Source organism: Cupressus sempervirens, chromosome 1, assembly GCF_028749045.1.
Source record: "Cupressus sempervirens isolate cs-2001-9-10 chromosome 1, ASM2874904v1, whole genome shotgun sequence".
In the NCBI taxonomy this organism is placed as follows: domain Eukaryota; kingdom Viridiplantae; phylum Streptophyta; class Pinopsida; order Cupressales; family Cupressaceae; genus Cupressus; species Cupressus sempervirens.
Genome location: NC_143118.1, coordinates 65,767,470 through 66,055,827, shown reverse-complemented (window position 1 = coordinate 66,055,827; position 288,358 = coordinate 65,767,470). Strand labels below are relative to the sequence as shown.

The 288,358-nt window shown below is 34.7% G+C and overlaps 1 protein-coding gene across 2 annotated transcripts; it reads left to right on the top strand.

The window, feature by feature from the left end:
- Positions 1-154,035: 154,035 nt before the first annotated feature.
- LOC149576177 (homogentisate prenyltransferase) lies at positions 154,036-275,357 on the top strand. Of its 2 annotated transcripts, none has more exons than XM_089816554.1 (10): positions 154,036-154,430; positions 190,153-190,274; positions 190,373-190,519; positions 199,473-199,698; positions 254,730-254,803; positions 254,926-255,018; positions 255,905-256,022; positions 256,245-256,307; positions 263,481-263,513; positions 275,188-275,357. In XM_089816554.1, the coding sequence occupies exons 1-10, from the start codon at positions 154,194-154,196 to the stop codon at positions 275,260-275,262; spliced, it is 1,188 nt and encodes a 395-aa protein (XP_089672680.1). In that variant the 5' UTR covers positions 154,036-154,193; the 3' UTR covers positions 275,263-275,357. The 2 variants fall into 2 exon arrangements, with proteins under 2 accessions (XP_089672680.1, XP_089672677.1); XM_089816551.1 differs by having other exon boundaries at positions 154,058-154,430; positions 263,477-263,513.
- The last annotated feature ends 13,001 nt before the right edge of the window (positions 275,358-288,358 follow it).

Below are 288,358 nucleotides of genomic sequence, written 5' to 3'. Positions count from 1 at the left end.
CACACATCACCAAGATGAATCAATAGTATAAATCCAAGGTAGTTCAAAGGAGGATACATAAGGAGTTCCAAGTAGGGGAGTTAGTTATGGTACACTTACGAAAGGAATGGTTTTCAGTGGGTATTTACAACAAGCTGAAGATGAAGAAATATGGCCCTTGCAAAATTTTGAAGAAACATGACTCAAAAAATGCATATGAGGTGGAGTTGCTAGATGGGATTCACATTTCTCCTATCTTCAACATTGCAAACTTAATAGAATATCATGATGATGGTGCAGATGAGGGGTTGATGCTAGAGCCATGTCAATTCCTACTTCTAAGAAGGAGGAGATAGAAGAGATTTTGGATAGTTGTGTGGGTAGGAGTACTAGAAATAGGCATTATTAAGAGTACTTGGTGAAGTGGAAAGGATGACCAATAGAGGACTCAACTTGGATATCAGCAACGAAGGTTGCCCATTTGGGTTTTCCTCTACCATAAAGTGACAGGGTTACTTTTCAATCTACCCTGGGTGTCTGATGTAGGAGCATTCAATGGTGTAAGGGCAATCCTATATCACCCAAAAAAAATATTCTTAGAGATAGTTTTTGTTTAATGTGCTTTTATTTATGGATACCCATTTGGGTCAAATAAAGGTTCTAACTCTTATAGTTCCACTATTAGTTTTCTAGGTTAGAGTTTTTAAGCACCTTGGGATACATGTAAATGTAGAAAATGGGTTATTTTATAATAGAGACAAAATTATGATGAGTTAGAGAGTGTAATTTGGAGGGATAATTATACGTTTAATTTTAAGTGCTCCAAAAAAAGAATTAGGTCAAAAGACTTTACAAATAGAAAGTTATTACAGTTTTAAGTTTTCTAGAGACCTCTTAAGAGCACTTCAAAGTTAGATTTGGGGCACTAAATGGCCTTTTACAGGGCCAAAAAATGAGGGACAAGCAAAGCTAGTCTATAGAGCTATAGAGCACTTTGAGAGCTTTTCAAAAATGTAAATAGTTTGCCAATCGGAGTCCTAGTTCAAAAGTTATGCCTCCCAAAAGTTGGACTACCATTTCCAGATTCTTCTAATTTTACACCAACTTCTAACATGACTTTTAAAACTTTTTGTTTTGGTGGCGGATGCCAACTAGTGTATTCTAGAATGTATTCCTAACCCTAAACCAATTGGGGTCTATTTAAGAACATTTCTAGCATTGTAAAGGCAGTTCTTAGTGGGGTTAGAGAGAAGGTACTATGTAGATGATTTCTTTCTCTAGAATTATACTATTGTAAGCCCATAGGGATTTTTTCATTGATAATAATATTTCCCTTTTCTTGTGTGTTCATTCTGGTCTTTGGTTGTGTCTCCATCACATACTAATCATCTCCCTAACTTGAATGTTCTCTTCAACTTGTTTTTCATGCTAATCTTCTCCCCCATTGACATCAATGTAAAAGGTTTTAGCATCCATCAAACTTTGCAACAAATTATTCTTACTAGCTCAAGTGTCCAAAGACACTATTTAAAAATAATATTAAACAAGAGTCCTTGATGACTCTGTCCATCATAGATACTCCCCCATATAGGAAGCATCAACATTCAGTCCAAAAAAACAATGGTGCTCTGTTACACTAGACTGATGCACTCTTACATCTTCTAATCTGATGTAGGAAGGGGCATAACCCCTAATATACCTTGCAAATACTCAAAAGTCTCTTTGGAAAGAGGCTTAGTTAATATATTTGCAATCTACTCTTTAGTGCTCACATACTACAATCTAATTTCCTTTTCTGCAACTTTCTCTTTCAACATGTGATACTTGATAGAAATGTGCTTAGTTTTTGAATGCAACATTGGATTCTTAGACATATTTATTTTTCTTTTATTGTCACAATGTATGATAATAGGTTCATTGAATTCTATCCTTATATCTTTCAGCATTTGCTTCATCCAAACAACTTGATTACAATTATTTGCTACTATAACATATTCTACTTCTATTGTACTCTGTAAGGTACAATTATAACTCTAAAGTGGTAAAAATACTTGTATAAAAGGACTTAGGGTTAGGGGTTATTTCATTGTTGTAATGCAAAAATTGGTTCTTGTGGCAGTATTGAGCTGTAAGGAATTATAGATTGTAATTAGGTTGTAATTATTGGATCGTAATTATATTAGACTTGCTATTTGGTGGACATAGCCCAAGGATTGGGTGACCCACATTAAATCTTGGTGTCTTGTGTTCTTTTATGTGTGATCTATTATTTTATGATATTGTTTATATTTGCATGTAATTGTTATTTCTATTCGTAGTTTAATCTTAACAGGTGTCTCATCCTTTGTAGATAACTTGATTCTAGTTACTATAGGTGTTCTAATAGGTTTACATGTTTCCAAACCAAACCTTTTTAGAAAATTCTTCAAGTACTTAGTCTGAGAAATAAAGATTCCTTCCTTATTCTATACAATCTACAATCCTATAAAATATTTCATTTCTCCTATGATACTCATTTCAAATTCTTTCTTAATTTCTTCTGCAAACTTTTCACTTTCCTCATCATTTCCTCCAAATATGACATCATCAACAAATATTACCAAAATCATTAGTCCATCATCAATTTCTTTCCAATAAAGATTACTATCTGCCATACCTTTACTATATCCAAGCTTTGTCAAATGCTTGTCCAACCTCACATTCTAGGTTCTTGGTGCTTGCTTCAAGGCATACCATGCTTTCTTCAATTTTCATAATATGTCCTTTTCATCTGTTAAAATACAACCTTAAGGTTGTTCAATGTATACCTCTTCTTCAAATTCTCCATTCAGAAATGTTGACTTGACATCCATCTGATGTACTTTGAATTTCTTATATGCTGCATATGCTAAGAATAATCTTACTACTTCTCTTCTAGCCATAGTAGCATAGGTCTCATCATACTCTATTCCTTCTTGCTATGAGTAACCTTTACATACCAATCTTTCTTTATTTCTTACAAATTCTCCTTGTTCCTGAATACCCATTTAGTTCCTATCACATTCTTGTCTGCTAGTCTGGGGGCCAATTCTCATGTCTCATTCTTTACTATTTGATCCAATTCCTCTTTCATAACTTGTTTCCAATGATCATTTTTACATGCTTCATTTTCATTCTTAGGTTCAACTTGAGATATCAAACATAGTTCTTCATTGACTCTACTTCTTTTCATCACACCTTTATCTTTTCTTTGGATGATCTGCTCGGATGGGCGATTCTTTATCATATTCTTTCCTAAAGTAGAAGTTGTTATCTCAACTCTTGGCTTTGCTGAAGGTTCTAAGCTTTGTTTCTGCCTTAACTCTCCTTCAGTCTACAAATCATTGTTAGTCTCAAAGAATACTTCATTATTCCTTTGTTTAGTAACAACATCATCATATGAATTGTAATCAACTATTCTTTCTTGTATTCTGAATTTCTCATCAACCCTCACATTTGCACTTTCCATAATAGTCTTAGTTCTCTAATTATAACATCTATAAGTCTTTCTTTTCAATCAATAACCAAGAAACATACCTTCATCACTTCTAGAAACAAACTTACCAATATAATCATCTCTTTTGATATAACACTTACTACCAAAAATTTTGAAATACTTAACTATAGGTGAGTGACCAAACCATAGTTCATAAGGGGTCTTATTTGTGTCTTTCCTGACTTGTACTTTTCTCAAAGTGTAGACTATTATATTCATAGCTTCTCTCCAAAACATCTTCGATACTTCATTCTTAGCTAACATAGCTCATGCAGCTTCTATTTCTAATATGTTCCTTCTCTCTACTATACCATTCTATTCTTGAATATCTTAAACTTATCAAATGCCTCAGATTTTTCTTTAAGAAATGCAACCCACATCATTTTAGAAAAGACATCAACTAAAATCATGAAATACCTTTCACCATAAAATCCTTTAGTCTTCCTAGGACCACTAAGATCTATGTATACAATCTCCAATTTTGTTGTAGTACTAAACTTATTGAAGGGAGAAGAAGTTTTGTTATGCTTAGCCATAACACACTCCTTGCAAATTGTGTTAGAAGTTTTTACAATCTTAGGCAAATATCTAACTAAAAACATGCTACTAGTCTTCACAATGTTGACAAAATCTCTTATGCCATAATCATCAATCATCTACCTTTGCAACCAAATATGTCATTTCAATAGGATTCAACTGTAATACATTACCTCTAGATCTAGTTCATATTCCAATTACATGTCCATCTTTGTCTCTGATTATGCATGTCTTTTCTGTGAATTGCAACTTATAACCTTTATCCACTAGTTGTCCAACACTCAAAAGATTGTGCTTCAAACCATCAACAAAATATATATCCTCAATGTTAGTTTTACCATCAAGAGTTATAGATCCAATACCTTTAACTTGGCATGTTGCATTATTTCCAACTCTGGCAATGCCTCCATCCTTACTTTTGAAGTCAACAAACTTGTTCATATCACCAATCATATGATGTGAAAAAACACTATCAATTATCTAATTAAATTTTTTTCAACCTGTGATACCAAAGCTATTTTCTCTAGGATTTCTTCTTTGATTGCTAAAAATCCTATTTCATCATCACTAGCACTTATTGCTTGTTCATTAGATTCATCTTCTTCATTTTCATACAGACACTCTCTATCTCTTCTAGGTTTGTAATTCGCTTTATACCTTTTCTCTCTTTTAGGACACTTAGATGCATAATGACCAAATTCATTATAAGTCCAACATTTAAATATTTTCTTACCATCTTTTTCTGTTTTTACCAGAAGGATGAATCCTTCAATCTTTCTATCCTCATCAGATCTGCCACTACTAGAAAAGTCTCCTCTAGCACTTGTGCTCCTTGATAAACTAGGTCGAATATTCAAGGCATTGAAAGTTTTTTCTATTCTACTCAATTCTTTGGACCATCTAAGCTCATTCTCAATTGCTTCAAGTCTTCCAAGTAATGTCTCCTTTGTGAAATCTTTGGTGCAAGATATCAAAAATTGTATCATTTGAACTGCTAACTTAAACGATGGTGTTGAAGTCTTCATTATCTTCTAGATGACCTCATCATCTTCTTTAGTTCCTTTGTGAGATTTGATTCTTGCAATGATTTTTGACATTCTACCTACATATGATCTTACAGATTTATCTTCCATCATTTTAGCATCTTGAAATGCACAAATCCAATTTTGTAGCCTCAATTTCTTAAAATGTTCATCACCTTCAAAACTAGTTTCCAAAGCTTTTCAAATCAAATGAAAAGTAACAAGTGACTTTACCTAATTGTATTTAATTTCAGGAAGTGTAGTTAATAGTGCTTCTCTAGCTCTCATGTCACACATAAAAAGATCTCTTTCTTCCTCAGTACAAGATTCTAACTTTTTCTCAACAATGATTGTCTTCAATGTTTTTGTCAAGATCCAATATCCTAGACCCATACATAGCATATGTGTCTCAACTTTTCTTCCCAACTACCATAATTTGTTCCATCAAATTTTAGAATATATGTCTTGAACATGCTCACCATGGATCTCCCAAAGTTGTCAAACTTTATCTTCAAGGACTTGATGCTCGGATACCAATTGTTAGAAACAATAGTCCACTAAGATAATTTGGGGGGGGTGGTGAATTACTTATACAATGATTAAAATATTTATTATCCTAAAACAATCTTATCCATTAATCAAAGTAAATAGCAACCATAACGAGATGCACATAGACAATTACACTAGATATGTTAACTAGGGAAACCCTTGATCAGAGGAAAAACCTTGGTGGGAATGATGCCCACAATATGATGTACTAATATAAATATTCCTTGTTAGAGGATGGACCTTGTTAGGAGTCTATTACAACATTTAGTACATAGAGTCCCTGTTAGGAGACTTTGAATCCTTATTAGAAGATTCCAAACTTGTTAGAAGATGTAGTACAATATATGCAAGAAGAGCCCACTACCCAAACATGCAATTTCGATTACAAGAAGAGCTCACTTCCCAAACAAGTAATCTACTATTAAGTTCCTCCTTCCTTTTTTTTGTCAACTAAACTAATCACTGTTAGACCTTATAGACCAGGTCACAAACCTCAGATCCAAATATCAAACCTTGGATCACACAATAAAACCTTGGTAATGAAGTTTTCTTCACTTTTGCTCTGCTCTACTAAACTTCATAGTCTGTTCTTTTTTATGCTTTAAATTATTTATTCATGTCATCCACACATATAATGATAAAGAAAAATGTCTTTCCTTCATACTAAGTCCATAAAATAATTCCCCAAGTCAGTTGTTACACCTTCTCAATTAATTATTATAGGACCACATTAAGAACATTTTACATGTAGTGATAACATTAATCTTTCATCTTGAAACTTGAATAAATTTTCACACACACAATATTATGATGAGTGAGCTTAACCATATCATCATCAACATGTCTTCTACACATCCTCAACCTTGATTCTCAAAATAAAAATTCTGCTAAGAGATATAACAAGTTTACTAGAACATACCTCTATAAAATCTATCTCAGAACAAACATCACCAAAACTTACATAACTTCTTCCAAACTTAACCTTTCTTCATATGACATTAATTTCATATAATAGATACTCATAAGTATCTCCCATAACCTCAGAAAGTGAGAATACTCAACTAGCCATCTGTACTAACTTGATCTTTCCACTGTTCTTCTATCAGATACCACAAAAAATTGCTATGTTGACATCAATGACAAACTTAGTCATGAATGTAACATATCATCATAGTAACATATCTAGAATACTCCCCCCTAGGAATATCATCAGCATCCATGGTTCCAACACTTCCTACTCAAGTTCATTAACTGAGTTGTCAACCTCATTCACCGTAACAATTATTTTATCACCAGCCTTGTGGGAATATTGTTAGAAATAGTAATCTTTCCTTGGTTGTATTTATTTATTAAATGGGATAAACCAAGGTATCCCTTATGTATTTTATCATTTAGTACACATGTGAAGGACATATTATTTTCTTTTCCTCTAGTCCACATGTGAAGATAACTCTTTTTTGTAATTCCTTTATAAAAGAAAGTAGTTTATTCCTCCTTAAGAGGATATTGACACTTTGCACACACTTATTATGAATGGTGACATTCATAGAAATGGGAGTTACACATGAAACTCCTTTCTCATCTCTATAAAAGAGATGCCTCTCTCATTCTTCTACAACTATTTCTTCCACACATCATCTTGATGTTATTGTAATGAGCTATTTTCTCCACCTTCTTTCTCTCTCCTTTATTAGGGCTTTTCCCTTCCATTCATAATATTACACAAGTGGTCTTCTTTGCTTTTCCCTTTCAAAATCTCTTGACTCCATTATTGTTGATCCATTGTGTAGCTCATTTGGTTTTTGGTAATATTCTTCACATTAAGCTCTCTTGGATTGTTTTATTAGTTTTCATTTTGCTTGATTTCTTACATGGTATCAAAGCTTTCTAATCCTTGTTTTGAGCTTTTGTGAAGGTTACCATATTGGAGATTTTTTGTTAATAGAGGAGAAGAGGAGAAAAACTTCATTTTTAATCTTTTGTGTTGCGAGTCTTTTCTATAATTTTTTTTTCTAACCCTCTTTGGAAGGCTTGCCGCCAAAGGGTATTTATATATTTTTTTAAAAATTTAAAAATTTGCTCTTGTTTTCGATGGTGTGTCACCACAACAAGAAGCATTATTATTCATTTTATAATAGCATTTAATTTGTGCATTTTTTATTAAATATTAAAATTAAAAATTTATTTCCCTAATATTTTCATTGCAGGGAACGCTTCTATAATCCTAAGTGTAATTTTTTTCATACACTAGATTATTAAAGCCTATTTATATATATATATATTAAAATTTAATATATATTCTAATCTATAACTTTATGAGATCTATTAAATATTTAATTTTAATAAATTCTTTTTATTCTCTGTGATTTCTTTTTTGATCTTACCTTTCCGGTTCTCCTTTAGTTCCTTTTTTAGAATCTTTCTGTTCTTCTCCTTAGATTATTTGTTTACTCCTTCATCTATTTAATTTAGTTTCTACTCTCTTCATTTGTTTCACTTTCAATTTTGTATAAGTCTCCCTTCGACCTTTATCTCATTTTTCATTTATGTCCTTTATTCTTTCTTTTTTCCATTTTTTGAGCTTGTGAGTGTATGTTGTTGTTTTCTGGCGTGTCTACTCCATCTTCATTATTCATGCCTTCTTTCTCTAGTTGCTCCCTCCTTCTTATCGTGTGTCTTAAGTTTTGTTTTTTTTCATGCTTGATTACGTGTTGCTCCCATCTCCTTGCGTGAGCCATGTGCCTGCTATCATTTCGTGGCTCCCACCTTCAGCTTGCCGAGGTGTCTTGGTAGGCCTCCTACTAATTCAAGCCTAATCTGGTTTTCATTTTTGTATGCTTCCATTTATCTTCATTTTATTTTTAGCATTTATTTTAATCATTCTTATTAATCATTGCATAACCATTTTTTTCTTCTGCTCTTTATTCTCTGTCAACTCTGATTAATTTGTAGTTTCTTTTGCTTTTCGTAACAAAAACATTTCATATCTTATTCTCCTTTTTTAAAATTTGAAAAGCTTCATAATCATTTAAAAGCTACACGTATTGATGCACTTTATATGCATATGAGTACTTCCATTATGCTTGTCTTTCAATTTATTTTTTATTAGCCATTTTTCTTTATATGTTTATTTTCCTTCTTTAAAAAAAATTGACGTATCCTTTATTTATATACTCAAAAAACTATTCTTTCCATCCTTTTAAAAGAAGGCAAGTGATTTGTAAGGAAAAAGAAAGTTTCTTTCTTTAAAAAATAAATAAACTTTTTGTATCACTCAAAGGTCTTTTTCTTAATTTGTTCTTTTTCATAATTTGTTCTTTTTATAATAAAAAGTTAGAATTTTGATTTTCTAAATATTTGGTTTTAATCAAACCACTTTAAATAAATAAATAAATTTTGTTTCAAAATATTTTGCAAGTAAAATTATATGATAACATTTTTTTTTATTATACAAAATAAAATTTTTCAATACCTTTTAATTTTGTCTTAAAGTTTTTTTCAAATTTTTTGAAATATTGTTGTTATTTTTTTTATCTTTTAATTTTTTGAAATATTGAAGTTTGTTAAAATAAATAAATTAATATTAGCTTATAAAAGTTATTTTAGCAATTATATTTTATTCAATTATTGCAAAATATATTTTCTAATAAAGTAATACAAAAATTTTCAATCAAAGTTTTTTTTTAGTTTTCTATTTTTGTAATCATGTCAACTCTCATTCCTGAAATTAAGTTGAATAATTCTAACTATCATGCTTGAAAAACACATCTCTCCTCCATTTTTCAATTTAAGCATATTTTAGATGTTGCTACTAACCCTTCTATAGTTCCCGATACCTCAACTACACAAGATGAACAAAATGCATTGAATACTAAAAATGAGGAAGCCCTTGGCTTCATTGGTATATCTCTTAACCCTGATTTATATCTTCTAATTGCTCATTGCACTAATGTCAATGAAGCTTGAGATATTTTAAAGCAAACATATGACAAACCATCTCAATCACGCAAGATTCAATTGCAAGACAATTTGGAAGACTTGAGGTATATTGATTTCAAATCCATGGATGAATTTTTACTTAAATTTGATTATATTAAAAGTCAACTAATTGGATTAGGCGTTACTCTCACTGATATTAGATTAATTACCATTATTTTAAAGAAATGTCTTCCTAGACAATTTCAACAATTTATCACTAATGTTCATTCTCAACTTGCTATTCCTACTTTGTCTACTCAATTAACTTGTAGTATTTTTCAAAATTTGTTATGTCAAGAGGAAGTTAAGTTATTGCAATTTGGTACGCTTAGATCTAATGAACATGCCTTTGTGTCTAAAAGTCAAAATCAAAATTTCAAATCTTCTAATAATGATTATCCCAATACTCATAATAATAATAATCACAATAATTATAATTTTAATAATAATAATAATCCAAACACACATCGTAATAATACTCATCCTAATCAATCTAATAAAAAACCCCACTATACTTATTATGGGAAAGATGGTCATGTAACTAATAATTGTTTAAAAAAAAAAAAAGATAAGCAACCTATCAATAACAATAATCAAAACACTCATCCATGTCGTCATGCTTTTACTGTTAGTTACAATGTTCCTAAAAATTTAGAATAGATTATTGATATTGGTGCATCTCAACATGTTACTTTTCATAAAGAAGTGTTTTATTCTTTAAAATTTGATCCTTCTAATATTCTAATTCAATTAGCTGATAATCATAGTTGCAAAGTTGAAAGATTTGGTCATGTTAGTATTCCAAATGAAAAATTACATGATGTCCTTTATGTTCCTAAGTTGAAATACAATCTTCTTTCTATTGTTAAATTATGTCAAGATTATGTCAAGATTACAAAGTTGAATTTCATAGGGACATGTGTTCTGTTATTGATCCTAACACTAATGAATTTATTGCTAATGCTAAGTTAGGTCATGATAACTTATTTAAATTTTCTAAGTTTACTTCTTCTAGACACTCTTTGCACAAAGATATTGCTTTTAATATGAAGCATGAAAGAGTTTCTCATTTGAAAACTGAGCGTATCTCATCTAATACAGTTGAAAATTTACCTCCTATTACTTCATCTAAGATTGCATGTACTAGGTGCATGAGTGAAAACATGCAAGTTACCAAAAGTTATCAAGCTTTTAATCCCATTACTAACAAAGTGCACATAGCACAAAATGTTTGTCTTGCAAAAAATGATGTACATGTTTCTTCTAATGATCAAAGTGAACAATTTAGTGGAAGCAGAATTGTGTTAGTGGAGGACCAACTTGCTTCTCCAAACCCTACTTCTCATATATCTACCTTTATTACTCCTATTCTTTCTTATAGTGGTAATGGTAATGATGCATTTATAGAACATGATAATAATGTTAATGTTGATAATGGAAATCAAGCTAATGTTGAAACAAATGGTACATTCATACATCATGCCTCTTCCTCCAGTGATAAATCTATTAAGAGGAAAACTAAATGGTTTCAAAAATTACTTAGTAAAAGAGATCAATTTCTAAAATGGGTGGACTCCAACCTAGGAGGATTAATCACTACAAATATTGATTGATGTTAATGATTCTCTTTAATCACCTTTGGCATTTCTCTTTAGTATGTTGCTTAGAAATTATGTTCTATATATGATCTTAATTGTCTTTGCATGATTTCATATCATGATATTTTAGGTATATTTATTCATGTGTATATATATGGGGGCTCACATATATATATATATATATATATATATATATATATATATATATCTTGATAAATATACAAATTATTGTGTCTTTGTGACTTGTCACTTATTAGTGCATTCTTATATATTTCACATTTGTAAAAAAAAATTTGAGCTCTTTCTTATTCCTTGAGATTATGAGTTATTATACACTATTGCCTTAATCATTTATTTTGTTCTACTAATTAGCACATAAGTGCAATTTATTCTTTTCTAGCATCATTCTATTTCCATATTGGCAATTTATGGTTTATACCATTTATTCTTGGAGTTTCCCTCCAAATTCAGTTAATCTGACCCATCTTGAAGGCATTTTACTCTTATTTGAAGGCAATCAATTTTTAATACTCATATTACTGCCCTTTGCTCTCTTTGAAAATGTTATGTATACTTCATTGCTTAAATCGTGAGTCATGCAGGTTATGGATTGATCACCCATCAACTTGTAGTAAAATGACATATTAGTGGACTGTCTATATCCACGTGATTAATGCATTGTTGATGTTGGATTCATTAGCTAGCCCTTTCTATGGTCTTTTCTTGAAAGTTTTGATAACATATTTGTTCTTTGCAGAATATGATTTATCTTGTTTTTTGTGGTACCAAGCTACACTTATATTTATCACTCTATTTCAATTTACTCTATGAGAGTTTACTTATACTTAAAAAGTTTCTAACTTGAATATAAGATGAAATTATTCTTGTGGATAGTTGCCTTGTTTCTTGTTTTTATGTTTCAGGTAATCCATCAAGGCACATGCAAGACATCATTATTTGTTGTACAGATCCTATGCCACATGAATCCACTTGATGATGCAACACACTTGAAGGACTATCTACTTCTCTTGGCTCTCCAACAACGTACCCATGCTAATAAGAGACCTCTTGCACAATGAAAATATTTCAAAAAACCAAGTTGGGTTTGACATCCTTTGATAATATCTACCCAAGTAAAGATTAAAGGGGAATGTTAGAAGTAGTGATCTTTCCTTGGTTGTATTTATTTATTAAATGGGATAAACCAAGGTATCCCTTATGTATTTTATCCTTTAGTACACATGTGAAGGACATTTTATTTTCTTGTCCTCTAGTCCACATGTGAGGATAACTCTTTTTTATAATTTCTTTATTAAGGAAAGTAGTTTATTCCTCCTTAAGAGGATATTGACACTTTTCACACACTTATTATGAATGGTGGCATTCATAGAAATGGGAGTTACACATGCAACTCCTTTCTCATCTCTATAAAAGAGATGCCTCTCTCATTCTTCTACAACTACTTCTTCCACACATCATCTTGATGTTATTGTAATGAGTTATTTTCTCCACCTTCTTTCTCTCTCCTTTCTTAGGGCTTTTGTCTTCCATTCATAATATTGCACAAGGGGTTTTCTTTGCTTTCCCCTTTCAAAATCTCTTGACTCCATTCTTGTTGATCCATTATGTAGCTCATTTGGTTTATGGTAATATTCTTCACATTAAGCTCTCTTGGATTGTTTTATTAGTTTTCATTTTGCTTGATTTCTTACAAATACCCATAAGCTTTGTGTCCTTTTCCACAACAAAAACAAGTACCTCTTAATGCAACCTTACCCGTCCTCTTCTTCTATTATATAGGTTTAGGTTCATCTTCAAATGTATGTATATCCTTTACCACTTGATCATGCTTCTCCTTCCCTTGGGAAATACCTTGATACCTTTAGGGCATACTAATAAGCATTGCCAACAAAATCAATCTTCAACTTACCAACCTCATCCTAAATATTGAATCTCAAAATGTTAATATGTCAAGCCACATTTTCCTTAGAAAGTTTAATATGCCCAGACCAAATAGTCAACTTGTAGAATTCCTCAGTATAATCTTTCACAAACATATCAGCCTTTTGTTTTAGATTCTACAATCCCTTAAACAACTAAAGTTCATAATCAATGAGAATAAACTTAGCCTTCAAGTTTTTCACCATCAATCTCCATCTAGTGATCCTTATTTCACCTTCTTCTTCTCTATCTCTTTGAAATTATTTCAACCATAAAGAAACATGTCCTTTCGACTTAGATTGCTTCAACCTCACTCTAAGAGGATCTCCAATATCCACTAACTCAAAGTAGTCTTCTAGCTTTCTAATTTAATCAATCAAGTCATCAAGATTTGAAGTACCAAAAAATTTAGAAACATCCATCTTATGCTTCAGCTTCACATGAACTCTAGATCTATCAAACTAACCAGCCCTATCTTCCATAGGTCTCTCCATGTAATTAGTTTTGTCTTCACCACTAGATCCAAGAACTTCAAATTTTTCAGCAACTTCCTCATAACCATCTTCAGTACCCACATTCCTTGATACACTAGCAACAACTCTCATGATTTCATTCTTCATCAACTCCATCTCAAATATAAAATCTAATCTAATCTTCTTGAATCATCCTTCTCACTCTCTCTCCCCAAACCTATACCCAATCTCTCTCCCAAAACCTTAACTTTTCAAAAGTTTGAGTTGAGATTTGAATCCCACTCCAATTTTGTGCCCTAATCCTAAACCAAACTTTTGAGCCCAATCCCCAAATTTCCAATAACTACTAGCTAAAAATTAAGAATAAAGGATATAGTTTCAAATCAGTTTGAGAAATTTTTCTTGAGGACTTCAAAATCAAGAATGTTAAAAAATTGAAATAATTTAGAAAAGGATGTTATGTCTATATATTGTTGTATTCTTATAACCACATACTTTAATAGATCATGGTCATGGAATAGAGAGATTTTGAGAACCTAATTACAATGTGAGCATGAATGGTTATACATAAATGGTCTTCCACAAGAAATATATTTAAAGTTAAAATAAATATGTGTAAACTTCAAAGCATGTGGGTTAGGAAATAATGCTTAATAACTGCTTTGGTAAAAGGGGCTTTATAAACCATGGGACTATGTATAAACCATGAAATGGGACACATTATATTTAGTCACCATCTCTCTCACTTATAGTCAAATGGAAGTAGAGAAGTCATTGTAAACTGAGGAAATATCATTAGATTATACATAGTTCACACTAAGATTTTTAGACAAGTATAAGACTCTCCAAGCATCTCCTAGCAAGTTTTATATATCACATTCAAACCACTTGGAAACATAGCTACAAATGTGTCATTCTAAACTCAGTGGTGGATTCAAAGCCTAGAGTTTCTCAAAATTCCATGTGAGTGAGCAAAACTGATGGTGAATCTTGCACCTTGAATTTGCAATTATTGAAACTTATTGCATGTTAATGTCCAAATGAATGAGTAGTCTTGTGAAAAGGAAACAATTGATAGGCTATGTAGAAAGTGACGTCAGTGGTAAAAATGAGCTTTGAGAGCTTATGAGTTGTTGTTGTGGCATGTTTGTTGGCCTTAATAATCTTAATTGGAATGTAACTAGTGAAGTGTAAAGTCTAAATTCATGTTCCTTATCAACATCACTGCAACATGTACCCAAAATGGAGCTTCAAGATGGGGCAATATTATTGGTCAAAAGAAATGAATTAGATGTTGACATTGATTTTTGCATTGGTAAGTAGGCACATAGAGTATGGAGTTATAAGTTGAGTGATAGTCATTTAGTAAAATCCCACATTAATATGCATAGAAAAGTGTGATAGCAATAGAAAGTGCATGAATCATTTGACAAAATGCCAATGCCCAATGTCATGCCCAAAATATGAGGGCAAAAACACACAATTTTTTTTTTAAAAATTAATAATAATAAGGTTCACTAAGGTTTAAGAGTTGATTCGCAGGTGCAAGAATAGGCTTACTACATTCATCTTAAGTTTATAATCATGAGAAGAAATACATCGATAAAGTTAAATTCTCATTATTAAATTGGTATCAACATTTGGTTCGTTATTACATTAAGATTTCAACGATTTATTGAAATTATTTGAACAACAATATAAATTGATCTTAAATTTAACTAAGAAAAACAAATTAACATTATCTTATTAGTCTAACATAAACTTGTTTTAAACATAACAAACTTATTGGTTAAAAACTTTATTTAATTTAAATCTAAATTTAACAATTGCAAACAACTACTCAATTAGTGCTATCTTAATAAAACAAGATAATACTAACACAAAATATACTTGAAACTTCGAATATACTAATTAAATTTGCTACTTAATTAAAAACTAATTTCTAGATAATACTAATTTCAAATTTGACAGTTACAATAAAAATTTTATACTTCACCAATTAATTTTAACACAAAACTATACTAACCGCAACTTTTAATAATAAATACTAAAATCTACAATATTCTAATACATTTTAAGTCCTAACTAACATTACTAACACAAACTTAAACAATACTAAAATCTAAAAAAATTATTCTAACTAAAATGTACTAATTTCAAATTAAAACGTTTAAATTAGAACTAGTTAATAATCTACAACTAAGTGCTATCCTATACTGACACCATTTTAAGCATTGGATTTAAAGCTTTAACTAAACAAACTTAAGTATATATACTAAACTAAACAACACATAAAATATTTCTTAAAATTTAAAAATTAATTGCACTATTTAATCTGCCTAACATTAACTTAACAAGTCCTGAACTAACTAAACTCTTAACTACCCAATGATTAAACTAACACTACACTAATTACTTACCATACCTAACTAGCAACCTTACCTCTAACCTCAACTACACCTCATATTACCCTCAAACCCACCTTGGCATACGTGTGTCACTCCTGCTTATACCACGCTGCCCAAGGATGGAGTACAGCAAGTGGGGAGTGATGAAGCGCTTGGGGGGAGAAAAGAAAGTTTTTGTTTTTTAAACATTGGAGTGAGAGTGAAGTTCAAACACAGTACAAATTTATTCTTAGGTGCCCACTCCACAACATGTCATCTCATTCCCCAATCACTGACAAGGAAAACTAGGAGCATTGTCCAAGACCATGTAAGGTGTTGACTTTGATCTCCCTGTCTGTGTGCCAACCAAGGGATAATAACAATAGGTGTTCAAAGCATACAAGGTGGCTTTAATGCCAAAGTTAAAATTTTAACCTTTCCCCAACACAATTAAACCAACCATGCTGCGCCAAGCTTAAGAGGCAGGGGTGACATCAGCAACATCATGATGGCACCCTTCCTCCTTTCAGCGCCTAGGTAAGGGGGTATAAAGAAAGTGGGAAAAGGGAACGGTTGGGTCTTAAATGTGGATGGGTTTTAAGGAAAAAGTTTAGTGGGTAGTCTTATTTTGATAGGATAGAGTAGTTATTATAAAAAGTTAAGTGGGTAGGATCCTAGGATAATTTTAGGATATTTTTGTGCTTCTTTTTTTTAATCTCTTTCTTCTTTTTTTTAAATAAGAATCTTACAGAGAATATTCTCTGTTTCCATTTGGTGCAAAATTCACTTGCCCATACAAAATCCAAAGAGCCTATTTGCTCCTAGGACATTTTTTTTTTTGAAAGTTTATACACTATAGCAAGAACAAGATATATTTAACATAATGGAATTCATATAATTATTTATTTCTCACTTTATTTTTTTGAGAACTAATTGGAACTATCAATTACATGGCTTATACAAGAAGTTGATTTATTAGTTTTATCAACCACATAAGATTTAATTTGTTTCCAAATCAACACAAATCAAAATTTCAAATTTCAACATAACAACTTCTTTTCCTTAACATATTTGAAAACTTAAAGATTGCATAATTCGAAAACATCATCATTAAATCCATTTTTTTTTAAACACTCATATGCATCAATTAAAAACATAAGATACAATGCAAGGAGGTTTTCTCAATCTTTTCTCTCTATTAATTAACCTAGTTCAAGGCTCCATCGAGAAAGAACCAGTAAAAAAACTCAACATCCTTGCCAATACATCAAAACTTTAATACATTTTTACATAATTTTACAATTCAATTGAATTCTCTTCTAGGTCTTTCACAAGAATTCTATTCCAATATCTCCAATGCACCAAGAGAACCATGAGAAAGACAAGAACTAACCCGGGGTAAAAAAACATATATGATGAACAATTCAAGCATGCATTCCCAGCCCGATTTTGCACAATAGGTTCAACATTGAACAAAAATAGAGGGGAGGTGGATTTTCTCAATAGGAGACATCAATCACCATACCATAACATAGCCCTTTTGAGGCTAAAATTCAAGAACTTCCATTCTTCTAAAAATGCCCTTTCGAGGCCAATATAACAAGGGTTTTCATTTCTTCCTTCTTCAAGAATTCAAATTTTCATACAAGGTATGTGATGACAAGTAGGGGCCCATACACCCTACCCTCTTTCCCTCTTCTCACCATGAGAGGAGACTCTACACTATTGAGTTCCAACTAAGGCTCTTCCCCTGTACTTGGCCACTTCTTCCCTATCCAAGGGTGAGTAATGCCAAAACAATCCCCATGAAATCTCCTCAAAATTTCAAAGCAAGGCATAAGAATGACATCCAAGAACAAGTTAAGATCCCTCCCCAAACAACCTCAACATACATGCAAGCAATACAAGAACAACACAATGCCTTATGCATGAATCAAAGTATGAACAATATGAAGAACATGATCAAAGAGTGAAGAACCCTACCTTCACAAAAAAAGATATGGTAAAATGACAAGTTTAGAAGAGCTTATTCTTCCTTTCCTTCAATCTTCAAACTCCTCTCTAAAAATTAGAGATTGGGTAAAAACCTCAAAACTTCTCCAAAATGCCTTTAAATATGATCCTAATTCAACTAGACTTTAGGTAACCCCAAGGTGGAGTTTGAGTCACCAACTCATGGAGGAGATAAATCAATTTTCGCAATCAACCAAAAGTAGAGTTTTTGAGTAACCTTAAAAGTCAACCAAAGAGGCTAAGAGTGTGGAAAGTACTCCCAACTCATACCTTTACCCCTAGGGTACTTAAATTTAATGTTTTTAGGCCTTAAAGACTTAATAGAACCCAAATAGAAGCTAGGAGAATTGTAAGACTATATAACAACCTTCAAAGAAAGACAATGCAAATAGCACAAATAGCAAAGGGTTTAGTTTCATCTTTCCATTAGATTTCCCAATTAAATATCCTACACACTAATTGCACACATCAATAGTTCAAGAAATCACATGCATTTATGTAAATTACATATCAGGAAAATCATGTAAATTTAAAACATCCATCTTTCTAATAATCAATTGTTTATCTCATTCTACTCATATTTTCGACCATTAAAGTTGCATAATCAAAGTGTTAGTCTTGCATTCATTTACTTCATCAGTATACATGTTCATAAAGCATTAAATGACGAAATCAAATAATTGAAGTAAAGCATCACACATCATAAAATAGCATAATAATGTTCAGTACATCAAATAATGTCCTGACATATCGAGTCATGAATATCAAAATAGTAATGTATCAACTATGTTATGATGGATCGAGGCGAGGTCTCACACCAAGTATGGATTGCATAGACAATAAAATGTTTGAAAGAAATAGTAAAATTGGTGTAGGGTACCTCCCTAATTTTGATTTTGGGTGTGATTAGAGGTTAGTTAGGTGTGTGGGTGTGTTAAATAATCTCCAAGAGTCCTTACAATGCAACTCATCCAAATGTAAGAGCCAAGTTGCTCACTAGGTCTTAGGTTGCTAAAAAGTTACTAAATAGGTCAAATAAGATTAGGGATGGGAAACTAAGGACTTTGATGGTATAAATAGGTCCTAGGTGTCTTATCTACGGTCCTAGAAAGGTTCTAGGTGAACCCATTTGACCAAAAGGGCCAAAGAGTAAAAGTTGCTCAAAAGTTGCAAAGTTGCCCAAGTTACCCATTTGACCAAAAGGGCCAAAGAGAAAAAGTTGCTCAAAAGTTGCAAAGTTGTTCAAGTTTCTTGAGCAACTTGTGCAATTTTTGTAAGAAATCACAATTAGTAGTTTTGGAGGTTGTAACTACCCATTATTGGGTATATGGTCATCTAAGATCATATTTTGAAGGGTTGGAATGATTACCATCAATTTTATGCACATATGAGACTTTAATATAGATGGTTTAATATGTTTTGCATTGTTTAATGGTGTATTACAACCGTGTACAGATTGGCACAGGAGACCAAGATCATGTTTTGTTCTTTTTAGTCTTTCTTGGTTCTTTCCCATATTCAATTTTCTGTTAAATTTATCAGGTTCTCAAGTTACAACATTTTCTTGCTAACTGGCCTGAACATTGCCTTCACAAGGTTGTTTGTATAAAATGTCTCTAACCTAATTAGGAAAAATGAATGAAACTAGGTGGGGTGATAGGTTGGATTGTGTACATAGTTTTTTTTCTTTTTTCTACATTTTTATGATGGATTTCCAAGCCATAAAGTGATTCCCTAGGCTAACTACTACGAGTATGTGAGCTTGGATAGTTTTGCAAAAAATATTGCAAAGCACACACATAATCATCCAAAGTCTAAAAAATGGAGGTTTGATTTGAAGTTTGTAGAGCTTTAGAGATTTTTAACTATTGGGTGGACTAGAGGCCTAAAACAAAGGCTAAAAACTAGGGCTTAAGAGTAAATAGGGTTATGGGTATCTTCAAGCTCTAAAAATTTAGAATCTTGGAGTGCTAGGAGATAACTACCAAATACCTAGGGTTTTTTTTGGGATTTTTTGGAAGAATTTGGAGTATGGGAGCAAAACAAAGTTACTAGACCTAGAAGCCATTAGGCTTGATTAGCCCTGTGTGAAGAAATTGAGTTTTCTTTGGGTTTTTTTGTGACTAGAAGTGTAGAATGAGGTCAGGAAGGTTATGGAGGGTATCTACATCATCAATAGACTCCAAGGTAGTGGAATTTCAAGATCCTAAGTGAGGGTTAGGGTTCTAGGGGAAAGAAAGACTAGAAAGGTTGGTGCCTAAGAAGGGAGATTAAGTCTACACTAGACCAACTACACCTAAGAGGCAAGTTGAAGGAAAAGAATTGGAGGCTTGGATTGGTGGAAAGACAAGTAACAAGAATCATTAGATGATTTAAGATTGAAACTTTAGTTAAGAGTGGTTGTTGTCTAGAACCCTAGGTCCTTTTCATTAGAGCCTACTTTCAATTTGGTTTATGTCAAATGAGAAGGAAAGCTAAGAAGTTGACAATATGTCACTTAAGGCAATGAGAAAGGGTGTCATACTGAATTTGGTCAAAGATCTATTGGCCAAAGCCAATCAAGAATACATAAAGAGCAAGAAAAAAATCATAGAATTGGGAGATGAGAGTAATGAGGAAGATGGAAGCCTCATAGGGGAGACATCTAAAGGTAAGGATCCTAAGGTGGATTGGGATAAAAAGGTGTTCTTGGATTCCTTTAAGTCTCTTAATAAAGATATTATGGAACACATTCCTTACTATAGTGGTAGTTTGAATGGGGAGGAATTTCTAGATTGGTTGGAAGCCATAGACAATTAGTATGACTACAAGGAGGTACAAGAGGAGATGAGAGTCATCTATGCTAAGGCTAGGCTCAAGTGATCAGCACTAGTATGGTTGAACATGATGCAAGATGATAGCAAAGTAGTAGGGAAGAAGAAGATAGTATCTTGGGAGAGAATGAAAATTAGAATGAAGTTATAGTTCTTGCTCACTAATTATGATATCCATATGTATCAAAAGGTGAAAAATCAAAGACATAGAGACCTGATAGTAAGTGTCTATACTAAAGAATTTAATAGATTGAGTCTTAGAGCTAGGAGGAAAGAAGAAGAGGTGGAAAAGGGAGCAAGGTGCCTGAATTGCCTAAGACAAGGGATCCAAGATGAGATCATCGTGATGGCTCCTGACAGTATGCATAAATTCTTTCAAATGGCATTGAGAGTAGAGGATAAAGCTAAAAGGAAGAATGAGTCCTACCAAAGAAGAAGAGGCAATAATAGAGGGTTCAGAGGCAAAGGTAGCTTTGGAAGAGGCAAAAGTTCTAATAGAATTGATGAAGCTCAATTTGCTGATAGTAGTGGAAATAATTAGTATAGAGAGTCATCTCAAAGAGGGGGATTTAGAGGAAGGGGACCATCGAGAGGCAGAATTTAGTCACAAGACAAAGGCAGTACTAATTTTTACTAGCAACTATTAAAACTATAACCAAGTGGGCCATACTATGGGAAGATATCCTAATAAGGCTTCCTCTTCATCTATTGGAGAAAGGAGAACCCAGTTAGTGCAAGAAGAAGACACTCAAAGTTTCACATCAACCATTTCTAAAGAAGGGCCAGTATAGATGGTGAGAACTTGATGTTAATGAAGACTTTATTGAAGATGTCAAATGTGGTAGAATCATCTCAAACAAAGAGCCTATTTAGGACTAGTTATAGGTCACATGGCAAGATTTTCAAGGTGATAGTGGATTCTAGTTCCATCGAAAACATAGTGTCAACTGGAATGATGGACAATTTGAATCTTAGGAGAATACCCCACACCATACCATACAAGGTGTCATGGTTAAGCAATGGTCAACAGGTCTTGGTGGATGAATAAGCCCTATTGGAGTTTGAGAATGGGGAATACAAGGACAAGGTCCTATGTTACATAATACCTACTAATGCATGTTATCTCTTGTTTAGGTATCCATGGAAATATGATGTAAAGGCCATACATGATGGAGAGCAAAATAGCCATGTGATAACCAAACAAGGTAAGAAATTTTAAATGGACCCTTTCATTGAGCCTAAAGAGGAGAAACATGTGAGGTCAAGTGTAATGTTGTTAAGTGGAAAGGAGTTCCTAAAGGTCATGAAAAAGGAGAAAGGGGTATGTTGCATAGTAGTTGTGAAGCCAAGGGAAGAAACCAAGGTAAAAGTTAGCATACCTCAAGAAGTGTAGCAATTATTGGAGAGATACCATGAGATAGTGGATAATGGGTTGCCTCATGCACTACCTCCTATAATGGAAGTAATTCATCAAATAGACCTAATACTAGGGGAAAACCTACATAATAAGGCAACCTACAAGATGACACCAAGCCAAAATAAAGTGAAAGCAAAGAATATTCAAGATTTGTTGGAGAAAGGGATCGTAAGGTAAAGTTTGAGTCCTTGTGTAGTCCCTACAGTCCTTGCACCTAAGAATGATGGAAAATGGAGGATGTGTACGAGCTCTAGGGAAATCAATAAGATAACCATCAAATATAGATTCCCTATGCCAAGGATAGAAGATTTGCTAGACAATTTGGGGGGCTCTTGCAACTTCTCCAAGGTGGATCTAAAGTCAAGGTATCATCAAATTAGAGTGAGACCTAGTGATGAATGGGAGACAACCTTCAAGAAAAATGAAGGGTTGCATGAATGGATAGTAATGCCCTTTGTCTTAACAAATGCCCCAAGTACCTTCATGAGACTAATGAATGAGGTGCTAGAAGATTTCATAGGTAAGTTTGTTATTGTGTATCTAGATGGAATTTTAACCATTAGTAGGTCTAAAGAGAAGCATATGAAGCACTTGGAGATGGTATTGAGGAGGCTACATCATGAGAAGCTGTTGATTAATCAAGAAAATGTGAGTTCCTAAAAATTGAACTAGTGTACCTTGGTTTTGTTGTTTCTAATGGATGTATCAAGATGGATCCTAATAAGGTCTAATCCATAGTAGAGTGGCCAACTCCCAAATGTATAGGGGATGTTAGAAGTTTTCATGGGTTGGCATCCTATTATAGGAAATTTGTAAGAGGTTTCAGTCATATATGTGCAGCTATACGAAACACCATCAAAGGAGGGGTGAAATGTCAAACAAATGGATAGATGCAATAGATAGAGGGTTTGAAATGTTGAAGAAGAGGATAGTAGAATTTCTTACCATTAGGTTTACTAATTTTAATTAGTTATTTGTGGTGGACTATGATGCTAGTAAGCTAGCTATTACAGTAGTACTATTCCAAGAAGGACATCTTGTGGCATTCTTTTTAGAGAAGTTAAATGAGGCACCTATGATTTGGAGTTGTATGCAATGGTGCAAGCCTTGAAGAAATAGAGGCATTACCTCCTTCCAAAAGAAATTTTAGTTTATACAGACAACTATGCCCTTAGTTTTTGAATGGGTAGGAGAAACCAAATCAAAGACACCTCAAGTGGGTGGAATATTTGTAGGCATTCACCTTTGTGATCAAACACAAGAAAGGTGTAAGAAACAAGGTTGTTGATACTCTCAATAGAAGATTCCTAGCCATACAGGAGATCCAATTTCAAAGTGTAGGAATGGAGGATCTAAGAGACCTCTACAAGGAGGAAAAATACTTCAAAGAAGCCTATGAGATATGTGTGAAATTTCAACAAGGTTTTAAAACTTATTATACTAAGTATATGTTGAAGGAAGGTTTTTTTTTTAAGGGACATCTCTTGTGCATTCCCCAATGTTCCATAAGAGAGAACATCATCAAGGAAGCTTGCGATGACATTTTGGGATAGAAAAATAGTTGAGCAAGTTTATAGGTACTATCATTGGCTTAGATTGCAAATTGATGTAAAGAAGTTTGTGGAGCAATGTCATATGTGTCAGAGGGATAAAGGACATAGTAGTAATGCAGGATTATATAAACCACTTAACATACCACAAAGGCCATGGGAGTTCTTGAGTATGGACTTTATTTTGGGACTCCTTAAAACACCTAGAGGACATGACAATGTGTTTGTGGTTTTAGACCATTTTAGCAAGATGGCACACTTCATTACATGCAAAACAAAAATGATGCTTTACATATAGTAGGTTTGTTCTTCAGGGATATAGTGAGGGTCCATGGTTTTCCACTCAACATTGTGAGTGATAGGGACACTAAGTTCATAGGACATTTTTGGAGGACCCTTTGGAAGATGTTGGGAACTGATTTGTCCTTTTCTTCATCTTACTATCCTCAATCTGATGGAAAAACTAAGGTAGTGAATAGATCTTTGGGCAACTTATTGAGATGTTTGACCAAGCGACATGGTCAATTATGGGATCATCTTATAGGGTAGGCAAAGTTTTCTTATAATGACTCCATAAATAGGAGCATTGGAAAGATTCCATTTGAAATTGTGTATGAGACTCATCCTAGGGGGATCTTGGAGTTGAAGGATCTTAGCCTACATAACAAAAGGAGTACACAAGGAGAGTCATTTGCAGAGCAAATAAAGGAGTTGCATGAGCAAGTTAGGAAGACATTGTAGAGCCAAGTGGAAAAGTATAAGACCAAGGTAGATAAGACAAGGATAGAAGTCCTTGTAGTTTTAAGTGGGTGATCTTGTACTTGCCTATCTCAGGAAAGAGAGGCTACCAAAAGGACATCCAACCAAGTTGTTGATGAAGAAGATAAGACCTCTAAAAATCCTACACAATTATGGTGATAATGCCTATGAAGTTTAACTTCCTTCCGACTTAGGCACATCACCTATTTTCAATGTGTGTGAGTTTTTCCCCTACAAGGGTACTCATGTTGATGTTGATCACCACACTCTTGCAGATTTGGAAGGAGTTGACTGGGTATAAGACTTGCAAACACCCCAACCTTTAAAAATTAATAGAATTATGGATTCTAAGGTGGTCAAGAAGTAGGAAGGGTACCTAAAATACCTACTTGGTGAAATGGAAGGGACTACCAGATGTTGAGGCCACTTGGATGATTGAAGTAAACATATTGAAGCATGGGGTCACCATTCAAGACCTTCTAACTCAAGGGACTTGAGTTCTTTGTCCCAGGGGAGTATGGTGTAGGGAACCTCCCTAATTTTTATTTTTCATTTTATAAGAGGTTAGTTAGGTGTATGAGTGTGTTAAATAATCTCTAAGAATCCTTGGAGTGCAACTCATCCTAATGTAAGAGCCAAGTTGCTCACTAGGTCTCAGGTTGCTCAAAAGTTGTTCATTGAGCCAAAAGTTGCTCAATAGGTCAAATAATATTAGGAATGGGAAATTAAGGGCTTTGATTGTCTAAATAGGTTATAGGTGTCTTATCTAAGGTCATAGAAAGGTTCTCTGTGAACCCATTTGACCAAAAGGGCCAAAGACCAAAAGTTGCTCAAAAGTTGCTTAAGCAACTTTTGCAATTTTTGCAAGAAATTACAATTAGTAGTTTTGGAGGTTGTAACTACCCATTACTGTGTATATGAGCATGGAAGATCATATTTTGAAGGTTTGGAATGATTACCATCAATTTTATGCATGTGTGAGACTTTTGTAAGGACAATTTACTGTGTTTTGTATTGTTTAATGGTGTAATATGGTCGTGTATGGATCAACACATCAAATCAAGTTCATGTTTTTTTTAGTTTATTCTTTCCTGGTTCTTTTCCATATTCAATTTTGTGTTGAAGTTGTTAGGTTCTCAAGTTACAACATTTTCTTGCTAACTAGCTTAAACATCGCGTTCACAAGGATGTTTGTACAAAAATGTCTCTAACTTAATCATCCGTGGTGGAAAATGCATGAAACCAGGTGGGGTGATAGGTTAGATTGTGTACATAGTTTTTTTTCTTTGTTCTTCATTTTTATGATGTATTTCCAAGCCATGAGGTGATACCCTAGGTTGACTGCTAGGAGTATGTGAGCCTAGACAATTTTGCATAAAATGTTGCAGAGCATACCCATAATCATGCAGGGTCTAACAAATGGATTTCCTAGGATCCCTAGAATGTCATCTTGAATTTTCAAGTGGAATGGAGGTTTTATTGGAAGTTTTTAGAGCTTGAGAGATTTTTAATTGTTGAGTGGACTGGAGGCCTGAAACAAAGGCTACAAACTAGAGCTAAAGAGTAAATAGGGTTATGGGTGTCTTCAAACTCTAAAAATTTAGAATCTTGGAGTGCTAGGAGATAGCTACTAGATTCCTATAGTTTTTTATGAGATTTTTTGGAATATTTTTAAGTATGGTAGAAAAATAGGGTTACTAGACCTAGAAGTCATTAGGCCTAATTAGCCCTACGTGAAGAAATTGTGTTTTCTTTGGGTTTTGTTGTGACTAGAAGTGTGGAATGAGGTAAAGAAGGTTATGGAGGGTATCTACATCATTAGTAGACTCCAAGGTAGTGCAAGTACAAGATCCTAAGTGAGGGTTAGGGTTTTAGGGGAAAGAAGGACTAGTAGGACTAGTGCCTAAGAAGGGAAATTAAGTCTACACCAGACCAACTACACCTAGGAGGCAAGTGGGAGGAGAAGTATTGGAGTCTTGGATTGGTGGAAATACAAGTAACAATAATAATTGGATGATTCAAGATTTAAAGCTTAGTTAAGAGTGTTTATTATATAGAACCCTAGGCGCTCTGCATCAAAAATGAACTTAGACTTTCTAGTAGAGTGGCTGATGAACTAAATTACAAACTCTACATATGAATGATTGGTTACATGTCAACACCATTTCTATTAATTGAAGATGGAGATAATGTGATGACACTATAGATATGCATAAAAATTCAGGAGCATAGACAATGTTGCAAGTGTTTAACTAAATGCTTCACCCAATATTGAAGCAATGAATGATATGAGCTAGTTCATTTTGTTTTATAAGAGCTAATTTGATAGATGAGATGAATGCATTGATATGTATGACAAAATTCATTGCCTTTCTATCATGTTAGCAAATGAGCTAATGCAGAATAATGCTCTCTAGTTCAAATATTTTTAACTTCTTACATCATGAATGTTGTCAAGATTTTCATAAATAAACTATCCTCTTTTTTATGAAAGCTTACAAAAAGAAGTATATGTATGATGGCAAGATGGAAGAGGTTTGGTCTTGTGGCATGATCCTTTATACATATCCAATTTTGAGGGAATTCTAGATGAGAATGATAGCCAAATTTGGAGAACATGGTACTAGTTTTAATTCATTAATGACATGGTTATGGGAATGCTCATTATTAAAATAACTACAATCTGATTCTATAGAAGCCAAAGACAAGTTTGACTAATTTTCTAAGTCCAAATATACCATTTTCAGTAGCATAGCAGAAACAAGGTACATTCTTGAAAGATTTTTTGTGGATGTAGTAAAAACTCCCAAACTATAGCATGCCAGATTATTAAGAATGTTAATAGAGTAAGAATTTTTTACATATTAAATGAAATAAATTGGATTAGAATGTTCTTATGAAAGGATAATTTTGAATATTTTTCCTAAGTGAAAGAACAATATTTGGCATTTTTAGATATTCATGAAAGAAATCAAAGCTCAATGGTTTCCATTATGGAACACTGTACTACCAGTCTTCAAACTCAAGTCATTGAAAAGAGAAGTTGGGTAGGAAAAAAAATGAAATGCAAGTTTGAAGGTAAGGAGCCTCCTATCATATTAACTAGTATGCTTCCTAAGACAAGCGACACAAAAATGAGATATTGAGATTGAATTTTTTGGTGAGAAATAAGCATAGAGGATAGATCACCTTTATGGTGCAAGGAACCAAGGAAAAATGTCAAGTTAATAGGCTAGGTTGATAAAAATTTGAGTCTTGAGTAGGATTCTTGAAGGACTTTTTGTAATAAGACCATATGTGAGGTTAAGTGGATCCTAGGTATCATTATAAACTAGGATGCCAATTTAACTAGAGGTCAATTTTATGCAATTTAAGTTGCTTTTTGGATTTAATAAAGAGTTTATTGTCTCTTTGAAGGACTTAGGTGTCCTTGAGGTCATTAGATAGGAATGTGAAGCCTAGAAAGGCAATAGGAGGGAAGTTGTCAATATTAAGCAAAAATGCAAAAGTTGTTGACAACATTTTTTTACAAAAATGCTGCTAAATTTGCAAATTAGTTGCATGATTGTCATAAAAATTTGAATGTTGATTATGACCATTGTAAACAATGGATTTAAGCATTTAAGGACTGTACATGGGGGAGGGGAACTCATGTACAGATTTGGAAACAAAAAACATTAATAAAAGCTTTGATTTTCTATCAATTTTCTTTGTATTTTGCATTGTATGGCCCTGTACAGATTGGAAAGGGTGATCCAATGACATAGTTGGATAGGTTTGTGAACTAGTGTTCAAATGTGTTCGATTTACAGAAGTTACATTGGTTTTGGTAAAAGCAATTTGGTTTGGCCCTAAATTTGAGGGTTTCTCATAAATGCACCTCTAACTTGCAATTCCACTATGGGATTTCAATGCTCCTGTTGAGAATTAAAGTTAGGGGAGGGTGCTTTAAGATGGAAGAGACCCAAGGTTGGAGGATATGTTCTCTATTTTTCCCAGCCAGGCCTAGACTAAACATCGCTATATGTCTAGTCTAGATTTGAGAAGAAAAGGTTGGTACAGACTCCTAAATCAATTTATTTGACCCAAGTGAAGGGTAAAGAAGGATTTTTTGGATGAGAGGAATAGTTCCAAGGATTTGAGTGGCAGCTTTGAACCCATTTTCATGCACTTCCTTTGCAAATCTAGCCTAATCTAGTCAATTAGGTCTATGAGCAAAGTAGGGGTTTGGGCATGCTAGAACAGAGTCAAGATCTAATCTCTTGAATTCTTTAGGAGAAGGATATAGGGTATTTAAAAAGGTAAGGAGTTTATCAAGGAAAATAGTAAATAGCATTGTGGGTGTTTGGGAATATCTAAGTTGGGTGATTATGGGTACATTTAGTCCTTAGAAAACCATCCCACCATAGATTTGAACTCCTAAGTCATTTAGGAATAATTTTCCTCATTAGGTCCATTTAGAGGGCAAGTGTTCCTAAAGCTTGTAATTGATCCAAGTTTGTCAAGAGCCTTAGGAAACAGGGTTTCTCTTGGAAGAGTGGAGTCCACTTGGAGGGGTAGAGGATACCTTTAGTAAAACTTGTTGGATCAACTTGCAACCCTTAGGAGGGTTTGAGTGCCATTTGAAGATTGGGAGACCAATTTGGTGTTTGTGACTGCATATCTCTGCATCACTTTAGCATAATGAACATTGAATAGTGGGCTAGCTCATGCAGTAGGACATTCACTAACAGTTTAGTGTGCCCAACTAGTTTTTGAATGTATGAAATAATATGTTTGGAATTCTAGAGCTATTAAAACTTCAAAAGGTAATGTGATTGCAAGGCTTGATCTAGTATCTATTTACATTTCATTCATATTGCTAGTGAGGGAGGAATTCATAGAGATCTTTAGAGAAGGTACTCAAGTATATTTCCATCAAAATAAAAATAAGTGTTTGAATATTATTGCCAAAAGTTGGTCAGATCAACCAAGGAAAGGACAATAATAATTTTTGAAGACTCTCCACAGGACACTTTTTAGTGAAGATATTTCAAATATGATTGTTCTTCTCAGTAAGGTGGTTAGGAATGAGATGGCTGAGAATTTCCAGGATTGGATATTTCTATACATAAATACCATAATTTTTGGGCATAAATCTATTTATTAGGGAGAGATTATATATGACGCCCTTTAAAACCAACTGACTCAATGCAATCTTAATTAGGGAATCTATATGTCCTCTTATCTTATGTATGTTATTGCTAGTATGAAAGCATGACCTAGTCTCAATCCCTATGGGGAATATAATATGGCTAGGAAAATTTATAATTACTACCTCAAGCTACAACTGAAGCAAAGTAATACACATTTTTGTAGAGTGAATGATGTATTTTCTATGCTTACAACTAGGGAGATACAGGGAAACATAGGACTTTGAATCACTCCTGAGGCAATCAGTCTCATCAGTACTTACAATATCTTTTTCATATAATATTCTCATTTCACCTAAATTGGGATTGGAGGTTTTCAAGAATGCCTTTTTATGTTGCCTCACTTTATGGATGATAATTTGGTACTTACAAAAGTTTGCAAGAAGATTGGTCAAGTGAACAAATGGTGCAAAAATAAAGGAGCTATTCCTTTACCAATTAGTATAGGGAATTATAGTTTTCTTTCTTCTTTAGATGCTCAAAATATTGAAATATATATTATTGAGTTCTAACTCTTTACTCTTTTCAAAGTTGTTTCCCATTTGATAGCAATGGGTACATTAGAAGCAACTTGCCACTAGGACTTGGCTATCTTCATTTTCCTACAATGGAATATTATTGGGTGATTTGTGAGAATGACTTTGAGGTGAGAAAAAGGGACTAGATGAGATTAATAGTTCAGCAAATCATTGATTACAAGATGGGATGGTATGTGATAGGCATGCAAGAAAATGGACCGAATCTAATTGATTCTTTCTTCTTTGAATGAATACAACTATTGGGATTGCCTTACATCAATTGATCTTTGCCAAGATTGAAAGATCTCAGGGAAAGAACCTTCTTTGTTATTCAACAAATAGAGAATTGGTTAAAAAGAAAATTCAAAGAGGCCACAACCACTAAGCCAGCAGAAAATGGTAGTGCAAAGAAGAACAATACTTCACAAGAAGGTACATCTAATTCAGCCATTCCATTTACTCTTCTTACTACTTCACATTCACCACAAGGTACACAAGGTAGAGGTGATGATGAAGACCCTAATGAAAGAATTGATTTAGTTTCAGCATGTGATCTCAACACATTCACTAGAAAAATGAGGTCCAAATCCAAGGAGAAGAAATTAAATCCAATCCAACAAATGATAGATGAAGCTCCTGAGATGAACATCTTACTATCATCATTTTTTGATGAAATGGTCCAGTCTATAATTTTTCCTACACAATCATTATCTCTTAAAAATGTCAAAGGAACTCAAGAGATGCCGATCATATAAAATAAGAATAACCAAGAACTCTTACCTATGATTCCAAATGTTCCACTATCTCAACATCTTGGCTACAACAAAGTTTGGAGAGAAAGAAGAAGAGGGTGATCCAATTAGAAACACCAAATCTAGACGTAGTAGTTGATCTGGTACATAAAGGTATGAAGGTGAAGAAGACTAGTGTAAATTCTAGATCAGTAGTGAATCTCGCCTTAGGAGACCTATTTGTTGAGATCACACAACCTATCATCAAGAAGAGTATATATGGATATGGTTTTAAGATAACTCAAGTGGACTTAAGTCAAACCACTCGTGACAATAGAGAGCATAATTTTTAGGTGTCAATTGTTGTCCCGATTGAACAATCAAAAAGAGATAAGACTAAAAATCAGCTCAAACTCTTCATGCATCCAATCAATGGTAGGTGATTCATTTCTAGATCCTAGTTCTTCTATGAACACAATCGATGATCCTAAAAATATGCTTAATGAAAGTATTATTCAAAACATAAGAGAGTTTCAAACATATGATAAGATGGTGAAGGCATGGATAAAGCACATGAAGGAATGGGCCTCAAGCTTATATCAAGAAGTAAAAGTCATGTATGCTAAGGAAAATATCATATAGCAAAGCATTCAAAAGGAACTGGGAACTCTTAAGGAATAACAATTGTTCTAGAGAGAAATTGATAGTAAGTAGATAGAAATTAAAGGAATGGATAGTGATGTAGTCAAATCTTTGAAATTAGTCACAAGTGGGGAAGAAGAACACATTGATGTATGGCTAGAAAATATCAAATGGAAATTTGCTAGCATGGATCAACAAATAGAAGAAGAAGAGAAGGTCCTAAATGCTTGCAAGAAGTTGAAAACAAAGGCCTTGGGGAATGAACCAATAATTTTAGAAGCTATTCCTATCAGTGAACATACTCAAGATCCAGATATATCTCCCATTTTGGAATGCATAGAATTAAAGATTGGCACTAAACTTTGTAGTAAACAATGTTTGGATGCAGTAAACAATGTTTGGATGCAAACATTATGGTAAGATTGAGCACCCTCTTAGTGGCATTGGATTATTGCATTCAAAAACTACCAAGCTACTCTCTAGAGTTGGATGAAATTAGAAAAGGCCATGATCTATGCAAGTTAAAAATGCAAAGCTTGGTCATCATAAAAAATAAGACTTTGGCATAGGCAATTAAATTATTCAGATCATACAAGGAAAATTTGACTCGGCTACTCACATCAACTCTAGATCAAAGAGATGATGCAAGAGATACTAATGATCACACTTGAATTTAAAAGTAGGATGTCTAAAGTTGTCTCCAAAGTTGTGTTTGTATATTTTATGAAAGGTCAACTTTAGGACTAATTTTGGTTTTAGTCGATGCCTTAACTTTTTCCTAGTTATGGTTAAGCATTGAAAGTTGAGCTTTGTAAAAAGTTAGAATTAGTTGTAAACCAACCTTAGAAATTTTGAAACTCTAACTTTGAGTGGTTACAATACCGAGAAGTTGGTTATTCTAGAATAGCTTATAAATTCATGAATAATACACATGTAAAAGGGACTTTTTGGATATCAATGAAAAAATGACACTTATGCTTGGATTTTGTTGCAAGATAAAGTTTGGAAAGTAATTACAAATCTTGTCTTTGTAATCAAAATATTCTTCTCATATTCTTAACTTATAAGAATATGAAAAGAAGCACATTTGGGACTTTTCTTCATAAATCTAAATAGCCAAAGCTTTGATTCTCATTGTAGGCATATTATCATAGTATTATGATGATGTTCATAGATGGTAGAACCAAAATTGATGATTGATATTAGCTTTCAAGCATTAATCTTGATCGTTTCTGTTAGTCATTCAAGTTAATTCATAGAAGTGTTGAACTCATTTATAAATTCGCTATCAATGGTTTTCTTTTAAATTCCTCCAAGTTCATGCACTTCAAGTTTGAAAATAAAAATGCATCTTACAAGGTCATATATCAAGGGCCTATCCAATTGTTGGAAATAAGTTTGCCACATAAGAAACAAAATTAAATTTAAATCATAAAATTTAAAATAGTTATAAAAAATATATAGAACTATGATTATAGACAAAAATTATTTTTCCTAAATTATAACTTTTATTTAAAAATATATGAAAATAATTTTCAATTATAAAAACTAAGATACTTATAATAAAAATATATCGTACGAGAAGCTAAATTATTTGATAATAATTTTAAAATTAATAATCTTACAATTACAACTTTTTTCTAAAAATAAATGAAAATTATAATTTTTCTAAATGTAAAATAACAAGCCAAAATAATTGCCACATAAATATTCTTTGGCAGCTCCGCTGTTGGATTGCTTTTATCTTTTTGTAAATGTTGTCTGTGGATTTTTGCTGCATTGAAACCTCACCATACTTTTCGAAAACTCTCCAAAATTTTTGCTTTTATGCGATAATTACTATTAAAAATATCAGACCTTTCATTGATGGGAATGAATTTCAGTTGTTTTGCAATTAATATAAGATGGGTAACAAATTCACACTTTCATGTGTTCTTTTGACTCTTGGTCAAGATGATAATAATAATAGAACTTAATATTTAGGTAGTTCTTTTCAAATCATATTAATTTTTGAATATTATCTATGCTTTATTTTTATTATTGAATTAAATTATCAACAAAAATATGAATACTTTCACCTGATTATCTCTATTTATCTTATTTTATTAAAGAATAAAAGAGGCTGTAAGAATGTATGCAATAGAATATTTTTCAACATAAAAGAAATTATAAAATATTATTCATAAAGAACATTAAAAATTATTACCAGTGCAGGATTTCCCAAACTACCAATCAGATGGAGCAGCATTGGGTGATTCTACACTCTTACCATCACTCGTCCTCACTTGAAAAGAAAGAGCATTTCCTTGCACCCCTTTATTTCCATTTAGCTGCCAATTTTGTCCCCAATTCCTATTTAATGGAATCCATGAAGACTGGGGAGTCTTAAGGTTTTTGGTATGCAAATTTGCAGAGATAGGAAGAACAAAAAATTGACATTTTCTCAAACTGATTAAATTGAGAAGGTATTGCAACATTTCTCTATGGAGTATGTTAGAGGTGTCAGCACACCTTTACCTAGTCATTTGAAGTTGACTAAGGAGATGAGTCCAAAAACACACGAAAAGGAGGATAAGATGTCCAAGATACCTTATGTTTCAGTTGTAGGAAGCTTGATGCATGCTATGGTGTGTACAAGGATAGATATTGCACATGCAGTGGGAGTCATTAGCAGGTATATGAGTCATCTAGGAATTAAGTGTTGGAATGTAGTCAAATGGATTCTCAAGTATTTGAGAGGAACATTCAGTAAGTGCTTTCACTTTGGGGGCTCTACTATTGACTTACAGGGCTATGTTGACTCATATTTGGCATGGGATATTGGTACTAGGTAGAGTACAATAGGTTATGTATTTACTATTAGTGGGGCAATAGTGAACTAGGTTTCTCAATTACAAAAAGTGAATTCTTTATCCCTTACAGAGGAAGAGTATGTTGTTGCTACAGAGGCAACCAAGGAGATGATATGCCTTTAGTTCTTCCTAGAAGAATTGAGACACCCTTAGAGGTATAAAAAAAATTTACAAATAGTCATAGTGTCATTCATCTTATGAAGAATTTTTCTCTGCATTCAAAGAAAAAACACATTCAGGTGCAGTACCATTTTATTCGGTCAATTTTGGATGATGGGTAGTTAAAGATGGACAAGATACATATTGATGAAAATTTAGCAAATATTTTTACAAATGTAGTGACAAGGGAGAATTTGAACTTCACTTCATCTTCAATTGGCCTTCTTGACTGAAGAGAATAAAAGAACAACTGAGCCTGGGGTTGTTTGATCTAGTGGGAGCCTCGTGGAGTAGTGGCATTGCTACAAGATTAGTTTTCAAGTGGGAGATTGTTGTCTAGTTTTCTCAACTTTCCTAGCACATAGCTCAGTGTATATATTCATTATTTCTTCATCTAAATTATTTGGATCCCATAAATTTCTTCATCTTTAGGAGCACTGCCCCCACGAGGGTTTTTGGGGGCAGCACCCCTGAAGCCAAAAAATGACTCGACTATTATAAAATGAGCCAACTATTATTTTCCTATTGGATGAATTATTCTAGCTGAAATTTTGTATGTGAATAAAGCTTGTATAAAATGGCTTAGGGTTAGGGATTTCATAATTTATGATGAGATTTTAGCTTCTTGCATTAGTATTGAGTTGTAAGGGATTGTGGATTGTAATCAATGGATAATGATAATGTTGGACTTGGTCATATGTTCATGTATTTTTTATGTATGTCTATGGTTGATCCTAACACCTTTTGTATCTCATATGTAGGATATCCTTTGACTTATTCAATTACAGGTACATATTTTAGTATATGAGAAAATTTTGGCTCGGTAGATATAGGGCCTTCATCCTTATGCTTGGTTTTAGCCATAACATCCTCATCTTTCTTCAAATTTTTAGTGGGTCCTCATCAATTATATCTTGTATGATGATAGTATCATCTTTTTCAATTACCTTAGTCACCATATTGTGTACTTCAATTGCAATGTTGTGACCATAATCTTCTTCTTGATTATCCAATTCTATCTACTCGGGGTCATCTTCTTTGGTTTCTTCCTCAACATCTTTGATTTTGTAAAAAATTCCAAATAATTTGTCCATCTTTACCAGCAAGTTGTAGTTTCCTAGATAAAACATATAAGGCTCTTATCTTTTGGAAAAATCCTAACCATACTTTTTCATTTCTTCAATAATTTCACTAACATTAAACTTAGGCTTAAAGATAGCTATTGACCTTTCTTTCATCTTATTTTTATTTTACAAAGCATACTTCCATTTGTTATCAATTTTCTCATATAACTCGTTAGGTATCATATTTTCCTATTTCTAGGATTGTCAATTTGAAAATTTTCATCATTCTAATCAATGCCTCCTCAATCTTAAATTTATTTGCATGATTTGTCTTATCATATTTAATAAATTTGAAAGTAGATGGACATGCATGATCTTTAAGAATTTAAATCATTTCATCAACAATCTGAGGCCTTTTGTGTACAACAACTCGAACATGACTTGCTTCATCTAATTCAATTCTTTCAGTGTCCTCAACTTCTTTATCATCACCTTTGAGAATTAACCTTCTTCATCTTTGTATGGATTTAGTTTTTGGATTACTTGATGAGTAGGGCACTTCCTTTCTCTTTTGATAAGTTTTAACTGGTGACTAAGTTGGCTTGGTAATCTTGATTATACCTTTCTTCAATGGTGGTGTTATTGTTTGAGCTTCTCAAGCTCTTGATCTAGTACTCTTTGGGCTAGCAGGGGAAGGAAAAGGTCTTATCTTTTATTTGTTGATCTACAACAACAATTTATTTTCCTTTATCTTCTTCTCCAGTTGCATCTTTGCCCTTACCTTTAGTGATCATCAAGGGTTGTTTGTCTTCACTTGCACCAAGTGCACTTTCCAAACTATCGATCATTTTCTTGGTTTTCTTAAATACCTTGGGAGAAACAATATTTATGTTGATATTTTTCTTATCTTAATCATATGTCCCAAATGGTTGGGCATCCTTATCAACCAATTCATTCAATAGAGCTTCAATAGCCTTGGTGGCCTGATCTATATTTATCTTATAATCTATGAGTTAAAGCCATGCAACCCTAGGATTTATTGCTTTCACAAGTGTATGGTCAGGATTGGCTAGAAAGAGAATATCATCATGATATTTCTCAACTAACTATGTGGGTATTATACACCTTTGATTCATTATTTCCTTGAAATTCCAAAAATATTTAGTCATAACACTATCAAAGTTGTTTCCTAGTGTCCAAATAAACTCATTGATTTGATATATGATAAGGGTATCTATCCTCTAGTTCACGTATCTAATAGAGGGGAAATAATTTTTCATATAAAAGAAAATGTATAGCATTAATTATCAAAAATTTTAAGTATTAGACCTTGCAACTCTTATTGTCTTCATGTTCTCTGCAAGTTGCCTCAGTTGTAACTTGGCTAAGTCATATTTATGACCCTTGTTCACAATTTGTAGCCTAGGTCAACTGAAATGCACGACACATTATTGGGTCTCCTTGATTGAAAGACTTTATACACCACAATATAAACTCCAAATTTTATCTCCATGTCTTCAATTAGTATAATCTTTAATCCATGATTATCCCACTATGCTTTTGTGTTGGTTTCAATTTCATTCTTAGAGGCTATATAAAATGCTTTACCCTTATTTTTTATATCCAATGACCATATGAATTACTTCTCATGTAATCTTAATAGGTTCATCCAGCCACATTTTTATATCATAAACTTGGCTCAATATAATACGAATCTAAGCTTTAAATTCCTTCAAGAAATAAAGGGCATGAGTGAGACTCTTGGTCTCTAGGTGTTTGTATTCATCTTTCAATTTCTCATCACACACAACTTCTCATACACTTCCTATAGCTCAAAATCACAAATTTATCCAATTTTACAATGGTAGAATGAAAAAAATTCATTAATTAGTAAAACCCTAAGTGGAATAGATGATAGTGCACCCACCTTGTGATTTTGCATTGCAACTTCTATACATAGCTTGTACTTCAGCTCTTCACACACTTCATTTGAAATCAATTTCATAGAATCCTTTGTCATTTTCTTCATGGTTGCATAACTTGAAGTCATTAGCACATTTTAGGGTTTTGGTTATGAAACACTCACACTTCACTCAATCCACACCAAATTCACCTTCTCACTTTGATTCTTTAACAAATTTGTATGCACAATATTTTACAAACAACTTCTCACTAAATAGCTCCAAATTTTCTCTTTGTTGTCAAAATGTAGGGTAAACAAAATGAATTGTATTTTCCCTATTGAATACACAAAAAGTTTCATTTTAATGCACATTAGTGAATATTAAATAATTTGTACCCCATGTTCTATTTTCATTAATAAACTAGGTCAAAATATTATTTCCATCACATGCTTGGTTATCACAATGGGGTTGTTTCAAACTTGGGTAGCACACCATCTCTCCTTACAACATTACTTTCTCAGTCAACACTATATTCTTAATTACCAAAAATCTTGGTGTGACTTTCCAAATTTGCAAAACTTCCAAACTTCATGAGTTGTCCTTGTGCATCATATAATAGGAAGATATGGACTTACTTCCATTGCATTCTAGGAATATATGTAAGATATTTCAATAGTTGGATAGTTCCATATCTTCTTCTAAGGCTTAGTTGGAAGTATAGGTTTCACCTAATCCATTATATGAGGTGTCACCTATTGACATTAAGGTCAAAGTTTATTTATTAGTGACTCACACTTAGTCAATTGGTTAAGCTAGTATCAAGCTTATCTTTTACTTTGTAGTGTTGGCTGAGTAATATAGTTACTACCGAGTAATATAGTTGCTACTGAATTCTATAGTTGCTACTAAGTTCCAAAATCTTTATACAATTCATAATGAGTAGTATCTACCAAGCTATTTAGTAACAGTACTAACTGAGCTTCATAGTTACTACCAAGTCGCACAATGTCAACCATGCTCTCCTGTATCTCTCGAGCTTGTAGTATTAGTGATGAGAATCTAGTTTTGATTGAGCCAAGGAGTGTCAACCACGTGATTCAATTTATATGTCGAGTTTCATAGTGTTCACTGAGTTACACAAGTGTTGACCAAATTCAAGCTACTTACAAGTGATTAGTATGAACTAAGCTTCTACATCTATTGAGTGCATGATGATGCCAAGTGTTGAAAATGGTTGTTGATTATCAAAACATCACCGAGTTAGTTTTCAAAACTTGAGTGCCAACAATTAGGCTAACCTTTTGATCTTGATGGGAATCTATGTTGTAGCCAACTTTTATGAATTGTAATTTGGATTTGTATGTATGTAATGAATTGTATCATATCTAAAAAGAATGTATGAAGAGAATATAAAGAAAAAAAGTGTGAATTAAGAAGGATAAAAAAAGTATAAGGGACAACAAAGATTTATCTATTACAGCAAAGTGATCTTCACATTTCAAAGGAATCTCAGCCAGCAAATTAGAATTACAAACCAGAGATTAGCCACTAGTTCATCCTATTAGGTGCAGTTTATTTTAATTCTCTTCTAATTTCCTCCTCCATGTCTTATTCATATGTTCATGTATTTTATCCACATTGACTTTTCTTTTTCCTTTTGGACTTTCCACTTTCGGTGCTAACACTTAGTACCTATAGTTCTTTCTTAAGTGACTAATCTTGTTGCAATGATAACATGCCATGCTAGAGTTCCTCCAATTACTAGATCTACCTCCAAAGTGAAATATCATGCAATCAAAAACAATGTGACCATACTTTCCACATGTAGCACAAGAATACCATGTATTGTAATCCCAATTGATTGTATTACCTTTCTTTCTCAATGTCTAGTTAGACTTCATTTGTGATCTACATTCTTGTGACTTGTGTCAAATCTATTGCAAGTATAGAAGTACCCATTAAATGCATACTTATTAGGGGACTAATTGATCTTAGATGTATATTCATATGCTTGGTGACCATACTTGTTGCAATTATAGCAATATCCATCAAACTTGGGAGTAACATTGGACTTACCACTTTTTCCCTTGTAGACATTTGTTGGGTGTCCAAGCTTTCTACAGTGATAGCATGTAGGTTTCTGTGGCTTTGGATTGGTGTACACACTCCTCACTTCAACTTTCTTTGAATATTCTCCTCATGAGGTAGTAGAATTCTTGGTATAGCCTAGTCTAGATGTATCTCTCAATCACCTCTATCCTCTACATTGTTCATCTAGTATCTTGGTACTCTCCTTTGATCTCTTCAATCTCTCATTTTTTTCTTTCTCAAATTTTAGTTCACTCTTCATCTTTTCATTTTCTATTCTCAGCTCCATAATCTTTTGCATCTCCTTGCTAATATCATGATTTACGTCAAGTAGAGGGTTTACTATACCATAGTGATTCTAAGTCAATCTTGAGATTTATTCATCCTTGGCATCCTGTCTTGCAGTGATTTGTCTCTTTTCTTCTTTAATCATTTTATTTTCATCCTCATATTTTCTTTTTTGCTCTAGTACTTCACACATCTTTTTAGATCATAATTCTTTCTCTCTTTTTAATGCATTTATATTCTTAGTGAGGTTGTAGTTTTTCTCCAATAGATTAGCTATGGTAGCATCTGATTCATTAGACATGTTTCCATCATATATTTCTTCAATTACTCCTTCTTAATAATTCATTTGTTGAGAAATTTTATTCCTTCTATTCAGTGACTACTTAATTTTGTCTTTCATCTCATTGACTTGGATCATGGCCATCCTTAGTTCTAGTTTCTAATTTTTAATGACTATAGTAAGAAGATGCCTTGTTAGGGATATAATGTTTTTTTCACTTTTGGTGACTTACTCTATTAGGAGTATCAAATTGAATCTACTAGGATCTACCTTCTTCAAGGATTTTGCAACACTATTCTAAGTGTGTACTCAATTAAGAGAATTGCATAAAAGACTATTCAGTCTACCAATACAATGACTAGAAAGTAGTAACAAATTATCTATATGATAGCAACTTACTTTTTTTTATCAGATCTCACTTCTGATCATCTATCTATCACCTCCTATGATTGATATGCAATTCCTCTTTATACTACTTGAATCTTTGACCTCTAAAATCCTCATAATTTTCCTCTAACATTAACTTATCTTTCTTGCTTCAAAACTCCTCTGGACAACAACATAACTCTATTCTTATTAGGTCCTTTTATAGTTTCCTTATACCTCTTTGGTCTCTTGATTAATTAGGGTTTAGGAACCCTCTAGAATACATTCCTGATCAAAATTAACAATCTAGAATAATCCTGTATTCTATAATTTTCCTCAATGTATTTTCATTGGCCTTCTCTACCTAGAAATCATAAAACAATCAAAACAAGTTCTTCAAGAAATCTTTCCAAATGTTTGCCTTGAACTTCATGAATTAGATTTCCCACTTAGTAGGATCATTTTACATCATATTTTATGTCAAATCAAACTTGTATGTAGACTTTGATCTACTCAATAAACACTTTGTTATGTATGTTGTGTCTTTTCTCGATTATCTTTGTCTATCTCGGTGAGCTCTTTCCAGAGTTAGTGAGATCTTCTTCTTGGTGAGTATTTAACTTGGTAACAATTATATACTTATCATTATCTTCCTTCATTTCTCAGATAGTATGCTAACTCTTTTACTATGTTCACCTTCACTTATCATTTTGACACTAATAGGCAACATAATTATGTATGGAAGTAACATGTATGCATATTTATAATAAAATATTTATGCATATATATTTAAATTTTTATATTATATCTATGTATATATCATTACATATATCCATAACATCTCTCTCGTAAACCCTTAATGCTTTAGTCTCTCTCTAACTCCTCACCCCTAATCTCTCTCTCTCTAGCCCCTAACCTTTGTGTGTCTAATCCCTTGTTGGTAAACAATTTTTCCTTAACAAATATGAGCTTGATATCTTCACTTTTTAGGAAAGGGTCAAATTAATTTACTAGTTGTTTGAGTTTCTACAAAAATAAAATTATTTTCTTAAATATAATTGTTTCTATACTATTAGGCGCAACTACCTTCCTGAAAGATATTCATTGATTTTCCATTACAAAGAATGTCTCTCACAAGTATTTTTACTAGAAAATACTAAAGATCATAACACTCAATTCATCACTATGAAAAGAATGTGTAGTCTAAAAAACTATTTAAATTTAATAACAATAATCAACCACATGATTGTTTACTATTATGAAATTAAAACTGTAATCTTAACTATTCTTCCCTTAGTTTCTTTTTGTTTCAAAATAAGAATTCATCCACGATAAATTCAGAGTATCTCCATATATAATCTATTTCTACAGGAAAACAAATCACATACTAAAATAGACAACAATATCCATTTTTTCAAAGGCTCCAATTATTAAACTAACATAATTTTATAATCATCATCACAAAGTTCTTACTTCAAATTCAAAAGAATAGATACTATCATTACAACATTTGGGGTCAAATTGAGACGATAATTTGTGACGGCAATATGATTTGTTTGTGATTTTGATGTTTTCTTGGCAAGTATGCCTAACATCATTATTATACTAATGATGTCTTCATAATTACAACGTCCACATGAATATAAACAAAAAAAGAGATGACATCATTTCATTCCCAATTTCATTGATTCCAGAGATCAACTATGTGCGAAATGGTTTGGAGAGCTTCAGCCAAGTGGCGTGCCCTTGCTCTACATCATACTATGTCCTACCCTTGCTCTATGAGGAGTTGCATCTTTTACTAGTTTTAAGCAATCTAAGTGTTGCAGGTATGTGAAGATTATCTTTACTCTTTTATTTTCTTCAAGATTTCTAAGAAATTGCATCCTTTATGAATGTTTTAATCACTATGTTCCATATTTTTCCTCCTCTTCCCCTTGGCCACGTCTTCAGATAAAATGGATGTCAATGGGATTTGGTTTCATGTCTAGATAAGTTGTGTACAAATTAACTATAATCAAATGACCCAAAACTGCATCTCCCACAAACTCTAAATGTTCATATGATCTCATTAAACCTATGGCATTCATATATTGCAAATACTTAGATTCCTTCAAACCCAACAATTGCATTTGGTTACAATAGTTTAGATTGTCAAAAGGATGGTTATGGCTTCTTTAATTGTATTTCTTCTCTCGAATTTGTATTTCAAAATCTCTTCCAACTCACTCAATTTCTCATTAAAAAAATCATCATTTAAAAAACAAGTTCATTCATCCACTTATTATTTAGTTGCTCATCCATTCTATTGAAAATATTTGTATTCTTTTAGGGGATTGTTATCTTCATCTATTAGCAAGTTTTTAGGGTTTCTTATTTCTGCCTAATATGAAATAGGTGATATAAATAGTTTTTATTTTTTCCTTGACCTACAAGTTTCTAGATAATAATATTTTAATCTATTTTGTTATATAATGAAAATATCACCTAATGAAATTGATTGTGACTTCTCTATTTCAACTCTTAGCTGTAAAAATTGAAACAAAGACAAAATGAAAATGAAAACTAAACTAAACTCATAAGTTAGAAAACTTGACATGCAAGAAAAATAAATAAAACATATTTAAATCTCACCAAATGAGCTTCGTAGAAGCATTATAAAATGTATATAAAACCCTAAACATGGATTTCACTCTTGTCCCTAGCATTCCCTTATCTTCCAAAGACATGTAATGCATTGGGTTGAGAGTTCTTTTATGGGATTGAGCTAGGTTGTTATATGAAACCAAAAGGAAATAGAATGAATCGGTTGACATGTAGATTGAGGAGATTTCTCACTGGTGCTTTTGTAGCTTCTCTTTTAATCATATGTCAATTCTATGATGAGACTACAAATATAATAGAAAAAACACCTAGACATGTTTGTAGAAAAGGAGAAATATCTAGAGTCACAACAAAGACTATGTGAGGAAGACAATAAGGCCAAAGAGAGATAGTTTGAGTGATAACTTACAATATTTACAATTTCTATGCAGTTTGATTTTATCAATGCCTGATCAGCAAAGTCATAGATCAACTTGGAATCATTACCATACTTCCCCATCAACATCTTTCTCAACTCAATAATAGGCATGTCAAGAGCCATAACACTGTGGAACTTGAAATCCCTGTAGTTATGCAAAGGCCCTCTCCTTAATAACCATTTTCTCAAGCTTAAAACATTGAGTGCCCTACCAACTTCATTAAACAATCATAAACTAGATTAATTATTTGTTGAAAAAACAAGTACAGAACAAGAGTCTCAATGTGTACCTCAAAAAGTATTGCATCATTCCTTTATATAAAAATTTAAAATACTATGTGAAAAGAAAATGAATGACTATAGAGTGAAAAAACTAGAAGAGACACAAAGATGGTTACCAAAATAAATATTTCAAATTCAAACATCCAAATGGTTAAACTAGTCCATAGAAGAGGATATTACAATTTTATTACTGATAGTGTTTAAACCTATGGAGTAATTATTTCTTTGAGAATGATTTTTTTGTCACTATGTTCAATCTTTTTTCAAGCTTCTATGATATGAAATACATTGGTATGCAAGTTGTTATAATCTATTAAACTTCTAAAAGTAATCGTATACAGAAAACTGTGATTTTTTAGTAGTTATTTTTATACTCTTTTGATTTTTATATTCACTCTACATCAAATAATGATTGCAACACATTTGTATTATCATGCAAATAAATATTTGAATTTTGATTGGTTAAAGAAAATGTATTTCCTTGCAATTGAATTCCATGAGGTGTTGGTAGAAGTGTGTGGCATTGAGAATCACAATATTTATCAACTGATTTATTTTTTTCTATCAACATGATACTCATGACATTTTAATCACAAAATTTATAATGGATCAAGAGAAGAGACTTAGAACATAGGTAATATTGAACATTACATAGACTATATATAGGCATAATACAAAAATTCAATCATAAACATCCAAATACTGCTATTCGGTTGGTAATGATTTAGTATTGATGTGCTCTTATAGTGCCATGAGGGTTTATGACACTTGAAAATCTCTTGAAAACTCAACTTTGGTCTTCTCTTGATGAGATGTTTTTAATCTATGATATTCTTTTTTTTTGTATCTAAGATTGTGGCATACAAAGGCACGTAGACTATGGATGGAGCAGTAGTAGTCCATATAACTGAGACAATGACTTATAAGATGCTAATGTCATCTATTATTTTTTACTATTTAGATAAAATTCATTGGAGATGGTTACTAGAAAAATAGAACAATCAAATGAATTGCATGGGAGAGTCAAAGAGTAACAAAGGTAGGTGATCATAACAATCACAGGGGACTTATAAAAATATTGGTCCCATGTTAGAGAAATAGGAATGAATGGAGGGTAAGAAATGAAGTGATGAGTAGTCATTGGGATAGAAATGATCAACTATAATAGAACCTTAAACATATGGGTCAAATGAAAAGTCCTAAGGAATGCCACCTCACTTTTAATAGTGTTGTCAATACTAAGAGACAACTGAGAAATTGAGAAATAAGTCAGGTAGATTCATACATATACCATGTGGGTTGGATTTGGAACATAGTGTAGTAACCATGCTATTTATTTCTCTAGTATAAGCCATCAACTTAAACTTGGAAACAATGGGATATGTGTCTTTAATAACTGATATAAGTTTTAAGTACTAGTGTAAACAATTCTACAAGAAAAAAATTATATAGTCACAATCACAATCAACTCCTACTAGCATAAATAGCCATCGTGAATATAACTTACAAATACCTTGGAATAAAAAACTATAATGACAACATAAAGTCTAAGATAACATTATATGTTGTTGCATGCAAGGTGTTGAACTACTATGAACTGGGAGTGGAGTTGCAAATTTTTTATATGGCTATCGTAGAATAGAAAGAGAAGAAGATATCCACAATCCCTCAACAACTTCATTTAGAAAAAACTTCCAAAATTTTAATAAGCCACACATGTCCAACTCTATCCCACTTACCCACAAAATTAGTTAAAAATACTACTCACAAGAATGGATCATTGAATAACCCATATCAGTCATTATAGAAATACTAAAGGTACTCGAATAGCCTCAAAATACATTCAAAATGGAAATCAAAACTCTTTTTCTAAGGTCAAATTTTTATTGTCATCCCACTGGGGATCTTTTGATTGAGTTTTGTCCCATTAGGCTAGCCCTGACTACATTATCAACTCTTGAATAAGATTTCATAGAAATCTAAAAGAAATATGAAAAAATATGAAACATTAGAACAGAGATCAAGCCTAAAATACCAAAGTGTTATGCAAACACAAAATACACTAGAAGATACTTATTATGGATCAGGAATACACAAATAAGGAATTGAATAGTTTATTTTCTCAAATGATCAAATGTGTGAGTGGATATGAATGGGAGAAAGATAGTCCAAATAAGTAGTCAATGTGAAATAGGAGTTATGTTGATGCAGTAGATGGAGATATAATGGAGCAAATTTATAGGGGTGAGATGGGATCACTAGGTGAGATATATGAAGAAGAAAGAGTGATAAAATAGATAATTCTTTGTGTTTGATCGAACTCTATCATCATGAAGAAAGAGTGCTTAAGATGAAGAAAAATGAAAATGATAGTTTTTGTAGTTATCATTTGTTTATTGTAGACAACGTATTTAGTGTTTACGTAAAATATATTTCATCTTTAAATCAAGTTTTCAAACTTACTTATTGGGATTCACAAAGAAATGTATATTTACAACAAAAAAGTACTCAAATGACATCGTATGGTCAAATTGTATTTATATGTCAGATGCCCTACAAACCATAGGCACATTTTAATGTAGTTCACTACAGAAATACATGGTGATTTTGTTAGAAATTTTTAGAATAATTAAAAGGGAGTTGAATCAGTTACTCAAGGTCTATATGTACCACTTAAACATTTAAACATTAAACTAATCATTGTTCTTCTTATCCTACATATCATGTTGTTGCTCGATCACTAATGTAAAATTGTCATAAACTTAACTTGTATTGCATAATAAAAACATCATCACATGTAAGACATTCATAAGAAATTCATCATTGTTTGACATTGGTATTTTACATGGAAACCCAATTTGGGAAAACCACCATTAACATGTCACTCTTTTTCACTCTTTTAAAGTGAGCTCTATTGGGAGCCAACTCTATTAAAGGTTACAATACACATTGTTAAATGTGACCTAGTTAGAGAATTTAATCACCCTATTAGGAGTGGCCTTGTAAGAGGACTTTGATCATTCCATTTAGAATGTTTCCTAATTAAAGGATTTACATAGATTTTTAAGTCTTCAAATGCCTGTTAGATCAACCTTTGTTAAAAGGATTTCAATACAAATTGTTTACAATGATAAGAAAAAAAAAACAATAGGTTTTGATCTGTGTGATTACAATTCACTTTTGTTGGTTCAGATCTTTGTTCAGTCCTTATGTTGGTTCACTAATAAGCCTTTCATTTTCATCTCTGATCTTGATCTACTTGGACACCCTTCAAGAAATCAGTCCACTCTTCTCATCAACACTTAAGCCTTCTACTCAAATTCACTTATCAACAAAAACATCACATCTGCAAGCTTTTCTCTTTTAGATTCACATCAACTCACTTGTGTGTATTTGATCAACCTTTCTCTATATGATTCCCTTCATATATAAACTCACACACACACACACTATATAGGGTTGGACTAGGCACTAAATGTTTGGTTATGTATCACCTTAAATAGGAAATATGTGTTTTACCATTTTCTACATCCACAGTAGATCTTAGGGTTTATGATTAGATTCAACTCAATTCAATGTATCTATACATCTTCTTGATCATCCTTTATAAAATTCTCTAGAATCTTTTGGTTAGGTCTTTACCTAATCATTTGCTTGAATTTAATGATCAAACTCATCAGTCTTATCTTTAACATATTTTAGATCTCCCAAGAAATCAACTGAGTCGGCTTGATCCTAGGATTTTTTTGAATTTGATCATTTACAGTCACTTAGAAATCACTTAATTGTGACTGTCAATCAATACTAAAATACTCATTCATTGTTTAAGCTTTATAGATTAACACCTATTGATCTTAGATTGGTTTTGAAAAATGAGTGTCTATACACTTAAGTCATTTACTTAGTTCATGCCAAACAAGTAGTATTTTTTGAGCACAACATGTATGCCAATTCAATAGTGAGTGCTAAGTCACTCAATTGCTAAGTAGACAATGTATACTGAGTGATTCAAGAACTGAGAAAGTAGTGCATGCTAAGTCATTCATATGTTGAGTCAGTGTATAGAAATCATTATATGTTGAGCATTAGGGACTATAGATCTCATGTAACACATTTTTTCATAGTTGTTTGTATTAGCACAAACTACTACGTAAACCATTTTTGAGCCAACTTATAGATTGAATTATGATATTTTGGTGATAAGGATGAATCTTAAGATGGAATCCTTATGCATTACATGCATTCAATTAGGTAAAGGGAAGGTTTAAGCAACAAAATGGATGAATCATAGTTGTTGATTCATACCTAACCCTAAGTCACCTAGGTCTTCTTAAGGAGGATGAACCCTAAATTTTAAGAGAGAGTGAAAGGGATTGAATGAATGATCAAGGAGAGGTTTGCATACACAAACTAGGACATTCATGGTGACCAAGGTCTTATGATCTAAAATTGCATTGTAGAAGTAGTTAAAAGGAGAATGGTGGAAGGAAATAGTGAACAATAAAGAGACATCTGATCAAGAATGATCAAGAGTACATTAGTTTAGAGGTGATCTATCATCAAAAAACAAAGTGCTAATTGTAGGATCAATGTCGAGATATTCTAATAGGAAAATTAGTTAAATCTCTTAATAGAGTAGTCCTAACAAGTTGTATTGAAATCTTTTACCAAGGTTCTTACTTAACTTTGAGTTGAAGTCCTTTACCAAAGCACACTTTTAATAGGGTGTTGAAATCATTGAATAGGGTAAGACCCAATAGTATTTGTAAGCTTTTAATAGGGAAGACTTTGTTAGCATGAATTTTGATGCTATGGGGGAGCATTGCAGAATATTGTTATGATGTATCCATAATTGTGTTTGTCATTGATGGCAACATAGTAATGAGTTTGTAAAAGACTGAGAGAGCAGAAGACTATGATTTGTATTAAGGACAATATATCACTTATCTACTTATGTGTAGTTACCAACACATACTACAGTGTATATTTGTTACATAGGCAAGTGCGCAGAACCTAAATCGATAGCATACAAAAGATATAATTGATCTACAAAGAACCATATGGAAACAAAGTATTAGGAAAGAAATTCCTATTGTGTGATTGTTATAACTCATTAATATTGTAATGAAGGGTTGTACAGTTAGCTGGAGATAGTATATTGACCACTAATGATGTTAGAGAGTGCACATGTACAGTAGTCGCATGTGTGAATTATAACTATGAGTCGAAAACATTAATTAAATGTGCATTTCATTTAATTAACATATGATAATGAAGTATGAAGCTGAATCAAGGATTTATTATTGAGTATGGTATAAAGGAAAGATGTTTTCCATGTTTTAAAAATGAGGAAAAAGATAAGACTTGTGAATTACTAGGCAGTAGAGCAAAGTGACTTACTAATGTGTGTAAGTGACCTTAAGGGTTACTATTACTGATCACAAAGTTCCAGATTTGATTGCATGACCTAAAGGTAAAGGAGTTTGATGTACTGGATAGAGGAAGAAATAAAAGTTTGTTACACATCTATTATTTTGAAAGGAATAGTATCAAATTCAATTGGACAATGGGTTCATTGATCTAATCCTGAAGTTTTTTCGACAATGGGTTCAATTGGCTTCCACAACTCCCAACAGGGTCAGAATATCCTAACAGGGATTCAAAGTCTCTTATGATAGACTCCTAACAGGGTCCATCCTCTAACAAGGAATATTAATATTAGTACATCATTTTGTGAGCATCATTTTCACCGGGGTTTTCCCTCTAATCAACGGTTTCCCTACTCAACATATCTAGTGTAATTGTTTATGTACCTCTCTTTATGGTTGTTGTTTACTTTTTTTGAATGGTCAAGATTGTTTAAGAGGATAAATATTTTAAACTATCATATAATAATTCACCCCCTCCTCTCAATTATATTGGTGGACTATTATTTCTAACAATTGGTATCAAAGCGTCAGGTCCTTGAAGAAAAAGTTTAACAACTTTGGGAGATCCATGCTAAACATGTTAAGAAAGGAAAGTCTAATATTTGATGGCACAAATTATGATAGATGGAAGGATAAAATGAATATTCATCTTTTTTGCATGGGTCCAAGATATTGGCTTGTAACCAAGGCATCTAAAAATATTGTGGAAGAAGATAACCTTGTAAGTTGTGCCGAGGAGCAACGAGAAGTATTTATGTGCAACTTAAGGGCAAGAGAAGCAATATTGTCAACTCTACCTGAAAGTGAGTATAGTTAGGTAAAACAACTCAAAACATCTCATGAAATTTAGAAAACTTTAATAGCTAATTATGAGGGTGATACACATACAAAAAGAGTTAGATTACAAAATCTATATTTCACATTCCAAGATGCTAGAATGATGGAAGATGAATCTGTAAGAAGCTATATTGGTAGAATATCTAAGATTGTTGCAGGAATCACATCTCTTGGTGGAAAGAACTCTAATGATGAAGTAATATGAAAGATCTTGAAAAGTTTGACACCAGCTTTCAAAACAATAAAATAGATGATTCAGGTGATGATACCCTGTACTACAAATTTCACCAAAGAAATATTGCTTGGTAGATTGGAAGCTAAATAATTTGATCTAAAACAGTCTAAAGAATTAGAAAAAGTTGAGACAGCATTTAGTGCATTAAATATTAAACCTAGTCTATCAAGGAACACAAAAACACAAGGAGACATTGATAGCAACGGCAAGTCTATTGAAGAAAAGATCCAAGAAGGAGTGGCTCTTCTTGTGGAAAGAGAAAAGATGGTAAGAATATCTTTAAATGTTGGACATGTAATGAATATGGTCATTATGCATCTAATTGTCCTAAAAGAAAAAGAAAGTATAAGGGAAGATTTAAATCTAGAAGACCTAGAAATTGTTTATATGCTAATGAAGAAGAAGAAGAAGAAGAATCTAATAAATAAAAAAGTCAAGATGAATTAGGATTTGTTGCTATAAAGGAGGAGGATCTTGATAGAGAAATCAAAGAAGAAAGTGAACTGATCTCAAAAGTTGAAAGGAAAGATTAGATCATTGATAGTGGATGTTTGCATCACATGACTAGTGATATGAGAAAATTTGTCAAATTTAGAAGTCATGATGGAGGATTTGTTAGAGTAGGCAAAAATCCAGATTATCACATTACAAGAATTGGATATATCACACTTGATGGGAAAATAAAACATAACTTGTTAAGTGTTGGATAGCTTATGGATAAAGGTTACCAATTACAGTTTGGTAATGACACATGCATCATCAAGAAGAAGGAAGGGAAACTACTGGGTACCAGCACAAGAACCAGAGGTAATGTATTTTAGTTAAACTCCACTAAAATAACATGTTTAGTAGCTAAAGTTGACAATAGTTAGTTATGGCATAGAATATTTTGTCACATTAACTTTGATAACATTGTGAAAGCTCAAAATACACTACTTGTAAGATATTTACCCAAGATCATTAAGCCTACTAACATTATTTGCAAGGAATTTATCTTGGCTAAGTAGAAGAAAGTCTCATTTCCTAGCAATTAGTTTGATACTACACAAAAGCTAGAATTAGTTCATACAAATTTGAGTGGTCCTGCAAGAACAAGAGGATTCTATGGAGAAACATATTTTATGATTTTTGTTGGTGATTTTACTAGAATGATGTGGGTATCTTTTCTTAGGGAAAAATCAAAGGCATTTGAGAGAATTAGGATATTCAAGAATAAAGTAGAGAATGAATCTAAAGTTAAAATCAAGAGCTTAAGATTTGATAGAGGAGGAGAATTCACTTCTAAAGAATTCAATATCTACTATGAAGAACATGGAATTAGGAGACAGCTATCTTCACCTCATTCACCTAAGCAGAATGGGATGCTAAAAGAAGAAATAGATCAATTGTTGAAGCAACAAGAGCTATGTTATTTGAGAATGATGTACCAAATACTTTTTGGAGAGAAGTAGTCAATACAACAGTATACACACTAAACAGAGTATAGATTAGGAAAGGCATGGACAAAACACCTATGAGTTATGGTTTGGTTACTAACCATCAATCAAATATTTCAGAATATTTGGAAGCAAATGCCACATCAAAAGAGATGATGATATCAATAAGTTTGATCCAAGGAGCGATGAAGGTAAGTTTCTTGGCTATTCATTAAAAAGCAAAGCTTATAGATGTTTCAACTATAGAACAAAAACTATAGTAGAGTGCAAAAATGTGAGAATAGATGAAAAGTTTGGTACTAAAGAGAAGATGATGGATTATAGCTTTAATGAGGATAATTATTCTAGGATGACCAACAGATTTAATGAATTATTTCTCAAGACTAACAATGACTTGCAGGAATAATGTACAAACTGAAGAAATAAGAGAAGAACAGAGCATAGTACTTGAAATAAGAGTTGAAGTAGCAACTCCTACCCCAAATAAGAATATGATAAGAAATCATTCTATTAATCTAATAATAGGAAGTAAAGAAAAAGGAGTAATGACAAGAAGTAGAATCAATGAAGAACTACATCTAATATCTCAAGTAGAACCAAAAAGCACAGATGAAGCATTTGAGGATGATCATTGGATGGAAGCAATGGAAGAAGAATTTCAATAGATAATAAAGAATGATTCATGGGAACTAGTCCCTAGACCTAAGGACAAAAATGTGATTGGGACAAAATGGGTATTAAAAAACAAAATGAATGAACAAGGAGAAGTAATAAGAAACAAAGCAAGACTGGTATGCAAAGGCTATTCTCAGCAAGAAGGAATTGACTATGAGGAAACATATGCACCTATAGCAAGAAAAGAAGTAGTTAGAATGTTCTTAGCATATGTAGAAAATAAAGACTTCAAGGTATATCAGATGGATGATAGAAAAAGCACCAGTGGAGGAGAATTCTTTTTTGAAGGAAGACTAGTTTCTTGGCTTGACAACAAGCAAGATTGCACCTCACAAAGCACTACAAAGGTAGAATATGTTGCAGCAATGAACAAATATAATCAAGTCATATGGATGAAGTAGATGATGAAGGATATTGGAATTACATTCAAAGAACCTACTATCATTTACTATGATAACACAAGTATGGTTAACATGTCTAAGAATCTTGTTTTGCATTCTAAGATAGCACATCACTATAAAGTATCATGTGTTGAGAGAGAAAGTTTCAGAGAAAGAAATCAAACTAGAATATATTAACACGAAGGAATAGATTGCAAAAATTTTGATGAAGGCCTGACCAAAGGAAACATTTGAGTACCTAAGAGGTATGCTTGGGGTTATGCCCCTACCTAATTCAGAATAGAAGATGCAAAAATGCATCAGTCCAAATTACATAGCATCATTGTTAGATTGGACTTAATGTTGATGCTTCCTCAATGGCAGAGTATCTATGGTGAACAAAGTCAACAAAGGACTCTTGGTAATTGGTAATTGGTATACAATAGTGTCTTTAGACACTTGATTTATTTATCGAATTATATGCAAAAAATTAAAATTAAAAAAATTGTAAAGCAACTAACCGGCTTGTGGTCATGTTGATAAATTACTATATGTTGAAGCAATTGAACCATTTGTGTACTATCATTGACATTGATGTCAATGGGGGAGAAATATGGCATGAAAAACATTGTAGTATGGTGGAGAAGTATTGCAATAAAGGATTTGCATGAAGCAAGATTTGATTGATGAAGACAATTTGAAAAGACTTGTTGGTATTCTTGGAACTGGATGATTTGAAAAAACTTGTTGGTATTCTTGGAACTAGATGTTTTTCATCTATGTTGTCATCAATGCCAAAGGGGGAGATTGTTAGCATGAATGTTGATGTTATGGGGGAGCATTGTAGAACATTGTTATGATGTATTTATAATTGTGTTTGTCATTGATGACAACATAGTAATGAGTTTGAAAAAGACTAATAGAGCGGCAGACTGTGATTTGTATTAAGGAAAATATATCACTTATCTGCTTATGTGTAGTTACCAACACATACTACAATGTGTATTTGTTACATAGGCAAGTGTACAGAACCTAAATTGACAACATACAGAAGATATAATTGATCTCCAAAGAACTGTATGGAAATAGAGTATTAGGAAAGTAGTTCCTATTGTGTGATTGTTACAACTCATTACTTTTGTAATGAAGGGTTGCGTAGTTAGCTAGAGATAGTATATTGACTGCTAATAACATCAAAGAGTGCAAATTTATGGAAGTTGCAAGTGTGAAAGTTTGTGTATAACTGTGAACTGACAACATTAATTAAATGTGTATTTCATTTAATTAACATATGATAATGAAGTATGAAGCTAACTCAAGGATTTATTATTGAGTGTGGTATAAAGGAAAGATGTTTTCCATGTTTTAAAAATTAGGAAAAAGAGAAGACTTGCAAATTACTAAGTAGCAACGTAGAGTGACTTACTAATGTGTGTAAGTGACCTTAAGGGTTATTGTTACTGATCACAAAGTTCCAGATCTGATTGCATGATTTGAAGGTAAAGGATTTTGATATACTAGACAAAGGAAGAAGTAAAAGTCTATTACACATCTATTATTCTGAAAGGAATAGTATCGAGGTCAATTGGACAGTGGGTTCATTCATCTGATCTTGAAGTTCTTTGGATAGTGGGTTCAACTACCTTCCACAACTCTTAATAGGGTTGGCACAACTCCTAACAAGGACTCTTTGTACTAAATTTTGTAATAGACACCTAATAGGGTCCACCCTCTAACAAGGAATATTCATATTAGTACATCATTTTGTGGGCATCGTTCCCACCAGGGTTTTCCCTCTGATCAAGGGTTTCCCTAGTCAACATATCTAGTGTAATTGTTTATATGCATCTCTTTATGGTTTTTTCTTACTTTGGTTGAATGGTCAAGATTGTTTAGGAGGATAAATGTTTTAAACTATCATATAACTGATTCACCCCCCCAAGTTATATTTGTGGACTATTGTTTCTAATAAACCTTTCATAGGGTAGATCATTTTTCATGATGAAACATTGTAACCATCATTAGATACACTTTATTACTATAGTAGTGAAGATTTGTGAGTGTCATCCCCACCCAAGTTTTACCTTCTCATTGGAGGGCTTCTGGGTAATCATATTTGTGTTGTATGTGTGAATGCTTACTTGTTTACATGCTTTAGATGTACATGCTATTTCAATTTACTTATTGAATATGTGAGATTGATGTCTGGTGAATATTTTGTGGGTCAAGGTTTGATGTACTAATTCACCCCTCGACCACACCCCCCCGCCCCCCTCAGAAGTCTACCTTTCCTATTGTAATTCCAACAACATCAACTAACTTGCTCAGTTGATGCTATTTCTCAGTCAATGCTAGATTTTCTTAGCACTAACTATGGCTCGGTTGACACAAGAATTACTCAACATTCATTAGTATTTTACTCTTTTGCTTGACTAGGCTTAGCTTCCTTGACATAAACAATCACATTTATTTATCAAAGTCTATCTAATCAAATATCCATTATAACTCCTTTTCATAACTTCAACCTTTCCTCTAGGTGCTATAGTTATGAGTAACTCTCAAATCCTCTTAATCAATCAAAAAGATATGAAATTTAGCTTAGGTAGCAATATGTCTCATATATAGCTTTGACATCAATGATGAAACAAAAATTGTTTCAATTGTAAGTTTTTGTTGTGGTCTCACAATGCACATCCCATTTCTCCTAGAAATGTGGACCCCCTGGTAAATGTTTTTTTACTAGGCTCCTAGTCTGGATCCTGGGTCACTTCTTTACTTCCCGAGGAGTATATGTAAAACTCATGCACTAGACTGGAGAGGTTCAAGAAATCAAAATTAGGAGAAAAGTGAAGTTTTGAGCTCAAATGTACTTTGAGTATGCACTAGCACACTTGTGCACATGTGCATGTGTGTTGAATGCACAAGTGCACACTGCACCTCCTTCAAACCTGGATGGTCCACTTTATAGAAACCATCAGAATGATAAAGATGTCAATTGATTTTTCTACCATCTTAAGTGATAACTTGTATGAGAAACTTGTAGCCATCAAATCTAACCCACATTTCTACATGACATCATACATGGTGTGCTTACTGGCAACTCAAACCATAGATTTCCCAGGCCTCTACAAAAATGGAAGCATGAAGGATGTAAATGCTTGGCCCTGTGTGGTATATCCATACTTGGTGCAAAAGAATATCCCACTGCAAATTGTGGAATACAGGGTGGTGAATGATGGGTTCAACTTCACAGTCATCAAGTTTATTGAAGGTGTTTATGCCAAAAGAATGTTAGTAGAAGCAATGACTAGGATCACAAAGATTGGTGATTACTACATTTAGTTTAAAAAATTCACTTATCTTAAGGTAGCTGGTACTTTATTGTGCCCAAAGAATCTCCCAAGATACCTATATGATAGGCTAATCCTATTGGAGATTGCACATCAACTCACTTTTGCATATGACAAAGTGAGAAGACAACATAAGAAGACATGGGTCTGGCCAATCACAATTGGTGCTTTTGAGGTGAAACAAAAGTAGGATATTATCACCTTCAATTATGAGTGGGATCAATATCCCTTCAAAGAGTACAACTCCCCTCACTCCTACTTTGACAACATTGCTATGGTACAACACCTGGTAGGGAAAGAGTTCGTACATGAGGATGCATTAGAAGACCACTGGATGAATGTGGTAGATAACTAAAATGTCTACATAAGGAACTATTGTAGGATGACTCTATATTTAGAAAAACATGTGCTGAAGATTAAGATCGCTATAAAGGTTGTGGAAAATGATACTAAAGATATTGTGGATCCTTTATAAAATAGGGACAAGATCTATGATCAGTCCATAATGAATGCTAAAATAGGGAGAGATGAGAATGCAAATATAAATCACTGGGCCAAGCATATAGTCCAATTGACAAAGGAATGGATCAAGAAACCTTTCAAAATGGATCCAATTCCTCAGGCTATTCCCCTACGAGTCACAACAAGGCCAATCAAAGGAAAAGGTGCATTAGTCATAGTGTCAACCTTCCCTGCTCAATCCCCAATAAGGATAGAAATGGTATAGTAGCATGAGAGGGAGGTTGAGTACTTTAGGGCTGATCAATGCAGCAACAAGAGGAAAAGAGTATGTTCCAAGGCTAGGTAAGTAGCTCAAGCCCAAGTGCCTCAACAAGAATAGGTATAGCTTGAACAAGCTAAGCCTTAAGTTGAGTCTAAAGCTCAAAAGCCACAAGCACCTCCACAACCAAAATAGGTAGAGGAAGAGATGGTAGAGAAGTAGAGGGGACAACCAGTGGGAACACAAGAGGAAGAAGCCTCCCACTCAGCTCCTAAATAGGAAAGGGTTGAATCAACTAGGCAAGAACATAGAGGAGGAGATTAAAGAAGAAGAAAATTATGTCCCCATAAGTGCCTAAGAAAATCCTAGAAGTAGAGGCAAAAGAAAAATAAGGGGAACAAATTGAATTTGTCCCCTTAAGCCAAAGGACCCACTTGGCTATGGCCATAGAGGAAGAAAGGAGAAGAAGCTCTACAGTGACACCTCCATCTACTCCAAGGAAGCCTATATAGGTATCAACATCAAAAGATTAGAAACAAAAATGGATAGATGATATGGAAGGACAAGAAATTGATGTCTTTGACCTCTCTAACTTTAATTTCATGCTAGTCAGTACTGATATGATGGGAGAGAAAATAAGAGATACTCCCACAAGTTAAACCTTAAGAGAGGACTAGAATCAATTGTCACTTATACCTCAAGGACCTCTGGGTATTCCACCATCACCATCTCAAGATATGACATTCTTGGATAAATTTTTAATGACTCCACTTCTCGAGCCTACACAAGAAGAAGAACAAGCAATCGAGGAAAGATAGCCCTAATAGCTACATACCGATGAAGTATCCGAGGAAAGGAAAATACTTGAAGAGCCACAAAAAATTCCTTAAGATACAGAGGTGAGGACCTTAGCCCAACCAAATACAAAGACTCTAACTATAGATCTTTCTCAATGGGAAACACTCCATAGAGGACTAATAAGGGGAAGAAGCTTGCAATAGAAATAGCCTCTTCAATGAAGTACATGTCTCCCATGAGAACCACACCAACATGGCTAAGGAGGGAGGTCATGTTTTTCTAGAAAAGGCTACTAGACCTAACAGTTGAGGAGGGAATGAAGGAATTAGTGAAAGAAATCAAGAAGCTTGGGCCACCTATGAGTGATGCGTGAATATTGGCCTTCATAATGAAGAACCAAGATTAGGACTTTCTTGCACACATATTCATTCCTCCTTTGCATGCTAACACTAAAAAACTAACTCCTAAAGACTACCAAATCAAGGAGGTCATGCTAGGAAGACTCGCGGTAAACATAGCCAAAGTGATGATCACTCCGAGAATGAAGGAGGTGTTCTAGCATATGGATCAGTAGAAACAAAATGAGATATTAAGAGGCTATCTATATGAATTCATGGTCCCAATTGACCTAGAGAATCTAGATATCACTCTTGCAATAGCATTAGAAAGAAGAGGAAAAAGAGGGACACAATTAGATCCATTTTTGGAAGCATCTCAGCAATGGCATGACAATTTTGAAGAAAAAGGTGTGCAAATCATATGGGGAATTTTAGGTCTATTACACCACATCCAATTGAGTGTCGACAAGTTGATGTCCATAGTGAACCAAGATTTTGGCTTAAAGAATGAAGTTCATACCTAAGAAAATGACCTACATGCTCTGAAATCAATCAAAGGTCAGAGGTATTGAACATTAATGGAGATAGATGTGACTGAGGAGCTTGATAAGCTAGATTATTGGATAAAGAAAATATCATAAGGTAATAAGGTTATGGAGGGGTTGCATGTAGAGATCCAGTAGATTAAAGATAAGGCTCAAGAGCATTTTCTAGAAGCAGAGAGGTACTACAATGTCACTAGCCTTTAGATTTTTTTGGATGAGTCAAAGACCAAGATGTTTTTGGTGTAATCAGTTTTTCAATAGTTTAGAGGTACATTTGAAGAAGCTTCATTAGAAGATGGCATCAGAAAAGCCTTCAAGACCGAAGAAGCACTATTGGAACTAGACACAAAACTTGAGGATTTTTTGGAAACAAGGATTGAAGTGAGTAATCACTGGAAAGTAGTGAAGAATAAGTATGAGGATCTCAATTTTCTAGAGGCTACCCAAGTAGAAGAAATAATAGAGAAGTTTAAGAGCAAGTATCAAGACATCATTTTGGTTTAAAGGGGAAGAAAACACAAATGCTAGAAATTTAGTTTTAACACTTAGAAGAATTTTAGATTTTATGAAACCTATCACCAAGGTGCGCAGGTGCACTTTTCATATAGGTGTGCCAACAATTTTGAATAAGAATTAGTGCACTGATAGTTAATTGTCATATCCTAATTTAGAGCATTCCATGCACCATAAACACATTTTGATGGTAGCTCAACTCCTAGAAACACCTAGAGAAGGCCGAGCTTCCATTTTTAGACTCCTAGATCATCTTGTAGCTGCATTCTTCTTATCTGCTCATTCTTTTATTCTTTTGTGTCATATAAAGGCTCATGCACCTATTAAAGAATATAAATAGGGGTGGAGACCTACTTAGTTCCATTTAGAGAGTTAGTTTGTATATAATTAGATTTTTTTTATTATTTTTTAGCATGTGTTTTCATTTTAAGAAGTCTTTCTCCTAACACAAAGGGAGGAGATGATTTCTTATAAATACATAGATGTAATATGTACTCTAGACTATTATTTTTAATGCAATAGTATATGTTATTGGTGCTCTTATTTTGAGTGTAGTTATTCTTGTCGAAGTGTGTTACTTTTCTAAATGCATGTTCATGAATAATAATGGATCCAATGGCTTTATTGTGTTGTGATGATTGTGCGACCTTTAAGTTCTAGTGTTTTCTTCATGTTAATGAATGTCACTAATGTAACAAATTGGAGAAAAGATCACCTATTATTCTTGCATAGCATCTTATCTCACATTAGCTCACTTTTTGTGGCATTTTGATTTGATGAAATGTGAAACATCTTTTGGTTATTATTGAGTTCCATCGATGATTGCATCGGTGAAGTTGAGGAAGCGTTGCTCCTAATTTCATTGGTTTCCTACTTGATCTTTTTTATTATTTAATTTGCAAACATATTGTTATCATGGTTTGGAATTTCCTTTTTAACTTATTTTCTTTAATCTCTCATTACCTTATCTTTTTTGTTTTCTTTTTTAACACTTGGTTAAAATAGGAATTCATATAGTTGCATCAATAAATTACATTCATAATAAAATAGAAAATACCAAAAATATATCTCTTTTTTGTTTACTTTTTCAAATAGTGATAGATCAAATAGCTTATCCAAAATTGGTTTGAACTAGCAAAGTCCTCATGAACATACACATTTATCTTGAATCAAGTGAATTTCACTAGGTCACAAGATTGCCCAGAACCTTGGAGTTGATCCTCAATTAGCTTTTCAAGAGAGGAGTTTGAAATGATTCATGTCATTCAACATTGTGCAAAATGACAACTCAACATTACATTACATTCATCATAAAATAGAAAATACCAAAAATATATCTCTTTTGTGTTTACTTTTTTAAACAGGATAGATCAAACAACTTATCCAAAATTGGTTTGAAAAAGTAAATTCTTCCTCGTGAACATACACATTTATCTTCAATCGAGAAAATTCCACTAGGTAGATCACCCAAAACCTTGGAGTTGATTCTCGATTAGCTTTTCAAGAGAGGAGTTCGAAAGGATTAATGTCATTCAACATCATGCAAAATGAAAAGATCACCTATTGTTCTTGCATAGTGTCTTATCTTGCATGAGCTCACTTTTTGTGGCCTTGTAATTTGATGAAATGTGAAACATCTTTTGGTTATTATTGAGTTCCATTGACTATTGCATCAGCAAAGTTGAACATACACATTTATCTTCAATTGAGTGAATTTCACTAGGTCGCAAGATTGCCCAAAACTTTGGAGTTGATCCTCGATTAGCTTTTCAACAGAGGAGTTTGAAAGGATTCATGTCATTCAACATCATGCAAAATGAAAACTCAAAAGAAGTGGCACTAGAAGGAGGACTTACAAACCATTTGGATAAGAAAAACAACTTGTTGTTTGAAATTATGTAGTTTTTGGAAGTGTTGAATATTTTTTGTCTGAAACTTAGGAAGGTGTATAGGTGCAAAATTTTGAAGGAGTGCACTTTTGCAGAGGTGCATTTTTCTAGGATTGACACAAACTAGAAGATTTTGATCCCCCGTCTCTATTTTAGTGAGTTTTAAGATGTTTACCCATAGAATACAAGTTCTTAAAACGCACACATTTCTATAAGCCTTATAGTGATAAAGGATTACCAAGAATTCTACCACTTCCATTCCAAATTTTATTGTCTCCAGTTCCACCTCTGAACCTACCTCCACCTATCATTCCACCAAATCCTCCATCAATAGCCTCTTTTGATAATGTAGTAGATTCACCAATTAACTTGCAAGGTGTACTTAATGACCTTCCCAAGAATCCTAAGAAATTCTACCCAGGATTCATCTATGGAGAAACACAAAAAACTAAGGATGATATCAAGTTATTCAAAGAAATATGCAATTATAAAAAGGTTCAAAAAGAGAATGTGGTTCTCCATTTATTCCCATACTCATTGGGAGAAGTTTCCTTAAATTGGTATTGGCCTAGTTTTTCACATCCAAAATTTGTTGCATTTTATAGTGAAAATCTAGTTGATTCATTAAAATTAGGGTTATGTGTTTCAAGTTTTGTTTGCCCTAAATATAAACCCTTAATCTTAATGTTTCCCTAGTATGGTTTGTGCCCTATGTTTTCAAAAAATAAGGTTTTATCCTTTTAAATTTAAGACTGCATGGGAAACCTTAGTAAAACCATAAAAATACTTTGAAAAATACTTTATTATTAAGTTTTTGGGTGCCCTTTTATTTTAATTCCATTAAATACCTTTTATTCGGGTGCGTAGGCCTTCTTCTTAACCATGGTTGGCTTGAATTTATTTTCTTATGTCTTATTCTTGATGCCCTAACCAAGAGTCAATTTCATGATGATCATTGGATATTGCAAGATCAACGATTGTCACTTTCTCGCAAAAGGAAGATGCATACCTTTTAAACAAAGTGAGAAAGAAATAGAATGACACCTGTCCAAATGGGTCCACTTTATGTCTTAGAAATTGTAAAAGGAAGCATGTTTTCTAAGCCATTGATCAGATCAAAACCAAAGCAACAATGAAAGCTTTTGACATGTGGAGCACGGTATGACCTAATTCAGCATTGGGCCACAAATGAAAAAGTGATAGGGTGAGTCAGCGTATTGGAAAGTCTTGATTAGTCAAAATTGCTGAGTTGGATAATAAGTAGTGACAAAATGAGACACCATTGATCATGGGTTGATCTACGGTTATCACTTTCTCACAAAATTAAGTTGCATACCTTTTAAGCAAAGGGAGAAAGTGATAGACTCGTGCATGTTCAAAGTGGGTCCAGTCTATGAAAGAAATGTGACCACTACATGATTTTTCTCAATCATTGATCAAAAATCAAATCAATGAATGTCTCTTTCTTGCATAATAAAGTTACATACTTTTTTAAGTAAAGCGAGAAAGTGACTGAATGACATGTAGCATATTTTTAAAAGAAAGGTGCAAACATTAAAGTTTGAAATAGAGCCGTCCAATCATGGAAAATCTACGATTGGTTTTCAAAATAACGTGTCTAAAAATATGATTGTTAAAAGGTTTAATTCTTATAAATTTTGGCTTGTATGGAGGGAATGTTGTATAAAACATGAATTTCAATCAATTATCGAATACTAAACGATAAAATTATCAAAGCTGAGCAAGAATCTAGCAAAAGTTTCCTTCTCTGAGTAGTGAGGTGTTGAATTCCAGAATTATAGGCATTTTATGGGTGAGTACATATATCCTTTAATCACCTAGGGTTTTGTTTTTAGAGACTACTTTCATAGACATTAAGGATGCCTCTACGATGAGATTTTTCTAGGAAGGAAAATTATCAATAGACGAATGTGCACAATGACTTTTTAAACAATTACCTCAATTTATAAATGAAAAAAAAAAGGGAGGGAATTGGTACCAAAAAAACCTAGGTTATGAATTGGTGAGGGTTTATAAGACAAAGCCAACTAGTTAAGGGATTCAAAGACATCTTCCAAGGGTTTGGAGTGTTTCAGAAAAAGGTTCTCAGAAAGAAATCTAGACACCCTTTTGAGTAATATTTGGAATTTTGATATTGGAATTTTAGTGATTCCCGGGGTATTTTTTGATGATGATCTCTTGACCTTGATTGCTAAAAGATATGATCCTATATCTAGGTTATTCAAGAATCATGTTGGGGAAAATTTATTCAAGGTTACACCTAAATTGATTAGGGAAGTTTCTAATCATGCATTGCATGAACCAATCAATTTTCAAGACCTGTAGACTAGATATGAGGTTCAAAAGGTGTATTTAAGGAAAGGGCCATTGTAAGAGCATTTTGTCAAGATAGGACATTTACCCCTAGTTACACCAAATACTCTAGAGCCATTATTGAAAAAATACTTTAACCCCAAAGCACAAGCAATGCACTTTTCTCTCTACAAGAGTTTTGGAATGGACGAACAAGATCATATCCAAGGCTCAGACATTACAATATTGTATTAGTTAATTTTTTTATTTTGTCACTTACCTAACAAAGGAAATCCATAATGGCCTAGTAGGAATATATAAGGCCAAAGTAGAAAGCCTTTCTATTGGTATTCCATGCTCATGTGCATTTGTCTATTTAAAGGTCATTTTGCCTTTTCTAAAGAGATGAAGTTGGAGGCTAAGAGGGATGGAGAAAGGTTACCAGTTCAATTGTGGAGTACTGATATGACATGGGAGGTCACAAATTCTAGCTTTGTAAGATTTGATAGATATTTTGCCTCTAGGATAAGGATTTTATTGGCTAGAAATAGTCCTAGAATACCTCTACCATTGATAGAATTGATTAGGCCCAAAGATTTTGCAAAAGGGTTGAAAGTAAGTAACAACTGGAGGGACATTATCCCATATGTAACCTCAAGTATTTTTAGAGTATATGGTTTTTAGGGAAAACCCCATGTTCTACCTTACCAAGTGCCCTTGAAAGTTGGAATTTCATAAATCCTATGGTATACAAGAGGACTTGAAGAAGAAAAGCTTGTAGGCCAATCAAGTGGTACAATCTTCCCTAGTTTACTATTTTTCATAACTTTGTAATCACTAAAGGGGAATGGAATCACTTTACAAATTTTTTTGGATAAATATCAAATGGCACAATCTCATTCTTGTTTCATAAACCCTGAGGGTTTTTATGATATGTTCAAAGAAAGGACTAAGGCTAGATCCCATGAACATTTTGTATACTTTCCAGAGGATATAATTAGGAATGAATTTTTTTTGCAAGAACAAGAAGTCAAAAATAAAAAATGGAAAGTATATAGTAGGGTTCTTGAGTTTATTTATTCTTTTGAGCCAAAGTACAATCCCCTTGCTGATAAGAAATATTGGAGCACTAAAATAGACTTTACTATGAGCAACTTTGTTGGGTTTATGCAAACCTTAAATGAGAAGAAAGAAATCTTAGCCCAGACTTATCTAGACAAGGCAGCCAAAGTGGAGAATAGATTGGCCAATAGAGTAATCATATCACCAAGCCAATATACATTACAATGAAGGCCTAGGTATGTGGTAGCCAAGAGTGTACACTCAGTACCTCTTTATAAGAGGTTTCTTTAGGAAAGCCCACATATTGCACCTACTTCCAAGAAATAGAAACTAGGGCAAGGATCCTCTTCTAGGGTTGGAGAGTATTCTCCCTCTCAAACTCCTCTTCGCATAGAAGATGAAGTGTCCCTAAGGGAATAATTGAAGCAAATGGGAGGGGAAATTGACATTGTGATCACCACAGCAAATATAGAGGAAGGAGTCCCAAAAGAGCCCCTAATACCTTCATTGGCCCTCACTATGGGAGACTTTAGAGGAAAATAAATTCATCCTATAGTAGAAGAAGCATCTAAGAAATTCTTAGATGATGAAAGTTTCATTAAATCAAGGGCATTTGCTCAGTTCTTATGGAGAAGAAATATTGACAATTTTGACGCCAAATGCAAAATGATTAAAACAAAGCAACCTGGCAAACAAGACTTTGAAATTGAGGAAGAGGTTAAAGCTAGTCTCATGGTGGAGTTTTCACATATAATCTGTAAAGGGGGAAGGTGGATGCTAAAGGATTTAGGAGTCTTGATATTACCTAAATGGGATATTGCAAAGGCTATGATCTTTGACAATATGAGGAAAGCAAAAGACACCCAGTTCAAAACTAAGGAAGAAGTCTTACAAGCCTAATGGTTATATGGAATGAGTTAAAAATTAATGATGACACCTTGAAGCTAGTTGTAAAAAACTGGAACAATAGGGATAATGATGTCACAATTTTATGTTGTTCAGTCATTAGTATTTCTCATGAGCAAATAGAGAAAACTTTTAACATGACTAGTGGCCTTTATAATTTTGATAACAAGAGTGTTGCATTATAGAGGAGGATTATTAATTATTTTTTCAAAATATCTTAGTGAAATTTTTGAGCTTTTCCCTCATGCACTCAAGGTCATAGATAAATTGAAAGATAAAGAAGAATGGGCCAAGGAGTTGGATGATTTAATGTGCATCAGATTGAATAATGTCATCAATGAAAAGGGTCGTGTATGGTTTGCCAAGACAACTGGAGAATTTGTTCGAGTTCATATATTCTTTGATTTCAAAATGGAGTTTGATGAAATTAAGAAATTGAGAGAGGATGTTTTGAAGAAGCAACAGGAGATATTGAATTTTGATTGGCCAAATGGCTCACTTTTTTAAAAATGGATGGAAGATCTTGCCCAATCAAATCAATTGACAATTGAAGAAACAAATGAAAGTGGTGTGGACCTAGATGAGTTACAAATAATAGATGCACTAGAAGAAACAAAAGAAGATCAACCAGTTGTAGAAATAGAGGCAGTTAGTCAAACTATTGATTTGGCAGCAAAAAAACAAATTGTAACTATTGGCTTGTTAGTTCATGATGACTTGGAGGGAGAACCACAAGTTACAACCAATTTTCAAGTATTAGAACATGGTCCACCATAGGAAAATCAAATGGTACCATAGTCTGAGGAACAACAATTGCATCCAATCCAATCATCAAGTGAAACTCCTCAACAACAAGAAGTTGCAATAGAAATGTCTCCTCAAGAAGAAGATTCATGATGTAGACATTATGTTGCACAATTTTTTGTCTTATTATGATAGTGATCTTTTTGTATGTAATATCTTTTATCTTAAGGAAAACTTTCATTCTTCTCTAAGCCTAAAGCTTGTTGCATCTAATACTCTATAAATGAGATCCCAGGGCTAGAGAAAGCATCTAAAGTTTATGTAAATTTTAGTTTAAGCTAGTCTTGCATTCAATCCAATAGGTCTTAGTGTTAACTTTGTGATGTATTTTTCCCTAAAAATCTAAGAATACATTGACATTGAAGGATCAAATTGTCTTGTCTTGAATCATTATGGGTTTGCATCAGTACTATATAAATTTCAAGCAGAATTAATACAAAAAGGGAATGTTCTACCATATATGTTTTCTCTAAATTTTGTCTCCATTGTTATATGTTGGTTATATTGAAATTGTATGAGAAATATTTATAAAATTTAATGCAACTAGGATAGGTTGTATGTCAGTCTATTGTTTCCTTTAATTCAAGGAATTAAGTAAATGCTTCATTAAGTTGACAAGATTTCCATTCATATAAGAAGGATATGTGTAAGAATGGGTTTTGGGGTAAATTTTTGATAAAAATAATTGTAAGGTAATTAATTAGGTCACAATTTATGGGTAGACTTTGAATGCCAATGGATAGGGCACTAATCATTTATTCAATTTGCATGTTGAAGAAATTATAGAGTTGCATGAAGCAAAACTTTGAAAATCAGATCATTTTTACTTTATTGTATTAGAGTTAAACTATTGATCAACACTTGTTTGCAATAATCTCTTGTATGTCATTTTTAGCTGCTACTATCAAGGATTATTTGTGAAGTATAGAAGAATTGTGACCAATATTTTCTATAGGGGATAAGTATAAGGAAAAATATCTATGAATGAGTGAAGTGTAAAGAAAGTATCAAGTATCAAACCCTTTATTCCTAAGGTGCATCTGCCTGAGCTTTGCAGAGCTTGAAGAGTAGAGAATTCTTGAAATTCTCTTGAAGTTAGTTTCAAATATAAAGATTTTCTTAGTTTATTGTAGGAAATAGCTAACCCTTAGACTAATTTTTTTCCTCAGCATCTTGATATCAATTATGTGTTGCTTGGTAGTTTTAAAACACCAACAATTGGTACATGAATTTTCCACCAAGATGTATCCAGAATTGGGCTGCCTTTGAAAATATGTTTATTCCCATACTCATTGGAAAAATATCGATACAATTATGAGGATGTGTTTCAATCATTATTTTGTCACTGATGTTAAACCTGCTACTTGCTGGTAAGATAGCTAGTTAGTTAATTTGAGTACTATCATTTGTTTTATTGATGAAGATGATTTGATCAAATGAGATAACAAGAGTCCCAAGAGGAAAGGTTGAGTTATGGTATGAAAAAGGAGTACAAAGATCAGTTAAGATAGTCATGATATAGTGTATTGTTTATCTACTTAAGGTTGCAAAGGTTGGATACATTGATTAAGTCTAGAAGAACAAGTAAGAAGAATTGTGTCTACCAAGCTTGACCGAGTGCACAGTAGGTGCCCAACAAAGTTACTGCAAGCCAAGTAGAAAATTAGTTGGAGCTAAGCAAAGTGAAGATTCAATATATGTTGAGTGAACATAGTGTAAGCCAAGTAAAGTTTAGTTGGTGTCAAGCATCAGTAAACTTTAGTGTGTTTGTTGAGTAAAATAGTGTTGACCGAGTGGAAGAATAGTATAGAAGCTGAGTGACAACCTATTGATGTCAAGTGCTAGTATTCATGATAAATTGATGATTTGAAAAATCTAAGATGAATAATTTTTTTCTTGAATTGTGTGAAGTGTGTGGAAGATAACTCTTATGAGATGGTGGCATAGAATTCAAGGTAAACCATTTTATGAAAAATTCAAGAAAGATTGAGGAGGTAGTTTCTAGAGGAACTAAATGGAAAAGTGGGTAGATTCATTGTATCCTACCTAATCCTACCTAACTCTAAAATGGATGATTGTGGTTAAGCAACAAAAGATCTTAAATCTCTATTTATAGAGAGAGTTGGTTAGAAGCAAAGGTTTTCATGTGCAAGAACCTAGGGAAGACAAAGAGTCTAGGGTATTGCTTCATTCAGTGGCCAAATAGAAGAGACTACAATTGGCATGCAAAGAAAGAAGGCTTAAGAATATTAATGCTTAAAGGGTGAACAAGGTATTAGAGCTGAAGTGTGTGAAATCCAAAAAAAATGGAGACTGAAATAGAGATCTATAATCTACAAGTGAGTTGTAATTTGTTATTAGATCAAACCTTACTATTACTTTCTAATCATTGTATCAGTCTAGGGTAAATTATTTGAATTAAGGTTGACTTAATAGTCATTTGTAAATCCTTTAACTAGGTGACATTCCAAGTGAATGATCTAAATTCCTCTAACAAGGCTCACTCCTAACAAGGTAATTGAAATCCTCTAACCAGGTCACATTTAATAATGTATATTGTAACCTTTAATAGGGCATCACTTTAGAAGAGTGAGAATTAGTAGGATGTTACTAATGGTTTTTCTCAAATTGGGTTTCCACATAAAATCATTGTGTCAAATGTTGTATTGAATTTGTTATGTTTCATGTTTACATTTCTGCAAAGTTGTTTTGACCTAGGACAGTAACCTACAAAGGTAAAGTGTTTTATGATCTCATGGATGCATGAATAATAAGGTTTTATGGATATGGGTCTACTACGCATTGAAAAATTTTATACTTTTTAAGAGGTCTAGCTTGAAGGTACTAGAAGCAAAAGATCAAGATGTCAAAAAGAGAGGTACCAAAGCTTAAAAGGGAGAACTTCCTTGCATGGTGAATTCTAATGAAGGTACACCTAAGAGGTCTTGTAGACCATGCACAATCAACCATCTCCACTAAGCATTTCAATCCTACTGGAGCTCTAACTGTTGATGATCTAAAAAAGGAGATGCTCTTCACACCATTTATGGACGAGATGCAAATGTTTTGACAGTGAAATCTAAAAGTCTTAGAGGTAAGTTCAATGATATGAGGATGCAAGAAGTTGAGAATGTTGTTCAATATTTCTCTAGAATAAAAGATGTTGTTAATGTTATAAGAGGATCTACTGGTATGGTAGATGATAATACTATATTAAGAAAAGTATTGAAAAGATTGTTGCCCATATATGCTATTAGAGTGTCTACCATACAAGAACTAAGATGTATACTAAGTTCTAATCTGAATCTTGAAGGTTTGGTAGGTAGGCTCACTGCCTTTGAGCTCTCTAATTTTGACAACTTCAAATCCGACAATGTTGAATCTGCTTTCAAAGCTAAACTACCATTAAAGGAACCTAAAGAGAAGAAGAAAAAGGTCAAATATGTTTCTAGTGATAGTGATATAGATGAGGAGGATGTAGAATAGCTTGAAGCACTAGTAGCAAGGAGATTTCACATAGGCAAAGGTAAATTCAAAGGTAAGTTACCTATCATATGTTTTAAATGCAATGAGGTCAGTCATATTGTTGCTAGATGTCCAGAGAAGAAGAACAATAGAAGTGGAGAAAATTAAAGAAGTAAACGAGATGAGGACAATAAAGATTACAAAGACAAAGAAAATAAGTCTTGCTACATTGCAGAAGAGGAAACCAGAGATGGATCTAATGACCATGATGATGAAGTGGTGTATGTTGCAATGAAGGATGAATCTAATGGGGATGAGGTAACTACATTTGTGTCTTATGTGAATAAGAGTGACTGATAGATCATTGATAGTGGGTGTTCACATCACATGACTAGAGATAAAGATAACTTCATTACTCTAAATTATTATGATGGAAATAGTGTAAGGTTTGGTAATGATGCACCCTATCTAATAAAACAAAAAGGATCTATCAAACTCACTGAAAAGATTGTGTGACAATGCTTATTATGTTGAAGGACTTAACTATAATTTATTTAGTGTGTCACAACTAAATAGTTTAGGTTGCAAGGTTGAGTTTTGAGAACAAGATAGCTAAGATCTAGAATACTGATGGGAAACTAATTGGGAAAGGTGGTCAGACTTAGAGGTAATCTATTTTATCTTGACATGAATGATGATACTTGTCTTGTTGTAGAATTTGATGATGTGTGATTATGGCACAAGAGGTTATATCATGTTAAATTTGATAACTAGGTTAATATCAATAACTTGAAAAGAGTCAGAGGTTATCCTAAATTGAAGAAACTTGACAATATAATTTGCAAACAATGTCAATTAGGCAAGTTGAAAAAATCTAGTTCTAAAAATAAGATTCACACCTCCAAAAAAATTCTTGAGATTGTTCATACTGACTTGTGTAGACTAATTAATGTGCAAAGCTATAAGGGTGACAAGTACATTATCCTATTTATTGATGATTATTCCAGAATGATGATAGTTATGTTGAACTGAAACATAAATCTGATTCTTTCCAAATGTTTAATGATACTTAGCAAGAGTTGAGAAGGAAACAATTAAAAGTCTAAAATATTTGAGATTTGTTAGAGGAGGAGAATTTACATTAAATGAGTTTGAGATGTTTTGTGATGACAAAGGAATCAAAAGACAAACATTTGCACCTAGGACCCCTCCACAAAATGGAATTGCTAAAAGAAGGAACATATCTATAATGGGTTGTGCTAGGACACTTATGATGGAGAAAAATGTTGCTTTGAAATACTAGAGAGAGGTTGTGAGTACAGTTTTCTATACCTTGAAATGTGTACAAGTCAAGAAAGGTACTCATTAAACACCTTTTGAACTATGGTATAGATACTCACCCAATGTTAAACATTTTAAGGTATTTGCAAGCAAGTGTTATATTCTCAAAGATTTTAGGAATGGTAAAATTGATGCAAAAAGTGAAGAAGGTATATTCCTTGGCTATTCCACAAGAAGCAAATCTTATAAGTGTTTAAATACTAATACTAACAAAGTTGTGGAATTTGCAAATGTGATATTTGATGAATATATAGAAGCACATGAGGCTGAACCTATGAAAGAACCATAGGAATAAAAATAATTTGTATACTTTTATGAAGGTATTTCTATTGATGAAGATGTTGTAAATCAGGTTGCAAATCAATAGCAAGTTTCATTGGTTGTCGAGTCACATACTATGAATGTCGAGTTGCATTTAGGAACTGAGCTACATTCAAGTGCCAAGTTACAAAATAAAGTTGAGGAATATTATAATTCTAAGATCAATTTATATGAAAGAGATGTTGAAATCCCTAATAGAGATGTACATAGTGATTTAGAAGTTGAGAGACCAAATGAGAAAAATAGAGCAGAATCCAGATTGTAAAAGTATGTCAAGAGACATCACCATGTTGCACAAATCATTGGAGATAAAGATGCAAGACCCATGACAATGAACAAGTTGATAAATGATACATTTTTTCTTAGCACGCATGAACCTAAAATAGTGAAATATGCCTTAGAAGATGTGGACTAGAGTAAAGCCATGAAAGAAGAGATTGAACAAATTGAGAAAAGTAAGACATAGACTCTAGTTCCTAGACCAGAAGATAAAAATGTGATAGGCACCAAGTGGGTGTACAGAAAAAAGTTATATGAAAATGGTGAAGTCACAAGGAACAAGAAAATATTAGTTTTTAAAGGATATGCACAAGAAGAAGGGATAGACTATGGAGAAACATTCGCTCTTGTTGCAAGATTGGAATGAGTAAAAACTTTGCTTGCTTACTCTGCATACAAAGATTTCAAATTTTATCAAATAGATGTTAAGTCTACATTTATGAATGATATATTAGAAGAAGAGTTCTATATAGAATGACCGGAAGGATTTTTTGATGCTAACAACAAGAACATGGTATGTAGACTACACAAAGATTTATATGGTTTGAAGCAAACACCAAGAACATGGTATGAAAGGCTTCATAATTATCTTGTGAAGATTAGATTTGAGAGGACTGATGATAATAGTAATCTGTACTTGAAGATAGAGAAAGAGAAAGGTATTTTAATATCCAAATTTTGTGTTGATGATATAATATTTGGAGGTCAAGATACTTTGTGTAAAGCTTTTGCAAATGAACTGAAGAAAGAATTTGAAATGTCTATGTTTGGAGAGATCATGGTGTAGAAGCACCTATTCATTTTATGTCTCATGAATAAATTTATATTTTAAATTATCTTTAATATGGTTTCAATATTATGTAAGGACCTATTTGAGTTCATTCAAATTATATTGTAAGGCTAGAAAAACCATTAAAATCATAGTGAGCTACAAGGTCCTTGAAAATGTCAAGTATGGTAAAACCACTAAAATGTATAAAAATAGAGTGAAAATAGTTTAATTGGAGTCTTAAATTCATATTTATCATTTTTTAAGGGTTTAGAAAAAATTTTAAGTCATTTGGATAATAATTGTAAAAGGTGTTCAAAAGTTGCCAAAATTGTAATGACAACTTTTACAACTTGATGACAACTTTTTAAAAGTTGGTTTAAAGGTGTTAATGGGTAGTTATAAGTTGTTTGGAGAGTTTAATGTGCTTTCAAATTATATATATTTGGTCTCCAAAATAGGAAATGGTAAGTTGGAGAAGTTGGAGGAAGGATTTGGAATGGAAGAAAACTTATTTTGATGTTGTATATTTCAGTTTTCTAGTTATTTTTTCCTGCAATTTCTCTGATGTTTTGATTTATGAAAACTCATTTTGAACTATAAATACCTAAAAATTATATTTTTGAAAGATATATTAGTTATCTTTGATTTTTTTTTGGTTTGGATGATTTTCATTACGTTTAGAAGAAGTTATGGCTGTTTTGGTGAAAACTGGTCAGATTCTATAATAGCATGAATAGTTTTGAGGAAATTGCAATAACTTTTATTTCTTTTCTTGGATTTGGCTATAACTTGGAGAAAATGTTGGTGAATAACTATTACTAAGTCTCACAAAATTTATTGGTTTCATTCTTTCATTTATGTAAATTATTGATGATTGGTTAAGGGTTTTAAATTCTACCCTAGTTGAGAAATTGTTCTTAAAATATGCAACACTCTTGCATTCATTTGACTGGTTGGAAAAGATTATAAATGTAAATCCATGCCTATAATTTAAAAAAAAATTTGTGCTCTCTGCATCAAGTGGTATCAAAACCCAAAAGCTTTGGGCAAAAGGTATTTTGTGATTGTTTGTTTGTCTTTTACAGGTTGAAGAGAGAGAACCTGGATGTTGAGAGACTAGGCCAAGAGAGAAAAGAGGGGAAAGGCCTAACGAAAGGTATCAAAGACAAGAAGAAGAAAGGTAAAAGAGAATTTTTTGAAAATTAATTTATTTATGAAATTGATGCATGGTAAATTTTGGGGTAAGGATTCACAAAAGAAGAAGAAGGAAGAAAAAAAAAAAAGACAAGAGGAGATTAAAATATTGGAAAAAGAAGTAAAGGAGCATACAAAGAAGTTGGAGGCACTTCTTAAAATCCTAGAGAAGAAAATTGAAAGTGGTGAGGGAGATGAAGAATTTAATTTTTCATAGGTTCAAGAAGTTGAAAAAGATATGGAAAAAGAGAATGAACTTAAGGAAGAGCAAAGAAAAACAAGTATAGAAGAAACAAAAGAGGAAGAGTTGATTGAATCTAATATGGAAGTTGAACCAATCGAAGACTCCATGAAGATGAAAATTTATGAAAATGTTTATGTTGAATTATTTTAAAATATAAAGAATAATAGTCAAAAAATATTAAAGAGTGATCAGATTTATGATGAGAATGATGGTAAAAGGGAAGAGTTGTCAAGAAGATTGGAGAAGAAAGATACAAATTTTGGGATTGATTTTGATACTAATCAATTGATTTTTGCCCATGATTTTTTTGTTATACTCATTTCAATGCAAGTGATAAAGAAATCATATTGGAGAGGACATAAAAATTTTCTTAACAAGTTCATATTCTCAAGAAAAAGAATTGAAAGACCAAAAGTGAAAATGAAGAGATCTTTGAAACCCCATTTCCAAGAGGGCTTGGAAAAATTTCAAAGTTGGGGAGTGTGGTGTAGGGGCACCTATTCATTTTATGTCTCATGGATAAATTCATATTTTAAATTATCTTTAATATGGTTTCAATATTATGTAAGGACCTATTGGAGTTCATTCAAAATATTTTATAAAGCTAGAAAAGTCATTAAAATCATAGTGACCTACAAGGTCCTCAAAAATGTCAAGTATGGTAAAACCACTAAAATGTATAAAAATAGAGTGGAAATAGTTTAATTGGAATTTTACATTAATATTTATCATATTTTAAGGGTTTAGGGAAAGTTTCAAGTCATTTGGACAATAATTGTAAAAGTTGTTCAAAAGTTGCCAAAATTGTAATGACATCTTTTACAACTTGATGACAACTTTTTAAAAGTTGGTTTAAAGGTGTTAATGGGTAGTTATAGGTTGGTTGGAGAGTTTAATGTGATTTAAAATTATATATATTTGGTCTTAAAAAAATGAAATGGTAATTTGGGGAAGTTGGAGGAAGGATTTGGAATGGAAGAAAACTTATTTTGATGTTGTATATTTCAACTTTCTGGTTATTGTTTCCTATAATTTCTCTAATGTTTTGATTGAATCAAAATCATTTTGAATGATATAGGCCTAAAAAAATATATTTTTGGAAATCTATATGAGTTATCTTTGATTTGGTTTTGGTTTGGATTTTTTTCATTATGTTTAGAAGAAGTTATGGTCGTTTTGGTGAAGACTGGTCAAATTCTATTATAATATGAATTGTTTTGAGGAAATTGCAATAACTTTTATTTCCTTTCTTGGATTTGGCTATAAATTGAAGAAAATTTTGGTAAATCACTATTATTGGGTCTCACAAAATGTATTATTTTCATTCTTTCATTTATGGAAGTTATTAATGATTGATTAAGAGTTTTGAATTTTGCCCTAGTTAAGAAATTATTCTTAAAAGATGCAACATTCTTACATTCATTTAACTGCTTGGAAAAGATTATAAATGTGAATTCATACCTATAATTTCAAATTTTTGTTGTGTTGTCTACATTAGATCAAGTTCTTTGTGGGTTTTCAAGTACATCAGATAAAATATGGTATATACATCACTCAATCAATATATGTAAAGGAGATACTGAAAACTTTTGGATTGGAGGATTCCAATGTAGTAAGCACACCTATGTGATAGGACATAAATTGTCAAAGAATGATGATTCAGCTAAGGTGAATCAAACATTGTACAGGTCTATGATTGGTAGATTACAATATGTAGTACACAGTAGACCTGATATTACATTATCTGTTGGGATAGTTGCAATATTCTTTGCTAATCCCAGGGAGATTCATTTGATGGTTGTTAAAAGAATAATGAGATATATAAAAGGCACAGAAGACTATGGTCTATATTATAAGAAAAATGAGAAATTTAAATTGAGACCTACACTGATGTTGATTGGGCTAGAAATATTGATGACAGAAAGAGCACTAGTGGAAGAGCATTTTTCTTAGGAAGAAAGTTTGTTACATGGACTAGCAAAAGAAAAATTGCATATCTCAATCTACTATTGAATCTAAATATGTTGTTGTTGGAGTAAATTGCACAAACATTGTATGGATTAAACAGCTACTCAAAGGTATGAAGGAGGAAATCATTGAACCTTTGATACTTTATTGTGATAATACAAGTGTTATAAATATATCAAAGAATCCTATGATGCATGCAAAGACTAAGCACATTGCAATCAACTATCATTACTTGACAAAGTTAATTCAAAATAAAGAGGTGAAGATGGAATATGTTAATACAAAATAGCAGATGGTTGATATCTTCTCAAAAGCATTGCCTAAGGATGCTCATGAGTATCTAAGAGGTAAACTAGGGGTGATACCCCTATTCAAGGCTATTTAAGGAGCATGAGAAGTGCCCTGCATCAAACAAGATGATTAACATATGTTATACATTATTGCAGTGGATCTTACATTAGGAGTTGCCTAAAGTAATCAACGAGTTGGAGCTACAAATCAATCAAAAACTAGGTGATAGAGGGAGAAACAATAATTGTTCATAACTACATATTAAGATGACAATTCTTTGGCATTATTGTCAAAGAGGGAGAAAGACAAAGAAAGGGATAAATCCAACAATCCAAAAAGGGAGATAGAAGATACAAAGAGAATAAATTATTGAATTTGATGAAAGATAAACCTCATAGCTCCCAAGAATCACTTTCATGCAAACACCTGTCACAGAAAGAGAGAAGAAAAAGCTATGGAGGCTTGAAATCCCAATTCACAGATGAGACATTCTTGATGAGAAAAAAAAGAAATTGCTATTATCAAAAGTGAATGAATAAAATTACAAAGAGATCAATCCTTATAAAAGGAGATCAAAACCTAAAAGGGTAACCTAAAAAGTTACAAAGGGTAATCTAAAAGGTAAAAGCTATTTAATAATCACTAATTAATTATTAAATAGAGAATACAAAAAGTGCATAAAGTGAAATCTTAAGAAGGGAGAAAAGATAATTTAATTAATGAAATTAAATTAACCTTTTTTCTAATACTCTCCCTTAAGATGAGCAACAATGCAATTACAAACAATGCAGAAAGAGTAAGAAAACTACAATGCAATGTTGAAAGAGAACTTGGGTCCTGACAACAAGGCTTGATGAGGTGCCCAATCACAACCAAATCTTTATGAAATGGAGAAATAGAGAAAATCAAGTGGAAAAAACTCTACTCCAAAAAGAGATAGTTGAAAGCCTAGTGAAGGATTGCAAAAGCCTCCAACTAGAGGAATGTTTTAGAAAATAGGAACAAAGAGTGATCATAAAGAAAACCACTGAAGCATGTAGAAGCTACAAACTCTATCAAAAAGAAACTAATGATCTGTAGAGCCTCCTCTAAAATAGAACCTAACCAAGTAGAGAAGACTGTAATCTACATTGAATTAGGAGGCAAACAACTGAACTCAAAAATACAGATGTCATAAAACACCAAAACTTGAAGAGTTGATCAATCGAACCAAGGAAGGTTGCAACCAAAGTAGGAATGAAAAGAAGAGTGTCTCTATGGTAAATGATCCATCTCATCGAAATGTATAGGTATCTAGCCACTGCAATTGCCTAGTACATAGGATCAAATACTGAATACATGGCTCACTCCATTGAACCAAGGAAGCATTAGAAGTAATAGAACCCCCCCAATGTAGACAAGGGTGAGGTGATAGGAAACTAAGAAAGTGGGCCAATATCTCCTACAAAATAGAAAGAACCAAGAACATCAAGAGTGAGGAAGAGATACAGACACCTATAAAGGCACGTGTCACCAACACATCATGGGGCTAATGTTGTGGAAGGGACATTCACTGGCAAAGGAAGAGGGAACTAAAAAGAAAACAACTATCCCCCCATGACACTTTATAATGTAGTGTGAGTACAATAAATCACAATGATGAGAAAGATCCCAAAAAAATAAAAGACTGGCACTTTATCTCAATGCATTTACATGAAAATTCTTACAAATGATATCAACAATGATCAAAAAGGGAAAAAATCTATTACAATAGATAGTATAGCCCAAAAAAAGAAATATTATGCCATGAAAATGATCCCCAAACATGAAACATCCAAGATATCCACCATAGAGCAATAAAGAAAAAATCATGATAGAAAGAGCATGGAGTAGAATCTAGAAGACCAACTAGCATTTCTAAAAAGAGGACTGAACCAACTTTCCAAAAATATAACATTTGCAAAAAACGGAGTTGGGATGCTCAAGATATGCCCTCTGGAGTGAAAAATAGAACACCTATATTTGACTTCCCAAAAAAGAAACCAAACTACATCAAAAATCCAAATAACCTAATCCATCATGATGGGCTCATAATCATCTTTCTGGTACTTCTTTCAGATCAAAAAACAGAGTCCGGATGAACAAGTAATGGCCAAAAAACCACAGATGGCTTTTTAAGACAAACCAAATCATAGAAGAGATGGTTTGAAGGCTATCAAATTTTGGTTCCAAAATTGTTGATGTCACACCTGTGGCTGTCAAACCTATTGCATTAGTACTTGGACTGACAAGCACCAGTACCTTGCTAACATATTTGTCCTTAATGATGCAAGCATCACATGCTTTTTTAAAAATAAATTAAAAAAGAAAGAAAGTATTTTTTGAAACTTTTTTTTTGGAAAAACATGCTCTCTTTTTTTAAGTGCTTTCTTTTTTTCTTTTTTCTTTTTTAATATTAATAAAATATAAATTTCCACTTCGTGAAGCATGCCCAAATTTAGGAGCAATTTTTTTGCCTCAAATTTCAACTATGTCCAAATTGGACAAATTTTATATGGAAATAAGGATTTTTGGGTGCTACGAGTCCAATGGAGAGGTCCGTTTGGGCTCAAAATACATCGAAAAAATGACCCCCTAGATCTAATAAAAAATAACTTTGAAAACCGAAACCCTCTAAAATAAAAAAAACACAAATCTAAAAGTCAAAAAAAAAAAATTCATAAACTGAATAGGGGTATAAAGATCTGGAGCTCTGATACCGTGTTGAAGTTGATGAAAGATCAACCCCATAGCTCCCAAGAATCATCTACATGCAAATGCCTATCACAAAAAGAGAGAAGAAAAAGCTATGGAGGCTAGAATTTCTAGATCCATAGATGAGACATTCTTGATGAGAAAATGAAGAAATTGCTATTATCAAAAGTGAATGAATAAAATTACAAAGAGATCAATCCTTATAAAAGGAGATCAAAACCCGAAAGGGTAACCTAAAAAGTTACAAAGGGTAACCTAAAAATTAAAAGCTATTTTAATAATTACTAATTAATTATTAAATAGAGAATACAAAAAGTGCATAAAGTGAAATCTTAAGAAGGGAGAAATGGTAATTTAATTAATGAAATTAAATTAACCTTTTTCTCTAACAGAAATGTGGAATACCTAGTAAGAGGGAGATAGTGTTGAGGGAGATATAAGAAGTGATCAAGAGGGAGTCATAAGGATGAGTTGATTGTTTGTTGATTAGAATAGAACAAAATTTTGTAACCTACATAAAAGATGAAAATTGCTAATAGAGGGAGATATTTCAATACAAGGAATTATTTTCTTTTTTGTATTAGTGTTGGTTGTACTGATTAAGTTTGGTTTTCCATCAATACCAAAGAGGGAGATTGTTGAAAACAGATTGATTCAAGTATGAGAATGTGTTTCAATCATTTTTTTATCACTGATGTCAAACCTGCTACTTGTTGTTTAGATTATTTGAGTACTATCATTTGTTTGATTGATGAAGAGGATTTGATCAAATGAGGTAACAATAGCACCTAGAGGAAGGTTGAGTTATGATATAGAAAAGGAGTAAAAAGATTAGTTAACATAGTGATACTAAAGTGTATTGATTATCTACTTAAGGTTGCAAAGGATGGATACACTAAAGCTTAACAATCTGAACAAGTAAAATGAATTGTGTCTACCAAGCTTAACAATCTGCATAGTAGTTGTCAAGCAAAGTTAGTGTAAGTCAAGCTAAAAATTTGTTGGAGCTAAGCGAAGTCAAATTTCAATGTATGCTAAGTGATATAGTATTAGTCGAGTAAAGTTTAGTTGATGTTGAGCACCAGTAAACTTTAGTTCATGCCAAGTGATTTGATAGTGGATATCGAGCAATATAGTATGTGTCGAGCATCAAAAGCAAGTTAATGTCAAGTGACAACATTATGAGAAAGATTGTGAATTCGATGAATCTAAGCTAAAAAGTTTGATTTCTTGGATTGTGTAAACCATGTGGAAGATAAGCTTGATGAGCTAGTGGCATAGAATTCAAGATAAACTATTTTGAGGTGAATTCAAAGAGGATTGAAAGAAAATTTTCTAGAAGGAATATTTAAAATAAAAAGATGGGTAGATTTATTGAATCTTACCTAATCCTACCTAATCCTAAAATGGATGGTAGAAGATGAATGAAAAAATATCTAAATTTTCTATTTATAGAGATGACTGGTCATAAGCAAAGGTTGGCATGTGTGAGAACCTAGGGAAGATAAGGAGTCTAAGGTATTGCTTCATTCAGTGACCAAAGAGAAGAGTCTATAATTGGCATGCAAAGTAAGAAGACTTAAGGGTATGGATGCTTGAAGGCTGAACAAGCTATCAAAGTTGAAGTGTGTAAAATCCAAGCAAAATGGAGGACTAAAATAGAGATCTATAATCTACAAAATGAGTTGTAAGTTGTTATCTGATGAAGCCTTATTGTCACTATCTAATCATTGTATCAGTCTAAGGTAAATCCTTTGGATTAAGGTTGACCTAACAATCATTTGTAAATCCTTTAACCTAGTGACATTCCAAGTGAATGATCTAAAGTCCTCTAACAAGGCTCACTCCTAGCAAGGTGATTGAAATCCTTTAATTGGGTCACATTTAATAGTGTGCATTGTAACCTTTAACAGGCTTAGCCTTTCACATGGCATCACTTCAAAAGAGAGAATTAGTAGCATGTTGTTGGTGATTTTCCCAAATTGAGTTTCCAAATAAAATCCTTGTGTCAAATATGTTATTGAAATTTTTTTGTTTCATGCTTACATTTCTACAAAGTTGATTTGACAGTAACCTACAAAGTTTAAGTGATTGTATGATCTAACGGATGCATGCATGATGAATATGTTTTATGGAAATGGGTTCACTAAGCTGTGAAATTTTTTATTTGTACATCTAGACCTTGGATAACTGATTCACCATCCCCCACCCCCTCAGTTATTCTAAAGAATTCCAATAATTATTATCATTAATAACTTAATAATTATTAGTAAAATTTTAATAATAATATTTAATTATAAGATATCGTTAATTAGTATATCATTTTAAAATTTGAATAGACATATTTTTTTTAAATGGTTATTTAAGATAAAATTTCCATCTAAAATTTGAGGGTGTTATTTTAAAAATGAATTCAGTTTATATGGAATTGATTTCTACACTAAGGAAATTTATGTTATACTTGTGAACTCGAGAAAACTTTGTCAGATATGATACTTTGAAAAATAAATGAAAACTTGAATGCTATTTGTGAAAATCAAACTTTTATGTTTTCAAACAATGAACTATGAAAACACTTGTTAAATTATTGGATGTAATGTATGGTTTATTTTTCTAGTGATTGGGTTTGACTTAGTGTGTTGACCAATTTTGGATGTTTACCAGAGGCCTAAGAGTTATTGCTTTATGATGTTATATGTAATGTCATGGTTATATGTTTTGATCTTTGAGTTATGGATCAATGGTTATAGTGTGATTTTTGGCTACTTGTATAGGGTTGATGTGGTCATTGTGACCATATGAGATTTTCTCCTATGAGCTTAGGATAGGTTACCTTTGTGCATGTTGGGAAGTGATTTATGTAAGAATTTTTCTTAGGCAAAATAACCCAAGATCAAGAAGCTCAAGCACTAGCACAATATGGACCACTAAAGTTTGATCAAAATAATAATATGAAATTGAATTGATGTACATACACACTAGGAGTGCCTGTATATAAAGGCCTCTAGAATGACTAGGATTTAGCAAAGTTATAAGACTCACAACTAAGCACATGTCCACCAAGAGTGGACTATCCTCCATTGAGCATAGAAGTTAGTGCAATGATGAGAAGATAAGCTTAACATGGGTGTGTCATGTAAAAAGATGTTGTAGACACCATGAACTTAATTAGAGTGCAAACAACTATGTTGTCTACATGAGAACTCAGTTGATTATGCAAACTCTAGTGTTGTCAATAAGACAACTCATATGAGTATGCATACTCCTAGGTGTCTAATCTAATAAATAATAAAATAATGCAATAACTAAAGTAAACTTAAGTAAAGTGTAATAATAATTAATTATTTACACTAACACCCCCCTTAAGTGCAACTTAGGGGAATGCACTTAAGCTTACAAAAGCTATGATGAAAATGCATGATGGGTCCCAGCCACTAGGCCATGTTAGGTACCCATGTACAAAAGTAATGCAATCTCTCTAAAAATGGACAAAGAGGGAAAACCTCATGGGAAAAACCCTCCCCCAAAAAGAGAGATGAAAAACCAAGATGCATGGATTGATGGAGTAATCAAGACCCCCGCCCCCACCATTACATCATACATCATGTATATACAATAGAGAAGTATGAGAAGCATAAAACTCTATAAGAGGAAAAAGCCCACCCCCATAAGAGAGAAGAAGAAGAAAGGAGACAAGGTAGTCCCCCCCTCAAATGTAGAATGTTGATCAGTGATAGCTGCTCCAAGATGAATGTAGAAGTTGATCCATGACTGCTGAATAATGTTCCTCCCTTTAGGAAGAAACAATGACATAGGTACATATGATATGCTTCCCCAATTTGTAGAAAGAATCTTGAAGATGAATGATGTCTCTAAAACCTACTCAACTATCCTTGTGTTGATACTAATGATTGCCCCTTCCAACACTATTGAAAAGAACAAGTGTATATATAGCAAGGATGGATTTAGAACATATCCCAAAGAAAAAACTATCTCCTCAAATGATAGAGAGATCTCCTGCAACTACTGTACATAAGGATCCACAATCATATCAACCTAGTAAGACCGATCATGTAAAGAATGGACAAGAGGGTTAGAGTGTGCCCTCACAACAACTAAAGAAGGATCTTCTTCATCAAAGAGAAGATGTATATCATCAATAATGTCTCCCAAATTTGCTATGTGAGACTCCACAAACAAACTTGAAATATCTATTAGGTAGTCATCCCCTGATTTTTGAACTAGAAGACAAGTTCTACCCAACTGTGTTGAATTACATGGACCTATCACTACAACAATATATGCATGTGGAATGTGCTGACACTATGACCTTGTTCTACATCTATCAATAGGATCCCCCATTTTTGAACCTATTGAATCACTATCACTATTGTCACTATCAATTTCCATAGTGTATGAAGTATGGAGAGGATTAGAGGATAAGTTAGGTGAACTTTCCTCAAAGTGAACATTCCTCTCCATGAATATCTCATGAGTCTCAGAATCCATAAGTCTTATATGCCTTAATAATATCATCATATCTAATGAAAGTACAAGACCTTGGTGGTGGTGCCTTCCATTCCCTTGAAGATATGTGTGACCATGTTGGACAACCAAAAACTTTGAAGTGTTTCACAATAGTTTCTTCCGCACCATGCCTCGAAATGAATCATTCCATCTAAGACATTATGAGGAGATCTATTAAGGATGTGATTGGCACTACTAATATCTTTGACTTCAAGTGATGGATCAAGAGACTTAGCTTGAATTATGCAACTTTTCATTGACTTAAGAGTTCTAATCCTCATTTTTGCAACACTTATCTTCTATAGACTAAATGCTACTAGATTTTGAAGATCAATACGCTCAAGTTCACAAAAGTCTCTAAGTCTTGAGTTCACATATTTTCTTTCATTGTCCATACAAAGAACCTTGATGGCTTTACTTGATTGCTTCTCAACATGACTATTGAAGTCTAGAAACTTATCAAAAACTTCATTCTTGTGATTAAGAAAGTAGACCCATATGTAGTGTGAAAAGTCATCAATGAAAGTGAGGACATAGTGACCCTTGCTAATTGATGTCATTGAAAAAGGACGTGCTAGAACCATGTGAACTAACTTTAGAACAACTGATGCTCTCCAAGACTTCTATTTGTCATACTTTTCTTCTAGATGTATATTCATTGAACAAATTGTACATTCACCCTTAGAAAAGTTGATTGTAAGTAGACCTTTGACCATATGTTTTGAACTAAGTAGATGAAGATAGTGGAAGGCAAGATAACCATACTGCTCATGCCATAATTTACTTTGTGATTGAGATTGATTCAACAAGGCATGTAAAGAATACTTGGGCACAAAGTGGGAGAAAAAATAAAGCCTTGTGTCATGATCAACTTTACCCACTACAACCAATGAATCATCCTTAAGATTTTGTACCATTACTAAATTAGGAAAGAACTCAACTTTACTGCCACCTCCATAGTGATTGATTTGGTAAATTGAAAGGAGATTAGTGCTAAGGTTAGGAACATAGAGAACATCTTTGAACTCTCCATTTTCCATCTCAACTTGACCTTTCTCTTCAACTTCCACTTGTGTATCATTCCTACAAAGATGTGAGGTACCTTAGACTGCTTTAATGAAGAAAATTGTCCTTTTGAAGAACCCATATGATTTGAGGCACTCGTGTCAAGAATCCATTCCCCTGAAGAACTTAAACTTTCCATCAATGGTTGCCCTTTTCTTGTGAAGTGGATAGATTTGAATCCTTCGAAGCATTTGGCACACTGATTTTGTTCTTCCTAAGTAAGTTTTCCAACTCGACTATTCTCTTAGTCTTGCAATGATGCTCAACATGATTTGGTTTCTTGCAATATGCAAAAAATAGTTTATCCTTCTTGTTGTTCTTTCCCTTCTTGTTGGAAGAAGAAATGCCTTGTTGTGAGGAGGAAGATTGTTGTGTCTCTAATTGTGATTTTTGCTTCCACTACTTTTTCTTGTTGTTTGTGAAACTTTTTCCACCTTGATTTGATTGGTTCTCATTACTAGCCACCAATGTTGTAGACTTAGATGACATGATAATTCTCATATCTATCAACTTGGTTTATTCCAACATCAACATTTATGAAAATGCATCAAATGTAGGCTTAGTGAAGGCACTTCCCATGGTCAACCTATGTGTTTTGCAACTTGAAACAAAAGATGCATACTCTGAAGGTAACCTCTTCAAGATGTGATGAATCAATCTATCATCCTTCATGGGATTACCACAATCCTTAAGTAGTTCTCTCAATTCATTGGCTTTGCTGACATAGTTTTGAATCATGTCAAAATTCTTAGGATCCAATAAAAGTAGATCATCCTCAATTTGGAATCCCTTTTCCTCATCCACCTTACCATATAACCCTTAAAGTTTCTCCCAAGCACCCTTGGCATCCTTAAAGCTAGAAATGTGGAAGAAGATATCTCTATGAACACAACTCTTAATAATTCCTAAAGTCTGGTTGTCTTTTACTTTCCAATCAACATGTGTGTCAGCATTAATGGGTTTTACAATTGTACCATCAACATATAGATTTAAACATTTTTCCATTAGTCTACTTTATACAATATCTTTCCATGTAGTATAATTGTGTGAAATTATAAGTGGATTTTTAGGTGAACCCATGATGCAAAGAATTAAAAGAACACAAGAGAGAAAGAGAGACATAAGAACACAAGACACATACCCCTATTCACTCGATCAAAGAACCCCTCAAAAATGATGTTTTTGACACTTTATATGTAGTGCATTTACAATAGGCCACTTGTCAAAATGGACAAAAGTGGTCTTTTGATTTTGCTATTTACAACCTCCTCTTGGAGTTCAAATCTGGTACTTAGTAATGTAGCTCAGATATTAAACAAATTTGAAGTTTAATTAAAGTAATACAATGCAAAAAAGGGCCTATTTTTGAATGTGGTATTTTTGTACACACAAGCCTATAATTTAATTGTAGATCTAGAAAGTAGATGAAAAATTAAGCAATTTCAAAAAAAGAAAAAAATAAAATGGAACCTGACTATGTGTCCAAATGAGCTCTAACTAAGCCTTTGAAGTTGCAAAAATAAGGATTTGTGATTTGCAAAAAAATTTAGGAACAGAGATCGCAAACATCCTACACTGATGTGTAGATCATGAAATTCTAGCCCAAAATTAAAAAAATTGCTCAGAAAAAGGAGTCTATATGAGGGAGATATTGTTGTTTGAAAATCACCTCTATAATTATTTTTCCTGAATTGCCACCGTCGCACCTCCAAAAATCAATTGACTCTAGATTTCACCTCAAGTGTCCAATTTTGATGAAATAAAAGTTGATTTGGGGGCTTTTTGACTTCTGAATATGATACCAATATTTGATTTGCACCAGTAAGCTCCAATCTTGTCTTGCAAAAATAAAATCTCCCCTACTGGCCTAAAAGGCCAATTTTTTTGCAAAATTTTAGAAATAAAGTGCAAATATGAAAAGAAAAAATGTAGAGATGCAAAAATATTTAAATCTAAAAAATTAATTGCACAAATCTAAAGAGATCATGCCAATTTCACAAATCGAGCCTTCAAGTTTCGATTTGCAAAAAAAATTGTCTCAGATTTGACTATGGCCTAGGGTAGGCAAATTTATAGTCAAAATTTATCGAATCGATCCTTTGGATGTAATGGTGAGGTCTACTTTAGCTCTAGATGCTCCTAATAACTATAGATACTCTTGATATAAATCATGGTCCTCTGAGAGGTGAAGAAAAAAAATGATCTCCAATGGCTATGTGAAGAGAAGCTCCCCTAGCTCTGATACCACGTAAGAATTTGCCTTAGGGAAAAATCACCCAAGATCAAGAAGTTCAAGCACTAGCACAATATGGACTAATAAAGTATGATTAGAATAACAATATGAAATTGAATTGATGTACATACACACTAGGAGTGTCTGTATATAAAAGCCTCTAGAATGACTAGAAGTTAGCAAAGTGATAATACTCACAACTAAGCACATGTCCACCAAGAGTGGATTATCCTCCGTTGAGCACAGAAGTTAGTGTGATGATGAGAGAATAAGATTAACATGGGTGTGTCATGTAAAAAGATGTTGTAGACACCATGAGATTAATTAGAGTGTGAACAATTGTGTTATCTACATGACAACTCAGTTGATTATGCAAACTCCAATGTTGTCAACAAGACAACTCATATGAGTTTGCATACTCCTAGGTGTCTAAACTAATAAATAATAAAATAATGTATTAATCTAAGTAAAGTGTAATAATAATTAATTATTTACACTAACAATTTACAATGGAGGCTAGATCCCCAAAGAGGCTACCTAGGTAACCAATTGTAGGTTATTTTACTAAGTGATAATATTTCATTAAATCAGTTTAAAATGAATTAAAAAGAGTTAGTGGATTTCCTTGCCCATGCCTCAAGTGCTAGTATAGGATAGAATGGGAGTAGAGAGGATGTTTAGTAGTGACCTTGCCTCATTATTATACTTACTAATTTCACATAGAGTCACTAGGGACTGAAGTCTAGAGAGGCTACCAAGATAACCTTAGAGTTGACTCATGTGATGACACTTGCCAACTTACATAGTAGATTTCCTACATGTGTTTTTTGTCACTGGGTTTAAATGTTACTTGTTTCTTGGTACATTTTTGCTATTAGTTTTCTCCTTGACCTATATGTTGATTATGAATTTGGTGATTGATATCCATATGGGACTTGATATTATCTCCTTGGCATGATGGGAATGGGCCATTAAGGTTTCACAAGGTTGGGTGGTAGTGTTTCTTATACCATTGAGATCTGATAGTTGGATGTCATTGTTGGATATACTTGTGTAGTTATTTCCTTCATTTGGATCGTGTGTTAATGTTTGGTGATTATATTTTGATGTATTGTACTTGATTATTTAGAGACTTTATGAGATGGTTTATTTATTCACGATATATATTCTTTGATCTTTGCATACCTTGTGACTTGTACAATGGATGATTATGCATTTTGGTTATGCCATGTGGCATCTTATGTAATTGTATATTATTTTAGTGGATTCATACTTGTGATTATTTTATGATGTGGATTTTTTATGTATTAGATTTAATCTTAATAAAACTTATTTATTTGATTTAATGTCATCGAACCCTTAAGAGATGTTATATGTTTATGGTTTTTTTGTTTGTATGTATGTGAGTTATTGCTTTCGCTATATTCTCTCTTGTTGTTCTTAAAAAAAATTAAAAAGTTTGGCAAACTTAGTAACATTTCAGGTTATTTTCTTTTGGGTTCCCTGGTGGGGTGTTACATCTAGTATCAAAGCCTAAGTTTCTACATTAGGAGCTCTAGGTATATTGGACACCACTAGATGACAACTAGTTAACTAAAAAAAATTCAAATAGCTATATGTATCTTCTACAACTTAAATACTTGAACTTCAAACTCAAATACTTAAACCTAGAGAAAGGAAAACCTAGAATGGATCTTGTATTGTATTCAAAACATGCTTCTTATTTTTATGCTTCACAATAGTATACCCTTGATATTATTGGCATTTCATTGTTCTTTCTTGGATATTATTGTAGGATGGTATCTAGGACTAGATTGATAGTGAGAGGTCATAGCTTAGGTCATAGCAGAGGTCATGGGTGAGGCAAGGATATTAGCTTGCATGAGTCTAGTCATGAGAGTCATGTTTAGGAGGAGAACAAGGAGAAACACCATTGAGAACATCACGTTGATTCAGAGGAGGTTAATTTGAGATAGATGATGAGGAGTATTATGGAGCACCAACCTCCTCCTTGGGGTGTTGATTATGAGGAATCACATCATGCTAGGAATGACGAAAGGTGGAGATCCAGGAGTACTCAGGGAGAACATGGTGATAGATAGAGGTTGGCTAAGGCCACTCAAATGAGGGACCTAAGGTCCAACATCAAAACTTTTACTAGAGTGGGTACATGATATGTGGCAGAGTAGTGGTTAATTACATTAGATAGATGTTTTGTGATGCAAGACTTTGACTCCAATGTCAAATCAAGGTATGTCATCACACACCTGGAGATCTTTGTGGCTACATGGTGGAACATTAAAGAAAAGAAACTAGGTGTGAATATGAAAACTATTACATGGGAGTTATTCCTTGAGAACTTTCGTGATCACTTCCTACCAAAGGAATGGAATTAGTAGAGGGCATATGAATTTCACAATTAGAGGCATTATACTATGACCATGGCAGAGTATGAGCAGAAGTTCTGTGAGCTCATCCCTTATGTAGAGATTAGTGACAGTTCTCCACTGATGGTGAAACATTTCATTTGAGGTCTGAATAATCATTTTATTGGGGGTGTTAAGGTATTCCATCCTAAAACCCTCAAGCATGTGATACATTAGGTTATTCTTATGGAGGTGAATGTCACTTTAGGACATGGTGGTTTTGTAGGAGCACCTACAACATTAGGGTCCAAAGGTAACTAGAGCACAGACAATAATAGGAAGCCTCATTATCTCAAAGGTAACCAAGGGCAACAGCAACAATAGTCATAGAAAAAAAAATAGAAGGGATCCTATCCTTCGACATAGAGTGGTGCGATGGTTCCAATTCTTGAAACTTCCAAAAATTGCAGCGCAATAAGTGAAATTAGAATAATTAATCTATGTAGAGTAATCTCTCTTTTTCTAGTAGAGATAGCCACTAGCAATTTAGTGTACCTCCAGCAAGGAGAGGTTCTAGTAGAGGCACATGGTGTTTCTCTTATGGGAAGTTTGGGCATATTGTACCCAACTTCCCACAATGTACATCTCACTATTCAGGACCTAGGCCAATAGCATCTAAGCCTACAGTTGGTGATGTGGGTAGATTGCATAGAGTCTTTGTAGTGGTAGATCACTGCCAGGTAGATCACCAAGGTACTGTAGTTAAGACTAGATGAGCGATCAAAGGTACATGCATTTCCATCTTGTTCGATTTAGGTACTATAGATTCTTTCATATCACCTTTTATAGTTATTAAGTGTAAGCTAGAGGTGATTAAGCAAGGCATAAGTTGGCAAGTGGAACTAGCTTCGAGAGCTAAGATTCTCATATATTCTCTAGTACATCAGTGAAAATTGAACCTAGAAGGTTTTGTTACTTTAGTAGACCTCTGAGTTATTCTCCTTGGTTCTTATGATGTAAAGTAGGTATGGACTAGCTTGGTTCTCATAGAGCTAGCATTGATTGTAGAAAGAAGATTGTTCAATTTAAGGATGATCAAGGTAGGACTCTGAGATTGTAGGCATTCAGAGACCTAGATCCCTGCAAATGATCTCTTCTATGCTGTTGAAGTGGAGCTTTCATAAGGGTTTTCAAGTGTTCACCATTACTGTGAGTGAACTTGAGGAAAACCCTACAAAGAAGACCTTAGATCACCCTATCTTATAGAAGTATTCTGATTTCTTTCCTAGTGACATCATAGGTATGCCACCTAAGAGGGACATTGATTTCTGCATTGATCTCATCCCAGGAGTAGAGCCCATATCTAGAGCTCCTTATCAGATGACTACTCAGGAGTTGAGTGAGTTGTGCCTACAACTTGAGGACCTTTTGGCTAAAGGTTGTACTAGACTAAGTGTTTATCCATGGGGAACACTAGTGCTCTTTATGAAGAAGAAGGATGGATCATTATGCTTGTTCATTAACTATAGATAGTTGAACAAGGTAACAATTAAGAACAAGTATCATTTACTAAGAATCAATGACTTATTTAACCAGATCAAGGGAGCCAAAGTGTTCTCTAAGATAGATCTAAAGTTAGGATACCATCAGCTTCACATTTAGGATGTTGATATACATAAGATAACCTTTCAAACTCATTATGGACACTATGAGTTTACAGTGTTTCCATTTGGTTTGACAAATACTCCATGAGCTTTCACATGCCTGATGAATTGAGTATTTCATTCTTACCTTGACTAATTTTTACTTGTGTTCTTGGATGATATTTTGATATATTCTAGATTCTAGGAAGAACATTAGGAACATCTATAGTTAGTGCTTCAGTGCCTTAGAGACAATCAACTTTATGCCAATTTGATGAGGTGTGATTTCTTTCAGTCTGAGATACAGTACTTAGGGCATATCATTTCATGAGATGGTATCTTAATAGACCCTATGAAGATCCAAGTGATGGTAGATTGTCCTACACCCACTACTATTTCTAAGATTCATAGCTTCATGGGTTTGGTCAGGTATTACCATAGATTTTTCCAAAACTTCTCCAGAGTTTCATATCCCATCACTCCCCTCTAGAGAAAGGGGAATAAGTTTATCTAGATAGAGAAATGTGAGGAAGCATTTCAGAAGCTCAATGAGCTTTTGACTAGTGCACCAATTCTAGTAGTACTTAATCCATTAGGTGAATTTATGGTGTGTATTGATTCTTCCCTAGAAGGGATTAAAGCAGTGCTAATGAAGAACAAATGAGTGATTGCCTATGAGTCTTACAAGCTCAAGGATCATGAATTGAACTATCCCATGTATGATCTAGAGCTAGCTATAGTTATTCATGCTCTAGTGAGATGGAGACAATTCTTGTTGGGGCATCGTTTTGAGCTTCATAATGATCATCACAATTTACAATATATATTTATCCAGTCTAATTTTAATTTTAGGCAGAGGTGTTGGATGGAGTTTCTATGTGAGTATGACTTTGAGGTGAAGTATATTCAAGGGAAGGAGAATGTAGTAGCTGACACTTTGAGTCATAGGAGACATGAGACACTAGCTTTGACTCTTAGTATGGATTTGAGGAATCATATACTTTAGGATCTTCCTACAGGTACTTGGTATCAAGAGGTGAGCATGGAGATAGACTCAAGGAGACCTTTCGAGGGAAAAAATTTAGGTTATGTTCTAGAGTTAGATGGCCTTTTGCACTATATAGGGAGGATTTATGTACCACTATTGAATGAGCTTTGTACATTGATCTTATCTAAGGCCCATCATACACCTTACTCGCACATCCAAATGTCAAGAAGATACATGCAAATTTGCAACACTTATAGTTTTAGATAGGGATGAAGCATAATATCATTGATGATGTCTTGAGTGCCAGAGGGTTAAGGTAGAGCACCAGCATCCAACAAGAATTTTATAACCTAATCTCATTCCTTCATGAAAATGGGATATTATTTCTATGGATTTCATTGTAGGATTACCTATGACTTCTCGTCAACATAATGTTATCATGGTCACCATTGATCAGTTGACTAAGGTGGCACACTTAACACTGATGAGGTCATCTTACATAGTAGCCTCAATATCTAATGTCTTCATGTCTGATATTGTGAGATTATATGGTATTCCTTGGAAGATCACTTCAGATAGGAAACCTGTATTCACATCCACATTTTGGACATCCTTGTAGCATGATCTTGGACCACAGTTGAACTTTGGCTTAGCATATCACCTAGAGATATATGGTTAGACAGAGAGAGTGAATCAGGTTCTAGAGGATATGTTGAGGATGTATGTTATGGATATAAAGAATATTTGAGAGGATTATCTATACCTATTAGAGTTTGCATATAATAATGAGTATCACAATTCCATTGGGATGACACCTTTTCAAGCTTTATATGGGCATCCTTGTTGTACACTATTGAGTTGGCACAATTTAGAGGATTGCATCTTGTTGGGTCATGAGATTCTTTGAGATACGGAGAAATAGATAGTGCACATTTGTGAACATGTGTCTACAACACAAGATAGACAAAAGAAGTACGTCGATGCTCACATGACAGATAAGTCGTTTGCAATGGATGATAAATTTTTCTTGAGAGTGTATTCATGAAAGAGTCTGATCCATTATGAAAAGGGTCCAAAGCTAGCACCTCATTTTGTAGGGTCATTTGAGATCCTTGAGAGGATAGGTCCTGTAGTGCCTCTTGTGTTTGTAGTCTATACCTTTTTGTTATTTTGATTTGAGAGATGCTTGATACTCTTATTATTTGTACTTTGAAATGACCTAAGAGTCAGATGTTATACTTTGATTTTAGTACCATAGATGATGTTGTCTAGTTTATCATATTTGCATGTTGATGCCATTTTGAGATGATAGTAGTTCTATGATGATATCTAATTATCTGGTATTTGGACATATCTATAATTTTGTCATGTGATGGATTTTATGCTATGGATATTTACTTCATTCTTATTTCATTATGCTTTATGTGAACATGAGTGATGTAAATGGATTATTTCAGAATGATTGAATAAATGGTTAAATTAGTCATTTTATGCATTTATTTCTTTGGCTATGATATTATACACAATTGTACTTGATCATGTGTTTTAGTGTGTAGGATTTATATCCCTAGTAGTGGCACATGGAGTTAGTGATTCAACTATTCTTATTTTACCAATGTCGTCCCTATATGATCAACATATCCTTATTTAATTGTTTAAATTAAAGCTTTTGGTGATTATTAAATCCGAACTCATCTGCATTATGTGATTAGACCCATGAATGTGTCTATGCATTTAGAGGTTGGCATTGTCACGAAAGTTGTTAAGGAGATTTCTGTGATTCTAAGTTTTTGGGCTTTAAATTTTATTAAATTTAATTTCTAGTAGCTTTGCCTTAAGTGAAGTCCTATTATGAGGGACAAATTGTTTTTTTTGGGTTGATTCAGAGTCTAGCTAGTATAACTATCTATTTTCCCTGGTCAATTATTCACCAGAAAAGTGAATAAGTATTGAAAAAGGGATTTGTTTTCTCACTTCTCACTTTTGAAAAATACAAATTTGAGAGATTTTTGAGAATCCTCTTATGAAGGATCACATTTATGTTTTTTTTGAGAGCTCTAAGTATATGACCTTTATGAGGTCAGTCTCATTGGATCCGGCTTGGGTATACCTTGCTTTGTGGTGATTTTCTATAGTTTCAATAGGAGATTTATTTTATTGTGTTGTTTTCAATTTCAGCCCCTTTTGCTATCAAGTAGGGCTCTCTTTTTTTCTTGTTTCTACTTTGTTTCAACTTCTATTTCTGGTAGAAATTTGTTAGGAGCCTAAGGACTAGTGTTCTCCTACATTTTTGTTTGTTGGTTCTGCCCAATTGGTCGGGTATGAATATTTTCTCAATTTTTGGGATGGAGTTTGGAGTTTCACACTATTATGCTGGTCATTTTTTCATATGGTATCTAAACCCAAATTTTATTAGATTTTCAAGGCTTTGGTACCCAAAGACCAATTGGGTTTAAATTTCAAAGTTTTCCAATTTTGGGGTTTTGACCTCATTTTGCATGTCGCCCAATTTTCTCAAGTTTTCTTGGCATGATGTTGGTCGTGGACCTAGATCATCTATTTGGATGTCAGTTAGACCATTGTTACAATTTTATGTTGCATTGGGATGTGTGTTACATCTTTCCTCCCAAGTCTATTTTTAGTTGAGTGTATTTATGCATTGTATTTTCATCTAGTCCTTATGTTATGATCTTTGTGATGGTGGTCCACTACACACAAGTACATGCATGTACATTTGTCGAGTGACTTGTGAGCCCTAATCTTCTATGGTATTTCTAGAAGTTATGATCATTGGGGTTGGGTTGGGAATATGCATGGCTACAAGAACTCATCATTGGATGAGCATGGGTAGGATAGGGTAGCATATAGAGGGGGCTTCTATTTCTGCAGCCTGGTGTCTGTGCCCAGAGCATTGTGTGGGAAGTCTTAACTAAGTGATAACTAAATAAAAATATTGGGTGGTAATAAACTTAAGATAATTAAAACTAGATTATGTGCCATACATTGGGAAGAGCATCCTCCAATACTGGCTTGGACTTTTGGATGCCAAGCAACTCTCCATGATGTCAGCCCCTACTTAGTAGCCCATTGAGTGTCTAACCAAGACCTATAGTTTATGTATTGTCTGTGTTCTTGGTTTCAGTCCTCATATTGTCTGGCATGAGTGTTAGCCATGGACATTTTCTTTATGTGTGTTTGTGGTTGGATCATTATTCCATCAGCATGGCGGGAGTGGGCCTATGGGTTCCATGTGGTTGGGAGACATAGCTACCTTTACCATTGCTGGGGACCAGTGTACAAAGATGGCTCTTTATTCCAATGTGACTATTGTTGGATGTTTTCACTTGGTACTTTGGGTTTTGGAGTATGCTTCCTTGTGATTTATTCTTTCATTGGAATGCTTGTATATCATATTTAGATGATGTCAATTTTGACGCATTTCCTTGTTATGATATTTAGCATATGTTAGATGATGAGTTGATTTGTAGTATTATCTTATGCTTTACTTCTAGCATGTTAGATTTCCTTCTTATGTTGTAGCACATTTTAGTAATGACATCCTCATAAGATAGCTCTGACGATCTAGTCAAAAGTTTGGGATGTCACATGTGAGGGATGGCTAGGACCCATGATGGTCTCATGATACTATTACGGTTGGGAGGAACCATGTACTTAGTTTTATTGTTCAATTTATTGCAATGTTAATTCTTTACATTACAATGTTTCCTTCATATATTTTCCTTTCACTCTTTGTTAGATGGTTAGATTTAGCTTCTATCTTTCAATTATTCGTTCAAGTGTCTTTTCCTCGATATGTGGATTTGGTACTGTCTAGTGTGGAGGAATTCTTTTTCTAGCTTTCTTCCCTTAACATTTTTTGGCTTGTTGTTTTGGATTCTTGTTTGAAATTTTAGTTTCTCACATGAAAATGTAAGTTCTCGTGTGGTGTTTTGGATTTTCTCACATAGCTTTTGGCACTTTCTCATGCAAAACCCAACACCAATTTTACATGTCTTGGTTGTTGGGCCAAGTACATTCTTGCATCGTTTGGTGCACTTCCTTGCATAGATGGTATTTTCTTGCATGGCATGATGCACTTCCTTGTGCGAGAATCTATCAGTCTGTTGTCCTCACGTAAAAAATAGGGGGTATCTAGGCTTGGCTAGGGAAATTTTGGAAGTTGGTTTTGGACACCCTATTATGTTTTACAGCTTCCTAGTTCAAAATAGGTTTCCTATGGGATTTAAAATATATCATTTAATTCCTTATACTTAAGATATATTTTAATATATGTGATGAGTCTTTTGAGATATGTTTCAAACCTTTGTGAGCTAAGATAAAGATTTTAGAAAATTTCAGGGCTTTAGGGTTTTAGGCTTTGCCAATTTTTAGGAGTCATCATTTGTCTTTCAGCATGGTGTTCAATAGTTGAGTTATGCTTCCTTTGTGCCCTCAACGTGTGTGAGACCAAAATTGGTCTCTCTTGTTTTCTTTTTTATGTTTTCACTCAGTGGTGATGCTTCGAGATCTTTGGTGTTTGGTTGTTTGATTAGTCTTTCGTTGTGATCTTCATGATCCACATATGATGGTTGTCTTATGCTTTCATACTTGTTAAAAAAAAGTCGTTTGGCTTTTATCTATCCTTGTTCCAAGGATCTGTGGGCTTGACATTACAAGTCCAGTTACTTACCATCTTGCATTGTCTCCCATCTTATCTTGTGTTCATGATATTTTCCATGTTTCTATTTTTGGACAGTATATTCTTGATGTGATACATGTTCTTGATTGGAATGAGTTACAAGTGGAGGATAGGCAGCTAGCTTTGGAGTCGGTGCACATTCTTCAATAGCAAGATTCAACCCTTAGGGGTCAAACCATAGAGAAGGTAAGGGTCTAATGGGACCCTACTTGGGAGGATGCATCTGGTTTACAGGATTTATATCCCTACTTGTTTATAGGCTTCTAGGAGTAAGCCTAAGTCAAGGGGGGTGGATGTAGTGCCTGCCCCTGGTTTACTTTTCTTGTTATATTTCCAAATTATTTTAGGCCATCCTTATGGTTATGTTTTATAATTAACGGTACTTGGTTATCATATTTGATTGGATGTTATTTTATACTTATTTTATATATTTGACGAGCTACTTGATACTCAATTATTTCATGTGTTCATGATTATTCTTTCACTGATCATACATGTATGTTCATATAGTGATTTTAGTTATTTCATGATGATAGTTAGATGGATGATTTATATGCAGTTTCTATGGATACTTACCACATACTTGCATGTGTATGGTGTACATGTATGTTTTACTTTACGTTTGACATTTCTAATGTGGTTGAGGGAGGAAGTCATAGTCCCCTACTAGTCGCGATTTACACAATGTACCACTTCTTGCCATTGCATGTTTAGTTTAGATTTATATGTATATGTGCATGCTTGGCTTTTATGTAGATTGTAGGTACTGGGCATCAACTTCCTTGAATTACCATGATGAGTGTACCATATCACAGTATCTCAATGCCAAAGAGGGGAGATAGTTCTTGAGTCAAAATCCCAACCCTAAGCCAATTATCCTAGAAAGTAGGACAAGTATCAGAGTTATTTACCCTTCTGAATTCATAAAGTGATGTGAATTCAAGATTTTGACCCTTGAGTTTGATTTAGTACTGTCTTTAAAATGAGTTTTCTTATTTAGATTTGTGGGTCTGTTGTGATTTTTAGTTAAAATTAAATCAAATAAAAAGATTATTAAATGATTTAATTTAACGAAAATTTTATAAATAAAAATTAATTTTTAGTTATATTTAATTAATTAATTAGAGGAATTAAATTTAAAAGTTCTAATTTTGGCATGATTATATTTATTTGATTTAATAATAATTAATTTAGGAGTTTCATTTTAATAATAAACTCTAAATATTATGATTAGTTAAATTAATAATATACTATTAATGACATCTTGTGATTTAATAAAAAAAGAGAGAAAATAAATTTAATAAATTTTATTTTAATTAAAATGCAAAAATTCTATACATGAAATTAAAGTAAATTAAAATAATAAAGAAAAGGGTTTGCGTGATTGTAAAACTAAAACCCTAAAGGGGAAAGCTCTTTATTAAGAAATTAGAGCTCATTTCTTCGTGCACAGGTTTGGAGGAGCAAATTTTGAGGAAGAGGGTTTTCAAGAAGATGAGAATTCTTGCAAACCCCGAGCATTCATTTGGTTAGCATTAGATTGAGGTAGGAATGTTTCTTGAATTTATCATTGTAATTGTTTTCGAATTTTCCTTTGTCTTCTTCATGCTTGTATGAGAATCTTGTTTTAGAAATGGATTTGTTTGAGACCCTCATTTGAGTAATTATTGTTCTTCATTATGGAAATGTCTGTGAATGAACAACAAATTTGAAACCCCCAAGTTGAGTAATTTTGTTTGGTTATCAACTTAGATAGGATTTGTCTTATTGGAGAATTTGGATCTGTATTGAATTGGGAATCGATTTGGGGAAACCGGTCTTTTTTATTTTTAAATTTTTTAAAATGTCTTGCTGGGAAATATTTGTATGTCAAGCTTTTATTGTGCTTTATAAAAATAATGCATTTAATTAAGGCAAGGCAGTTTCTGTATTTAATGCAAAATTTATTTTTAAAAATTAAAATTAAAAAGGAGAGGATGGGCTATGGCCTCCCCCCTTCGGCTGTGATGGCATACATGTTGCCATAGTAGTGGACACTACCAAGGTAATAGACACTACCAAGGCAGCGAGATGCCAAAGCAGCTAGGCCACTTTGGCATGCGATAGGATATTGCATATTGGATTTTGTGATTTCAATCATATGAATTTTATTGTATATTTTTTTAAAATAATAATAATATTATTAACTATTATATTATTTAATTTTAGTGGTTATTATTATTAATACATATATTATTTTATTAGTAATTTAATAAATAAAAAATTGATCGGTAAACTGTTGAAGCCTTTTATATAATATAATATTAAAAATATAATTACACATTTCTCCATTCAAACGGGCACTGATAGGAAAGAACAAAGAAAAAAAACTCCAGTCTAGCCCAAGACCTTAGTCCTTTACAAATTACATTTATAAAAGGAGCATTCCCCAGTTTTAGAGTTTGATCATTATAATACAAAATTCTATTCTAAATTTCTCTTATTACTGAGTTTAATATCTAAATTCTGATACAATTGGAACTTTGGAGATTAATCCAAATTTATTTTATTGATCTATTTTTAATAGTCCACCAAAGATATTGATCAGGGCCTCCACCTCCTCTTAAGTTCCTTTTAAGCTTTGTGCTCTATTGATGAGGAATTTCTTACAATCACAAACCAATTCAAACTTGTTTTTTTTTTTAATTTTATTATTATCTATCATTTTATATTCTAATTTTGAAACTAAATTTAATTCTTGACTATTTTGAAACCTAATATTTGAGAACTTATCCCCTTTAAATTGAGTTAAAATTTTAAGCTTAATTTTATCTTTTATCTTCCAGATGGTTGTAGGGTTCATTTGATAAGAATCAATAGTTTCCTTGATTTAGTTAATTATAGTTTATTGTTACATATTTAATTCTTTAGCACTCATATTCAAGTTACATTCCATTGAGTACAAAAATAGAAAGATTTAATTATTTCTACTTTAGGACTAGTTACATCATGATCAAATCTTCTCTTTGTTTTGATATCTATAATATCTTTCTCACTCATATCTAATATTTAAAGTTAATTGTAATGTATAATTTAAACTTTCAATCTTGATTATTTAATAATTAGTCCAACACCACCCACCATGGAGATCAAACAAAAGCTTACTTGACAATGAATATGTTGCTTCATAGTTGGAACAACTATCCTAACAAATGTTTACTAATCAAACTCTAGAAATTTGGCTATCAGAAGCAAGAAACATGCAAAAATACTCAACAACATCGCAAAATGAGATTGAAGACATCTATAATATCAAACCTTAGATGCAAAGGTTTTCTTAATACTAGAGAGGTACAAAAAGATAGCACAATTCCACTTGTGCAACTGATCGCTATGTATTAAAGATATGAATTGTACATGAGTATCAAATGTACATGTAATAAGCCATCGAGGAGCAAGGAACCAACAAAACTCTAAAGACAAAGATCAAACAAAATGACCATACTAAGGTATCCAACCATCTACATAGCAGATGCAAAAAGCAAACCCTAGATAAGAAAGAAGACCACCTAGCCAACCAAACAAACAAAAACTACCATACCTAGAACATACTACCTAATAATAGAAGAAGACGTAAAGAAATAATATAGAAAAGACCTCCTCCAAGAAAACTCCATTATTGTTGAAGAGTTATTCTTCCTTTACTTTCTTCCAACACATCATGATAATATTTTCTACTTTTTCCAAGTCATTTGCCCTAGATCTTGAGGGGAAAATGTATGCCAATTGTTCTTTGCTTGTTTTAAACATATTTGGCAATGTAAACTCTAGTTTGTTGAAATCAACAAAGACCACACCTGGTTCAATGCAAGCCTCGAACGTTTGCAAATAATGATGTAACCATGCCTTTCTCTAGTCTTCTATGATTTCCCTCTAGTGCAACAAAAAATTGATACTTTCTTCTATCTTTGGCCATACCAAGTAGAATTGGATATTGTCTCGAATGTATAGAGATGGCCTCCTTGCAATGATGGCTAACCCTAGACTTCCTGGAAGATGATTCATATACACTTCAGGAAATTGAACCTTTAATTTTTTATCAATACTGAGAAGAACATTCTCCATACCCTCTAATCAAATGGGATTGAAGATGTTATAACAAAGACGAATGATCTCTCATTACCCTATATTAGCCCTAGCTAAGAAGCCTATGAAGGAGCTAATAATAGAGCTATTGGTATGCAAAGTGAAGTCATAATTGAAGGCCTTCTCACTTATAGACAAACTAATAGCAACCCTAGTCATATCATCTACCAAGTTCAAATTTCTAGTCTATCTCTCAGGGACCCCCGAAATGCCATGGTTTGAACCTCTAGATATAGAGAGATCGTCAACTCCATTGAAACTCAAAATAAAATCTAATACTAAAAATAATACACCCATTGATGACAAAAGTATCTACTAATGACCAAAATAAATAGAAATCAAGAGCTAAGGAAAGACCTAGAATGATCTAGAAAGGAGAGAAAACACATGTCTTACTATGGCATCACTAGCATCATTACACTTCTAAAGAGTTTAATGATCAGAGTTAGATTGCTCCCTAACTTATATACTTATTAGTAATATTAATATAAGGTGTGAGAAATTTAAAAAGGAAAGGAAAGTGCTAAAAGCTAGGTAAGGAAAAATAAAACAATCAACCCAGGAGCCAAGCCTTAGGCTATGTTAAGGCTTGAAGAATAAAATCCTCACCTTCAACTCCTTTATTTGCTAAAATTTTTGCTTCTCTATTAACTTCTTGATATATATGTTGGAACCTAGTATCTTCAAACTGGTCAATTAAACTTGGAACATTCTTAGGCTTTGAGTTCATTACCCAATTTGGAGTTTTACATTTCCTAATGGCATTCATAATGATTTGGGAGTCTCCTTCTATGATTATTCTTTGAATCCTCATTTTTAAACTTAATACTAGCCCTTTACTAAGAGCTTCTAATTCTGCTATATTATTTTATGTAATGCCTAAAGGTTTAACTCTTTGAATTATCCATTATTCAGTGTCTAACCTTATAATGCATCTTATTCTTGTTTTTCCTAGATTACCTCTTGATACTCTATAAAAGTTAAGTTCCATCCAGCCTTGTGGTGGTAGTTCCCATTTGCATTATTTTCTTACTTTTTGATTATTTTTCCTATAGACTAATGGTGGGTTGATCAGGAAGGCTCACTTCCTTTTTATTATCCCATCCCATTTTGAAAAGGTCCCTTCAATTTTGATAGATTTTCCTTAAATAGTTGTTCATAAATTTTGTAATACTTGCTTCTACTTTGTTAAGAAAAGAGTTCACACTAAGTTCTATGTTTCTGAAGATACATCTAATCCTCTTTTTCCATATTTCTTACATTAGTATGGCTAGGGATATGCTCCATAGTTTACCATAGATGCTATGATTGTTTCCTTTTTCCTAGCCCAATAGATGACTATTGAGATCCTCAGGGAGAGGAGAAGTCTGACATAATTTCTATCGAAGCCAATATCAAATTTCTTTAGTGAAGGAGCAATTGAAAAGTAACTGGTTAGTTGTCTTAGTACTTTCCTTACAAAAGCAATATCTTGATAGGCCTTCGAATCCCATCTTTGTAAATCTATCAGATGTTAGAATTCTTTTTTGCATTGCTGCCCATAAGAAGATTCATGCCTTTGGTAGGCATGTTGGGTGCTAGCATAACTTAAGAGGAATGTTAATGTTTTTCCAGCTTTGGGAATCGATAAATAGATTGTATCTTATCTTAACTTTACATGATCCATCTTTGGAAGCTCCCTAGATAAGTTTGTCTTTCCTATCTTTATGATTTACCTATCATTAATCGAGGATGTTTTCAAGATTCTCTTTATCTTCAGGCGTTCCTCATTTTCCTTTCTAATATATTTATAATTGGATACCCTTGTACCCCATACATTAACAAGAACATTCTTGACATTAATGAGGATGTTAGAGTTAATTAAGGGAGACAACCCATCCTAGGAATCCTCCCAAAAAAGAGCTTCATCACCTCTTCCTAAGTCCCAAGTGGCATATTTACTAATCATTGATCAATATTTAACCATGAAATTTCATGCTTCTGATCCTTTAGGTAGCTTCCTAATTTAGAATAATGATGTTGGGTCATTTGCATTTAAATATGTATTGTATAAGATATTAGCCCATTTTCTTTCTCTTTCTAAGTACATTTGTCATACTAACTTTGCTCCCAAAGCTTCATTTTTCCAACTGAAATTTGTTGCCCCACTTTTCATCCTGTAACCATTTTGCAAAAGTGGAAAATTTTGTGTCTCAATTAAGCCTAAGCATGTCAGGGTCTAGTTTTAATTCCTCTTAGGTGAAAAGAGTCTCCATTAGATTTTTCATCTTTCCCTTCTCTCACATTTCATGGTCGGGTGGTTTTCCTAGATGTTGTGAGTTTACGAGTAGCTTACTACCTAATTCAATGGGGCTTCTTGCAACATGAAAAAGTTATTCACAAAGTTGGGCTTGTTCATGGCTTATCATGTTTTTGATGAAAGAAGGAAGCTTGTGAAAAATCGAGCATCACCTTCTCCTCGGCAAGCTTTTGAGCCATGAAGTTCATTTTTTGCCAAAGGCAATTGTAAAGGAAAGAAATGAGAAAGTGGGCCCCTTTTTTACTTTCATAGTCCTTTTAAGCTTTTCTAAACCCAAAGGAAAGATTAACTCAAAGGATAAAGTTTAAAGGAAAGCCTAGGAAAAAAAATGAGAATTGTCTTCTCCTCAGTGGGTTTTCAACCCATGAGGACGATTTTTTGCATTTAAAAGAAAATAAACTTTGTAAGCAGATTGGGCCCACAAATTACACACAAAAAATCTTAAGATGATAATGGAAAAAATCCAACCATTGTAGGAAAGGTATATTGAGCAGAATTCAATTAGGTAGATATTTCCTTACGGGGTACTCTATTCATAATTCTCTGAAACTTAATGGGAAACAGAAAAGCAAGTATGAAAGAAAGGAAAGTTACCATTGGGCCAAAAAAAATAGTGAAAAGACACTGAAATATCTATTAGAGCTCCTACATTTACTGTTTCAAAAGATTTATCCTTTAATTCATTCATGTGGCGCTAATCCTGAAGATCAACAGATGAATTGAGACACCTCTACAGATGGAAACATAACAGTTATTCAAACTATCACTTTTTCTTGAATTGTTATTCTATTAAATTGCACAATGCTTTCAAATAGTCTATATTTGTGAATTCAATATCATGTTCTTCATCTAGATTTGAAAATTCAATCTATTTCATTTTTAGATAGAATGGCAACCAGGTTTGCAGATTTTGATGGACTAAATGGAATCATGTCCACATTGCAGAATTTTACAAACACTTCACTTCATTTTTATGATATGCAAAATTTTCAAAAGAGGCTGAAATCAGAGTCAATTCATCCCATAACTGAAAAGCTCTGAGGATGTGGATTAGTGGAAGAAATTGGTTTCTTAGTGGCAATTCAAGCTCCAGAATTGATTTATGAATGCATAAATCACTACAATCTAGATACCAGACAAATTGTGTTACCTGATCATACAATATTGATCTCCATTGAAAGGAAAACTGTGGTGAATTGTCTTCGAGTTCCAGAACGAGAGGAGTTTTTGGACTTGATAGTAGGAGGAGTAGTCTCTGAATTCTCCACAAAGAAGATGGTGTGGAGGAAGGAAATTATGTAGTTCCGGTTTCAAAAGCCACGAAGTGCCAAGAGTAAGGTTCCCAAAACTCTATTTGATACTAACCTCAAACCTGAGATTGTAGACATTCTAGTTCTCCTACAAATACTAAAAGGTGAGGTAGAAGCTCTAAATTTCACTAAACATTATTTCTTTCTAGTACAAGTTATTTGTTCAGATATGCAATATATTGATTGGGCTCATGAGGTAAGTGAAAATATTTCCAATGCCCTCATCATCATGAATTTCTACAACACTTTCTATATGTTTTCCATTCTGATTTACATGCTAGCATCTCTACAGTTATGGTCGGGGCTTCCAAGAATAGAAAAATTTCTTGATGATGTGAAGTGTTATGAGTTCTATCCATGTTTGCAATTGTAGAATAGTTATGTGGAGTATGTCAAAGTTAATGACGCATTCACAATGAGAATTTGTAGGGAACTCCAAGGATGTCCAGAGATGAGATTCAGTCTAGAGGAAATGGCGGCTATTAATCAATTTGAAAACTATTTTATACAGTTCTCATCTTTCTCATATTTTCATCTTGTAGCTTTTGATGGATTCCCCTTGAAGCTACCCAGGTATCTGAGTGACATGATCGTGCTAATAGAGATTGTGAGGTAGGCAGTCTAGGTGAATGTGCTAAGTGGAAGGTTGAAGAAGAAGGGATATGAGTTCCCTATGAAAGTAGGAGCTTTCAGGTGCGAGTCCCGATCTGATGCAAAAAATATGCTTAAAGTGTTCAAGATGAAATACAAATTGGAGATTTATGAGGTTTTGAGACCTATGTTTGATCTGAATGGAGGTGTTGTAGATTGGGAGTGTGATCAAACACATTACCACGGTTGAAGATTATTGGGTAGATTGTAGAGATGAATTTGAAATTTGAGATCATGCTTTCACCAAGCTCACAATGGAGCAAACAAAAACATATAATATCAATCTTAATGTTGAAGGATAAGAGGATGATGGGAAATATATGTGTAGTAATACATATCTAACTAAGTTAAGGAACACTCCTATCAATTTGAAGCCTTATGATGATGTTGAGGATGATTTAGACACTATGATGGCGTGAATCATCAAAAGAATTGGGAAATGGGTTGAATGGACAACCAAAAGAAGCTAGAGCAAAGGCATAGCCACTCAAGCTTCTCCAGCAACAAAAACTCCCTCTTCCTCCCAAGGTGCTACACTAGGCATAACACTAGCTATCACTCAAGGACTAGCTCAACCTTTGGGAGGAGGTGACCAACCTCTAGACAAGAGCATCCCCATAGCTAAGACTTGTCATGATGGCTTCCTCCTAGTTATTGGAACCCAAACTAATGCTGAGGAGAAGAAGATGGAGGAGCCAAAGGATAGTGTTTTTACCCTAGTCCCTTCTCCTCATGTCACCCTAGTCCCCTCACCTCATCATAGCCTAGTTCCACTAGTAAGTGCTACACTCTTGCAACCAAGTGGCTCCCTAGTGCAGATAGTAGATTTTGAAGATGGAAAGAGCAGTAATAGTGAATCTACTGAATCTGATGAGGCAACTAAGAGAAACTCAAAGGTGGAGAAAGACCAGAGCCCTTCCAAGCTCATTTCTCAAGCCCCAAAAGAATCCCTTCTCTTAAACTATGATGACAATCACTCTAGTCAATAAGAAGATGTCTAGCATAGACTCACTTGGGATGGCCTCCAAGGTGATAGGCACTAATTCTTGGTTAGAGGACACTCTGGAGAGAAAGAGAAAAAGGAAAGATGAAAGAACACCTACCAAGGATACCATATCCCTTGTAGTTCATTCTAGATCTGCATTAACCAAGGTGAAGAAGCAGAAAACCTTGTCTATACTTGGGCAAGATACAGAAACAGGGCACCTAACAATGGAGATAGTCAAGCTCAACAAAGAAGGAAGAATTGAAGATATGACTACAAATGATTTTACTCTGCACTCGATGGACCTTGGAGAGGCCAAACATGACACCAAGGTTGGCTTGTGGAAGTCAACCAATGAAGTAATTGAGGGACAACTAGAAAATCTGAAGTTGTCAAAAGTTAGGATGAAGGCTGAGATAGAAGTGTTGAACAGATTCATTAGATAGTCTGACTAATGTATCTTCCAGTAATCAAAATAGAGTTGTGGAACTCTATAAACTCAATGGATGCATAGACATGGCCACAAAGTAATTTCCAAATCAATTGAATATTGAGAAGGAGTTGGCCAGGGAGCATTCTAAGTGGCTCTTGAGATACACCAACATACACATGCCTAGGCATGAAGAGCTAATCCCGATCATAGCTATTGCTAAGGCCTATAGAACAAAAGTAGAAAAGGAGAAGAAGACGAAGTGATTCAAATTCTGCCCCCTTTTCACTTTTTTGTGTAATTATTGCAATAAGAAAAAATGGGTTCTTGTCATTTGTCATTATTTGAGGCAATGAACCAATTGAACTTCTATTGTAATGGTCATATTAGAATCCTATATGTATGAAATTTAAAGATTAATAAAAGATTGGCAAATTTTTGGTGTGAAGTACTTGATGTTGTAGAGTCAATTGAAGGGTATTTTGTATTAACTATTTTCTGTTTCATTTCTATTAGTTGTTAGTTATATGTTTTCTCTTTTATCTGGATTGAAGCAAGGAAAGAACAGAGTTTCATTCCCTTGTTTTGAGGCAACAAATGGATGTGATAAGTAGTGTCATTGCATGTTCAAAGATGAATCTCTTAAACATTTTCCTTTTCAGTTGACTTCTTCTTCTCTGTAGTTCAGATCCTAGTTAATTTAGTTTAGTATTAGTTGTTATGCTATTTTAAGTCATTAAGCTTTGTGAGTAAATAAGATGTGTGGGTTCATGAACTTAATCAATTCTTCATAAATCTTTTCCTACCTAAGTTAGATCATGCCTAGGTTTGGCTCAATTTTACCTCCTCTATTCTCAGGTCAAGAACACACCCCCATATTAGTTTTAGGAATAAAACATAATTCATTGCAAATCCACCATAGGGAGTTGTACCCATTAATTCATAGAAAAGCCAATCTATCCAAAAGTGGCTTTTCAACTACTTGTAATCAAATATTATTCATAATTTGGGCATTCAAGAGTCATAATCAAAAAAGAACAAATCTATTTACCAATAGATTTTTGGTGACTTTGGTGGGGAAATGTATAGTCCTATGACTAATGAGCCTATATCATGAGGGAAGATGGTACTACCTCATGAGAACATTTTTCCAGTGCTCCAACCTAACCTTGGTTTTCAAGATGACCAAGAAGACATAATTTCATCCCTTAATACATTTGTTTGGAGACATAGGAGGAATGCTAAACATTGCAAGAATGCTAGCCAAGTATTGGAAGAGGAAGAAAGAAGAGTCAAAGCTTTAGAAAGAGTTGTTTAGAGGAGAGACATCTAAAGAGCAGAAAGACAATTGAGATGTGAAGCTCAAAGATAAAACTAACCTAGCACCCTAGAACAAACAAGGTTCCTCAGAAGAACCAAAGAATAGGGTGGGAAAGACCCTATTTTTGATAAACTTGGTTTTTCCATCCTTGACATTCTGAAATAGAAAGGTGAAAAGAAGAGTCGAAGTAGACCACCTTCACCTATTAAGAATCAAATAACTTCACATACCACCTACTAGATATTGGCCCTACATGGAATCACTGCTCCCCCAATTATCAATTTTTTGCCATACTCCGCTAGAAAAATTATGGCTACTACATGGGCTATAGCAATGGGACCATTAGCACTGATAGCTTATCATCCACTCCTAGCTGGTCCAAGGAAGAACTTCCCTAAATTTTCAAGTGATGGGAAGGTTACCACAGATGAACACATTAAGGCCTTCTTTGTAGCTACTCACATCTTAGGAGTTGCACATGAGGATGTTGTCGTAAGATTATTTGTGGAAACCTTGATAGAAAGTGCAACAAACTGGTTCTATCATCTGGATGATGGCTCGATCACTAATTGGGATACAATGAGAATAGCCTTTGAGACAAGATTTAAGACTGCAAAAGATGAACATGTCTTGTTAACACAGTTGACATCTATTAAAAAGTAACCTACCATGAGTATGAGGGATTTTATTGCTAATTTCAATAAGATTACTAGTAGAATTACAACTACTAACAGGCCCACCGTCAGTAATCTGAAAGCCTTCTTCATAAGTGCAATGCCCCCAAATATCAATTATGACTTAAGAAGGGCACATCCCACAGATTTAGCAAACACACAAAAGAAGGCAATTGAATTTGAAGATGACTTGATTTTTGCAGGAAAATGGAAGTGAGAACTTTAAACTAAAGGAAGTTCTAGTAACACCACATCATCTAATGAAATGATTCATAAACTGTCAAACAAGTTGCTAGCAATAAAAAGGCAATTACCTGGATTCAATAATTCCTGCTAGTGGAATTATCAAAATTTTCCAGGAAGGAACAATGATGGAAATTTTCTATAGCTCATAGGCTCACAACCCAGGTTTCCAATTGAAGCAGCACTAAAGAAAGGAAATATGTGTGTGTTTCATTTGACAATAGATCATGATAGTGAGAGCTATCTGAAAATTGCTCATATGATGTAATTATTATCCACCAATAAGTTGAACACTGCAACTCCTTGTTCGAAGTTAGATTCATACTCCAATGGTGAATCTGGAAATTTATTTTTGGAATATGATTCAGATTCTGAACCAAAAGGTGAATGTTATGCGACCATTGATGGAACTTCATATATAGTGTTTACTCGAGGTCAAAGGCTAAAGAATCAATCCTCTAGTCATCCTCATAGGAATGATCCCAGTCCCTCAGTGAGTAATATTCATGTTGATCAAGGGGCATCAACTTCTCAAATGGGTAAGGAAAAAATGCCTTTTGATTTCATTCAATTCTGTGAAGAATCAAAATTCCAAATTTCCCCTATAGATTAATTTAAGTTTCACCCCTTTGAGTTGAAAAGATTGGTAGATCGATGTAAAGGGAATAATTTATATTTAAATCACAATGTGACTTTTGAAGAAGGGGATAGAACCTTGACATCTAACCTATTTAATCAAGAGGATTCTACTATTTAGCAACCTCTCCTGGGCAAAAACTTGATCCATTTTATATTTCACTATATATCAATGGATGTAAGTTGAGAAATTACATAATAGATTAAGGTGCATCAAACAATGCTATGCCTTATTCTGTAGCCAAAGCCCTAGGTCTCAACCTTACCAAAGTTCTTGGGAGGTGTTACTCTATGGATGCTAAACAAGTCCCCTTGCTTGGGCAGATTAAAGATACTCAAGTAGCCTTAATCTCTCATCCAGAAAAGAAACTTTTACTAACCATTCTAGTGGTAGATATTCTACCAAGCTATGGGCTTCTCTTAAGTAGAAGTTTTTGCCGAGACTTAGGAGGAGAAATAAAGTTGGACTAGTCTTAGGTAGTCATACCCATACAAAGTAAGAAAGTCAAATTAGAACCTAAAGAAAAGAAAATTTTACTATCTTAAAATCAAATGATCCTTAAGCTCAGATCCTCTACCAAGAGCTAGAGTTTGACAATTACATGTTATTTACTAAAGAGGCTCTGGATGAACAAAGAAATGAAAATCCAAGGAAATGAATTCCCAATGAGGAAAAAGATTTAACAGGCATATGGACACTAGAATTGGATGGAAGTTGTTCCTCTTCAGGATCTGGTGTAGGTGTTGTATTAATACCCCTCGAAGGATAACCTGAACCCATGGCCTTCAAATTGGAGTTTGGCAATACAAATCACATTGCAAAGTATGAGGCATTACTACTAGGGATAATGACAATGAAAGAAAAGGGAATCAAGATCTTAATAACTCGAGGTGATGCAGAGCTCATTGTAAGACAAATTAAAGGTCAATACTCTATGAAGAATCACAAGTTGAAGAATTATAGAAATAGAGTTTGGGACAAAATAGAAGGCCTAGATGCTTTTTCTATTGAAGCAATGCCAAGGGAGATGAACACTAAAGCTGATTCCTTAGTGGTTTTTGCTTCTCTACTATTACCTCATTTAGAGTTTAAAGATAAGAAGTACCAGATTGAGATTGTATATCAAGCCTATGTTCCAGATAATATAGAATCTTATCAAGTTTTTGAAGATGACAAGAGCTTGCAATTGTTCTTAGAAAATGACAAGGCTACTTCCAAAAATCAATCTAATGAAGGTAATAATGAAGATTCTAATCATGAGCTAAAAGAAAATCAAGTGGGTGAAATCCAATTACGAGGTAATATCATTCCCCCATACTTTGTGTCTTTGGAAAAATTGTTTAATAGAAATGATGCCTACATAAACCAAAAGAGGGTGGAAAATGGGCCTACTACTGGTGAGTATGAAGGAGTAAATAGTGGTGATGTCTATAATCCTAAAATGATCAATATTGGTAAGTGTTGTTCACCAGAAGAGAAAGAAGTCACTAAGCTACTTTTTTATAGAATACCAAGATGTATTCACCTAGAGTTATGAAGACTTGAAAAGCTATAGAGGCAAGGAGATAAAACATCAAATTCCCTTGAAACCTAATGTAATCGCTTTTCAGTAGAAATAAAGGAATTATAATCCTAAGGTAGCAGATGTTATATTTCGTGAAGTAGATAAAATGTTGAAGGCAAGAATCATCTATCCCATCCATCACTCCACTTGGGTAGCTAATATAGTACTAGTCAAAAAGAAGAATAGAGAAATAAGGATCTACATCAATTTTCATAATTTTCAAAAGAGGCTAAAATCAGAGCTAATTCATCCCATAACTGAAAAGCTCTAAGGATGTGGATTAGTGGATTAGTGGAAGCAACTGACAATCTCCCACTTAGAGACTAGCCAAACTCCACAACAATAACCTCCCACTTGCAGACTAATCATAGAACTACTAAACCTATAGCTCCCACTGGAATATCAAACCACCTTAGACTCTATTGTTTGTTTATTCTATTCAATCTAGAAGACCAACAAAAGATAAAGAGGAGTTTATATTCTTCCTTTTCATTACTTTGGTAAACATATCTGCTAAATCATCATCTATATGTATCTTGTCCAGCTTTAATAGTCGATCATCAAAAACTAAATAAATGAAATGGAAACTGTATATGTTTTGTCCTTGAATACAGAGTTGAATTCTTTGCAAGATGAATGACACTCTCTACCCTTCTAAGTGTGTCCCAATTCTTCCAAGAAGAACTGAAGCCATATCATCTCCTTGGATGCCTCTGTAGCAGAAACATACTTTGCATCTATAGTGGATAAAACATTAACCTTCTACAATTGAGAAACCCAGCTCATGGTTGCCCTACCAATAGTAAATACATAACATGTAGTACTCTACTTGGTATCAATATCCCTTGCAAAATCTAAGTCAACATATCTCTATAAATTAGTCATACATCCCCCAAAGTGTAAACACTTATTTGATGTACTTCTAAAATATCTAAGAATAAATTTTATGGCACTTCAATGCTTAATTCCTGGATGACTCATATACTACTAATGACTCCCACTACATGTGAAATATCTAGCCTTGTACATACCATAACATACATCAAGCTTCCTATAGCTAAAGCATAAGGTACCTTGGACATCTTATCCTCCTCTTCTTGTGTCTTGGGACACATCTCCTTAGCCAATTTCAAATGACCAGGTAAAGGTGTGCTGGTAGCTTTAGCATTCTCCATAGAAAAACATTACAACACCTTCACAATATAATCAACTTGAGATAATATCAATGTCATGTTCTTCCTATCTCTTCAAATCTTCATACCAAGGATTTCTTTTGCTGCCCCAAAATCCTTCATAGAAAATGCATGTGCTAATTGGCATTTTAGCCCCTTAATGTGATCCATGTTAGACCTAGCTACAAGCATATCATCAACATATAAACATAAAATAATGTAGTTGTCATCATCCAACCTCTTAAAATAAATACAATGATCTAAATAATAGCTACTATATCCATGTTCATGCATAAAATTGCCAAATTTCAGATATCATTGTCGAGGTGCTTGCTTCAAGCCATATAAACTTTTCTTCAATTTGCACACTAAGTTCTCCTTACCTTTGACCTCAAATCCCTGTGGTTGTGTCATATATATCTTTTCATCTAAATCACCATGAAGGAAGGTTGTTTTAACATCAGGCTACTCCAAATGCAAATCTTTAGTAGCCACAATACTTAAAATAGTATGAATAGAAGTCATATTTACAATAGGAGAGAATATCTTATCAAAATCAATGCCTTTTTTTGTGCAAGTCCTTTTACAACTAACCTAGCTTTAAATCTTTTCTTACCTCCATCCTCTTCTTTCAACCTATAAACCCATTTGTTTTATAAAGCTTATTTACCTATAGGCAACTTGCATAAATCCCAAGTCTTAGTTTTTAGCAAGGATTCCATTTCATCTGTCATTGCAAACTCCCACTGAATCTTAGTATCCACTTGCACAACTTCATCATAAAATTTAGGTTCACCAGCATCAGTAAGTAAAGTAGAATACAAAGAGGGAGAAAATATTTTCAAAGGTCTACTTAGCCTTGTTGACTATCTAAAATTCCCTAAGGTGTGTGGTATTTGTTGTTGCAGTTGTTGCACATCACAAGGAATTGTCAGAACATCGTCTTTTCAAGTATTATCTTGCACTACATAATTATCTTCTTTCTTCTAATGTTGTTGCAACAAATCTTTGTACAATATTTTCTCATTGAATATGACATCCCTGCTTCTTACAATTTTATAATTTTTAAAATCTCAAAGCCTATAACCAAATTCATCAATGCCATATCAAAAAAATACACATTTCTTTGACTTAGCTTCCAGCTTGGTTCTATTTTTAGAATCTATATGAGAAAATGCTTCACAACCAAAGCTTTTGAGAAAAGATAACTCAACTTCTTACTAGTCCATGCTTTCTCTAGAATACCACAACCCAAAGGAGTAGAGGGACCTCTGTTAATCAAATATATAGCAGTATTGATATCTTCCACCCACATGTTTAAGGGAAACCTTGCATGCATCCTCATGCTTCTTGCATGTTCCATTATAGTCCTATTTATACATTCAGCCACTCCATTTTCTTCTAGAGTCCTTGGAACAATTTTTTTTTTACTAATACCATTAGTGGAGCAATAATCTTCAAATTCATGACTTCAATACTCACAACCATTATCAGATCTGAGATATTTTAATTTCTTACTAGTCACATTTTCAACCAAGCATTTCCATTTCTTAAAAGTTTGAAATGCATCATATTTATGTCTAACGAAATAAATCCATACTTTTCTAGTTGCATCATCAATAAATGTAACATAATAATGAGAGCCACCAAGGGAAGATACCTAAGGTAGTCCCCATACATCTATATGCACAAGCTCTAATCTCTCACTTTTCTTTTCCGTCTTAGTCTTCACAAAACACACTCTCTTTTGTTTTCCATACACACAAATTTCACAGAAATCCATAGTAACACATTTCAAACTTGGTAAAACTTTCTTGGAATGAATTATTTACATACCTTTCTCACTCATGTGCCAAGTCTATGGTGTCATAGCATTGTATCATAATCTACAGCGGTCATTTGTTCTCCCTACTCAATTGCAACAATTGTTCCTGAATATTCATTTTTCTTTGAAACAATCAAAGTATTAGGAACATTATGACTTTTACAAAGATATAAGGTACCTACTTTCACACATTTTTCTACTACAAGGGAACCTTTTGAAACCTTCCAATTTTTATCATTAAAAGTAACTACACAACCCTCATCACCAAGTTGCCCTACTAAAATCAAATTCCTACTTAGCCTTGGAACATGTCTTATCTCATGTAGTAGCCAATGATTGCCATTCTACAACTTAATCTTAACTTTTTCCTTTCCAAAAATCTGACAAGGTTCATTATCCCCCAAATAAACAAGCCCAAAATCACCTTAGACATAATCAATAAAATAACTTCTATGAGGTGTAGCATGTAATGAAGCACCAGAATGTAAAACCCATGAATCATCAACACTTTCTAAAGATAGAAGCAAAGCATCCTCTTCAGATTTATTACTTACCACATTTGCCTCCTTGTTCCCTTTCAGTTCATCTCCTTCATTTTTCTTTCAAGTCCAACCATCTTTCTTCTTATGCCTTGGTTTCCCATAGTACCAACAATTGTTTGGTCCTCTTGATTGAGACCTCTTCCCCATTGACTTTCCTCTTCATTTTTCATGATTTTAAGAATTATTTCCTCTCTCAATTACTCTACCTCTTCTTTGTGCATTCAAAGCATTTCTTGATGTAGATCCACCTAATATTTTCCTACGAGTTTCCTCACTCAAAATAACACCTATCACATCATCAAATTTTAGGTATTAGATCTAGAAATAGAATTATTCATAGCCATTACGAAGCCATTCCAACTTTTAGGTAAAGAACACAAAATCAAGAGAGCCCTAATTTCTTCATCAAAATTAATACCCATAGAAGATAACTGACTAGTAATAGTATTAAATTCATTTAAATAATCTACAATAGATCCACCTTTTGTCATTTTCATATTAAATAAATGCTTAACAAGAAATACCTTATTTGAAGTGGAGGGCTTTTCATACAATTTTGCCAAGGTTTGCATCAACTCTTCCTTTGTCTTCACTTTTTTAATGTTAAATGTCACCAATGGTGCCAAGCATAGTCAAATTCTTCCAAGTGCCTTCCTATCTAAAATCTCCCAGTCCTCATCTGACATAGTTCCTTATTTCTTGAATTTTCCTTCCATTGGCTTCTATAAATCTTTCTGATAAAGATAGTCCTCCATTTGCATCTTCCATAACTAAAATTTTTTCTCATTAAACTTCTCCACCTTTAGCTTACCCTTGTCTACCATTGCTCCCACTTAACCATGAGACTTCCACTCGACTGTAAGACCGTCATGTAGAAGATTGATATTAAAAAAAAAATGGTGATGGTCTAGCTAAAAAAAATGATGATCGTCTGGCTCTGATACCACTTGTTAGCATTAACCTCAGATAGAAATAACAGTTAAATGCAAATATAACTAATACCAAAAAATAATAGATCACATAGAAGAGAACACAACACACCAAGATTTAACGTGCTTCACCCAATCCTTGGGATATGTCCATCAACAACAAGTCCAATATTATTATTATCTAGTGATTACAATCTACAATCCCTTATAGCTCAATACCACTACAAGAAGCTACAATATATGTTGACAATTGACTAATAGTGATATGTAATTATTGTCATTTATGGAAACACATGATGTACATGTTCACAAGAAACCTTAGAAATAAAGTTACTTAGTGTTTGGTAATAAGAAAATTGTCTAAGTATAGAATTTGGTTTATAGCAGTGTATTGTTTTGTTTGTAACATGTTGCTAACATCATATTATGACTAGAAAAGTTACATGTATACATGTTGGTGATGACATGTATACATTTTGGTGATGACATGTATAACCTTGGAAGTTTGTACGGACTGTATGAAACAAAGATAATCATGTCTTGATGAAGCAAGACAGCAGAATTGAAGGAAACAATTGTTTTGTTTACAAAACAATTACTTGTCCAATTAGGGCCGACATCCTAGATGTTTACTCTGACTTGAAAAAGTGAATTGTGGTCTTAGTCAACCTAGTAGTAATTTATGTAAAGACATGGTATTTATGCAAATAACTTCTTGTGATAAGAAGTGTTCTATCTTGAAAGATTGTGTAATTGTGAAATATGTATTGTGATGAGAAAACTTTTGTGAAAGCAATAGATGCGAAGTTTTGCATGAGCTATCTGGTGATCTGAGATTGACCTGAAGATTAGAGATTAGTCAAGGAAGGAAAATAATAGTAAATTACTTGTTTGAGTAGTGATATCTTCTTGTAGTTGAAATTGCATGTTTGGGCAATGGGCTCTTCTTGCATACATTACACCACAACTCTTAACATGGTTGGCACAACTCCTCACAGGGTTAGAATCTCCTAATAGGGATACAAAGTCTCCTAACAAAGATAGCTTATACTAAATTTTCTCATTGACTCCTAAAAGGGTCCATCTGTTGGAAGATTGGTTTGATGATGATATGTTACATTTGTGACTGAGTTTTTCATTGATGTAAACATAGCATGTTTAATGTCTTTTGTGGCATCTGATAGAAGAACAACGAAAAGATCAAGTTAGTAGGGATGGATAGTTGAGCTTGATAACCACTTGAGGTTATGGGAGATTCTTCTAACTATCTAGTATATGTAGTTAACATTGAAAGCAAAAAGGATAAGTATAGAAGAAGTTATGTAAGTTTTGGTGATGTCTGTTCTGAGATAGAGTTTGCAGAGGCATGTTCTGGTAAACTTGTTATATCTCTTAGTAGAGTTGATATCTTGAGGATTAAGGTTGAGAACATAAAGGAGACATGTTGAGGATGATGTGGCTAAGCTCACTCATCCTAATATTGTGACTACGGAAAGTTATTCAAGTTGCAAGGTAGAAGATTAAGGTTATTGCTAAGTGGAACGTATTCTTAATGTAGTCCTATAATGATTAATTGAGAAGGTCTAACAATCGACTCAATAAATTATTTCTAGACTTGGTATAAAGGAAGGAATTTTCCTTTATCATGGTATGGAAATGCATTATTTGGAAAGAAACAATAAAGTATGGAATGAGAAGTTAAGTAGAGCAATGTGAAAGTGAAGGAAACTTCGTTGTCAAGGTTTTTCTAAGTGATCCAAGGTTTGGTATTTGGATTCAAGGTTTGTGACCTGGTCTACAAGGTCTAACAATGATTGGTCTGGTCGATAGGATAGAGGAAAGGATAGAGGAAAGAAGAATATACTAGTAAATTACTTATTTAAGCAGTGAGCTCTTCTTATAGTTGAAATTGCATGTTTGGGTAGTGGGATCTTCTTGCATACATTATACCACAACTCCTAATAGGGTTGGCACAACTCCTAACAAGTTTAGAATCTCCTAATAGGAATTCAGATTCTCCTAATAGGCACTCATTGTACTAAATGTTTTGATAGACTCCTAACAGGGTCCACCCTCTAACAAGAAATATTGATATTAGTACATCATCTTGTGGGCATCATTGTTGACATTCAGTCAAGTTTGTTATTAGTGACAACACTTATTTAGATTACGTATGGCTACCAAGCTTATTGAATAGTTTATAGTGTTTTCCATGTATTTCAATAGGCACTAAGCACTACAGTTTCTACAGAGCATTCCAGTGGTTACCAAGGGAATTTAGTTGTGTGAAGTGCAACAATTCAAACTGAGTAGAATCAGGTAGTGTGAAGTCCAACAGTTCAACCTGAGCACTTCAGTGGTTACCAAGCTTTGCAATTTCTACTGAGCTAGCAGTTCATGTAAAGCGAAGCTAATGTTAACCCAGTTGTATGATGATTGGTGTTTACTAAGTGCAGTCATGGTAAACAAGTAATTTAGTTTATACCGAGCTATATAGTATCTACCAAGTCACTAGTGCAGACCGAGTTCAAGACTACATTGAAGTGATTAGTATGGACCAAGCTTCTACTTCTATTGAATCCATGATGATGCCAAGTAATGAGAGTGGACACTGAGTATTGAGACTTCACTAAGTCAATCTTCAAAACCTGAGTATCTACATATGGGCCGACTTTGTAATATTGGTGTTAACTTGTATATTAGCCAACTTTGTAATTATGTAAATTAGACTTATATATATATAATGTATTCTATCATATCCAAGGTAGTATGAAAGTGTGATAATAATGTGAAATAGATGCATGCAAATGTTAATTAGCAGTAGACAAAGTGTATTGTAAGGCCATATCAAAAAAATGAGTAGTAGAGTCATATCTATCACATAAAGGTGATCATTATTTCAAGGAATCTCTATCAGTAATTCAATTGTAAGTCATAGATCTACTATTTCATCCTAACAGGTGAACCAGTCCAAATCCTTTAACAAGGTAGACTTAACAGTCTTTTCTCAAATCTCTTTACCAAGTGCATACTTCATTATGTGTTTGTAAAACCTCTAACAAGGTGGACCTAGCAATCTTAATTGCTCCTAATAGGAAAAATCATCAGAAGTGATCATTATAAGCCTTAACAAGCCAACTTTATACTACAGTATTGAAGCTTTGTGGGTATCATCCCCACCCCAATTTTACTTTCTATTTGGAACATTTTTGGGTCATCAAATTATTGTGTTCAACTGTTATGAATGTTTTATGTTTTTAGTTTCTCATGGATGCAGTTAGATCTAATTTAATGAGCTAAATGGTAATTATATTATTACAATAAGATCTAAATTTGGTAGATTTTTTGAGATTACTTATTCACCCCTCCCCTCTCAGTAACCTAGCTAGTCTTGAATATTTCCAACAATCATTCCCACTAGGGTTTTCTCTCTAATTAAGGGTTTCCCCAGTCAACGTATCTAGTGTAATTATCTATGTGTATCTTATTATGGTTGTTTTTAACTTTGGTTAAATGGTTAAGTTTGTTTAAAGAAGATAACTGTTTGAATTGTTGGGTAATTGATTCACACCCCCCCCCCCCCACTCTCAGTTATCTTGATGGACTATTGTTTCTAACAATTGGTATTAGAGCATCAGGTCCTTGAAGAAATTTTTTAACAACTTTGGGAGATCCATGGAAAACATGTTCAAGGAAGGTAGTTTGAAGCTTGATGGAACAAACTGTGATAGCTAGAAAGAAAATATGAAGACACATTTGTTGTGTATGGGTCTGGGATATTAGATCTTGACAAAATCAGTGAAGACAATCATTGAAGAAAAGGATTTGGAAACTTGCACCAAGGTAGAAATAGATCTTTCCATGTGTGACATGAGAGCTAGACAAGCACTATTGACTACACTTCCTAAGATTGAGTACAATCAAGTAAAATCACTCACTACTTCACATTTGATTTGGAAAGCTTTGAAAAATAGTTTTGAAGGTGATGAACACTCTAAGAAGTTGAGGCTACAAAGTTGGATTTGTGCATTTCAAGATGCTAAGATGATGGAAGATAAATTTTTAAGAACATATATAGCTAGAATATTAGAAATTACTACAAGTATTAAAGCTCAAGGAGGAACCAAAGAAGATGATGAGGTTATATGGAAGATATTGAAGACTCTAACACCACCATTTAAGTCAGTAGTTTAGATGATACAATTGTTGATATCATGTACCAAAGATTTCACAAAGGAGACATTGCTTGAAAGATTTGAAGCAGTTGAGAATGAACTTAGATAGTCTAGAGAATTGACCAGAATAGAGACAGCTTTCAATGCCTTGAATATTCAACCTAACTTATCAAGGAGCACTAGTGCTAGAAGAGATTCTTCTAGTAGAAATAGATCTGAGGAAGATAGAAGGATTGATGAAGTAGTAGCCCTTCTAGTAAGAAGAGAAAAAGGAGGTAAAAAAATCTTTAAATGTTGGACTCGTGATGAATATGGTCATTATGCATCTAAGTGTCCTAAAAGGGAGAAAAGGTATAAGAGAAATCATAAGCCTAGAAAAGATAGAGATTATTTGTATGCAAATGAAGATTATGATTCTAATGAACAAGCATTAAGTGCTAGTGATGATGAAATTGGATCTATGGCAATTAAAGAGGAAATTCCAAAAAAGGTAGCTTTGGTATCATAGGTTGAGAAGAAATCTAATTGGATAATTGATAGTGGTTATTCATATCATATGACTGGTGACATGAACAAGTTTGTTAACTTCAAAAGTCAGGATGGAGGAATTGTCAAAGTTAGAAACAATGCAACATGCCAAGTAAAAGGTATTGGATCTATAACTCTTGATGGTAAAATTAATCCTAAGGATGTATACTTTGTTGATGGTTTGAAGCACAATATTTTGAGTGTTCGACAACTAGTCGAAAAAGGTTATAAGTTGCAGTTCATAGAAAAGACATTGACGATCAAAGATAAGGATGAAAAGGTAATTGGAATAGGAACCAAATCTAGAGGTAATATATTTTAGTTGAATCTTGCTAAATGACATGTTTGGTTGCAAAGATAGATAACAGTTGGTTATGGAATAAGATATTTTGTCATATAAACTTTGATAGTATTGTGAAGACTAGTAGAATGTTTACAGTTAGAGATTTGCCAAAGATTGTAAAGCCTACTAACACAATTTGCAAGGAGTGTGTTTTGGAAAATCATAACAGAACTTCTTTTCCTACCAAGAAGTTTACTACTAAAACAAAGTTGGAGATTGTACACACAAATCTCAGTGGTCCTACAAAGATTATAGGATTCTATGGTGAAAGGTATTTTATGATCCTAGTTGATGATTTTTCTAGAATGATGTGGGTTGCATTTCTTAAAGAGAAATTTGAGGAATTTGACAAGTTTAAGATATTCAAGAATAGAATTGAGAATGAATCTAGTATGAAGATTAAATGTTTAAGATCAGATAGAGGAGGAGAATTTACTTCAAATGAGTTTAACATGTTTTGTGAGGAAAATGGAATTAAAAGATAGCTATCAACTTTGAAAACCCCTGAACAGAATGGCATTGCTAAGAGAAGGAACAAGTCTATTATAGAAGTCGCAAGAGCTATGTTAGCAGAGAATGATGTATCAAAGAAATTTTGGAGAGAAGCTATGAATACAACAGTCTACACTATGAATAGAGTACAAGTCAGAAAAAACACAAACAAGACACCTTATGTACTATGGTTTGGTCACTCACCTATAGTTAAGTATTTCAGAATATTTGGAAGTAAGTGTTACATAAAGAGAGATGATGACATTGGTAAGTTTGATGCTAGAAGTGATGAAGGTATGTTTCTTGGTTATTCATTGAAAAGAAAAGGTTATATATGTTATAATCAATGAACAAAAACTATTATGAAAAGTGCAAATATGAGAATTGATGAGAAGTTTAGAATACAAGAGAGGATAGTTTATTACAATTTATATGATGATGTTGTTACTAAGCCAAGGAATGATGAGGTATTTCTTGAGACTAACAATGATTTGCAAAATGAAGGAGAGCCAAGGTAGGAACAAAGCTTAAAACCTTCAGTAGAGCCAAGAGTTGAGATAATAACTCCTACTTTAGGAAAGAACATGATAAAGAATCACCCATTCGAACAGATCATCGGAAGCAAACACAAAGGTGTGATGAGAAGAAGTAGAGTAAATGAAGAACTATGCTTGATATCTCAAGTTGAGCCTAAGAATGCAAATGAAGCATGTAAAGATGATTACCGAAAACAAGTTATGAAAGAGGAATTGGATTAGATAATAAAGAATGAGACATGGGAATCGATCCCCAAACCAACAAACAAGAATGTGATAGGAACTAAATGGGTATTCAGGAACAAGATGAATGAGCAAGGAGAAGTGGTAAGAAACAAAGCAAGATTGGTATGTAAAGGTTACTCACAGCAAGAATGAATAGATTATGAGGAGACTTATGCTCTAGTGGCTAGAATAGAAGTAGTAAGATTGTTCTTAGCCTATGTAACACAAAAGAAATTCAAAGTATATCAGATGGATGTCAAGTCAACATTTTTGAATGGAGAACTTGAAAAAGAGGTATACATTGAGCAACCTAAAGGATGTCCTTTGACAGATGACAAGGGCATAGTATGCAGATTGAGGAAAACTTTGTATGAATTGAAGCAAGCACCCAAAAGTTGGTGTGTAAGTTTAGAAAAGCATTTGACAAAGCTCAGATATAACAATGGTATGGAAGATAGTAATCTATATTGGAAAGAAACTGATGATGGTTTGATGATTTTGGTAATATTTCTTGATGATATTATATTTGGAGGAAATGATGAAGAGAGTAAGAAGTTTGCAGAAGAAATGAAGAAAGAATCTGAAATGAGTAATGATAGGAGAGATGAAATATTTCCTAAGATTGCAGATTGTACAAAATAAAGAAGGAATCTTTATTTCTTAGACTAAGTATTTGAAGGATTTACTAAAAAGGTTTGGTTTGGAAGCATGTAAACCTATTGGAACACCTATGGTAACTAGACACAAGTTATCTACTAAGGATGAGACACCTACTATTGAGTAGAAGAAGTATAGATCTATGATTGGAGGTTTGCAATATCTGACTCACACAAGGCTAGATATAGCAAATGTAGTTGGATTTTTTGCAAGATTCCAGGTTGATCCCAAAGAAGCACATTATGTAGTAGTGAAAAGGGTATTTAGATATCTGAAAGGAACTTCAAAATTTGGATTATGGTAAGACAGATCTAATGATTTTACTCTAAGTGCTTATATTGATGCAGATTGGGTAGGCAATATGGATGACAGAAAGAGCACCAATGGAAGAGCTTTCTTTCTTGGAGGAAGATTGGTTTCTTGATTAAGCAAGAAGAAGGATTGTAGATCTCAAAGTATAGCAAAAGCGAAGTATGTTGTAATTGCAATCAAGTTATTTAGATTAAGTAGATGTTGAAGGATATAAGGATAGAAATCAGTGAGCCTATTGTTATACATTGTGACAACACAAGCATGGTAAATATGTCTAATAATCCAATATTGCATTTGAGGACATAAGCACATTTCTATTAAGTATCATATGTTGAGAGAAAAAGTTGCAGAAAAGGAAATTAGATTGGAGAATGTGAGCACAAAAGAGAAAATTGTAGATATATTCACTAAGCCTCTTCCCAAAGAGACTTTTGAGTATTTGCAAGGTATGCTTGGGGTTATGCCCGTTCCTACATCAAAATAGAAGATGCAAGAGTGCATCATTCAAGGGTAACAGAGTGCCATTATTTTTCTAGACTGGATGCTGATGCCTTTTGTATGGGGGATATCTGAGATGGGCAGAGTCATCTAGGACTCTTGTTGATGTTGTTTTGAATAGTGTCTTTTGACACTCGAGCTAAGTAAGTAAAATTTATCGCAAAATTTGATGCAGAGATGTTGGTTGTTGAAAGCTTTGACATTGATGTCAATGGGGGAGAAGTTTGACATGAAAAACAGTATGCTAATGGGGGAGAAGTATTGCATGAAAACGTCATGCTAAAGGGGAGAAGTTTGAGTATGTAGTATTTTGTTTGATATAGAGCACATTGAGGTATATCAATGGGGGAGTATGATTGATGAAGAGGATTTGAAGACTAATAATCTTTTGTTGGTATTCTTGGAACTAGATGTTTTTAATCTATGTTGCCACCAATGCCAAAGGGGAAGATTGTTGGAAGATTGGGCAGATTATTGGAAGATTGGTTTGATGATGATATGTTATATTTGTGACTGAGTTTGTCATTGATGTCAACATAGCATGTTTAATGTCTTCTATGGTATTTGATAAAAGAATAGTGAAAAGATCAAGTTAGTACGGACAAATAGTTAAGCCAGATAACCACCTGAGGTTATGGAAGATACTTCTAAGTATCTAGTATAAGTAGTTAATGTTAGAAGTAGAAAGGATAGGTATACAAGAAGTTATGTAAGTTCTGGTGATATCTGTTCTGAGATAGAGTTTACAAAGGCATGTTCTGGTAAACTTGTTATATCTCTTAGCAGAGTTGATATTTTGAGGATCAAGGATGAGGACATAAAGAAGACATGTTGAGGATAATGTGGTAAGCTCTCTCATCATAATATTGCATGTATGAAAATTTATTCAATTTGCAAGGTAGAAGATTAAGGTTATCACTAAGTGTAATGTGTTCTTAATGTGGTCCTATAATGATTAATTGAGAAGGTATAACAACCAACTTAGGAAATTGCTTTATGGACTTGGTATAAAGAAAGGACATTTTATTTTATCATGGTATGGATATAAATTATTTGGAAAGCAACAGTAAAGTACAGAATGTGAAGTTAAGCAGAGCAGTGTGAAAATGAAGGAAACTTCACTGCCGAGGTTTTACTGAGTGATTCGAGGTTTGGTATTTGGATCTAAGGTTTGTGACCTAGTCTACAAGGTCTGACAATGATTGGTCCAATTGACAGGTTAGAGGAAAGGACAAAGGAAAGAAGAAGATACTAGTATATTACTTGTTTGAGCAGTGAGCTCTTCTTGTCATTAAAATTGCATGTTTGGGCAGTGGGATCTTCTTGCATACATTATACCACAACTCCCAACAGGGTTTACACAACTCCTAATAAGGTTAGAATCTTCTAACAAGGATTCAAAGTCTCCTCACAGGGACTCATTGTACTGAATGTTGTAATAGACTCCTAACAACATCCATCCTCTAATAAGGAATATTTAAATTAGTACATCATCTTGTGGGCATCATTCCCACCAGGGTTTTCCCTCTGGTTAAGGGTTTCCCTAGTCAACATATCTGGTGTAATTATCTATATGCATCTTATTATGGTTGTTTTTTACTTTGGTTGAATAGTTAATTTTGTTTAAAGAAGATAAATGTTTTAATTGTTAGATAACTGATTCACCCCCCCCCCCCCCCCCCCACCCGCTCTCAGTTATCTTGGTGTACTATTGTTTCTAACACCATCCTCTATCAAGGAACTTATATATCAGTATATTATCTAGTGGGTATCATCCTCACAGGGGTTTTCCCTTGGCCAGAGTTTCTCTAGTTAACAAAATATGGAGTTATGAGCTATCTTTGTGAATTGTTATTGTTACTGTTCAATATTACTTTATTGCTTTGTTATGCATAGTTTAAAGTAAGTAATAATATATAGTCGGCGACTAAAGTTTATAGATTACTGATTCACACCCCCCCCCCCAACCTCTCACTAATCCCTATTTCTAACAATATCACCATTAGATTATGAAATCCCTAGCCCTAAGCCTTTTTATACAAGCTTTTGTTACTTAAAAAATTAAGGCTAGAATAAGTCATCCAATAGGAAAAATAGTAGCTGATGCTTTTTACAATATAAGGACATTTTTGGCTTTGGGGGTGTTGCCCCCAAAACCCCTGTAGGGGCATTACCCCTCGACCACACCTTCGAGCACTACCCAAGGACCCCACAAGGGCACAACCCCATAACCCCATCTTGGGTGCACTGTCCCCAAACCCCCATAGAAACAATATGGGGAGAAAATCATGCTGAATAAACCTCTGAGTCTAATTAGGCTCCATGTCACAACAATATGCTTTTTGAATATCTAGTTTCATAAACATGCATGTTTCATTGTTGGAAGAAGCTAAGTGGATGGTTTCTTGAATAATTGATATCCCATCTAGAATGGATATCCCTGGCACAAAGCTAATTTGTTCTTCTAAAGTGATTTCCAAGAGGATTTCTTTAACCCGATTTGCTAATGCTTTTGAAATATTTTGTATGTAGTGTTACATAGAGCAATAGGTCTAAAATTACTTAGAAATTATGAGGCTAATTTTTTCAAGATTAAGGCGAGGAAGGTGTGGTTAATTATGTTAATACTAATCCTCCATTTCTATATGCTAAGATATCCTAAAACTTTTGAAAGAAGAAAGCCTAGAACCCATCTGATCCAGGTGATTTGTCTGGATTGAGATTAAAGAGGGTCATCTTAATTTCCTCTATAGAAAATGGTTTATGTTAATTTATGATTGAAAAGATCATTTGAGTAGAAAGATTGTTATTGTTGAAGAAGTGTTTTCAATCATTGTTTTGTCACTGATGTCAAACTTGCTATATGTTGGTAAGAAAATTGCTTATATGTTTCAAGCACTATCACTTAGTTGATTGATGAAGAGGATTTGATCAACAGATGAAACAAAAGTACCTAGAAGAAAGTTTGAGTTATGATTATGTATTGAAGTGCAAGAATTAGTTAAGATAGTGATAACATAATGTATGATGATCTACTTGAGGTTAAAAAATGATTGGCTACACTTAGAAAGTTCAGATGAAAAAGGTTGGACAAAGTTCATTTGCTAAGCTTGACCAAGTTGATAGAAGGTGTCGAGAAAAGTTAGTGCAAGTCGAGCAAAAAGTCAGTTGGAGCCGAGTGAAATCAATTTCTAATGGATGTTGAGCAAGTTAGTAGGTGCCAAGCAAGGTAGTAGATGCTGAGTGATTTTTAATAGATGTCGAACACTAGTAAAATCCAGTTGATGTTGAGTGATTTTACAGTAGATGTTGAGTAACATAGTATGTGTCGAGCATTAGTAAATTGATAATGCCAAGCTACTGCATTATGAAAAAGATCAAAGATTTACCAAATAAAAGCTGACAAGTTTTTTTCTTGGAACTCATAAATCAGGAAGAAGATAAGATTGATGAGCTAGAGGCACAAAATCTTATGTAAACTATTTTGGAGGCAAATTCAAATGGATTTTAGGAGAAGTTTCTAGAAAAGACAAGATATGGGGTAGATACATTGTATCTAATTTTTAAGATGGACAATGAGCAAGAAAAAGAGTTCTAATTCCCTATATGTAGGGATGTCTAGTCATGAAGCTAAGTTAGTTAGAGGTCAGAGAGTTTTTGGATGCAAAAATCTGACAAGGAGAAGGAAAAGGGTTTGCTTCATCAAGTGACCCAAGTGAAGAAGTTTGTAATGGAAAGCTAAGAAAAAAGGCTAGAGAAGGATGAATGGTTGAAGGGTGAACAAGTTGTCAGAACTGCAAAGATTGGAAGCCAAGCAGAGTTGAGGACTGAATAGTGATTTGTAATCTACAAGTAAGGTTGTAAGTTGTATCAGATCAAACTCTACTATTGCTCTAATAATTGTATTAGATTAGGGTAAATCCTTTGGAGAAAGGTTGACTTAACAGTCATTGGAAAATCCTTTAATAGGGTGGCATTCCAAGTGAATGGCCTAAAGTCCTCTAACAAGGCTCACTTTTAACAGGGTGATTGAAATCCCTTAACCGGGTCACATTTAATAGTGTGTATTGTAACTTTTAATAGGGTTGGCCTTTAATAGGGCATCACTTCAGAAGAGTGAGAAAGGAGTAGCATGTTACTGGTGGTTTTTCCCAAATTGGGTTTCCACGTTAAATCCTTGTGTCAAGTGTACTGATAGATATATTGTGTTTTATGCTTTACATTTCTGCATGTTAGTTTAAGATTAACATATTAGGTTTTGGTTTACGCACAATGAATGCATGCATAGTTAAGAATGTTATATGGGTTCCTTGAATTGAGAAAAAAATTATTTGGACATCTGGACCTTGATTAACTAATTCACCCCCCCTCTCAGTTAATCTGAAAGAATTATAACAGTGTATTGAGTGTTGAATTGTCTATTGTTGTGACCAATTTTGGAATGGCCCTAAACATATGTTCTTGAGATTTTCAATTAGAGAATTCAAAGTAGTTAAGGATTCTTTTATAATAATTTATAAATATTTCTACTATTTTAGAGGAATTATCTTTCGTATTTTCATCACTATTTTTTATTTTAGTAATTATGTTGTTTGATCTATTTTGGATTGTGCTATTGTGAAATTTTTAATATTTCTATCTCCTTCTACTAACCATTTTTCCTTGGATTTATGTCTCCAAACTATCTCCTCCTTTGCTAATATTTCTTCTTGTTTTTCTAACAAATATTTTTTCTCTAAAATATTTTTCATTGTTCATATAGTTTTTAATTACTTCTTCGTTTAAAGTTTTGAGATCTTCTTCAGATTTTATTTTTTCTTTAAATATGTTATTGAAATGTTTTATTCCATTTTAATATTTTTTCTTTGATCATTTTTAGTTTTGATACAAAACAATACATTTTTTATCCTTTGAATTTACCTTCTCATCACCATAGTTTTATGCATTCCATGAAATTTTTATCTAAGAACCACATTTTTTCACATTTGAATGGGTTCCTAGATGTTTTTTAAGGTTCTACGAGTTCTATTAGGATTGGGTAGTGATCATAACCAACTATAGGTTGAATAGTTACTAGGATTGTTGAATCCATATTCGTTAAGTCTCCTTTAAAGAGGAACCTATCTAATTTTTCTGCTATGTATCTGAAATATTTCCTTCTATTATTCCAAGTGAATATTCCATTGTTGGTTGGGATTTTCAGTAGCTTATTATCCCCAACCCATTTTTTGAATTCCATAGTTTTTTATGAGATTACTTGAGTTCCTCCATATTTTTCATCTAAGTTCAAAATTACATTAAAGTATCCTCCAATGACAAGATTTTCATTAGGGTAATTATCCATAAATATGTTGATTTCATCCCATAATTTTTCCTTATCTGTTGTTTGTGTGGGTCTATAAACATTGATTAGAATTATCTAGAGATTATATTTGTGGCTAAACATTGTACTCCACATCCAGTTATTATTGGATTCTATAATGTTTAGGTCTACCTTCCGTGGACTCTAGATAACTCCTAATCCTCATGATGCCTCATTTCATTCTTTGATTACTATTTTCCACTTTCCTAATTTCTTTTCTAATTTATATCCTTCCTCTCTATTCAATTTGGATTCTTGTACTAATGTTATATCTGATTCAAATAAGTTAAGGTTACGCTTCAATAAGCGTTTCTTGCTAGGGGCATTCAAACCCCTAGTATCCCAAATTGTAATCCTCATTGAGGATTGGGAAGGCTCTTTCCCTTCCCTACATTTAGGACTTCAAATATCTTTTTTACTCCTTAGCTCGTCCATCAACCTCTCTTAATTCCTTCAGTGATTTCATTCCTCTCTTTATTTTTTGTTTTCCACATTTTGGAGTTCTAAAACCTACCTGATTTATAGAGATGCCTAGATTATCCAATGAGTACTGATCATTCCCTGAGTTTGTTTCTTCTTCTTTGTAATCTTCTTCTTCTATTAACTCTTTAAGTATTTGTTCCTCTAATTCTTTTTCATCTCTATTTTTCTCTTTGTTCTCTTTGGATTGTTTCTTTAATTCATTGACCTCCTCTATCTCATTTGTTTGATGTATGTCATCCAAACCCCAAACTCCTCCCATTTCTAATTGTTTAGATTATGTCCTTTTCTTTTCCTTTGCTCATTACAAATTGTTTGTTCCTCTAGTTCTAATGCTTCAATGTACGTTGCTACTTCTATTGGTATTAGAGATTTCTTAGTTTCTTGCCATTCTTCTCTATCTCCTTCTCTAAACAGATCTCTCTCATTAACCAGTGTTTGCCAAAATTTATGGCTCTTTTTTTGTATTTTTTTTAGATTGTTATGTTGCTCCATTATGCTGATAAAGTTGTTGGAATCAAGATTCCTTATTCCTAATTTACTCTATTTTCTTCTATCTCTATGTTTTCTTGAATCCTTTTTACTATTCTTCTTTTAGGAGGATCTATATTATCGTTGCTACTTTGAACATTTGTCTATTTTGGATTGTTTCCTAGTGGCTTTTTTTTTGGTAAGACCTCTCCTTTTGCAATTGGGTCCTCTTTACTAAATTTCTCTTGGTTATGATCCTCTTTTGTTCTAATTTCCACTATTGCTCCTTCTTTGTTATTTTCCTTTATTGTCCTCTTGTTTATTTCTATACTAATTGATTATTTCCTCTTTTCTTCCTTTTGATCTTGTTGTTCCATTTTCCCTATTTGAAATATATGATAGGCTAAGTTACCGAGAGGAGAGGGGTGAATTAGTAATCAATAAAACTTAATATGTATTTACCAATTAATCCTTCATATGTATTCTAATCTAATTGCATGCATGATAATTTAAAAGCATTAAAACATTCATGACACTTTGACACACAATATGGTGACCCAGGAACCTTCCAAATAGAAAGTAAAACTAGGGTGAGGATGATACTCACAAGCTTTAGTACTACAATATAAAGTTGGCTTGTTAAGGTTTACAATGATCACTTTTGATGATCTACCCTGTTAGAAGCAATGAGAACTGCTAGGTCCACCTCGCAAAAGGATTTACAAACATACAATGAAGTATGCACTCCGTAAAGAGATTTACAAAAGACTATTAATTCTACCTTGTGAAAGGATTTAATTGTTCCACCTGTTAGGATGAACCAGTGGCTAATCTCTGATCTGCAACTTGATTTGTTGAATGAGGTACCTTTGAGTGTAATGATCACCTTGCTATGATAGATAAATCTTTGTTGATCCTTATACTATTGTAGCCTTTTTACTTTGCACTTCTATGATTTTCAATCTACTTAAAATACTTCTCTCTATTGGATGTGATATAATACATTACATATATATTAATCCAATTTACAATTCATCAAAGTCAGCTAGAATACAATTTTCATCAAAATACACAAAGTTTTCCCAACTGCAAGAAATTAGGTTTTGAAGACTAGCTTGGTGAGGTTTTGACATTTGGCATCCATTGCCAATGCTCAACATCATCATGCACTCAGTAGACATGGAAGCTTGGTCCATACTAATTACTTCCAAGTAGTTTGAACTTGATCTGCATTGGTGACTTGGTGAATACTATGAAACTTGACATATAAATTGAATCACTTACATCACACTACATAGCTCGGTCAACATTATCACTGTGAGCTCGGTATAAACTGAATCACTTAGTTGACACTATATGACTCGGTCAACACTAGATTCACATCACTAAAAGTGTGAACTCAGTAACCACTATAGAACTCAATTTGCACTGAGAAACTTGATAAACACTAAGAAGCTTGGTTAACACTGATAATCACCAACTTGTTAGAAACTACTCGGTGCAAACTAAATGATGTTCCTAATATTCAGTAGTAACTGTAGAACTTAGTAGAGTTTGAATTACTTGGTTAACATTTTTAATTGTACAATAAGCTTGACAACTACTTACTATCTAAATTAGTATGTCTATCACTAATAAACAAACTTGACTATAATGTCAAAAATCTCCCCCTTTGGAATTAGTGACAAAAACACTTATCAATCAAAACTGAATGCTCAAAAATGATCTTAAGTCTTCATCCTGTGTCTTCAACTTGGTAACATACTATGTTTTTGAGATTTTCAAAATTGTTTTTGTAAGAGATGATTATCTGAATATCTATACATATATATATTATGATGGTGCTCCCCCATACATATATATTCAATATACTTTACATATTATATGCATCTTCTCATCTTCTCTGCATTATTGCATCTTATATTACATCTTCTCCCTTTTACAATATGCTTTACATGTTATATACATCTTCTCCCCCTTTTTGACATAAATGCCAAAGGTGCATTCTATATAGTTATGCCAAAATGTGACAAGAAATTAGAATGTATCTTAAGAATTAGTGACATTGTCTTGTCCCAGTTTTCTTGCAACACCTTTCTTGTATGCAATGTAATCTTCACTTCTATTGATAATTCTATCATGTGATCAACAATGGAGAAGTTTTTATCATGGATGAGAGTTTAAGCATGTGTAATATGTTTCTACGATGCATCCATGCTAGGAAGAATCATGCCTTGTATATCTACAAGTGCAGCCCTTATCCTATCTTCTTCCCTTAGCAATTCTACCTGCATATCAGTTAGAAATTTGATATTTGTATAGTAAGCAAAATTGTAGCTTGGGTCAAGTGACAACTTTTGTGCACTTTCCTTTAGATATTCATCAATCTTAGAGATTTTACCTTGATTTCCTATGTGAAAATAGATGTGTCACAGAGTTTACCGAATGGAGAAGTGACATTGTTGGCAGAGGTTTCCAATAGGCCTAGAATATTAGACAAGTCTACTTGATGTATTTCAATCTTTTGTACAACTAGCTCCAATACTTTATTTTCAAATTTCTTCTCTGCTCTCTGCGACAATTTTTCTTGTCCATTCAAATCATCATTGAATTTTTGGACCACTTTTTCTAACTAGGCCAAAATAGGTTGAGAAGTATCAACCTCGATGCTGAGTGCATCTGCAAGAATGTTCTTTGCATCTTGAAGCACTTGAAATTCTATGTTCCTTTCTTGTTTAAGCCTTTGCTTCTTGGCTTTCTTCTATAGAAGCTCACTTACTATACACATTTGATCAAGATCTAGATTAGAGATATCCCAATTTGGAATAACTATATCCTCACCAAGGTCAATGTCTTCTTCCTTATCTTTTCCTTTGATAAAAACTTTTCTACTCAGTTGAGGCTTGCTCTCAATTGTCTTAGTACTTATTAATTGCATACTCAAAATAGAAACAATGGTAGAAATAGAAGGACTGGCAGCAAAAGTAGACATAGCACTGATTGAAGAAATACCTTGATGTTGAGTGACCAAAATTGATGGAGGAGGAAGTATTGACCGCTCGATAGATGAAGTGTTGGTCACATCTATCAATGAAGTACTGAGTTGAATAGGTGCAAAGATTGGTCGAGTGCTTGGATTAGCAGTGTTTGGCACAACCAACTTAGTAGTAGCTTTCCCTAAGCTTGATGTATTTAATTCTTCACTCAAAAAGTGAGGAAGTGAGGCTATAACCACTACTACAATCTTCTTAGGGTCAATCTCCTCAATGTTTTGAAACTTAGGGAGATTCTCCTTAGTGGCTTCTTGTTCCTATTCCTCATAATCTATATTTTCATAATTTGTTACTTCTTTGTCATCTTTTTCTTCTTCCTTGCCATTTTCATCAACATCATTCTTATCACTGGCATCAACAACAAAATCACTCTACTTAAGAAGATTGTAGATGTTCTTCCATGTGTTGGTGGCATTCCTTACCACATGTTCAATGTCATTGATCAATATCAAACAAGTGTTAAATCTCAAAGTAAGTTTTTCTTCATTCTTCTTGATGGATTCTTTCACTTCTTTGTCACTTAGACTTGGCATGAGTTGCCGTAGAGTTTTCTCATAAATATCTTTTGTAGTTTTCTTTTCATGTTCCCATCTTGGCTTAATTTTCTCCATTAATTCATTGGGAATCTGCTGTGCAAGTTGGTCTAGAGAGTATTTCCATTTTCCTAGCTTAAACATGACCATGTCTTCAACTTGCTTTTTCTCCTCCGCATTTTTTATTTCATACCTCAATGATCTAAAATTTGTTATGTCAGCTCCAGAATTAATTTCTTTCAATCTTTCTTGAAAGGTGGGTGGAGGCTTTGTGAAAATCACATCCTCTACTTCTTCACCCAATTTTAGTTTCTTTTTTGATGTTCTTCTTGTAAACACTGCAATAGATGGCTTGATAGGTTTGGTTATAATAACCTTACCTTTATTCTTTACTGGCTCTTCTTCTTCTAATTTTTCTTCATCTTTTGCATCATCTTCTTCTATGTCATCTCATTTACCTTCTGTCAACAGGAGAGTAGAACTAGTTTGTTTCAATTTTTCTATCCTCTTTTTACCTTTGTTGATAGCTTGAGCAATTTTTATCTCTAATTCAATTATGGCCTTGGCTTCCTCATATGTTCCAAGATATGTGGCCTTTGGATCAATAGGTTCATTTAACAATGCTTCAATGATGTCCTTGGTTTCATCAATATTAACCTCATAACCTAGTGGCTTGACCCATACAATTCTCGGTCTAATTGCTTGAATATACACTTTATCACAATCAACCATAAAACAAATATCATCTTTGTATTCTTCTACAAATTTCTTAGGTATCCTAAATCTATTTTTCTTCTTCTCTTTAAATGCATCAAAATATTTGTACATGATACTGACATAATTTTCTCCCATTTATTCTATATACTCATTGATTTAATAAAGAACAGGTACATATTTTCTCCATACAATTGTACCTTTTGATGGGAAGAAATTTTGTACAAAGAAAAATAAATAGGTTAATAGTGGACCGAACTTACAAGGGTTATTCTTTGAAGTTTTGATGCTTTCCATATTTTTGTTGAATTGGTTCAACATCAACTCGGCAAGGTCAAAGGACATGTTATTCTTGACCACATTGAAAGTGAGATCCATTGCTTCATATGACACACTATTGAGTCAATTGGAGTTGTATATCTTGTGTGCAATTACATGTATTCCAAACTTTAGCTCCATATCAGTAACATGATTGATCTTTATACCCCTTCCATCCCATTTGGAAAGGGTTTTCTTCTCCAGTTCCACATGACTTAGGGTTGTTGTGGTTTTTTTCTTGGTCAGCATTGGAAGTCATGTGATCTGATGGATCATTTTCTTCGTTATCAAATAGGTTGCTCCAACCATAACTACCCGTTATGCACACTCTGTTAGGTTGCTCCAATTTATCTAAAAATCTCAAGGCATGTGTGGAATGTGATTCAAACCCTTCACTTCCAGGTGTTGATGCTTCGGTTTTAACACACCATTCACACACAACCTTCAAAGTTTCATCCATTTCTAGGGTTCCTATATCTTTAATAGAACATCACAAATGTGAATGAGTATCATTTACTAGAAGTACCTTGGATGGAATTTGAGACTGAGCTCTGGTTGGATCAAGGGTTTTTGCAATTGCCAAACTCAATTTAAAATCTGACGCTTTCCATTTAACTCCTCGAACTAGCATCTTAGACCCTTTCTTTGTCTTGCTATTGGAGGATGCCATCACTTGGTAGGGTTTGTGAGAACATGAAAAACTTCAACAATAATTCACACAAATTGCTCAGATGCATAGAGATTGCTCTTCATGAATAGCTCTTGAAAATTCATGGTGACAACTGAATTCGATTTCACCCTTTTCAACAAATTCAACTTTCCATCACCATTAATGCCTAGTATGATCACTTTCTTAATGACAAATTTTCTTCCACTTAGCTTGAATTAATTACTTGGTAGGAACATTCATGACTCGGTGTCCACATAACAACTTTAGTAACTCTCGACCTTGCTTGGCAGGGTCTTGTAACCCAACCTAGCTTGGTAGTGTCCAGAATTTCTTTAAATTCTTGGCAATCCCTTTACATCTTGAATGATGATATGGATCTTTCCTTCCTAGCTGATTGGAACTGATGTATGATGTCTACTTCAGAATCTTAGTTCTAGTTCTCCTTGTGGGAGATCAAGTAGAAATGTTTGAGTCACCCAATTCTTGAGTGACATTTGCTTCATTGCTCGAACTTGCATTCTCAGAAGGTTTTAGAATCCATTGTTGTCTCATCTGCTTTCTGATGTTGTTAGCCTTGGCTTTCTTTTCATCTTCAATTCTTCCAGTGTTCATACAATTTTTGGCAAGATGACCAAGTTTTCTACAAATGAAACATCTTCTAGTAGTGTCTCTTGTCCTCATGTGATGTTTTACACAATTCATTCCAATATGTCCAAATTCTCCACAGTAGTGACATCTACACCAAGTGTTGTAGTCCCAACCAAATATAGCTTTTACAATCTATTCTATTGGATTCAATATCTTAGTTTTGCATTCAAAGGGTTTGTGCTCATGCTTCTTGCATTTGTGACATTTGTCTTCAAATGTAGGTTTCTCTTTGCATTCATTAGCTCTATGACCATGCTAATTACAATGTAGCATTTTCCATTAAATTTAGCTTTGTCATTGCTCCAACATTTGTTTGATGTATGACCTATCTTACCATAGTGATTGCAAGTAGGTCTTTGATTCTTTTGAGCTCCTTGTTTGGAAGATTCACCTTCTTATGTATATCCAATTCTTGCTTTTCATTTATGTCTATATTAGCTTTGCTCATTCAATTAATTCGTGTCTGCTTAAGATTTCATCATCCTTTCATTGGTTTTCTTTTTAGTGTTTAGATCATTCTACAATCTTTCATTTTCTAATCTTAGATTCATGGTTTCTTCATTTTCATTGGTAATTTGACCAATGAAATCTACCTCTTGAAGGGATAAATGTTGAATTTCATTATTCTTTCCTTCTAACTTTTCTTTTATTTTGTTTTTCTCTTCCATGACCACACAATCTTACTGACTAAATTTCTTGTTCTCTTTTCAACTTTCTAATTTCTTCTTGAAGGTTACCATTATTTTCTAATAGTTCTTCAATTGCCTCATTAGTTTCATTTGAATTACTTTCTAAATGGATGTCTTCAATTCTTTATTTAGCATAGAGTTTGTCATTCATCTGAATTGCAAGATCTTTTCTTCTTTTCAAGGATTGAGAGAGTTGTTCCTTTGCTTTCTTAAATTGCCCAATAGCCAATTCCAAATCTATCTTTTGATTGCCAATAGCCTTATCAAGTTTGAATACCTCCACTACCTCTGATCTTTGCTTAAGTTATTAAACTTTTCTCTAAGAACCACAAAGCTCTGATACTAATTGTTGGAAATATATGATAGGCTAAGTTACTGAGAGGGGAGGGGTGAATCCGTAACCAATAAAACTTAATATTTATTTACCAATTAATCCTTCATATGTATTCTGATCTAATTGCATACATGATAATTTGAAAGCATTAAAACATTCATAACACTTTAACACACAATATGGTGACCCAGAAACCTTCCAAATAGAAAGTAAAACTAGGGTGGGGATGATATTGACAAGCTTTAGTACTAAAACTTATAAAGTTGGCCTATTAATGCTTACAATGATCACTTCTGATGATCTGCCCTATTAGGAGCAATAAGGACTACTAGGTCCATCTTGCAAAAGGATTTACAAACATACAATAAAGTATGCACTCGATAAAGAGATTTAAAAAAGATTGTTAAGTCTACCTTGTGAAAGGATTTAACTGTTCCATCTGTTAGGATGAACCAGTGGCTAGTCTCTGATCTGCAACTTGATTTTTTGAATGAGATACCTTTGAGTGTAATAATCACCTTGTTGTGATAGATAAATATTTGCTGCTCCTTATATTGTTGTAGCCTTTTTACTTTGTACTTCTATATTTTTCAATATGCTTACAATACTTCTCTCTATTGGACGTGATACAATACGTTACATATATATCAATCCAATTTACAATTCATCAAAGTCGGCTACAATACAAGCTTCACCAAAATACACAAAGTCGGCCCAATTGCAGGAACTCGGGTTCTAAAGACTAGCTCAGTGAGGTTCTGACACTCGACATCTATTGTCAATGCCCAACATCATCATGCACTTAGTAGACATAGAAGCTCGGTCCATACTAATCACTTCCAAGTGGTCTGAACTCAATCTACACTAGTGACTCAATGAATACTGTGAAACTCGACATATAATTTGAATCACTTGATTCACACTGCATAGCTCGGTCAACACTATCACTACGAACTTGGTACAAACTGAATCACTTGGTTGACACTATGTGGCTTGGTCAATACTGGATTCACATCACTAAAACTGTGAAGTAGATAATCACTATAGTACTCAGTAAACACTAAGAAGCTCGGCTTACATTGATAATCACCAACTTGGTAGAAACTACTTGGCACAAACTGAATGATGTTCTTGGTATTCAGTAGCAACTGTAGAACTCGGTAGAGCCTAGATTACTTATTTAACACTGTTAACTGTACAATAAGCTCAGTAGCTGCTTACTATCTGAATAAGTGTGTGTGACACTAATAAACAAACTTGATTGTAATGTCAACATTTCCTATTATCAAAATGATTTCTTTTCTCCTATTATGATTTGATCTTCAATATCAATATTCTCAACTGTTACTATGTTTTCTTGAATCCTTTTTGTTATTTGGTTCTTGGTAGATATTGAATGAACTCTTCTATTATTCTCATTTGCCACTTTTAGGCTTTCAAATCCTTCCTTATTTAGTTCTTTTGCTTTTTTGCACGTATTCCCTTGTTATGCTTTATTGTATCTTTAGTAATTTAATAATTATTATTAATAATAACTTAATAATTATTAGTAAAATTTTAATACTAATATTTAATTATAAGATATTGTTAATTAGTATATTGTTTTAAAATTTGAATAGATGTATTTTTTTAAAATGGTTATTTAAGAGAAAATTTTCATTTAAAATTTAAGGGTGTTATTTTAAAAATAAATTCAGTTTATAAGGAATTGATTTCTACACTAAGGAAATTTTTGTTAATACTTGTGAACTTGAGAAAACTTTTTCAAATATGACTTTGAAAAATAAATGAAAACTTGAACCCTAATTGTGAAAATTGAACTTTTATGTTTTCAAACAATGAACTATGAAAACACTTGTTAAATTATTGGATGTGATGTATGATTTATTTTATTGCGGATTGGGTTTGACTTAGTGCATTGACCAATTTTGGATGTTTACAAAAGGACTAGGATTTATTTCTTTATGATCTTATATGTGATGTAGTGGTTATATGTTTTGATGTTTGAGTTATGGATTAGTGGTTATATTGTGATTTTCAGTTGCTTGTATAGGATTGGTGTGGTCATTGTGACCTATGAGATTTTATTCTATGAGCTTAGCATAGGTTATCTTTATGCATGTTGGGAAGTGGCTTGCAATGGAGATCAGAGCCCTAAAGATGCTACCTGGGTAACTCATTGTAGCTTGTTGTAATAAGTGATAACATTTCATTAAATGGGTTTAAAATGAATTAAAAAGAGTTAGTGTATTTTCTCGCCCATGCCTTAAGTGCTAATACAGGATAGGGTGGGAGTAAAGAGGATGTCAAGGTAACCTTAGAGTTGACTCATGTAATGACACTTGCCCACTTACATAGTATATTTCCTACATGTCTTTTTTTCCTATGGGTTTAGATATTACTTGTGTCTTGGTACCTTTGGGATAGATTGCTATTTGGTTTTTCCTTGACCTAGATGTTGGTTATGACTTTTTGGATTAATATCCATATGGGACTTGAGATTGTCTCCTCAACATGGTGGGAGTGGGCCATTTAGGTTCCACAAGGTTAGGTAGTAGTGTTTCTTACACCATTGAGATCCAATAGCTAGATGTCCTTGCTGGATGTATTTGTGTAGTTGTTTCCTTAATTTGGTTCTTGTGTTTATGTTTGGTGATTATATTCTGATGTACTATGCTTGATTATTTGGAGATTTTATGAGATGATGTACTTATTCACGATGTCTATTCTTTGAGATTTTCACACCCTATGACTTGCACAAAAGATGATTATGCATTTTGGTTATGCCATGTGGCATCTTATGTAATTGTATATTATTTTAGTGGATTCATACTTGTGGTTATTCGATGATGTAGATTTGTTATGTATTAGATTTAATCTTAATAAATTTTATGTATGTGATTCAACGTCATGGAACTCTTAAGAGATGTAATTTGTTTATGTTTGGTTTGTATGTATGTGAGTTATTGCTTCCATTATATTATCTCTTGTTGTTATAATTTCTTTAAAAAATTATTTTCCAAACTTAGTGACACTTTAGGTTAATTTCTTTTGGGTTCCCTGGCGGGGTGTTACATGCATACAAACTTTTGTTAGAGCTATTGCTCCTATTAAGGTTTTTGTAATTGCTTTAATGTGGAGGCATGCACTATGTTCATCCTTTTTTATCATGTAGTAGGAAATATAGATTTTGAGTATATCTTGGAGTACTTTAGCCTTGTACACTTGGTAGGATTCCTAGGTTGTCCTGAAATCTATGCATTGTTGCTTCATCTCTTTCTTTCTCTTCTTTTGTAAATTATTAATTTCTTGGAACTATAAATAATTTTTTGGGGCTCGGTCTCTTTGGATCTCTCTCTAAGCTACCAACAGTTGTGTGTACAAAACATGTCACACTTCTATAAACTATTATACTTGAGAATACCCATAAAAGAGAGCATCTCGAGAGGTGGCTTATAGTTGTTATCTATAATGTGCAAATGTGAAAAATAGTAGTATGGTGACTCTGAAATGAACCAAGCTATACAACCCTTGCAAGGTGCACCATAGAATGAGAGATTCAAAGATGGAAACAAGAACACTAACATCCAAGAATCATAATGCAAGTGCAATGCAATGCAAGTTATACTAACATGAAATGCAAGTTGCAAGATAACAATTATGAAATATTACAAAACCCCTATTTAGACTAAGTGAGTTAATCTAAAGCAGTAAAAAAAAAAAGATAAACTAAGGATGCCATGATGTAAGAATGAGATGAAAATGAAAGAGTGCTCCAAGTCCTTCAAAGATCCAAAAGCACCTAGGAATCCTGCAGCATAACATTAGCACAAATGAACAAGATGGAGAATGAAGAGAGAGCCCTCTCTTTTAAATAAAAATGGACGGTTGAGTGAAAAAGCCAAGAGAGGCTTAATCAAGGGCAAATGATGCATCTTGAGAGATTCATGTGTACAATAATCATACCTAATTAAGATCAATGGTGGAGTTCAAAAAGGTGAGAGATGTTTGGAGGAGAATGAAGATTCCACCCACCTTGGAAATTGTGTACCTCATGTGATACAAAAAGCTTTTATTTTATTTTTAAAATAGGATTAATGTTTTATGTGTGCACACTTAGGATAAGTGGGACTTGGGGATTTTTATTTAATTAAAAGGGAGCATGTTCTTTCAATTAAATAAAAGACTTAGGATAAAGTGGTCAAACCATATGTTTTAATTGAATAAATATATTTTTGATGATTTGATCAAAGATGAGCAATGAATAAATTATGCAAAGTTGTTATGAAAGGGGTTCATAGTCTAGATGACCATTTTTAGGTGATTACGTTTGCCTCTCTTTGACTAATGTGTGATCGATCTAGGAACACATTAAGCAAAAGAATGAAAACTCTAAGCAAACAATAGAGATTGACTCTGAAGAAGTGCAAAGAGATTGAAAATCTTGAATGCTCAGCTTAGCAGTAGGACTGAACATTAGAAGAGAGATAAATAGTATAGATATCCGAGATGAGCACCAATATGTTGAAGTAAGAAAATAGATGAACCAATAGAAAATGAAAAGGTCAAGCATATGCTCTTGATAAATATATAGCCATAGAAAAAAAGTAATTTGTAGCAATGATAGGATATTCCTGCCCCTAGGGATCAAAATCAAAATGAGATAGAGGAGATGTAGAAATGAGCTATATTTGATCAAATTGAGATATAGTAAGGTCTCAAATGACATATAAGCGATTAAGACCAAAGAATGACCACCAATTAGTGTAGATATGCCCTAGCTTGACTAAGCTTTACCAAGAAGATAAAGCATGAAAAATAGGTCAAAGAAAGAGGAAAGATGAAATGAAGCAAAGTGGAATAAGAAAGAGAAGTGGAAGAGAGTAGTAATGATGAAGAAATTATTAGAAATTTTTTTAGGGCTCCCCTCGATATTTGTGACAAGGGCTTAACTGCCTCATGTGTACTATAAGTTGAGTGGTTGTATCAGACATTAATAGATTGGTCTTTTTGTGCAATGACAACCCCACTCTAACAAGTGGTATCAGAGCTCAGTCACAAGTTCGAATCCTTAGACCCTCAAGTAATGCTGAGGGGGATATTGTTAGAAATTTGTTCAGTGCTCCCCTCAAGATTTGTGACAAGGGCTTAACTACCTCCTATGCACTATAAGTTGAGCGGTTGTATCAGGCATTGATAGATCGGTCTTTTGGTGTAATGACAGCCCCACTCTAACAAAAATGTTGATTGACCCAAAAAGATTCAAAGATCAAGCCTCATAAAGTCAACCAACTACGCATAAGAAGGAAGAATTTTAAAACACAAATTTGACCATCAAGATGAACCCAAATTTCAATTTCAGTCTACAAAATGAATCCAGGATGTTGAAACTAGCTAAGGGTGTAATTTTCACACAAACTCAAGGAGCTCAAAAATTAGGTCAAAATAGGGTCAAAAGGATATAGATGCGATGATAAGATCAACCCTTTTGATGAGAGGATAACAAAGAGGTGAGAAAAACCCAAAAAGAGATGACAACATATGATTGATAAGAAATGGAAGAAGATGAACATAGTTAGTTGACACATCCAAGAAAGACAAAGAGGACTCTCTCAATACTCAAAACACAAAACTAAGCTAAAATGACCATAAAATGCAAGTTAGTATGCAAAGGTGCAACTGCAAGGGTTATAAAGGTAGGTATTAGTTTTGATCATTGAGCTTTATTAGGGACATTTAAATATCATACAATCATCACTAGTATAACTATGAGGATATGAATATGATCTAAATCAGATAGGTATATGGAAATCCAACCTATGCATCAAAGACATAAAGGTCAAGATAATAGTGTAGTTAGAACCCCTAGTTTTAGTGTAGCAATATTATTCTTGCATTAAGACACTAGATTTCAAGATGGCCATAAGAATACATTTGCAAAAATAGACAAGGATGATATATTGTGAATCCTAAGTGTTAAGAAGGACAAGCAAAAAGCTCAAGACACCTAAGATTGACAAAGTATACCCACTGGTAGAAAGAAAAGAAAACATGCCCCATGCCCCTAGTCCTCTAGTTCATGACATTCATGAGAGACTATTAGGGAGGGAACACTCAAAAAATAAATCATCATAGTTAACACACAAAGAAAATAAGCCAACAAGTCTCAACCAATTTTAGTTTAAGTGCATGTGTGGAAGTTGTGTGATTGACTCTTTAGGACTCAAGTTTGCCAATGAAAAGTATCATAACATCCTACACTATGTCAAAAGTATTTTATAAGTGTTGAGAAACACTCAATGTCAAGAGAAATGTATTGAAAAACATTTTTTGAGAGCTTCCAAAGAAGCATCAACACAACAAGGAGATCCATGATAAGTTATGTAGTTTATGCCCCCTAGAACTAGACGAGAGTCAATTCCAAGCTAGGCGAGGAAAAAAATATGGATCATTAGTATAAAGAAAAATGTTGATAGACATAGGTGTAAGGGTCTCAAGTAGAGCCTATTTCTAGGTGTTCATCACTTACCATGATTGAAAAGCTCTTAAGCAAGATTACATCATTTTGTTCCAATATCTAGAAAGGTGAAGGGCATGATGGAGTAGAAAGCTAGTGAATAAGAAAGATAAATACAATCCTCAAGAACAAGCTCCTTAAGAGTACTCAAGCTATGGAAAAGGGATAAAAAATCCAAATGAAGTGTGTTTTGGATAAGCCAAGAAAGTTGTGAAAGGAGATAGCATGTAGGATAAGCAATTAAAGCCAATAAGAGAGATAGCATATAGGATAAGCAGTTAAAGCCAATAAGCAAGATAGAATATAGGATTTAAGCAATGGAAGCCAATAAGTAGGAGAGCATATGGGATAAGTAGTGGAAGCCAATAAGTGAAGTTTAATATGAGATAAGATCTAGAAGCCAATAAGAGAGATAACATATAAGATAATGAAATAAAACAATGAAAGAATATAGCCTAAGGGGTCAACTGGATATGATGGAAAAATGATAGAGAAATAAGAATGAAGATAGATATGAAGGTTGTGAGTGAATGAACAAATACAATAGGGAAGATGATGGATAAGATAGCTAATATGAAAGAATAGCTCAACATTTTCAAGATCAAAGATGAAAGAAAAAGGGGATAGATGGATGGTGGAAGAATTACACATGATGCCTATTTGCTAGGCTTTCATCCTAGTACTTATCCGAGGAACCACAAGAAGTGGTTTCCACCATATGAAGGATTTATTTTTCCTTTACTTTCGCTATCAAGGTGCCTTTTTACCAAGTTTTCACCAAGGAACTTTTCTCTTTCTCTTGTAGACTTTTAGATAGAATGAATAGTTATCCTATTGGAAGAATATGTCATGATAATCCAAGCCCATAGAGAGGTATTCTAAAAGATGTTGATTGGGTGATGGAAAATGGTAGAAGAAAACGTATATGGATGATAAGAGTTTATGTCATGGAAGGCTAGAAATAGGATGACTAGTAGATAATTATAGGTTTGAAAAGTTGGTATAATTGTAGGTGAGAAAGCAGGCAAGATAATTATTTACACACACCTTGAAGGGTTGTAAAATAATGGATGAATCATGGAGGAAATAGCTTGAGGTTTAGATATACCAGATAGCAAGATTCTTTTTGAAGAATATGGAATGGAAGGTTTTGGAATCTTTTGAGGAAGGTATTTGGAAGAAGGTGGAGTGGGGAAGCCTTTGGAAGCTTGAATGTCAATTTTGATTTGTTTTCAAAATTCAAGTCTTTCAAAAGAGACTTAGGAATCCATATAGATTTTGATTTTTCTTTTGATGCTTTAGAATGAATTTCTTCAATAATGGATTTAGGAACCCATATTTTATTTTATTTCACTTTTTTATTAGTGGAACTTTTTGGTCTCTTGAATGATTTTTCTTTCTTTGTAGTCACATGTCGATTAGATAGCACATAGTGATCATTTATAGATAGATTCCTACATTTATTTTTAAGTTCATTATCCAAATTATTCCAAAAGACATGGGATTTATGGATGATATGGCAGGTTTAGATGGATAAGTGGATATGAAGGGTTCAAGGATGTGTATCTTTGTTGATATTGAGGTATGATGGGAGAGATAGGAGTGAAAGTAGGAGATGAAGGAAAATAAGGTCCCAATATGGAAGGAAGGTTTGAAGACTTTAGCTTAGATGGATAAGGACCAAGGATGGATTTGGAAGATGTAAAGGGATAGTGAGTAGGGATATTAGTATCTTTAGAGTGAGCAACATGGCCAAGACCATAAATAGACTCATGAGTAGCTTTGATAGGAGCAAAATCTTTGATAAGATCATTTGAAGCTTTAATTAGAACAAGAGGAGATACTTTGATCTTGACAAGTTTCTTTGAATATCATAGGCATAGTGAGTTTTTCTTGATCTTCAATGAGCTCAATGGAGATAGTGGAAGTGGTATATTCATCATACTTAGGAGGTGGATAAGACATAGGATATGGAAGAGTGACATCTTGAAGTAGATGAAAGGGTACTTGATCTTGATCTTTCTTGTCATTTATAGCTTCATATTTTTGAGATTCCTCTTGACATGGAGCCACTTATAAGGACATGGGAAAATATGATGTTTTCATGATAGGCTCTTGAAGAGGTAATGGGGGATTAGTTGAAATGGTCATAGTAAGCGTATCATCACATGAAAGTTGAGGATCTTTAGGTTTAGTAGCATGGAAAAGATTTTCAGCCAAGTGAAGGTTAGCTTGAGTTTCTTTTAGAGATATCCCTTGAGGGTAGGCATAGCTAGTGCAGAAAGCATTAGGTTCTTTGTTAGATGGAGGCATGTTGGGAATTTGTGAAGTTCTAGGAGGTTCATGAGGGTTGGAAAAAGTGGAGGAACTTTATGTTTCAACTCAATGCAACCTAAAGTACTATGCTCATTATGTCGATGATAAGTGCAATAGATATCCTAGAATGGGTTCTCATATGAGCTAGATTTAGGCAATGTGATGAGCTCATTATGAAGGAGTGTTTGAAAGATAACATTGAATAAGAGTCTTCCAAAGGAGTAAAAGTTTCCCAAAGGTATGACTAGGATCTTTTAGTTGCTTCTCAAGTGAATAGAATGCATCCATGTCTTTATCATAGTGGTCAAAGATAGGATTATCATGAAATTGTGGCATAGGCTCAAAGGAAATAACTCTTGTTGTTCTTTAGAGATGTCCTTAGATCCACAAGATTAAGACAATTGATGTCTTGGAGTAGAATATGTAGACCTAGAAGAAGATGATGACCTTAGAGAGGATGAATTTAAAAACTATTTATGTGGGGATGTCATTCTCTCTTCTACCATTTACTCAAATTGAGAGTATGTGCTTATCATGTCCTTAGTGAGATTAAGGTAAATGAGGTCATTAGTCTCTTCTAATTTTTTGTATCAAGTGTATATGTATTGCAATTTTCTAATAAGAGCAAGCAACTTAGGATCATCTAGAAGTGGTTGAGGTTTGGTAGCACAAGGTTTGAAGCCCATGGTGAGATATGGAAAGTCGGGCATGAAGTAGACTAGAAGAATCCAATAAGGTGACACAAAATAACTTTATGTCCAAGCTAGAGAGTTAGAGTGTTCACTTGCCAAGAGAGGTAGCAATACAAGAATGACTTGTCAAGAAAAGTGTCCAAGCAAGTTACTACACCTGCAACTCAAGTCAAGAGCTAGGAAAGATGCCCAAATAGTCGAGTAGATAGATTAGCAAAAACAAGTGAACAAACTTCCAAGTCAAGGATTTTTGTCAAGAGATCAAGGTAAACTTTTCAGCCATTTAAAGAAAGTCCTAGTTTGCTAACATAGACCAAGAAGATGGAAAATACCAAAGAGCCATTTTAAGCAAGTTCAACCACAAGAGCCATAGCAAAGCAAAGTAAAATGATGAAACTTCCCCTAGAAAGCACCACAAGCAAAATGTTTTGACTTAAAGGGAATTTTATTTTATTTTTTTGAATTTTTGAGCTTTTGTGTTTTATGATTTTTTTGGATTTTTAAATTCAAAAAAAAAAAAAGCATGCAAAAAGGAAAAATTCCTAAGGCTTAGTTTGATGGATGTGTGCTCTTTTTTTCCCAAGTGGGGAAGATTTTAATATTCAAGTACACCAAACACACCAACAACCTATTCAAGTTTCTAGAAGGATGCACAAGCTCAACTACGGAATGTCCTTGATATACATAAGGTATGTGAGACCCAAATCCATAGATGAAAGAGAATACTACCAAAAAGTCGAGAGGAAATAGTAACCCAACCTCCACCTTCACTTCCCAAAGGTATAAATCTCTTTGGGGCTTACAATATTCTACTTCCAAGACACTTGTCTTTAGATTTAAGCCATATTATTTATACTCTGTTGGAACATGAGAGTTGAGGTTGTCCCCTAGAGTGTATAAGAGTGAGATTTCTTTTGCACCAAAATACCAATCTGTCAATGCCTGATACAACCACTCAACTTATAATACACGGGAGCCGGTTAAGACTTTGTCACAAATCTCAAGGGGAGCGCTGAAATATTTTCCAACAATCTCCCCCTCAGTATTACCCAAGGGTCTAAGGATTCGAACCCATGACCAAGCTTTGATACCACTTGTTAGAGTGGGGTTACCATTTCACCAAAAGACCAATCTATTAGTGCCTGATACAACCACTCAACCTATAATACATGGGAGGTGGTTAAGCCCTTGTCATGAATCTCAAGGGGAGCACTAAAAAAATTTCCAATAGAGTGATCACTTATCTAGGTAGGTCCCTAAAAATAAAAATAAAGATCCCTTATTTATGTTCCCCTCAAACTCCTTAACAAGGATACAAGAAGAAAACATAAATAATAAAACCTTGGGGATTAAAAGATAAAGGGGTTCATTTCTAAACCCAAATCCAAGTGTGAATGATTGATTATAAACCATTTTTTCAATGTTGCGAAGACAAACCAAACAAGTAGACAAAAGAAGGAAATTATTTTACAATGAAAAAGAAGATAGTGATTACTTTTTACAATTCAAATGAGAAGGTTTGGAGCAATGCACCTTGATTTCACGCTTTCCAATCTTTTCCATTTTTTTCTCCTTTAACCTCCAAGTTGCCTTCACAAGATTCAATCAAGTGCATGAAATCATGAAGAATAGGAAAATTCAAAGAAAATACACTGCATTAGCTATTTTCATACAAAATGGCAACTCATTTCATGCATTGAACTTTGTGCATATAAAGTGGTAGCTAATCACCAAAATCCCCTTGTTGGTTTTATTTTCTTTTGACCTAGTCAACAAGATTAGATTACTATGAAAGGATTTCAAACCCAAAAATGAAAATGCAAAGAAGAGACCTATACATGAAATTCAAGGGGCTTTCCAAAAATGCAAGAATTTTTGCAATATCTCTTACTTTGTGACCCAGGGACCCATTTTCTCAAAATAGACTAATTTTTTTCAAATCCAATTGTTGAGCCCGAATATGACATCCAAATTCAAGAAACAAAGAACAAACCCCCTTTAAAATTCTTAGGCCTTTCTAAAAATGTAGAGTTTGTCAAAAAAATTGTTGATTTGCGACTAGAAATGATTTTTCATGAAAAAAGAAAGAAAGAATTTTAACTTGTGCAAATCAACTCAAAAAATATATGAATACCAAGACAATCAAAAGATATGATCATTTTTGCTTTCAAGTTAATTTGCACGAGGGTTAGCCTTAAAAGCCAAAGTAAGAACCCTACAAAACCACTTGATTAGATCAAATAAGCTGCTGGAAAAATAAAAAATGAGAAATGCAACTAAAATACCAGCAAGTCAAACTACTAAACTCGAACAAATGCAAGAAATGGAGCTAGAAACTTGGTTCTAGCCCCACAGTGGGTACCAAAAATGTGTGTACAAAAAGTGTCACACTTCTATAAACCATTATACTTGAGAATACCCATGAAAGAGAGAATCTCAAGAGGTGGCTTATATCTCTATATCTATGATGTGAAAAGGTGCACAATAATAGTATGGTGGTTCTCAAATGAACCAAGCTACGCAACCCTTGCAAGGTGCACCATAGAGTGAGAGATTCAAAGATGAGAGCAAGAATTATAACATCCAAGAATCACAATGCAAGCTATACTAACATGAAATGCAAGATGCAAGATAACAAGTATGAATGATTATAAAACCCCAATTTACACTAGGTGAGATAATCTAAAGCATAAAAGAAAAGCTAAACTAAGGATGTCATGATGCAAGAATGAGATGAAAATGCAAGAGTGCACCGAGTCCTTCAATGCTCCAAAAAAAACTAGAAATCCTATAGCATAATGTTAGCACAAATGAAAAAGATGGAGAATAAGGAGGGAGCCCTCTCTTTTAAAGAAAAATAGACAGTTGAGATCAAAATCCAAGAGAGGCTTAATCAAGGGTAAAACATGCATCTTGAGTGATCCACATGCACAAGAATCTCACCTAATCAAGATCAATGGTGGAGTTCAAAAAGGTGAAAGATGTGTGGAAGAGAAGATTACACCACCTTGGAAAGTGTGCACCTCATATGAGAGAAAAAGCTTATATTTTATTTTTAAAATAGGAATATTTCTTCATGTGCACACTTAGGATTAGTGAAACCTAGGGATTTTTATTTAATTAAAGGGAGCATGTTCTTTCAATTAAATAAAAGACTTAGGATAAAGTGGTCAAACCATAGGTTATAATCTAATAAATAGATTTTTGATGATTTGATCTACAAAGATAAGCAATGGATAAACTATGCAAAAATTGCTAGAAAGGGGGCTCATAGTCTAGATGACCTTTTTGGGTGATTATAACAGTTTAGGAGGCCTGATTTATGCTTTTAATCATTCTTTTGACTGCTCACAACTTGGGAAGCCTGATCTTGTTTTGATCCTTAAGGAAATACACATCCTTATGCTTGGGTAATTTTTTTATTCTTGTTTTTGGGACATGGAGTTCCCTTAAAGTTGGATCCTTTTGTGGATTAATTAACATGCCACACAAAAATTCTAGACCATTCAATTAATTTTTGATGGGTTGAATAGCATGCTAGATACACTTGCTAGATTGTTCAACACCATCTCCTGTTGAGACCTTCCCCATGTATTTCTTCTCTATTTATTTTTCTAGTGTGGCTCATAATAAGGAACACAAATATTATTGGGAAAGTAGCTACACTCCTTTGTAATACTATCTCTCTTATTATGATTTTGGATATAATGAAAACTCAAGTCTCTTGGGGTCTTTATGATTTATTTGTCTCCTAAGTCATGATAAGATTTCCTCTTTTCTCTTGAACAACTTCACTATGAGTTCGAGGTGACTCATACTCCCGCTAAAGTGGGGGATAAATGTACCATCTTAGAATGGACACACTTTCCTTTTAAGACCTTTTAGAACCCATCTCTGAGTAACTTCTTGAACCATGGATGGATCCGTGCTTGGTGCTCTTTGTCTCCTATTTTCTTCCATCTTTTACTGAATCTTTCTGCATTCGTCCTAAGCTTTTTGTGGCCTATCTCTTCCCTTCTTTTGGAATAGGTCAACTTGTTCTAGAATAGGTAAACCCAAGTTGATCTAGTCCAAATTCCCTAGTAATTGTGGGGCTTGGGGCCCAAAAGGTCTTGGGATTTCAACTTGTTAACTCTTTCTCTCCAGTAGGCATGTATTGTTTTCCCACCTAGAAACTAAGCTATAAGGAGACTTGGAGGCTTCATTTTACACCTTACACTTTCATGACATCACAATTTCATGCAAGCTACACCCAAACTTTGTAATCAAGTCATTCAAGGTGTTAAAGCATTCAAGGCATTCAAGAATTTCGAACATTTAAACAAAGGGGATTGCATCAAGCATTGGAGGATTCTTTGTGAGAATTTCCTCTTAAAGATCTAGCATATTGTAATCCATTAAGGGAAGCAGTCTGCATTGAGTCATTCATCATCTCCTTTAGTGATGCACATTTACATCCATGGCTCCATGATGTAGTTATGATAGATCCATTACAACTTGTGGATATATCCTACATTTACATACCAAATTCAACATTTACAACATATTTAACAAGGCAAAATCCTTATTGACAAGGGTTTTTATGAGAAAAGTGAATAGTTACATTTATCTTGTTTTAGTCATTTACATTTCTCAATTCGAGGTTGATTCCTCAATCTAGGGCTTGACCAAGGCAAGTCGTCATCCACCAAATGAAAAAAACCTTTACTTTCTGTGTGTAGGAGTAGGATAGTGAAATTACAATTACATATCCAAAAATTATAGTGCCTAGGGAGCATGTTGACCTTGAAAAGACTATTTTGGAATAGTTACAACTAGGTCAACCTATTGTTTGCCTCTCAACTGGAAAATAAGTTTCTGGGTTTTTTATTTTGTTCACAGATCCATAGTTAGATTTACCATCACAGATCCATATTTGTGCTTTTTGGAGCTAAAACAAAACTTCCTCTACACATTTCAAGGTGAGTATTCTCTATCTTATTTCCCTTCATAATTTTGTCTTAGATCTGTATCTTAATTGGGCTGATTGTATAAACTTAGCATCTAGATCTACATTATTTAATCAATTAGTTCAATTTTGCATACAAATTATCACACATGGGTCAAAGAGTCTATTTCCTTATATTGTTTTCCTTTCTACAATTCAAATTTAGTATAAGCATCCCTTTTCTTTTGGAGCCTTACTAATCTAATTTAGATTATAAAGGGAATCATATTTGGGGATTATCTCTTTCCCTTCACATACATATCTTTGAATGTTTTAGTGCATTAAAAATGGAGGTTTGCATCCTATCAAATCAATTCCATCTTCCCCTAGACAATAAGTTCTTTACAAAAATTGATTTGAGATTTGGATATCACCAAGTACCAATTGATCTAGTAGATGTGTGAAAGACTTTATTCATGTCTAAGAAAGGTTAATTTGAATACTTGGTTATTGCTTTTGGTCTAGAAAATGATCCTACCACGTTTATGAGGTTGATGAATGATGTGCTTAGGCCATTCATTAATTATTTTGTGGTTGTTTATTTGGATGACATACTCATTTTAAGCAGCTTGGTTTGAGCATTTGCAATATGTTGAATAAGTGCTTTCAACTTTGTAGCAATAAAAACTTTATGCCAACATTGAAAAATATTCTTTTTGTATATAGAGCATTCAATACCTAGGATTTGTTATTGAATCTAGTGAGTGTGTTCATTGTTGACCCAACAAAAATACAAATAATTAAAGACAAGCCACCTCCTAGAAATTTCATAGAGCTTCACAATTTCTTGGGCCTAACCAACTTCTATCATAGATTTATGTTTGGTTTCTCACATTTATCATGACCTCTTTACTAGTTACTAAGGGGTGGAGCAAAAACAAAATTTTAGTGGACAAAGGCAAAAAAACCAACATTTGAGGATTTAAAGAAAAGGTTGTGTTCAACACCAATATTGGTCCTTCCAAATATTCAACAATAATTTGAAATAGAAATAGATGCATTTGAATATGCTTTGGTGTTGTATTCATTTAGTGGACATCTGGTTTCCTATCACTGTGAAACTTTTGTTGGTATAGTATGTAAATACCCCACCAATGATAAGAAGTTGTGTACTGCTATTTAGGCCTACAAACAATATGGTAATGACCTTGATTTTGTTGAGATTTATAATAAATTGGTAACATGAAATTACATCTCTAATTTTCACTTGTAGGATGGTTTTCTTTGCCATGTTGGTCATATATGTGTTCCTAATGAAGAACAAACAAGAATGATAAGAGAAGCACACTACAATCATGTTGCAAGGAATTTTGGTATTGGTAAGACTACTACTATCCTTCAAAAGTATTTCTATTGGCAAAAAATGAAACATGATATCATTTATAAATAATACCTTGTGCAATGGCAAAGACAATTGATCATAAGTTTGGTCTATATTTACCATTACCTATTCTTGATAACCCATGATAGTAAATTTCAATGGATCTTATTTTTGGACTTCGAACTATGAGACATGGACATGATTGTGTATATGTGATGGTAGATAGGTTTTCTAAAATGGCTATCAAAGTGACAATTAAAAGATGATTTTTTGCAGAAGAGACTACCAAATTATTTTTTGAACATGTTTGGGTACTTTTTGGTTTTCCGATTTTTTTTTTTTTTATATAGGGATAACAGATTCATCAACAATTTTTCTCCTTCACTATGGCCTATAATAGAAATAAAGTTGACGAAGTCCACAACATTGCATCCTCAAATGGATGGTAAGACATAAGTAGTAAATTGAATGGTTATTAATATCTTACAAATGTATCATTCCAACCATCCTCACACATGGGATAAAAGCTTACCCTAAGTGGAACACAACTAAAATTGTGCATTCCATAGTACTATAGGGCAATATCCCATTTGGGGTTTGTCATGGGCATATCATCCATTGACACTATGGATATAACACTACTTATTCTACAATCTGATAGTCCATTAAATGTTGACAAGGAGGTATATAAAGATGCAAAATTCATTGATAAGATCACACACATATAACAAGTAGTTCATGATATTTTGGAGCAGAGCAATAAGAAGTATAAAGACACACATGATAAACTTAAAACTCCTCACCAATTCCAGATTGGTGACAAGGTATGGTTACATCTTTTGAAGGAGCATCTGAGAGGACTAAATAGAAAACTTCATCCTCTTCATTATGATGTGCATACCATTGTGAAGCAAGCTAGTGAAAATTATCTTGAACTTCATTTACCACCATTTTTGGAGTTGCATCTAGTTTTCAACGTGGAATTTCTTTTATTAATGGACATTTCCCAAGCTACTGAGCACATTCAAGCTACAAAGTCGAATCCAACTACTACTGCTCCATTTTAGTGTGACCATGTCAGTAAAGTCATTATGAAGACTCTAAGAAATCAAAAAATTCCTCTTTATTAGGTGGCTCGAGTTGGTCAACTTTCTCATCACGACAAGTGGTTAACGAAGGAGCAAATTAAAGAAAAATTTCTTCATTTGTTGAAGGAATGATCTAGAATGTCCAAGGATATACAACTAAGGAAAATAAAAAATGAACATTTAAAAAAAAAAGTTTATTGAATAAATTCTTAATTTGTTGATTTAAAAAATAATAATTTTTGTTTATTTTAATTACAACCAACTATGCATTTTGGATTCTTATGGTTGTAGTGACTTTTGATCTACCAATTGCATATATTCTTACCGTTTTGAATAATATGATGGTTCTTGGAATGCATACAACTCTTTAACGAGATTGCCTTTTTAAAATCCAAATTGAACATAATATTGCAAGTTTTGTTTTACTATAGATATTATTGCTTCATCCCTTATGTTGTTTCAAATCATGATGTGACATCACATGATTTGTTACTTTTAGATCCAAGGAATGCATTTCATTCATTTATAAGTAACCATCATATAAAATAACATCTTTATTGTAAAAAATATTAGACATTAAATCAACAAGTGCTATCAACAATTAGGTCTTCTACCCTAACATGAGTAATTTCATGTCTCATTAATAAAAATAATTCTAGAAAATTAAGATTTGTTAAACACATTTAGAAATATTAGAATTTAAATATCTAAACTTAAAAAAAAATAAAAATTCAAAAATAGAAAAGTACAAATTTATAAATTACAAATATCAAATAAACAAATAAACACACTTTAGAAATGATAAAATAATCTTACCCCATATCTATTGAACCAATACCACTCTCAATTTATCTTAAATTCTGAATTTGATTGAACCAATGCCACTTCTATTTATTTACATATAATAAACAAAACAAAATTATTTTGTCAAAATTTAAGGGAACACAAACTTAACCAAACTTTACAAAAATAACCCCTTATATATATATATATATATATATATATATATATATATATATATATATATATATATATATATATATATAAAATTCAAAACGTGTTAATCTTGCAAGGAGGCATACAATCCACAGGATGTCAGCTCTGCCATAATAATGTGTTTTGGAACGTTTTAGACAATGGGCCAGCAGCCAACAAGCACATCTTATGTCATATTTGGGATAACTATTGGCTGGACCAGTGTAAAAACATGATAATTTAACATAGATGCTTATCGGAAAGCCGCAAGGCAATGGCGCTCTGCAATAAACCGCCTGCCCTCTTATACGCCAAAACTGCCGTGGGACAATCTTCACTCTGCGGCCATCACGCTAGTATACCGTTTAGTTCAAATTCTCTGTACAGAAAAGCGAATCTCGGAGTCAGCAGAAGGCGAACTGCATTAACTTGTTTGGATTTGCCCATCTCTAACTCCTCCTCGAATAAAATCTCAAAGCATAGCGCCCGAAGTGCTCGTCTGACAGTACGGGTATATCATCTAATGTTATCTTCTATCCTTTTTCTTGAATTTATTGGAGAATGTTTTCTTACTATTCTTCTACACTACTCCGCCTTGCCGTTGAGAGAGGGAGTGAGCTTCATTGGAATCGAACTCGTGACTTATAGTCAGGCAAAACGATTTCATGCCAGGAAAAAGGACTGAAATGGAAAATTGGGATCAGCATACGTAAGACTGAAATCCTGCTGTGAGCACAATAGGCATCATCGGAGTAACTGTTTGTTCTCAAGGATAATTGAAAAACTAAATTCATATATATGGTTTTCCCTCTATTTACACAGAATGTGGGATCCAAACCCAAATGATATGATGATTCAGTCATTATGCCAACTCATAACTCTTCCCTTTTGTACTTTATAGATAAGTGCTAAGACCAAAATAGTCAGTAATGCTAATATTATACATCAGTGGAACTGAAAAGGAGATGTATCCTGAACCTTGGCAGAGAAGAAACTGACAATGAGTCTGATAGTAATGATGAAGAAGTTGTCTATGTTGCTGTGAAAGAAGATGATCTCTGCCTGTCTTCAGTTTAACTCTAGGACCTGTAAATGGCGCCCTGTTATTAAATAATCTCCTTTTCCTAGCACTTGCTTTTCTTTCAATTCCTAATGGAGTATATTTCGGCAACAGGCCAAGATGTAGTCAGGTTTGAAAATATTGAAATGCACTTATTTTTGTTAACATAATCTCTCTCTGGCGTAAGTAGTTGCTTTGGGGACGGATGTGTAACATTATGTGGTAGATGATACAATCTGATTGGAATAATGACACATTGTGTTGGCATTTTTATAGTGTTCATAATCTTATTTCCTTTTGCTTTGGAACGAAAATGGAGTGTCCATCATATTTCATTCTAAAGCATGCACTTCAGTTGTGTGTGGAAAATGAATATGCAATATAGCATTATATGTTTTAGAACAAAAGGATTATTGCCTTGTTCATTTTTGTTCTCCCGATTAATCTTTCTTCAATTTTTTTTGCATTCTTAGAATGGTGATATAAAGTGTGGTTTGTTTATTTGTTTATTCTCCATAAAATAATTCTAGGGCTAAAACCTTTTCTATTTAGTATCTGGCAAACAATGGAAAACGAAAAATAGAAAATATGAAAGAATAAATACGATAAAGAATAAATACGATAATGAAAGACAAATAGAGATCAACATTTAAAGTTGAGCATAATTGGGCTCATCTTGCAGTCAGATCAGAGAGTAAGCCCACAGGATATCTCAAGGTGTCAAATTGTCAAGAGGTCTAAGCTGAATGGGGGGATGCCAATTGATTCTGCCCCTTATTGTTTGTGGTGTAACTTTGACAAGCTGTGATAGTGCTAAAGGAAAGATATTGCAACACGTGTTACATTTTCAGCATGCAAATCTGATAGAAAATATAGATAAGGCGGGAAAGTCTTCCATGGGTGAATAATCATATCTGCAAGTTAAGAGTTCTCATGGAATTTCTAAAATCTGCAAGTTAACGAAAGTCAGCCACAAGAAATTGTAACCCAAACATATCCAAAGGATAAAAAATTTGAACTACAGAGAACATGCCATCTGTATGCCAGGCTATTTAGGTTCATGAGAAACTGGTATGCCACATTTTGCAGTTTAAAATCTTTAAGTTGATGCTTTGAAAGAAGTAGAATGGTTGTAAAGACAAAGTCGAATCGTTGCATCAACTTGCAACCATCAGGCGATGGTGATTGTAATAGAACAAAGGCCTGTCAACATGAAAATAAGGAAACTAACCTGGGATGTATAAATGAGGCCAAGAACTTAGACATGCAAGAATTTAATGTGATCACAGGAATAAATCTGATGGACCAACAGATTCTATCATCCGTTTGTTTGAAAATAGAAAAGAATTGGATTTGACAGCGGAAATTGACAAACCAATCAATGCTATCAGTTTTTGCTATGTAATTTGTTGAGTAGACGAAGGACATGTCATGTCGTTACAAGCCAATCAGGTTTTTGTCTTGAAGATAGATGACCTCGAGATCTAAAGGCTAAGGAGATGGGAGATTATAGAACATTTTGGTGCATCAAAAGATCTACTTTAACTAATTACAATGGTATCAATTTAGTTAGGGAAGAATTTTAATGAGCTTGCACATTTCACAAGTGCAAAAATAAGAAATAAATATGAAATCGATATCCATGCAGAAAAGAACAACGGATGTTTGAGTTAGCATAGATGCAAATAAAGGATAAGTCCTCATGATATATTGATAAGATGTATGTCACAAATTAAGTCAGAAATTATTTGAGTTTAATAAAATGCATTATTGGGAACTATTACATGGATTTTTTACAGGAATTCATAGATAGATAGAAATAGTTTCCTTGTTTGTGAGCAGTTGAGACTAAGTATTTTAGGGGATGATTGTGTTGAACATTGTGTTGTCATGGATGTCAAAGGTGTATGTAATGGTTGCCATCAAAGTTTTAAACTATAGTTATGTTTTCCTCAATCAAGGTATCCAGAGGGTGGTTGTAACTTTAATTACTTCTGTCATGTCATGTTAAGAGTATTTGTGTTTTAGAAGGACATAGTCAAGCTATGTTGGATAGCCCTATTGCAGAATGTTGTTGGCATCATCACAAACCTATTTCAGTTGTTTTCTAGAGGTCCTCAAGTGTCTGCAGCGTATTTCTGAAGTCTGTTGCCCAGAACTGCATGTGCATTTACACAATGTTTTGAACCACATTCTACAGTAGTGATGTTTTTTGACTTTTGTTTTGGAATATAAGGCTACACATGAAGAAAAATCTATTCAAATTTCAGAGTTGGAGCTCAAGAAGGAGGAAATTTATGATTGACAGAGTGCTCATGCTCAAGGTTGCACAGAGACGGGGGTACTTGTACTTCGGAGATGGGTACTATTATTTTCTCAAAATTTGAGATGGGGGTATTTTGGGCATGTCAATTTTTTCAATATATAATTTAATAACTTATAGAAAATCTGAAAATTTAATGCCATTAAGTTTTCAAAACAAGAACAGTGATTAAGTTTACTGTCAGACATTAACTTTGAAAATTAAGTTCACAAATTGAAATGTCATATAATCATTGTATCAAAGTTTCATACTGATTAGTGATTACATATTGAAATAAGCTTGATAAACAGAAAGCATGCAAACCAAAAACTGAATCAAAAATCAGAAATGTTAATCAAGATCCTTAGATAGGATGCTCTCCACTAAGTATCCACAGGTATTGGAGACCTGGGTATGCATACCAGTATCCGATATGCGCCTCATGGGTATGGGTACGAGTACCAATGGAACTATTAACCATTTTAGCCCCTTCCTAAATTCCAATGTTGCCACCTTCATAAGGGCCCAAGGTGATCGTCATGTTCCACGTTCATCAAGTTATTCATTTATTGCCATGCAAGCATATTAGGGATACATAAAAACTTTGACTCTTCCTTATATCCCCAAGTCTTTTAATTTCTTTGCATCGTATGAGAAATTTTAAGTTGCAACGATGCGATTCTTCCTTCTTCGCCCTGTCGCTCTAGCTCAAGACTTAACTGTCAGAGGGGCTGCGAAGATGCAAAATGGTCAAGTTCACTATCAGCGCGGCTTCGCAGCTGATTATGGTAGCATTCAAATCCAGGTCGTGAAGAGGCGACTGGCTATGGATTGTGTGATGGCAGGCAGTTAGGCTAAAGGGATTCAAGTCGCGACGGTGTGAGAGCTAATCACAGTAGTCCATTTCAGTGTTCTCGCATCCTCGCACATGGTTTAGGGCTACCCAGGGTTCAGGTGGCGAAGCAGCGAATGCTTTCATCGTGGCTTCACAGGGTTAGAAGATGGGTTAATGTTTCAGGTGGTGAGGTTGCGAAAATGTATTGTTCGCACCTTCGCATATGGTTAAGAGTAACTTGAGGTTTGGGCTGCGATGATGTGGATGCTTTGTTTGCACTGTCGCAGGGTGCATTGTTGAGTTAGTGTTTTAAGTTGTGAAGGTGTGATGGCAGTCAGTCTGATGGTCATCACAGAGTCGCAGCAATTAGTGGAAAGAAACAACGTGCAGTCGCAATGGAGCAATCAACAATTGAGGGTTGTTTTTGCAGTCTCGCAGGTCGACATAGTCAATGGAGGAATGAAGTTGCTAAGTTTGCTATATGAAGTTAAAATAGTTGAGTTAGCTGTTGGCACAACATCGTAGGGTCTGATCTTTAGTTAAGGTTTTCGGTTGTGAAACTGCGAAGCGAGACGACAGTTAATTAGAGTAGTGTTCGCAGCGTTGCATGTCTTAGACATGCTTTGTGTTTGGCGGTTCCGATAGAGCAACACGGTTAAAGATAAGCGTATTGCAACATCGCATGGTTAACAAGTTGTTAGGTCCAAACCATTCTGAAGGTGCGAGTGGTCAGTTTTTTGATGTTCGTAAGGTCGCTGTAATTACAGAGCTAAATTAATTTCAGGTTGTGAAGCAGCGATAGGACATAAAATGAGGAAGTCGCGGTTTTGTGGGGCCATGCAGTTAATGAAGACTTTGAGTTGTGAAGCTGCGAACAGATGCAAGCGTAGGTCAACATAACAGATAGAAAGTTGCGTGAAGTGGCTGAATGCTTAAAGAATATAGGGTCACGTGGCAGGTTGGACAGTCAAATTCGGTTGACTTGATGACATGGCTGACTTGGCGTGTTGTGAACACTATTCGAAGCAACAGTTGGAGAGCTTAAGGAGAATGATTTGTTCGCCTACAACCATTTTTTGGTGTCCTCGACGCCATTGCATTCCATGCTTCTTAAATGCATATCATGATCAATTCTATTTTGATTTGATCTCTTGCAGCTGAGTGCACCCTTTTCCTTGCTCATTCTGCCATTTCTTGTGAGCAGTTGCACTTCATGATCAGATTTTCTTTTGATTCTCAGTTATTGCTCTCATCTGCAATCCAACCTCATGGTTGTTGAAGTTAAACTCAAGTTTTTATTTGGGTTATGCTTGCACCCTATAAAGGCAAGTTTTGTTGTTGTTAAAAAGGATCTCTCTTTTTTGGTCTTTTGCAGATATCCTTTGTAAATGCTCTTGCCTCTTATTCAATAGAAATCACCGCTGTAATATCCATTCTCAGCTAGTTAAATTTTTGTTATTTGATTATACCTCATTTTCCTGGATGTATTTTGGCAACTACAACACCATATGATTATGTTCATTTCACTTAATTAATCTATTATGTGAATCTGTTATATTCCTTGCATGGTTATGTTATTTCTTGATCTTTTTCATAGTGTTAAGATTGAAGAGAATACAAATAGTGGTATATCTTGTGAGGTCTATTGGATTTTACTGCAGTTATCGGAAAGAAGTAGATCAACATACTATTTGGTGCATCACCCCCCCTAGATTAGAATAGGTAGTTTGATTTTCATATATTTCCTTCTCCCCTTTCTTCTCAAGAATTAGTTAGATGCACCCTCATAGTAAGGAAGCCGGCCTTCTTCGGAGATTCAATCTCTAATTGTAAAGTCCCACACTTTTGAGATTGTTTCCATGTTACATGAGGTCGCTTGAGGGTCATACCTTAAGCAAGGGTGCATACTTTTGTGTCAACAAGAACATAGGCTCATAATGCTAGTTCACTGCCTATGCTGATATTCCTGATGAATGCACTAGAGTATTGCACAATGTGCAAGCTAGAGGATGCTTATGTTTGGGATTAGTTGAGTTATTGTTGGGTAACACATAGCATGTTCCCACTCTGTAATGTCTGCTAGTAATTTAAGTTAAATTGTTATTTAAGTTAATCTCAATTCTTATATCCTAAGTTGAATAAACAAGAAAATGTATTGATTTCCATAAACATATGGTATAAGTGGGGATGATCATTTATTTGTATTATGTATTAAGTACTTTAATTTCATACGCTATCTATATTTCTTACTGCTAAGCTTGACCCACTATTACTTTGTTATAAGGAAAGAGGAATCCTGAATATGATCCAAGGCATTTAGAGACCACTTGATAGATTGCCTCAAAGTTTACAGATCCAAGACCTTATCCTATCTTGGGACTATGCTTGCAAGGCGCTCAAAGTCGCTGATCCCCACCCTATCTTGGGAACTATCCTTTTGGGATTTAGATCACCATTCTTTGAGTTGCTTCCGCCTTCCTTCTTTATCACTAAAGTAATAACAAAGATCTTAGGATTACTTTTAGTACTATATTTATATATATTAGAAAATGTAGGGATTCCCTATCGCTAATAGAATTCTGATATAATAATATTATGTAAATCAATATTTAACTAATAGGTACATAATAGTGTAAATAATAATATCATGTAAATCAGTATCTAACATAGATAAGTAATAGTATAATTTACTGTCATACAATGCTTACTAGCATTGCGGATAATTACTTCCTTATTCTTCCTCAAAGAGTAAATGAGATATATTTATAATTTCTAAATCTTCCATCTGATCGTTAATCAATTTATGATCCCATTTCCTTATTCATCCCTTGATCGGTTCCCATTGATTGAGTTTGAACTTAGCTTTTATATCTTCAAATCTAAGAGGTGGCACCTTTTGGAGTATGGGTATTAATCAAGATCCTTAGATATGATGCTCTCCACTAATTATCCACAGGTATTGGAGACTTGGGTATGTGTACCAGTATCTGGTATGTGCCTCATGGGCACGGGTATGAGTATCAATGGAACATAGGCTCATAATGCTAGTTCACTGTCTGTGCTGATGTTCCTGATGAATGCACTAGAGCATTGCACAGTGTGCAAGCTGGAGGATGCTTATGTTTGGGTTCAGTTGAGTTATTGTTGGGTAACACATAGCATGTTTCCACTTTGTAATGTCTGCTAGTAATTTAAGTTAAATTGTTATTTAAGTTAATCTCAATTCATATATCCTAAGTTGAATAAACAAAAAAATGCATTGATTTCCATAAACATATGGTATAAGTAGGGACGATCGTCCATTTGTATTATGTTTTAAGTACTTTAATTTCATATGCTATCTATATTTCTTGCTGCTAAGCTTGATCCGCTACTATTTTGTTATACAGAAAGAGGAATCCTGAATATGATCCAAGGTGCTTAGAGACCACTTGATAGACTGCCACAAAGTTTATAGATCCAAGACCTTATCCTATCTCGGGACTATGCTTGCAAGGCGCTCAAAGTCGCTTATCCCCACCCTATCTTGGGAACTATCCTTTTGGGATTTAGACCACCATTTCTTGAGTTGCTTCAGCCTTCCTTCTTTATCACTCAAGTAATAACGAAGATCTTAGGATTACTTTTATTACTATATTTATATATATTACAAAATGTAGGGATTCCCTATCGCTAATAGAATTCTGATATAATAATATTATGTAAATCAATATTTAACTCATAGGTACTTAATAGTGTAATCAATCTATGATCCCATTTCCTTATTCATCCCCTGATCGGTTCCCATTGATTGAGTTTGAACTTAGCTTTTATATCTTCAAATCCAAGAGGTGGCATCTTTTGAAGTTGACAAATCATTTCCTTTCATTAAATTTTGTGCTTTCATTAATTATATTATATTATAATTGGTTTCTATTCATTTATTTTTATAATCTAATTTTATTATTATTATTCAATCATATTTTCAAATAGGGGACATCATGCACTCGTATAATGTGCTGCCTTTAGGACTAGGCATATCACATATTTGGTTCAAGGTTTATTCTTGTGGCTGTAATATCCTCTCTTCCAGTGTTAGTATTACTTTTCTCCTTGATGAACAAACCTGCACATTTGTTAGTAGATTTTCCATATATATATATATCCATAAATAAAAGTAAAGAATATTTAATTTCCATTATATTTCCACATAATCCTTAGGGAGAGTTTGTAGTCAGGTTCCAAGCTTCTTGGGGAAGAGCTCCTTGGGCTTTAGTTGCCTTATGGCTTTTCCAGGATGGTTCTCAAGCTATCTCACCATCTCACAACGACTTTCTCCTCATAAGGCCTTGTGGATATTCTTAACTTGGTATATCCATCCTTATAATCCTCGGTAAGAGATCCATCTCTTCCAAGGCCTTATGGATACCCATACTAGGCGTATCCATCCTCACATATGCTTATGTCGGTAACTCTAACATTATATGCTGACCTTCAGAGATATGTAATCTGTGTCTTAATTCCTTTCTGGGAATTTCAACATTCACCAAGAATGATCTCGAACTATTCCTTAGTTTCTAGCAAACATGGACATTCATTGATCAATGAGAATTCCTCTATTTAGCTGCCAAGAACTAAGCTCTGATCTGATCTAATGGTTGCCTATCTCTTGTTCAATTGGATTTTTAGCTATCTCAACAAGATTATATTTGCTGATGATCTCAGTGATTGAGTTCCTTCCAATCTCTATTGCTTCTTCTTCTCTCAAAATGAATTTGCTGAAGATCGTCCTTATGATCTCTTGTTCTGATTTGCTGAAAGTGAATTGAATTGCTAACTGCTTGCATTAATGTGATTGATCGATGTATTTGCTAAAGATATGTCTTCTAAATTATTATTGCTTCCTTATCACCGGAAATGACTGTGGATTGTAGTTCTGATTGCTTTTGTACTCTTTGAGGTAATTGCTGTTTACAACACTGGGGGATGAACGCTTTCATTGTGAATGATCATCTGATTGTTTGCATTCAATTCCATATATACCCTTTCTGTTGAAGGATTGCAACTCTTATATATCCAGTGGACATGTCTCTTTATTCATAAGAGATTGTACCACCTCTTATTATTTTTTACAACTCTAACTAGTTCTATTTTATTTTTGATTGCTACTTTTCATATTAGGTCCACCTATGATCAGTATTATTTACAAAGATAATGCAATATTGATTATATTAATATATTATGATTGCTGTACTTCACTAATTTTCAGCGAGTAGTCAATACCTATTAAGCCACCATTTACATAACATTGATCAAAGATTTTTGAATTATTAATGCTGCTTTCAAGATCTAAATCGATATTTCTGAAGTGTCTTTAATTGCTGTGATCATCGTCATTTCGTATTCTGAGTCTTCATCATTCTTGTTGTAATTAAAAGCTTGGATCAGATATTTACAAGACATCCTCTGTATTTGTGATTTAGTCAAGGGCCATCGCAGTGGCCAACTTGCTGATATTGTAAATAGTAAATTTGTTGTAGGCTGACTTAAGAATGCAATTAACGTTGCAATGCATGTATAATACTGATTGGATTCATTCCAATAGAGATTTTGAGCAAGAGAATAGAATATATCCATGCAAAAAATTGTGCAAGCTGTTTACTCAATTTATGTGTGTGAATTGAAATATGGATCTTATGCACAATGCAAGTGTTTTGAAGCAGATCAAATTAGAGAAATGTTGAAGGTTCAGCATTCCAGGTCTGCATGACATTTCATTCATTTTTATTGTTTTAATTGAGGTTTATGCCTCACTATTTGAGTTGTGTTCAGCTCTTCGTGTTAATGTTTTGCCCAGAAATAAATATAAACAATAATAAAGAAAATGAAGAACAATAAGACACATAGAGGCAGAACAATTTATCCTGCAAAAACTCTCCAACTTGAGGGGAAAAACGGTACCAAACATTTTTTCCTTTTTTTTATTAAATAAAAGAAGTTCAAGTACGATGCTTTCAACTGAATATAATGCTCATCACACAAAACAATTATATATATATATATATATATATATATATATATATATATATATATATATATGTTGAATTGAGAGACTATTCATATCATACCCGAAAGTCTCTTCACTTTTCAAATGCAAGTCTCTTCGTATTTCCAAACGCATGTCTCTTCATCTAATAAAATGTCAGATATTTGGGATGAGACACATAGTACACGTTGAATGCCACATTGTGCTCACTTGGTTATAAGAAAGACACAAATGAATATGATAGAAATATCATCATAAACCTCTTCTCACTGCTTTGATTATCACAATAAGATAGATGATTCCAAGTTGACTAAACAAGGATCTTTAGTAGTCACACTGCCACACAAGCTTGCCAAGAATTAGGCGTTCTCCTTCTGTCATGCAAGCTCCCTCTGAAACTGATTTCTGCAGATGAATAGCCTCCCTCTAAATATCATTTCTTCTTCTTCAAAGAAACTAATCATAATAAGAACCTGTATATGATCTTCCTCTTTAATGAAGGTATGTATCACCAATTCAGTCTTATGACTGCAAGCAACATTCCCATGTTCATTTCTACAATTTACATGACTTTGCATGTTATCTCTCATCATCCCATTACTTCTTGATCCGTCCCGCAATCGAGAACATTAATAATAAAGAGGATACATATAGAGATCAATGTGAAAAGCACACACTATTCCCAGTGTATAGATAAAAATATTCATGATCAACATTCAAAGGTGTAACCATAGAATAATTATCTCTTTGTAGTCTAATCTTCCTTGAAAAGATCTCAATATGCACACAAATATTGACCAATACACAATAATGATGAATAATCTCTTTTAACAATATAGAAAGGATCGAAGCATTGCTCACACATAGAGCACACCATAAATTGTATGCTATAGTTTTATGTTCCCTGCTTAACTTCAATAACTATTATTAGACTCAGAAATATAGATGAATATGATTGCACATAGGATGACAACACACATCAAACTGTCTCAGACTCTCAGCATTATCTGCTAAACAATAACCGATCGTACACAAATCAAACACAAGGATAACTACAGATGGAAAGTGTGGTAAATAACAATATAAAGATATATTGACGCCCTATAATCACATATAAAGTTCATACACAAAATTGGAAACTACTAATTATGGCTCATATACAAAGCATATAAAACTGACAACAAAACTTTTATGTTGAGACAAATAACTTCTTAAGTTTTAAGTTAATGTTTAGCCCATAAATAATGAAAAACAACAATAAAGAAGAACAAAAAAGGTACAAAAGACACAAGACATTTATCCTGGGAAAACCTTCCAATCTAGAGAGGAAACCCAACTACACTAGAAAAATAACACTTTTATTAATAAAAATGTTCAAGTACAATGCTTTTCACTTGATGCCATACATCTTTACACTAAACAATCACATATATAAATTGAAATGAGAAACTCTTCATATTACACCCGAAGGTCTCTTCAATTTCCAAATACACGACACTTCATGTTTCCAAACACATGACTCTTCGCATGACATGTCTCTTCATATGATATCATCTCAAATATTATCATAAATATCATCTTCAGCTGTACACACAAGGTATTATATCAATTTCAAAATATATAGCAAAATCAAAGATAGAGATCTCCCTCTTAGCAATCATCTATAACACCCCCTCTAAGTAAGGGAGAGATCTTTAGTATGGCAAACACACATAACTGCAACCAAAGATGTCAATGACAAATTCTCATCACATAGATTCTCATTAAAACATGTTATCTCTTCATAGCACAATTCATCATAGTAGCATAAAATTAAAGTCATGGAGTCACACACGAATCCCATCATGCCTACTCATAGAGGGTGGAGCGAGGGCTTTCACCTCAAACTTCTTGTAACAAACAAATTTTCGTAACTGGAAAGATAGGAACAAAAATCTGTTTTTAAGTAGAAATGAAAGTAATACTTAAACTAATTTCCGAAACATAACATCTTATAATCCGTTTCATGAGATATTAACTGAAATAATGATTAACAAAAATAATGATTAACTGGAATAACGATTAACTAAAATAACGATCAGCTGGTATAACTACTAACTAAAATAACCATTTCCTAATATTCTTTGTATACAAGTAAAGTAAATAACTGCCATTTTTACTATGATGCAAGAGGAAAACAAATGCATAGTAGGGATATAGAAAGAACATACAAAAGGTGACTGGTGAGTCTTTAACTGGTTGTGCAAGCCTCGGCTTTTAGATAAGAGGAGAAGCATTGACTTAGGCTTAACCTCCCAACCGCGGACCATATCCATCCCCACACAATCTTTTGAAAAGAAAGGCCCTCCCTACCCCGGGCTAGGCTTGGGGTACTATTAGTCCAGCCATCCGAGTAATACCGGTGTTTAGAATGTCTGCATAGTTATGGACGAACATGTCTAAATAACTGGCACTATCGACATCATGTGATCTTTAAAAGGCAAGCATGCCTTTAACAACCTTGGCCAAGGTTTTTGGATGGGTTTCTAATACCCAATCACCACCGCTTGACTTGACAACAGGAAAAACAATATAAATGGACATGCATGAGCTATTAAATGATTCTTTTAAAAATAATATATATTTATTGTATCACATCTTATTCTGTTTCATATTCTTGCAGATTTTTCTCTCCCCTCTTCACCCTCTTCCTTGGCCATACAGTCGGGTGAGTCCTAGGTGTTCAAATCTTAGAATAATCCAACTCTTTTTGCTGAACCTCAACTGATGCAAAGAATATTATAAAATTTCAATATGTCATATTATAACCTTTGAGACTTGAGAACTGATCTTAATGGACTTGCAAGGAATATAATTCTGAAATCCATCAGTAAACAGAGACATATGAACATATCATGTACATTTGATTTTGACTCAACATGGGAAGAACAGACTCATCGAATATCTATTCGATATTGCAATACAATAATAATGTACGAAATTCATGGACACATTTCTTACTGCTGTAAATTAAAATGCAATTATAAATATATAGCAATTTATGATTGGAAAAGTTGACCACATAACCTGGTTTGGAAAACGTGGGCTTGGCTTGACTCTATGTAGCCGGTTCTTCTTGACGTGAGCAACCAAAATGCAAAGCTCAGGGTAAAAATGAATACGACTTGTCCTTGATCATTCATAGCAAAAATAGAATGAAGAAAAACGTAGGAGAGCAGAGGTATAACGTGCAGAAGAATAATTTTTTGGTTCTTCCGACTTGCATAAATAAAGGAGGCATTCAAAATCATAAAGGCTTCCAAGAAGCCGTGACTCTATGATCGGTTATAAGAGAAGAAGAATCATCTTGAATCACCAATAAAATTGCCAAGTGTACATTCTTGTCTTATAAGAGGAAGAAAAATAAATATGAAAGAGAACTTGAAGGTTACGTAATCAAAAGGATAATTTATAAAGTTATATACATATATATTTGCACATATATATATTATTATGATGACATCATATTTAATATTTATCCAAGGTTGTACCTACTAAGGTATGCATATCTAGATATGCGTATCATCTGGAAGAGTATTTTATTTCCGTATCTTCTCATGGTGTATGCACATTTAGATATACATATTTTAATAGATATAATCTTATATAAATTAATACTATGGTGTCACCTTATTTTTATATCTATGTGCATGTACATAAATATGTATTATATTGAAGTGATGAGAATCTCAACCATAAGCCATTAAAGGTCTGTACTTTAATTAAGTTAAAATGTTTAATGTTTTAATGTTTATCTAATAGCTCATGCATGTCCAATGATTGTATCTTGTTATACAAGTTGCTAGGTCTTCACCAAGATAGTTAGAGGTCATACTTGTTGATTAAATAAATGGGCTAAGGTAGTACCCCATTCCGTAGATCCCGTTAAGCAATGCTTCTCCCCTTCGTCTGCTTTTGCAATCACCCGTGCAACATTTTCCACAATAATAACAAGTTCTATGATAAATCCATAATAACAATTAACATAGATATTAGTAAAGAATTTAGTTAATAACCATAATTTTGAAACCAAGCAACTGCTAACTACTATCATCATCATATGACAAATAACGGATAACGACCATCATCATTAAACGGTTATACAAAATAATTGATGACAAACAGTTTCATAGGATACAACGGTTATATTTAACTACCCTTTTCACATGAATAGGAAAGAAAAAAATCCATTCAATTTAATGGCTATAATAATTTAAATTAGGTCAAAATTTGGGATGTAACACTTCTTCCTGATAAGAATGCATTTTGACGATGCCTCATTGTAGTGGTTGGACCAAGGGCTTTCACCTCAAACTTACTTCTGAGAAAAATACATTTCCACCATGCCTCATTGTAAAGGGTGGAATGATGACTTTCACCTTTTACTTCTTCCTGAAAAGAATGCATTTCCACCATGCCTCATTGCAGAGGGAGGATCCACCCTACCTACTCGCAAAGGGTGGAATAGGGCATTTCACCTCGAACTTCTCTCACAAAGAACTTATTAACAAGGGATTTCACCTCAAACTTCTCTCGCAGAGAAGAACTCCTTAACAACATGTAAGAATGGCTGAGATTCTCTCTCAACAGGGACAACTTTGATCACCACAATAAGATAGCTGATTCTAGAGAACTTTAGCAGTTACATCGCCACATAAGCTTACAAAGAATTAGATGTAACCTTGTAATGACCCTCTCTATAAAGGCCACAGAAACCCTCAAACTGAACTTAGGAATTTTGTCAAACACTTGGCGTGTAACAATATTCAGAATATGGTAATTTCAGATTTGATACTTTCAGAATATAATCATAGAATTACAATATATATAAAGCCATTGAACTATATTTCAATTACAATGCAATAAATTCTGAAATTATTTTATTACCAATTCTGGACTGATTATTACAATGACTGTATGACAGCAAATTTACCCAAAAATTGACATATATTTGAGAATGCAAGAACCTGGTTTGAAGAACTATGGAAGAACACCACGTTTTGCTGCAGATCGTTGATGAAGACCTCCAACCGCACCCCCAAACTGTCCTTAATTTGCTGCTGCTGCCCAAACTAGCAGGGCCGTACCAGGCCGTACCTGTACGGCTGCTGAAATAAAATAATATTAGGGTTTTGGGACCCCCAAATGCAAGGAAAATGGGCGCCTAGGGTTAGGTAGTAACCCTGTAAAACCATAAAAAAATAACTCCAAGGGGTTGAGGAGATATGAGCAATTATGTGGTTCCGAACCCTGCTTTGCCAATTCTGAAAATGCACTTATTCTGTCTTCAAACTCTTGTCAAATGCTTCTCCAATGATAGGGCAAATCTGAAATCCTTATTCCAACAAAAAACAAACCCTAACAACGAATTCTCAATAAGCTCCAATGAGATGGCTGAATACCAACTCCAATTATGCAACAATTCAGGTGATATTTCACACCCTCAAAGTCACCAATCCAAGGGAGTGATTCGTTCCCAAAGATCGAAAAATTTGCAGATCCAAAGTCCACAAATGTCTTCACAATGAAGAAGTAGAAGAGTTCTCCAATCCAAGCATGTCCAAATGAGAGGCCCAGCCCTCTATTTATTCACTTTTCTAAGAAGTTGTTAGAACTTCTAGAAACATCCTTTATAATTTCTCATTATAATGCACTTTTTTATAATAAAGTAATTTTATAAAATAAAAAGTGCAACTCAAATTAAAATTATAACATGTGGGCCCCAATATCACATAATGATAAAATATAACCTCTTAACACTTCTTCAAGAGCAAGATATGACTATCTGATCCGCAGAATTGACTCTCTTTCCACACCATTTGCCTACGAGAGTCTGGAATAGGCAAATCCATGATCAATGCCATGTCGAACTAAAGAGGGGACATTACAGTCCGCCCCTCCTGAAATTGCTTGGCCTCAAGCAATCTCAACGCCGGGTGCTGCAAAATAGCCTCCCCCTCCCAAGTAGCATCCTCAACAGGTAAATCTTTCCACTTAACCAAGTATTCTCTGATCACCCTTCTACGAAGCTGCTTTTCTCTGCTCTCCAGGATGGATTCTGGTACTAAAATCAATTTTCCCTCATCGTCTAAAGGAGGTAATACTGCAGAAGGCACCACATTCTGATCCAACGCCTTCTTGAGGCGTGACACATGAAACACATTGTGCACTCTGCTGTCTGCAGGAAGCTCCAACTCATAAGCCACTTCACCAACTCGCCTGATAATCCTGAATGGTCCATAATAGCGTGGCTTAAGTTTCTCTGCCCCACTCTTCTTAAGAGTAGATTGCCTGTATGGCTGCAACATGAGGTAAACCATATCATCTACCTCAAAACTACGCTCAGTTCTCTTCTGGTCTGCATACTGCTTCTGCTGGTTCTGAGCTCTTGCAATATTGTCTTTGAGGGTAGCAACTATATCCTTACTCTCCTGTAATAATTCACCTGCACTGGGTACCCGGCTGTCGCTCAACAACAAATCCAAGAAACTAGGTGCTTCATAACCGTAAAGTGCCATGAAGGGTGTCATCTGTATAGTCATATGATATGTAGTATTGTAACAATACTCGCAGAGATGTATCCATCTGACCCAATCTCGCTGCTGAGCTGCCACATAATTCCTTAAATACCCTTCCACCCATTTGTTCACAATTTCTGTCTGACCATCGGTTTGTGGGTGATAGCTAGTGCTGGGTGTAAGCTCCGTGCCACATAACCGGAATACCTCCTGCCAAAAGTGACTCATGAAACGGCTATCCCTATCACTCACAATGTTCTGAGGCAAGCCGTGCAATCTGAAAACCTCCCGAAAGAAAACCTCTGCCACCTGAGCTGCTGAATGTGTAGTGGTGATAGGAAAGAAATGAGCATATTTCGTTAATCTATCTACCACCACATAAATACAATCTCGTCCTTGTACCTTGGGCAAACCTGTGATAAAGTCCATGGAGATGCATTCCCACTTCCTGTCGAGAATCGGAAGTGGCTGTAGGAGCCCTGCCGGATAGCTGTGTTCTTGTTTATTTTGCTGGCAAACAAGTCACTCTCGAACATACTGCAAAACATCAGCTTTCAGCCCTTTCCAAGTGAACCGCTCTCGAACTGACTTGTAAGTCTTGAAGTACCCGGGATGGCCTGCTGTCGGTGAGTCGTGAAGTGCTCTCATAATCAGTTGCTTAACCTTCGATCCTGGGACTAGGTAAATCCTGTTCTTGTAAATGATCAAATCATCCACAAGTGTGTATCTGGTATCAATCACTGTTCCCTCTACTATATCGGAGGCCCATGCATCCCTGGCATACTCTGTTATAATCAAGTGTCGCCAATCCTCTGATATCTGAACCATAACAGTGAGGTGTGGCCTTCGAGATAGAGCATCTGCAACAACATTCTGAGTTCCCTTGACATATGAGATGTCAAAATCATATGCCTGCAACTTACTTACCCACTTTTGTTGGCGATCATTCAGGCCCTGCTGTCCCAAGAAATGCCTCAGACTGTTATGATCAGTTTTAATACAAAACTTGCTACCCACAAGATATTGTCTGAATTTGGCCAAAGCATGCATGATGGCCAACATCTCCTTATCATATATACTGAATGAACGCTCAGGGCCTCTGAGCTTCCTGCTCTCATAAGCTATGGGGTGCTTATTCTGCATAAGTACAACACCTACTCCCTCTCCAGATGCATCACATTGAAGCTCAAATGGCTTCGTGAAATCAGGTAATGCTAGAACTGGGCACGTAGTCATTATCTCCTTAAATCTCATAAAACAGTCCTGTGCCTTCTGAGTCCACACAAATTCCCCTTTTTTCAGTAAATCTGTCATGGGAGCTGCATGTCGTGAGTAGCCATTGACAAACCTGCGATAAAAACCACATAAACCAAGGAACCCCCTTAACTGTGTAAGGTTCTCTGGTGGAGGCCAATCAACAATAGCGCGAATCTTTTCAGGATCCATCCGCACTCCCTTTGCACTAATGATGTGTCCTAAATATAACAGCTCGGTCATCCCTAAGTCACATTTGGACTCCTTTGCATACAAGGACTCCTTCTGTAGAATGCTCAACACCGTCTCCAAATGCTCTAGATGCTCCTGCCATGATCGGCTATAGATCAAAATGTCATCAAAAAACACCAGCACGAATTTCCTCAACTGATGGTGGAAAACTCTGTTCATAGTAGACTGGAAAGTGGTAGGTGCATTGGTCAAGCCGAAAGGCATGACTACAAACTCAAAGTGCCCACAATGACATCTGAAAGCAGTTTTCTCAATATCCTGTTCACGGACTCTGATCTGGTGATATCCTGATCTCAAATCAATTTTCGTGAAATAACAGGCCCCATGCAATTCGTCTATCAACTCATCAATGCGAGGAATAGGATACCTGTTCTTAATGGTTCTCTTATTTAATGCCCTGTAATCAATACACATCCGAAGCGTTCCATCCTTCTTTTTTACCAAAACAATAGAAGATGCAAAAGGTGACTTACTAGGTCGGATGTGCCCCATAGCTAGCAACTCCTCAATGGTCCTTTCGATCTCATCCTTGAGTCGCTTTGGATGTCGATATGGTGTGATCATGATAGGTTTAGCACCTTCTTCCAGTTCAATAATATGCTCAATACCTCTGTCCGGTGGCCTGCCTGGTGGAATCTCACTGAATACCTTTTCGTACTTAATCCTCAACTTTTGAATATCAGGATGATATTCCACCTTATGTTGCTCCTCCTGTGTAGGTATCAAAGTACAAACTGCTGCCCACTCTATATCATTATGCCTAGTTAATCTCTCCAGCCGCCTAAATGAGATAGTCCTGATGTCTCCATTACGGATAGCCTTTAGCACATGAATCCTACCATTCATTTCGAATTGTATCTCCATATCCTCTAATCTCAGGGTAACCACCTTCAATGAATGTAGCCACTGCATCCCAAGTACTATGTCCATGTCACCCATGTTGACCACATGATAATCCGCCTTAAACTCATAGTTGTTCAAGCGCAAAGGTAAGTCTCGTACCATCCTGTCACAACGAAGAGTGTATCCATCAGTTACCTTGACTCAGTCCTTCGAACTCCTCAGTAATGAGTCCACGCTTCTCTACAAATCGTGCATCAATGAAATTATGCGTGGCACCTGTGTCCAACAATGTAATAACCTTCTGTCCAACCAAGACTCCCCGAAGTCTGAAAGATCCCTCTCTCTGGATACTAGACAGTTGTGCTTCCTGTAAATGTAGCTCTGTTTCCTGCCTTTGCCCTGCACTGTCTATCTCCTGCTCTCCCTCTGCTTCATCAGGATCCTCATCATGATGTTCTGAACCATCTGAATCTGAGCCTTCGTAATAAGCCCACATTGCCCGGTTGGCCTTCCCTTTTGGCCTCATAGGACAGTCATGGCCGTACTCATACGGGCCTTTGCAATAGAAGCATAGCTTCTTCCTACGCAAGTCATTAAGTGTCTCCTTGTCCAGCCTCTTACTTTCTTCCTTAGGTAGCTGTGCCTCTCTATGAAAGGGTTTCCTGTCCTTATCTTTTCCTGAAGGGAAACTCTTTGCCTGAAATTTATTTTTAGAAGCTGAAGAGGAATCCATGTCACGAGCTTTCTTAATAGCTTCCTGCAAAGTGGGAGGGTTGAGAGCTTTAATCCACCCTCTCAACGGATCAACTAACCCATCCATAAATAAAACCAATAGCCTTCGTTCAGATACATCTGTTACTAACACTGCAAGTTTCTGAAACTCTGAAATGTATGTTTCCAATGAGCCCCACTGTTTAAGCTGGGCTAATTCCTTGAAATGGAGCTCTGGATCTTTCTTATCAAAACGTTCAATCAGTCTCTCCGTAAACTCCACATATGAGGTAATGTGTGCATGACCCATAGTGATCATACCATGATGCCACCATTCGTGTGCTAACCCATCCAGGTGAATTGCTGCATACTTAATAGCTTCTTCCTCAGACATAGGATTCAATTGAAAGTATGTGTCAAGCTTTTGAACCCAAGCTCTTGCTGTAGACTTCCCCGAGCCATCATAATATGGTAACTGTAGTTTTCCTACTTTCTTTCGTAGCTCATAGTTCTGAGTCCTGTCTTGTCCACGGGGCATATGCTTCATCCGCACATCCATATACTCTCTAAAGGTGATTGCAGCTGTAAAATCTGGTCCTCTTGCTTCCCAATCTCTCCTCAGCTGATCCTGTATGTCAGTGATCTGGGGTTCTGGTACCGGCTGCTCTGGAGCTCTAGGAAGGAACGTAGGAATCATAGGCCTCGAACTTACTGTCCGAGCTTGCTGGGGGGCATGACCGAAATTGTTCCCAATTTGTTCGCCTCCATTATGTCTCTCATCCTGATTATTCCCATTCTGATTGTGACCATTCTGATTATTTCCTCCACCTATGTTAGCGTTCAACCCCATTTGTCGAGCCATCATCTGCATCATAAGCTCCATTCTTTGATTCTGTTCTTGTGCTCTTTGTTCGGCTAATCGCTGTCCCTGTGCCAGGGTGTCTAATAACTGTAAAAATCTTTCCTCTTGCGGATCTGGACCGGCATTCCCGCCTCTATCCATATTGTAGTCGTAGTCTTGATCAAAAAATACCTCCCCTGTGTCTGTATGACTGGATTCTATGTCCACCTGGATAGATGAGCTAGACTGTTCGCTCTGCAGGTCAGAAATCCTATCTTGTCTTGCTTTGGTATTGCGGAAATTATAAGGCCTTTGTCGCATGCTCTGATTTTAGTGTTTTGACATTTCGTCAAACACTTTCCCTCCTATCCAGCTGTTCCAAATTCCCTATAAGACCTCCACAAGATGGCAGGACTTATAGCTCTGATACCACTGTAATGACCCTCTCTATAAAGGCCACAGAAACCCTCAAACTGAACTTAGGAATTTTGTCAAACACTTGGCGTGTAACAATATTCAGAATATGGTAATTTCAGATTTGATACTTTCAGAATATAATCATAGAATTACAATATATATAAAGCCATTGAACTATATTTCAATTACAATGCAATAAATTCTGAAATTATTTTATTACCAATTCTGGACTGATTATTACAATGACTGTATGACAGCAAATTTACCCAAAAATTGACATATATTTGAGAATGCAAGAACCTGGTTTGAAGAACTATGGAAGAACACCACGCTTTGCTGCAGATCGTTGATGAAGACCTCCAACCGCACCCCCAAACTGTCCTTAATTTGCTGCTGCTGCCCAAACTAGCAGGGCCGTACCAGGCCGTACCTGTACGGCTGCTGAAATAAAATAATATTAGGGTTTTGGGACCCCCAAATGCAAGGAAAATGGGCGCCTAGGGTTAGGTAGTAACCCTGTAAAACCATAAAAAAATAACTCCAAGGGGTTGAGGAGATATGAGCAATTATGTGGTTCCGAACCCTGCTTTGCCAATTCTGAAAATGCACTTATTCTGTCTTCAAACTCTTGTCAAATGCTTCTCCAATGATAGGGCAAATCTGAAATCCTTATTCCAACCAAAAACAAACCCTAACAACGAATTCTCAATAAGCTCCAATGAGATGGCTGAATACCAACTCCAATTATGCAACAATTCAGGTGATATTTCACACCCTCAAAGTCGCCAATCCAAGGGAGTGATTCGTTCCCAAAGATCGAAAAATTTGCAGATCCAAAGTCCACAAATGTCTTCACAATGAAGAAGTAGAAGAGTTCTCCAATCCAAGCATGTCCAAATGAGAGGCCCAACCCTCTATTTATTCACTTTTCTAAGAAGTTGCTAGAACTTCTAGAAACATCCTTTATAATTTCTCATTATAATGAACTTTTTTATAATAAAGTAATTTTATAAAATAAAAAGTGCAACTCAAATTAAAATTATAACATGTGGGCCCCAATATCACATAATGATAAAATATAACCTCTTAACACTTCTTCAAGAGCAAGATATGACTATCTGATCCGCAGAATTGACTCTCTTTCCACACCATTTTCCTACGAGAGTCTGGAATAGGCAAATCCATGATCAATGCCATGTCGAACTAAAGAGGGGACATTACAAACCTCCATCTGAATCCGAGTAGTTTCCCTCTGAATATCATTTCTTGTATATGATCTTTCTCTTTTAGTGAAGATATGCATCATCAATCAAGTCCAAGGCTCTATACACTTTGCATTGCTTGATCATCCCATTGCTTCTTGTCTTGTAAACAAGAGGTATTAATAATTACTCATAAAGAATCAACCTATATAGAGCTTAATGCTAAAAGTAAACACTATTTCCAATGCTATATAAAAAATTTCATACTCAAGGAATACTTATCTCTTTGTAATGAGATCTACGAAAGGAAACTACTGCCTTATATTGTCTAAAAGTCTCAACTTTGCTTTGGCATATCAAACACTTTGTACTTAAAATAGTTAACCCTCTTGAAATATCCCCAGTATATATTTACCCGATCTTTTCAAGATAATATTTAGAACATAAACATATGAAGTTGCATTATAAAACCAATAATATAAACGATAGATTCTCAGAAAAAACCTTGAATTAAGCTATTGCATTATACATCAGCAATACAATAACCAACCTTCAAATGGTCCAATCTTAAACACAGTTCTACAGTCAAATTGGAACACTAAGAAAAGAACTTGTAAGCACACGTGAGACACCTGATGTGACGTCTCCAAGGACAATGGGTTTGCATTCATTATCTACCGGCATGAGCGGCTATGTCCTCATGTTGGCTAAAAGCTGAAGCTTTTTGAATAACTCTTGCAAGAGAGAAATTGAAATCCGAATCATAAAACCCAACATGCCAAATGAACGAGTCTCTTCTCCTTAATCCTTACAGCTGTGACTCTTCGACTCCCTTCCTATCTTTTCGTCTTTCCCTCCTTGTCACTTTAGCCCACTTTATATTACTAAATTCACCCTTTTATAATCTTAGCCCACGCTCTCATAGTCAATTTTGATATTATATGAATATGTCTTTAAATCTTCTAATGTCCCAAAAGGGGACATTACACCTTTGTTGATTGTGACACATGAAAATAAGTCCTACCAACTCATATCCAAGAACAACATCTTGAGACTCTTCACAAGAAGTTGTGGGTAATTTATGCACTTTGATACATGATGCATGTAGGACAAAATATCCTTTATCACTGATTGAAACATGCTTTCTCTTCAAGATGGGTTTGACATAATCCTTCCTATCTATCAATACCTTATGAGTAGCCATTTTCCTATCACTTAAAGGGTGATCTCGCAAATTTGTAGCAGCATGGTGGATTTTCTTCACAAAATCACCTCAATGATCATATCCAAATCAAGACCAAGATTACAATACAAACTATATATACGATTCAACACTCTCACACTTAGAACAATAATTACAGAGAGCTCCATAATACAATTTGGCTCATATACTTTTTAGCAGAGTAACGTGAATTGTGACGATTGAGGCGATTTGGTGATCCAACTAAGGCCGAGTGATTCATGGTGAGTCGGGTGAATTGGCTTGCCGATTTTTGGGTCAAAAATTGCTAAAATCGCGATTCACTAAAAATTGCCCAAAATCCCCTGAAATCGGCTCGAAAAATCGACAAATATTTCATTATAGAGATTTTATTACTTGACAAAAATTTCTCAAATCTGGACAATCCCTTCGACGAATTTGCATCGAATACTGAGTATGGATGCACGATTGAATCTCATCCTATATCATGTTTGAATTCATGAGAGAATTGAGTTAAAATGACAAGCATAATTTCCCATCAAATTTATGGAATATTATGAAGGTGCCAAATTTAGCTAAAGAAGCTATGTCGATTCATGAAGAATATCAAAATGCAATTTCCTTTCAACATAAATCAATCTTGCATTTTCTTATGGTAGCATCGACGCATATTCATCCACGGGAGCTTCATTTTTCTCAAAAAACCCTAATTTTTAACTTAAAATTGCAACATCAGGAAGCCTAATATTGAGAGCTTGCGAATACGGGAAATCACAAGGGTAAGATTGGAGGATGCCGGAAATTGCGAAATGGTAAGTAAAAATGGTGAGCAATGTTTTAATATATATATTATTTTATTCTTTATCATTTTATTTATTTATTTCTTTAGGAGATTAAAAATGATGAAAATCATTCTTGTTCCTCATTTATATTTCATATATGTTTTAAAAGGTAAAAGAAATTTGATCTTTATTAAATTTTTTAAAATCGAATATATTTACAAGTAACAGATTAATATTAACTTGGAGATATTTATATAATCTTTCACAATGTTGTGAAAATTTATAAATATTGACAACATTTATAATTCTATAATATATATATATATATATATATATATATATATATATATATATATATATATATATATGTCATGACTCATTATGATTCTATGATTTTTATTTACTTAAGCTACAATTTACATTTTACGTATGTGATGGATTTATCAATTAGGTTTCTTGTTTATGTATGTTAACTTCTATTTGATGATGTTTTAGTTATATTCAGTAAAGGGTGCATGAAACAAATTTTAAATCGTTAAAATCTTTAAATTTCAAGGGTTTTTCCACTTTGCCGATTCATAGTGGCGATTCAGGCGATTCATAGGCGATTCACGATTTGAGTAAGCCTTGCCAATTCTGATCCAATTCCGATTTTTCTTTTTTTTCTTTTTAGAGCAGAGAGAATGCCAAAAACTCTAATCACTGTAATTGCACAGATTGAAAGACGACCCTTTTTTTGAATAGAAAATTAAAAGAAACTCTTGATCTAACCTTCGTGGGTTGCCGAGACATCTCGACAAGAATAATACTGAAGTTTTTGAATGACAATTCAAGAAAGACTCGAATAGAAATGATAATAATTAATCTGCAAAATAGGATTAGTATCTGATAGAACAGTTTCTCTCCTTCATGGTATATATTTGAGAAATACCAAAAAAATGTTTCTTATGAAATCTTCTCTGCTTGACGAAAGTTATAAACACCCAAAATACTGCCTGACACTAAAAATGTGATGTAATCAAAACAATAAGAATTAACAAGAGAGAGTCCGAAGGTGAACGAATATCAGCCAAGGGTGGCAATATCTCAAAACTGAGCAGCAATATCAACAACTCCTTCAGATGACCTACGAACCATGCACTGATGATTGCACATGACAACCATAATAGTACAATCCAAAAAAAAGATGAGCTGCTGACTAAGATGCTACAAAAGACATAATAAAATGAACCATATAAAAGAATATTAATGATGTCAAAAGAGAACAAACTAACACACGACTATTGCAAGATGATAAACAAGTATCTCATAATACATCCGAAGAAGGATAAGAGGAAAACTTCTGTCATTATAAATAGGTGAACTTAGCAGCGAACCAAGACACAAAGGAGAGCAAGAAAAATAAATGCAAATAGCAAAACATAAGAACAACATCTTAAGAACAAGCAAAATGGAACAAGCATGCACAGAAGATCTTTGTTGCTGCTACCATCTTCAACATTTACAGATAGCTTTAAACGGTTGTGAAATTCGCAACTAATACACGAGCTAAAGAAAAGAGACTTCCTTAAATGTTATTATCTAACTTGGCTTTGATACCATGTTAATGTTTAAGCCTAGAAATAATGGAAAACAATAATAAAGAACAAAAAAGGTACAAAATACACAAGATATTTATCGAAAACCCTCCAATCTAGAGAGAAAAACCCAGCCACACCAAAAAAAATATTACATTTATTAATAAAAATGTTCAAGTACAATGCTTTCCACTTGATGCCGTGCATCTTTGCACTAAGCAATGACATTTATAAATTGAAACGGGAGGCTCTTCATATTACACCCGAAGGTCTCCTCAATTTCCAAATGCAACACCCTTCATGTTTCCAAATGCATGACAGTTCGCATGATACATGTCTCTTCATACAAATATTATCTCAAATATTATCATAAATATCTTCTCCAGCTGTAAACACAATCCATAGGTATTATCTCAATTTTAATATATGTAGAGATAAATATTTCTATCGAAGCAACAATCTTCAACATTTCCAATGCAATCGATACATAGAATCTTCAAATATTGAATAAGCTTTGCTTAAAAGAACAAAAATGAGAGTTGCCAATATTGAATAATGAACAACATTGATATGATCATAGCACTTGCTCAGCTGAATGCGTCCATAACATAGAGATGCATGAAAATTATTCCTATCTTCTTCATCGTCGTGGTTTCAGACACACACATACCCTTGATAAAACAACTGGTTACAAAATAATAAATTAACAGAGAATGTCTCAACAATCACACACTGATCATATATGAATATGACAAAAGATAAAATATGTATCGCATGAGCAATATTGTACTGAACAGAACTGGATCAACTATCATACAACTGATCGTAAAGAAAACAAATAATACACAGAAAATTGAAGGTGTCTCTGCCCTTTTGGTGTAATAAAAACCAGTAAAAAAATATGATAAAAGTTCTGGCAATCCTGTTAATAATATTGATAAATATAAATCTCTGAAGATCATGAGCCATAACTTGTCTCCTCGCCAAAATGAAGAGTCCTGCAAGGAAGTTGGATGGACAACGGTAATGAAATGATATAACTCACAAAGATAATGAATGGACCGTCGACTTCCAAACATTAAACAGCCAGCAAACCACATGATGCCAAGATGGGATAACATATTACAAAACTGCTAGAATAAATGAAGACACAGACATGGTGCCAAGAATAAAGAAGCGGTGCCATGTCATTCTGTGCCATGAATACAAAATGATGACATGCCATTTCTATCAGCAGTCAACAAGAATGAGAGGAAAAAAGAAACCTGATGAAAATGAAGAGCTGAACAAATAAGCAAATTCCTGCTGAGTGAAAATGAAAACTCTAGCAAATGTAATAAAGAACTCTGTTGCAGCTATTCAAAATTGAACACATACAATTGCCTACAAAATACTAATACAATCTGCAACAAATACACAATGTAGTGGACAAGAGAAACTCCCTTATTTGCTGTTGTCTAACCCCCTCTGTTACCATGTTAATGTTTTGCCCAAAAATAAAAATAAACAACAATAAGCAAAATGAAGAACAATTAGACACGTAGAGGCACAACAATTTATCTTGTGGAAACCATCCCACTTGAGGGAAAAAATCGAGCCAAATAAAAAATATCTCTTTTATTAAATAAAAGAAGTTCAAGTACAATGCTTTCAACCGAAATAATGCTTATCACACAAAGCAATCATATATATATATATATTGAATTGGGACTCTTTGTATCATACTTGAAAGTCTCTTTATTTTCCAGATGCAAGTCTCTTCGTATTTCCAAATGCATGTCTCTTTGCATGTTGCATGTCTCTTTATACATGTTGCATGTCTCTTTGCACGTTGCACGTCTCTTTATACATGTTGCATGTCTCTTTATATAATGAATATTTAGGATGAGACACCTAATACACATTGAATGCCACATTGTGCTCACGAAACTTGTTTATAAGAAAGATACAAATGAATATGACCGAAGTATCATCATAAATATCTTCTCTAGTAATATCAGAGATCAAAAATCTCTATTGCAGCTATAATCTTCAACACTTGGATTAGGGGATTGGCGTCCCCAATAGTTTGGTCCCTACAACTCTATTCAAGGAGTGGTGTTTTCATCACAAGTTGTAATTCTTGTGGGTTGGTGCCTACAAAACAGTGCGAGTTCTTTATTTTCTTTGTGAGGTTGGATTTCGGTAGTAGATTTAATTCCCAACAAATATTCTTACTGTGGATTTTCCCTTCTAGATTTCTACACAAATTTGGTCTTCCTGTGTTGATGTATGCTTAAATTATGCTTAGTAGTTCTTATGATAGTTTAAGTTATTAATGGTAATTAGTGTTGAATTGAGGTAAAATTGGCATATACTGATTCACCCCTCCCTCTCAGTAAATTTGTGTGCATAATATATTGATTCATGAGAATTCTGTTGGCTAAAATTTTTGTACGTCACTAACCATGACTTCCAAATTGTAACTTTAGGCAACATTTCATGAAATTTCTCTCTCCTCTCGGCAATAGGGGAGGCTCCCTTCTTACCATAGGTGGCTTCAACAAGAACTTAACTGAAATTATAGAAAGGATGGTTCTCTTGATCAATTCTCTTTTTTCAAGAATGATTTGCATACAACTAAAACTTTCCAACTTAACAAAAAGTGTCTTGTTGCTACGATAATACTAGTGACATTGGAATTGGTGTAAGAGCAACATGACGGGTAGTGGTTTACTTTTTATATTTTGTGAAACAAAAATAGGAACCCAAAGTCTCTTGCACTTGTCTCGAATGAAGATTCAAGGAAAATGACTATAAGGCACAAAGTCTCTTATTGGATACCCTCAAATTCAATAAAAACACTTACAATTGAAGCCCAGAGTCTTCAAATCTAAGTGATTACAGCCACTACTGTCTATTACAATTTGTCCTCCTTCAGCACAAAGTCTTCAAAAGTTCAAATTGGTTATGAATGCAATAGGCAGCTCAAAGTTAGCACTATTATGATCAAAGCTCCAAAACACACAAAGTTTTAAAGCAAGTTGCTTGTTTTATTGATAGCAATTTAGATTTACATCCAAGCACAAAGTCTTAGAGTGCACATATAAACTGACAAAATTTTCTTGCCTTGCCAAAAGATCATTATTTACAATGAGCTCCCTCCTTTATATGGGAAAATAGGAGAGAGAAAGGTGGAGGAAAAGGAGGAAATCTTCAACCACTTTGACTTATTCTCTAGCAAACTTCTAACTAACTAATTTGACTTATTCAAAGTTGCATGCCTAATGTGATTACGACTTGATTACATGTTACAACTTCGCACGTGATACTATCACATACAATTACATCTTGTTTTTCCATTACATGTGATGAAAATTGTAACATCCACATTTCTAGGGTCTTAATTAACAACTAACATATCCAAAAATTACAGATATTACTTCATTTCATAGGGAAAACAGTTAAATCAGTTTCGTTCATATGAATGAGATTAACGGTTAAAATCAGTTAAACAAAATTTCTTAACTAAGAATTTAAAACACCATCAATGAATTTACTATGGAAATTAAAATCTACATACGATGGAATTTGAGACCGAAATCAATCTAGGGATGCTTCTACAACCACCCAGGTTAGTCCACAAATACCATTATAACAATATCAAATGACAACTACCATTCAATACCGCTATATCAAAATCAAATGACAATTACCACCAAACACCACTATATCAATTAGGGCCTCACATACCACTGTATCAACTAGGGCATTGATAACCATTGGATCATTTAGGGCATCAGATACCACTGTATCACTTAGGACTTCAGATACCACTGTATCATTTAGGGCATCAATAACCACTAGATCATTTAGGGCTTCAGATACCACTGTATCATTCATTTTTCGCCGATTTTCTATATTGTGGCATTAACATAAGATTAGAAGATATGCTCATAATCATTATTCTTATATATGGAAAACTGAAATAACAATCCTATAGATATATTCCATATTCAGTTAGAAGATCAACCGATCTAACTGGTTGCCAATTATATTGACGATAAGAATTGTTTTCTTTTAAAGAAATAACTGTAACGATAATACAACTCAATTAATCTTACCTTCTACTTGAACATACATCATAAAAGTAAAAATACCTGTTTCTGACAAACGTTTGAATGCATAGCTTATCTTTGTCTGTTGCACGTCCGACAACTTGGGGAGAGGTGAAACATTGTCAGGGGCTTAACCACCCAACCTCGGACCAAAACTTATCCCCACACAATCTCTAATGAGAAAGACCCTCCCTACCTGAAATAGTCAGGGAACATCTTGTCATCCACTGAGCATCCTGGTATCTAATCACACCACTCGACTTGACAGCAGGAGAATACAATAAACATGACCATGCATGGGCTATCAAATGATTCCTTTAAAAAAAATAATAAACATTGTTATGTCACATCTTATTTTGTTTCATGTTATTATAGATTCCTTTTTCTCACCTCTTCACCTCTTCACCCTTTTCCTTGGCTATATAGTCAGGTGAATCCCAGGTGTTTGAATATCAGAGCAACCAACTCTTTTTGTTGATCCTTAATTGAATTAAAGAATATTGTATGTTTCCATCTTGTCACAAACTGTGACTTGAAAGAATATGTTCTTAAAAACTAGCAGAAATATCATCGATTCTGATTTCCAAATTGTATATTTAAATCATGATTCTAGGGCATCTTAAATAACTCTTTCTCAAGAGGTTCTATCCGATGATTATAACTATAGTTTAACTGTTAAGGAAAACGGAGACCAGTAGCAATTGATAAGAAATATACAGCTATGCTTGGAAAATGATTGATTATATACTTCCAGCATTTCGCAATCTGTGATTTGAGAGATTATATACGTTAGGACTTGTAGAAATAAAAGTCATTCGGTTCTGATTTCCAATGGCAAAAATAATTCATGTTTCCATATCTTGGACACTTGCTTTGACTAATAGTAACAACTTCCTAAGGTTGTTTAAGTGTGAATGAATATAATCTGCAGTTTATTGCTATGGAAATCGAAATGCATTAATAGTTATTAAAGGAATTATAGCAATATTTGGAAAATGATCAACCACATGACCTAGTATAAATTTTGGAAATGTCAGAACCTTGTTAGACACTTGTTTATCTGTTCTTCTTCAATTGATTTTGCAATATGTTAAGGCGACCTACACTTCAGCAAGGTGGAAATATGCAGCAGCCTGTACAAGAATAACAATGTTTATATTCTACAAAGATCTGAGTTTGCAGAGGTTCGAATGGGTGTGAAGCCGGAAGTATGAGCAGAGTAAAGGTGGAATGATGGAGAAGTTGGGAATGGAAGAAGGGAGCCGAGCTTGAATAAGGTAGTCGGATGCTTGAAAAAGATCTCCGCCTCTCACTCACAACTTCAATAAAAAGGAAAAGACGTGACTCCTTGGCTTCCGTAACTTAAAGAATATCTTGGCTTTTTGAACACCAATTAATAATGCCAAGCGTTAAATCGGTTTTCAAACAAGAAAAAGAATGAAAAGATGGAAAAAGACTTGGAAGGTTATAATTCGAAATATAAATATATGTACATGTAAATATATTGGTGAAGTGACATCATTTTATTATAAGAAAATAATATGATGGTGTCACTTCATTTTTATATCTGTGTATGTACATATATATATATATATATATATATATATATATATATATATATATATATATATATATATATATATATATATATATATATATATATATGGTGAAAGATCAATTAAAATCCTTTGAGGTATGTTTTATATTTTAATTAATTTATTTTATGTTTTAAATTGTTTATTTAATAGTTCATGTGGTTCCATCGATTGTATCTTGATGTTCAAGTCGCTAGCTCCTCAACCCATTTACCTAGTGATGGTGATGCTCCTGTGCCTAATTCTTTTTTGACAATGCTTCCACCTTTTCGACATGCTTCCTATAAGGAAATTCTCCACAGTTAAATCATATGACCATAAATAATCGTAATGACTAACCGCCTATTCAATTCCACGAATTCGTGATAAATAATCAACTAGCATGTTATCTTCATATGAAATTATAACGACTAACCATCTTACCATTTCGTAGGATTATAACAAATTTAATTGTCAATTGATTTCATGTGAACTACAATGGCTATATTTTAAATTAGGTCAAAAATTGGGATGTAACAAAAATAATCCAAGTGCCTGAAAAGACACGACTTTTTATTACATCATCATTTTTCTCTCTTCATGTTGCAATAGGATGTTCAATGATTGACGTGCTCGGGTTTGGTGGAAGCTCTTGAATTGGAACATGAACTTGCATCCTTGCTTTCTCTGTAGTGTAATGGTGATTGTCTCTTAAAAAACACATTTGTTTCTTTTCATCTTCGTTTTGAAAACATCTCATGCATTTAATCATTCTCTCATCTAATTGTAAGCTTGATTATGTGATTGCTCTTGCTTCGAGTTCCTCTTTCTTTGCGTGTTTGGGGTTATGCATGTTGTCTTTATTGAGTTTCTAGAAAACCAACATATGTTCTTTCAAGCATAGATGGGTCCATTGGGCACAATACGAATAGGGAAAGTGTATGGGATGATCATTGACAACGAATGAGCAAATGGGTTAAGCTCGAAACAGCTAAAAAAGGATTAGGAAAACCAAAAATAGGTTTTTCAAGCTCCATTGTATGTACGGCCAGCAAGCTTGGAGAAAGTGAATGAGAAGAAAAACTGAGCAACACGTTGGGCATAGCATGTTTTAATAAGTGCAAAAAGTGATACTCTATTCGGCAAGCATGTCGGAGAAACTTCAACCATAGGAAAGCCATATGGAGGTCCATGGAACGCATGGTGGTGGGGTTTTATCTTGCATTTGCATGTGAGGAAAACAATGAGCTTGCCTTTCTTTTGAGAACGAGATTTTACACCCGACTGCATATGCAAGTAAATGGAAACTTGCACATGCAACTTGGAGAAGTAGATAGAAGATAGAAGGAGCAACTTCACGCACACAAAAAGAGATGCAAATCTAAACATGGAAATGACAAAGATTTGCATTCACAAGAAAACAATATATACATCAATGCTTTAAGGGAAATAACAAAGGAATTTTATCCCAACTCCACCAAAAATGAGAAAACAAGTCTTTATCCAAATCTTGAGCAAATCTGAAATAAATCCAAGAGATTTAGAATTTTAGATTTGTCCAACATCACAAGACTTATATAGATTTCAAATTTCAAACATTGAGGATAGTCAAGATTTGAATTTAGACATGTGGAGATAGTTAGAGAGATTAAATGCCCAAAACTTACAACAAACTTTGACCAAATCAAGACCATATGCAAATGCATTAAAAAATGGCGCCTAGGGCATCATTTTAAGCTTGGAAATGATGAAGAACAAGCTGGAAATAAAATACATACACTAGGAAGCTCTTTGGAAGAATTTGAATGTGGGAAAAACTCACAAATGAGTCGTTTTTGGCAAAGAATGTGCCCTAGACCGGCTGTTTTTGACCAAAAACATTTGTATATTAATGTGCTTTCACTCCCAAATTCGCCACTCTTCAAAAATGCCTTCTTTTTTAGTCAAAAACGTGGATTTTTTTAACGAAAACACTTGCCAATATGTTGCCACTACATGGATGCCCTTTTTTGGAATGTTTGCATGTGAAAAATGTGCCTCAAAACCCTCCAAATGCAGAGTGCAAGTTAAAAAAGGGATTTCTTTGTGCAAATGCATATATTATAATGTATGCAATAGCATGGAAAATTGCCACCAATGAAGACTTGTTCAAGGGCTGCCTTTAGATGCGTTTTTGGAAGGCAAACACACATACAACAATGCATGCTCTCAAAAAAAAATCGCCACTCTCAGCCTTGAAAAGAAAAACACGTTTTTTAGGAGTAAACACATGTATTAAAAACACATGCTTTCGTCCAAAAAATCACCACTTAAGTCTTTAAGGGAAAAAAAACACATTTTGAAACGGTAAAAACATGTGTTTTATTAAGTTCAACACATGCAAAACCAGCAAAAATCGCCACCCTTAACTTGGCAAAGGTAAACACATTATTTGGAAGTAAAGTCATGTATGTAGAAACATGTAAAATGATCTCAAATTGCCACTTAGTCTATTGGCTTTAAGACTTAGTGGAGAACGTGTTTTTGAAAGTCATTTACATATATTTTAAAAACATATGCAGTTGGGCTCAAATTTGCCACTTTTGACTTAGGCTAGATAAAAATAAGTTTTTAAAACATCACACACATGCACTTGGGTCAAAAATCACCACCTATGTCTTTGAAGAGCATTTGTATATTGGAAAAACATGCAAGTTGATTTCAAAAGTCCAGTAAGTGATTATTTTAAAAGATGTATATGCAATGAGTCTTAAAAACTCTATTTAAATGCATTAAAATAATTAAAATAAACTATATATACAACAACATATGTAAATGAGTTAGATTTTCTCACTTATATTAATTGAATAAGCTTTAAATATGCAAATACATATTAAAAACCCACATTACACATTAAAACGTGTTATTGCATATAAAAAGTCCATTTGGGACTTATAATTTTCTGGGCAGATTTTCATGAAGTATTTTGCATGTGGATGTATGCAACATGCAATAAAAATCCCACTTTTATGTCTTAAGTCATCCCATGTATTTATATTAAATATCTAACTATAGTTTTTAATAAAGTAGCATGAAAAATAGTTCTTGAAATAGGCTATTTTCATAAAACATAAAAAACTATAGTCAAATCAACTCAGAATGAGTTGAAATTTTAAAATAGACTACAAAATCCACTTAAATATTAAATATAATTTAATATCGTGCAATTACCAATAAAAGGTCCACTTTCATGAGATTTTTAATAAAAATATGTAGTTGACATGGAAACCCCACTTTTTCCCTTATAACTCGAGCTAGACAACTCTGATTTGGACCTAAGTTAGCTCAAATAGAGCAGAATTCCAAGGGCTATTCACCAAACGCAAAAAAAAAGCAAAAAACTAATTACAACACACAAAAAAAGAAAAGAAAAGACCTGAAAGTTTACCAAAAATGGAGTATTTGTAGTGTGAGAAGAAAAACTCTCACTAACAAACAATTGGGGATAATCTTGACGGAAAACCTTCAAAAGAACACATAGACAAGACTGCGCAAAGAACAATTAGGAGATAATGAATTATTTTCATGATGTCTCATCAATGCATTAAAACAAAGAAGATGCGCCTATGAATCCATGAGAAAATTGTGTATGGTTGCCTCAATTTTGTGATGTCAAAATCGAGGACAACAAATTCAAACCGTGTGATTTGAACTAACACCTCTACATAGGAGATTGGCTGTCTTTGAAATTGGGAGCTGCTTGCTTCCCAACGTGAATGGTTTTGTTTATTGTTTTAAATTGTTGTCTTTTTTTTGATAGGTAAGAGGCCAGGCCAAGATTAATTATTATTATGTGTTGTGATTAATTATTATTATTTATCAAGCTTGAGTAGACTCGAACCCAAGACCTCCCAGATAAGAGGTTCACAATTTACCTTTGTGTTGTAGGCTTTTGCCTATTTACAATTGTTGTCTTGTAAGTTTTATCTGCCATAAGTATATTTTAGAATTCAGACTTAGAAAGTAATATTTTAGTTCTTTTTGGGAGAGTTTCATTTCCAAAATTGCAAGTTTCATAATTCAATTTTCCTCATGATATTCTCATATCAAATCTAGATTGATTGGAAAAGGGAATCCCCGTAAGGGAGCAGGAAGTGATATTCTGATTGGTCTGTAGAAATCTATTTTGAGTTGTTCATGTGAAGAAGTTATAAGAACTTTGATGGGCGGATGAATCATTAAGATTGGCTCTTAGCAATTATAGTTTAGATATGAGCTGATTGCAGGAAAATTAGTCTGCTAAGGAAAGTAGAAATATAGGATACATTATCTCATTTGTTCTATTTACAATGAATTCATTCCGTGTGATAGTTTTTAGGCCCTATTTCAGAACATTGTTTTCATAACCACTGTTATGGGGAAGAGTTTTCAGCATTTTATTTTGCTCTAGATTTGTGTTTCACAACCACCAAACCTCTGAGCATACGGTGTTTTTATCTAAAAGGTACCATGAACCATCTATATGGCTTTTTAATATAATTGTCACATTCTCTTATTTGGCCCATTTATGTACGGTACTGGCTGTTGCAGGATAACACCCTCTCTATACTTGTTGAAAAGTTTCTGGACAGTTCTAAATTGCTTTGATTCAAGAGGTTTCATGTGTAGCCGTTAAAGAGATCAACCCTTATTGAATTTGACAAACTGAATAGTGCATTTGGCAGGCAGATGCAAGTCTTGGTGCTGCTGAGCCAGATCCACTTTCAAGTCGTTTATCCCATTTTGCAGATGCATTCTGGAGATTTTTGAGGCCTCACACGATTCGTGGAACTGCACTTGGCTCAATGTGTGTTGTTGATATTATTGTGATGTGTTTGTATACATTGATTTACTTTGGAGTGTTTCTGCTTCTTCATATGTTTTTTTTGCGTGTTTTTGGTGCAGAGCTCTGGTATCAAAAGCTCTAATAGAAAATTCTCATCTTATTAATTGGTGGTTACTGCCAAAGGCACTATGTGGACTCATGGCATTAATTTGTGGGAATGGTTATATTGTTGGTATCAACCAGATATATGATATTGGAATTGACAAGTATGTAAACCTTTTGCGTTTCATTTAAATTCCTCTATGAACTTTCAGCATCTATTATTTTTGATGTACATTTTGTTAATGTGGTTTTATGCTGTTTGGTATGATGGCAATATACATTCGTCCATTCTGGTTTATACTGAGAGGCATAACTACAATGGAATCAAGGTTGTTGTAATGGAGTGAGCAGATAAAAAACTCCTTAACATAAATTTGATGGTATTAACTTATTTACATTTCAAATTAATATTAAGACATGCATACATATGCGGTATTGAAATTTTTAACAGTTGAATCATATTTATTTGTTATATGGAATAGAACAAAACGTTAAAGATACAATTTGGATATATAACTGCTATTAGTTATAAATAATGATTCAACTATAGATATCTTCAATATTTCTATCCAAAAGGTCTTGAGACACTGAGAGTTGAGAGATATCAATTTTAGGTTTGTATTTTAGATTTATGACATACATTAGACAAACATTTCTAGGCTATATCTTTTAATGTTATGTAGATAGATATATTTAAGATGTCTATAATACTTAATGTATGATTACGGTTAAATGCCTATTCCATAGCTTAAGTACATAACTATATCAATAGTGCTTAATATTTATGAAAAAAATTTATTTCAATATGTTACTTCATTTCCTAAAATGGAGAGCTAGTTAATAAAAATAAAGTATTACTTTAACAAGTTATTTATTTTTCATTAATATCTATTTCAATTTTCAACTATTACAAACTTGCAAATAGATAACTAAAAGATGTAATTTTTTATTTTATTTTATTTTTGGAACAACCATATTTCATTATTGTAGTAATTCTTTTGCTATTACTTTGAAAAGTCTAGTTTATATTATATGCTAATATGTTTTAAATTTTTAATAGTTTAATATACAACCATTAATATATATTTTAAGCAAGGTTGCATGGGTACTCGTACCCATGTACCCCAAGTACCGGGTACACGTACTGATGCAGGCGCAATCTTTATTTTAAGCTTGTTTGTTAATCAAGAAACTTCTAGATAAATAATCTGAGGTGGTGAGGCTCTCACAAACCTTGGAATAGATTAGTTCCAATTATGTAATAGGAAGTTGAGACATTATAGGGATGTCATTAGATTAGTTTCAAGCTTAACTTAGCCTATTTTATAGTATAAAATAAGCCTCAGTGCAGCTTGCAAGAAGGATAAGTAGTGTATGGTAAACCATAATGTAAATAAAGCTGTTGTTTTACATCTGACTGTTTTATTCGAGTTCTTTTTCTATGAGTCTTTTGGTCGCTGCTATCATTTTTTTTGAGTGTATTTTCTAGACTGCATTAGTTGGTATCAAAGCCTGTCAATAGCTTCTGATGAGATTAGACGATTGGGTATTAATCTACGCCAGGCTGCAGCTGAAGATGCCAAGTTAAGGAGATCATAAGGTGCTGATTTCAAGTCAGATCGTTGTTGAAGTCACCACTTGTTGTTTGGTATTAGAGCAAGTCTGATACAGCCGCTGGGTGAGGAATACATTCACAGCCACGTGAATAGCATATAGAAGGAAGTCTTTGCAGTTTGGAAAATTTTTTATGAGGACCCAACGCAGAGATCAGTGCAAGAAAAAAAGAGAAATGTTAAGTTATCTAGCGTCACTGTGAAGGTGCAGACATAAAAGATCAGTCCCGGTAAAATGCTCATAAGTTTCTTGTTTTCCAACGAAATCCAGAAATTCAAAATGTTTTGGAAAGCTGGGAGAGAGGAGCATCAAACCCAGAAATTATTTTGAATAATTCATTTCAGCGAATGAGCAGCTTTCATCACAAGGTGACGGATTTTACTACAATATATAGGAGTAAGTTTTATGAATTTAAATTTAATACTGTTTGCATATTTGAAATCTGTTTTCTAAGTGATCCATTTTATAAAAGAGGACATTTTGATCTTAGTAAGAATAAAAAAAAATTGTATGAGAAAAAGATTATTCTTCAGCCCCCTACCATTATTGTCTGAAAATAAAGAAGTCCCAGTGAGTGTGAAAGAAGACCTTTGCCTAGAGATGGCATTCAAAGTTCGTGGAAGAAGAGGAGGTCGAGGAGGAGCAGCTGCAAATGTAGAAATCCTAGAAGAGATGAGACGCATGCAAGCACGACTGCAAGCTATGGAACTTGCACAAAGAGGAGGTATTGATATGGAAGATATCAGTGACGAAGAAGAAGCTCAGGAGGCAGAGGTAGAACCTGAGGAAGAAGGATTTGAGACAAGATTCATTAAAGCAATTACCAGAGCGACTTCCAAACCCAAGTTGGAAGTGCTTATGTATGAAGGTAGCCTGGATGCTGAGAAATTGATCGATTGGACCAGTGCAATGGAGAAATATTTCGAGTATGAAAGTGTCGCTGATGACAAGAAAGTAAAATTTGCAGTAACAAGACTAGAAGGTCATGCATCCCTCTGGTGGGATGGAGTACAAGATGAAAGAAGACAAAAAGGGAAATTAAAGATCAAGAGTTGGGATCGGATGATAGCAAAGCTAAAAGGTAAATTCCTACCTAAAGATTACCAGGTTAATCTTTTTAAGAAATTACAAAATCTTAAGCAAAAGGAAGTGTCAGTTAAAGATTATACAGAGGAATTTTATAAGTTGACCATTAGAGCTGGTCATATTGAAGATGATACAGAAAAAGTGGCTCGATATCTCAATGGATTGAGATATAATATTCAAGACGAAATTAATCTTTTATGTCCAAGAACAGTGGAAGAAGCATACTCGTATGCTCTCAAAGCAGAGAAGCTGTCTAGAAAACAAGCGCAAAGCTCCAAAGGGAAAAGTAGGAGCTATAGAGGAAGAGGATCATCAAGTGGTAGAAACCAATGGCAAGCTCATAGGGAAGAAGCTAGTAGTTCACATCACCAGGAACAATCTTCCCCAGGTAATGATTCCTTTAGAATCAAAAGACCCTATTCAAGAGGTAGGGGTAGAGGATTTGTTGGCAAATGTTTTAAATGTAATAAGTATGGACATAGATCTTATGAGTGTCCAAAGAACTCTGTGACAAGCCAAAAAAGTGCACACATTGCTCAAGCTGAGGAGGAGATTGCAGAATCACTTGTTCATACAGATGTACCTGAGGTTGGAGAATCACTGCTCATGAAACGAGTCCTACTTAAGCCGACCAAAGAAATTCAAGAGCCATTACAAAGGAAAGCATTATTCAAAACTACCTGCAAGGCCAAAGGTAAATGTTGTAAAGTTATAATTGATAGCGGGAGTACTAACAACCTTGTATCCACTGAAATGGTTGATAAGTTAGGCTTGAAAAGGACAACTCATCCAACCCCATATAAGGTGTCTTGGCTGCAAAAAGGACATCAGGCATTGGTAACAGAACAGTGTCAAATAGAATTTCAAATAGGGAGTTATAAAGATAAAGTAATATGTGATGTTATGCCTATGGATGTCTGTCATATTCTCTTAGGTAGACCTTGGCAATTCGACAGGAAGGCAATCCATGATGGAAGATGTAACACATATACTTTTGAAAAAGATGGACATAAACACACACTAATACCTCTTAAGGATGAAAATGTAGTTGAAGAGGTCAGTCCTAAGGTATTAATGGTAAGTGGGAAAGAATTTTTGCATCAAATCAAGAAGGAGGAGGTAAATTTTGCTCTAATTGGGAAACCAAAGGTAATTCTTACAAGTACAAAATTGGTTGATTTACCTTTGGAAATTCAAAATATGTTAGATGAATTTATTGATATTGTTGTGGATGATTTGCCTAATGAGTTACCACCAATAAGAAGTATCAGCCATCATATTGATCTTATCCCTGGAGCTAACTTGCCAAACAAAGCAGCCTATAGAATGACTCCAAGAGAGAATGAAGAGATCAAAGCCCAAGTACGAGATTTGCTTGACAAAGGGTTGGTCAGAGAAAGTCTAAGTCCCTGTGCCGTTCCTACAGTATTGAGTTCAAAAAAAGATGGAGGATGGAGAATGTGCACAGATTCTAGAGCCATAAACAAAATCACCATCAGGTATAGATTTCCTTTGCCTCGTATGGATGATTTAATGGATTTTCTAAGTGGTGCTAAGTATTTTTCTAAAATAGATTTAAAAAGTGGATATCATCAGATTAGAATAAGGGAAGGTGATGAATGGAAAACGGCATTTAAAACTAATGATGGGCTTTATGAATGGTTAGTAATGCCATTTGGTTTAACAAATGCTCCAAGCACTTTTATGAGATTAATGAATGAAGTGCTTAAGGAATTCATAAGAAAATTTGTAATAGTCTATCTTGATGATATTTTAATCTATAGTCAATCAAAGGAAGAGCACCTTCGACACTTAAGATTGGTTTTAAGTAAGTTGAAGCAAGAAAAACTTTTAATCAATCTTAAGAAGTGCATATTTTTGAAGGATGAGTTAATTTATTTGGGTTTTGTAATATCTAAAGATGGATTGAAAATGGATCCTGAAAAGGTTAAAGCCATAATAGATTGGCCTACTCCAAGAAATGTTTTTGAAGTCAGAAGTTTTCATGGACTAGCTAGTTTTTACAGGAAGTTCATAAGAAACTTCAGTGGTATTTGTGCTCCAATTGTTGAAACAATCAAGGGAAATAAATAGTTTTTCCAATGGACTAAAGAAGCAGAAACAAATTTTCAGTTACTGAAGAAAAAGATTACTGAACAACCTATTCTAGCCTTACCTGATTTTGATAAACTCTTCCAAATTGAATGTGATGCTAGTGGAATGGCTGTAGGTGCTGTTTTAAGTCAAGAAGGTAAGCCAATTGCTTACTATAGTGAAAAACTAAATGATACAAGGAAGAAATATTCTTCATATGACAAAGAATTTTATGCTCTTGTTCAAGCTCTGAAAAAGTGGAGGCATTATTTAATGCCCAAAGAATTTGTGTTGTATACTGATAACCATGCTTTAAAGTTTATTAGTAACCAAACCAAAATAAATCAAAGGCATGTAAAATGGATTGAATTTCTTCAAAATTTCACCTTAGTTATAAAGCATAAAAGTGGTCAAACTAACAAAGTTGCAGATGCTTTGAGCAGAAAAAGTTTGATCATGCAGAGCTCTGAAATAAGCATAATGGGTTTTAATGATCTAAAGGAGATGTACAAGGAAGACATAGACTTCAAAGAAGCATATGAAGCATGTGTGAATCCTCTTAGTAAGGATATAAGTTCTTGGATGGATTTCATGATACAAGAAGGTCTTCTGTTCAAAGGAAGTCAGCTTTGCATCCCAAGAAGTTCCATGAGAGAGAACTTGGTGAAAGAAAAACATAGTGGTAGTTTAGCAGGACACTTCGGGCAAAACAAGACACTAGCTCAGTTGAGTGCACACTGTTACTGGCCAGGTATGAGCAAAGATGTTAAGAAGTTTGTAGAAAGATGTAAAGTGTGTCAACATGCCAAAGGAGGTGGTCAAAATGCAGGTTTATATCAGCCATTGCCAATTCCCAATAGGCCATGGGATTCAGTAAGTATGGACTTTGTACTTGGTTTACCAAGAACTCAAAAGGGGCATGATTCAATCTTTGTAGTAGTTGATCGCTTTTCCAAAATGGCTCATTTTATTCCATGTAGAAAGACAAGTGATGCTACAAATATTGCCAATTTGTTCTTCAAGTAGATAGTTCGGTTACATGGACTGCCTAAAAGCATTGTCTCTGATCAGGACACTAAATTTGTAGGACACTTCTGGAGGACTCTATGGAAAAATTTGGGTACAAATTTAAGCTTTAGCTTAGCTTATCATCCTCAAACAGATGGTCAAACAGAAGTAGTCAACAGAAGCCTTGGGAACATCTTGAGAAGTTTGATCAATATGCATCCCAAACAGTGGGACTTAGTACTTGCACAAGCAGAGTTCGCATACAATGACTCACCTAACAGAAGCATGAGTATGAGTCCATTTCAGATTTTGTATGGTATGCATCCTAGAGGAGTATATGAGTTAAGGAATTTGGGTAAATTGGAAACAAGAAGTGCCGATGGTGAAGACTTTGCAAGAGCAATGCAAGATTTGCATGAACAGGTAAAAAGGAAACTTGAAGAAAGTACCATCAAGTACAAAATGAGAGCTGATCAGAAAAGAAAAGAAGTCAACTTTAATATTGGTGACCTTGTTCTAGCTCATCTTAGAAAAGAGAGATTTCCAAAGGGCGAGTATAATAAGCTAAAGGCTAAGAAAATTGGCCCTTGCAAGATCTTAAGAAAGTTTTCTAGTAATGCATATGAAATAGAACTTCCACCAGGAATTGCGATTTCTCCTATATTTAATGTTGCAGATTTATACCCTTTCAAAGGTGAACAACAAACAATTAAAGCACCTAAAAAAGATAAAGAACAGATTGTTGAGTGGAAACAACAATTACCCAAAGAAACACCCAAGCAACTCGAGGAAATTGTGGACAAGAAAGTGGTCAAGAAAACCAGAGGCAAAGAATATTTCCACTACCTAGTCAAATGGAAGGGCCATTCACTTGAGGATGCCACATGGATGACAGCTTCAGAACTATCCAAGCATGGTACAAATATTGAAGACCTCATGGACAAGAGTTCATGAACAAATCTTTTGTTTCTTGGGAGTCTGATGCAGGCGCAATCTTTATTTTAAGCTTGTTTGTTAATCAAGAAACTTCTAGATAAATAATCTGAGGTGGTGAGGCTCTCACAAACCTTGGAATAGATTAGTTCCAATTATGTAATAGGAAGTTGAGACATTATAGGGATGTCATTAGATTAGTTTCAAGCTTAACTTAGCCTATTTTATAGTATAAAATAAGCCTCAGTGCAGCTTGCAAGAAGGATAAGTAGTGTATGGTAAACCATAATGTAAATAAAGCTGTTGTTTTACATCTGACTGTTTAATTCGAGTTCTTTTTCTATGAGTCTTTTGGTCTCTGCTATCAAACCATAATGTAAATAAAGCTGTTGTTTTACATCTGACTGTTTAATTCGAGTTCTTTTTCTATGAGTCTTTTGGTCTCTGCTATCATTTTTTTTGAGTGTATTTTCTAGACTGCATTACGTACCCCAAGTACCAGGTACTCAGTGGAGAGCATCATAGCTTAGGACCTTGATTAAGATTTCTGATTCTTTTTTCAGTTTATTGTTTATCAGCTTGTCATCTATCAAGCTTAATTCAATACCTAATCAGTTTGAAACTTTGATACAATATTGATTAACAATAAACTTTTATTACTGTTCAAGTCAGAAGTTTATCATTTGCAATATGTCATTGTCATATGATTTACGATCTTCTTTTTCATGTTTAAAGTCAGCCTTATCTGTTATGCATCTAAACATTTATCATATATTATTATTACAAACATATAGCAAATCTGAAACTGAAAAGAATACATTACTTTGCAAACTTTATCACTATTCTTGTTTTTGAAAAACCATTGTCATGAGTCATAATTTCAGATTTTCTATAAATTTAAAAGTATAATTAAAAATAAAGTTTGACATACCCAAGTACCCCTGTCCCCTATTATGAAAAATAGCCGTAGCCGTACCTGTACCAGTATCATAAGTACCCCAGGTACCCCCGTCCCCGTGCAACCTTGATTTTAAGCTTTTGATGTCTATTCAAAAATAAGTTTATGCTCAAAATAGTTTTTCTTTCATGATCATGGTTTCGGATACTTGCCTCCCTTGCTAGTGTAGGTTATGCTGCTTGAAAAAATATAACTAATTTAGTATGAGGAAACAATTAATAATTATATAAAGAAAAGTAAAAATAATATATTATATCAATTTTATACATACAAACACATTAACTAGTATAGATATATTCTCAGTTACCAAGTTTTGCTATTTAGACCTGTGTCATAGAACTGGGACGGTTTTGGTTTTGGTTCTTCCCAGATGCTTGGGTTCCCTGTGAGCGTTCTATGAAGAACCCACAATGAACCTAGGACCCAAGAAGTCCCTGAGTGTGGTACCTAAGCAAATATACCAAAGTATGTGCATGCATACAAAGTAAAATACACATTACTTGAAAATTCTCATCGAATTTCTGGATGAATATACCAAATGAATCTTTGTTGTAAGCCTCTGAATATTTAGAAGCAACGAATAACCCAAGACTCTGTATGACGCTTCTGATGAGCAAAATTTGAATTTTCATTATGCAATCACATTTTATGAATTGAGTATTTTTATTTTTTCAAATTATGAATATGATATACAAGGTACTTCATTCATAATTTTATTGGCCATGTTAATATGAGTATCACTCTTAGTTTTATTTCTACAACTTCTATATACAGATAAACCCAAACCCGTACCCAAGGGGAAAATTGTTGTACCCACGCACCTGTACCTGAATTGGAACCTAATCGGCAACTTAGGATATCTTAGATATGTACATCTACAAAATGCCCAAAACTATTAGCTTCAAGATATTTACTTAGGAGCTAGCTATTTTACAGTTTTAGTTTTCTGAATTTTCTGCATATATGTCATCTTTGTTTTAGTTTTAATGCGCATGGTAATGTCACAAGTTTCTTTGATGCCATTGTCGAATGGCCTCTTGGGGTTAATTATATATATTGGTATCTCTTAGTGTCATTCACATATATTTAAGATAGCTATGTCAGTATTACAACAGTGCTACACAAATTACAGACAATCAATTCCTTTTTGCATAAGATATTTAGTTTCAAATAATTAGCTCTAAATGAGTTCAATTATGAAAATAAGTATTTTTAAAGTTTTCTGACATAGACACTGTAACATGGTACTTTAATATGAACAATTCTGATGACATTCAGTTCAATTTTGAAAGCCTATTAGATCTTCTTTCCAACATAAATTGTCATGTCCATTGTTGAGAAAGATTTTATCTCACGAATTTACAAGTTATGCTTTCTTGGTTTTCTTTTTTGTATCTTACTTCTTTTCTGTGGTAACATTTCAGGGTGAACAAGCCATTTTTACCAATAGCTGCCGGAGATCTTTCCGTTTCAAAGGCTTGGTTTCTAGTTTTGCTATTTGTAGCTATGGGTGTTGCAATTGTTGGAGTAAATTTTGGGCCATTCATTACAGCCCTTTACTCTCTTGGATTATTTCTGGGGACAATTTATTCTGTGCCTCCTTTCAGGATGAAGAGGTTTCCAGTCGCTGCTTTTTTGATAATTGCCACGGTGTGTATTTTTCCTTCCATTTTGCGTCACCTTACTAACAGCCATTTTAGATTTCATTAATCTCTAGTACAAGCGATTAAGACAAGCTTAAATCACATAATATATCTCCAAAGTAAATATCATATAGTATCAGCAATTTGGTAAATCAGCAGTGCAATCTGAGCTAGAATTGAACTCATGGAAAATGATTGCCTGAAAATGACCAAAAATTAATGGTCTAGGGATTTGTATATTCCAGCACAAGACTCTTTTCAGTTGAAGTTATTAAGAACTGGACATATGCTATGTATTTGAAGATATAATGTCATGATCTCAAGAGAGATGTTATCGTTGCGATGGGATGGTGATGTAGAACTCTTAATTCCTCCTACTCGAGTGAATGATCATATATCTTCTTCAATGTTTTCTGGGAACTTTGTGGTTCATTTCTGCTTGTAAATTTCCACATGACTCAAGCTCAAGCCCTTCTCTGATCACTGGCTATTAAACTAGCAAACTCAACTTGTTCCTAATTTTCAATGTTGACTATTCTGGGTAATAAGGAAGGATGTACGTGCTCCATAGTGCTATATATGTTAGGAGGTAGCAGCCAAGGATCTGTCAGTTCCAAATGACCTTAACTTGTGACTCTTGCAACATGCCCCTTCTGTCAAAGCGTGCTCTTGATCAGATAAATCTATTATTGATGCTCATATAATCACTCTGTTCATTAGGTCTCTATTTCATCCGGCCTTCAAAAATATGTGGTGCCTGTCCTTAATTTGTTTTTTTTGGTGCCTGTCCTTAAGAATAAGAATTGCAAATGAAACTTTGGCATACTAGGTGAAGCTTAAAGTTTAATCAATAGTAGCAAACACAAAAAAATGAGAATGATTGTTTTAACAATACAAATGGTGGGTGGAGATTTGGAATCAAGGGGTAGTGCCCATGTGGCATTTGAGGCAAAGCCCCCAATGCGATTAAGGGGTACTTCCCCTTGAGGGAATTTGGGATAGAGCCTTTGGTGGGGTCAAGGGGCAGGATCCCTTGTGGGGTTAAGGCCTTTAGTGGGGTTGAGGGGGTGGTGCTCGTCACATGGTTTGGGGGAGCACCTCAGGTGCAATCCCTGTTGCAATAGAGGGCGGGGTTGAAGCGTGGAGCTCTTGCCAGCAAGCACAAATAAGGCCTCCAAAACCTCAAAAACCTTCATCATGAATTTCTTTTTCACAAATTTATCACCCGTTTTTGTTTTTAGTTGAAGTTTCTAATTAGGGACCATGAGAGACTAGATGAACTGACTTTTTTGTTTTATTCAAAAATAAAATTTGCATTTTGCTCTTTCACCGCTGAAAACTTTTCTGCGTACTGTTCAAGGTTAAGGAGTGTCTAGGTATCTTGGGGATGCCCTTTAAAAAAAAAATCATGGAGAATTGGAAATTAACTAATCAAGAGTAATTGTTTGAAACTAAACTAGCAGTTAATAATTATAGTTCACCTCTTTCTTTCAAGCTCTTTTTAATCCATAGAAAATATAATCAGAATAAAATATTTCTTTGTTTCCTCAAATCAGATGAAAAACATCAGAACTGTAAACACGTTAATTTTTGTTACTCATAAAACCACACAGGTTGGCAGGAGAACCAACCTTTAATATCACTGTGATATCCCCCTAGGGCATTTGCTCCAAATTTTTCAAATGTTCCACAAGTTTTTATATAAATATTTTGCAAGAGAACTGATTTCTATTCATTCAAGAGAACTGATTTCTATTCATTCAACAGTTTATATAGAAAACAATACAATATCAGTCTGAAATTAAAAATGAATATTGCCTTCAGATTACAATCAAACTTACCAAACAGATATGAAATACCTCTATTGTTGCACGTATGTTTTCAGCTGAAATCTTCACAAATTTGTCGAGTTGTGAACTCATATGAATCTACTTGTAAAGATGAATTCGGTTTCCGTTCTCAGGTTTTCAAAAGCGAAAGCCAAATCTTCCTTGAATTATTCAAGAGAAACCAATAATCAAGAATATGAGAGTGAGCCTCTCAATGTTTTTTTATACCACATCCCTGTGACTCTTCGATTTCTTTCTGCCTGTCTCTTAATAATCCCTTCCTTTCTCATTATTTTCCCTCTTTAACTTAAAAGTGACAATGTGTTTTTCTAGGCTCCATAAAAGTCGTTTTAATATTTATTTAAATAATTAAACTAAACTGTCATTTAATTTGATATAATTTGACAACTTAAACTTAATTATTAATTGATTTATATGATAGAAATATTGTCATTAATGACAAAGGAAGTCATAAGCATGGACAAGATTGTTAGAATAACCATTACCAATTTCAAAATTATGAGAAGCCAAACTCACTGTTCGAATGAAGAGGAGATTATTTTCAAATTGTCAAACTTATTGAGATGCTATGAATATAAATGGCAATATTACTAGTTGCAAAAGTGAATAAAGAATCTGCAGCTACATGATGTATACATAGAAATAGTGACACGTGGATATACTCAGCCAATGGGTAAAAATCCTGCAACATATAGGAGTCACAGAAATAATTAAGGCAGCATATAAAAGTCGTCGTATTGGAGATATGATTCACTCAGTCAAAGAAATAATTAAGTAAAAGATTGTGTCTAACAGAAATAAATAACCATATAAGTAAGTGACATCGATGATATTGAACATCAACATTTATATGCAGCAACACATATTTGGGTAAAATTACATTGGCAGTATTAATAGTTTGCAGTCTGGTATACAAAGACTGTGACAGACATATGTATCTGCCATGAATGAAAACCTGAAGAAGACAAAAAAAACACCTTTTGGGAGCCACTGTTATTCATTAGCACTGAGAGCTATGGAAAATATCACTGTTGCAGATTCTTCTACTCCTGATTTTTGTGAGGCAACACTTCCTCCAAGGATTTTCAGGGGATTATAATTGTAGAAAAGATTATATGGAAGATATTTAATGAAGAAAGGCATCTAATTGATTCATCTTCCCTCCCGTTTCCTACTCATATTGATTATCCAAAATACAGAGAAAGAGCAGGGACGTTGCAGTTAGTTCAATACAATCTGCATCACCTGGAATACAACTCAAAAGCAGTGACATTCATATATGTTGGCGGAAAACTTAATGCCTTGCCACTTGAGTGGGCTGACAGAGTTGTGGCTTATTCATCTTTTGACTCATGGTTAGATTCAATCCTCATTCACGTTGGTCATATGCATCCGAAATCCTACCTCAGCTGTCACTGCGTGTTTGCCAGAACTATTGAAGGTGTAGACTGAAAACATATAAAATATTTGTCAAAACATTTCATATATCTCGGATGAATTGGAATTTATAAGGCAACCCGGGTGGCCATTACAAGTCTGAGAGACAATCAGCTAGGTAGCTTACTACAGTGGTTGTAAAGATGAAAACTTCAGGCATTGAAAAGAGGGATGAATAAAGCTGCCTTCCTTTATTCACGAGACAGAGCCAAGCACTGTTGCAGATAAGGTTGTTTCTATCCGACACCCAAAATTCATGTCTGAAACGAACGCATCAAAACAACATGTATCAATACATGCACAACCATGGTCAACGATACCGCCTGAAGATGGATTGCGTCTTTTAATCATGCCAAAACGCTGTGTTTAGTAATGAACGTGCATAGAGAATGACAAGAATTTGTTTGAGATTGTATACAAACTATCGAAAGCATAGGGGACAATGTTGAAAATCAACGGCACCAGTAGGAGTGCTGGAAATCCAATAGACAGTTACAGGGGAAATATAGCACTATGAACTGCAGCAAAAGTTTATTCTCCCACCATGAACACGTGAACAGTAATTTGGGAATTGAGAATTCCAAACGAACAGAGCACCAAATACGTCACGCAATGGCCATAGTTTCATTGCCGCGGGTATTGGAAAGAACAGGAGGACGAGAATAAATCAAGTCCGTTGTTGATAAAGCATGATGTATCTGGAAACTCCCTCCTGTTATCTCCGATATCTCTTACGCAAGGCTGATAATTTCTGAATATCGGGTGCCTTGTACTTCAGAAAATTAAAATATTTGAATAAATCTTATACACCAAGGCATCGTTGATTTAAACGAGATATGCTGATAATGAAAAGCCAAATATCATTAAAGCTTATGGGCTTCTGGCTAAAGAAGAATATTAAAATAGAATAAAAAGTTTGAAGAAAATTACTTAAAGTAGAAGGTGCGATTATCTCAGAAGAAGTCACGTCTTTAAAATTAGAAGATATAAGAAGGATGTAAGTCATTCATAACAAGACAGATTAGAGAAGAAGAAATATTCATATATCTATTTGTATGGTCAGATAAGGAGTAAGAAAGATGACTTTGAAATATAAATTTATTTATTATATTTTAATGATAAATAAAAGTCCTTTTTGCTTTTTGTTTATTTAAAAGGTATGGAGATTCAAATGGCAGTTAATTTGTCCTTTACAATCATTTTAAAATTTTGTAAACAATTTAAATGTCAGATAAGTGGACAACATCATTTATGGCATTTTAAACTCGATTATCATAGATATAGTGAAATATTGAATTGTTTCTGTATCTATGTCCAATTTGTCTCCTAACCTTAGGAGTTAAAGTGCAATCTGGACTAGCTTAAAATTGAGTATATATACTTGATCTGTTGTGTCTTGACTATTAAATTGTTTATAGTTTAAGTGCATAGAACTTTATAAAGTTGTATGTGATAATTTTCATTGTAGCTGACTCTATTGGCCAAATAAGCGAAGGCACTGGTTTTTTAAAGTCATTGAATTGTAGTTATTGGATCTATATTCGAAGTCAAAAATCTATATACTTCTTTCTTGCAAACATCAAATCAATTATTGATAACATTATACAAAACATTTAATCAATTCAAGCATTCAACATTCAATCATTTTAAGCACTTGGCATTCAATTTCATTTTGATCGAGTTTGAGGACTTTGCCAACCAAGAACTCATAAAGTTTAAATTTGCTCTATAAAATCCTTGAATAGGGTGATCAGGTTCGAGGTGAAGGTCTACCCGCTTGGGTGTAGCAAAGCCTAAAGTGCAGGGGAATTAAGGTCATTCCTGTTTGTTGGCTAGAACTGATTGTGGAATCTTGTTGGAGAATCGACAAGTTCTCTGATTTCCAATTTGTGGTCTTGGGAACCAATAGTTTGGCAACTCTACTAGGGAGAGTTGCTCGCAACAAGTGTTATGAAGTTACCTAGAATTTCAGATTTTGCAGACCAGAATCAGTTAGTAGTTTTATCAGTTTGATTGGAAGCATACTCTGTTGGAAGCAAGAACCTGGAAGATCAACACATTCCTCGAAAGAGTTGGTGACTCTATTCAAAGTTTCAATTGGTAGCTCTACTGAGGGAAAAGACTCGGAAGAAGATGGTGGATAGTTTTTTCAAATGTATCAATCGTTTCAAAGAAATCCTTTTATTCCAGATGGCATTAAGCCATTGGATTTCAACAATTTTGATTATGAACCTTGCAAGTATCCCCAAAACTTTCAGAACTTGTACCAAAGTTTCATGGAGAATGGGATGAATCAGTACTACGACATTTGGATGTGTTCTATACATTTGTAGAGGATTATGAAATTTGTGCAGAAAATCAGGTGATCAAGCTATTTGCCAGGACGTTGAAAGACAATGCGAGACATGCATATGAATCACTACCTACACAAAGTATCTCATCTTGGAAAGAGTTTGAACAATGGTTCTTGTATGAATTTCATAATGCAAGCGAGGAAGATGAGATGTGTTATGAATAATATGAAGATTAAAATTGCAGCATGGAAGAAGATCTTCACATGTCTTCGGCACATGTGTACATGAGGATGAAAAATATTTATCATGAGATACCACCAAACATCATGCCCCCATATGTGGAATTTATAAAGAAAGTTTTTGAGTTGGGAGTCTCACCGAGTGACCCCGATTTGAAGCTTCTTTTTAAGATATTGGAAGAAGGTGATGGAGATAGAGAAAGATATACCAAAGTGCTACAAGAACATAATGATCTTTCAGATTTGAATGGGGAAGAAGTATTTGGTCAATCTGAAGGAGAATCTGCCCATGATGATACTCATATGCCAAAAGATGTCAGTGCATGTAAAAATGAGGAAGAGGATTCTCTTAGTGTGGAAAAAAATTTCAGCCTTATTAGGCATGGAATATTAGAAACATGTTGAAAGAAATAGCCCAATTTTTTTCTCAATTCACCATGGATCAGCATAGACTCATGGGGTATCGAATGATGGAGGTGATAATTTCCATGAATTAAATAATGAAGATGAAGTAGAACTGCATATGGTTTATGAGCAAGAGGAAGTTTCAGGAGATAATGCTAATGAAGATATCAATCATATTGATCAAGTAGATGATGATTCTCAAAAGGATGAGTTTAGTATACAATTTGCTGATATCTTGTATGATAGAACATTTGATGATCCAAATGAAAGCTCTCACAAAGGCATTCTTGAATGTTCTATGTTATTTAATCCATTGTTTGAAGAGGAAGCGGAAGAAGATATGTTTGAGTTCTCAATGTTCTTAAATCCATTATTTGAAAAATAATTTCTATGCAATCAAATCCATCAGCATCATGATGAAAATAGCAGTCCTAATTCTGAAGTCGATGAAATTCATGGTATGCATTTAGAAGGTGAGACATTTTTCAGTTTATCCTATGAGCGGGAAGTACATAAAACATGCGAAGCTGAGATGGAATCAGCTAGGCATGATGATGAGAATATGCTAAAGATTAGTTTTGAAAATCTCCCAATTGTCTTGACTGATCAGATTCTTGATAGAGAGGGAGAAAAATTTCCTAAACATGAGCTATCTTCAAAGCCTTTTTGTGAGGAGAAACAATATCCGGAGTATGGTAACGAAGCAAATTGTGTGCAAGAAAACAACCAAGCAAGAAAGACTCATTCTGATGCTTGTATAACTGATCAAAAGTATGATTCTAGCGATCTTCCATTCAGCAAAGACTATATCAATCAAATCAAATTAATAAATATTCTCCATAAGGATGATGCATCTAATACAATGCAATCCAAAGTCTTACATGATCAGAACTATGTGTTTGATAGAGGAAAGAAATAATGTTCATTTTTGGGGGTCTTGGGGCCACCCAATTTCATTGTGCATCATGTTAAGCATGGATGCTTGATTTGCTTCTCCAGAGATAGATGGAATCTCATTATAAGTGGACAAGGTCATTTATGGCATTTTAAACTCGATCATCATAGATATAGTAACATATTGAATTGTTATCGTATCTATTTTCAGTTTTTCTCCCTAACTTAGGAGTTAAAGTGCAATTTGGACTAGCTTAAAATTGTGTATATATACTTGATTCGTTGCATCTTGATTATTATACTGTTTGTAGCTTAAATGCATAGAACTTTATAAAGTTGTACGTGATAATTTGCATTGTAGTTGACTCTACCAGCCGAATAAGCAAAGGCACTAGTCTTTTAAAGCCATTGAATTATAGTTATTGGATTTGTATTCGAAGTTAGAAATCTATATACTTCCTTCTTGCAAACATCAAAACAATTATTGATAACATTATACAAAACATTTAATCAATTCAAGCATTCAACATTCAACCATTTTAAGCACACAACATTCAATTTCATTTTGATCGAGTTGAAGACCTTGCCAATTAGAGAACTCATAAAGTTGAAATTCACTCTACAAAAGCTCTGAACAGGGTGATTAGGTTCGAGGTGAAGGTCTACTCGGCTAGGTGTAGCAAAGCCTAAAGCGCAGGGGAATTAGGGTCATTCCTGTTCATTGGCTATAATTGATAGTGGAATCCTATTGGAGAATCGGCAAGCTCTTGAATTTCCAATCTACGGTTTTGGTAACCAATAGGACTGATGATGGGCTGGCCAAGAGGGGCTAGTAGCTCAGTTGGTAGAGCACTCTAATAGAAAATGGAAGGTCCTAGGTTCGTGTCTTAGCTGGTCCAAATGAGCAGAAACTCTAACATGTGTGGCTTTTAGGAGGCACTCTAGTGCTATAACTTGAGCTTGGGCTAGTTGTTTGATCATCCAAAGTTTAGCGGATCATTCAAAGTTGAGAAGAACTCTCCTTCATTTGAGAATCGAGAAGTAGTTCCAGCTGATGGGATTGGTAAAGCCCATGAGGCCAAGCATTGTAATTTTTAAATACATGTGATTCATTATAATAGAAAATAAATGATTTTTATCCTCGCAATTTTTATGCAATTTCTTTGTGATGCTATGCATGAAAATTGTGTGGATTAACTCTTCTTCAAGTGTAACAAAGCATGTGTTCGGGTGTGTAAGCAGAATCCTCTACATCATTCATCCATATAGATGATGAAAAAATCCATGTACCTATTATTCATCACCAACTCTAGCTATATTCATGATCTAGAGTCTAGACATATGGGATCTTGCCTTTGGTAAGTAATAATAATAAAATATTCTTAACTATGTAAGCCCAAGTTGAGTTCACATAAGTTTGTATCTCGAGATTCTTATGCTTTTTATTCATCACCAACTCTAGCTATATCCATCATATAGATGGATGACATGTTGCATTTGGTTACTAATCACAAAAACATGCCTAACTATCTAAGCTCTAGATGAGTTCACATAAATGTACATCTATTTTGTACCCTTACGATTTCCCTTATATAATTTAATGTTTGTGTTGTAAAGGGTTGCATTGATAATACATGGCACCTTTGTATTGCCTTTGTTAGAGTTGAGGGTTTTGTTTGATCCTTAATGCCATCATGTAGGTGATGAATATATCCCTTTTGCGTCTGATATGATGATGAATATATCCTTGTTGTACTCGATATGATGATGAGTATATCCTTGTTATTGAATCAATGATGAATGCTTCTCTATGGCCCATGGTTTCTTTAATCTCCTTCTTATGCTAAACCATCATTGTGCATCTCAACTAAAATTCACTTCTAGATCTTAGTTCGTAAAAGTAGTAAATATTGATGGCCTCAGTTTTGGTCATGAAAGGGTGTAAAGCCATTCACGAGATATCTTGTTTTGTCCTTTCTTTCTACCTTCCCCCATTTTTACCATTCATAGAGACTAAACTTATCCTCATTTAGCATAAGAAACATTTGTTTCTTGTGTCGAGGTGAAATGGTCTCCTTGTTGCCCTCCATTTGCTTAAGATCTTTTGGCTTACCCTCCTCCCAAGGGATGCCACCATTGTTCATAGTACCTTGCTTTATTGAGTCTCCTATGCTAATTCTCTCTTTGATATCCATAATCAGCTTGCCACTAGATCTCATCTTTAGACCCCTCCTCCCTCATCACTTGTTTTCTATAGATCGTGCCTAGATGGCTATTTGAAGTTCTATACTCTAAGGCTATTGGTTTTGTCGGTCTCCAAGCTAAGTGACTCAAAAACAAATTGGGATGGCTATATATATATATATATATGGAAATTTTAAAATATACACTGAAATTTGCAAATATACATGTCATTCATATGAAACTAAGCACAAAGCATGTCATTTAAAAATTATGGAACCTTAACATACAACATTTGAATGCTATTTAGGAAATAATAACCAATTTAGTATTTAATTGTCAATATGCATATTAATATGTGAACAAAAATATTTAAATATAAGTTTAGTGAACAATATCATAAAAAATTGAAAATCTAAATATGCCCAAAGGCTAGAGGGCTGCCATAAAGTATCGATGTATCATCATCATGATGTTCAAGTTTAACATAGAAAACAAAATATAGAAAAATAAAGCAAAATGTTACTCCTATTTTGCCTTTGCCACCATGGCATCAAAATTAGAGTCCTCATATCATCCTCCACAGGAAGCATAGTCTCATCTAATGGAACCCCAAACAATCCCAGTGTTGTGTCATCCTCATCTATTTGGGCCACATCACTAGCTTCTCCACTCTTTTAGAGTTAAGTCCATTCTTTTTGATGGAGTGAATAAATGAATATATGGACCAATTCCTCTCTACAATTGAGGAACTAGCAACCTGTGCAAGGAGGTGAGTGGCAAGAGCTTTTAACTCAGGTATATCTCTCCCATGTCAGGTCCACCATCCAATAGGATCTCTTTGTGCCAAAACCACTCTATCCAACCTCGCTTGTGGCTTACCCGAGTTGCCAAGTTTGGGCCACAAAGGTTGGCGCAGTCAAGGAACTGTACACAAAGTAGAGGCCTCTTGAGCTGAATACATCTTGCCAATGGCTCTTGTGAAGCCATCTGATACCTCGGGACCATCACACAGGAGGCCCCTTCTACCCAACTTTGCATACCATTTGAGATTTAGAGAAAAGGCTGCCATGTGAAGCAAGGAGATTCATCATGTTCCACCTCCGTGTAACAATAGGCCTGACATGCTCCTCATAAAACCCCAATGTAGGATCCTTTGCTGCAACAATTCTCTTCATCTTCCCCAACATGCTGTCAATAGTCCCATATATCTCTTCCAAACTAAGAGGGGTGGGGCCCACCTAGGCGACCAAGTAGGAAGCATAGCTTTTATGTTTTTTTGTTGACTTTTTATTATTTTTGGATGGAACAAATAGGGGACGACTAACCATCCTCGGTACGTTCGGGGGACATCTGGATGTCCCCTTTCCGTATCGAGGACAACTTGTTTTTGCCCAAGTGTCCCCAAGTACCCGAAACGTCCTCTGTGATTTTTGGCATTTTGGGGATAGTGGGGGGACGTCCCATACCTATCCCCCTGTCCTGGGACGTCCCCATCTTGGAAACTTGGGCTTTTTTACCGTGGATGCATCCCCAAGGTATGTAGGATTTAAGTAGGTTTTCCCGCTCTCAACCAACAATCTTTGATAACTTCATTGGCGAGTTTTAGGATTTTCTTAGACAATATATTCATGCATATGATGTTCACTTGCTTCACCATGTTGTGATTGCTATTTTACTCTTTGTTGGTGATGTGGTTCTCATCTTTCACTCTTCCCACAACTGGTCGAGACAACTTGATTCACTTTTTGAGTTTTGATAGTCACTAGCTTGTGGTAGTCCTAGTAAAACTAAGGCTACGGTCTTCAACCACACCAAGAATGCCCTTTTCAGGTTTCATTTCTTCTACAGTGGGTCCTTATTCTACTTATTTAAGAGTTTAGGGTTTATGGGGCCTGTGATATCTCCCACTAACTTATAATTCAAACTCGACCACTCATCCATCTCACATCATACATATCCCATGCAATTTCCATATTTCACATGTATCACTACCCTTTCATATTATACAACTGGCTTTGAAAGTAATAAAGCAGATTTAAGTTAATATTTGAATTGAGTAAGTCAAGTCGATGATTGAAATATCATAATTGACCAATAACATGAAGGAGCATACTCGACAAACAAACCGATTAATGATTGAAGAGGTATGATGTGGAGAGATGCATCTCTTCAATCATCAAGAGATGTAACCATTCGATACTCTCAAAGACATAAGATGGAGTTCAAATTCACTCCATAAGCATCATTGGATATTTCCATATATTATTTCTTATCCTTGACGGATTGCTCTGTTTAGAGCACATTGCCTTATGGCATCTTTGATGCAAGAATTTTAAGACTTATTTAGAGACGACATTTCTAGTGTATATAATTATTGTTACATTAGCCACAGCCAATGCTATAAGCAATATTCAGAAAACATCAGCAGTGCATACATTTAGTTTCACATCAGACACTGCCAACAATATGTTGCAGGTACACAGTTGCATATCAGATACAACTAGTAGATTGCTGTAGCAAGATTATATCAGACTATGCATATAATTCAGTGCTTAATCAGAGACATCAATATGCATATTTATACAAAACGGTTGTTTGTACAATCATTAATAGATGTTTGTCATTGTATGTGTCACATCTGTATATCAGAAATTTTGCCTTTATTAGTTTACAAATTAGAACGGACATCAGCATGCATTCATTGTAGTCGCATCAAATATACAGTGAGCATCGTAATAGATATCAGACATTTTTCATTGAATATAATTATGAAGAAAACTTTCTTAAGTTCATATCCATTTAGCACAGTAAGTAGGGAATATTGGAACAGTACTCTTAGCATTCTGGAATATTGAAAAAGGGGACATTACAAGTGGTATTACAGTGCAGGATCTTGCCAGCCATGGGAAAAGAAGTATGGACATACTTAACTACAAATTTAATCAATTCATTGAAGAACAAACATCTACTCAATAACAAATTGAGTAACTGGTTCAAACATTGTGTCATGCCAAAAGGCAAGCAATTCACTGCCCAATGATGCCCAATTTTGCTTCCATACCAGAAATTAAGAACAAAAGAGAGACTACATTTGCCAATCTTCAAGAAGAATTGCGATTGGATTGGGAGGAAGGAGAATACCAAGGGATGTATCCCTAAAAGACTATATGGATTTAAAGTTGCAATATTCACCAAAAGAGGATTATGATCCAAGAATAAGAAAAGAATTAACAAAATTAAAATTACCTTCTTTGATGGGACAGGGAAGATTACAGCCCGTGCTTGGGTTCAAAAGTTGGATGCGCATTTTCAATTATATACTTTAATAGAGGAAGAAGCCATTAAATTTGCCAGCCTACATCTAGATGTGATAGCACATGAATGGTGTTATCATGGCATGATTACCACCAATTAAAATTACCTTACTTTGATGGGATAGGGAAAAATCACAGCCTGTGCTTGGGTTAAAAAATTGGATACATATTTTCAATTATATACTTTAACAGAGGAAGAAGCCATCAAATCTGCCATCCTACATCTAGATGTGATAGCGCATGAATGGTGTTATCATGAAGTGATTACCACCGATTACTCACAAATAAACTCATTTATGGAGTTTACAGAGAAACATATAGAACAATTTGATCCTGAAGATCCTGAACTCAACTTTAAGGAACTAGCCCTTCTAGAACAAGAAGGAACATTGGAAAAATTATTTTGCAGAATAATAAAATTTTTCAGTATCATTCACAGACATCTCTCTTAATAGGCTGATTGCATTGTTCATTGATGGCTTGAAAAGTCCCCTTAGAGGATGGGTTAGAGGCTTAGAGCACTCCAGCCCAAAAATCTTCATGAAGCCATAAAGAAGCCACATGATATGACATAAAGATATTCTACATACAAGAGAAACCGAAACTCAACCATGTACTTTGTAACAAAGTTCCCTGACTCAGTCCAAGCCTTGACTTGGCAAGGGTAACTCGACTCATGAACTGGCTCAGACTCGGCTGTGACTTGGCAAAGTAACAAAACCCTTGAAATTTTTCTGAAGATTTACCCTTGCCTTTACCCTTTTGCTATCATATATTGAAACCAGTAGGGCTGACCCGGCTTGCCTACCCAGACCAGACAGGGCTGACCTGACTCGCCGACCCGGCTTACTCTCTTGATTCACAGAGAGTCTCAAAACTATGTTTTCTAAGAACAAAGACATAAAATTATGCTTTATGTGTAAAAGCCAATGGAGAACCACACATAATTGTAGAGGGAAGGGAAGAACCCACTGCATTGAAGTAAGACCAAGCACATCTGTAGAGGACCAAGGAAATACCACCATGGAGGCTGAAAGAAGCATCCCAAAGACCAATAAGATCAAGGGATAATTGCAGACTTTTGCAAGGACAAAAGATCACACTACTTTTTGATAATCAGGCTACACATAGTTTCATAGGTGCAGCTTTGGTAGCAAAACAGGGATTTAAGGTCATGGTGCTTGATGGGCACCAATTTTCTTGTATCTCGAAGGTACCAGAACTGAGAATCACCATCAATAATCATACTATCACGGATGATTTCTATGTTGTGGAATTAGGAGACATCAATGCCATCTTGGGAATCCATTGGATATCGTCCATTGGGAAATACTCACAATATTTTCAGACTGTGGAGTTAAAATTTAAAGATGTCAAGAGCATCACATTTTACACTGTCGCGCCCATTGAAATTGGATGGAGGTCCCAACGCAATGATCGCCAAGAAAATGAAGAGTACTTTCAAAAAAGAAGACATCATGTGGGCAGCCCAATGTTTGATGAGACCTAAGGTAGAGAATAAAAAAACACAATATTACCATGATGTGGAAATTCAATCCATACCTGATAAACATAGCTTAGTCTTTGGAGAGATACCACTTAGAATCACAAAGGATTCAAGCACACTAATGAAGTAGAGGAAGGAGCCAAGCCAATCATCACCACACTCTATAGGCATCCAAAAAGGTTCAAGGATGAGATAGAAAAATCCATCAAAGAATTATTGGACATGGGGTATATAAGGCCAAGTGTTGGTTAAGAAAAAGATGGGACTTTAAGAATGCACATCAATTATAGAGCCTTCAATAAGAAGACTTTTAAAATCGCTTCCCAATACCTAAGATTAATGAATTGTTAGATGAATAACATGAGGTTGTTTACTTCTCAAAAATTAACTTAAGGTCCGGTTATGACCAAATAAGGGTGAAGAAGCAAGAAATCCATTAAACAGATTTTCAATGTCATTGTGGTCACTTTAAATTTCTTGTAATGCCATTCGCTCTCACAAATGCACTCGCAACCTTTGCATCATGTATGAACCACATATTTAAAAACAGTTGCAAAAATTCTTATTAGTCTTCTTTGATGATATTCTCATTTATAGTAAAACATGGGAGGAACATTTGAGATACTTGGATGAAGTTCTTGGAATAATGGAAACACAATCCCTATTCGCAAAGAAATCAAAATGCGAATTTGGAATGGCTGAAATTTTATACCTAGGACATTTTGTGAAAAAAGAGGGGTGCAAGTTCACCAAGAAAGATAAAAGCTATTTAGGATTAGCCACCACCAAAGACTCTATCTGACCTAAGAGGTTTCTACGGGCTTTGTAGTTATTGTAGAAGATTCATTAGAGGATTCTCCCATATATGGGCCCCTATAACAAACCTAACCAAAAAGGGAGCCTTCAAATGGACAAAGGAGGTCCAAAAATCCTTTGACAAACTTGAAAGAAAGAGTCAATGCTCGGTCCTAGCCCTACCAAGATTTCTATCAACCATTCATACTTGAATGCGACATGTCAAAAGCTGGTATTGGGGTAGTCCTAATGCAACATGGGCACCCCATAGCACTTGAAATAAGGAAATTAAAAGATTCAAGAAGTTATATTTAATTCATGACAAAGAAATGCCAGCTATGATGCATGGACTAGCCAAGTTTAGATTGTACCTAGTGGAGGGAAAATTTACTGAAAGGACTGATAACATCAGCATTAAGTAGTTTCTAAGCCAAAAGGATCTTAACAAAAGGCAGGAAAAATGGATTAGCATGTTTCAAGAATATGACTTTGATATAGAATATACCGAAGGAAAAATAAGTGTAGTAGCTGATGCTTTATCATGGGAACCAACCATTTGCTCATTATCATCCATTTCTAATGATTGGAAGGCTCATCTATTAGAAGAATACTTGAAGAAACCTCACACTCACATTTTTATTGATGGAAACAAACATGATAGCCCGTATAAAGTCATAGATGGGGTTATCTATTACAAAGAGAGAGTTTACCTTGTACCAAAGTCCAAGCTCAAGGAGAAAGTTCTTAAAATCTTACACGAATTCCCCATGGGTAGACATCAAGGGCACATTAAAACATATAAACAAATAAGAGAGATTTTCTTGGAAGCGATTAAGGGATTATATATTGCAATGCATAAATTATTGATCTACTTGCTAACAAAACAAGGATGAACACTCTTTCCTAGAGGGATTATTACAGACCCTACACATACCTTAGTAATAATGGGAAGGGATATCAATGGATTTTATCACCGGGCTCCCTAAAGCACAAGGGAAGGACATCATTTTCATGATATTAGATCACCTGACAAAACATGGTCACTTCTTTGCTATCACCTCCAAATTTAATGCTTCTCAAAGTAGCTGAAATGTTCCTCAAAGAACTGTTTACATTAGACAGCCTGCCACAAATCATACTCAGCAACATGGACAAGAAGTTTATGAGAAACTTGTCAATGATATTATTTTGGTTAACATGCATGGAACTAACTCCTAGCACCACTTACCATCCTCAAACAGATGGGAAAACTGAAATAGTTAGTAAATGGATAGAAGGATACTTACGTAATTATACTGCTAGACAACATAAATCTTTTGTCAAATTGTTACACCTAGGGGAATACTGCTATAACACTACACATCACATGTCTATTGGAATGGCACCCTTCAAAGAACTCTATAAATATGATTCTCGATCATTCATGGAGTTTATACTAGAAGAAAGCAAGGTACCAAAACCCAAGTAATGGATTTAAGAATATCAAGACATATTAAGAACTCTCAAAGACAACCTACACAATGCTCAAAATCAACAAAACATTATGCTAATAAAAAGAGAACCAAAAGAAGTTTTGAGATAGGTGAGTTTGTATACCTCAGATTACAACCATATCGACAATCAACATTAAATAAATTAGAGCAGAGAAGCTGCAACAAAGGTTCTATGGCTCCTATAAAATAACAAAAAAGGTCGTTGAAGTTGCATATTCCTTGGATCTACCATTAGACAGAAAAATACATAATGCATTTCACATTTCCTCTTAAGAAGGCACTAGGACAGCATGACAAGACCTCTCCTACACTTCCACCTCTTAATGATAGTGGAAAACTAGACTTAAAAAACTGGAAAGAATCATGGACAGCTGTGAAAGGAAACTAAGGAACAGATATATCAGGGAGCATCTCTTAAATGACATTATGATGATGCAACATGGGAGGATGAACAAATGCTCCAACATCCAGATATCTGATTGCTTGTGAGCAAGCAACTTTAGGGAGGGGTGACTGTGATATCTCTCACTAACTTTTAATTCAAATTCTGTTTCTCATCCATCTCACAACATCATATTTATTCAACACAGTTTCCATATTATACATGCATTATTACCCTTTTGTATTAGCCCATCGGCTATTAAAGCTGTAAATCAGATTCAAGTCGATATTTGAATCCACCGAGTCAAGTTGATGATTGGAATATCATAATTGACTAATTAAGTCGATTGGGATGATCAACTAATAACATGGAGGAGCTACTTGGCATAACAAACCAATTAATGATTGATGAGTCACAATGTGGAGAGAGAAATCTCTTCCATCATCAAGAGATGTAACCATTTGATAGGTGCAAAGATATAAGATGGAAGTCGAATTTTCTCCACAACCATCATTAGATATTTACATATATTATTTCCCATTCTTTACAGATTGCTCTGTTTAGAGCACACTGCCTTACAACATCTTTGGTCCAAGAATAAAAAGACTTATTCAGAGATGGCATCTCTAGTGCATATATTTATTGTTACATTAGACACAGCCAACTCTATAAGCCATATTCGGAAAACATCTTCAGTGCATATATTTAGTGTTACATCAACCATCAGCAACAATATCATTGCAGGTATGCATATGCATATCAGAGACAGCAATCCGATTCCTCTAGAAAGATTACATCAGACTTTAGGTGCTTCATCAGACACAATCGTGTACATATTAATATAAAACAATTGTTTACACAACTGTTAATAGATATTTTCCATTGTCTATGCCACATTTGTATATCAGAAATTGCAATTGCTGGTATCCATTTACAAGCTTAGAACAAACTTCATCATTATACATTCACTGCAGTTGCATTGAATATACAGTGAGCATCACAATAGAGATATCAGACATCGTCCATTGAATATAACACAGAATATTAGCTTCATGGTGAGATAGACGGCCACATTTCACAAAAAAGAATTACCCTCCTTTCATCTCTTGAGCAGGTTGAAACAATGCTATTTTTTGATGTTTTATCTACTATGACAATCACAGAAGGTGCTATTGCTTATGTATCATAAAAACAAAGACGAATGGGATCCTCTTCCTTCCCTCTGCTATTGGTTTAGTTGACTAGTGGCATACCTTTTTCTAAGTTTTATGCTTTAGGTTTTGCCCCGTTTGGATTCTAGTAGTGTACTTTTATATCCACCTTTTTGGTTTGTGAATATTTGTAATATATTGTTTATATAAATGATAATCTAGACATGAATTCATCAAATTTGTGTGATGTGCTATTGGGTATGCAAATATTTTGGTGTTTCTCTATCCACTTTTTTCTACTACCTTCATTGTAGATACTTGGCCTTTTTTCTTCATGGGGTCACCACATTCAGGCATAGATCTCTCTAGAATGGTCTTATATCTACTAATTACTTCTTTCAACTCATCACAAAATGTTAGAGGTATTAGTATTGCTTTATTTTCTAGTGATTCACTTAAATATGGAGACAAATGGTGATGCATTGCTCATCCTTGCAGTCTAGTTTGGCTATGGGACCCTCTTACACTTGTCTTCTATCACAGATTTCAACTGCAAGCTCATATTACCACATCTTCCTGCCATCAACATTTCTCTGGCTTTGATTGTTAGGAGAGGTTCCATGTTTTATTGATTGCCTCTAGGATTGTCCAATCCACTCCGCCTAGCCTTGGATATTCCTTGACAAATGTCATACTTCAACCTGCCTGGGTTGTTTTATCTGCTTCCATTACTTTGCAAGGTCTTTCCCTGCACATCTATGTATACTTGTCCTAGTTTATGAGTTACGCAACTATTGTGTGTTGATCTTTTTTAGCCTCATTGTATTTGATTGAAGTGTAGAGTTCCATTTGCCCTAGTTCTTGGCTATGATACCTACTGTACATTAAAATCTCCAGTCCTTTGACCTATTCTTGGTCACTAGGACATTAACATAATTTCTTTCTTTCCACACTGTAATTCTCATCTCCAAAACCAACCTGAGCCTTTGACCAACACCACTATTATGGGGTATTTTTGGTCATTGAGGACACAATATATTTTCTTTCCTTCTCCACCAGGGACAATTTTTACCCCAAAACTATGTCATGACCAACACTGCCACTAGTGTTATTTCCATTAAAATCTGGTGTCCACCATTCAGGGTATGGCAAAGAAAATCACAGATGATGGAATCAGTGTTATTTCCATTAAATTCTGGTGGACACCATTTACATGCGGAGCTGATACAAGAGAGGGAAGACATAATGTACCCTCCAAAAAAGAATCTGGCCTTCACCAACTTAACCAGATGGAACCTCAAGGAGATGTTACCAACCATCCAATAGATTTTCTGCAACCCAACCATAGTGTTACTGAATATATTCATCAGATCCAGTAGCAGTTCAGGGGGAACATTCTCCCACTGTACAGGTAACACTTATGTTAATTCTGTAACTTGCAATCATGCTGATCTGATAACAGATCGGTCTGATCTGATGTGATGTTGCATGATAAATAATGATCTAAAGTCATTGCATTATCCTCTTAAGGATATCGGCACCAATCCTTGTATGTTAGTTTAAATCTAACTAAAACTCTTTTGATTTAGTTAGTGATTAAACTTGTTAATTACATGGAAAGTTGCCAACATCTAGAGATTAGGCAAAGTAGACTTTGGAAGGGACATGTCCTTTCTAAGAACATGTCCCTTGATTCCTATATTTATTAAGGGTATGGTTGAAGTCTAAGAGCACACAAGAAAACAATAAGGTCTGCTCCTTAGTCAATACTGCCCAAATACAACTTGCAGAAGAAAAAGACAATTCCAAATTTATATTTCTAAGGGTCCGTTTGGTTCTTGGAAGATGACAGGAATTGGCTTTTTCAAAACCCAGATTTGAAAATTTGTGCGTTTGTTTCAAAATTTGCAAAATGGAATTAGCATACGGGACTTCCAATTTTGCCTCAAAACCAGGTTTTCCAACTTCCTTAAAAAAGTAGGAATTGAAAATCAAAACCTGGTTTTGTTTTTTAAATAGTGTAAAAACAATAGATTGGAGTAGTTTTTGAAATTTGCATTCAACTCCAAGCTTACGCATAAAAATGTGTCTTCACACGCATCTTCCGAGTGAAACAAACAGTTTCGGTAAAATCTCAAAAATCGGAATGAAGATATACAAAACCTTGATTTGGCTAAACCAAGGTTTGTAGAAATCCGGATTTTTTAAATTCCATGAACCAAACGGATCCTAAATTCATTCAAGACAGTACTTTGAAGTTATCTACAAGAAGTTCAAAGGAGGCATAGGAGGTATAATCTAAGTTTGATTCAGTTAAAGAATTTGTAGAAACTTTACATGGTATCAGAACTCTGGTAGTCAAACCTAGGCTCTGCAAATTAAGTAATCAGACCTTATACATATTTGGCATCATTCTTCTATCGTCAATGGCATACACAATTAGACTCGAGGACAGGTTTGATGGGAAAGAACATTTTGATGCCTATAAATTCAGAATCATGATGATTCTTGAAGAAAATGATGTAAAACAATTTGTTGAATCAGCATCCAGACAACCTATAGTTGAACTTCATAAATCTTTCTGGATTAAAGGAAATAGGAAAGCCATTTAGATTATATTAAATGGAGTGAAAAATGATATCGTACCCATACTTACAAAACATCAAACATCATTTGCTATGATGAAAGTACTACTAAATGCATATGAGGTTAACAATGCAACTAGAGTTCTCGCACTAAAAAGGCAACTAAATCACATTCAAATAAAGAAGGGAGAATCGATGAATTCATACTTCCTAAAGGTTGCCAACCTAAGAGATGAACTTTCAAGTATATGAACCATCATTAGTGACACATGACTAACACTGATGGCTATAGATGGATTACCAGATTCATGGGAAACTTTCGCACAAAGAGTAAGTGCCAGAGATAAACTTCCTGACTTCAATAGATTTAAGGGAGATTGTCTTCAAGAAGAATCCAAAAACTAAAGAAAGGAAGGAAATTGAAAGTGGAAGATAAAGAACTTCATGTTATTATTACGAACTCCTATGAGGGCAAGAAGAAGCATTTCAAGAAGAAAAGGGGAAACCAAAAGAATGACAAACCTAAGAAAGATCTATCCAAAATAAAGTGTTTCAGATGTGAAAAGTTTGGACACTACAGATCTAATTGTCCTGAGAATTCTAAACAACAAGTGAATTGTACAAATGTCACTAGGGAAGAAGATAACTATGATCCCGAGAATCGTGTTTTGTATTTGCCACTATCAAATGAAGTCTTAAATCAAGCATGGGTGATTGATAGTGGATCGTCTAGACATATTACAGTATACAAAGAAGCACTAGACTCTATATCAGAAAAGGTTAATGGCGAAGTCACCATCAGTGATAATTTAGCACACTCCGTTAAGGAATTGGAAATTGCACCTTATAACTAAAATAAAAAAATTCAATTCTTCTCAAAGGAGTACTCTTTGTATCATGAATAAAAAGAAATCTAATCTTAGTTACAACACTTGAAGATAATGGACATAATGTTGTTGGAAATATAAGAGGAGTAACTGAGAGGGGAGGGGTGAATAAGTTACCACAAAATAAATCTCAGATCCCTTAGATGTCAGTACAAAATAAACTCTGAAAATTGAACTCTGTTGATGCTTGACAAACACATAGAAAAATGCTGTAACTCGGCAAACACTAAAATAGATCGGCAAATACTTAACATGAAAATCTTAAGATGTTATTTGTGATTACTATTACTTTAATTTAGGTGCAAACACATAAGAGAAATAGCATGAACACATTTGACACCAAGATTTAACGTGGAAACCCAATTTGGGAAAAACCACCAATTGCAACTAGTTATTGATTTTCACTCTTTTGAAGTGAGCCCTGTTAGGAGCCAACCCTGTTAAAGGTTACAAAACACACTGTTAGGTGTGACCCTATTACAAGATTTAATCACCCTATTAGGAGTGGCCTTGTTAGAGGTCTTTGGACAATTTAATAGAAATGTCACCTTGTTAGAGGATTTACAAATAGCTGTTAAGCCAACTTTGTTGAAAGATTTATTTCACTGCTACAATGGTTAGAGAGTAACAATGACATGCCCTAATTTTGATGCAACTGAATTGCTGATTATAGATCTCAATTTCAACTTGTATACTTGATCCTTCTTGATCGAATATATCTTTTCAGCTCCACAAGGATATTCTGCTTATGCTTCTGATTCACTTCCTCTTAGCATCATCAAATCTTCAATTATGTTCCATTCATTCACACTTTCTAAATCTCAATTTGATCTTATATTTATATCTTTCATATAGTCAAGTCGGCTAGTATACAACTTAGAATAATTATTATTCATCTCCTCAGTCCGCTAGAACCAATAGACAATTCAATTTGAACTTAAAATGCCAAAACAAGAAAATCCTTCGTTAGCCGACCCTGCTCGGAAGATACTAATTTAGAAACAATTTTCCTATGTTAACCAAGTGAACTCGGTTAACACTGCATATTCGCAAAGTTTCTTTAGTAACTGAGTGAGCTTGGTTAACACTAGTTCCATCTAACATTTCCTTCATTAATTGAGTGAGCTCGGTTAACATTCAACTTCCGCAAACTTTCTTTTGGCGCCCGAGTGAACTCGGTAGATACTGTCTTCTGAACTAGGCAAACCCTGGAATGCTTGGTAGATAGAGAAAACTATCTTCAATGCCCAAGTGAGCTCAACATACACTGACTGATAAATATATGACATTTTGTGTAACATCAAAGACAATACACAATTAATCAGTTGTTTTAACAATCTCCTTTTTTGGCATTGATGGCAACACAACATGTCATAATACAATGAAATTTTTAGAGCAAGAATAAAATAAGGAATTATCCTTAGTTTCATGTTGATTCTCATCTATGAAAACTCCCTCTATCAGTGAACTCTTTCTGCCTTTAGCTTCTCCCTCTGTCAGAAAACTTTTGTTTGCTACAGCTTCTTCTGATAGCAAACTCTACCTTTGATATTAGACCAAGTTCATTCTCCCTTTTTGACATATTAAATTTTTTTATGAGATATGATAGTAAACTTCTCCCTCTTTGACATCTCATGTCAAAGACAATATTCAGTGAATATTAATGTACCTCAAGTACGGATTCATTTGCAGTATGCCTTTTGTGAATACTGCACCAATTGTTTGATCTTCAACATGCTCTGATTGATGCATCACTAAACTTCATTTAGTGAGATTCAGACAGGGGAATGGCCCCTAACTTACCTATTAGATACAGAAATGCATCTTTAGGTAATGACTTGGTGAATATGTCTGCAATTTGTTCTTTTGTATTCACATATTCCAATCTGACTTCTTTTTATGTTGATTCTCATCTATGAGAACTCCCTCTATTAGTAAACTCTTTTTGCCTTTAGCTTCTCCCTCTGTCAGAAAACTTCTGTATGCTATAGCTTCTTTTGATAGCGAACTCTACCTTTGATATTAGACCAAGATCATTCTCCCTTTTTGACATATTAAATTTTTTTATGAGTTATGATAGTAAACTTCTTCTCCCTCTTTGACATCTCATGCCAAAGACAATGTTCAATGAATATCAATGTACCTCAAGTACGGATTCATTTGCAATATGCCCTTTGTCAAAACTGCACCAACTGATTGATCTTCAACATGTTGTGATTGATGTATCACTAAACTTCATTTAGTGAGCTTCAGATAGGAGAATGGCCCCTAACTTACCTCTTAGATACATAAATGCATCCTTAGGTAATGACTTGGTGAATATGTCTGCAATTTGTTCTTTTGTATTCACATATTCCAATCTGACATCTTTATCTTGTACCAATTCTCTTAAGAAATGATATTTTATAGCAATATGTTTTGTTTTGGTATGCATCACTAGATTCTTTGATATATTTATTGCATTGGTGTTATCATAGTGTGCTTGATCTCTATGCTCATCTCTATCTTCATACCTACCAATAGTTGTTTGAACCAGTGTTACGGGACTCGGACTCGCCTCTGACTCGGAAAGTCAAAATCCGACTTGGACTTGGACTCGGCAACCAGACTCGGCAAGGACTTGGAAAATTGAAAAACTCATGAAATTCAAAGATTTTTAAGAATTTTAAGATTGTTTCATGCATCTTTTAATCAATTAACATCAAATACACAATAATTGAGATAAATAGAAGCTACTTAATACACATACACAATTTTGCATAGATCACATAAGTATAAAAGCGAATTTCTAAAGGAAAAAAACTAAGTAACACAATATAAAGTTATAAACTATAAAGTGATAAATATAGTGTCACTTTAGTGTCAAAGACTCAAATGTCTACAATATTCATGGATTACAAAATCCATAGTATCAAATTCAAATGTTCAAAACATATATCAAAATAACAACTAGAGCCATCCTCTATGTCCTCCTACGAGTGCGCTTAAGATAAGTCATGGAAGACTCTAGAGCCATCCTCTCCCCCTGTGTTTGAGGCTGAGCCTGAACCTCATCCTCATACTCATCATCATCATCCTCGTCACGCACATAATCCTCGTCATCAGCCTGGGATCCATCACTCCTAGCCTCACGGTCCTCCACTCTGTCTCCTCGTGCTCTAGCCTCCTCAACTGCCTCAGCCTCCCGATTCACCTGATCTACCCACTCTACATCTTCATCACTGAAGATAGGATCATCGACCTCTGTGTTCCACTCTGCATGAGGATCAACATTCTCTAATACAATCGGTGTTGTATCGGTGCCAAGGATCTGTCTATGGCGAAGGCGAAGGTTGTAGTGAACAAAGACAAGATCATTTAATTTTTTCACTGCCAACCTATTGTGCTTCTTTGAGTGTATGTGCTAAAAAAGACTCCAATTATGTTCGCATCCTGATGCACTAGATGGCTGACTCAAGATGCGAAACGCAATCCTCTGTAAATTTGGCACCTTTGTGCCAAACATCTCCCATCATGCATTTGAAACAAGAAATTTTTGAATCATATCAATAACTTTGAATTTATTAAATTAAGATGGTAATAGAATTACTATTAGAAATTAGGATGTAGAATCAAAGATTTTTAGTGTTTACCAGGCATCAATGCTGTCCTATTTTTCTTGCACAACTCTCGTGCAAATAAGTCCCCTTGAGCTTTCTTAAATAGCTCAATCTCATGGACTATATCTATGCTAATTGCTGAATCAGGTGACATTCTCTCTACAACATCGTAGAGGCCACTCCACACGTTATCATCAACCTTGAAATGTGAGCTGAATTGGTATGCTAGATTAAGGAAGTAGGCCGCTGCATGTATAGGCCTGTGAAGTAGATTGTGCCAACGTCTATCAATGACATCCCATATAGGCCCATACCTATCTCGATTCCTTTAAAAAAAAGAGCGAATAGCCTCCTTCACCCTATCCATGCCCTCATAAATGTAGCCCATTGAGGGCTTCTCTCCATCAGCAGTTTGTAGAACAATAAGCGGCTTTACAAACTACAATCATTATGAAAGTTGGAAAAGAAATAATCAGCTTTAAGTTTTTTCTTTAAAAAATAAACAATAATTTATAACATAATTTTATAAACAAAATAAAGTTCAAATGAGGACAAAAAGAAAAATTACCATCACAATATCAGCAATTGGTGTCCAAAAAGAAGGCTCGTCAAAAACATGATCAGCTGCAACAATCCCTGCAGTGGTCTTTATATATGATGATGCAAGTCACTCCTCACTAACAAACATGCGTCTCAAACTTCGCTTTGAATCAAGCAAGGATTTCAATATGAGGAAGTTGGTTGCAAATCTAGTGACCCCTGGATGAGACGTCAACTTTTGCTCATTGTGTTTCCTCATGAGGTTGAGGACCCATGTATGATTATATATGAATTTGCATACACTTCTTCTTTGCTCTATAACTATTTTGATCCAAGGGAGTTTACCAAGATCCTCTAACATGAGGTCAATGCAGTGAGCAGCACAAGGGGTCCAAAATAAGTGAGGGTGTTTCTCCATAAAAGCTTTCCTGCAGCAACATAATTTGCTGTGTTATCAGTAACTATTTGCACCACATTCTCCTCACCCACATCCTTTATCATTTCATCCATTATCCCACAAAGATATTCAACATTCTTTGTTTTTCCTGATGCATCAATTGATTTCAAAAAAATCGTGGCACCTGAAGAAAAAGAAACAAATTAGTATAATAATTAATGATGAATCATAATTTATAAATTCATAATTTATAAACTTAATCACTTAAGTACAAGTTCTACTTCTAAATTTTTAATGTCTAAGACTCTAAGTACAATTACAGTTTACCTGATGAGGAGACAAGAAAGTTGAGGAGTGTTCTACTCCTTCTATCAGTCCAACCATCAGTCATGATGGTGCAAACCTTTTTCTTCCACACCTCACGCTGCTCTGTGATTTCAACTTGTACATCAGCCACCCTTTGGTTCAAAATAGGGCCTCCTAGCTCTTCAGCACTAGGGGCTTTGAACCCTAGACCACAAATAGCAACAGCATCGATTCCAATTTGCCAATAAGGGGACCTAAAACAAATAGAATAAAATTTAAAATTAAACAAATTAGTATATTATAAGTAAATTTGAAAACAAAATACAAATCAAAATAAACATATTATTGAAAGTTGAAACTTTGAAAGCAAGAGAAGACTTAAATTTAAATTTACATAAATAAGTACCTTGCTGCATTGAATGAAATGTTGTTGTAGATGAAGTCCCCAAGTGCCAATTTTGCATAATCATGTTTATTCTTGTTCCAACCCATGCCCTCAAGCGATGGCTGTGCACCTGGAGCCGTGTGTGGAGCAAACATGGAATCAAGTGTCGATCTTTGCTTATGAATGCGAGGCCCAATGGTCACACTCGTCAAAGCAGTGGCATCCGTAGGTGGAGTAGGGGATAATGGAGAGAGAAAACTAGAAGACCCCTGTTGGGCTTTGGCTAGTTGTGCCATTTCTTCATGTTTCTTCTTTTTCAATTTTTTTTTCTCCATTTTTTCCTCTAGAAGAGTTTGCATGTCTCACATAACATCTTGGGGTACATCTTTGCATTTTTTAGCATCACGTCTAGGTATATTTGTTAGGTGATACTTAATCTATTTATTCTTCCCCTATTATATACTACACCACAATGCCAACATGTAACAACTCCCTTTTTGTGCCCCGAAATGGCATGTTTCCAAGCCCTATCCCTTGCTACTACACTTGGGTCTACATTAGGGTTAAATAGAGGCCTAGTTCCACTTCCCTCACCTTCAAGTTGAGACATTATGTCAAATTTCAATGGGTTACTGTTCGCTGCTAGCTTGCTGCAATATGAATGTAAACAAAATGAGAAGTTAAAAAATAGTAGACTAGTAGTAGAGAGTAGAGAGTCCAAACAAATTTAAACAAAATGAGAAGTAAAAATACTAAAAAATATGAATGTAAAAGCTTAAAACATAGTACAAAACAACACAAAAAAATGCAACAGCAACTTGTAGCTTACCTCTTCAAATTTGCACAAATAATGGAAATGCAAGTTTGTAGAAACCTCTTCCAAATGTTCCCTTAAGCTTCTCTCAATGCTTTAATGCAAGCTAGAAAGATGCACAAACTATTAGCAATCAATATGGGAGAGCAAACCGGTTTGCTAATTTCTCTCTCAAAACCTCAATATTCTTCTCTAACTCTTTCCTCTCTCTTATGAGCACAAACAAATGGTGGAATGACCTTTTTAGGTCAATAACATGTTATAAAAATCGAAAAATTCAAATTAGACAAAGCATTTTTATTTATTTTTGCCCTTTTCTCACTTACCCACTGGCGAGAGTCCATGCCTCGGGACTCGGTGAGTCTGGCGAGTCCATGGACTCAGCGAGTCCGAGTGGACTCTACTAGGACTCGGCCGAGTCCGAGTCTAGAGGTAGATTGCCTCGAAAACATGGACTCTGCCTCGGACTCATAGAGTTCTCGTGTGACTCGGCAAGTCCCATAACGCTGGTTTGAACCAAACAATATTAGAACAATTTACTGCTGCTGCCACATATTTTGCCTTTGTTGTGGATTGAGAGATACAATTATATTTCTTGCTTGTCCAAGACCCTAGTCTTTTATTAAGAAAGAATGCTCCACCATTGGTGTTTTTTCTGTCATCAATACTTCCTACCCAATCAACATTTGTGAATACTTTTAAATCGAAATTGCCTTCTATTTTGTACCATAAACCATATTCTTTAGTAACTTTTAGATATCTCATGATTCTTTTGACTGCCATCGTATGATTTTCTTTGGGATTTGCTGAGAATCTTGCCACCATATCGACTGCTACCTTGTATGCATTACATGCTGCAATTTTCCAATCAATGATCTATATGTGGTTTGATCTACCTCTTTCGAATCATCATTCTTGGTATGTTTATGTCCAGTAGACATAGGGGTTGCAATTGGTGTCTTCCATTCCAAATTTCTTTAGTATTTCTTTGATATATTTAGATTGAGTAATGTAGATACCATCTTTCTTCTACTGGATCTGCAATCCAACAATGAATTTATCTCTCTAAACATAGACATTTCAAATTTTTTACTCATTTCTTATGAAAATGCCTTGCACAAGTCATCATTTCTTGTGAATAAAGTATCATCAACGAATATTTCTGCCAACACAATCTTCTTGTCTAGTCCTTCTTTGATATATAGACTACTGTTATCATTTTTTCTTTGAAAATCAATTTGTACCAAGTAGTTATGAAGTCTTTCATGCCAAGCTTTGGGAGCTTGCTTGAGACCATATAATGCTTCGTGTAATTTATAGACTATGTGTCTTTTGCTAGGATCTACAAAACCTTTAGGTTGTTCAATGTAGACTTCCTCATCAAGAATTTCATTCAAGAATGCAAATTTTACATCCATTTGATAAACTTTAAATCCCCTGTGTACTGCATATGCTAGTAAAGTTTTAACACCTTCTAATCTTGCAATGGGAGCAAAAGTTTCACCATAATGAATACCTTCTTCTTGAGAATAGCCTTTACATACCAACCTTGCTTTGTTTGTGGAAATTTCTCCATCTTCATTTAGCTTATTTCTGAATATCCACTCTGTGCCAATTACATTTTTATCCTTGGGTCTAGGAACAAGAGTTCAGGTTTTGTTCTTTTCTATCTGTTCTATTTCTTCATTCATTGCTTCAATCCAACTTTCATTATCCAAAGCATCTTTAACATTTCTAAGTTCAAATTCAGCAAGTAAACATGTACCTTTCAATTTGTTTCTTGTCATTGTTCCATCTGATTTGTCTCCAATGATCTAATTAGGTGCATGATGCCTTCTAACATATCTTGCTAACACAAGTTCTTTGGATTTGGAGCGTGTTTCATTGATTTCATTATAAACTTCAGTATTAAGCTCGGGTCCTACTGTCAGTGACTCGGGTCCATCAAGCTCAGTTTGCTCTTGTAGTAGCTCAGTAGCCTTTGACTGTGACTGAGGTCCTTCAGATTGTGACTCAGGTTGCAGTATCTGCAACTCAGTAGTTGTTGGAGATTTTGGGAACTCGGGGGATGAAGCCTCTTGCCTTCTAGATAGACTTGGTAGGGTATCAGGTTCATAGTAAACAAATCTTCTGTAATCCTTTGGCTCTTTGTTGCTTTCTTCTTCACATTTTTCTGCAGACTCATCAATTCTCACATGTGCACTTTCTATGATTTTATGAGTAGACAAATGCAAACATTTGTATGTTTTACTTTTGCAGGAGTATCTTAGGAATATGCCTTCATCACTTTTGACATCAAATTTACTTTTTCTAGATTCTTTTAAGATATAACATTTGCTGCCAAATACTTTTAAGTAACTTACATTAGGTTTGTAGCCATACCATAGTTCATAAAGAGTTTGATTTGAGTCTTTCTTCAACTGTACTTTGTTCAAGTTATGTACTGTAGTGCTGATTGCTTCCTTCCAATATTTGATTGCAACATTCTTTTCAATCATCAATGTTCTTGCACAATCCATGATGAATCTGTTTCTTCTTTTAGCTATACCATTCTGCTGAGGTGTACCAGGGGCTGATACTTGTCTTTTAATTCCTTTTTCAATGCAGAATTCATTGAATTCATTGGAGATGAGTTCACCACCTCTGTTTGATCTTAAACATTTCAACTTTTTTTCAGTTTCTTTTTCTACTCTTACCAGATACCACTTGAATTCTTGAAAAACTTTTGATTTTTTTTTAGATATATTACAATCATCATTCTAGAATAGTCATCAATAAAATGAATGAAAAACTTATCTCCACTGTAACTCTCTATTCCAATAGGTCTACATAAGTCTGTATGAACAAACTCTAAGATTTCTTCAGAATGATAGTTCTTGCTTTTGAAACTAGTCTTTCTCATTTTACCAATTTGGCAGTTTTTGCATAGACCCATATTAGGTTTCCTTAAGCTAGGAATACTTCTTACTCTTTTGTTTTTGCTTATTTTAACCAGATTATCAAAGTTTACATGACATAATCTTTTGTGCCATTACTAGCTTTCTTCTACTTGAGCAATAAAACATGAACTTTCACTGAGATCAAGATAGAATAGGTTACTTTTTGTTTGTTTGCCAGATCCAACTAGATTTCTTTTTCCATCCAGTAGTTTGGCCTTCCGATTCATAAATTCTACCTTGAATCCAATGTTATTTAACTATGCCACACTCAGTAAATTGTGCTTTAGTCCTTTAACTTAATAAGCATTATCACATATAAGTTCATTGGTCAAAGAGATACATCCTTTTTCTTTTATGCAACAAGGTTCATTGTTTCCAAATCTCATATTACCACCATTAGAATATTCCATGTGTTCAAACTTTGTTTTGTCTCCAGTCATATGATGTGAGCAGCCACTGTCAATAATCCATGTATCATTTTTTTGACACGTGAGATAAGTGTCATCTTATCTCCTTTATCATTAAATTCCTCTTTTACAGCAATATATACCATTTCATCTTCACTGTTATCAGAATCTTTAGCCATAAAACAAGATTTCTTACCTTTGTCCTTGTAGCTTTTGAATTCCTTCTTGCCTTTGTACCTATTGTTTTTCTTTTCATCTTTGTTTTCTTTGTTTGGGCACTTTGCAGCAATGTGACCAACTTCTTCACAAGAAAAGCAGATTAGAGGAATCTTACCTTTGTACTTTCCTCTACCTTTTGAATATTTCTTTGCAAGTAGGGCTTCAACAACTTCAAGATCGTTGTCTGAACTTTCTTCTTCTTCATCACTTTTAGATTGATAGGCCCTTGATTTCTTACCCTTTTTCTTGAATGAAAGCTTGGCTTCAAATGTAGACTCAATACCTTTGAAACTAGGGACATAGTTATCATAGTTATCTAATTCAAAAGCTGTCAATCTTCCAACTAGAGCATCCAAAGTTATTTTATTATTTGGATCACATCTAATTTCTTGAATAACAGACATTGTAATTGCATTGATAGGAAGAAAGGTTCTAAGTACCTTGCTCACAACTATTTTATCATCAATATCTCTTTCAGATGCTTTGATTGCGCTTACACTTGCTTTGTTTCTCTCAACATATTTTGCAATGTTTTCATCTTCTCTTATCTTCAATTGATCAAATTGTCCTCTAAGACTTTCAGCTTTAACTCTTCTTACATTATCATCTCCTCCATATATTTCTTTCAATTTAATCCACATATCATAAGCTGTAGTACAGCTTTTGACTTCATCAAATTCAACATAATTAAGAACAGATGCAATGCCAATCATTATGATGTTATGATTTTTCTTTTCAACAATATCTTCAACTGATAATGTTCCAGTAGGAATCTTGTATACAATATCAAGATACTTACAACCTGAATCACTGATGGTTGCCAGATGTAACCTCATAAGTCCTTGCCATGCTGCAAAATTGTCTCGATTCAACTTGGGAACCTCTCTTTTGTAAGACATCCCGATCTTTAGCTTAGGTCCTTGTAACCTTCTCTGCAAGCACCAAATGTTTTGATACCAATTGTTAGAAATATAAAAGGAGTAACTGAGAGGGGAGGGGTGAATTAGTTACCACAAAATAAATCTCAGATCCCTTAGATGTCAGTTAAAATAAGCTCTGAAAATTGAACTCTGTTGATGCTCGGCAAACACACAGAAAAATGTTGTAACTTGGTAAACACTGAATTAGCTCGACAAATACTTAACATGAAAATCTTAAGATGTTATTTGTGATTACTATTACGTTAATTTAGGTGCAAACACATAAGAGAAATAGCATAAACACATTTGCAACCAAGATTTAACGTGGAAACCCAATTTGGGAAAAACCACGAATTGCAACTAGTTACTGATTTTCACTCTTCTGAAGTGAGCCTTGTTAGGAGCCAACCCTATTAAAGGTTACAACACACACTGTTAGGTGTGACCCTGTTAGAAGATTTAATCACCCTGTTAGAAGTGGCCTTGTTAGAGGTCTTTGGACAATTCAATAGAAATGCCATCTTGTCAGAAGATTTACAAATAGCTGTTAAATCAACTTTGTTAAGAGATTTAGATCACTGTTACAATGGTTAGAGAGTAACAATGACATGACCTGATTTGGATGTAACTGAATTGCTGATTACAGATCTCAATTTTGGCTTGTATACTTGATCCTTCTTGATTGAATATATCTTATCAGCTCCACAAGGATATTCTAGTTATCCTTCTGATTCACTTCCTCTTAGCATCATCAAATCTTCAATTATCTTCCATGCATTCACACTTTTTAAATCTCAACTGGACCTTATATTTATATCTTTCCTGTAATCAAGTCGGCTAGTATACAACTTAGAATAATTAAAATATTCATCTCCTTAGTCGGCTAGAACCAACAGACAATTCAATTTGAACTTAATATGCCAAAATAAGAAAATCCTTCGTTAGCTGACCCTGCTCGGTAGATACTAACTCAGAAATGATTTTCCTGTGTTAACCAAGTGAACTCGGTCAACATTGCATATTCGCAAAGTTCCTTTGGTAACCGAGTGAGCTCTGACCCTGCTCGGTAGATACTAACTCAGAAATGATTTTCCTGTGTTAACCAAGTGAACTCGGTCAACACTGCATATTCGCAAAGTTCCTTTGGTAACCGAGTGAGCTCGGTTAACACAGGTTCCATCTGACATTTCCTTCATTAACCGAGTGAGCTCAGTTAACACTCAACTTCTGCAAAGTTTCCTTTAGCGTCCGAGTGAACTCAGTGGATACTGTCTTCTGAACTAGGTAAACTCTGAAATGCTTGGTAGACATAGAAAACTGCCTTCAATGCCCGAGTGACCTTAGCATACACTGACTGGTAAAGATATGACATTTTGTGTAACATCAAAGACAATACACAATTAGTCAATTGTTTCAACAATTGTTGCATTCATGAATGGTAAAGTAATAACCTAGACAAAGAACTCCTCAATTAAGAAAGTGAAGTTGATTGATCAGAGAAAAAAGTATTTGTATGAATTAAATTCAGAACCTAGTTGACCTATTTGAGCTTTAATTCATGAAGCTGCAGACATAAATGAAATATGGCACAGAAGGTTGTTTACCGTGCAGGGTAAAGATACTTTAATGCATGTAGTATAGCATGATACAACACATAACAGATATTTTATTCATATATGCAATATGCACTCAATGCTTACAATCTGAATACAATGATTATCACCATCCTCCAAAGTCCATCTTGGACGGTGTACATAAACCTTTCTGAATGGGTGACTCAACCATCATGTGCCCGTTCGGATACAATTCTACCCATTGGTTACAATATAGAATTTATCGACAACATCATCCCCCCTAAAAGAAAAGTCATCTCCGGATGACAATTACAAAATATTTGAGACAGATTAACAAAATAGAATGCACTAACTGTGACTAACTATAACAGGATAGATATTTTTCTGTCACATTACATTCACATTTCTCCCGTGCCTGCACCAAACTAGTCTCCAAAACATGTTGCATTTGTAGCCTCTTGCTAACACAACACTGTCACCTTAGCCAATTTGACCTTGATAGCCTCCCGTGCCACCTTCTCTGCTTCCAATGCCTAGGTATGCTGAGCCAAGTGTCGCTCTACTACTTTCAACTAGATGGTCAACTCCTCTCAAGCTCTCTATGCATCCACCAAGACAGCCTCACATCCAACACCTACTCCGAGTGCCTCAAAGCGTAGCAGCCTTCCCAAAAGGCTTGCTCTAGTGCTCTCTCCACCTCTGACACACAGACACTCTATGCCTGCAACAGCTCCAGGTCTTATCAACTGGTCACACTTCCCACGACTGATAACTAAACTGATTGGGGGTCCAGCGAGGTCCACGGGGTCCTGGGGAGACATCATTTTTGTGATTTTCTTCCAATCCCATACTCTTTCTCGCAATCGCTTATGTTTTACTGCCTTTTATGTCTTTCCCTTCTCTTTGGTATCATACGTTACTTATTCTGTACGATTTTCATTTGTTGTCATTTCTTTTTTAGAACCTCCTACTTCCTGAAGAGTACGGCTCCTTCCTCTTGAATGCTCTAGTACGGCCTCCGAAGGGTAACTTTATTACTATACCTCTGTCCTTTGATCCCTTTTATTACATCACCACTTAACCCCATACGATATTGTTTCGAAATCCCTCTCCTGCCTTGGCGTTCGTATGACTCCTATTCCCCTGTCAAGTACTATCCTTCCTACGACTCCTATCTGGCTGATATAGCTCGTCCTTCACCAACTGTACTTACTTGTCCGTATGGCTATACTTTCACATCTTACTACCTCTATGCCTCCAGGCCGTACATTGTTTTAAAAAGCCATACGGTTTCCAGTTTCCTCCTTGTGAAGGCCATACGGACTTCACTTGTTATCACTGGCCATACAAACTTCTCCTATTATCAGTGCCTTACGTATTGGCCATACGGTATCGGTTCTATCTATTGGCAACTGCACTTCCTTTTGCCGTACGATTTAAGCTTGTTTTGTACTCCTTTGTTTGGCTGTATGGTGTCACTTGATGTCTGTACGGTGCTCCTCTTTGGCCGTACGGTACTTCTTATATCTATACCGTAGGCATCTACTTGGCCGTACAGTGGTAGCTCCTTGTCCATACGGTGCCTCCAGTCCGTACAGTATTTTTCCCTTGCCCTATGCTTGCCGTTCGGTGCACCTCCACGTCTCTTCCTACAAATTTCCAGCCGTACAGTGCACCTCCAACTCTCTTCCTACAAATTTCCAGTCGTACGGTGTATTCTTCTCTTCTTTGCGTGGGTCATAGCTCTCTCTGGATTTTGGTACAATCTATCCTGAACATGCAAATTGCCGTATGGTCTTTGTGATTTCCTTAAGGCCATACGGTGTATGGTTTAAACTCAATATTCCTAAATTCCGTATGGGCTATACTGTGCCTTCTTATTTTCTTTCTGTGTCCGTATGGTGCCTGTGTATATTCCTTTCCTAAATCTGTACGGTGTATAGTCTATTGTCCCCTTCCTTGCTTTCCGTACGGTGTGCGCAGGTACTGGTGATTCCATATGTTTCCTTTCTGCCTTGCAGTGATCAAGATGTCCTTTTCTTAAATTGCCATATGGTGTACGGTCTTCTCTTGCTCTCTCCAGTGTACGGTGTACAGTTTTCTTAAATTGTTGTATGATGTTTTAATGGGCTATATGGTGTCTTTATAACCAGTTGTTTATTATTATTATTATTTATTATTATTTTTTTCATTCTTCAATTGTTCGTCGATGGAGGAGTATTCCTTCTATGATAGATTTTTAACTTTGACCCATTCACCACGTCCAATACTTCTCGTTGAGCGTCCATAACTTGATATCCTCGTTATCACCAACTTCCCATATTTTGTATGGTCCAACCCATTTAACTTTTAACTTTTTTGGCCTAATCTCATTCCGCCCATTATATTTCAGTACTAACTGGCCTAGTTGAAACTTATTTAATTTTAAGTGTTTACCATGCCATGCTTTGTGCTTGTTCAGTGTCACCTCCATGGTCCATTGTGCCTACAATCGTCGCTCGTTAAATTTATTTAAGTTACACGATCTCTCCCTCAGGTTTTCCATATCGCCGAGTTTGTTCTCGAGACTCGGTACCATGAATTCTGTCGGCTGCCACTCCTTGTCGTCAATAACTGTATTCTTGATTCTAGAACCTTGATTCCGTACTGCTGAAGTTTTTATTAAGCCTTTCCTCTTTGTTTCCTGTGTAGACCGTACGATATGTTTTCCTTGTTGCCGACACCTTTCTACTATATCCGTAGTTTGATGTAACATTTTCTTTCTGCGTGGTCCATTTATTGTGTAATGTACGGTGGAATCTTTCCTTTTTTTGGGTTTGTACTGTATGTTCTTCTCTTCAGCTTAAGCCATAACCGCCTTTCCTTCTTCCGCTTCTCTGTATTCTTTCAAACATTCATTTTTCTCTTCTTTCTCACTTTCGTTGACCCTTAACATATTACAGCTCGAAAAGAGTTTGTAGTCCTCTATCTGCCAATGGAGTAGGCCGTTTACTGAGTCTAAGTCATCATCATTAGACCCTCCTTCCAATCTCAATACTCCCTCTTCATCAGGTTCCATTCTCTTCTTCCCCTCGTTGTCATTCTCACTTTCACCTTCTGAGTTTGATGACGCTGCCTCCTCATCTACCATTTGTGTGTGTAGGTCAATTATGAATCTTCTGCCTCCGCGCTTTATTGATAGGGTATTTAATTTCTAGTCATGTTTTACGTTTTCTTGTACCAACCAACTCCATCCAAGAATAGTGTCATATCCTCTTCTTTTCAGTGGAATGACCACGAAATCTAATAAAAATGGTTGCGTTCCAATATTTACTGGCTGCACCATCAAGGTTCCCAACCGTTTGATCCCGTGCTAGTTTGCCGTGAGCAACTGGAACATTGGTGGCTACAGCGTAGGTTGTCCTAACTTTTTCCATACATCTTCTGCTAACACATTCACGCCTGACCCTCCATCCGCAATTGTGTCTGTTAGAACAGTTCCCAGAATGCCCATCTCCACTATTGTCGAATGCCTTCCTATCGTAAGTGCCAGTAGCATCGGGTCTGCTACTGTTGTTCCATTACTTTCTCTTCTTGTTTCCTCCGTCACTTTTGGGGGCAGTGTCATATTCATAATAGTCGTTCGCAATTGTGGCATCGTGAGAAGGTCATTTAATTTAATAGGAACTTCTATTTGCCTTATCTGCCTCATCATGTTTTGTTCTGCCAAATTCCTTTTTGAAGTTTCGGCAGTGTCTTTGACTTGTGATTTCCTTGTTTTCATCTGCCTTTCTATCTTTGTTCGTACTTTTTGTAGCCTCTCCTTCTCTTCTTCTACATCAAGGTATTTTGCTTTCTTCGCCTACTCCCGTGTGACTACCAAGACCTTCTCATCACATGTTTCAATGCTTAATAGATTTACGCCTTGCTTTGGGCATTTTGAATCTTCATGGTCCCTCGGACCACACCATCTGCATAGAAGCTGCAGCATCTCCTTCATAGTACAGTCTGTAGCGAAGTGGCCCTAGAGATTGCATGCACGACATTGAATCATCGGCCGTCCACTCGTGTCGTACTGTATTCAACTCTGGCCTCCATTGTTACTGTTGTTGTTATTGCCACCCCTTCTGCGTCTAGTATTGTTGCGATATCCTCCCAAAGTTGCATCATTGCTTGTGTTGTTTCTGGTGGACACTTCCTGTGTTAGTAACACCTGTTGGTGTCCTTTTGATTTCATGTTAAACGGGCACTCCTTTAGGGAATATCCCACAACCTGGCAGATGTCACAAAATTGTTTCTTCGGGCATGAGCCCTTTGTATGGCCATCCTCTTTACAGTCTATGCACCACAGTTCTCCCTTTACTGTGTCCAGATTCTTTTTCAAATTCTTAAATTCTTTCATCATTCAGAGCATATCTTTCTCTAACATTTGAACCTTCTTGTTCGATTCCTCGTCACTACTGCTACTTTCAGAGGATGAATCGTCTGAATCCGACGATTTATGTTTTTTCTTCTTATTTTTTGTTCACTTTCTAGATCCATCACACGATTATACGCATCGACATACGGCGCGGGTGGTACAATCATCTCCTTTTTTAGAGCCTGTTGTAGCCCCTCCACAAACCACTATTTTTTCAAACCGTCCGCTGGTTGACTTTCCATCTTCCCAACCAGTTCTTTTAGCCGTTTGGCATAGGCTCAGATTGTTTCATTCTTTTCTTGCTTGGTGTCATATATCTCGGCTACTATTTCATTATCATCCCGTAGCAATCGGAACTCTGCTATGAACTCTTTTCTAACATCTGCCCATGTAGCCAGTTTCTAGGGGTCTGCATTTGAAAACCAATCAATTGCCACACCCCATAGGGTTGTTGGGAACTCTCTGACCCAATCGTCCTCATCCGTCATGCCATTTGTTGTCCATATGGTTTCGCACGTCTTGCAATGTCTGATTGGATCTGACGTTCCATCACCATTAAACTTCGGTAATTTTTCTTTGGGACCTGCCATCACTACTTTCTTTTGATTCTTAGGTACTTGCTGAGCACCTGCGTTGTTCTGAGCACCTAACCTGTTCAAAGTACCCACATTGTTCCGCACAACACCTGCATTTTTCTGCACACCCGCACTGTTTTGCACAACACCTACGCTGTTCTGCACACCCACACTATTCTGCACAACACCCGCATTGTTCTGTACAATCGTGCTGCTTCGGACAACCATCCTACTTTCGACAACCACGTTACTTGGTGAGAAAAGATCTTCCTCAAGCGAAGTTGTTCGATTCTCTTCTTGTATCCTTTTGTCGGGTGTATCGGAAACAGAGAGTTCACTCCACGCTTGTGCTCCCTCAGCACTTCGAGCCGTGCGAGTTGCTTCCCTTCCGTTTGGCTACTCTACCCTCGGCGTATATAGGTTAATGAACTCCTCCCTTGTTTCTTTCACCAAATTCAATCGCTTTCGAGTTTTCTCCAACAATTCCTCGGTACTCCTCGGTCTACTAGGTGAGTGCACTCCCTCCGTCTGTGCCCCTTCACCCCCTTGGTGTCTGTCGGCAATCTGCTGAAGCTTCTGTCTATACTTTGCTTGCTGTGCTAAAATTAAAACTTCTTGTGCTGTATGTATTTCATCCTTGTCTTTTACCTTGTTCCTATCCTTGTTAAGCAAATTCGACATTAATCTTCATAACATTCCTTCGTTCCAGGTTCGTCGGGCAACAACGCCAAATGTTTACCGTATGGGGTAAATAGTTTAATGCATGCAGGCAATAGACAAGAACATGCAACACAAAAGTACTTTTATTATTCGCATGTATATCGTAGAGATTACATATTGATACGATTGCTTCCAATGATGCTCAAAGTCCATTTCGGACGGTGTACATATACCTTCTCGAAGGGTGACTCAACCACAAATTGCAACTAGTTACTGATTTTCACTCTTCTGAAGTGAGCCTTGTTAGGAGCCAACACTGTTAAAGGTTACAAAACACACTGTTAGGTGTGACCCTGTTAGAGGATTTAATCACCCTATTAGAAATGGCCTTGTTAGAGGTCTTTGGACAATTCAATAGAAATGCCACCTTATCAAAAGATTTACAAATAGCTGTCAAGTCAACTTTGTTAAAAGATTTAGATCACTGCTACAATGGTTAGAGAGTAACAATGACATGACCTGATTTGGATGCAACTGAATTGCTGATTACAGATCTCAATTCTAGCTTGTATACTTGATCCTTCTTGATCGAATATATCTTTTCAGCTCCACAAGGATATTTTGCTTATCCTTTTGATTCGCTTCCTCTTAGCATCATCAAATCTTCAATTATCTTCCATGTATTCACACATTTTAAATCTCAACTTGACTTTCTATTTATATCTTTCCTATAGTCAAGTTGGCTAGTATACAACTTAGAATAATTAAAATATTCATCTTCTCAGTCGGCTAGAACCAACAGACAATTCAATTTGAACTTAATATGCCAAAACAAGAAAATCTTTTGTTAGCCGACCCTGCTCGGTAGATCCTAACTCAGAAATGATTTTCCTCCGTTAACCAAGTGAACTCGGTCAACACTGCATATTCGCAAAGTTCCTTTGGTAATCAAGTGAGCTCGGTTAACGTTGGTTCCATCCAACATTTCCTTCATTAACCGAGTCAGCTCGGTTAACACTCAACTTCTACAAACTTTCCTTTGGCGCTCGAGTGAACTCAATAGATACTGTCCTCTAAACTAGGTAAACTTTGGAATGCTTGGTCGACACAGAAAATTGTCTTCAATACTCGAGTGACCTCGGCATACACTGACTGGTAAAGATATGACCTTTTGTGTAACATTAAATACAATACACAATTAATCAATTGTTTCAACAACTGTTGCATTCATGGATGGTAAAGTAATAATCTAGACAAAGAACTCTGCAATTAAGAAAGCGAAGTTGATTGATCAGAGAAAAAAGTATTCGTATGAATTAAATTCAGAACCTAGTCGACCTATTCAAGCTTTAATTCATGAAGCTGCAGACATAAATGAAATATGGCACAGAAGGTTAGGACATCTAAATTTCAAAATCTTATCAACTATGGAGAAGATGGTTACTGGTTTACCTAAACTAAATAAAGACCACTCAAGCATATACAAAGGGTGTGCTCTGCGAAAGAACATCAAAAGTCCATTTCATGATAGCACTAGAAAAACCAACAATGTTTTGGAATTAATTCATTCAAATTTATGTGGACCTATGTATGTTCCTTCTCTTGGAGGATTCTGGTACTATATTTTGTTCATAGATGACTTCTCTAGGAAAACATGGATTTACTTCTTAAAGTGCAAAGAATCAAAAGAAATCCTAAAGAGATTTAAATAATACAAAACATTAACTGAAAACTTATCAGGACATAAAATTAAAACTCTTAGAACTGATAATGGAGGGGAATGCACCTTAGAGTTGTTTAAAAGGTTTTGTAAAGAAACAAGAATTAAGAGAGTATATCGTTCATTATAATCCAGAACAAAACGTGGTAGCAAAAAGAAAGAATAGGACAATTATAAAAGCTGCTAGAGCTATGATATTTGATCAAATTCTAGAATATTTTCTTTGGGCAAAAACTTCTTGTATTGCTGTCTATATTCAAAACAAAAGCCCTCACTCCTACCTTAGAGATAAAATTCCTGAAGAAGTCTTTACTAAAGTTAAACCCAATATAAGTCATCTTACAATTTTTGGGTGCCTTGTATATATCCATGTTCTTAAAGAAAAGAGAACTACGTTAGAACCCTCTGGGAAGAAAGGTATTTTTGTAGGGTGTAGTGAAACATCTAAAGCATATAGGATTTTCATACCTAGACAAAAAAATATTGACCTTAGTAGGGATTTTATTTTTGAAGAAGATCTAGCATTCAAAAGAGCCCTAAGTTTTGAAGAACCCTTTCCTTTACCTAGTTTTGAAAGAAATACTGAGTATTGTTTATTTTATGAAGTAAATAGTTTAATGCATACAGACAATAGACAAGAACATGCAACACAACAATACTCCTTTTATTATTCACATATATGCCGAAGAGATTACATAGTGCTTACAATGATGATTACAACAATGATCCAAAGTTGTACATGTACCATTCCAAAGAACCTTCCTGAAGGGGCCCGTCGGCCACATGTCAACTACATAACAATTACCGACTACTTGCTAATCTATCCGTCGGGTGTTTTATAATTTTATCAATAACATCATCCCCCCCAAAAAGAAAAGTTGTCTCCGGACGACAATGTAACAAAACTCAAAATTGCGCAACTAATTACATCAAAACACAAATACTAGGCAGGGGGATGGGTCCCTGCATGGCAGGTGTTCGTGCTCTCAGTTCACCCAGCTCAGCCTGTAGCTTGTAGATTTGCTCCTTTCGAACCTTCAATTCAGCTTCCGCTTCCATCTGAAGCTCTAGAGCTGACTGCATCATTCCAGCGATCTCTCCTAATTTCTTTTCTTTCTCATCTGCTAACTTCTCTTTCTCTGCTGCCAATTGCTATAACTGACTCTGTTTTTCTATCAAGGCTGCCCTCTTGGATTCCCAGGCCGCCTTTTTTGTGGCTAACTTGCAACTGACTCCTCCCGAGCCCTCTCAACTGCTGCCTGATCTGCCTGGCTCCTCCGAAGGGTGTAATATGCCTCCGTGTTTATCTTCTCAATCTCCTGAGCCAATGTCTCTACCAGCTTCCCCAAACCCAGACTCCCCGTGGCAGCCTAATCCTGACGCATTTCTGTAGTTTCCACGCTTGGCCAACCTCTATCCTCAAAGAAAACTGTAAAGGTAGTCGGGCATCCTGATCTCATAAAAGATACCACTCCCTCCAGCTCCTTCACCACTGAGTCTAAAGCCTGCGCCTCCGCAGATGCCACCACTTGTCGAGCTCGAGTCGCTAGAGCGGCTATATTAGCAAAGAATGCTTCCACTGCTTCTGACGCCACTAGTTGTTCCTACTGTACCCCTATAGCCTTTTCTACTACTTCTGCCATATGCTCAATAATGCTATGTGATGGTCCCACATCCTATACTGGCTCCGCTACCTGTGCCTGTTGAGTGTTTTACTCCAAAATTTTGTCCTGCGTAGGTGTCTACATGTAGGCCATCTGAGGTATTGGAGTACGGTGGAACCGCGTACTTAAGCAAGTACTCAACCTCTGAGTTCTACTCTCCCTATCTTGCTCAGATGACGCTAAGAGTGCTACATCCATCGTAACTATTGCATCTGAACCCACTACATCCAAGCGTATTCTGGCTCTCCGCTATCTCTGGTACTGGTAGTTCGGGTACCTCCATGGTAGTCTCCTCTCTCTCCTCCGGTATGCTCTTTGCTGTAGATGCCATGGTTTCTGCTACTAGTTGTGCTTTGGCAGGTGCCCTAGTTTTTGGTACTAGTTGTGCTTTGGCAGGAGCTGGCATACTCTCTTGGCTGACACGTTCTGCCACTCATACAAACCTCACCGCAAACCCAATTGCTGGTTCGATCGGTCGGATTGGGGGAGGTCTTACCTCATGCTGCCAGGGTGCAACTACTGTAATTGCCTGTTGCGGTGCTGCAGTCATCACTATCGGCTGTCGTGTCTGTCCAAACCCTATTATATGTGCCATGTGCACACCTGCTGGTACTAGGTAGGGAGTGGTGGATAGTGTAGGGTGGGGAAATAACAAGGGGGTGGCTGTGACAATCTCAACCTCTTCATCATCGTCTTCCTCTTCCTCCTCACCCATGCTATTCTCCTCAGAAGATGTCTCCTGCCGACTGCTGTTCGTATCACCTCGTGTATCTAGTCGAGGTTTCTTCTGCCCTGCAGTGCCCTTTTGCCGACTAGTTGAGTCTAAGTGTTTCCACCGCATGATAGGAGGTTCTCCAAGGGCTAATGGTCCAGGTCTCACCTCAAACCTGTCTTCTTTAATCATCTGTGCTGAAGCATCGAGAAAGAGGCCTATGGCATAATGCGGCATATAAAATGTCTTATGTTGGAGTGTCATAAATTCATGCATGCATTCAGCGAGCACGGATGCCCAATCTTGCCTCTTTGGTAATCTTCTTGGGCTGCACCTTTTTTCCTTGTGGCCTTGGTATGCCAAACACACACGTGAAATCTGTTGCTTTGAATGAAACTACCTGGTCTCTTCCCAGGTATGGAAATGTTCTTTTCCAAGAGGTCCTGCCATAAGTCTCGATCATGGTGCACAGGGCACCTTCATCGTCCCGGATGCAAAAAACAGGCATTCGAATCGCCTATTCCACTTGTGCCCTTCTAATGTTGGCTTTTACTAGATGACTGTCAGGAGTTTCCTGCCACCACTTTCTACAGTCGATACCGCTTAGTCCTTCGAATGCTATATTCTGTGGTGTGATTTCAGCAGTTGCAGGTGCTTGTGCTTTACGCTTCTGCTTGCTGCTGCTGCTGGTGCCTTCACTTTGGTTACTTGCGGTCGACATTTTCCTCCCCTTCCCAGTTGTAGATTCTTCCAATTCTCTTTTCCACTTTCTCTTGCCTGCAAACTTCATTTATAAGAGTGGTACGGATGTCACAAATTTTTTTTATAAACCCTTCTTTGACCAATGGAAGCTGTCTGCAAAACGCCCAGCCAAAATTGACCTCTGCTTGTGCATGCCCGTACGAAGGTACTGTAGCTGTGGTTTGGCAAAATAAATTATATACTTCCCCTTTCTCGTATACCGTACGATGTTTGAAACAATAAAAATTTGCATAAATCCTCTCTACTTGTGACCGCACGACGTTTTTTGATGCCTGCCCAATGTATTATGGTGTCCGTACAGCGCCTTCAAATGCTTTATGCTTGCCGTACGATAATGGGGTGCCAAGAATGCATTGTAGAAATGTGTTGTTTCCCTTCCTTCCAACCGTACGGGCTTTGTTTCCGCCTTTCTTCCAACCGTATGGGATTCTCCACAATTGCCAGTCGTACGGTCCTCTGCAAATGACATACGGTCCACAGACTTCAGTATTGTTTCTCTTTTATAGCTGTATGGTGGCTTTTAGCGATACATCCCTTGCTTCTTTTTACCATATGATATTAAATTGTGGTACGGTCTCTGGCCTTTGCGCTCCTTTTTGTTGTATACCGTACAATGTTTATTTAGGTTCCTTCCAACTTTGTATGCCATACGGGTTTCACATATGTTCCTCCTCACTGTACGATAGCTTCAGCTTGATGGCATATGGTGCTAGCAGCTTCACCGTATGGTAATGGTAGTCCAAGTACCATAGGTGACTTTCATCTTCCTGAGGGAAGCCGTATGGTGAATATAACTTCACTTTTTTTTTTTTTCAATATATATATATTTATTATTATTATTTTTTAACTACTGCTCATTGTTTGTCGACGGGGGAACAACTCTGGCATGGTATATTTTTAACTTGGAACCGTTCACCATTTCTGAAATTTCCTGCTCGTCCAATGTCCATAGTTTTATTGCTCCATTATCACCTACTTCTCGGATTTGATATAGCTCGACCCATTTGACTTTAAACTTTATCGATTTGATTTCATTTCGTCCGTCATACTTCAACACCAGCTGTCCTAGTTGGAACTTGTTCAATTTCAGGTGTTTATCATGCCAAGCTTTGCGCCTATTCTGTGTCACCTTCATGGCCCATTGTGCCAATAGCCGCTTCTCCTTGAGTCTGTTCAGATTATGCAACCTTTCCCTCAGGCTTTCTATGTCGCCCAACTTATTCTCCAGTGCGATCCTCAGACTCAGTATCATAAATTCTGCTGGTACCATTGTCTCTTGTCCAAACATCAACTGAAACGGTGTGTCCTGTTGTCACCTTGTATGATGTGTGGTATGCCCAGAGGGCCGAGGGCAGTTTTTCCTCCTAGTCTTCACCTTCGACTGTACATGACTTGTAGATGATTGCTACCAAGGTCTTGTTTGTAGACTCAGCCTGTCCATTTGCTCTTGGGTAGTACAGGCTCGATAGAAAGTGATATATCTTGAATTTCGTCATTAACAGTTTAATGACGTGATTGACAAAATGCCCTCCACGATCACTCATTATCTGAAGTGGAATCCCATACCGAGTGATTATTTGCTCATAAATGAATTTTGTTGTACTAATTGCTGAGTTATCTGGTAGAGCCTGTGCTTCCACCCACTTCGTTAAGTATTCTGTAGCTATGACTATATATCTGCATCGGTACATTCAGCTTACTTTCAAATGTCCCACGAAATCCAATCCCCATCGTTTGAATAATTCCTCTGCATGTGAGGTGTTAAGCGGCATGAAGTCTCTCTTTAGTGGCTTTCCTGCCCTTTGGCAAGTGTCACACCTGACGACCCATTCGCGTGCATCGTTGTACATTGTTGGCCACCATAGTCCTGCCAGCAATATTTTTCACGCTGTGGTATCAGGTCCCATATGCCCTCCTATTGGTCCCTCGTGCTTCTTTCAACACTCTCGGTATTTCCTCTAACACACACCGTCACAGGATGTAATCTGGCCCCATTTAATACAGTAATCCATTAATCAATTGAAATGTACGGCTCCTGATTATTAATTTTCGCCTTTCATTTTGTGGCATCTCCTTTGGTCACTGTCCCGTGGAAAGGTACTCCCCAATACTCGTGTACCATTTTGGTAGTACTGCAATTTGAAATAACTGTGCATCAGGAAAATCATCATTCACTCCGTCCGCCGGTTCACCTATTTTAATTTGCAACGAATGGTCTGCGCTGACATGATTCTTCTCATGCCGTACAATGATTTTGAAGGTGAATTCTTGCAACAAAAGTAGCCACCGGCTGATTCTTCTTTGGATGATAGGTTTATTCACCAAGTACAACAGAGCTTGATGGTCTACATAAAACACGAACGGTGTTGCGAGCAAGTAATGTCGGAACTTCTGCACTTCGTAGACCATTCCTAAGGCTTCTTGTTCTGTTGTACTGTAATTCTGTTATGCTTTTGATAGTAGTTGGCTGGAAAAATATACCGGGTGATCTAACCCGTGGTTACCTGTCTGCGCCAAAGTTGCTCCTATTGCATAATTGGATGTGTCTACGTGAACATGAAATTCCTTGTTCTAATCTGGGTACGCCAATATAGGTGTTGTGGCTAATCGTACCTTCAACCCTTCAAATGACTCATCCTGTTCTTTGTCCCATTTGAACAGTTCCCCTTTGCATGTCAATTTGTCCATCGGGTATGATAGTTGGGCGAAGTTTTTGATGAATCTTCTATAATATCCTATGTGTCCCAGGAATGACTTTACCTCCATTACATTTGTAGATGGTTGCATTTCCATTATCACTCTAACTTTGTCTGGATCTGTTTTCAATCCCTCCTTACAGACTATGTGGCTCAGTAATTTTCCCTGCGGAACCATGAATCTGCACTTCTTTGGATTTAAAGTGAGTCGCGCCCTTCAACATCTTTCCATGCATTCGCTGAACGCCGCTAGATGTTTGTCATTGGTGCTGAATACAAACCAGTCATCTAGGAATGCTTTGAAATTTCCGACAGACATTTGGTCAAATATGTGCAATATGATTCTTTAGAACGTAGCTGGCGCATTGCATAGGCCAAATGGCATTCGGTTGTATGTGTACACCCCAGCTTCTACCACAAATGTTGTTTTAAGTTTGTCCTCTTCTGTTATGCAAATTTGATTATATCCCAAGAATCCATCCATAAATGAATAAATCTCATGTCTAGCTACCTCCTGCAGTATACTGTCTGTGAATGGTATCGGGAAGGGGTCCTCGATTGTTACCACATTGAGACATCTGAAGGTGACAAATATCCTAATTTGGGTGGTATCCTTCTTCAGGGATATGACTATGGGTGACACCCATTCACTTGTTTGAACCTTGAAAATAATACTGGCCTTTAGCATTCGGTTAATTTCTTCTGTAACTCGTGCCGCATAGTTTTCGTTCATCCTGTAAGGTCGCTTCCGTACAGGCACTGCACCTTCGACCAATGGAATGCGGTGAACACATAGCTCCGGCGGTACTTTCAAATTCTGGTATGTCCAAGCAAATACATCTTTGTATTCTAGAAATATTTTAAATGCCACTGCTTTTGGTAATGGATTCTAGTTATCCCCCACTAGTATGTTCTTTGGTTCGGCCTCATCTCCTAAATTCATGGTCTATATTGTAGCTTCGTCATATTTTATTGGTTTTCCCTCACTGAATACATGTGCAGGTGTTTCATCCAGCGGTGCGTCCCCTTCTTTTATTTCCTTGAATTCTTTTGGAAATCCATCTCCGTTGTGCCCTTCCTCTACCGTTAGTATGTTGCAGCTCTGGAATAGCTCATAATCCTCCATTTGTCAGTGAAATAATCCGTTCACCGAATCCAAATCGTCGTCCGTCGATCCACCTTCCAAACGTAGGCCTCCTTGATCTGGTTTCATTCGCTGCTTTCGTTCATCCTCTTCTTCGGAATCAAATGATAGAGCTTTTTTGCCTACCATTTGTGTGTAAATCAATTTATGAATTTTTGTCCTTTGCTTTCCAGTGATAGTGTATTCTTCTTTCAGTCATGCTTGACCCTTACTTGTACAAGCCATCCCCGGCCCACAATGGCATCATATCCTCTCTTCTTCAGCAGGATGACGACGAAGTCGAGTAGGAACGACTGTGTTCCAATAGTCACTGGTCGTGCCATCAGGATTTCCAACGGTTTGATCCCGTGCAGGTTTTCCATGGGCAACTGGAATGTAGGTGGCCACAACATCGGCTGTCCCAACTTCTTCCAGGTATCTTCTGCCAGGACATTTACCCCTGAACCTCCATCTACAATTGTGTCTGAAAGGACCGTTTCTAATATACCCATCTTTACAACTGTTGGATGTCGTTCGGATGTGAGGGCTACCAGCATTGGGTCCACTGTACTTGTTCTGCTTTCCTTTTCCCTTCCATGTTCTCCCGGTGGTTTAGCAATTGGGGCTATGTTTGTGAGTGTTGTCCGTAGTTGAGGCATTGTGAGGATCAGATCATTTAACTTGACTGGTATTTCAGTTTGTAATATTTGCCTTATGATGTTTTGTTCTGTGCAGTTCCTTGTTGAGGTATCGGTAGTGTCCTTCAATTGTGATTTCTCTGCTTGCGTTGCTTTCGCAATTTTCGCCCGCGCTTCTTCCAATCGCTTCTTTTCCTCCGTCGGGTCGGGGTACAGTTTTGCTTGCTTACGGGTGATTGCCAAGACTTCTTTGTCCACGCCAATGCTGATCAAATTCATTCCTGATTTTGGGCACTTGGCATCTTCATGATCTCCAAGACCACACCATCGGCATAACAACTTTGGTGTATTTGCTAATGTATAGTTTCGTGCAAAGTGGCCGCACAAATTGCATGCTCGACATTGAACCATTGGGTGGCTGTTCGCATCATATTGAATTTGGTTGTGGCCCCATTATTATTGTTGGTATTATTACGGATATTTTTGTTTTGCCCTCTTCTATTATTTCTGTACCCACCCGAAGTGGCACCATCATTGCTGGTGTTTCCACTCCCTCCTGGTGCGGAAGCCTCCTGTGTCAGGAGCACTTGTTGATGCCTTCTTGCTTTCATATTGAAGGGGCATTCTTTTGTGGAATGTCTCATTATTCGACAAATATCGCAGAACTGGTTTTTCGGACAGGACTCCTTTGTGTGACCTTTTGTCTTGCATTCTGTGCACCATAGCTCGTTTCCCTTCGTCTCTTTTTGCATATTCTTAAATTCCTTCATCATTCTGATCATATCCTTTTGAAGAGCTCAGACCTTCTTATTGTCCTTTTCTCAGCACTACTATCTCCTTCCGAAGATGAGTCATCTAAGTCGGATGAACTACTTTTTTTCTTCTTCTTTGTTTTATGTTCACTCTCTAAGTCCATCGCCCCATTGTATGCTTTGCTGTAATGGGCACTCACCGGTTATAACTTTATGAAAGACTTTGCAAGGAAGCTCTGATACTACTGTAATGGACACCCAAGAATGCCCAAAAGCTGAATCAACTGTTGAAATTATATTAATTCTAAAAATATTGCAATCAAGTACAAAGAGATGTATTCCAAAGGCCAAACCCTAAGGGAATGACGTCTAGAATGTTACAAGAGAGAATGAACATCTTCTATTGCCAAAAAAGAGTGTGATTCACACATCCAAGCTCTTATCAAATGCAAGTCATAATCACCCGATACAATAATCTCATGCTAAACAATGAGACTCTCACCCCTATTTATCCTATTCCTTCACCCTTGTAGAAAGAACTAAAACATTAATTAATTGCAAGTGCTAGAAGCTTCCCCCTTCCAATAATTAATGCACTATCTAGAAACTCCTCTTTTGCAATAATTAATTGTGCTTCTCGAGGCTTCCACCTTTCCAATAATTAATACACACTCTAGACGCATCTCCTTTGTAATACAATAATTAATTAAATTAATTAAATATAAAGTCACTTTTTAATTTTAATTGAATGACTTTATAAGAAATTAATTTAATTTCTTCTTATCCTCCACTTAGACTTTGGAGAACGTGAAGGCCAAAAGATGGGATCATTACATTTGCTCTATGATGATGGCAGCACAATCTTCATTTTCTTCCTTAACTCCGGGCGTAGTTTTTCAATGAACCATCGCTTTTTCAGCCCATCTGTCGGCTTACTTTACATTTTACTTATTAATTTTTTTAGTTTTTTGGCATATACCTGGACTGTTTCATTTTTCCCTTGCTTTGTGGTGTAGATTTCTGCTACGATCTCATTGTCGTCTCGCAGCAATTGAAATTCGGTGATAAACTCCTTTTTAACTGTTGCCCAAGAAATTAATTTTTGGGGATCGACATCGGCAAACCAATCAACTGTTACACCCCTTAGGGTTGCTGAAAATTGTTGGACCCATTCATCTGTGTCGGTTACACCATTCGCTGTCCAAATTGTTTCACATGTCTTACAGTGTCTGATTGGATTGGCCGTTCCATCACCATCAAACTTTGGCAATTTTTCCTTTGGTCCAGCCATTACTATTCGAGTTGGAGGTACTTGTTGTGTACCCGCACTGTTTTGCACACCCGCGCTGTTCTGCACACCCGTGCTATTTTGAACACCTGTGCTGTTCTACACACCTGCGCTATTTCAGATAGTTGTCTTATTTCCAATAGCTGCGTTACTTAGTGAAAAAAGGTTTTCCTCAAGCGAAGTTGTTTTTTCTGGAAGTGTATTGTGGACAAAGAGTTCACTTCACGCTCGTGCTCCATCGGCACTCCGAGCCATGTGAGTTAATTCCCTTCCATCTGGATTCTCTTCCCTCGGCATATACAGGTTAAGAAATTTCTCCTCTGTTTCTTCCACCAAATTCAACCACTGGCGAGTTTCTTCCAACAATTCCTCGGTGCTTTGGTGTTCGTCAGCAATCTCTTGAAACCTCCATCTGCGTTCGGCCTGTTGTGCCAAAATTAAATTCCCTTGTGTTGTGCGTATTTCATCTTTTTCCTTTAGCTTATTCTTATTTTTGTTCAGCTGATTCGGCATTAGTCTTCATTCCTCAGCCTTCGTTCCAGGTCCATGGGGCAATGGTGCCAAATGTTTACCATATGAGGTAAATAGTTTAATGCATACAGACAATAGACAAGAACATGTAACACAACAATACGCCATTTATTATTCGCATATATGTCAAAGAAATTACATAGTGCTTACAATGATGATTACAACAATGATCCAAAGTTGTACATATACGATTCCAAAGAACCTTCCCGAAGGGGCCCGTCGGCCACATGTCGGCTACATAACAATTACCGACTACATGCTAATCTACCCATTGGCTGTCTTATAATTTTACTGACAAGAAGTATGAGTCTTAGAGAGAGAACATGGAAGAAATTGAAGATGAAATTCGAAAACCTAAATCTTGGAGAAGCTCAAAATTCAAAGAAAAGACAACTTTGGGTCATGAAAATAGTTGAGGAAGCACAGACTTTGCTGCACCTTTTGGAACAATCAGAGAAAGCAAAATACCCAAAAAAATTTCTAGTTATACAGCAAACATGAATGATTTGTCCAAAACAGAACCAACCAATCCTTCAGATGCTATTAAACATATAGCTTGGAAAGAGGCTATGACAGAAGAATACCAATTTATTATGAAGAATGATGTTTGAGAAATTGTTCCAAGACCTAAAGAAAGATTTGTTGTTTTTTCTAAGTGGACATTTAAAATAAAGAATGCTGCTGACGGTAGCATTGAGAAATATAAAGCCAAATTTGTAGCCAGAGGATTCTCTCAAAAAGAAGGGATTGATTATGAAAAAACTTTTGCTCTTGTTGCTAGATATACCTTTGTAAGAGCAGTCCTAGCCATTGCAGCATCGAAGGGATGGAAAGTACATCAAATGGATGTGAAAACAACATTTCTAAATGGAAAGATTACATAAAAAGTATATTTGGAGCAACCTGAAGGATTTGAAACTCACAATCCTAAAGTTTTTGTTTGTAGGCTCAAGAAAGCTCTCTATGGTCTTAAGCAGGCTCCAAGGGCTTGGTATGAAAGAATTGATAAATATCTCACCGGCTTAGGATTCTCAAAAAATGAAGCCAATCCAAATTTATATTATAAAAGGGATAAAGATGATATGGTAATTTTGGCACTGTATGTTGATGATTTACTAATAACAAGTGATGATTATCTCATAGATCAATGGAAGAAAGATCTAATTAGAGAGTTCGAGATGAAAGACTTAGGACTCCTTCATTACTTCCTAGGACTAAAAGTACGACAGAATTCAAACAACATTATACTTAATCAAGGGAAGTATACATTAGATATTTTGAAGAGATTTGGAATGTGAAATTGCAAGTCTATGTCTTCTCCAGTGAAGACTAATCTACATAAATTTAAAGAAGTAGTAGTAGAATCACCTTCCATAGATTCTACTCTTTATAGACAGATGATTGGGTCCCTTATGTATTTGGTAAATACAAGACCTAATATTTGCTATGCTGTTAATGCCTTAAGTTAGTTTATGTGTGAGCCAAAAGAGATTCACCTAGTTGCAATAAAACACATTATGAGATGCTTACAAGGCACTCTTAGTCTTGGGCTCAAATATGAAAAAGTTAACTTAGATTTACATGGATTCACTAACTCAGATTGGGGTGAAAGTGTTAAAGACAGAAAAAGTACTTCAGGATGTTGTTTCAATTTAAGATCAGCAATGATATCTTGGATATGCAAAAAATAGTCTTCAGTAGCACAAAGCTCCACAGAAGCCGAATACATTGTAACAACGATGGCCTCCTGAGAAACAGTTTGGCTAAGGAAGTTACTTGTGGGATTATCTGGTCAACCCATGAATCCTACGATTATTCATTGTGATAATCAGAATTCCATCAAGCTTTTGGTGAATCCAGTTTTTCATGATAGGTCCAAGCATATTGAAATTCCTTACCATTATGTAAGAGATATGGTAGATAGGAATACTATAAAATTAGAATACATTTGCATTGCAGATCAGACAATAGATATTCTCACCAAACCTCTCTCTAGAGTGAAGATAGATCACCTCAGGAAAAGACTTGGTATGGTTGAATTGTAATTCATTTGTATTCTTTAAATTATTAATAAAATAATTTTATTGTCAAGCTATTCACTGTTATGGGCTCCACCATTTGTATTCATTATTTAAAAAGTGACGATCTCTTAGATAATGTGCTAAATAGTAGAGTTCTACTGTAGGATCTAGATAAGTTCAAGATCACATTGTGATGTAGATATTGCTATATCTATAAGTCACAATTTTGATAAAGGAAGAATTTTATTATTTTCCGGGGTTTATCCTATGTTCTGGTAGATCTTAACTCAAGATCATGTTGTGATATAGGAATACTAGTATCTATGAGTCACAACTTGGATAAATGAAGAACTTAATTTTTCTTTAGATTTATCCTGTATATTGTATTCTTTGCAATATTGTTATCACTAGTAGTAGTGATTTGTCATATCATAGGTTTGGTAATATGACATTGTATCATGTGTTCTATGATACCACATGCTAAGAAGATTCAGATAGATATAGAGTATCAATTCTTGCTTGTTCATCTTTATTGATATTGCTAGATATGATATCTGTTAGTATGATTATCAAGTTAAGAGGGAGCGTTAATTCTGTAACTTGCAATCATGCTGATCTGATATTGCATGATAAATAATGATCTAAAGTCATTGCATTATCCTCTTAAGGATATCGGCGCCAATCCTTGTATGTTAGTTTAAATCTAACTATAACTTTTTACATCTAGTTTGTGGTTAAACTTGTTAATTACATGGAAAGTCGCCGACTTCTAGAGATTAGGCAAAGTAGACTTTGGAAGGGACATGTCCTTTCTAAGAACATGTCCCTTGATTTCTATATTTATTAAGGGTATGGTTGAAGTCTAAGAGCACACAAGAAAACAATAAAATCTGCTCCTTAGTCAATACTGCCCAAATAAAACTTGTATAAGAAAAAGAGAGTTCCAGATTTATATTTCTAAATTCATTCAAGACAGTACTTTGAAGTTATCTACAGCAAGTTCAAGGGAGGCATAGGAGGTATAATCTAAGTTTGATTCAGTTAAAGAATTTGCAGAAACTTTACACTTTCTTAACATTATTGTTCTCATTTTTATTGTATCCTTACAAACCATGCACGCATTATAGCTTATAAATTATTTTGGTAGAAGGATATATTAGTAAATTAGTGACTACAGAATACAAAAGCCCTGGATCAGACCCACAGTTACCATAGTAAAGTTACAAAGAGCATTGAGAACCAATTATCAGAAAAATATCAGTCCAAAAAACCATATCCTGTTAAGCACAAAGGTTCAACTTTCAAGACTTCAAGATATATACAAAAAGATTAACAACTAGAAGTTGACCCAAAATTCAGATATTGTAGCATAAGGGTAGAAGAGTTACCAACATTTGACAGCTGAAGCATAAGGGTAGAAGAGTTAACAACATTTGACAGCTGAATTCAACCAAAATTCTTCTTGACTGTGCACTGTCTTTCCCAGGTGAGACTTGAGGGCCAGGGTGACCTCTAGGGGTATGCCCCTTACACACACTAGAAACAACTGTAGTTTTGAGAAGGCAGAGAGAAAACAAAATGAATAGTGTCCTTTATTGTATCCTGTAGACCGATATGTTCCTAGATATTTAGGGTAGTCTTTCAGTTGACCTGCATAAAAAAATTGATTTTGTGTATCTCTTTTGTTTCTGCTCTGTTTTTTCAATTCATTTTTCTCCTTAAGACTGCTTAGCAACTCACATACACCAACATAATGAAAAGTAACACTTGAAAAAATAAAAATCTAAATCATATACTTGCATCTTGATTCCATAATCTGTTGTTGAACCCTATGAATTCTGCTTCATTTCTTTTTGTTTTACTTGTCTATTAATCTTCGTCCGAAATTTTTGACAAGTCTCACTGTTTGATAAGACAAAACTATCTTTTTTATGTTGATATATCTCTTATGCTTCAAGTATCAAAACTTGCTTTGTACAGGTTAGAGGTTTTCTGCTCAATTTTGGGGTATATTATGCAACTAGAGCTGCACTTGGCCTTGAATTTCAATGGAGGTGATTCATTCAACTCTATGAGATCCAAAATACTTAAACATGTTCATATTTTCTAGTTTACTGCAGTCTTTTAATATTACAATGTTTCTATTTACTGAGCTTTATGTACGTTTTGTTTGCAGCCCTCCTGTGGTTTTTATCACAATCTTTGTAACATTGTTTGCAATGGTAATTGCCATAACCAAAGATCTGCCTGATGTTGAAGGTGATCGCAAGTAAGTTGACACCCTTACTCATTTTGAATATTTAATGATTATCCTATATACTTGTACAAAGGCCATCAAATTCATGAGTAGTGATTAGATTTCTGGAATACCATCTATACCACATTAGTTTGCATTCTCGGCTCATTCTTAGCTAGTTTGACCTGTGTTGCATTAGCCAAAAACTAGATACTGTTTATTTAAATTATATAAATTCATTTGTTGCATTGACTCTAATATTTTGAGAAAAATGGTGTATAATACATGATTCAACATTTTTCTACTCAAATACATTAACTATATATGGAAGTATAAAACCCTATTTAATAGGAAACCTCATTAACAACATCCCTATTTATATTGAGTTCTTTCAACAACTCAACATATGTACCACTAATAAAATAAGCATAACCTATAAAACAAACCCTGTGACCATTAATTAATATTATAACACTTATTATTTTATGCATCCTAATGTTCACCTATGTGATCACTAATTCCTAACAATATTTACAAATAATTTATGTAGATGTTTAGGTATTCTTTTGTGAGATCAATGAATTTTAGAAACAGAAAAAATATCAGTTGAACTTTCAACATAAAATACTGCAAAAAAATGCAACTTATCCAATTGTCCGGTTAAAATGTCAAAAAGATGCAGAAAATGCAGAAATTCTGTAGTTTCTAATACTCCAAAACATTTTTGAACCTTCATTTTGTGATATGCCAAGCTAATCTGTCTCAATGTGTGGATCTGAAATCACCGTTTCTGTTATTTGTATCCTATAATTGCATGTGTGTTTCCTATAGATGCTCTTTGTAATATATGTAACTACTGTTATGCCTGTGTGTGTGCCAGTGTTGTTACATAAGTTTTTTGTACCTTTGTTGATTTTAGATTTCAGATATCTACCTTGGCAACAAATCTTGGTGTTCGGAATATCACATTTCTAGGCTCAGGTCTTTTGCTTGCAAACTATATTGGTGCAATGCTGGCCGCAGTCTACATGCCACAGGTAACCTAATTGTTAGCAATAAATTGTATGTTTCGTTATGGTTAGATTTGTTTTCCTTTCTTTGGTAATGTTTCCCACGGTGTTAATTCTTTAGAAGTTTATAGCTTTATTTGTTTGAGAGTTTGAATGTTATAATAATTAAACTTTTGTGCAAAGATGAGGCACAGCCATTATATGACATTTCAAACTGATGACTTATTCTTAGATGTGAAAAATGTGCAGACTTTTCAGCGCACATTGATGGTATCTGGCCATGCCCTTTTAGCAGTGTTGTTGGGTTTCCAGGTATTCTCTTCACATTATAGCTTTGCAGGTTGATAGGTTAATGGATACTATTAACTATATCCAAAATTGTCTTTAATTTCTGTGCAAATGCAGATGCACCATTTTCTAAAATCACATACATATTTTTGGGTGGCAGCATTAGGGATGGGGAGAGCAAAGGAGTGCAGGCAGGGTAAAGGGAATGGGGGTTTTAAAACTTGTGCAGTGCCATGTAGGATATATACAGTATTGTATTTGTTATTTTCAATTTATGTGGTCTATCTGTTACTGTGAGTTTTGTTCCACTACAACATATATAATGAAATACGTAGTATTTCGAAAGGAAACACCAAAGCTTCAACTTTCTCTTGAATAAGGATGCTCATATGCTAAGCAATGTAGATAAATTGCATGATCAAATGAGACAACCTCCAGGGTCCTTCTTAATCATGGACTTTCACTCACTTATAATAATGTGGTATGTTGGTTATCACAAAGGGACTTATGCATTTCAATCAATGGATACCAACTTGACTTTAACTTCTTCAAATACTTACAACCAAACAACTTGCAAAGGGAAAGGGCTTAAGAATTCTATCCAGCTCTAAGAATGTAAGACAATGTTGATGATGGGCCTAGCCTCTAACCAATCTTTACTTTGCCATGTCAACTAGGCATAAGAGGGTGCTATAATCTATAGATGCAGGAATGATTTTCACATTGTCATTATTCATCCAAATACTCTATGAAGGTGATCTAAATGAATCTCCAATAGAAGTTTAACACTTGGAATTTGGCTCAGATCTAACCTTGCACTATTACTTACAATCAACAAGTAACAAAAGGTGTGGACACTAGCTTCACCAATAGTCACCATTTGACAATATCTTCCATTCATCTACTTCTACTTCTACTTGACATGAAATGAAGTCTAATCTGAGAAATTGAAGATGTAAAAACTCTCAGCTGGTTATAACTTCAATAAACATCAATTATTTTTTAACTGAACACTTGTTTGACATTTTGTCAAAGAGTTTGCAAACAAACTTTGATATCACTGTTAAAGCCCAACTGAATCACATCAACGACCCAGCTTGAAGTATTGCAAATGCTTGTAATTTGCAGCATCTTATGTTTCCCTTTTATGCTAAACTTAGTAATATTGAACTGTGGAGAGCATACATCTTATAACATGATAAGTTGCTACTGATATATGTTCACCTTAGCAATGCATTTGCAATAATGGAGCTTACACAAAACTGATAAGTTCAATGTCATGAATCTTATTGCACTAAATGATTGCAAACTGTTACTTTAATGCAATTGAGAATTACAATATTTAAGGAAAGGAAACCTGTAATTATGCAGCAGATTTGCTTGAAGGAGAAGGCTCTCAATTTGCAGAAGTAAATGCTAAAATTAATGTACAGAAACAGGCCCTTGAATTCTCAATGCAAACCCCTTAAACTTGATCACAGGTTCACTAAATCTGTTCACAGCCCTTGTAACTCAACAACTGCAGCCTTGAATGTGATAGCGGGCCCAACATCTGCAATTTCTTGGCTTCCAAATCGCCCAAATTGAACAGTAATGACTGCATCTAAGAGCAGATTATATAATGCATGAAATACTGATGAAAATGTCACCAATTTGCTGGAAAGAATCCCATGCTACAGAAGACACTTAACACCAATGAGGAAAACAGGAAACACTGCAATACAATTTAATCTTTATCTCCAACAAAACCTAACGTCTTCCTACTTACATGAGTCACAGAATTGGAAGACTCAACAATTCCCAGAAAATGCAAATATCAAATTCCAGAATTCCCTTTCACAACTCTCAGCCAAAGAACTCTTCTCAGCTACAGCCAAAACAGTATGAGAAGATATCCCACCAACAACCTTCTTTCAATCATAGATTTTCAAGACAATCTTCAGCCAATGAATTACTTCCAATTCGTTCAACATTCAATGAAAAAAAATTCCTCCTTAGACACAGTGAGAACAATAGGAGGATAGCAAATAGTTTTACCTCAGCAACTATTTGCAACACAATCCAGAATAAAATCTCAGATTTGAATCTACAATACTTCAGCTGTAGATCAATGAAACAACTCAGAATTTAGACCCTTGTGCTTCAACAAGGGCACAAAAATCAGAACTCAGAAAAGCCACAAAGGCAACAAAAGCAAATAAATATCCAAGCATGCTTTTCTCAACAAATGGGCTTGTATTTATAACCTCCATATGCCTTTTTTGTTGCCAAAATGTAACTTCACTCAAGAAGCTTCACCACACAACATTAATTAGAAGCTTCCATTAGATTCTTTCACTTGACTTGGCTTAACTAATTAATAAATAGCTCTTTCCAATGATAACCCAACTCTCAACTTAAGTGAAATTATAAAGTTAAATTATAACTTTATAATAAGCCATTTAATAAATTAATTATAATTTGGCCACTAAAATTATAATAACTTCCAAATACTCATCATTTAAATATGTCGTCTGAAATAGGAGTCATACCTATTATTTCTCCATGTGACCAAATGAACTTTCCAAAAATAAAAAGGGTCCATCTTTATCAACACAACTTACCACAAATAGTAAGTACACAAAACTAAGCCCAAGCAAAGTCCAATCCAAGCCAAACGAAGACCAAATTGTAGCTTACTGAATTGTGGAGAAGATAAGGCTCTCCCAAGCCAAGCCACTGCCTCAAAAGACTTTCTATCCACAATAATTAGCCTACGAGGATCGCAATAATAGGCTAATCCCTGAAGCCCTGATACTGACAAAAATGGGGACATTACAAAAGAAACCATACAATACTTCAAAGCAACATTAAGTAATCCACTATGAAGACCAACAATGAATCATCAATTACTTTGATAGCATTATCGCAACAACTTCATCATGTCTCCTCTCCAACTCTACCTCTGCTACTAGCTTCTCTAATGTTAATGTCTAACCCTTTACAAATGAGAAGGCCTTGGCCTTTAGTTATTCAATTACAATGAAGGGCCAAGATTGATTTATGAGGGCCAAGATTTACCCATTACAAACCATAATTAGGGTCGCCACACTATCATCCAATTACATGAAGGCATCACCCTATGGGCCAATAAGAAAATTACAGTGCCTTTGAGAGCCAATGAGAAAATTGTACCCTTGGCATAATATGATTGACTATCTCAAAAGACCTTCTATTCACAATAATTAGCCTACGAGGATCACAATAATAGGCTAATCCTTGAAGCTCTGATACTGACAAAAATGGGGACATTACAAAAGAAATTTTACAATACTTCAAAGAAACATTAAGTAATCCACTATGAAGACCAACAATGAATCATCAATTACTTTGATAGCATTATCGCAACAACTTCATCATGTCTCCTCTCCAACTCTACCTCTTCTAATAGCTTCTCTAATCTTAATGTCTAACCCTTTACAAATGAGAAGGCCTTGGCCTTTAGTTATTCAATTACAATGAAGGGCCAAGATTGATTTATGATGAAGGGCTAAGGTTTACCCATTACAAACCATAATTAGGGTCACTGCACTATCATCCAATTACATGAAGGCATCACAATATGGGCCAATAAGAAAATTACAGTGCCTTTGAGAGCCAATGAGAAAATTGTACCCTTGGCATCATATGATTGAATGTGCTTGGACATGTGTAACTAGAATATTTGAACTGGTTAAAGACAAGCGAGCATCACCTCAACATCCTTATCTTGTAGACTTGATCAATCCTTTGGTGATGAGAAAATATCTCTTGATACTCAACATTATCAAGCCTTCGATTGTGATAACATATTCCCAAATTTCTTCAGCTTCTCAATTTTTCTCCATCTTTGTTCTTGGAAATCTCTTTTGATGTCTTGACTTCGACCCTCATGAAGTGATGAAGTCTTTATGTAGTTGGACTTTTCAAAATGAACTTTGATTTCCAAAGGAAATTTAAGTTAATGAAAAATTTCTTACTTGTAGATTCTTTTTTTTCTATTCTCCATGTTCTTTGCTTTCTTGAACTCTGTCTCTATCTTCATCTTTGAATTTGCACTTTGGTAACATGATGTCCTCATTTGAAGTCCTTGAGCTTGATCTTGTAGCACCTACTTGTTCTCTCCTTGCTTGAAACCTTGAACTTGGCCTTGCCATTATCTCCTTGCTCTCCAAGCTTCCCCCTTCTCGAAGCTTACCTTGCAAAACCAAGAGAGAAAAATGCATTGAGCTCATAAAATGATGAAATGAAGGAAATGTGAGATAAAATCAACATCAAAAGAAGGAGGCAAAATGAATTTTCATAAGTTCAAGATCAAATTTCTCTTCCTTGTTGCAAATCCTAAGTTTTGATTTTATTGATAAAATGTTTTTAATCTTGCAACTTGGAATAAATTTTTGTAAAACCTAGGATTTAGAGAAGCTTTGCAACATAAGGACATGCCCAAATTTTGCCTTCTTACCACCTTTTATCTCTGAATTTTTCCTTCTTATCACCTTTTTGTAAAACCTAGGATTTAGAGAAGCTTTGCAACATAAGGACATGCCCAAATTTTGCCTTCTTACCCAAATTTTGGAAGAAATCTGCCTTTGAATGCTCAAACTTGATGCTTTCTAAAGTTTCAAATTATTGACAAGGATGTAATTGCTGCTTCAAGAAGATTATTTATCTCCTCCCTCTTTATAGTTCGCTGCCTCAAATGATAATTCGTTGCTAATGCAAGAGAATCCACTTCACTCCAGGATAATTTGCTGCTAAATAGGGAGATGTTTTACTGCCTTAACAGATGTAAATCTTCTTTCATGTGATGTTGAAATAATCTCTCTTCCCCTCCTTAAATAGGCTAGGCGATTTGGTGTCTTCAAGGGGTGTGTTCCAATGGAGTCCGACTTGCTTCTTTTGAAAAAGTAAAACATTTCATTTAATCTCATTTCTCTTCCTTTAGGTTGACTTGATAGATGGGGATCAAAGGATGATTTTTTGGAATCTTAAATGATTGATCTAGTTACCATCCCTCTCCTTTTCTCCATCAACTCTTGAATTATTGGGCGGAAATTTAGCATGTTGGAGGATTATTGATACATTGGAGGGTGGTGGAATCTGCCACCCTTCAAAAATTTTCCTTGATTAGGCACCCTAGTACTGAGCCAACCTTTTGTATTATATAACTGATTACATAATACATGAGAGCTAAGCCTCTCACATGGTTTTTCCCATCTTGGATTTCTATGAAAAATTACTGGTGTTATGTGTTGTGGTTCTTATTTTCTATTGTTATCTTCTCTAAGGGTAAAAATATGTTATATGGTAAAATTGTAAGCTGCTTTAAATATTTGGAGGATATACTGGTTCTCTTCTCCCCTTTCAGTACATATGGGGTTCAATGCTTGTTGTTTCCCAATTGCTGTGCTAAAAAAAAGTTATTTCATTCAATATTCAATATATAGTACTACTTGTCTACAGAGGAAGAGCAAAAAAAGATTGGAAAAAGCAGGGGCAACACCATTCACAATACAAGGAAAACATAGACTCGTAGGTTATAAACAGGTTGCTTGTCATTCACCAGTATTGTTTTGCGTGACATCTTAATGGAAATGAGATATCATAGAGATTTCTAGAAAATCTAAAACATGATAGGAAATGATAAACAAAAAAAAAAAAATTTAAAATATGAAGTTGGCTTCCCTGCATTCCAATGTTTTTATAAAGCCATTCCGACATAACTTCTTATGGGAAGACAACCAACTATTTTAGTAACAATAATGAGCAGAAAGTCATTAAGATGACTTTTAATTGTGTTCAATGTCTGATCAGGGAGATGGTTATTGTTGTATTAGTCAGTTTGCATTACTTTGTAAAGTTTGTCCTTAAAATATGCAAGCCAAGTAGGTGTATCCATATGCAGTCATATAGATTGAAGTGTGCAGAATTATATATTGGACATTTCCGAAGCTTTATAATAATCATATTCAGCTTGTTGATGTCTGTGCATTATCTTGAGTCTCACTTGATATCCACAGGCTTTGCAGGTGTCACCCATTTAAATCTAAATGAGAAAACTAATTTAGCTTCAATAACTTTGAGAGGTTACATCAACCATAAAGAACATATAGATAATTATTAATTATTGTTTAGGAAAACCAAAAATGTCTAGACCATTAGTTGGACAGTCCCTTGAAGATGAATTTTCTGAAAAATGCACAAGATTTCAAAGATTTCTCAACCAAACCTGTTCTATGTAACCCATTAAAATAAGGTTTGTTTATTCTATTTATTCTATCCACTTGACTAGAGAGGAACAGGTGTGCCACCTTTGCACCATATCCGAGACAGAGACTAAGACCCATTTTATCTTTAGGTGCTCCATCTACTACGAGATCAGAGGCAGGTTCCATTGCCTATTCAGAGATTGCAAGATCCCTCTCGGCCTTTTTCAGTTACTCTAACCAGCAGTGTTTAGCTCATTGCCTCCGAGAGACCTCCCAGCTCAAAGACCACACTTTAGAGTTCTTGTTTCCTCAGAGCCAAACCTCGGATCAGCTCAGCACTAACTTCTTTCCACCCATGCCACTTCCAGGGGCATGAAAGGATCGCATACACCCATCTCCAGACACACTAGATCTGTCAGATCTTGGCGTGGGTTCCTCAGACAGCAGCATCCTATCCCCAGTGCTACACAGAGACAAAGATGGAGCTGGGCCTTGACCCATGCTCATTTTGGACCTTATCCCTTTGTGCGGAATTTCTTTGTACCGAGAAAGGATTGATTATCCTTCTCTCTCTCTCTTCTTGTTGTTTCCCTTTTTCTTACTTTTTTAGTTTAGTGCTTTTTTCCCCAAACGTTGTTCGGCGCTCCTGCTGGTTTATTCTTCTCTGTACTGTTGTATCTTTCAGTCCCTTAGACCCTTGTTGATCTCTTGTTGGACATTAATATAATTATCTTATTTTATCTTATACTACTCATGGAGGGAGGGATAATGGCTATCTTGTTAAACACCCCTAAGGATTAGAGCTCATTTTGCTTTTTCTAAACCTGCTTTTTTATACATAATAATCTGGATTTTGAAAAATCATGTTTGTAAGTTAATGGTCTTTCCTTATTGCATTTGGCACATGCTTTTATCAGAGTAACACATATTTCTAACAATAAGTGCATTTGTTTGTCTTGTTGGTAGCTAGACATGGATTTTGGATCAGTCAAATTACACAAAGGTATGTAATTTTTTGTATGTTTTTGTATTTTGAAATAGTTAAGCTTGTGTGTCAAATTTGTAGTAGGGTATGTTTGATAAATGTAGAATTTTTTTTTTTAATTGTAACAAAATCACCATATCTCCTAATGTGTTCATACATTATTTACAATTTCACCTAGTATCATCATCTCTAAACATTTGACCACATGTATGATTGCCTGCATTTTTTCTGACATTCTTTTAAAAGGAAATTACAATAGGTCTACATTTCATGTACGATTACCTGCATTTTTCTGCTATTGTTTTCAAAGGGAAATACAGTAGGCTCTTTGAGTTTATGTATATGGTGGACAATAGTGTCTACTTTATGTAATTAAAAAGAATTGCATAATCAGTTTTGATGCAAAATCTGTCTTAAAATGCTCTAAACTGCCTTTAGCTACCGTGACAGTTAATACAACAAAATACTATTTGATCAAGTTAAAAGTATTGATTTTATAATTCATTTCATGAGAGAAATATTTTTTCCTTAGCAAACACCACATGACCCTAAATAAATAAGGAGTATTGCAGGCGTTCATGTTGATGTGTTGATTTGTGAATGGGATGGATATAAAAAAATACACAACCCTTAAAAAAACAATCAATATTGCAAGCATGCTTGTTGATGTAATGATTTTTAATAGGGTAGATATAACACTTTTTGCTTGATCAACAATAATATTAAGAACTCCAACAACGAATGATTGATATGCTTGTTGGTAACCTAATGTATAACTATAGAGTTACATTTTAATTTATGAGGGTTGTAACACAAAAAATAACCTACATCAACTTACTTTGCATATGTATTTGTTATCCACAACCTTTATGTCCCCTCCCTTAGTCCAGACTCGAATCTACCTTTCTGTTAGTTCATTTGGTGTCATGTCCCCATTTTGGAGGCAATTTGATTTAATTAATTTAATTAATTAGGTTGTCCAAAATAATGAATATTTTATGAGGATGACTAATTAATTATTTTAATTAAATAAATAAGTGGTATTAAGTTAATTATTTATAAAGTTATCAAATAAATAAATATTAAAAGGTAACTTTATATTTAATTAATTTAATAAAGTGACTTGAATTATAAAATATTTTTATAAAGTCACTTAATAGATAAAATAAAATAATGTTCTAGAAGCTTCTGGAGAAAGTGGAGGAAAAAGAATAAATAGGCACCCCGGGCTTCATTCTAATCATCCAAATTTGTTGTTGTTGATGTTAATGTTTGTTGATGTGCATTGTGGAGCCTAGGGTTTCTGCAATAGTCACAACTGGCCATTGAGAACGAAAACTCTCAATTGGTACGCAATTTTGAGGGTGTGAAATATCACCTGAATTATTGCAGTTGGGAGGAAGATACTTCAGTCTTCTATTTGTGCTACATTGAGAAAAAATATTTGTGGCCATTGAGAAAGAAAACTCTCAATTGGTACGCGATTTTGAGGGTGTGAAATATCACTTGAATTATTGCAGCTGGGAGGAAGATACTTCAGTCTTCTATTTGTGCTACTTTGAGAAAAAATATTTGAGTACAAAAAGCAGGCCGAAAAAGCAGTTCGAAAAAGCAGGCCGAAAAAGCAGTTCGAAAAAAGCAGGCCGAAAAAGCAGTTCGAAAAAAGCAGGCCAAAAAAGCAGGCCGAAAAAGCAGAACCGAAAAAGCAGGCCGAAAAAGCAGGCCGAAAAAGCAGGTCCGAAAAAGCAAATTCGAAAAAGCAAAGAAAATTATTACAACCATCTACAATCAGGGGCGGCAGCTAGAGAGGCACGACTTGGGCACTGGAGGAGGTTATTTTCTGTTCAGTGGTATTGCAATACATCTATTCTCTAAGGCGACTTCATATGCCAGGTCTGATGTGTATTTTCATAGTTGCCTTTCACTATAGAGTGTTGTTGTAATTTCGTATCAGACCTATCATTCATTAATAGATATATCATTCATTTTTACATTCCTCACAATGGTATCAACAATCCATGGCTTTAGTTGTATTTAATCATGCATGTGATTAGTGTACTACTGTAGGGGAGTATTGAAGTTAGATATTTAGTGTTGCATTAGTTTTCATTGGCAGCTGTAGGTGCATATTACTTTACCGGCAAACATCATATTTTGATATCTTTGTAAATGCCAAGAGTCTTGGCTAACTTAGTATGAATATTGTATTGGATACTCATTCTCAATTAAGGAGATACAATTGCTGGTCATTAATAGTTGTCTTTGAGCGTTAATATATTATTTTTATCAGCCAGTTAGCTTGCATACCAACTGTTTGTTAAAATAACAGTTGGCTGTAGGTGATCATTTTCATGATTAGAACTCTTATATGCATTCACTATTGCCAAAATTAGTTGCATATTTATGTTAGGTCATTGTTTAGACAATTTGGAGTCTTTTGTAAGCATTCTCTTTGAGGCAAATCCAAACAAGAATCACTGCAGCAATCTGAAAAGTTATATCAGTCAGAGGACCCTTGCTTGCAAAGTGTTTGACGAAATGTCAAACAACTGAAGTATAAAGATTTTTGGTGTTTGAAGGAGTTATAACCTATTGGGGTTATTACATTTGGTCACCCATGAGCTAAATAGCCTTGCAAGGGGTCCTGTTTTGAGGGGGTACACTTGTGTACCACCTCCTTAGTTAGGACCTATTTCAGAATATACTTTTGGGAGCTCATTTGGGTTGGCTGACTTTCTTCTCTTGCATTGTAGCATCATAATAAAACCAGATTTACTAATGGTTCATAATCATCGATCAAATTTTCTTTTGCTTGTCATTGAGATTTCTATTTGGAATTCAATTGGGGATTAGTTTCGGAGGTGAGATATCCTCCCTTGTCTACCATCACTCCAATTAGTTGAAGTCTCTTAAAGATGTAACTGGATTGATGAGTTCAATTGTCCCTTCTTTGCGGATCAACAACATCACTTTATGCTTTGGTTGGAGATCAACTTCAGCGCATTTGTATACAGCATCTCAGATCAACATCTTCTTGCATTTATCTCTAGATTGTAGGTCACTTCTATTTATACATACATACATATGTATGTATAATTCCAAGGCAACGACACACACCTTCCATCCTATTACGGAAAACATTGCATCCTCTTGAGGATTGTGATCAGGAGTCTGTCTACACATACTTTCAAAAGTTGGAGGTGGTGACAGAGATATATCATGATCATTCTATAGAGATTACGGGCTTATATTAGAGCTTGAGGGCTTCTCAAAGATCATGGCTTGGTATCAAGCAAAGGATCTTACGTTTGGCTCATATCACCTTGACCGGACATCTTTGCACTTGCGTCGACTTTCCACTCATACCACTGGCTTGGCATTGTAACATACATAATTTACACCAGTCTTATCATCATGTCGCTTTCATGATCTCAGTTCAATGCCATCATAATTTGTTCAAGCATCAATACATATACTCATGTCTGTTGAGGTGCTCCTTAGTATTACAACTTCGACCACACCTTTTTGCAGACAGTAGCAGAGGTCTCATAGCAATGGTCATACTCATTGGATACATACTGCGATACATATAGAGCAAAGTGATAAGAAAGTCAAACATCTTGCAGAACATCTTCGCCTCAGTGTAACAAGATCATTTCAGTTCATTGTACTCTGCAGCTCCATTGTTAATAGACAGGGTGCAAGGCCTTGAGCACCAACTTGGTTGTAATCACCATTTCGAAAATTGCCTTAATATTAAAACCCTAATTTTCTGGTCTTGCATTGAGCAATTTGTCTATTTGTTTCCTGTTTATGTGTTTGGAATATTTCACCTTATAGTGTATTCTGGGTTGATTTTGAATACACAATACATGCTAACGAGAAACTTATCTATCAGGGTTCAGCTAGACCAGAGCAATAAACAAAATTAATTATAATGCAGAATAAGTACGGCAAATTAGCAATGTAACACAAAGATTAAATGTGGTTTACTCAATGTGGGCTACATCCACAGAGAAACAATTGTCCACTTTCTTCTGTTATCCAGTGAATCACAAATTACAATCTGATAGTTTTTCACATTTCACAACCAATTATTTATCAGTCCTTTTGGCTATTTACAAAGGTTGATTTACATACCAAAATAACAACTAACACCAGCCTTTGCTTGGAAGGTTTCCCCAAAACCCCACTGTGGGCTCTACCCCCGAGGCCCCATGGGGGTGTAGGCCCCCAAGCCCCCCAATAGGGGCTTCGTGTTGGATTATTTGCCATTGATGTAAAAGATGGTTAGCAAGGTTTGTTATCATTAATGTCAAAGCAATTGTCGGAGATTCTTAGATCTTGCTGTTGATGCCAAAGGATAGTTTCATATTGCTGCTGTCACAGAAGACTTTATAATAACATCTATGCAAGAGAAGTTGAGGATAGACAACTATGAAAGATAAATATGTATGCTTGCCAGCCAACTTCCTTAAATAGTTAGAGACTCGTATAAGAGGTCACTCAAGATCATTGTAAAAAAGCAAGTGTATTAATTATGAAAAGCAGTGATCAGTATCATATAAAGAGCAGTGAATTATCAGGACAGTAAGGAATTTTAATAGAAGAGATTTTTGATGTCTAAGGCAGTGATGAAATGGGATAAGATTCATTTATATAATTATGTCCGACCTTTCCTCTAGAGTCTGATAAGATCTTAATCAGATTTGAGAAGAGTTTTTAGCAGATTTGTGATAAGGTTTAGAGCAAAAGAGATTGGCGCCTACCATAAGTAGGGATTTGTCTCTTTCTGGCTTGGTGCTCAGTTGTGGGGATTGGTGTCTCCAGGGGGCTGGTGCCTAAGTTGTAAGAGATTTATATATAAGCAGTACCTTTCAGTGGTGTTCTCCCCTAAAGGTTTCCATGTAAATTAGGCGTTCTCATATTGTTCCTCTTGTGTTACATAATTGCTAGAGCTTGTGTGGTTGCTATTGTTATGGTTGTCTAACATGTCGTTATCACTCTGCCCCTTCTGCACTCTTCCATTAATAAATTTGCAGGGAAAATGCAGCTGTCAAATTCACCAAAATTTAAACCCATCAGCATGATCAGGAAGTGCATACCATCTCTATCCTTTTGTTTCATTAATTTAAATTACAAGATTAAAGTAGTAGTGCTAGATAAGAGTTTTGGTCTCCTTGATCAAATGAAATTCCCACAACTACATCCTCGCATTGTGCAGCTATATACAGAGACTAAACATTGTAATTTAATATGTAATAAATAGACCAAAAACAACGCTGCAGTAAATTTATTGTAAGAATGCCACAGAACCATGAGCGCCAACTTTGATTAGGCTTGTAATACAAAGCTTTCGAATTTGATAGAAGCTATTCATTCTACGTCAACACATAACATGAGATCTCAATAGACATTTAAAAGTAAATATGTGCGATAAATATCATTGAACGAATACTCAAATTCTAAATTACAATAACATGGGTTGTTGTGAGGTTTCACAACAGGCCCCATTTTCGAATGTAGAAATGGGGACCGAAAATTTGAAACAATTAAAGATACAGAGGTCAAAAGTTGCTCATGCAGGGGATCCCAAATGTTGAGCAGTGCACAAATGAATAAAGACAAAATCAAAGGCAAAATTGTAAAATCTGATGGTTAAGGGGGTAATGTTTGAAAACTTTATGTTAAAAGACTAAGTGTAATTGGTACTTATCATCCTCTGTCATTCACTAACTTGAAGAATGTAAGCATAGCAACCCAAATGTAAGAAGCATTGTAAAAGGGGTCATTGGCCAGGAGTTCAAGAAAACAGCTAGCGGAAGCAAACGCAAAAGAATTCAATCAGCAAAATAGAGGTTGCAAAGCTCAGATGATCCTATAAGCTACAAATAATCGAGAATCCCTAGATGGTCCAGAAGGTCAGTGGAGTCCCACACTACCACTTTCTTTTCTCTTCTTGATTAAATCAAGAAATCTCAAAGACAATGAACTGTGGGTCAAATTAAAGAAAGTTTAGTATTGTCAATCTGAAAACCATTGTGTGAAATCACATGATACCTGCCAAAATGATAATCTAGCTAAACTAGTAACGCAAACCCATATTAACCCTCAATGACTAAATTTACTAGAAAAGTCAACCACCTCAGCCAAATCTCGAGAACTAGAAGACAAATTCACGTGTCTATTGGAGAATGAAAGGTATATTACCTTTTAGGACAATACTCTAGGAAGGATTCTAAACCACGAACCACACTTATTAATGATCAAAAACAATTTTTCTTTAACCCCTCCCCATGTTTTCTTGCTATTACTGGACAAGTTATGAATAATAAACCGGAGGGAATGAAATAACAAGGTCAAATAGAGTCATGAAGCTGAGACACTTATGAAGAAGGTACCACATTCAACATTTGGTACGAATTCGTCTTTGTATGTAGGCTCTCTTATCAACAGGTTTGTCAACAAACCCTAATCCTTGTTTTGTTTGCAATAAGTATTTTTAAAAATAGGGAAGGGGTTTTAGAAAATCTTTCTGTTAAAGATGCTTGATCCAAATGATCAAAGTTTTTGATGGATAAATTAGATTGTTAAATCAAAATATAAGAAAAACACACACACAAGACAAGGTGGGAGGTTCCAAACCCATGGAGTGCAAATGGTCAAAACAGGGTAAATTTAGAAAAGAGTTTAACTTTGCAAAATTTTAGATAATAAGGACAAATAGGGTGTATATGCTTCATACCTGCCTGTTATACTACATACTATATGACTTACTTGGAAGAATTCATGAGCTAGTGGCAACAAACAAGATGAAGAATCCGAGTATGGTTTAGTGAAAGCTGCAAAGTTTCAAGTGTTCATAGCAACACATGACCTAGTGATGTAGAGCTTGAAATACTACAAAATAGATGTCTGAGTAGTGACAAATATGTAGACTTAACTTCACAAGGCATAGTCAAGACCGGTCAGAATGATGGACATAGATACTAGTACCTACAACTTCAAGAAATTAGAAATTTATTACAAAATGGTTATAAGGAATGGATGAGAAAGAAGAATATTAAAGTGCCTGCCAAGGTGCCTAAGCTATTAAGTAGAGAAGCTTTTTATTGAGACGTGGCAAGTGCAATCATATATCTAAGTAGAATAGTTGGGTTGTAAGACCATGCAAAGTTCAAGGGATGTACATTCATATTCATCCAATTGATACGGAGAGGAAAGGAGACTATTCATCGAACGCAAATCATTATCAATTCTATTTTTGGATACACCAGGAAAGCCTTTCCAAGCTTCTTCTACATGTCCTTAGATATTGCTTATTTGTGTGTTGAGAAAGAAAGCCTATAGGGACTCAAGATAGTTGGAACCCTTGGTAGTTGGTCAAAACAACAGTTGGTATACACTCACTATTTGTTGATGACAAAGGAACAATCCCAAGCCCATTACAAACAGATCAATGACTGGTTTATCATGCCAATCGTAAGAGATCTGGAAGGAAAAGCACGAGGAAGGGTAATTCAAGGAGCACAAGAGCTGATTAATTTTCATGGTGGATGGTATATTCAGTTTCCCACCTGGTCTTACATTAGGATGGAGGGATTCAAGGGAGAACCATTCTTGTTTCTAAGGTACCTGAACAATTGTGCATATTGGCAGAGTTCAATAGATGGGCAATCACTTTCTACATAGCATGCCACAACTTGCTTCAAAAACTAAGCTTCAACATTCCACTTAAAATGGGAAGGTAGATATGTACCTCACTAGAGAATGCTAGGAAAGCGTAGCATGACTTGGTGGCAGCATCTGCAATACTTTGAGTTTATAAGAGAAGTATTTGATCCATTAAATAAGATGCACAACTTCATTAGCAAGAACATTGCACACACCTCGCATGTTTAAGACTATTTGGCAGACTGTAAAGACAGAAAGGAGGTGAGAAGAAGTATCAAAGATTGAGACTGAAATAAATGCATACTACGGATCTATTTGATATTCCTCCAAAGGTAGATGGCAATAATGAACAAGTATGTGTCTAGAAAATTAGAGGAGAAAACAATTGTCAAGCCTAGGCAGGAATGCCTTGGAAGTGACATGCATAGATGCAATAAGTGAGTCGTTCATCAAAGCTAGCAGGCTATGGGTGGAGAGATACAAACAAAGCTTGAGAGAAAAGGGAATAAAGACTAGCGCCTCGAAGAAGAGAAAGAGAGGCAGGATCAATGCTAATTAATATGATATTTCTTTGTAAAAAGGAGAAACATTATGATGGTAACAAAAGTAGATCTAGGAACAATGATTGGGGAAGAAAAAGTATACAATATGGGAGTTGAAGTCGTGAACACAAATCAAGATGTATTTGATTGCACGAAGCATCATAACAAAACCCTTTAGCATAACAACTAGAGAGGCATCAACATGGGCAATGCCAAAACCCCAACATTACACATCTCTGGTTGAACAAGTGACAATTTTGCCCAGGCTATTTGCTAGTACCCAGCCAGTAATGGGTTTATCTGTATTCCCTCGATGGGTAACCGATACAATAATGCAAGGAGTTATAAGAATGCCACCTTCAGAAGGGCTACTAGTAATGCATCTACAAAAATGAGGAAAGTATGGGAGGATACACAGATAGTGCTTAAGAGGTATGAGGAAGCTCAGACCAAAGCAAAAGCTAGGAAAAGGTAGGAAGATTCAGGCGGACACTCATGTCCCAAGTGATCTTGGCATGGAAGTGAGCCGCACACCCCAACCTCACAGTATTGATGCACATCAGGTTGGATCAACTTCTAAAGAAGAAGGAAAATGGTTGTCAAGACCTGACAATTGAGACATTGATGAAATCTTGGAAGATTCATCTACTTGATAGCATAAAACATGTGAATGTTGGAAGCGGATATTGCAGAACTAGAGGGCAACAAAGGCGATGTATCAATAGACAGCCTAGAAGTGGCTTTGGGAGCTGCAAGTATTATCAAAAGCACAATTTGAAGAAAAACCAAACCAAACACCACAAAGGAAGAATTTCTGATAGTGAATCCAAACCAGGAAATCCCTGCTTAGAAGCAGTGGAAACATAAAAGGTAGCAACAACACAAAGTGGCAACACCTAACCTTGACTAACATTTTTCTTTTAGAGATTGCACAGGTTCTTTATCAAGCTGCAAACTATTTTTCTGGTTAGATATATGCTTGTTCTTGTATAATTTCTTACTTTATAAGATTATGTTTACATGAATCTGGTAAATACAGGATTAGATATCATTTTCTCTTCCAAAACTCAAAATCTTTTGAATTTTCATTTGAAAATTTGTTAGTTTTGAATATCTTGACTGTAATAACAAAATAGCGCAATTTATCTCTGTGATGGTTTGTTAAGAATGATAATGAAAAGACGATACGTCATTGCCCTTTGTAAAACCAGTTAAACATTGAACCTTGAGTTATCTAAGCAAGATCAAGACCTGATTATCCTGAGCCTTGGAATCAATTGTAAATTGATTTTTCAAAAAAGATAGGTTCAAAGTTTATAACTCTATCTGGTTTGAAGTGCAATATGCATCCACCTCAACATGAGTGAATAGTGATTTCAACAATATGCAAGCATGAGAGCTATCATTAGAAATCTAGAAGAGAATAACAAACATTTAAAAGTGTTTTACAAAGCTATTGCATGACAAAAAAAAAAAGTTAACTGTTAATGTCACTTTATTAAATCAATATAGAAAAGGAAGCAAAAACTGCTAGTCTTAGTGAAAGGTCACATGGAAGGAGGCTTCCTAAAAAAACTCAGGGTGCTGCTGAGATTTTCTAGGAAGATTTAAAAGCTGGTTGTCTCATGAATTTAGTAATGCAATTCAGTTTAAAATTTAACGAAGCTTGTAATTGATAAGTAGGACATGATTTCCACAGCTAGTCAAATTGTGATGTGAATATCAGGATTTAACTGTGTGATTTTGAGTCAAACTCGATGACCCATGTTTCATGAGTAGTGATTCAACATGAATCCATCTCTCATGAGAATAAATGGAACACTTAGCACTCATTGGCTCTAGGTGATGCTCACAGGGATGAAGCACTGGGACTTCCCGGGAGGTCACCCATCCCAGTACTACTCCAGCCTGAGCGCGCTTAACTACGGAGTTTCCTCTACAGTTAAACCCAAAGCTTGCAACCCCATTTGCAAAACCTTCACCAAGTGTTGTGAAAAATACTGTAAATAAAAAATTAATAAACAAACATTGTTCCCTTTCTATTTCTTTTATGGCAGTAATCTAAAAAATTAGCTAATTGACAAGTGTTAGAAAAAACTCCTAATCTGCTGGGGCAATTTCTAGCCCCATCTCAATTCCCCCGTTGAAATAGTCCTAAAAAGTGAGGGCTGCTATTTTTCTAAAATAACTTTCCAAAAATTCCTGTAGTATAATTTTTTTGTTTCAATAGACTACTATGAAATGCCTTGTTACAGTTTAGTAAACCTGGAGGGAATCCCCTTGAACAAGTTTTAAGGGATTGTTATAGCTTATCCTTCAATTGCCTTCAAATACAAAAAAATTACAGAGAAGTCCAACATCTTGAGAAGCTCCAGAGTTGAAGTTCCTCATTATTCTTCTTACAATATGCAGTTATAAACAATTGGGGATATTTCATGCGGGTCTCTAGATCATCCAAGTCGCTCTTCTTTAACTGTTTTGCCTACATATTCTCTTCTATGCTAAGATTTGCCCTAATCTTCTTGAGATGAGTCCTGTCTTTGTGTGCAGTGCATTAGGAAGGGTCTAGAAAATGACTTTAATGAGATTGTTACTCCTCTAAAGCAACACGCGGATGTGTCTTTTGACGCATCGTCTTGAGGAGCAAAGTGGTGGTCACTCAAAAGAAACAGACATACCACTTGAAAAAACTAGATTTATTGCAGTGAGGGTGGCGTAACTGTTTTATGTTTTAGGCAGCTGCTTCGATGAGGGGTGCTATTTTTGGTACAGTCCATGGTCCCAAGGCATACTTGAAATATAATTTGTTATCCACTAGATATTAGAGGCCCAAACAATAATTTGCCTCAAGTAATTCTAGTAGAATCATGAGAGGAGAGCTAGCATTCAAACTAAAAATCAGAGACATCACTTCATCCAGATGCTTATACTGTGACTATCACAACTAGTTTTCAGGACAAGAAACCAAAACTTTAACAGGAGAACTTAGTGAATTATTTTCTACAGTTTTCTCTTTTATGGAGCATGAAAAGTGAAAATCAAAACTAAAATCTCTGGTCTTTTTTTGTGAATATATAATTTTAATATTTAATTAATAGAGAAGGGCCTATTCATTAAAAATAATATCAGTTCAGTTCCAATAATCAATATCTATTTCTCAGTCTTTCTTTTTTCATTTGAACACAATCCTGGAAGGAAGTAGGTGGAGATCTAGTAGGTCATTTTGGATTTTTTGAAGTAACAACTTTAAAAAGAAAGAGAGAAAACAATTCATCATCTAAAGAACAAAATCCAACAAATAGTGAGATTTAAATACACTGAGATTTTTAGCGATGCTAACAACAAATCATAGCCCCATACTTGAGCACTGAATTTTTTCTCATTTCTGTAAGAAGTTCATTTCTATAATTTGTTTTATAGTTTAGAATATTTGATCACGCTTAATTTATCATTTAAATGTTTTTCTTTGTGTGCAGGAAGCTATTGCAAAATATTATCGATTCATTTGGAATCTTTTCTATACAGAATACATTTTGTTTCCATTTATTTAGGAAATATTTCCTTTCCCGATAAGTTCCAACAATATGTAAAACAAGTTTTATTTGATTTACATTATTATATTTAAATTTTTAAATTTATTTTTACATTGGTGGATTTCTGGTTTATAATATGGTGATTGTTCTATTTAAGATCACAATAATTTTTTTTAAAAATGACAATTTTTTTTTATAGATATTACTTTTTAAATAAGTTAAATTATAATTATTCAAATAATCATTTATATAATATAATAAAAATTTTATTAGACATGAATTTTTTAATTTATAAATTACAGAAATAATAGCATTATACAATTAATATTTTTTTTCCAAAATTTTAATAATTGACAATATGTCTATTTAGTTTTTATATACATAATATCATTAAAACATCTTTATAAAATGGATATAATTTTTTTGAGTAAAATTGTATAGGTATATTATTATTTTATTTATATTAATAATATTAAGATGAAATGTAATAATACAAAATAAAATGTCTAATTAAATAATAAATTTTAATAGTAATATTTAATAATACTATTTTTAATCTAATATATTTTATATAAACATAATAAAAAAATTGTCTTTGCAATTGAATTTTTTTAATTGAAAATTGTAGATTAAATTTTTATTTTCTTGACAAATATTGACTTAGAACATTAAATTGAAAGAAGACAATCACCCCAACTTGAGATATGGTGAGTTTTTTAGAAGAAAATATTGTCCAATGCAAGTTTATTAAACAACTAGCTTATTTTCATTGGAGTCATGGTGATTCCTATTCTCTTTGATGTGCAATATCATCATTGTAGATTGTAGACTAATAAGTTGCATATTATTTCATTAGGAATTCAAAAGGGTGTTGGAGGTTGAGAAGTATCTATTATTGAGATTTTGTATTTTCAATTGTGGATAGAAATATGCAATGTGCATATGGTTTTATTAAAGTTTAAATAAATTTGTGTCTTATATGAAATTTCATATCATGTTAATTGTCAATTGCCTTGGAAAGTACTTCACATGTGACCAAAAGTGTTGCTTTAAAATGGGATGCTCTCTTTCCTATGTGAGGACAATATAATAAATGATTAAGTCTATAACATTGTGATGGAAGGTTGGGTTACCTTTCCCAACATATTTGTAATTGTAGAACACCTTGCAAATTAAAAGGAAATTCCAATAGTTTGTAGATTATTAGGGATTGAAAGACACATAGACATAGTACACTACTTTAAATTTGTGCTCATAGCCTTTGCCAACTTCTCTACAATCTTCATCAAGTTGTTGACCTTTTTTAGCATCATAATTTCATCCTTGTAATGACCAAAATTCTCAAATGTTGCCACATACGCATAACAACCATAAAATGCAAAAAAATAAAGTTGAAAAGTCGACTTCATACACATAATTACTTGTTTCATTTTCAAATTTAAGTTGGAATTTATACATAATGATATTTAGTCAAGTTGAAAAATTGGTGTCACATATCATCATTATATAAACACCATAATCTTCCTATACATCTGATATTACAAAGTCGACCACATGTCGCTATCATAAACTAACAAAAGTCATAAAGCCTACACATCAAACATCTGTCATAAGTATGTTGACATGCACATCAAACATAAAGAATCATGAGTACATCAAATGAGATGAACGTACAATAACATAAAACACATAAAATAACATGCCATCAAACCTGTGAGCCTATCTGCATGTAGTCCTATGTCCAAGCCATCGAAACATTGTCCATCTGCTATCATGAGATGAAAGAGTGGTTCAAGTGCTTTTACCACCCAACCATGGAGTGGTTAGCTCCCCGAAGTTCTCCGGTTAAGAAGAACTCCCTGACCCTAGCACGAGAATGCTAGCAACTCAGCACAATTGGATCAAAAGGATCTGGTGCAGCCAAGTGCTTAATTCTACTTTACACATATGCTTAGTAGAAAACATGCACATGGATGTGGATGAGGGATAACAAATAATTTAACCTTGCAACTCAAACATATATGCAATTTTTTTAATGAGATTGGCCAAGCATCAAAAACTAGTAATGATGTAAAAGACTAACAGGTAATATCAAAGGAACGATAACACAAAATTTCCAATGTTTACCCTCCTCTTTGATCCCACATTCAACACCCTTCCCAAAAGTCCAATTTCATTTCCCAAATATAACTTTATGTATCAGGTAAACATCTAAATCATGGGGTAACTTTTGAAAAAAAACTTGAATATACTTTAATGAAAAACATTATAGATATGAACAAATCTATTAGATTTATCTAGGAGTGAATAACATAAAACTTAAAATATCTCAAGTAACTCTATACTTCTTATGACCTCTAATACAAGTAAATGATAAGAGAATTTTTTTAACTGACATCAAAATAATATTTGTTATGTCCATACTCCTCTAATCATTGATTTTGCATATCTGAGCTTGTTAATCAAAGGTGGATCAACCATTGTACACCACACACACTCAAAGCAGGCCAAAGATACAACACACAATATCTAATTTAACTATTGGCCTATCACATAAAATGGAAACAAACACAAGTCAATTTAAAAGTGTTATGGTGCGGGAAACAAAAACTAATTGTTTGCTATTGTTAAAGTAATGTTTATCTTTGCTCAGTAGGTGAACATTTAATACACAATCTAGAAACTTCCTGAAATATTTGTGCAATATAATCTCCAGATTGTTCCCACCGTAGTCTATTAGAAATTTCTAGAGCTCTCCATAAATGACTATAAATATACATCCTCCTTGTATCATGATGTAACAAAAAAGCTTATAGTGTTTAATGAATAAAGTTGCAGTTATAGTGTTCATCATTGTTACTCTGTTTTGCGTTGTCTATTTGCTATGCTCTTTTTTTAGACTCCATTTTCTGTTATATTGTGTTAGTGTTCTATTGGTCCTTCCACATGGTATCAGAGCACTCTTAGTCTTTGGCTGTGAATATATGTGTTTTTTTTTTTGTGTTAATCTTTACACTTGCAGGCTGTAACCAAGGAGTGAGCAGAAATTTGTTTTGGGGCAAAAGAAAACTACATCAAAGAAAAAAACTACATCAAGGGAAATAACTCTTTCAAAATTGGTGAGAACTTTTCAATTTCAATTTGTGCATCAAAGCTTTTTGAAATTTATTTCATTCTCATCCAAAAAGGAGAGAATTTGACTATGGAATCACTTGGTGTGACTTTGCCTATAGTTAAATTAAATGGGAAAATTTATTATGATTGGGTATCTCATATTGAAATCACTTTAACTCTTCAAAATAGTTATGATATTATGACTGGTAGTGAACATAGGCCCACAAATCTAGGAAAGGATCAAGATAATTGGGATAACAAGGATAAGAAAGCAGCAACACTAATCGAGCTTACACTCTCAAAAGAGGTATTTCCAGAAGTTCGTAATGAGAGAAGTGGAGTCAAAGTATGGGAGATTTTGAAGGATCTTTATCAAAATTCGGGTGATGTATGGATTTTATCTCTCACTACTGAGTTGTATAATATGAAATTATCAAGCTCATAAGAGATAGTTATTTACCTGGTCTTTTTCAAGATGTGGTGGGGTCTTCAGATATTTTGGCCGTTATTGAGACTCATGAGAGCCCTATGCGTCCTCTTCCAAGTTTTTATGGTTATCAGTGGTTGTCAGTGTGTAGGGATGAGGTTCGGACGTCTGGTGGGGTCCGTGGGTTTGGGAGTGTTGCTTGTTTGGTTCGAGATGATATTTTCAAGGTTACGTTGGTTGTTCACTCTGATGCCTTTGCCAGATTTATGTGGGTCCAATTGGTCGACGGAAATATAGACAAAGAGATATTTTTATTGTTGTTTATTATTTTCCTCTGACCTCTTCTCCCTATGCTATTCATGACTCGGAGGATGGCGATCCCTATTTTGACCTTCAGGAAAGTATTTCGCAATTTGAGGCTTTAGGAGATATTGTTATTCTTGGTGATTTTAATGCTTGTACCAAGGATCGTTAGATCCCTGTTGATGATCGTGGCTCTATTTCGAACTGCATTTTTGAGTTAGATCTGACTACTATGGGCCTGTAGCGCACTTCAGAGGATGTTCTTGGGCCGTTCTCTGTTTATGGTCGCTACCTCCTCCAGCTTTGTGAGTCTTCTGGGTTGTTGATCCTGAATGGTTTATCCTTCCTTCCTGGATCAGACCTCTTTACTTGCTGGCCGCATTGTGGTGGTGCGAGTGTTGTTGACTATGTCATTTCCTCTCCTTCTTTCATTTCTTCCATTCGCAGTTTCACCATTTCGCATCTTCCGCTAGTCGATCATGCTCTTCTTAGCATTTTTATTTGCGTTTCTCCCCATCCTTTCCCACCCTTGCTCTACCTGACTAGTACCATCTCCTTTCCTACTCACTTCCATTACCTTGAGACTGATGGTGAGCTCTTTACTTATCACCTTAGGCGTCTTTTGTCACTCGCTAGTTTTGATGACTCGCTAGCTGCCTCAGATATGTTTGATTCGCTTGCCTCTGCCATATGGGATTCTGCTCTCCTTTCTATTCCCCACCGTTCCCCTCTCTCTCTCACAACTAACCGTCGGAATACCTGTCCTATGAATAAATGGTTTGATGCTGATTGTAAAGCTTTTCATCGCTCTGTTTGTGTCGCCTTTGAGGCTCAGTCTCCTGCCTTTACCCATCTCCACATTTCTTATCTGCATTTTCTTTGTCATAAGAAACGTTCCTTTGCCTCTTTTTAGTGCAGAACCCTTTGCTCCACGCTTATCCAGAATCCCCAGATCTTCTGACGTACCCTTTTCCCTCGTTGCTCCCCCCCCATCCTCCACTCTTGACTATCATTCTCTGACCTCCCATATCACGACACTTTATGACATTCTTGGGCAACCTCCTCTCTACTCCACTCCACCTCCCCACTGCCATTTGTTCACCTATTCTAGCATTATGGAGGCCATCAAATCTTTGAGATGTAGCAGAGCAGCTGATGAAGAGGGTTTTCAGGTAGAACTTTTCAAACTTGGTGCTTCAATTCTTGGATCTTACCTTCCTACACTCTTTAATAGAGTGGTTTGCACTGGGTTTCCTGATTCCTGGTCTAGACATGTTATTTACCCTATTCACAGGTCTGGGCATGTTTCTGATCCAGGAAATTATAGAACTATTATGATTGGTCATACTTTTGCCAAACTTTATGCCACTGCTCTAAACACCATGTTATCTAGTGAGCTTGATAGATGGGGATGTAGGGTGAGAGGTCAAGCTGGCTTTCGGGCAAACTACCAGACTATGGATCATGTTTTTACATTGCAGGCTATCATTAAGTAGGCTAGACACCGCTCTTAGAAGGTCTATTGTTGTTTTGTGGACTTCCGTAAGGCTTTTGATTCTATTCCTAGGTTGGCTTTATTTCAGCGGCTTCAGGAGATTGGGATTTCAAATATGTTACAAACTGCTATTTTGAGACTTTATGAGAAGGTTACTAGTAGGCTCAGAACTCCAGAGGGCTTTTCTGATCCAATTCGGAGCACCATTGGCGTGAAGCAGGGTTGTCCTCTTTCCCCTTCACTGTTTGGCTTGTATATTGATGAGTTGGAGGATTTCCTTATGAAATCCTCTCAACCAGGAGATGGGTGTTATTTACATCAGGTTCTGATCTCTATTCTCCTCTTTACTAATGATGTTGTTCTCTTGGCCTCTTCTCCTGATAGCTTACAGAGACTCCTTGATAGTCTTGCTTCTTTCTGTACTCAACAACAGCTTGTGGTCAATTTATCTAAGACACGGGTTATGGTCTTTAACTGTTTAAAGACCTCTCATCTCCATTTCTTCTTCTAGGGGAAGGAGGTTGAGATTACTCCCTCTTACATGTATCTTGGTGTGAAGTTCTCAGGACCATGTTTTAGTTTGAGACCTGCTATTCAGTCCAGAGTCAGTAAGGGTATGGGCTCCCTGGCTTTGCTAGAGAGACAATGCTTCAGGCATCATTTTTAGGATATTTCATCCAAGTTGTCCCTTTTTGACTCCTTGGTTCATTCGACAGTCCTCTATGGTTCTGTTGTTTGGGACCTTCTCTTATTGCTTCACATTGGGCTTCTATTGAGCGGGTCCAGACACTGTTGTTGCGTTGTATCATTAGGTGTCACAGATTCACCCCTCACAGCATTGTTTTAGCGGAGTTTGGTGCTTATCCTCTCAAACTTGCCGTTATTTTTGACTTGATTTGGTTTCTTCATCGGCTTCGTGGTTTTATGGAGACAGGTGTTGACCAACATAGATACTCTTTTTTGGCATATTGTTCTTCGGTGGAGATTATGAGATCTGACACTTTTGCTAGATCAAGATGCTGGTACGCTCAAGCCACCTCTTTGTTGAGTTCGATCGAGATTGAGATTGATCATCTTCCTCCCTATCAATTTTCGTTGGATGCCTCGGCTCATCTTCTTCCCTCTCGTCAGGAGTTGAATGAGCATGTCAGACAGGATATCTATAGGTAGTATATTAACACTACTTGGTGTCATCCTCTGGGTGGTTTGTGACCTAAGATGGCCTTCTATGTTGAGCATTTTCTTGTTATTTAGGATGGTATTGTTGTTCGCCCTGCCTATCTTTACCGTCATTGGAATCATGCATCACAGTTCTCTTTGGGCTCTTTTAGGGTTGGTTCTCATCGTCTCAGGGCTCGGACTGATCATCATATGGATCAGGCTGATCAATTATGCGAGTTATGCACTCTGATGGAGGCTGAGACCGAGACTCACTTCATATTTCGTTGTCCTCATTACTATGAGATCAGAGGGATATTTTATTGGCTTTTCAGAGACTGTTCTTCTCTCTTGATGTTCTTCAGTTATATTGATCAGTGATGTTTAGCATTTTATCTTCAGGAGGCCACCCATCTTCAAGAGAATACGTTGCAGTCCTTTCATCAAAGACGGACTTCTGATCAGCTCATTACCGCCTTTTTCTCTCCCTTGTCTCCTCCGCGGGGTTTGAAAAGGCCTTCCACTACTTCACATTCCAGATGTGTCAGACATTGTACCAGTCTCTACAGGCAGCATCAATCCTATAGGGGTTCTTCACAGCATCCGAAGACTATGGATTGTCCATGGATGTACCTCTCTATTACGGATTTCTTTGTGGCAATGAAGGACCCTTAGTCCTTACCTCGTCTTTCTTTCTTCTTGTTACTTTGTTCCATTTCAGTCACCGTTTGGTGCCTTTGCTTGGCTGGCTCTTCTGTTTGTATGCTTAGTCTCATAAACCGTTTTGGTTTTTCATGGACATTAATAATTTTATCTTATCTTATCTTATCTTAAGTAAATTAAAAGAAAAGAAAAATGAGCTTGCTTCTTTTGGAAAACATATAGATGATAGAGATTTTGTGCAAATTATGCTACAAAGTCTTCTTGGATCTTATCAATCATTTATGAAGGGTTTAGATATTGTAGATAAATAAAAAAGTATTAAACCTTAAGAATTGTGTGCTAAGTTAGTTCAAGAAGAGAAAAGACAAGTTAAAGAAAAAGAATCATTTGATGGTGAATCTCAAGCATTTGTAATGAAAGGAAAGCAATATTATAAGAAGTCATAAGATAATCAATTTAAAGAAAGAAATTTGAAGTATGAAAATAAAGGTGCTTCATCTATAGATTATAATAGAAGTAAATGGAAATGTAATTATTGTGGCAAAATGGGTCATAAAGCAAATGAATGTTTCAAGAAGAAAATAGATACAGAGAAGAAGATAAGTAATTCTCCCAAATTTGGTGATTTAAAAGAAATGCATTTTGTCTTGCACTTAAAGAAAACAATACTTTCAAAGATGATTGAGTTATTGATTATGGTGCTACACAACACATGTCTCATAATAAGAAACAATTTGAATCACTAAGTGAAAATACTAAAGAGAAATTATATTTGGGAGATAATAGTGCTTTAGAAGTTAAAGAGACTAGTAATGTCAAAGTTGATAATGATTTGTTCAAAAATGTGAAGTTAGTCCCCGAATTAAAAACAAATCTACTTTTAGTATCTCAAATTGCAAGTCAAGGACATAAAATAGAATTCTACAACGATAAGTGTTTAATCAAACATGTCAATGATAATTATAGAGTTATTGCAATTGGTAAAATGGAGAATGGATTACATAAGTTTCAAGAATTTACTTCTAAATGTGGACATAAACATATGTGTGTTATTGCCCAATATGATGATATGAGCAAGTTATGGCATGAGCATTTGGGGCATGTCAATTTTCAAAGTCTTAAGCTTATGGAGAGATTACAAATGGTGCATGGGCTTCTAAAGATATCATTAGGTCCCAAGGTATGTGAAGGATGTGCAATGGGAAAACAACATGTGGAAAGTTTCCCTCAAGGTAAATCATGGAGAGCAAAAATTCCTCTACATCTAGTTCATAGTGATATAATGGGTCCTTTTAAAACACATTCAATTGGAGGATCAATGTATGCTCTCACCTTTATTGACGATTATAGTAGAAGAATTTGGGTGTATTTTTTGCAAAAGAAGCATGAAGTTTTTCAAAAGTTTAAGAAATTTAAAGCTTTAACTGAAAAACAAAGTGGAAAACATTTAAAGATAATAAGAACTGATAGAGGGATTGGATACATGAATAAGGCCCTTCTAGATTTTTGTAAAGAACATAGCATGAAGAGAGAATCAATGGTCTCTTATTCACCCCAACAAAATGGGGTTGCTGAAAGAAAAAATAGAACTATAATGCTTCATGCTAGAAATCTAGAAGCTAAGTTTTGGGCTAAAGCAATTCATACTGTCGTATATATCTTGAATAGAACACCTACTAAGGCAATTATGAACATAACACCAGAAGAGGCATGGAGTGGAAGAAAGCATATAGTATCTCATTTTAGAATTTTTGGTTGCAATGCATATGCTCACATTCTGATGAAAGAAGGAGCAAACTTGAAAGGAAGAGTGAGAAGTGCATAATGGTTGAATATAGTGAGGAATCAAAAGGATATATGTTATACAATCCCAAAACAAATGAAATTTATATTAAAAGAAATGTATGGTTTGATGAAGATGTTAAGAATGATAACTCCCCAACATTATCTTTCTTTCCAATTTTGATTGATGAAGAAAAGTCTACCAATGGTCAAAGTCAAGGTGTGCAAACTATTATAGGGGAAGAGACTCAAGTTGAAGAATCAAGTGAATGTGATAATGAAAATCCAAGGAAATTTAGAAGCATCCAAGAAATTTATCAAGAAGGTCCTAGAAATATATTTTCTAACTATGTTGTTATGACCAAGGCGATTAGGTTGACACTCCAAGCACATATGGAGAAGAAAAGGGAAAAGATGAATGGGAAGTGGCCATGCAAGAAGAGTATGACTCTTTGACAAAAAATGGAACATGGGAATTAACAACACTTCCAGAAGGAAAAAATTTGGTTGCCTACAAGTGGACCTATAGAACCAAGTTCACATCAGATAGAGCTATTGAAAAATACAAAGCAAAGTTAGTGGCTAAAGGCTTCTCACAAACAAAAGGTATAGACTATGCTGAAACCTTTGCTCCAGTAGCTAAAATGACTTCCATTTGTACAATAGTTGCTTTAGCTACAAAGTTTGGTTGGAAAAAATTTCAAATCCATTTTTGCATGGTGATTTAAAGGAAGAAAATTACATGCAACAACCACCATGATTTATCAAATATGGTGACGAACATTTGGTGTGTAGATTAAAAAAATCACTATATGGTCTTAAGCAAGCACCAAGGGCATGGTACTCCAAAATAAATAAGTATTTTTTAGATGATGGATTCAAAAGAAGTAAAGTTGATCCAAATGTGTATGTAAAATATAGTGATGATAAAGTTGTTATTATTGTATTGTATGTGAATGACTTGATTATTACAAGAGATCACACACATAATATTGAGATAACAAAGGATCAACTCAAACAAGTTTTCAAAATAACTGATTTAGGACTAATGTACTATTTTTTGGGTATGCAAGTATGGCAAGAAGAAGGAAGGGTCATGCTTTCTCAAACCAAGTATACTCTTGATGTACTTAAGAAATTCAATACAAGTGATTGTAAACCATCTAATACACCATGTAAAGTAGGATTAAAATTGAGTGCTAACTCTACTCAAAGGAAGGTGGATGGAAAATTGTATATATTGTTGGAAATTTTTTGTATCTTACCATAACTAGACCAGATATTGCATACACGGTTGGTGTTGTATCCAAGTACATGACAGATTGACACGTTGAACATTGGAAAGTAGCCAAAAGAATATTAAGATACATTAAGTGCACTTACTAGCTTGGAATTGAATACAAATATGGAGGAGAGCCTACTTTAGTTGGATATATAGATTCTGATTATGCAGGTGACATTGATGATAGAAAGTCAACTTCTGGATATATCTTTGATCTTGGATCAGGATTGATTTCATGGAGCAACAAGAAGTAATCAATGGTGTCACTTTCATCTATTGAAGCTGAATATATTGGTTCATCAAAGGCATCTCAAGAAGCGTTGTGGCTTATACGATTACTTGAAGAATTGCACCATCCACAAGGCTAACCAACTACAATATTTTGTGACAACCAAAGTACTATCAAGCTAGCAAAGAATCCAGTATATCATGCAAGGTCCAACCATATAGAAGTGCATCATCATTTTGTTCGAGATCTAATTGAAAATTAAGAAGTTGAGCTGCAATTTTATGGAATAGAAGATCAAGTTGTTGATATATTTACAAAAGCATTGTCCATTGTCAAGTTTGCCAAGTTTGCCAAACTTAGAGATCTATTACAACTCAAAGAAGTTCCTATCCTCTCCAAATAAACATTATGGGGGAGTGTTAAAATAATGTTTATCTTTGCTCAGTAGGTGAGCATTTAATACACAATCTAGAAACTTCTTGAAAATTCTATGCAAGATAATCTCCAAATTTTTCCCACCATAGTCTATTAGAAATTTCTAGAGCTCTCCATAAATGAGTTTAAATATGCATCCTCCTTGTATCATGATGTAACAAAAAATTTTATAGTGTTTAATGAATAAAGGTGTCGTTATAGTGTTCTTCACTACTGCTCTGTTTTGCTCTATCTATTTGCTATGCTCTATCTTTTTAGAATCTGTTTTCTGTTATATTGTGTTGTGTTCTATCAGTCCTTCCATAGCTATGTTAATGGTTCTCATTTGATAAAATATAAAGAGAAGACTCCACATAATCACAGATCTGCATAGAAGGATTGGGCGAAAATAAGCTGAAGATGCCACTTAAAGAAAAGTATGGACACCACTCCTTAACACAAATATCAAACGTGAATGAAAATTATGATGAAACAAAGCATAAACAGGGGTTTTCTATTGATGCAACTATCATCAAAACTAGATCAAATGTTAATCCATACAAGACATTCAAATTCCAAATTGGATTTTCGATGAGTCCAAGATCTGTAGGGTTGTTTTAGCACATCTAAAGATAACTCTCTGCTCTCTTTGGTGTCCATGTCATGTTTAACTATGCACTTAAATATACAAATGTGGAATTCCCTATTTCAATTATAACTGGATGGCTTCAAAACTACCAAGGAAACAACCAATAGATCTAGAGTAACAACTTCCTAGCTTGTATCATTTTTTTAAAGTCATTTAAAAAAAAAAACTAAAAAAATCTAGCTATGCAATAAGAAAATGTTGGAAATATCTGGTATTGTTTTTAAGCTAACGACTCACTGGGTTGCTCATATCCATTGTCTCACTCAGGTTGCTGAATCATTCATAGTTAAAAATTTACTCTTTTCAACAACTGGAAAAGATGTAAGATGTTTTTTTTCAAAATATGTCTCTATCATGCACTTAGATAGTGTGCTCATCCATGAGGTGGGTAGGTAACACCTACACCACCTTGGGATCTTGAACCTGTAAGGCATGCCAATCAAGAATATGAGATGCATCAGGATGATATAGCTTCAACAATGAAACATGAAAAACATTATGGATACAGGCCAGAGTTGGTGGTAGAGCAAGCCGATAAGTGATCTGATTTTTAGGATCTATTAGTTTAACGACTTAATCCTATTGATCAAATTTAAATTCTTGATCCATGTAGTAATTACATGGTTATGTTTCTTAAACCATTGAAATTACAAAGAAGAAGGTTTAATCAATTATGTAAAGTTAATTACTAAAGAAAATTAACGTAATTGAAAATGCAGAAAAAGAACAATGCACAACTTAATTGATAGAATATAAATGAGAGAAAAGAGGCACAACACGATTTGATCTCAGAGTTTTCCCTATCAGGACTACGTCTTCGGGTTCAACTTCAACTAGTGGACTGATCCGATTAACTCCAAATCAATTAGAAAGTGTTACAAACAACCCCTTCAAGAGCATCAACATAAAAGTGCTCTAAAGTTCAGGATTGAAAATCCGTCCTCTAGAATTTCCTCTCTCCTACCAAAACTTCATCGTTCTTCTAGTCACAACAATTTGCATAAATTTTCATTGTCTTCAAATGGACTCCTACGCCCCTTTTTATACAAAAAAATTGCCTAAAATAGGCTAAAACCAATAACCAACATAATCCCCTATTTTGGTTACATAAATTCAAATCTACCCCTTTACCATTTTATGGTTGTGATTTTACTCCATTAATAGGGGTTTGTTTTAACAAATAGCTTTATTTAAATAAGGTTGGGCAGATTTGTTATGGATACATAACAACTCTTCCTCTAATTTTACATATACCATAAATAGCCTATTGGTTGGCTTTACTTTTGGGAGGGTAATGGTTGGGAGTTCAAATCCCATTATCCCATTTCTTAATTTTGAATTAAATAACTATTTAAATTTGAATTTGAACTTTTTCCCTCTCTTTAAGATTTTATGATGTCATGCTAATGTCATCAAAATTCATACTTTTATCTAAACTTCAAACTGTTATTACTTTCACATCCAATCTCTATTTTTGACAAAACAAATGTCATTGGAAAGCTTTTAACGAGCTCTTTCATTTAAAATTCGTTGTTAACCACTTTTGAGATGATTATTTTTTCACCTTTTTACAACCTCTATTCCTAGTTTGACCAAAC

What these genes read in the sequence shown, in the direction of transcription:
- LOC149576177 (XM_089816551.1), top strand. Translation starts at nt 154,194, where the DNA reads ATGGCGCTCTGCAATAAACCGCCTGCCCTCTTATACGCCAAAACTGCC. An exon ending in GGAACTGCACTTGGCTCAAT is followed by an intron (nt 190,275 to 190,372) that starts GTGTGTTGTTGA and finishes TTTTTGGTGCAG; the next exon opens with AGCTCTGGTATCAAAAGCTC. An exon ending in GATGTTGAAGGTGATCGCAA is followed by an intron (nt 255,019 to 255,904) that starts GTAAGTTGACAC and finishes TGTTGATTTTAG; the next exon opens with ATTTCAGATATCTACCTTGG.